The sequence below is a fragment of the Oncorhynchus masou genome, chromosome 31, assembly GCF_036934945.1.
Source record: "Oncorhynchus masou masou isolate Uvic2021 chromosome 31, UVic_Omas_1.1, whole genome shotgun sequence".
Classification (NCBI taxonomy): domain Eukaryota; kingdom Metazoa; phylum Chordata; class Actinopteri; order Salmoniformes; family Salmonidae; genus Oncorhynchus; species Oncorhynchus masou.
In genome coordinates this window covers 64,318,263-64,606,620 of record NC_088242.1, presented here as the reverse complement: position 1 = coordinate 64,606,620, position 288,358 = coordinate 64,318,263, and the positions used below count along the sequence as shown (strand labels likewise).

General features: G+C 43.0%; 1 protein-coding gene across 1 annotated transcript; it reads left to right on the top strand.

Moving 5' to 3' along the window:
- Nucleotides 1-78,562: 78,562 nt before the first annotated feature.
- On the top strand, nucleotides 78,563-215,388 carry LOC135524272 (leucine-rich repeat-containing protein 4C-like). The gene is made up of 3 exons (XM_064951671.1): nucleotides 78,563-79,980; nucleotides 176,655-176,727; nucleotides 209,937-215,388. The coding sequence occupies exon 3, from the start codon at nucleotides 209,993-209,995 to the stop codon at nucleotides 211,928-211,930; it is 1,938 nt and encodes a 645-aa protein (XP_064807743.1). The 5' UTR covers nucleotides 78,563-79,980; nucleotides 176,655-176,727; nucleotides 209,937-209,992; the 3' UTR covers nucleotides 211,931-215,388.
- The last annotated feature ends 72,970 nt before the right edge of the window (nucleotides 215,389-288,358 follow it).

Genomic DNA, 288,358 nt, shown 5'->3' with positions numbered 1-288,358 from the left:
CAAACACACGGAATCCACAATGCAATACCATTCTAACGGCCATGGTGCGTTGTCAGACTCCAAGAGGCATCGAGTTGCATGCGTGGTGCCTTTCCAATTCTTTCCAATTTGATCCTCTATCCCCTGCGTATACTGAAACCGCGCATAGTATATTTTAGAGTAACAGGTAGGCCAGCAGCCTATATGTCGAAACTAAAGGTTAATTTAAAAATGTGTGCCTAATGGCATGGTGTTTCATGCAAGCTACACTTTCACCAAAGTAGCCTCATAGACATATGTTTAATATCTTGTGTATGTAGGTCACGGATTGTGTGGAGAAGGATTGAGCGTCCCCGTCGGACTCAAGGCTGACCCAAAACCCATGTCATGGAACTTGCATAGCCACGGGGTAGGGCTTTGGGTAATGCCCAGTCTGAGACAGGTCTAGCCACTAGCCTCAATAAGGTGATCAAGTGGTAGTCGTATAGTTTAGCTAAATAGTCTATAACAGAGACGATACCATTGATTTGGGATAACCTATGCATCCTTCATTCCTCCCATCCTCCCAAAGGAGATATTACGCTAGGTTACCAACCAAGTCATGTCAGTTCAATGATTATTTCTTCATGGCCTATATGGTTTATCATCATTTATCTAATAGCCTATATTTAGATCAAGAAATGGACAATCCATCCATGAATATATTCAAACACCATCTCAGATTAGCTGGTTTGCGCATGTAAAAGTGGTCCTTGATTTGCCTCTCCTCCCACAGACATTTAGTCATTGTTCATTCATCCGCAGCCGTTGGATAGGCCTATAATTTACTTTCACTTACCCACTGTAATGTACGATTAGCCTACAGGTTAGGGTACTCAATCTAGTGGGCCGCTATAGGTTTATAATGGGCTGCCAAATAGCGGTGTTGTGGAGAATTTGAAGAGCAGCTTGACATGGGACATACACACACTCATAGCCCCCAGTCTCCAGGATCCCAAGACAATTTGTTTTATTGGGTGTGCTCACGTAGCCTACTGGTCTATAGTTGTTAGAAGGATAATTGCCATAATGGGGAAATAATATACTACTGTTAGTATATCACCAAGGATAAGGTATTTAATAGTTGCCATTATGAACATATTTTTTACAAGGTGTTTGCCTAGGCTACGCAGTAGAACGTTATAGCAAATTCGGAGGGCAGACTGACAGGGACTCAAACCCAGTTCTCTTCCCATTCAGTGACAGTGCCAAGAAAGTTTTTTGTTTGTGCTCATAATGCACCATGGCCGTTAGAAGAGTGTGATGCCCGTAGTCTGAAATTGCCAGGAGGAAACTTGGTGTGTGTGCTGTGCGTGCAATATATTAGATCATTAGATTAATAAGCGTATTTGAATGAATGTATTAGATCACTAGGGGAGGGGATTATTCATGGCCCAGTGCACTACTTTTGTTGGAAAATATTTTTTCAAAATTATATATTATATATTTTTATTTTTAATTTACATATTTGTTTTTTTGTATTTTTTCAGGTGGTGCTGCAACACCCTTATCACCCATACTTCCTGCGGCGATGCACACAACCTGCCGTCTCTACCTTTGTATGTAACCACAGTTCATCCTTCGGAAAATAATCTGTTGCACAACCTGATAGTAATATGATAATTATGTGCTAAAAGTTCCAGGTTTTCCTTCTTACTGAAGCCACTTCTAATGTACAGTATCACCAGGTCATCTACTCTAACTGCAGGCATTTTAACAGTGGAGCGCACAGCAACAAGGAACCAGGGAGACATGCACTTACCTGTAACCAAATTTAATTGTGACTTTAAAATTTGTGACTTTATTCTCGAAAATACATTTCAAGTTTATTCACGACACTTTATTGACACTTTATTCTCTAAATGTTGACACTTTATACTCAAAATATTGACACTTTTTTTCACAAACTTTAATGTAGACTTTAATCTCGAAATATTGACACTTTATACTTTTAATATTTACCTTTTTTAAGTACAACACTACAAAAAATAGTAATCCAAGTACCACCACCAGATGCTGTTCTCTTCACTTCGTTCTCATACTCTTCTGTACATTCTTCCATCATTTCAAGCACTCACATTTCCATTCCATATTGAACAGTGAATTATGCACCAGCTCAAGAAAGATGTTTTGATCATGTATGATGAGGTTTTGTGGTTTAATTCACTGCAGCTGCATTCTACAGTGGTACATTATTATAAGAGGAGGTTATTATATGAAGTGGATAATGTCTGAACAACTGGAGGTATATAATGTATAAATATAGCAACATTTCCCAGTCTGTCTCTAAATTGACATCTCCAGGTGATCGGTATGTCACCTGGTAATTGCAGTCCAACTCAAAGTAACCCCCAGTGGGACGCCAAACGTGCCAGCCCTGGCGCTACCTCAAATCAAATCAAAGTTTATTGGTCACATACACAGATTTGCAGGTGTTATAGCAGGTGCAGTGAAATGTTTATGTTACTATGAAGTACAATGTCTTGCAAATACAATACAACTACACAAGTAATTCAAAAATCGAAACAATAATTCAAGAAATAACAATATTTTAGAATGAATATAAATACTGTATATTGTAGACAGTACAATATACAACTTAGAAAATAAAATGTAATGTACAGTTCTGTGTGTTGGGTTGGTATGTGCCATGTCCTAGTCTTTGTCACCCCTTCAAAAAATGATCAGGACATGGACATAATTGAAGAGTTAATCAATAGCACTAAAATCATGAGTCTTTGGAGTGGCTATTACTCATACTGCCTAATTATGTTATTGGAGAATTACACAGTGGGGACTGAAGAGGATGCCACGTGCAGGCCAGGAAGTAACACAACTCTCACACAGGAAGTAATTATCCAGGAAACACTACTATATACATTATTCCTGGACCAGGTTCAGAGCCATAGTCCTCTCCCCAGGTGTCGGTTACACAACAATGGCTGGGCTGGCTACCAATACTGCCAAATTAGCACGTCTCACTTTAAAACAACATAAGGAAATTGTGCACACACACACACCTGTGTTCCTTCATAAAATTTTGTTTTAAAGTGCATTCAATATTCCTCCTTGAGTAAAAAATAGATCAAAATGTAAGGCCACTATGGGTGATGGAACACACACTTAACATGTTTTTCTCTACTCCCTTTCTCTCCATGCATACATGCCACTACATAGACAAGGATGGAGTAAAGTCCTAAACATCTAATCTAATTGAGAAATCGAAAATGTTTCTACACAGAGGGCTGCCACTTCCTATTCAACATGTTTAACAGTCAACCCTGGTGTAATGTCCAAATCAGAGATACCACACAGGTCAGCTTTAAGTCTTCCCTACAGGGATTCAAAGGCTCACCACTGGTGTGTACCGTCTCATGCTTCAAACAGCCACCGATGCATGTCATTACTGCTGCTGGATGTGTAATGGAACCACAGACAGGCCTATAGTAGCACCTCCCTCCCTTTCCTCTATTGTCCACTGAGGCAGATATTAGCCAAAGCAGGAATATGTCCAAAAATACTATAATTCTGTTGAATCTAAACACCTCAGCACACTATGCAGTATCCATATTCTCATGGTGCGTATTATCGCATCAAGAAAGTGCAGCCATAACACATTTATATTGGCCTCGACACCATTCGATTACATCTGTGCAACGTTGAAATTATGCTGCTTTTTTGCATTCCTGCTCCGCATGACTTGTCACGCTCCAAATAGTGCTGCTGTCAAAATATCAGGGTGAGCCAGCGTTGACTTGACAGTGAAATAAATATATCATACCTAAGCAGGTTGTGGTCAGCAAAAGCTGTTTTCCATTCCCCCAAAATAATTTTTGTACTTGAATAGAATCAGGGGTGCCAGGCTATACTCTTTGGATTAAGCTGTTGAAAGCATTTAACTTTTTTACAGTGCCAAGCAGGTACCGCAGCCCATGTCTCTAATAGCAGAGAGCATTGTGGGTGAGGATAGTGGGCGCTTATCTTTTTGACTAGCGAGCAGAGGTAGATGGATAGCAGTGCAGTGGTGATCCTCTCTATCCGGGCTCCTGCCTGGTTATCTGGATGGTAATATACCCTTCTGAGGATTGGTGGGTAGAGGCTGAGTTGGCAGAGATTCAGGACTGAGAGGCATACAGGCCACTGGGACATATCACCCCAGGTCCCCAGGTCCCCAAACCTCCATCTGTCCTGCCTGCGGTCAGACAGTCAAAAATGACATTCAGTTCTTGTAGGCAGACATCTGTGTTACTACAGGAGAAATTTGAACATTTGTTTTGTTGTTGATGGTGGCGGTAAACCCTGTCTCAGGCGCCACTCCAGAATCTCCCATACTGTTTGATTGGGTTGAGATCTGGTGACTAAGAAACACACACATACCCTTAAAACCTCCTATGCTCCTTTGAGATCTCTTTTTCTGGCAATTGTAGACAAAATATTGGGCAACGGAGCATTTTAGACATGGCCCGAAGAAGGATGGGATGTTAAAAGCTGTACCTAATCAGAAAACACACCTGTGTGGAAGCACCTACTATCTATATACTTTGTATCCGTCATTTACTCAAGTGTTTCCTCTATCTTGGCAGTGACCTGTATGTACTGTATGCTACCACCAACAAAAGCTTGCGTAGATATTGGAACACTTAATTGCTATCCCTTTCCTTTTACTGGAAGACTACGAATCATATAGTATGTAGTTAGGGGCTAATTGTACATGTACTGTATACAGTTGAAGTCAGAAGTTTACATACACCTAAGCCAATACATTTATACTCAGTTTTTCACAATTTCTGACATTTAATCCGAGTAAAGATTCCATGTCTTAGGTCAGTTAGGATCATCAATTTATTTTAAGAATGTTAAATGTCAGAATAATAGTAGAAAGAATGGTTAATTTCAGCTTTTATTTCTTTCATCACATTCCCAGTGGGTCAGAAGTTTACATACACTCAATTGGTATTTGGTAGCATTGACTTTAAATTGTTTAACTTGGGTCAAACGTTTCAGGTAGCCATCCACAAGCTTCCCACAATAAATTGGGTGAATTTTGTCCCTTTCCTCCTGACAGAGCTGGTGTAACCGAGTCAGGTTTGTAAGCCTCCTTGCTCGCCCACGCTTTGTCAGTTCTGCCCAAACAATGTCAATTGGATTGAGGTCAGGGCTTTGTGATGGCAACTCCAATACCTTGACATTCTTGTCCTTATGAAGCCATTTTTCCACAACTTTGGAAGTATGCTTGAGGTCATTGTCGATTGGGAAGATCCATTTCCTACCAATCTTTAACGTCCTGACTGATGTCTTGAGATGTTGCTTCAAAATATCTACTTACTTTTCCTTTCCTCATGATGCTGTCTATTTTGAGAAGTGCACCAGTCCCTCCTGCAGTAAAGCACCCCCAGAACATGATACTGCCACCCCCGTGCTTCATGGTTGGGATGGTGTTCTTCAGCTTGCAAGCTTCCCCCTCTTTGCTCCAAACATAATGATGGTCATTATGGCCAAACAGTTCTATTTTTTACTTCATCAGACTAGAGAACATTTTTTCAAAACGTACAATCTTTGTCCCCATGTGCAGTTGCAAACCGTAGTCTGGCTTTTTTATGGTGTTTTTTTGAGCAGTGGCTTCTTCCTTGCTGAGCGTCCTTTCAGGTTATGTTGATATAGGACTTGTTTTACTGTAGATATAGATACTTTTGTACCTGTTTCCTCCAGCATCTTCACAAGGTCCTTTGCTGTTGTTCTGAGATTGATTTGCACATTTCACACCAAAGCAAGTTCATTTCTAACGCGTCTCCTTTCTGAGCGGTATGACGGCTGCGTGGCCCCATGGTGTTTATACTTGGGTACTATTGTTTGTACAGATGAATGTGGTACCTTCAGGTGTTTGGAAATGTCTCCCAAGGATGAACCAGACTTGTGGAGGTCTACAATTTATCTTCTGAGGCCTTGGCTGATTTATTTTGATTTTCCCATGATGTCAAACAAAGTGGAACTGAGTTTGAAGGTTAGCCTTGAAATAAATCCACAGGTACACCTCCAATTGACTCAAATAATGTAAATTAGCCTAGCAGAATCTTCTAAAGCCATGACATAATCTTCTGGAATTTCCCATGCTGTTTAAATGCACAGTCTACTTAGTGTATGTAAACTTCTGACCAACTGGAATTGTGATACAGTGAATTATAAGTGAAATAATCTCTCTGTAAATTGTTGGAAAAATTACTTGTGTCATGCACAAAGTTACCAAACTATAGTTGCAAAAACTATAGTTTGTTAACAAGAAATTTGTGGAGTTGCTGAAAAACGAGTTTTAATGACTCCAACCTAAGTATATGTAAACTTCCGACTTCAACTGTATGTGAATTTATATCTGATTATTTTGAAGAACATGGTATCCAGACACACATCTTCTTAAACTGAATATACAGGTCATTGAGAATGCAATGTAATGAGGGCACAATTACACAATTAATCTGATCCTTGATTAACCCTTGATCAATCTAAAAGCCTGCGTTTGTTCCTTGGATATAAAGACAGGCTCTCTCCAAAGGGATTCTGTCCAGAAACATATTTCTCTCCTTTAGATAAGACATACCATTGAGATAATAGTGCTGTCTGTGGACCTCCTGCTGGTCTCTAAGGTTCCAGACCCAGTGGATGCTGAGATGATTGCCCCCACATTGTGCTCTGCCTCCTGGGGAGGAGAGGGGTGGGTGATGGGGGAAGACTTCCACATGGAGCCTGGGAGGTCCAGAGCAACAGGGGGAGCAGGGGAAATTGGGAGGGCAGAGCAGGCTGCTAACCTACGTGTTTCAGAGTGTTTTCCCCCAGCCATCATTAATTGCTGCATTACCAGCAGTGATTTGTGGTCCCCAAAGCTGATAGTACAACCCAGCCATATCATATGTGCAAGTGCTGCTGAAGTGCTCAGGTATAGGAGAGGGAAGTGTTGTGCAAGTTCTTATTTCCTATTTTTCTTTAGCTTTGTTGTTTTCTCTCTCTCTCTCTCTTACATGCACACACACAAACACACACACACACACGCACGCACGCACGCACGCACGCACACACACACGCACACGCACACGCACACAAATACAGATGTGAAGGATTTGCACAAACATGTTATCCTCAATATCATTAAGAACTGACAATTCAATGAGACTCAACAGGAGGTAGATTTAATACATGCACTTCTGACTGCATGATCAATTCATATAATACATCCAGTATGTAGCCCCACCTTCCCATTTGAATGCAATCATTTCATAGCAATTATGTTTGGTATGATTGCAGTTTTCTTCGTAGCTGTCTGATCTCCATATCCTAGTGAGTAAAACAGCAAAGATAGTATGACGAAAATGAAAGAAAGCTTTTACACTACATCTCTCTGATGCACCAAAAAACATGTGTTCTCTAATATGAGACATTTGGAGAAACACTCTTGATAGCACCACTTTCGGATAAACATTATTATGTCAAAGAATCTTCAAACTCCTAGACACTTAAAGCAGTTTCTCTGCTTTTAGTTGTCTGCAATGTATCAGACACAAACAAAATACAGATGAGTGAAACCATACATTTGTATGCATTATGCACCACGGTTTCCATTTTGTTTTCTAAACCTTTGACAGAGTATTTACAAAATTCACTGTTCCATTAGACGTTACTTTTCTTATGGTATTTTCACTCCAGCAACCAAACAAACAAGTATAAATCCTGCATTGGACCCCCCAAAATATTTATTTTTTCAGAAGGTGTTATTGATCTTGCACATCCTTTACACAGAAAGTGCACATTCCAAAGTCCATATGGCTGTTCATGATATAATAACTCTACCACTACTATTAAATATACATTTACAGTGCCTTGCAAAAGTATTCACCCCCCTTGGCATTTTAACTATTTTCTTGCATTACAACCTGTAATTTAAATTGATTTTTATTTGGATTTCATGTAATTGACAAACACAAATGTCCAAATTGGTGAAGTTAAATGAAAAAAATGACTTGTGTGTGCAAATGTATGCATCCCCTTTGCTATGAAGGCCCTAAATAAGATCTGGTGCAACCAAATAAGTCACATAATTAGTTAAATAAAGTCCACCTATGTGCAATCGAAATCTAATCAAAGTTTATTTGTCACTTGCGCCGATACAACAGTTTTAGATCTTACAGTGAAATGCTTATTACAGGCTGTCACATGATTTGTCACATGATCTCAGTAGTGTTCTGAAAGGCCCCAGAGTCTGCAGCACCACTAAGCAAAGGGCACCACCAAGCAAGCGGCACCATGAAGACCAAGGAGCTCTCCAAACAAGTCAGGGACAAAGTTGTGGAGAAGTACAGATCAGGATTAGGTTAAAAATAAATATCTGAAACTTTGAACATCCCACGAAGCAACATTAAATCCATTATTATAAAATGGAAATGGCACCACAAGATAGGGCCGCCCACTGAAACTCACGGACCAGGCAAGGAGGGCATTAATCAGAGAGGCAACAAAGAGAATAAAGATAACCCTGAAGGAGCTGCAAAGCACCACATCGGAGATTGGAGTATCTGGCCATAGGACCACTTTAAGCCATGCACTCCACAGAGCTGGGTTTTACGGAAGAGGGGCCATAAAAAAGCCATTGCGTAAAGAAAAAAATAAGCAAACACGTTTGGTGTTCACCAAAAGGCATATGGGAGACTACCCAAACATATGGAAGAAGGTACTCTGGTCAGATGAGACTACACTTTTTGGCCATCAAGAAAACACTATGTCTGGCGCAAACCCAACAGGGACTGGGAAACTGGTCAGAATGGAAGGAATGATGGATGGTGCTAATACAGGGAAATTCATGAGGGAAACCTGTTTCAGTCTTCCAGAGATTTGAGACTGGGACAAAGGTTCACCTTGACAATGACCCTAAGCATACTGCTAAAGCAACACTCGAGTGGTTTAAGGGGAAACATTTAAATGTCTTGGAAAGGCCTAGTCAATACCCAGACCTCAATCCAATTGAGAATCTGTGGTATGACTTAAAGATTGCTGTACACCAGCGGAACCCATCCAACTTGAAGGAGCTGGAGCAGTTTTTCCTTGAAGAATGGTTAACAATCCCAGTGGCTTGATGTTCCAAGCTTATAGATACATACCACAAGAGACTTGCAGCTGTAATTGCTGCAAAAGGTGGCTCTACAAAGTATTTACTTTAGATTTAGTTTTCAGTTTTTTGTCTTATTTCTTGTTTGTTTCACAATAGAAAATATTTTGCATCTTCAAAGTGGTAGGCATGTTGTGTAAATCAAAAAATCTATTTTAATTCCAGGTTGTAAGGCAACAAAATAGGAAAAATGACAAGGGGGTTCTTTCGCAAGCCACTGTATCTGGATAGAATTTTATTACCTGTGCTACCAGGCTCCATTTGTTTTTATTGTTCCACACCGTTGGCTCATAAATGGCAACGCAACTACCACGGATCATGGGCAGAATTAAAGCTACATATGATTGTTTCAATTAACATTGTGCCGGATAGACCTTCAGTGTTTATTACATGTCACAGGGGTTTCTACACAGGGCACTGCAGGCCTCCAATTTTGTCCAGTGGTTAATCAAGTAAATGAATGGATTTTGGACACACACATGACTCAATTACTTACTACAATTGACGTCAGTTGAAACCTGCATTTATTGAATCCACCGCCATTTTTGTTTATGCTGTACTTTTACAGAAACCAAACCAAACCATGCCCTTTTGTTTAAATCTGCACATGTTTTTGATGCATCCACTATGGTTATTTACAGTGCAATGTGTTGGCTGGCTGCTGCTGCAGAATGATATCAAAGCAGCTCCTCCTGTAGCCCCCATGTCTTGGTGACTGGCGGTAGAGACAGTCCTGCGGCTGCCTCGTCACCCGTGGTGAGAGACAGGTGTTTGGTAGATGCCTGTGCCTCTCGCTGCCGCCTACAGAGATCCCCGCTTCACAGCATCCACCTGGGGAGACCTGGGAATTGTGGCTAGGGCAGAGGGCTCATCTACTGCCCTGTGGGGCAGTAGATGAGCCAGACGTTGGGCTGTGCAAGGGCACATCCCCTTTGGTGGGCCCTGAGGCATGGAGCCACATCACTCAGCCTGCCCAGAGCAGATGCAGGAGAGCTGGAGTAGGGACAGGGAAGTAGCGGAGAGGGGATAGCGGGGACCTGGTTCAGCGAAGCAGATGACCGGGAGCTGTTGTGGAAGCATTTGAACTCTCTATTGCTCATTCTCTCAGTCTCACTATGTATCTATCTTTGTGTATATATTTCCTGTAAGTATGGCACTTACTTTAGTCTATGTAGCTCTATAATGTCAGTCTGAAGAAGAGATGGTCTCTGTAGACTGAATATTGTCAGTATCAAAAAGTATGTTCTGGGTACCCCAGATCGTTTTGTTTACTCACAATATCCACTTGGATAGAAAAAAAAGTCCATCACTCAGCTTGTCCATGCCTGGCCATTTTAATTCCATTATTTTGCCTCCAATTAAACTGTCAGGCCTTCTTCCCCATCCACGCTCTTCCCCTTTATCCTCAGTTACTGTGGCGTCCCTAAGTGGGGCAGTGGCAGGCAGCAGACAGGGCTGGGTGAGTGTGAGTCTCTCTCGCTCTCTTTCTCGCTCTCTCTCGGAGTGGGGACTGACCAAGTGATGAATCAAACACAATTGACAGGGGCGACCAGGGTAATGACTCCCATCTGTTTGAGCCACAAATGAAGGAGAGAGAGCGGGTGCCAGTAAGGAAAATAACCGTCAAACCAGGGCTATGGGAGTCTTTGCTGCAGTACATTTACTTACACTTTGAACTCAGAAAGGAAAGCTCAAAGGAGACATGTTTTTCGCCTACTCTCTATGCTTTGACTTTGGTCATCACCATCCCCTGTCTCAGTGGTGAGTCAGCAGGTTCAACCTTGCTGTAAGGGATCCTATAGGTATGAAATATAGACCCTGACCGGTTCTGACAACACCTCTGCCTGTTTGGCACGTATCCGTCCAGTTACCTGGCATGGTGTTCAGTTGCCAGGTAAATACCATTAGTTGGTTTTATCAAGGTTTCAATAAATTGCTTGATTAATTGAGTTGAACTCTTATGCTATGTTTGTTGGTGGAGGGATACTTCAGTGTGCAAGTAAAACATTAGGTTCCTTTTATGTGAGAAGTATCGCTCACCCTTGGCTAATGAAATGGTGACACACGTTGAACGGTTTTATGGAGCAGCAATGTCAGCACTGTTCACTGCATTTTTTCACAGTGTGATTCATATGCGTTCCTGTTGGCCTTTCTCTGTTCATTTTGTCCCATTTGATTTGGGAAATCTGTTCAGGGTCACTTCTGATCAGCAAAGGGCTCTTCTCAAGAGATACGCTTATATGGCATCACAGAAAATAATAAACAGAGGGAAAGAGAGAAAGAAACAGCCTCTGGTTTGTGTTACAAGAAGAGATTCAGAATGTTATTGTGTTGTGATATACCAAGGTCTTCAGATTGTCCATGAGTCTTTCAGTTTTACTGGTGGTGTTTTGTAGTAGCACTGTGTATATTCCCTTCATAGATAGAGCTGTGTTGAAATGGTTTTGGAAGGGGACACACATACACACACACACACAGTGTACATCCTCCCTACTAGCAGCTCAACCGTTGTATTTGTATGAACAGTATTCCTGTCTATTGATTTGTTCTCTCTAGCCAAAGGAGTGTAAAAGGTGGACGCAGCTAACAGTGATTACTGATTAGGCCTGGCTCAGATCCCATCACAGCTCCCTGTACCTTCTCCCTGTCACTTTCTGCTCTCCGCTGCATCCTTTCATTCTGTCAGTTCCTCTCCTCCGCTGCATCCTTTCATTCCTGCCCATCGGCCAGCCAGCAGACTGGACAGAAGGTCAGAGCGTCTAGTGCTGCCAAAACTCTGAGGATTTTTTGCCCCCCTCTTTCTTTTAGCGTTCCCTTTCCTCAGAAGTGCAGATTCTGGACCTCCTAATGAGTGTGTGTCACTCCCAGATACCATCTGTTCCTCAGTGCTCGCTGTGTGAATCAAATAAATATAGAACATGTGAAATCTTTCAAATGAGCCTGATTAATCAAAGTCCCGAGATTCAAAGTCCCCCCCCCCCCCCACACACACACACACACAAACACACACACACTGGTTGCACCACACACACACTGGTTGAATCAACGTTGTTTCCACGGCATTTCAATGAAATGACATTAAACCAATGTCAACTAGAGGTTGAATTGACATCTGTGCCCAGTGGGACCCGTGTTGTTCAGGCTCTGACATGCTGTCTATTGATATATGCTGGCTACACTCTACAGTACACCATGTACTAGAGCCAGGACCGTAGCTAGATATGAGAACACCGAGATTCGGACCACGCTCATTAAAATAAATAAAATACTTTGGAACTCAGTCGCGGTCTCAATTTACTAATGAGAGTTAGAATAGTAGAATACACATGGTGCAATTTCCAAACTTGGTTGTGCATCAGCAGTTTTCCTCTTGTTGTATGTAACTCACTGAATGTCATTACATTTACCAATGTATTTTTATTGTTTGTATTTTGTTTTGTAAATTAGTGCTATCTAATATGTACTAATCTGTGCCCAGGGGCCATGACCTCCAGGTGACCCCATTGATTTTGTTAGTCACTTGCACTCAGATATCAAATTAACATGGCATATACAGAGAAGTCAAAAGTTTGGACACACATAATCATACAAGGCTTTTTCAATATTTTTGCTATGTTTAACATTGTAGAAAAGTAGTGAAGAAATCACGTAGAAACAAATAAAGTGTTAAGAAAATCTAAATATATTTTAGATTTTAGATTCTTCAAAGTAGCCACCCTTTGCCTTGATGACAGCTTTGCACACTCTTGGGATTTTCTCAACCAGCTTCATCATGAATGCTTTTCCAACAGTCTTGAAGGAGTACCCACATATGCTGAGCACTTGTTGACAGCTTTTCAATCACTCTGTGGTCCAACTCATCTGAAACCATCTCAATTGGGTTGGGGTCAGGTGATTGTGGAGGCCAGGTCATCTGATAGAGTACTCCATCACTGTTCTTCTTGGTCAAACAGCCCTTACACAGCCTGGAGGTGTGTTTTGGGTCATTGTCATGTTGAAAAACAAATGTAAGTCCCACTAAGCGCAAAACAGATGGGATGGAGTATCGCTGCAGAATGCTGTGGTATCCATGCTGGTTAAGTTTGCCTTGAATTCTAAGTAAATCACTGACAGTGTCGCCAGCAAAGCATCACCACACCATCATACATCCTCCTCCATGCTTCCCGGTGGGAATCACACATGCAAAGATCATTCGTTCAACAACTCTGCATCTAACACACGGCGGTTGGAACCAAAAATCTCAATTTTGGACTCATCAGACCAAAGGACAGATTTTCACGGGTCTAATGCCATTGCTTGTGTTTCTTGGCCTAAGCAAATCTCTTATTATTATTGGTGTGCTTTAGTAGTGGATTCTTAGCAGCAATTTGACCATGAACGCCTGATTCAAGCAGTGTCCTCCGAACAGTTGATGTTGAGATGTGCCTGTTACCTGAACTCTGTGAAGCATTTATTTGGGCTGCAATCTGAGGTGTATTTGACACTAATGTCTGTATCCTCTGCAGCAGATGTAACTCTGGGTCTTCCTTTCCTATGGTCGGTCATCATTAGAGCAAGTATCGTCATAGTGCTTGATGGGTTTTGCTGCACTTGAAGAAACTTTCAAAGTTCTTTAAATGTCTCAATGTAATGATGGACTGTTGTTTCTCAATGTATTTTACCAAATAGGGCGATCTTCTGTATACCACACTACCTTGTCACAACACAACTGATTGGTTCAAACGCATTACGATGGAAAGAAATTCCACAAATTAACTTTTAACTTGGCACACCTACAGTTGAAGTCGGAAGTTTACATATACTTAGGTTGGAGTCATTAATACTAGTTCTTAAACAACTCCACAAAAGTCTTGTTAGCAAGCTATAGTTTTGGCAAGACTTTGTGCATGACACAAGTAATTTCTCCAACAATTGTTTATAGACAGATGATTTCACTTAATTCATCGTATCACAATTCCAGTGGGTTAGATGTTTACATACACTAAGTTGACTGTACCTTTAAACAGTTTGGAAAATTCCAGAAAATGATGTCATGGCTTTAGAAGCTTCTGATAGGCTAATTGACATCATTTGAGTTGATTTGAGGTGTACCTGTGGATTTATTTCAAGGCCTACCTTCAAACTCAGTGCCTCTTTGCTTGACATCATGGGAAAATCAAAAGAAATCAGCCAAAACCTCAGAAGGAGAAATGTAGACCTCCACAAGTCTGGTTCATCCTTGGGAGCAATTTCTAAATGCCTGGAGTTACCACGTTCAGCTGTACAAACAATAGTCCTCAAGCATAAACACCATGGGAACACGCAGCCGTGATACCAATCAGGAAGGAGACGCATTCTGATGAATGTACTTTGGTGCAAGAAGTGCAAATCAATCCCAGAACAACAGCAAAGGACCTTGTGAAGATGCTGGAGGAAACAGGTACAAAAGTATCTATATCCACAGTAAAACGAGTCCTGTATCGACACAACCTGAAAGGCCACTCAGCAAGGAAGAAGCCACTGCTCAGAAAAATGCCATAAAAAAGCCAGACTACGGTTTGCAACTGCACATGGGGACAAAGTTAGTTATTTCTGGAGAAATGTCCTCTGGTCTGGTTAAATCAAAGATAGAACTGTTTGGTCATAATGACCATCGTTATGTTTGGAGGAAAAAGGGGGATGCTTGCAAACCGAAGAACACCATCCCGACCGTGAAGCACGGGGGTGGCAGTATCATGTTGTGGGGGTGATTTGCTGCATGAGGAACTGGTGCACTTCACAAAATAGATGGCATCATGAGGAGGGGAATTATGTGGATATATTGAAGCAACATCTCAAGACATCAGTCAGGAAGTTAAAGCTTGGCTGCAAATGACCCCAAGCATACTTCCAAAGTTTTTGCAAAATTGCTTAAGGACAACAAAGTCAAGGTATTGGAATGGCCATCCCAAAGCCCTGACCTCAATCCTATAGATCATTTGTGGGCAGAACTGAACAAGCGTGTGCTAGCACGGAGGCCTACAAACCTGACTCAGTTACACCAGCTTTGTAAGGAGGAAAGGGACAAAATTCACCCAACTTATTGTGGGAAGCTTGTGGATGGCTACCCGAAACGTTTGACCCAAGTTAAATAATTTAAAGGCAATGCTTCCAAATACTAATTGAGTGTATGTAAACTTCTGACCCACTGGGAATGTGATGAAAGAAATAAAAGCTGAAATAAATTAGTCTCTACTATTATTCTGACATTTCACATTCTTAAAATAATTTGGGGATCCTAACTGACCTAAGACAGGGAATCTTTACTAGGATTAAATGCCAGGAATTGTGTGTCACGACTTTCGCCGAAGTTGGTCCCTCTCTTTGTTCCGGTGGTGTTCGGCGTTCGACGTCACCGACCTTCTAGCCATCATTGATCCATTTTTCATTTTCCATTGGTTTTGTCTTGTCTTCCTACACACCTGGTTCCAATCCCATTCATTACATGTTGTCTATTTAACCCTCTGTTTCCCCTCATGTCCTTCTCAGAGATTGTTTGTTGTATGTAGGTGTGTTATTTTGATCTGGTGTGTGACAGGTTTTGCACCATATTATGATATTTTTGTATACTTTGGTTTTCAGAGGTTTTTTGAATGTTTTTTAAACAGCTCCGTTTTTATCAAGTTCATTCTGCTGCTCCTGACTTCCTTGCCACCAGCACGCACCGCATTACATTGTGAAAAACTGAGTTTAAATGTATTTGGCTAAGGTGTATGTAAACTTCTGACTTCAAAGGTATGAATTGAAAAGCACTCCAGGTGACTACCTCATGAAGCTGGTTGAGAGAATGAAAAGAGTGTGCAAAGCTGTCATCAAGTCAAAGGGTTGGTAGTTTGAAAAATCTCGATTATAAAATATATTTTGATTTTTTTTACACTTTTTTGGTTACTACATGATTGCTATGTGTTATTTCATAGTTGTGATGTCTTCACTATTATTCTACAGTGTAGGGAATTGTAATTTTAAATATAAGTAGGTGTGTCCAAACTTTTGACTGGTACCGTATGTCATGGCAAAATGTTTAGCATTGGAGAAAATGTGCTTTTAAAACAGCAAAAAATCTCCCCACACCATGGCAAAATGTGTAGAATTGTAGGACATTTGATGTAAAACTACAAAACAAAAAAAACAGTTATGTAAATGCAAACGTTATTTGTTTAGCTTCTGTTCATAAAATGCTTTTTTTTCTGCAAGCAGATCCCTCGCTACATGTTAAATTCCAGTTTTTCATCCCGGTGCTTACTTAGTTGTATAGCTAATAAACGATGTGTTTGTAGATCAGCTGAAGTGATTTGCTGTTCTCTAAATAGCATTCTAGAGTTTTTAAATTGCATAGATGTGCAGTACAAAAGCTTCAACTTCTTTGAACATGTATTGGATTCCCCCAACTTTTTTAAAATGGCTTGGATCACCACAGTCTGTGTATGTGGGAGAATAAATCAAGTGCACTGTCATCATCTCTTAGAAACAAGAAATTAGCATCACAGTGACAATGCGCTCCTAGTAACACAAAACCGTGGACATCTTGTTTAAATTTTACCCTCTCTAATTATGAGCCATATTGAATCTAAGTAACAAGGCTGTGGGTCCATGTCCCTCCAGACGAACAGAGCGGGGGTTCTCAGTTTTCACCAGTGTTATTCCAATCAAATCATGCTCTGTCACAACCCATGAGCATCCTCCCACTGCCTAACGACAAGTGACAGGTGAGAGCTCAGCTAGGTTAAAGAACACTGGGAGGATGTTTTACATTGATTACCTTGGTGACACACCAGCAACAGGAGGCATACTTTGAGACTATAATCAAAACACCATTGATAAGGAACATAGATTTGATATGACCCATTCTCAAAGTTTTCTACATTGTAAAGGGGGTGGGTGGAAAACTCATCTCATCCACTACCAATGTGCAATCTCCACCAGGGTGACAATGCCACAGTAGCCATTTGGTATAAAGAAGGTAACAACACAACAGCTATCACAGTGAGGAAGATAGGAATGTATCATGCCTGCAATAAGATTCCTGACAGACACTTCTGTAAGACAAAGGTATTTCTCCGTAGATGGCTTCATGATTGTTAGAGGCTATACTATATTGATGAGATAGCGGGTGGATAGACTATAAATGGCACATATGCCTGGAGTCATCAAGGCAGAGTAATTAAAGCTGAAAGTGGTTTGAGTACTCACAGCCAGGATGTGCCAGCAACAAGCTCTCACAGTCTCACTGCAGAATTAGTCGTTCAACAACATGTCATAAGGTGAATTCACCAATTTGTAAGTCGCTCTGGATAAGAGCGTCTGCCAAATGACTTAAATGTAAATGTAACATTCTCTAAACGTAAAATTTGGAAGTTGCTCCAAGCATCAAGTTTCAAAGAGTTTTTGTTGCCCCTTCTGCTCTTTATTGTTCCATTTCTTAAGTTAATGCTTCAGTTTACGCACTAATTCTGAATGGATAATGTAAATGTTAAGATTTGGGATTAGGCTAAAATTCCACAAATGGGATCGAAACATGCAATGTTATGATCCAGAGACATGGGATTTCGTCCATCTGCCACCACTGTCCACAACACCCAACACGCACAACCCGAGCCTACGTGATGATAATAGAACTCACTGTTGTCCCTAGTGGCCTGTTTAAAAGGCATTTCTCAATGTCCTCAGGACATGGATAGACGTCCAATTTCGATGTCAATCTTGAACGAAATGGCTGGTGCCAGACCTCTGCAGTTCAGACTCCCACACACAATGTATGTGTGTTTAGGCCCATGGCCCGCGTGTTATTTTGGCTCTCACTGGCCACAGAGTTGCAATGATTCAGACTTCGGTGGACACCTTACCTGGGGTTTTCCCCTGAGCTGTTCTGAGTGCAGTGGAGTCTCAGACAAGAGGTAGAGCAGCCTGCCTTGCCCTGCCGGGCTGTTTTTAGATTGGTGGAAAAACATATTTATCCATTGGCTAAAGCTCTCCTTCTAGTTAAGCTTTTGGTCTGGTTTTAAATAGCCCTCGTATAAATCACTTCTATACCTAATTTCTTGTGATTTGTCACAAATATGTGCAATTGAAAATTATAATGTCAACATTATGAGCAGTCCAATTTCTTGTTTTGCTGTTCCTTATCAAGTATGATGACCTTCTGTATACACGATAGAGAGAAAAAGCAATTTCAGCTCAATGTTTGCTTGATATAGTGGGCTCTTAATTCCATCTAGCCCCTGTGCAAATCTTTAGAAAACCTTTTGACCTCCTTTCGACCAATAGATGGGTTATAAACAAAACCAACGTGTGCGCAACAATGGGGAAAAACAGGCATGAGTCAAAACACCTCAAAACAAGCCATGGTATCAATAACAAGATACAACTAGCTGAAACAATCTACCTCTGATTGCCCACCAAGCAGCTTCTTATCATTGTTTCAAGCTAACTGACGGTTTAGAATCACAACAATGCACGGCTTCTGGCCACATCAATGCGCGTGCATCATACTTTTTTAAATTTTATTTACTTATTTTATTTCACCTTTATTTAATTAACAAGATAGGCCAGTTGAGAATACGTTCTCATTTACAACTGCGACCTGGCCAAGATAAAGAAAAGCAGTGCGACAAAAACAACAACGCAGAGTTACAAATGGGATAAACAAATGTACAGTCAATAACACAATAGAAAAATCTGTATACAGTGTGTGCAAGTGAAGTAAGGAGGTAAAGCAATAAATAGGCCAAAGTGGCAAAGTAATTACAATTTAGCAATTAACACGAGTGATAGATGTGCAGATGATGTGTGTGTCCAAAGAAGGGCCAGATGTATACAGAATGGTGTCCTCCGCATAGAGGTAGATCAGAGAATTACCAGCAACAAGAGCAACATCATTGATATATACAGAGAAAGGAGTCGGCCCGAGAATTGAACCCTGTGGCACCCCCATAGAGACTGTCAGAGGTCCGGACAACAGGCCCTCCAATTCAACACACTGAACTCTATCTGAGAAGTAGTGAACCAGGCAAGTCAGTAATTAGAGAAACCAAGGCTGACTAGTCTGCCGATAAGAATACGATGATTGACAGAGTCGAAAGCATTGGCCAGGTCGATGAAGACGGCTGCACAGTACAGTACTGTCTTTTATCGATGGCGGATATGATATCGTTTAGGACCTTGAGCATGGCTGAGGTGCACCCCTGACCGGCTCGGGAACTGGATTGCATAGAGGAAAAAATACGGTGGGATTCGAAATGGTCGGTGATCTGTTTGTTCACTTGGCTTTCGAAGACAGAAAGGCAGGGCAGGATGGATATAGGTCTGTAACAGTTTGGGTCTAGAGTGTCTCCCACTTTGAAGAGGGGGATGACCGTGGCCGTTTTCTAATCTTTAGGAATCTCAGACGATACGAAAGAGAGGTTGAACAACAAAAGAGTGGTTGAACAGCGAAAGAAAGGTTGAACATGACAGACAATCCAGGTGAAAGATATGATCCCTTGTTGATGTCACTTGTTAAATCCACTTCAATCAGTGTAGATCAAGGGGAAGAGACATGTTAAAGAAGGATTTTTAAGTCTTGAGACAGTTGAGATATGGATTGTATATGTGTGCCATTCAGAGGGTGAACGGGCAAGAACTGCAATGCTGCTGGATTTTTCACCCTCAACAGTTTCTCGTGTGTATAAAGAATGTTCCACCACACAAAGGACATCACTCCAACATGACACAACAGTGGAAAGCATTGGAGTCAACAATGCTTTCGACACCTTGTAAAGTCCATACCCCGATGAATTGAGATTGTTCTGAGAGGGTGCAACTCAAAATTAGGAAGGTGTTTCTAATGTTTTTTACACTCAGTGTAGAGTAGTTGGAGCTGACCTTATTGCATCAGAGATAATGAATCTGTGCTACAGTAAGCAGAATGTTAGAACTTTACTTCATTAATTGTGCATTGTCTAGTTCAGTCCTGTACTAGAATGAATAGTGCTGAGTCTTACTGAACAAGGAGGGGCTCCATGCGGGGCCCAGATAAACACGGTCTGTGTGTGAGTGTGTGTACATGCCTGTGTGAGTGCCTATGTTTGTGTGTGTGTGTACACACTGCTGCAGCCATCCACAGACTGTCTCAGTAAATAATTAACCTGGTATTACAATCTCTCCCACTGCCATCTTTTTAAAAAAAATATACCAACATTATGCATCCCATGAATCATGTGTGTTGTTGCTTTAAGAGCCACATCCTTCCACTGTCAGGCTGCATCCTGTGGCAGGCAGTGGATCCTCGGCCCTCACAGCACAACCTGTCTAGCAACAACACTCCCTCCCACAATATTGGTCTCCTCCCCTGGCAAAAAGATCTTTCAAGCAAGGTCAAATTCCGTCCATCAAGCTCAGGGTAGAGAGAAGCATCGAAGGAGTGTTTAAAAAATATATATTATTAGGTTCCCCATGACCAGACACCAATGGTGACAGCTAGTGTTCCTGGGGTCCAACACAAAATACATGACTGAAAAAATGACTTTACCTATTTGCATACATTTAAAACATTAACATAGACAGACATTACAGACTTATATAGAGTGCCTTCAGAAATGATTCACACCCCTTGACTTTTTCCACATTTTGTTGTGTTACTAAGTGTGATTAAAATGTTTCTAATAATACTATTTTTTTCAAAGATATACACAAAATACTCTGTAATGTCAAAGTGGAAGAACAATTCTAACAATTGTAAAACATAATAAAAAATAAAACACGAATTAGATTAGTATTCAACAACCTGAGTCAATACATGTAAGAATCACCTCTTTGGCAGTGATTTCAGCTGTGAGTCTTTCTGGGTAAGTCTCTCAGAGCTTTCCACAACTGGATTCAGCAACAGTTGCCCATTATTCTTTAAAAAATGATTCAAGCTCTGAGCTCTGAGCTCTGAGCCAAATTGGTTGTTGATAATTTCTAGACAACCATTTTCAGGTCTTGCCATAGATGTTCAAGCAGATGTAATTAAAACGTGTAATTTGGCAACTCAGGAAAATTCACTGTCTTTTTGATAAGCAACCCCAGTGTAGATTTGGCATTGTGTTTTAGGTTATTGTCCCGCTGAAAGGTGAATTAATTTCCCAGTGTCGGAAATTAAAAGCAGACTGAACCACATTTTCCTTTAGAATTTTGCCTGTGCTCCATTCCATGTATTTTTTTATCCTGATAACATCCCCAGTCCTTAACTATTAAAAGCATACCCATAACATGATGCAGCCACACTATGCTTGAACATTTGGAGAGCAGTACTCAGTAATGTGTTGTATTGGATTTTCCCCAAACATAACACTTTGCCACATTTTTTGCAGCATTACTTTAGTGCTTGTTGCAAACAAGATGCATGTTTTGGAATATTCTTTATTCTGTACAGGCTTCTTTATTTTCACTCTGTTAATGTTGTTGATATATCATCAGTTTTCTTCAAGCACAGCCATTAAACTCTATAACTGTTTAAAGTCACCATGTGGCTCATGGTGAAATCCCTAAGTGGTTTCCTTCCTCTCAAACAACTGAGTTCGGAAAGATCCCTGTATCTTTGACATGACTGGGTGTACTGAAACACCCTCCAAAGTGTAATTAATAATTTCACCATGATCAAAGGGATATTCAAGGTCTGCTTTTGATTTTTTTTACCAATATTTGTCCTTCTTTGTGAGACATTGGAAAAACTCCCTGGTCTTTGTGGTTGAATCTGTGTTTGAAATTCACTGCCTGACTTAGGGACCTTACATATATGTGTGGGGTACAGAGATCAGACCCTTTTTTTAAATGTTCACCAAAAATGACATACCCAAATCTAACTGCCTGTAGTTCAGGACATGATGCATGGATATGCATATTCTTGATACCATTTGAAAGGAAACACTTTGAAGTTTGTTGAAATGTGAAATGAATGTAGGTGAATATAACACATTAGATCTGGTAAAAGATAATACAAAGAAAAAAACATGCGCTTTTTTTGTTGTTGTTTTTTTGTGTTTGTTCCATCATCTTTGAAATGCTTTTCTGTTCAAAATGTTGTATCAAGACTGCCCATATGTGCCTTTTTGGTGTATTAATAACTTTTCAAGTTCATAACTGTGCACTCTCTTCAAACAATAGCATGGTATTATTTCAATGTAATAGCTATCGTAAATTGGACAGTGCAGTTAGATTAACAAGAATTTAAGCTTCTGCCCATATCAGATATGTCTATGTCCTGAGAAATGGTCTTGTTACTTAAAATGTCATGTTAATCGCTCAACAGTCCCGTGGGGGGGGCACACAGTTACAGTTAAACAGTTAAAATTATTATTGCACACGGATTGTGTCCATTAAACTTATTATGTGACATTTTAAGAAATGTTTTACTTCTAAACATGTTTAAGATTGTCATAACAAATAGGTTGAATACTTATTGACTGAATATATTTCAGCTTTTCTTTTTTTTTAAATCTGTAAAAATTTGTAAAAACATAATTCCACTTTGACATTATGGGGTATTGTGTGTAGACCAGTGGCAATCTTCATTTAATTATTTTAAAATTCAGACTGTAACACAACAAAATGTGGAAAGAATCAGGTACTGTATTTATATAATAAATCAAATAATCTACAACAAACAGATATTAACACAGATAAGTGCTCTGACATGCTTGAATAAAAATGACCAAGTAGTGGTTTTATTTGTCTAGCTGCTCAATCTACTTCGCCACTGTCCTTCAACCCATCAATCCATCAACAAATTTACTTAATCTAGATGTTCTGTGAGGCTTGGAGAGCAGTGTATTGCAATGCATTACCTCTTGGGCCCAGATGAATCAAAACTGATTAAATTTTTCCATTGACTTTAGATTAGTCCATGACTTTCAGGAATTGATCCAAACATTCAAAGAATAAACATTCCATGAAAAAGAAATACAGCTCAGAAGGTGGTGTGATCTATAGTGATTGTGGCCCTAGGATGTATCATTTAATATATTGCCTTCAGAGAGCTGGCTGTGGTTCTGTCTAAACACTTCCTTTATTATGGCTCCATTAATGACATCTCTCAGACCAACTCCCACAGCTTAGAAAGAGAGAGAGAGTGAGGGATAGGGTGAGCGGTGAAGAGGTGGTGTGCCTAATGTTTGGTATACTCAGTGTAGAGCTCACCTCTGTATTGTCATTGGGCTGCTAATGAACATTTGGGAGGGTAGACTACATACAAGGCCCAAAATACATTATTATGGTCACATAATTTCCATGGCAACCTCTCCTGTGGTAAATCTGATTAATTACACATTGAGTATGTTCACATGCATATTCATAATTTGTTATTAAACTGATTATGGCAGTGGGAAGATTATGCAATAGTCATGTAAACACCCAACTCTGCTTATCTTAGTCGACTTCTGGTCAAAATCGAAGTAAGCATACACTAATTAAAACATATGTTTTTCTGAGCAATGCTTTGAATTATTTGGACACGTAAACACCTTAATCAGCGTTCCAGCGGTGTATTTTGATCAGCTCATGTGCTACCACCAGCCTAGAGCCTCCCTCTTTAGCGTGAGTGAAGTGATTTTGGAACAGCTAAATGTATACCTATTAGAAGTAGTTTTCACATACAAACTTTACATGTCCGAACTGAGAATCAAATATCAATCCCAAAAAGGACATGGTCAGGGACACTAGCAGGAATCAGGGACAGTAGCCGCTGAGAATAAGAATGGAATAATGAAAGAGAGAATAGTCAATACTTCAGCTGGAAACCTGCTTGTCACATTTGAGACATGAAGCTAATTTACTCTAAAGGGCATTATTGCAATGGGAGACGAAAGTGTTATAAATGCGAGTCTGGCTTTCTTCTCGTCGTGCTTGGGCAAAGAGAGATTTATTTCCTCCCATTGAACCTGTCAGATGAATCTGATCATCATAGACAAGGCGGATTTATACCAGAACGACCTATTCTGTAGAGCCATCCTTTTTCAGGGACATCTGATGCCTGTAATATACAGTACCAGTAAAAAGTTTGGACACGTACTCATTCAAGGGTTTTTTCTTTATTTGAACTATTTTCTACATTGTTAAATTATAGTGAAGACATCACAACTATGAAACCGCATATATGGAATCATGCAGTAATCACAAGTGTTAAACAAATCAAAATATATTTTATATTTGAGATTCTTCAAAGTAGCCACCCTTTGCCTTGCTGACAGCTTTGCACACCCTTGGCATTCTCTCAACCAGCTTCACCTGGAATGCTTTTTCAACAGTCTTGAAGAGTTCCCACATATGCTGAGCACTTGTTGGCTGCTTTTCCTTCCCTCTGTGGTCCAACTCATCCAAACAATCACAATTGGGTTGAGGTCAGGTGATTGTGGAGGCCAGGTCGACTGATACAGCACTCCATCACTCTCCTTCTTGGTAAAATAGCCCTTACACAGCCAGGAGATGTGTTTTGGATAATTGTCCTGTTGAAAAACAAGGACAATTACTCAAAGCCAGGGTCGGGAAACTCCAGTCCTCAGAGCCCTGATTGGTGTCACACTTTTTCTCCATCCCTAACAAACACAGCTGATTAATCAAATTGCATTCTAAACTGAAGATCAGGATTAAGTGATTATTGGAGTCAGGTATGTTAGCTGGGACTGGGGAAAATTGTGACACCAGTTAGGAATTGCCCACCCCTGCACTAAGCGCAAACCAAATGGGATGGCATATCTCTGCAGAACGCTGTGGTAGCCATGCTGGTGAAGTGTTCCTTGAATTCTAAATATGTCACTGACAGTGTCACCAGCAATGCACCCTCGCACCATCACAACTCCTCCTCCATGCCTCATGGTGGAAACCACACATGCAGAGATCATCTGTTCACCTACTACGTGTCTCACAAAGACACAGCGGTTGGAACCAAAAATCTCAAATTTGGACCCATTAGACCAAAGGACAGATTTCCACCTGTCTAATGTCCATTGCTCATGTTTCTTGGCCCAAGCAAGTCTCATCTTCTTATTTGGTTTCCTTTAGTAGTGGTTTCTTTGCAGCAATTTGACCATGAAGGCCGTATTCACTCAGTCTCCTCTGAACAGTTGATGTTGAGAAGTGTTTGTTACTTGAACTCTGTGAAGCATTTACTTGGGCTGCAATTTCTGAGGCTGGTAACTCTAATGAACTTATCCTCTGCAGCAGAGGTAGGTCTGGGTCTTCCTTTCCTGTGGCGGTCCTCATGAGAGCCAGCTTCATCATAGCGCTTTATGCTTTTTGCGACTGCACTTGAAGCAAACTTTCAAAGCTCTTGAAATATCCCGGATTAACTGACCTTCATGCCGTAAAGTAATGATGGAATGTTGTTTCTCTTTGCTTATTTGAGCTGTTCTTGCCATAATATGGACTTGGTCTCTTACCAAATAGGGCTATCTTTTGTATACCACCGCGATCTTGTCACAACACAATTGTTTGGCTCAAACATATTAGGAAGGAAGAAAACTCCACAAAAAACTATTAACAAGGCACACATGTTAATTGAAATGCATTCCAGGTGACTACCTCAGGAATCAGGTTGAGAGAATGCCAAGAGTGTGCAAAGCTGTCATCGAGGCAAAGGGTGGCTACTTTGAAGAATCTCAAATATTAAGTATGTTTTGATTTGTTTAACACATTTTTGGTTACTACATGATTCTATATGTGTTATTTCATAGTGTTGATGTCTTCACTATTATTCTACAATGTGGAAAATAGGAAAATAAAGAAAAGCCCTTGAATGAGTAGGTGTGTACAAACTTTTGATTGGTACTGTAATAAACATTGCTTTGTGTTTGTTTTGTGAAATCATCTTTTTAATGTCCTGCTGTACTGTATGAGCATACGAAATCAGAATGCGCTGTGTCAGAGGAATTGCCCTAACCCTATCACCAAGCCTCTGTCAGCTCTGACAGACCTGCAGAGTGAAAGAGGGATGGAGAGAAAGAGAGTGTGATGGATAAAGAATGAATAAAGAAAGAAAGAAATAAAGAAAGAAAGAAGTAACGAAGAAACAAAGAAACAAAGAAACAAAGATAGAAAGAGGGTGTCAAACAGCTCTTAAGTGGGAGGGCTCTCATAATGGATGGACCGTTATAGAGGGCTGCAGGTATGAAAAGTGTTGTAAACTAAAATGAACACTAAAATGTAAAGTGTTGTTCCCATTTTTCATGAGCTGAAATAAAAGATCCCAGAAATGTTCCGTACACACAAAAAGCTTTTTTTGGACAGTATGTCCAATCGGCCTCACAACAACAGACCACATGTCTGGAATTGTGTGGACGGGCAGTTTGCTGATGTTAACATTGTGAACAGGGTGCCCCGTGGTGGGGTTATGGTATGGGCAGGCAAAAGATGTGGACAACAAACTCATTTGCATTTTATCAATGGCAATTTGAATGAACAGAGTTACTGTGTAAACACAATCCTGAGGCCCATTGTCATGCCATGCATCAGCGGCCATATCCTCATGTTTCAGCACAAGAATGAAAGGCCCCATGTCACAAGGATCTGTATACAATTCATGGAAGCTAAAAATGTCCCAGGTCTTCCATGGCCTTCATACTCACCAGATATGTCACTAATTAAGCATGTTTGGGATGCTCTGGATCGACGTGTACGACAGCATGTTCCAGTTCCCACCAATATTCCACAACTTTGCACAGCCATTGAAGAGGAGTGGGACAACATTACACAGGCCACAATCAACAGCCTGATCAACTCTATGCGAACGAGATGTGTTGCCCTGAATGAGGCAAATAGAGGTCACACCAGATACTGACTGGGTTTCTGATCCAGGCCCCAAACCCTAATACATTAATCATGTAATTCACCCATTGTCAATCCCTGTCCACCATTTGTTTCCAGGTCAAATTCACTGTTAAATAATTTAAGAATAAATATATTCAGTGCATTCGGAAAGTATTCAGACCCTTGACATTTCCACATTTTGTTAAGTTACAGCCTTATTCTAAAATGTATTTAAAGAGTATTCCACCCATTATTCTACACATGCCCAATAATGACAAAACAAAAACAATTTTGTAGAAATGTTTGCAAATTTATATTAAAAATGTATATATTCCATTTACATATAATTACTTAGACCCTGTACTCAGTACTTTGTTGAAGCACTTTTGGCAATGATTGCAGCCTCAAATCTTCTTGGCTATGATGCCACAAGTTTGGCACACCTGTATTTGGAGAGTTTCTCCCAATCTTCTCTGCAGATCCTCTCAAGCTCTATCAGGTTGAATGGGTACTGTTGCTGCACAGCTATTTTCAGGTCTCTCCAGAGATGTTCCATCGTGTTCAAGTCCGTGCTCTGGCTGGGCCACTCAACGACATTCAGAGACTTGTCCCGAAGCAACTCCTGCGTTGTCTTGTCGGTGTGCTTAGGGTCATTGCCTGTTGGAAGGCGAACCTTCACCCCAGTCTGAGGTCCTGAGTCCTCTGGAGTAGGATTTCATCAATTATCTCTCTGTACTTTGCTGCGTTCATCTTTCCCTTGATCCCGACTAGTCTTCCAGTCACTATAGCTGAAAAACATCCCCACAGCATGATGCTGTCAACATCATGCTTCACCATATGATTGGCGCCAGGTTTCCTCCAGACGTGACACTTGGCATTCAGGCCAAAGAGTTCAATCTTGGTTTCATCAGACCAGAGTATCTTGTTTTTCATGGTCTGAGAGTCATTTATGTGCCTTTTGGCAAACTCCAAACATGCTGTCATGTGCCTTTCACTGAGGAGTGGTTTCTGTCTTGCCACTCTACCATAATGGCCTGATTGGTGGAGTGCTGCAGAGATGGCAGCCCCATCTACACATAGGAACTCTGGAGCTCTGTCAGAGTGACCATCGGGTTCTTGGTCACCTCCCTGTCCAAGCGCCTTATCCCCTGATTGCTCATTTTGGCTAGGCGGCCAGCTCTCGGAAAAGTATTGGTGGTTCCAAACTTCTTCCATTTAATATGATGGAGGCCAATGTTCTTGGGGACCTTCAATGCTGCAGAATTGTTTTGGTACCCTTTCCCAGATCTGTTCCTCCTTTGACCTCATGACTTGGATTTTGCTCTGACATGCACTGTCAACTGTGGGACCTTACATAGAAAGGTGTGTGCCTTTCCAAATCATGTTCAATCAATTTAATGTACTAAAATTGGCTTACACCTGTAATTTGTTTTGTTCAGTCAAAAAAACGGTGTGTTCGGATGGTATTGGCAACTTGAACATTTGTGACATGTATGGTAACAAGCATTTGTTGTGACACCTCTGTAAATGCAGACTGCAATTACCACCGGTTACATGTTATTAGTACAGTGTAACTATGAATTATTGCCATTTCAATACTTGTTACAGTGTATCTAGCTCTACATATGTAATTACAATGTATTACGGACCCCATAAACTGAAGTGTTACTCTAGCGACTGTTCACATCTTGTACTTGAATTGAAGTAGAAACTAGATAGGGGTATGCAAGTACATATTAATAGAGGCTTTATGTCAAGATGTCTTCATAAGAAAACAGGAGACAACACATTTTTTTTATTTTTTTATTTCACCTTTCTTTAACCAGGTAGGCAAGTTGAGAACAAGTTCTCATTTACAATTGCGACCTGGCCAAGATAAAGCAAAGCAGTTCGACACACAACGACACAGAGTTACACATGGAGTAAAACAAACATACAGTCAATAATACAGTAGAAACAAGTCTATATACGATGTGAGCAAATGAGGTGAGATGGGAGGTAAAGGCAAAAAAAGGCCATGGTGGCAAAGTAAATACAATATAGCAAGTAAAACACTGGAATGGTAGATTTGCAGTGGAAGAATGTGCAAAGTAGAAATAAAAAATAATGGGGTGCAAAGGAGCAAAATAAATTAATTAAATACAGTATGGAAAGAGGTAGTTGTTTGGGCTAAATTATAGGTGGGCTGTGTACAGGTGCAGTGATCTATGAGCTGCTCTGACAGTTGGTGCTTAAAGCTAGTGAGGGAGATAAGGAGAGGCAGCCAAAGAAAGAATTGGTTTTGGGGGAGACTAGAGAGATATACCTGCTGGAGCATGTGCTACAGGTGGGAGATGCTATGGTGACCAGCGAGCTGAGATAAGGGGGGACTTTACCTAGCAGGGTCTTGTAGATGACATGGAGCCAGTGGGTTTGGCGACGAGTATGAAGCGAGGGCCAGCCAACGAGAGCGTACAGGTCGCAATGGTGGGTAGTATATGTGGCTTTGGTGACAAAACAGATTGCACTGTGATAGACTGCATCCAATTTGTTGAGTAGGGTATTGGAGGCTATTTTGTAAATGACATCGCCGAAGTCGAGGATTGGTAGGATGGCCAGTTTTACAAGGGTATGTTTGGCAGCATGAGTGAAGGATGCTTTGTTGCGAAATAGGAAGCCAATTCTAGAAATACCTTTGGATTGGAGATGTTTGATATGGGTCTGGAAAGAGAGTTTACAGTCTAACCAGACACCTAAGTATTTGTAGTTGTCAACGTATTCTAAGTCAGAGCCGTCCAGAGTAGTGATGTTGGACAGGCGGGCAGGTGCAGGTAGCAATCGGTTGAAGAGCATGCATTTAGTTTTACTTGTATTTAAGAGCAATTGGAGGCCACGGAAGGAGAGTTGTATGGCATTGAAGCTTGCCTGGAGGGTTGTTAACACAGTGTCCAAAGAAGGGCCAGAAGTATACAGAATGGTGTCGTCTGCGTAGAGGTGGATCAGACTCACCAGCAGCAAGAGCGACCTCATTGATGTATACAGAGAAGAGAGTCGGTCCAAGAATTGAACCATGTCAACATGATGATAAAGCATTACCATATTCAGTAGGTTGAGAAACAGTGTACACAGAGATAAGAAATAAGGGAGAAGTTACACTGAAGTTCTCAGTGACAAATGACTAAATCATCTATCCTGTTATGCAGTGAGGCTATCCTACTCCTCTAAGAGACACAGAAGTCACCAAGAACTTCACAGAGAAAGATACAAAGAGAGAGATAGAGAGGGGGCAGGGGAAGTATAAGAGCTGCTTAAGAAAGAGAAGAACTGCCATGGTCTCATGTTATATCAAATCCCATATCCCATGCTGTAATCATATCCGTCTCTGGGTAGGCTTTAATTAAGCTTTAATGCAGTACATGAGCAGCACTGTCAACAGACTCCACTAGAATGGAAGGGAAATGTAACCTACTTCAACAGTCACACTGACCAAGCACTGTGACACAAAGGGAACAAGCATGTCTGTAAAAAATAGTTTTTCTCAGTCATTCACTTTCTTCTGAACTCCAAAACTAAGTTCATCTGATTTGTACCACAAATACATATATTTGACAAGTGATAATAATTCTAAACGGTTTCTCAGAGTTTGATATTCTTTTTTACATAGAGTACGAGTCAAAAGTTTGGACAGCCCTACTCATTCAAGGTTTTTTCTTTACTTTTACTATTTTCAACATTGTAGAATAATAGTGAAGACTTCAAAACTATGAAAAAACACAAATGGAAGCTTGTAGTAACCAGTATTTTTTATATTTGTGATTCTTCAAAGTAGCTACCCTCTTGGCATTATCTCAACCAGCTTCACCTGAAATGTCACATGAGTTGACGCTGGAGTGACGTAGCAGGTATGGGGAGTCAAACATTTAATAAGGAACGGACATGGAACAAGACAGGAACAGCATGAGCATACAAGAAAACAAAGACAAAAACAATCAATCAATGCAGAAGCGGGGAACAGAGCTGGGGAACTGACAATTATAGGGGATGTAATAACAGGTGATGAGTGAGTCCAATATCGCTGATGCGCATGACGAGGGAAGGCAAGTGTGCGTGATGGATGATAGGAGTGTGTGATGCAGGGCAGCCGGGCTCCCTCAAGCGCCGGGGGGGAGAGCAGGAGCAGACGTGACAGTACCCCCCCCCCCTCTAGGGGTGCCACCCGGCATCCCACCTGGGCGAACTGGCCGAGACATGGGGGCTGGGCAAGCCAGTTGGGGCGTGGAATCCCGATGAACCGGCAGGTACGTGAGAGCCTGGCGAGCCAGTTGAGGCATGGAAGCCCGACGATCCGGGTACATAGAGGGAGCCCAAAGATCCGGTGGAGTGTGACGTGGGATGGGAAGCTGCCGAGCCAATCGAGGCAATGAAACCTCTTGAGCCAGCCAGGGCGTGAAAGCCCGATGGGCTGGCTTAGGCAACCCCGGTTCGATCGGTGGTGGAATCCACCCCAACGTCACCAACAAAACAAAAAACAAACAAATAAACTCCTGGACTGGCTGGGCAAACAAGAAGTGACGATAAGGCTGAGGCCCGACATGGGGATAGGCATCATCCAAACCAACCGGGGCAAGGAATCCTCTCGAGCCAGCTAGGGCGTGGCTGGCTAGGCACCCCCGGTTAAATCGGTGGCGACCCAGAGCTGATGCCACCATACCAACCGGAATGCTAGTACTCCCCGATTCTTCGTGTGCAGTCATCTGCATTCTGTCACATGAGTTGATGCTGGTACGGGGAGTCCAACATTTAATAAGGAACATACATGGAACGAGACAGGAACAGCGTCAGAATACAAGAAATCAAAGACAAAAAATAATCAATGCAGAAGCTGGAAACAGAGCTGGGGAACTGACAAATATAGGGGAGGTAATAACAGGTATTTAGTGAGTCCAGGTGAGTCAAATATTGCTGATGCGCGTGACGAGGGAAGGCAGGAATGTGTAATGGATGATAGGAGTGCGTGATGCAGGGCAGCCTGGCGCCCTCAAGCGCCCGGAGGGGAGGAGAGCGGGAGCAGACGTGACATGGAATGCTTTCCAACAGTCATAAATGAGTTCCCTCTTATGTTGAGCACTTATTAGTTGCTTTTCCTTTACTTTGTGGTCCCACTCATCCCTAACCATCTCAATTGGGTTCAGATTTGGTGATTGTGGAGGCCAAGTCATCTGATGCAGCACTCCATCAATTTTCTTCTTGGTTAAATAGCCCATACAGAGCCTGGAGGTGGGCTGGGTCATTGTCCTGTTAAAAAACAAATGATAGCACCACTAAGTAAACGAGATGGGATGACGTATCGCTGCAGAATGCTGTGGTAGCCATGCTGGTTAAGTGTGCTTTGAATTGTAAATACATCACCGACAGTGTCACCAGCAAAGCACCCCCACACCAATACACCTCCTCCTCCATGCTTCACGGTGGGAACCACACTTGCGGAGATCATCCGTTGACCTACGCTGCGTCTCACAAAGACACGTCCGTTGGAACCAAAAATCTCAAATTTGGACTCATCAAACCAAAGGACATATTTCCACCAGTCTAATGTCCAGTGCTCGTGTTTCTTGGCCCAATAAAGTATTTTCTTCTGTGGTCCTGTGACTGCACTTGAAGAAACTTTCAGTTCTTGAAATTTTCAGGATGTACGGTGACTGTGCTGGCCACTCCATTATAGACAGATTATCAGCGGACTGCTTCTTTCCTAAATAGTTCTTGCATAGTTAGGAGCTGTGCTTTGGGTCATTGTGCTATTGTAGGAGGAAATTAGCTCCAATTAGCACTGTCCACAGGGTATGGCATGGCGTTGCAAAATGGAGTGATAGCCTTCCTTCTTCAAGATCCCTTTTACCCTGTACAAATCTCCCACTTTACCACCACCAAAGCACCTTCAGACCATCACATTGACTCCACCATGCTTGACAGATGGCGTCAAGCACTCCTCTCGCATCTTTTCATTTTTTCTGAATCTCACGAATGTTATTCTTTGTGATCGGAACACCTCAAACTTAGATTTGTCAGTCCATAAGACTTTTTTTCCAATCTTCAAAAGTCCAGTGTCTGTGTTCTTTAGCCCATCTTAGTCTTTTATTTTTATTGGCCAGTCTGAGATATGGCTTTTTCTTTGCAACTCTGCCTAGAAGGCCAGCATCCCGGAGTTGCCTCTTCACTGTTGACATTGAGACTGGTGTTTTACGGGTACAATTTAATGAAGCTGCCAGTTGGGGACTTGTGAGGCGTCTGTTTCTCAAACTAGACACACTAACGTACTTGTTCTCTTGCTCAGTTGTGCACTGGGACCACCCACTCCTCTTTCGATTGTGGTTAGAGCCAGTTTGCACTGTTCTGTGAAGGGAGTAGTACAGTGTTGTACGAGATCTTCAGTTTCTTGGTAGTTTCTCACATGGAATAGCCTTCATGTGCTTTTCTTTAAAAACAATGACAATTCTATGTGACCCCAAACTTTTGAACGGTAGTGTACTTAACATAAATTATTTCACTGAATGTTTCGCCCGAATAAACCAGATTTCCTGCATTTCATACATGATATTCACGTTGAATATTTCATGAATCAATCAAATTCATTGTGGAACATATGCAGATGTGCACAGCCTGATGGTCACATTAAATGCTGGCTGAGGCTGGGGCAAGGCCACAAGGCTAGAGCTGCAGTGTAAGGGGACAATTTGTGAAACCCCTGTATGGTCGCATCATACAAACTGTATGGATGGAAGGGCTATCAGCTTAAAAGACTGCAGCAAGTGTCGTGTTTTTTGTAAGTGTGTTTGTGTGTATGTGTATACTCTTGTCTGTGTGCATACGTGTGTGTATTGCAGGCCATGCTCTGACTCACCCTCCACTATCAGCCTAGGAGATTGTCAGTGCGCCCCAGTGCAGCTCTTTCACGCAACTCTGGTCACATTTGTTCCTCCAGCTCTATAACTGGGAAAAGAGGCAGAAATAGAACAACGGACTGTGGTTAAAATCACCATCAGCAATCAACTTCCCACCAGTGAAAAGCCCATTCATTACACTGTGATTCATTTGAATGTTTATGTTGATGTTTTTAATAAAAGTGATAATGAATCTTTGCTGAGTATCTACAGTGCCTACAAAAAGTATTCACACCACATGACATTTCCATATTTTGTTGTTACAGCCTGAATTAAAAATTTTGTATATTGAGATTTTGGGTCACTGATCAACACACAATACTCCGTAATGTCAAAGTGGAATTGTGTTTTTAGAAATGTTTACAAATGAATAAAAAATGAATAGATGAAGTGCCTTGAGTTAGTAAGTACTCAACCCTTTTGTTATGGCAAGCCGAAATAATTTCAAGAGTAAAAATATGCTTAACAAGACACATAATAAGTTGCGATCTGTGTGCAATAATTGTGTTTAACATGATTTTTAAATGACTACCTCATCTCTGGACCCCACACATGCAATTATCTGTATCCTTAAGTCGAGCAGTGAATTTCAAGCACAGATTCAACCATAAAGGACAAGGAGGTTTTCCGACAGTTCACAAAGAAGGGTACCCAATGGTAGATGGGTCAAAAAAAGTAAACAATGAACATCTCTTTGACCATGGTGCAGATATTATTTTTACACTTTGGATAGTGTATCAATACATCCAGTCACGAAAAAGATACAGGTGCCCTTCCTAAAACAGTTGCCAGAGAGTATGGACATCTGTAACGGCGTTCTTTAGGTGAAGGAGAGTCGGACCAAAATGCGGCGTGGCTATTGAGATTCATGTTTAATGAAAAAACAAAGGAAACACGAATCAATACAAAACAATAAACGTAACGTGAAAACCGAAACAGCCTAAACAGGTGCAAACTAACACACGACAGGAACAGGGACAAGGACAATCACCCACAAAACCCAACACCAAACAGGCTACCTAAATATGGTTCCCAATCAGAGACAATGATTCACACCCGCCTCTGATTGAGAACCATATCAGGCCAAACATAGAACTAGACATGAAACATGGAATGCCCACTCATATCACACCCTGACCAAACAAAACATAGAAACATACAAAGCAAACTATGGTCAGGGTGTGACAGTACCCCCCACCCAAGGTGCGGACTCCGGCCGCAAAACCTGAACCTATTGGGGAGGGTCTGGGTGGGCATCTGTCCGCGGTGGCGGCTCTGGTGCTGGACGTGGCCCCCACTTCACCATAGTTTTAGTCCCCCACCTCGTCCGCTTCCGTGGCCGCTTCCGTGACCCCACTGGACTGAGGGGCAGATCAGGACAGAGGGGCAGCTCGGGACAGAGGGGCAGCTGCTCGGGACAGATGAGCAGCTCGGGACAGAGGGGCAGCTGCTCGGGACAGAGGGGCAGCTGCTCGGGACAGAGGGGCAGCTGCTCGGGACAGAGGGGCTCTGGCAGCTCTGGGCAGAGGGGCTCTGGCAGCTCTGGGCAGAGGTGCTCTGGCAGCTCTGGGTAGAGGGGCTCTTCAGACTCTGGCAGCGGGAGACTCCGACAGCGGCGCCGGACAGGCGGGAGACTCCGAAAGCGGCGCCGGACAGGAGGGAGACTCCGACAGCACTGGAGAGGAGGAAGGCTCTGGCAGCACTGGACAGGCGGGAGACTCCGGCAGAGCTGGAGAGGAGGAAGGCTCCGGCAGCGCTGGACAGACGGGAGCACCTGTACGGATGAGCCGGAGAGACAGCCTGGTGCGGGGGGCTGCCACCGGAGGGCTGGTGCGTGGAGGTGGTGACGGATAGATCGGGACCGTGCAGGCGCACTGGAGCTCTTGAGCACGGAGCTTGTCCAACCTTACCCGGTTGAATGGTCCCGGTCGCCCTGCCAGTGTGGCGAGGTGGAATAGCCCGCACTGGGCTATGCAGGCGAACCGAGGACACCATGCGCAAGGCTGGTGCCATGTAAGCCGGCCCAAGGAGACACACTGGAGACCAGATGCGTAGAGCCGGCTTCATGGCACTTGGCTCGATGCCCACTCTCGCCTGGACGATACGCGGAGCTGGAGTGTATCGCACCGGGCTATGCACCCGCACTGGGGACACAGTGCGCTTCACAGCATAACACGGTGCCTGCCCGGTCTCTCCAGCCCCCCGGTAACCACAGGAAGTTGACGCAGGTCTCCTACCTGGCTTCGCCATACTTCCTGTGAGCCTCCCCCAAATACATTTTTGGGGCTGACTCTCGGGCTTCCATCCACGCCGCCGTGCTGCCTCCTCATACCAGCGCCTCTCTGCCTTCTCCGTCTCCAGCTCTTCTTTGGGGCGGCAATATTCTCCAGGCTGTACCCAGGGTCCTTTACCGTCCAACTCATCCTCCCATGTCCAGTCCTCCAAATAATGCAGCCTCTCCCACTGCTGCTGCTGCTGCTGCTGCTGCTGCTTGTTGTCACGCCACTTGGTCCTGTTGTGGTGGGTGATTCTGTAACGGCTTTCTTTAGGTGAAGGAGAGTCGGACCAAAATGTGGCGTGGCTATTGAGATTCATGTTTAACCTGTTGAAACTCCCCATCCCGGATCCGGGATCGTGACTAAAGCCTCAGGCTCATTAGCATAACGCAACGTTAACGATTTCTGAAAATCGCAAATAAAATGAAAATAATGCGCCTGCTCTCAAGCTTAGCCTTTTCTTAATAACATTGTCATCTCAGATTTTCAAAATATGCTTTTGAACCATAGCATTTGACTAATTTGTGTAAGAGTAGCATTTAGCACGCAACATTTTCACAAAAACCAGATAACCAAATAAATAAAATCATTTACCTTTGAAGAGCTTCGGATGTTTTCAATGAGGAGACTCTCAGTTACATACCAAATGCGCAGTTTTTCCTGAAAGCGTCTGTGTGTAGGAGAAATCGTTCCGTTTTGTACATCACATTTGGCTACCGAAACGAAACGAAAATTCAGTCACCTACAACGTCAAACTTTTTCCGAATTAACTCCATAATATCGACCTAAACATGGCAAACGTTGTTTGGAATCAATCCTCAAGGTGTTTTTTCACATATCTCTTCATTGATATATCGTTCGTGGAAGCCTGCATTCTCCTCTGAATTCTGTGGAAAAATACTTGCAGCTGACTTTTGCGCACCAATTTCGGCGCAGGACACCGGGCGGACACCTGGTAAATGTGGTCTCTTATGGTCAATCTTCCAATGATATGCCTACAAATACGTCACAATGCTGCAGACACCTTGGGGAAACGACAGAAAGGGCAGACTTACTCCTCTCGCATTCACAGCCATATAAGGAGACAATGGAAAACAGAGCCTCAAAAATCCTGCTCATTTCCTGGATGCCGTCTCATCTTGGTTTTGCCTGAAGCTCACATTCTAGGGCACGCACAGAAAATATCTTTGCAGTTCTGGACACGTCAGAGTGTTTTCTTTCGAAAGCTATCATATATGCATAGTCGAGCATCTTTTTGTGACAAAATATCTTGTTTAAAACGGGAACGTTTTTCATCCAAAAATGAAATTGCGCCCCTAGAGTTTCAACAGGTTAATGAAAAAACAAAGGAAACACGAATCAATACAAAACAATAAATGTAACGTGAAAACCGAAACAGCCTAAACTGGTGCAAACTAACACACAACAAAGGACAAGGACAATCACCCACAAACCCAACACTAAACAGGCTACCTAAATATGGTTCCCAATCAGAGACAATGATTCACACCTGCCTCTGATTGAGAACCATATCAGGCCAAACATAGAACTAGACAAACTAGACAAACTAGACATGAAACATAGACTGCCCACTCATATCACACCCTGACCAAACAAAACATAGAAATATACAAAGCAAACTATGGTCAGGGTGTGACAACATCGCTCAGGGATTTCACCATGAGGCCAATGGTGATTTTAAAACAGTTTCGTAGTTTAATGGCTGTGATAGGAGATGACTAAGGATGGATCAACAACATTGTAGTTACTAATCTAATTGACAAAGTGAAAAAAAGTATTTTGGGGTAAATCCAACAGAACATATCACTGAGTACAATGCTTTATATTTTCATGAATGGTGGTGGATCCATCGTCGGCAAGGACTAGGGAGTCTCTAGGGGAAAAATAAATGGATTTGAGCTAAGCACAAGCAAATTACTAGAGGAAAACCTGGTTCACTTCACCTTTCAGCAGGACAATAACTCAAAACATAATGACAAATATAGACTGGAATTGAATGGTCCTGAGTGTCCTAGTTACAGTTTTGAGTTAAATCGGCTTGAAAATATAGCGCAAGACTGTAAAATGGCTGTCTAGCAATGATCAACAACCAACTTGACAGAGCTTGACACATTATTTTAAAGAATAACTGGCAGATCTTGTACAATCCAGGTGTGCAAAGCTCTTAGAGACTTACCCAGAAACACTCACCGCTGTAATCGCTGTGAAAGTTCATTTTAACATGTATTGGCCCATGGGGTTGAATACTGATCTAATCGCAATGTAATAGTGTTTTAATTTCCATTAGTACAAAACTAATCTTCCACTTTGACATTACACAATATTTTGTGTCGATCGTTGACAGAAATGTTGAAATAATTCAGTTTTAATCCCACTTTGTAACACATCAAAATGTGGAAAAAGTTAAGGGATGTGAATACATTCTGAAAACATTATATATAGTGTTGTTTGACTTGCTCATTAGATTTACTTGCTGAAAACAAGAACAACTCCAGAAATTATTAATATGTCTTAGTTGCTTTGCTGCGCCACCTGTAGCACCAAAACCAAAAGAACTTTTATAAATGCAGATTGGCACTGGTACTGTTGAATGAATACACTTTTATGATACTACTTATACTTTCACCCTACAGCCATATTTGCATTAATCATAATGCATTTCAATGGCTATAGACTTGAATTATAAAAATGTCCATCTTAACTACTGCTGTTTTCAATTGACTAAAGTTAGAAATGCCATTCAAACTTTAAAACAGGTAAACCGGTTGTCACGCCCTGATCTGTTTCACCGGTCCTTGTCTCCACCCCCCTCCTGGTGTAGCTTATTTTCCCCAGTGTATTTATCCCTGTGTTTCCTGTCTCTCTGTTCCAGTTCGTCTTGTTTTGCCAAGTCAACCAGCGTTTTTCTTAGATCCTATTTTTCCCAGTCTCTGTTTTTTCCTAGCCCTGCTGGTTTTGACCTTTGTCTGTCCTGATGCCTAACCCACCTGCTTGACCACTCTGCCTGTTCTGACCTCGAGCCTGCCTATCCCCTTTTACTGTTTGGACTCTGACCTGATCACTGAACCCCTGCCTGTCCTGACCTCAAGCCCGCCTTTCACCTGGTACGGTTTGGACTCTGACCTGGTTTCTGAACTCTTGCCTGTCCCCAACCTGCCTTTTGCCTTCCCCTTTTGTTATAATAAATATCGGAGCTCAACCATCTGCCTCCTGTGTCTGCATTTGGGTTTAGCTTTGTGCCCTTATATCGGTCTAGGATACGTTGTTTGTATGCAGCTTTTTGACACCTTTTGAATGAAACACATTTAAAATGTTCATAAACGCTCCATAGGCTACAAAGGGACACTTTGGGGATTTGCCACTGTTCCTGATCCTGTAAAGCTATAAACATCAAATTATTATTGACATGTACAGACTAACTCAACTTAGTTGATTCATTCTTCATGAATTACAATGCTTGGTGTATCCTCATTCATTTCAATGGTGGAATGCAACATTCTAAACTGAAATAACTGCCACAAAACTTTCAGTGTTCAAACTAAATCATTATGAGAAAATAGGCCACTGCAACCCATAGCCTATAAAAACCCTATCACTACTATTAATACTACTACCATTATTACTGTCATCACCACCACTACTACTAATGCATTTCACAACCACACATACTTCGTGACTAGCAAGCACACACACTTACTTCAGGAATTTACATTCACTTCATGTCCTTTTCTAGATGTCATTGTTTATTTCCTACACATTCCAATATAAGGTATAATTCATGGATACGAGGGTTATTTCAGAATAGACAAGAGGCAATAGCCAAATTTTGTCAGATATCATTGAAATGTGTGGCCTTTTCATGGCTTTCTTTTGCAAATGACTATGAATTAACTGACATGTTTCCTAAATCTTGTCAATAATAACATCTTATTAAAACCCAGTAAGGTCGATGTCCGTGTCCCTGTGGAAATCTAAGTAGCCTAATAAAAAACAGTTTAAGCTAGAGATATCAGTTTTTTTTCTTTAGATGCATCTCCATCTCCGGCATCTGCCTATGTCGCACTTCCGCATCTGCAGTGACAGGTGACAGAGCTAGAGAGGTGTTTGTCAGACCATGAGACATCCTGAAAATGATTCTTCTAAAAACTAATATGACCGCTCTATGGAAAGACTCTAATGAACACGACACCCAAAAGCATCTTGGGATTCATCTGAAGACGAAACAGCCAATCTGTTAATTTCTGTCTGTAGCAGAAGGTCCTCTAGGACCTCACAAGACTCGTCTGAAGGTCCCCTGGTACCAGTTGAAAATATGAAGTGTATATCAAGTCTGTTTAGTGACAAAAATATTTAGCTTTTTTTCCCCTGATCTTTCTTATATCTCTCAGATATAGGACAGACACCTCAGAACAAACTTCCTTCAGATTTTTTTGGGGGGGGTCTATCTGTTGTTCCATGTAGGGAATCTGTTATGCAATGCATTTGTATTAGCTAAAAGCAGTATGGCTATATTTGTCACAATCTGACCATAGTTCTGTTATTTAATTCTTTCTTTTAGTATGGTCAGGGCGTGAGTTGGGGTGGGCAGTTTATGTTTGTTTTTCTATGTTGGTTTTTGTGTTCGGCCTCGTATGGTTCTCAATCAGAGGCAGGTGTCGTTAGTTGTCTCTGATTGAGAATCATATTTAGGTAGCCTGGGTTTCACTTTTGGTTTGTGGGTGTTTGTTTACGTGTGAGTCTTTGGGCCACACGGTACTGTTTTGGTTTTTGTTTTTTTCACATCGTTTATTGTTTTGTATTTCAGTGTTCAGTTCATTTTGAATAAATCATCATGAACACTTAACACGCTGTGCTTTGGTCCGATCCTTCTTCCACCTCTGAATGCCTTTACAGAAATACCCACCACAAAAGGACCAAGCAGCGTGGTAACAGGCAGCAGCAGCGATGTCAGGACTCCTGGATATGGGAGGACATTTTGGATGGCAGGGAGGGTGCGAGAGGGACCGGGCAGGCACTGTGTTATGCGGTGGAGCGCACGGTGTCCCCGGTGCGTGTGCATAGCCCGGTGCGGTACATTCCAGGTCCTCGTATCAGCAGGGCTAGAGTGGGCATCGAGCCAGGTGCCATGAAGCCGGCTCTACGCATCTGGTCTCCAGTGCGTCCCTTCGGTCCGGAGTACATGGCACCAGCCTTACGCATGGTGTCCCCGGTTCGCCAGCACAGCCCAGTGCGGGCAATTCCACCTCACTGCACTGGCCTGGCTACGGGGAGCATTCAACCAGGTAAGGTTGGGCAGGCTCGGTCCTCAAGAGCTCAGTGCGCCTGCACGGTCCGGTCTATCCGGTGCCACATCCATGCACCAGCCCTCCGGTGGAACCCCCACACCAGGCTCTCAGTTTTCTCCCTGAAGGTGCTCCCGCCTGTCCAGCTCTGCCAGAGCCTTCCTCCTGCCCAGCGCTGTCAGAGTCTCCCGTCTGTCCTGAGCCGCCAGAGTCTCCCGTCTGTCCTGAGCCGCCAGAGTCTCCCGTCTGTCCTGAGCCGCCAGAGTCTCTCATCTGTCCTGAGCCGCCAGAGTCTCTCATCTGTCCTGAGCCGCCAGAGCCGCCAGTCTGTCCTGAGTTGCCAGAACCGCCAGTCTGTCCTGAGCCGCCAGAGCCGCCAGTCTGTCCTGAGCCGCCAGAGCCGCCAGTCTGTCCTGAGCCGCCAGAGCCGCCAGTCTGTCCTGAGCCGCCAGAGCCGCCAGTCTGTCCTGAGCCGCCAGAGCTGCCAGTCAGCCAGGAGCTGCCAGAGCAGCTAGTCAGCCAGGAGCCGCCAGTCAGCCAGGAGCCTCCAGAGCCCTCAGCCAGCCAGGAGCTTCCAGAGCCGTCAGCCAGCCAGGAGCATCCAGAGCCATCAGTCAGCCAGGAGCTGCCAGAGCCGTCAGCCAGCCAGGAGCTTCCAGAGCCGTCAGCCAGCCAGGAGCTTCCAGAGCCGTCAGACAGCCAGGTGCCGCCAGAGCCGTCGGTCAGCCAGAAGCTGCCAGAGCCGTCAGTCAGCCAGGAGCTGCCAGAGCCGTCAGCCGGCCAGGAGCTGCCAGAGCCGTCAGCCGGCCAGGAGCTGCCAGAGCCGTCAGCCAGCCAGGGGCTTCCAGAGCCGTCAGCCAGCCAGGAGCTGCCAGAGCCGTCAGCCAGCCCGGAGCTGCCAGAGCCGTCAGTCAGCCAGGAGCTGCCAGAGCTGTCCTTCACTCCGGAGTCTCCCGCCTGTCCGGCGCTGCCAGAATCTCCCGTCCATTCTGGACCCGTGGCGAGGGTCCCCAGTCCGAGGTCGGCGGTGAGGTTCGCCGCTCGTAAGAGGCCACGGGGGAGGTTGAGGAGGCGGACAAAAACTGTGGTGAAGTGGGGTCAACGTCCCTCACCAGACCTGCCACCGCGGACAGACGCCCACCTAGACCCTCCCGTATAGGTTCAGGTTTTGCGGCCGGAGTCCGCACCTTTGGGGGGGGGGCGGTACTGTCACGTTCTGACCGTAGTTATGTTATTTTATTTTTTGTTTTAGTATGGTCAGGGCGTGAGTTGGGGTGGGCAGTCTATGTTTGTTTTTCTATGATGGTTTTTGTGTTCGGCCTAGTATGGTTCTCAATCAGAGGCAGGTGTCGTTAGTTGTCTCTGATTGAGAATCATACTTAACTAGCCTGGGTTTCACTTTTGGTTTGTGGGTGTTTGTTTCCATGTGAGTCTTTGGGCCACACGGTACTGTTTCGTTTTTCGTTTTTTTCACATTGTTTATTGTTTTGTATTTCAGTGTTCAGTTCGTTTTGAATAAATCATCACAAACACTTACCACGCTCCGCTTTGGTCCGATCCTTCTTCCACCTCTTCCACCTCTTCCACCTCTGAATGCCGTTACAATTTTTATATACTTTAAGGGGTCTTAAAATTCTAAATCAAAAAGCAAAATGATCCTTGGTATGACCTAAACACAATTCTATATAGACAGGGCTTAGACTGTTATCCAACAGCTATCATTTTCCATACACAATTCAACTGTGGGAACATGGTGGCTCTCAACAGCAGACAACAGAGAGAGAGTTAGCCTCTACTATACGAGAGATTGTTAATGAGTAGATTACCTCAGCATTTGACTTACAAGTGAATCACTGAATCATTGGCAGTGCTCACTGTTAAAGTCTTGACAAGACATCCAATGTGACAGAGGTGCAACTCTATGATCTGGAAACAGCGCAGGCTAAATTGCAAGAGATACTCAAAATCCTAAAAGACAAAACTGAATCATTAGAAAATAATTCCTGTAAAGTCAATATGCGGGTCACAGGACTTGATGTGGAAGCAGGCAAACCAACGTCCTTAATACGCAATATTATCTATGAACTGTTCGTGCAGGAGATCCTGGGTCCCATGCCACTGATTAACAATGCGCACAGCACCGGTCAACTCCGCAACGGCTCTCACTGTATGATTGTACGGATCCACAGCTTTGAAGTCAAGCGGCAAATTGTTTGTCTTGCAGCTGAATCCAGGGGTCTGACCTATGCAGGGAATAGGATGAGTATCTACCCAGACCAGAGTGACGAATTGCTAAAATAGAGGGAAACCTACAACGAGGTTAGATTTCAGCTATGCTAGCTAAATTTGAGATACGGCTTAATACACACTGCAAAATTCATCTTGACTTTCCAGCACACAACACAAACTTTTTCCACTGCAAAGGAAGCTCAAGTGTTCTTCGAGAAGCACATCAAAGTCAACACAAAAGGGGACAAGCCGACAAATTGAACCCTATGACTGGCTCATTATTCAGTTATTCTATCCATGCACAATCATGCAGTCCAGCCTATGGCTATGATGCTATCCTCAGCATAAGACAACAAGGACATCCCTCATGTTTGGGTACAAGAACAATCATACTATTATTGCTGAACAATGACCTTGTTATAATTGTATTGCTTTTGGTCCATTACATTTACACAGTGATGACACCATGCTAATTAATGAACAAAGGACAATATATGGATCCTACATCTATCTTAGTTGACTGTTTAGGCGTTAGGCTTTCATGTCTGTCATATCTTCTTTTTTTGTTTTCATGTTTGTTTGTTTTGTTTTTCATTACCCACCCTTGTCAAATTAATTGTAAATGTCTGAATTGGTTACTTATTTTGTTTTACTGTATTATTATAAAAATGTTTAATACCTTAAGACCAAATATATGCTGATTCAGAGATTTCATATGTAAGGCTGCCACTCGCCTTTATGCTTCAACTCTGTAACTGGAGAAATGGGGGCAGGGAAGGGTGGAGGGGGAACAGTTTATAGAGAGGGTCTTCAGTGTGGGGAGTGACCAATTGGTGGGTTTCCCTGTGGGTCCTGCTTTTTATTTTACATCCATGGGATTATAAATAATAAAGATGACAATTACATTTTAGAACAACAATGGCAACACTATCTTTTCTCTCATGGAATTTGAAAGGACTTTATATACCTTTCAAACATTCCAGCTGTCTTGATATTCTAGCAAGAAATCATATTGATATCGCAGTTTTTCTCAAGCTTGGTCCTGTGTACCCAATGGGGTGCACATTTTGGTTTTTGCCCGAGCACTATACAGCTGATTTCAATAATCAAAGCTTAATGACAAGTTGATTATTTGAATCAGCTGTGTAGTTCTAGGAAAGAAAAAAAAGTGCACTCCTTGGGGTCCCAAGGAACGAGTTTGGGAGGCACTGTGATACAGCAATGCTCCAAGAAACACACCTGTTCCAAATGGATGTACATAGAATAGAGAATAATGTGTACAAACTGTCTGCTTTTTCATCAGCCCCAAATTAAGCTAAGGGTGTAAAGATAATGATAGATAAGAAACTCAAATTCACCATCCTTGTTAAAAGCGAAGATCAAGAATGCCGGATCAAACATAATGGAAAGAAAACCACCTTTATTAATGTGTATGCACCAAATTCATATGATCCTACGTTTTTTGACTCTCCGAATAGCATATAGTTATCCACAGTCAACCAAGGTTCTTCAACATATACTCTCCGATTACAACCTCATTGATGCCAGATGAGCTTAGAGCCACAAAATGGCGCTTTAATGTTTCCTTACAGCAAAATCATTCATAATGATTAACAACAATTCCGTTGATGATCCCCAGATTTTATTGGATGCCATTAAAGGTTTTATAAAATACAATGCAACTGAATTTGCATCTGGTCTGAATAAATCACAATTATAGAAGATATCAGAATTTGAAAAGATGTAAATGACAGAGTGTTATCAACAAACACATTTTTCAGACTGGATAGCGTCTATTCTCTTAAACATCTTCAGGATTGGTGGGTCCCCTGCAGGAGCTAACGTAGGCTAATGTAGCATGAGGTTGTAAGTAACAAGAACGTTTCCTAGGACATAGACATATCGGATATTGGCAGAAAGCTTCAATTATTGTTAATCTATCTGCATTGTTCAATTTGCAGTAGCTATTACAGTGAAATAATACCATGCTATTGTTTGAGGAGAGTGCAAAGTTTTGAACATGAAAAGTTGTTAATAAACAAATTAGGCACATTTGGGCAGTCTTGATACAAAATTAGCATGTCATCCCATCCAAAATAGACATAGACATGATTCTTTTCCCCCATGGCTGAGAGAAATAAGGCCAGAATAACAGCAAAGTAGCTGCATTTATATTTGTTTAAGCTGTTTTCTAGTGACATTTATTTAGTACCTACATAACAATTAGTTAATGATGCGCAATTTCGCCTGGTATAGAAAATGTGTTCACTCGTCAGGACACTGTTGTTCAGAAAAGATAGCAAACAACAAAGCTAAAACAATCAGTTCAAACTGAAGCTTGAAAGACTGCAAACACTTCATTTCGTTCTTACCTTTTTTCAATTGACATTATTTGTATATATCCATAAAACTGATGCCAGCTGATTCATGATTTTGAACTGGTTGAGAAACACTGCCTGCCTGCCTGTCTGTCTCAACCCAAGTCCCGACACGTTCATTACTATAGATCAGCTGAAGATCAAATTTGAATCTTGAAACAATGTTGTAAATGTCAGAGAGACAGACAGCAAAGTTTATACAAATCTTCGCTGTTGAAAACTAACGTTAGTCTAAAAGAAATGTGAGATAATGTCAAGATGTTTTTTATAGTGGAGATAAAGTTTATAAATTGCTTGGCTGGGCTGATGAGACAGTGGATTTTGCAGTCAGATGGAACCGAGTAAATAGATATTTTAACATCATAGATTTAGCCAGTGAAATTGGTTACGAGGAAATTGGCTCACTGTATCCTCTAAATCAGGTAGGCACAAATCTACATATGTGGGAGATCCCTGCAGTTAAATGCTTCTGGGACAAAGTTACACAATTCATTTTAAAGTGCATGAATTTAAATATTCGGTGTGTTGCAACAACTATGTTACTTAACAATAATAGCTCCTTGAATCTCTCAATCAATCAGAGACGATTACTACTGGCAGGAGGCACTGCGCTAAATAAATATATGTTGGTTCTTAGATGGCAATCCACCCCACTCTCTCCCATGCAGGGGGTTGGATTGAGACATGTTGGGCTGGGGGGGAATGGGAAGGAGAGTTTGATATTCTTTTCTATATACTCCAATTTAATTATCACTCAATCCTTTGTGATCAATATGATAATTTCTCTGTATGTATTTATTTTTTTAACTGGCAGCCTAACGGGCACATGTTGTGTAAAGTAATTGTGTAAATATTGTACCTGTAACCCCCACTAAAAAAATATGTTTTTCTTATAATAAATGGCAAAGCAAGTCACAACTTTCTGAGAAAAAAGAAAAGAGAGAATGACTGGGTACTGTATTACACTGCAAAACAGTCCCTACATCTAGGGCCAAGTGGTGGCAGCTGAGTGATAAGAGAATCATCATCATTATTTTGAAAATCAGGCCAAAGGCACTTGGTTTGTCCCCTAATCCTCTTGTGTATATCTGAGTCATACATCCCCTCTCAAAGTTAATATTCTAGCTTTGTTGAGCCCATAAAGCTCTAGTGAAAACGCTGGATGTGGTTAGGCCAACTCTATAAACAAGTACAATGGCTAACCTGTGTGGCTGGGAGGCCCTGTGTTTGTTGAGGTAATTAGCATGGTGGAATATGACAGCTCGGAAAAGGCATAGAACAGGATTTAAACAGCAAAGCTGGCAGGACTATGAACTCTAATGGGCATGCCTGACTCGTTTTTCCTGGGGGTTTCATAAGGGATCATATTCCAGAGTGTGCCTACTGTTTCACTTCCCGTGTTCTATTTACCTTAAAGCTCCAATGCAGCCGTTTTTATCTCAATATCAAATCATTGCTGGGAAAATCATTGCTGGGTAACAATTAAGTACCTTACTGTGATTGTTTTGTTGACAAAGGAGATGATCGTGGAAATAGCAGAGGGAGCACCCCCCTATCCACATCGATGGGACAGAAGTGGAGAAGGTGGAAGGTTTTAAGCTCCTCAGCGTACACATAATGGACAAACTGAAATGGTCCACCCACACAGACAGTGTGGTGAAGCAGGCACAACAGAAATTTAGCCTGTCACCTAAAACCTTCACAAACTTTTACAGATGCACAATTGAGAGCATCCTGTCGGGCTGTATCACTGGCTGGTACGGCAACTGCACCGCCCACAACTGCAAGGCTCTCCAGAGGGTGGTGCGGTCTGAACAACGGATCACCGTGGGGCAAAACGTGGGGAAAACTACCTGCCCTCCAGGACACCTACAGCACACCTTCACAAGAAGGCCAAAATGATCATCGAGGACAACAACCACCCAAGCCACTGCCTGTTCACCTCACTACCACCAAGAAGGTGAGGTCAGTACAGGTTAATCAAATCTGGGACAGAGAGACTGAAAAATAGCTTAAATCTCAAGGCCATCAGATCATTAAACAGCCATCACTAACACAGAGAGGCTGCTGCCTACATACAGACTTGAAATCATTGGCTACTTTAATTAATGGATCACTAGTCACTTTAATAATGCCACTTTAATAATGTTTACATATCTTGCATTACTCATCTCATATGTATATACTGTATTTTATACCATCTATTGCAACTTGCCTATGCCGCTCGGTCATCGATCATCCATATATTTATATGTATATAGTCTTATTCCATTCCTTTACTTAAATTTGTGTGTATTATGTGGTTGTCAAATTGTTAGATTACTTGTTAAATATTACTGCACTGTTGGAACTGGAAGCACAAGCATTTCGCTACACTCATAATGATATCTGCTAACCATGTGTATGTGACCATTACAATTTGATTGTATTGTTTTCAATACAGTAATAAAAAAATGCTTCTTAGAACAGGACAATTTTTCAAGCAATAATTTCGCTAGGACTGTCTAGTTGGGGAGGGGAAAACTGAAAATTAGCTGAGGTTTGGAACTCTGCTTCTTTTGTTCTATTTGTCACGATCGCCGTATGGAATGGACCAAGGTGAAGCGTTGTGAGCGTACATTCTTCTTTAATTGCAAATGTCGCCAACAAAACAATAATACAACAAAAACGAACGTGAAGCTCTGTAAGGCTATACATGCACAAACGAAGACAACTACCCACAACTACTAAAAGGAAAAAAAGGCTGCCTAAGTATGATTCCCCCCCCACTCCCCCCAAAAGGTGCGGACTCCAGGCCGCAAACCTGAACCTATAGGGGAGGGTCCGGGTGGGAATCTACCCTCGGTAGTGGCTCCGGCTCGGGACGTAGCCCCCGCTCCACTTCTGGCTCCCCCCACTTTGGTGGCACCTTTGGTGCGGGGACCCTCGTCGCTGACCCCGGACTGGGGACCCTCGCCGCATGCCCCGGACTGGGGACCCTCGTTGCAGGCCCCGGACTGGGGACCCTCGTTGCAGGCCCCGGACTGGGGAACCTCACTGCATTCCCCAGACTGGAGACCGTTGCTGGAAGCCCCGGACTGGGGACCATCGCTGAAGGCTCCAGATTGACCCGTGGAGCATGCACATGAACTGGGCTGTGGGGGAGCACTGGAGATCTGGTGATTATCCTTGGCACCACTCTTCCAGGCTGAATGGCCACTTTAGCCTGGAACCTCCAGAGCGCAGGCACAGGTCGAACCGGGCTGTGGGAGAGCACTGGAGATCTGGTGCTTAACACTTGCACCGCTCCTCGTGGCCGAATGCCCACTTTAGCCCGGCACGTGCGGATTGCAGGCACAGGACACACTGAACTGTCACAGCACACCGGAGACAGAGTGCGCAGAGCCGGCGCAGGATATTCTGGGCCAAAACGGCGTACCGGAGACCAAGAGTGCTGAGCTGGCACAATCTGCCCTCTAGCGTGGCACTCTAGCGTGGCACTTGCGGAGAGCTGGCTCCGAGGGCACCGGGCTGTGCACACGCACTGGAGACACAGTGTGCTTGGAGTGGCTTCTCGGGCTTCCATCAATGACTTGCCTCCTCATATCGTCACCGCTCCTCCTTCGCTGCCTTTATCTCCTCCTTTGGATGGCGATATTCTCCAGCCTGCCTCCAGGGTCCCTTACCGTCCAGGATCTCCTCCCATGTCCACGAGTCTCTTTCTCCACGCTGCTTGGTCCTTTGGTGGTGGGTAGTTCTGTCAGGATCGCCGGATGCAATGGACCAAGGTGCAGCATTGTGAGCGTACGTTCTTCTTTATTTGCAAATGTCACCAACAAAACAATAATACAACAAAAACGAATGTGAAGCTCCGTAAGGCTATACATGCACAAACGAAGACAACCTCCTACAACTACCAAAATGAAAAAAGGCAGTCTAAGTATGATTCCCAATCAGAGACAACGATAGACAGCTGTCCCTGATTGTGAACCATACCCGGCCAAAACATAGAAACAAACAACATAGAATACCCACCCCAAATCACACCCTGACCTAACGAAATAGAGAAATAAAACGTCTCTCTAAGGTCAGGGCGTGACACTATTAAGGTGCAATATGCAGAAATCTCTCTGCAAAACAAGCAATGTATAATGTAGAGAATCAATATTCCATCTAAACAGCTGTGAAATAACTTTTCAATAACCACAAATATCATATTTTCAGATGTTTGAAGCTGGTGTACAAAATCAGAAGTAAAAGACACTTAAACAAAACTTAAGACTGCAAGCAAAGAAATACTGCAGCAAAGAAATACCGCACATAGAACCGATATACTGCTTCTTAGACTTGCTTTTAATGAGAATGACAGACCTGATGATCTTTTTGGAAGCATTTCTATTTGAATTTGTTTGGGTTGCCCATAAAGTTACATATATATGCTGTATTGCAGCTTTGACTAATTTACCGCACGGTAGAGCTCTGCTATCCGAGCTGAGCCCCACGGGCCCTGACATTATACATCAGTTTAGGGCCAGGAAGGGCCTGTTTTTTCATCAATAACCAGGGTACGGGCAGAGCTTGGGTATCACTAAATTGTCATTTACATGTTGAAGCTGAACCATAACAGTGTCAGCAGTGGCGATTTTAGCATGTAAATCTTAGTGGGGCAAACTCAACACTTTTTTGTTGTTGTTGATGCATGCCAGCAAAGCCACTACACAACACTAAATAACACATTAATTGCACTATAACGGTGATAAACAAATCAAATCAAATCAAATGTATTTATATAGCCCTTCGTACATCAGCTGATATCTCAAAGTGCTGTACAGAAACCCAGCCTAAAACCCCAAACAGCAAGCAATGCAGGTGTAAAAAAAATCCCTAGAAAGGCCAAAACCTAGGAAGAAACCTAGAGAGGAACCAGGCTATGTGGGGTGCCGGGTGGAGATTATAACAGAACATGGCCAAGATGTTCAAATGTGCATAAAACACAGAAAAATCTAGTTTTTAACTGCACTGGGCCTTTACTTTTTCTTCCTGTACACAAATACCAACTAAGACTTATTTTAAGTTATCTTTTCTTTTGTTCAGGTACTGCTTTGGTCACCATGAAATGGTAAGAACGAAACCATTTGGAGTGCAGTAACTGCTGAACTTTATATTATTACAAAAGTGACACATACTTTAATTCCTCTACTAATCTCCCACCTCCTTTAGTTTGACGTGTGTGACATTTTGAACTTCAGTTGAACTTCAGGTTGACCTACAGAAGCGGCCTGCAGATTGGGGGGGTGTTACTGCGACAGTGACACCTGTCAACCACACGTATAAATTATTTAAAGGCCGCAGATAATGCAGTGATATGGTAGGCTGAGGCTGCAGTAGCAGTGGCAGGGTAGTCAGAGTGTGTTGTTGGAATCAGAGAAGTAGCACGGTAGTCAGTGTGTTGGGATCAGAGCAGTAGCATTGTAGTCAGTGTGTTGTTGTGTTCGGAGGGAGCAGTGTGCTTTCTGTCCCATGACGCCAGACCTCAGAGCTGAGCGATGCACTATGACAAACTCAGGGAGGAGAGATGCTCACAGAGAAATAGCAACACAGTTTGTCACCCCACTCTCAACACCCACTCTGAGGCTGAGGCTGAGGCTGCATGGGGTGAGTCTAGAGTCTGCCATAGGGCATGCAGTACACTGTTTTATAACCTCTGAATTTCACATCCATTTCCTGTGCTGAATTACTAGGAATATCTGAGTGCCTTTAATAATGTGCTGATGACGTCTATAGATACACTATATATAAACAAGTTATGTTCATGTCTATGATGACCTCAGTGTGGCTGTTTGTGCTCTTACTTGCAAGTGTCTAGATAATGGCACTTATGGCATCAGAGTTGTCAGAGTTGTATTGAGAGGGGGTGAAATCAACAATGTATTGTTAAAATGAGAGGCTGTCTGGATCTTTAATTTAAAGACCCTTGCTCCCTTCGGTCTCAATGTAGCCTTTGATCTGAAGCCATTCTTGTGACTATTTTGATTTTGCTATTCATTGTAAATGTTTGTAGGCCTATGTAGCCAAATTAGTATGTATGATGCTATCCATTCATGTTTTTGGTATGTTATTTTTATATCTGAGAATTAACCAGTGATATCAGGCCACTCCCGGCCATAATTACAGACACCTGTGTGCGTCCTTTGACACTATATAAACTAGTCACCCTGCAGTGTTTGTCATTACACCATGATGAAGACAGGTTGTCTGTTGAAACTTTGGATATTAGGTTATTATATTATTGCATCTGAGCTCCTAGTGTGCAGCTCTCCTTGCATTTTTCAAATGATAGTTGATGGTAACATGTTAAGATGTTGGTGTGTTTTTTTATTATTATCCATATCTCAACTCTGCTGGCTGGTACTAATTCTCAGGCCGGGGATATTGGGGCTTGTAGCCAGAGGCTCTTTTGTTATCATTCATTTCCATCAATCTGAAGTTGGAGACAAAGAAAGAGACATGATTGAATTCTTGTGACACACATTCAAAAGGCCGGTTTCAGGTGTCACATAATTTTGGGGATAGTGTACTTCACTGAGGGCTGTATCAATGTCCAAGTGCACATACTGGAGGAAGCAGAGTCAGCCTATATGCCACAAAATAGGGAAATGGACTTCAGAAAAAGTGATTGATGGAGATAGATGAAAATGCTGATATTTTGTATTACAGTTCAGGAGAAAATATACAGACACTAACAGTACAGACTGACTCTCACCAATTCATCTGTACAGTGTATCAGCCATTAAAACAAGATCTTTGCTCTTTTGCTCACTTGTGATTTGCCCACTAGTCTACAATATGTGACCTTTCTCATCTAACAACATGGGGCATGAGATTGGGAAGAGACCCGTCCGTGCTGCCAACACTAACGAAGGGAAGTGTGTGTGTGTGTGTGTGTGTGTGTGTGTGTGTGTGTGTGTGTGTGTGTGTGTGTGTGTGTGTGTGTGTGTGTGTGTGTGTGTGTGTGTGTGTGTGTGTGTGTGTGTGTGTGTGTGTGCATTTACTGTTTAGGAGGAGGGAAAGATAGGGAGAAGGTGAAATGTAAAGGCAGAGGGAATGAGAGACAATTGGTGAGTTTGTCATATGATACAGACATTGTGTGTGTGCCAACCTGCCATGGGGTAGAGAGAGATAAGTTGAAATTGAAATGCTGGTTTGCTGTAGGGACCATATATACCGTTCAAAAATATAAGGTAAAATATAATCAATCAATTGAAATAAATGTATTAGGCCCTAATCTCTGGATTTCACATGACTGGGCAGGGGCGCAGCCATAGGTGGACCTGGGAGGGCATAGGTCCACCCACTTGGGAGCCAGGCCAACACACGAGGGAGCCGGGTTCCGTCATTCAGAATGACTTTTTCCACACAAAGGGCTTTATTACAGACAGAAATACTCCTCCGGGTTTTGTGTGTATGGAACATTGGGATGTTTTATTTCAACTCATGAAACATGGGACCAGCACTTTACATGTTGAATTTATATTTTTGTTCAGTTTAGATTAATCAAGAGTGCGGGGCTAGTGAATCCTTCAGGGGGATCTTCTATTCTCTGCATGTTCCTCTCCAGCCAGGAGTGAGACTGGGAGGGATTAGTTATGAGTGGGAAAGGAAGGATTTAATGGAAGGCAGAGTTTTTGGAGCAAAGATTATGACAGTTGGCTGGGTTAGTGCCCTGTGCCGTTGATGCAGGGTCTTTCTAAGCAATCCCAGTAAGAGGCAGTGGCACTGGGGTTCAGAAATTGGCCTGCGGTGTGGTATTGCGTGCCGATGTATGTCATTGCCTGGTTATCACCCAAAACATAGGATTATCATGAGACCTGGGAGCATGGCTTCTGCTCGCTGACTTCTGTCCATCCTTCCTTCTCTGTTTGTCACTTTTTCTCTTGGTCCCTCTCTCACACATAATTGTTCTATCTAAGCACTAACACAACTTATCCCTCCCTATTGGTTGTGAAGTGCATTTGAGGTCACTGTTAGAGCTTGGGGTGGGTTAACATGATTAGTTCTCTGTGACCGCTTTCATGTCTCACACACAAGCTGCCACACACAGCGCTTTTTATTACTCAGACAGGAATATTCCACAGTTATTTGTTTATATAGCTATGTTGCATATTCATTTTCTGCGCTAGTAATCATAGACTCATTAACCACCTCCAACTAAAAATCTACACTGAGTATACAAAATATTAAGAACCCCTGCTCTTTCTATGACAGAGAATGATCAGTTGAATCCAGGTAAAAGCTATGATCCTTTATTGATGTCACTTGCTACATTCACTTCCATCAGTAGATGAAAGGGAAGAGACAGCTTAAAGAAGGATTTTTATGTCTTGAGACAAGTGAGACATGGATTGTGCATGTGTGCTATTCAGGGGGTGAATTGGCAAAACTAAATATTTAAGTCCCCTTGAATGGGGTTTTGGTAGTTTGTGTCAAGAACTGCAACACTGCTGGGTTTTGTCACGCGCAACAGTTCCCCATGTGTATCAAGAATGGTACACCACCCAAAAGGCAACCAGCCCACTTGACACAAATATGGGAAGCATTGGAGTTAACATGGAACATCAACCCATGTTTGGAGGTGCTGCAATTACTTCGCATAATTAATCATTAGCCCACGCTACAGATGTCTATATTGATCCGCTATGGGACGAGTAAAGGCCCAGTGCACTAAATATTATTTCCCCCCAAAATATATATATATTTTTAGAATTTTCAGGGGGTGCTTCAGCACCCCTACTTGCCACGGCTATGGTTGCAACTCAGTATTAAAAAGGCTTTCCCAATGGTTGGTGTAGTCAGTGTAGGGTGGCAGGTAGCCTAGCGGTTAAAGGGTGTTGGGCCAGTAACTGAGAGGTTGCTTGTTCGAAACCCAGAGCTGACCAGATAAAAACATCTGTTGATGTGCCCTTGAGCAAGGCACAAAACCCTAATTGCTCTTGTAAGCCGCTCTGGATAAGAGTGTCAACTACAATGTATATTCTTACTGAAACCATGCAATTATTCAAAGCACCATCATTTATGGTGGGTGGGGGGCGGGGTTGCAGGGGTAAGTGCTGCATTAACATTAAAGCATCTATAATGGTTGAGTGGTAAACATAGCTCAGTGAGCAGGGTTATACAGAACCACAGTGGACCACTGACCCACAACAAAAATGAATCATGCTATCATGGTCAACTGTGCTCTTTGTGTGTTGACCCTCTTTGAACCATTTTGCAAAATATTCAAAGTGACACACTATCTGACTCACACAACCAGGGCCGGACTACCGCATTTGGGGCCCCGGGGCACCAACATTTTTTAGTGGGAGAAAACAGCTAACTACCTGCATTCAAACACATCCTGTGTTGGAAACTTGAATGGGGTTTTGGTAGTTTGTGTCAAGAACTGTAACACTGCTGGGTTTTGTCACGCGCAACAGTTCCCCTGACTTCCGGTTCCGGGTTGGAGCGAGCGGTCGCATCTACACTTCGGTAAGCAGGTAGTATAACTTTTCATTACATTTTCATTACATTTCATTATAGTACAACGGTTTGATTTGTCTAATCTTAGCAATTTCTTCTTAGCTAGCTACATAGCCGTCTTTGTATCAAAGATAATTGCGTAATTATCGTATTTCGTCGTCCTAACGTAGTCTACACTGCTATCTGCCCAGCAGCTAGCTACGTCCACCGTCTACTAGCACTGTAGAAACTATTACACTCAACTTAACGACTCGATTAGTGTAGTGTTAGCTAGCTACATAGCTGTCTTTGCTGTCTTCATATCCAAGATAATTGTGTAGTTTAGAGTGTGTAGACTTAGAGTGATTATCTTAATTTACCGAGGTTAGCTAGCCAGCTATTTGTCGTCCTTAACGCAGGAGATACTGCTAGCTAGCTAGCCAACAGCTAGCCTACGTCTACTGAATAGAACTTCAACAACCCGGTCAACATTCCGCTTCGCTCCACAGGTAGTATCACATTTTCATTTCACTTCATTACAGTACAACGATTTGATTTGTTTGATCGTAGCTAGCTAGCTACATAGCCGTCTTTGTATCTAAGACAATTGTGTAGTCTAGAGCGATTTTCTAGGTTAGCTAGCCAGCTATTGTCGTTCTTTTAACGTAACGTAACGTAATCAACACTGCTAGCTAGCCAGCTAGCCCCCGAATAGCAGCACTGTAGAAACTATTCACTCGACGGAACGACTTGATTAGTGAAGTGTCAACAACGCAGCCACTGCCAGCTAGCCTACAAAGTCAACAACGCACCCACTGCCAGCTAGCCTACTCCAGCAGTACTGTATCATTTCAATCATTTTAGTCAATAAGATTCTTGCTTCGTAAGCTTAACTTTCTGAACATTCGAGACGTGTAGTCCACTTGTCATTCCAATCTCCTTTGCATTAGCTTAACCTCTTCTGTAGCCTGTCAACTATGTGTCTATCTATCCCTGTTCTCTCCTCTCTGCACAGACCATACAAACGCTCCACACCGCGTGGCCGCGTCCACCCTAATCTGGTGGTCCCAGCGCGCACGACCGACGTGGAGTTCCAGGTCTCCGGTAGCCTCTGGAACTGCCGATCTGCGGCCAACAAGGCAGACTTCATCTCAGCCTATGCCTCCCTCCAGTCCCTCGACTTCTTGGCACTGACGGAAACATGGATCACCACAGATAACACTGCTACTCCTACTGCTCTCTCTTCGTCCGCCCACGTGTTCTCGCACACCCCGAGAGCTTCTGGTCAGCGGGGTGGTGGCACCGGGATCCTCATCTCTCCCAAGTGGTCATTCTCTCTTTCTCCCCTTACCCATCTGTCTATCGCCTCCTTTGAATTCCATGCTGTCACAGTTACCAGCCCTTTCAAGCTTAACATCCTTATCATTTATCGCCCTCCAGGTTCCCTCTGAGAGTTCATCAATGAGCTTGATGCCTTGATAAGCTCCTTTCCTGAGGACGGCTCACCCCTCACAGTCCTGGGCGACTTTAACCTCCCCACGTCTACCTTTGACTCACTCCTCTCTGCCTCCTTCTTTCCACTCCTCTCCTCTTTTGACCTCACCCTCTCACCTTCCCCCCCTACTCACAAGGCAGGCAATACGCTCGACCTCATCTTTACTAGATGCTGTTCTTCCACTAACCTCATTGCAACTCCCCTCCAAGTCTCCGACCACTACCTTGTATCCTTTTCCCTCTCGCTCTCATCCAACACTTCCCACACTGCCCCTACTCGGATGGTATCGCGCCGTCCCAACCTTCGCTCTCTCTCCCCGCTACTCTCTCCTCTTCCATCCTATCATCTCTTCCCTCTGCTCATACCTTCTCCAACCTATCTCCTGATTCTGCCTCCTCAACCCTCCTCTCTTCCCTTTCTGCATCCTTTGACTCTCTATGTCCCCTATCCTCCAGGCCGGCTCGGTCCTCCCCTCCCGCTCCGTGGCTCGACGACTCATTGCGAGCTCACAGAACAGTGCTCCGGGCAGCCGAGCGGAAATGGAGGAAAACTCGCCTCCCTGCGGACCTGGCATCCTTTCACTCCCTCCTCTCTACATTTTCCTCCTCTGTCTCTGCTGCTAAAGCCACTTTCTACCACTCTAAATTCCAAGCATCTGCCTCTAACCCTAGGAAGCTCTTTGCCACCTTCTCCTCCCTCCTGAATCCTCCCCATACCCCCCCTCCTCCCTCTCTGCAGATGACTTCGTCAACCATTTTGAAAAGAAGGTCGACGACATCCGATCCTCGTTTGCTAAGTCAAACGACACTGCTGGTTCTGCTCACACTGCCCTACCCTGTGCTCTGACCTCTTTCTCCCCTCTCTCTCCAGATGAAATCTCGCTTCTTGTGACGGCCGGCCGCCCAACAACCTGCCCGCTTGACCCTATCCCCTCCTCTCTTCTCCAGACCATTTCCGGAGACCTTCTCCCTTACCTCACCTCGCTCATCAACTCATCCCTGACCGCTGGCTACGTCCCTTCCGTCTTCAAGAGAGCGAGAGTTGCACCCCTTCTGAAAAAACCTACACTCGATCCCTCCGATGTCAACAACTACAGACCAGTATCCCTTCTTTCTTTTCTCTCCAACACTCTTGAACGTGCCGTCCTTGGCCAGCTCTCCCGCTATCTCTCTCAGAATGACCTTCTTGATCCAAATCAGTCAGGTTTCAAGACTAGTCATTCAACTGAGACTGCTCTTCTCTGTATCACGGAGGCGCTCCGCACTGCTAAAGCTAACTCTCTCTCCTCTGCTCTCATCCTTCTAGACCTATCGGCTGCCTTCGATACTGTGAACCATCAGATCCTCCTCTCCACCCTCTCCGAGTTGGGCATCTCCGGCGCGGCCCACGCTTGGATTGCGTCCTACCTGACAGGTCGCTCCTACCAGGTGGCGTGGCGAGAATCTGTCTCCTCGCCACTCGCTCTCACCACTGGGGTCCCCCAGGGCTCTGTTCTAGGCCCTCTCCTATTCTCGCTATACACCAAGTCACTTGGCTCTGTCATAACCTCACATGGTCTCTCCTATCATTGCTATGCAGACGACACACAATTAATCTTCTCCTTTCCCCCTTCTGTTGACCAGGTGGCGAATCGCATCTCTGCATGTCTGGCAGACATATCAGTGTGGATGACGGATCGCCACCTCAAGCTGAACCTCGGCAAGACGGAGCTGCTCCTCCTCCCGGGGAAGGACTGCCCGTTCCATGATCTCGCCATCACGGTTGACAACTCCATTGTGTCCTCCTCCCAGAGCACTAAGAACCTTGGCGTGATCCTGGACAACACCCTGTCGTTCTCAACTAACATCAAGGCGGTGGCCCGTTCCTGTAGGTTCATGCTCTACAACATCCGCAGAGTACGACCCTGCCTCACACAGGAAGTGGCGCAGGTCCTAATCCAGGCACTTGTCATCTCCCGTCTGGATTACTGCAACTCGCTGTTGGCTGGGCTCCCTGCCTGTGCCATTAAACCCCTACAACTCATCCAGAACGCCGCAGCCCGTCTGGTGTTCAACCTTCCCAAGTTCTCTCACGTCACCCCGCTCCTCCGCTCTCTCCACTGGCTTCCAGTTGAAGCTCGCATCCGCTACAAGACCATGGTGCTTGCCTACGGAGCCGTGAGGGGAACGGCACCCCAGTACCTCCAGGCTCTGATCAGGCCCTACACCCAAACAAGGGCACTGCGTTCATCCACCTCTGGCCTGCTCGCCTCCCTACCACTGAGGAAGTACAGTTCCCGCTCAGCCCAGTCAAAACTGTTCGCTGCTCTGGCCCCCCAATGGTGGAACAAACTCCCTCACGACGCCAGGACAGCGGAGTCAATCACCACCTTCCGGAGACACCTGAAACCCCACCTCTTCAAGGAATACCTAGGATAGGATAAAGTAATCCTTCTCACCCCCCCCTTAAATGATTTAGATGCACTATTGTAAAGTGGCTGTTCCACTGGATGTCAGAAGGTGAATTCACCAATTTGTAAGTCGCTCTGGATAAGAGCGTCTGCTAAATGACTTAAATGTAATGTAATGTAAATGAAACTAAATGCAGTTTTATAATGCTATTCGACACATTTTTTTATGAGGCTAAGAGAAAATGTTGCAGTTTTAAAGCTAATTTCCTGAAATTGTACATATTTTGCCATGGGTCAGAGAGAAAGATGTGCTGTTTTATGCTCATCTAATGTTAACATTTTGCCATGACTCTGAGAGACAATGTTGCAGTTTAAAACCAATTCCCTGCTATTTTACCAATTTTGCCATAAGGCTAAGAGAGAATTTTGTCATTTGTATGCTAATTTCCTGCAATTCTACAAATGTTGCTATCATATGATAGCATTTGAAGATCAGGAATTTGATTTTAGCTTGAATTGATGCTCGTCACTAGATACCACAGCCACAAAATCATAATTATGTCTAAACCCTGCATAGTTCTATAATTTATCTTCTTAAAATATGATTTTAAACATAACCCATATCTTCACCCTAACCTTAACCACATTGCTAACATTAAACCTAACCTTAAATTAAAACCAAAAAGCAGTTGACAATGCGTATCAGAGACAAAACCAAGTCATGAAGTCGAAGGAATTGTCCGTAGAGCTCAGAGATTGTGTCGAGGTACAGATATTTATTTATTTCACCTTTATTTAACCAGGTAGGCAAGTTGAGAACAAGTTCTCATTTACAATTGCAACCTGGCCAAGATAAAGCAAATTTTTTATTTAACCTTTATTTAACCAGGCAAGTCAGTTAAGAACAGATTCTTATTTTCAATGATGAGCTAGGAACAGTGGATTAACTGCCTGTTCAGGGGCAGAATGACAGATTTGTACCTTGTCAGCTCAGGGGTTTGAACTCTCAACCTTCCGGTTACGAGTGCAACGCTCTAACCAATAGGCTACCCTGCCGCCCAAAAGCAGTTTGACACATACAACGACACAGAGTTACACATGGAGTAAAACAGACATACAGTCAATAATACAGTATAAAGAAGTCTATATACGATGTGAGCAAATGAGTTGAGATAAGGGAGGTAAATGCAAAAAAAGGCCATGGTGGCAAAGTAAATACAATATAGCAAGTAAAACACAGGTATGGTAGATTTACAATGGAAGAATGTGCAAAGTAGAAATAAAAATAATGGGGTGCAAAGGAGCAAAATAAATAAATTAATTAAATACAGTAGGGAAACAGGTAGTTGTTATGGCTAAATTATAGGTGGGCTATGTACAGGTGCAGTAATCTGTGAGCTGCTCTGACAGTTGGTGCTTAAAGCTAGTGAGGGAGATAAGTGTTTCCAGTTTCAGAGAATTTTGTAGTTCGTTCCAGTCATTGGCAGCAGGGAACTGGAAGGAGAGGCGGCCAAAGAAATAATTGGTTTTGGGGGTGACTAGAGAGATATACCTTCTGGAGCGTGTGCTACATGTGGGAGATGCTATGGTGACCAGCGAGCTGAGATAAGGGGGGACTTTACCTAGCAGGGTCTTGTAGATGACATGGAGCCAGTGGGTTTGGCGACGAGTATGAAGCGAGGGCCAGCCAACAAGAGCGTACAGGTCACAATGGTGGGTAGTATATGGGGCTTTGGTGCAAAACGGAGTGCACTGTGTTAGACTGCATCCAATTTGTTGAGTAGGGTATTGGAGGCTATTTTGTAAATGACATCGCCAAAGTCGAGGATTGGTAGGATGGTCAGTTTTACAAGGGTATGTTTGGCAGCATGAGTGAAGGATGCTTTGTTGCGAAATAGGAAGCCAATTCTAGATTTAACTTTGGATTGGAGATGTTTGATATGGGTCTGGAAGGAGAGTTTACAGTCTCACCAGACATCTAAGTATTTGTAGTTGTCCACATATTCTAAGTCAGAGCCGTCCAGAGTAGTGATGTTGGACAGGCGGCCAGGTGCAGGTAGCGATCGGTTGAAGAGCATGCATTTAGTTTTACTTGTATTTAAGAGCAATTGGAGGCCACGGAAGGAGAGTTGTATGGCATTGAAGCTTGCCTGGAGGGTTGTTAACACAGTGTCCAAAGAAGGGCCAGAAGTATACAGAATGGTGTCGTCTGCTTAGAGGAGGATCAGAGACTCACCATCAGCAAGAGCGACCTCATTGATGTATACAGAGAAGAGAGTTGGTCCAAGAATTGAACCCTGTGGTACCCCCATAGAGACTGCCAGAGGTCCGGACCGCAGACCCTCCGATTTGACACACTGAACTCTATCAGAGAAGTAGTTGGTGAACCAGGCGAGCCAATCATTTGAAAAACCAAGGCTGTCGAGTCTGCCGATGAGGATGTGGTTATTGACAGAGTCGAAAGCCTTGGCCAGATCAATGAATACGGCTGCACAGTAATGTTTCTTATCGATGGTGGTTAAGATATCGTTTAGGACCTTGAGCGTGGCTGAGGTGCACCCATGACCAGCTCTGAAACCAGATTGCATAGCAGTGAAGGTATGGTGAGATTCGAAATGGTCGGTAATCTGTTTGTTGACTTGGCTTTCGAAGACCTTAGAAAGGCATGGTAGGATAGATATGGGTCTGTAGCAGTTTCGGTCAAGAGTGTCCCCCCCTTTTAAGAGGGGGATGACCGCAGCTGCTTTCCAATCTTTGGGAATCTCAGACGACACGAAAGAGAGGTTGAACAGGCTAGTAATAGGGGTGGCAACAATTTCGGCAGATAATTTTAGAAAGAAAGGGTCCAGATTGTCTAGCCCGGCTGATTTGTAGGGGTCCAGATTTTGCAGCTCTTTCAGAACATCAGCTGAACGGATTTGGGAGAAGGAGAAATGGGGAAGGCTTGGGCGAGTTGCTGTGGGGGGTGCAGTGCTGTTGACCGGGGTAGGAGTAGCCAGCTGGAAAGCATGGCCAGCCGTAGAAAAATGCTAATTGAAATTCTCAATTATGGTGGATTTATCATTTTTTGAGTTTGTGTTGCAGGAAGCAAATTTCTGCTTGAAAAAGCTAGCCTTGGCTATTCTAACTGTCTGTGTATAATGTTTTTTAGCTTCCCTGAACAGCTGCATATCACGGGGGCTGTTCGATGCTAATGCAGAACGCCATAGGATGTTTTTGTGTTGGTTAAGGGCAGTCAGGTCTGGGGAGAACCAAGGGGTATATCTGTTCCTGGTTCTAAATTTCTTGAATGGGGCATGTTTATTTAAGATAGTTAGGAAGGCATTTAAAAAAAATATCCAGGCATCCTCTACTGACGGGTTGAGATCAATATCCTTCCAGGATACCCCGGCCAGGTCGATTAGAAAGGCCTGCTCGCTGAAGTGTTTCAGGGAGCGTTTGACAGTGATGAGTGGAGGTCGTTTGACCACTGACCCATTACGGATGCAGGCAATGAGGCAGTGATCGCTGAGATCTTGGTTGAAGACAGCAGAGGTGTATTTAGAGGGCAAGTTGGTTAGGATGATATCTATGAGGGTGCCCGTGTTTAAGGCTTTGGGGAGGTTCTTGGTAGGGTCATTGATAATTTGTGAGAGATTGAGGACATCAAGTTTAGATTGTAGGATGGCTGGGGTGTTAAGCATGTTCCAGTTTAGGTCGCCTAGCAGCACGAGCTCTGAAGATAGATGGGGGGCAATCAGTTCACATATGGTGTCCAGAGCACAGCTGGGGGCAGAGGGTGGTCTATAGCAGGTGGCAACGGTGAGAGACTTGTTTTTAGAGAGGTGGATTTTTAAAAGTAGAAGTTCAAATTGTTTGGGTACAGACCTGGATAGTAGGACAGAACTCTGCAGGCTATCTTTGCAGTAGATTGCAACACCGCCCCCTTTGGCAGTTCTATCTTGTCTGAAAATGCTGTAGTTTGGGATTAAAATGTCCGAATTTTTGGTGGTCTTCCTAAGCCAGGATTCAGACACAGCTAGAACATCCGGGTTGGCAGAGTGTGCTAAAGCATTGAATAGAACAAACTTAGGGAGGAGGCTTCTAGTGTTAACATGCATGAAACCAAGGCTATTACGGTTACAGAAGTTGTCAAAAGAGAGCGCCTGGGGAATAGGAGTGGAGCTAGGCACTGCAGGGCCTGGATTCACCGCAGATGGGCGTTCAGGTAACGTCACGACGGAGGAGCCAGCCGCATAACTCCGTCGGGTAGATAACGTCGGCAGTCCAGTTGTGAAGGCCCATTGGGGCTCCGCGTAGGCAGTAAAATGGGTCCGGATAGGTGAATGTAGCCCAGGAGTGATTGATGGAACTCTTCAACTGGCTAGCTCCGGAATAATTGATGTTTGCTCCGGAATCGATGAAAGCCGATAGTCACATGGATAGCAGCTAGCTAGCTGTGAGATCCAGGTATGAATGTCCAGAGTTAGCGGTTGAAATCCAGGGACATGGAGAGAAAAATTGGTCCGGTATGTTCCGTTCCGAGCCGCGCTGCGCCGTACAAAACTGCCAATAGATTTTCGAGCTAAGGTATAGCTGATGACCACAAACCGTGGTTAGCTGAATAGTAGCGATTAGCCAGTAAAGAAGCTAACCAGCTTCTGATTAGCTTCTGATTAGCTTCTGGATTCGCTTCTGGCTAGCTTCTGGCTAGCTCCTGGCTAGTTTCTGGCGAGCTTCTTGGAGGATTACAGATTTGAGGTAAATAATACTTTTTTTATATAAATATAAATTGGTGAGGCGGGTTGCAGGAGAGTGTTTTGAAGATGAGTTTATGGAAAATTAAAAAATATATATAAAAAGGTATGTGAAAAAAGTTGTAAATATATATATATACGGGACACGACAAGACGAGGACAAAAGACGTCTGAACTGCTATGCCCTCTTGGAAATCCTAAATCCTAAGATATGGGGAAAGGTATCAAAAAATGTCTGCATCGTTGAAGGTCCCCAAGTACGTAGTGTCCTCCATCATTCTTAAATGGAAGATGTTTGGAACCACCAAAACTCTTCCTAGAGCTGGCTGCATGGCCAAACTGAGCAATCGGGGGAAAGGGCCTTGGTCAGGGAGATGACCAAGAACCCGACAGAGATCCAGAGTTCTTCTGTGGAGATGGGAGAACTTTCCAGAAGGACAGCCATCGGTGCAGCACTCCACCAATCAGGCCTTTATGGTAGAGTGGACAGACGGAAGTCGCTCCACAGTTAAAGACTCTCAGACAATGATAAATAAGACTGTCTGGTCTAAGGAAACCAAGATTGAACTCTATGGCCTGAATGCCAAGCGTCATATTTTATTTATTTATTTCACCTTTAATTAACCAAGTAGGCAAGTTGAGAACAAGTTCTCATTTACAATTACAACCTGGCCAAGATAAAGCAAAGCAGTTCGACACATACAACAACACAGAGTTACACGTGGAGTAAAACAAACATACATTCAATAATACAGTAGATACAAGTCTATATACAATGTGAGCAAATGAGGTGAGATAAGGGAGGTAAAGGCAAAAAAAGGCCATGGTGGCAGAGTAAATACAATATAGCAAGTAAAACACTGGAATGGTAGATGTGGAGGAATATATGTGTGGAGGAAACCTGGCACCATCCTTACAGCGTAGCCTGGTGGTGGCAGCATCATTCTGTGGGGATGCTTTTCAGTGGCAGGAACTGGCAGACTAATCAGGATCAAGGAAAAAATGAACGAAGCAAAGTACAGAGAGATCCTTGATTAAAACCTGCCCGAGAGCACTCAGGACCTCAGACGGGGGTGAAGGTTCACCTTCCAACAGGACAATGACCCTAAGCACACAGCCAAGACAATGCAGGAGTGGCTTCAGGACAATTCTCTGAATGTCCTTGAGTGGCCCAGCCAGAGCCTGGACTTGAACCTGATCAAACATCTCTGGAGAGATCTGAAAATAGCTGTGCAGCAACGCTCCCCATCCACCCTTAAGGAGCTTGAGAGGATCTGCAGAAAAGAATGGGAGAAACCCCCCAAATACAGGTGTGGCAAGCGTGTAACGTCATACCCAAAAGGACTCAAGGCTGTAATCGCTGCCAAAGGTGCTTCAACAAAGTACTGAATAACGGGTCTGAATACTTTTTAAAAACATTTGCACCATTTTTTGAAACGTGGTTTTGCTTTGTCATTATGGGGTATTCTGTGGAGATGGATGGGGGAGACCAACTATTTCCTCATTTTTAGAAAAAGGCTGTAATGTAACAACATGTTGAAAAAGTCAAGGGGTCTGAACACTTTCCGAATGCACTGTATGTAAGCACAGAAAATACTGTAGCCTACAAATCAACGATCCAAATGAAGAACAACCTGAGATATGATGCTGGTTTGGACTTTAGCCAAGTCTTTGTTTCCAAGTAAGTGTGCATTGCTTCCTTTATGTAGGTGTGGGTTCAAAACACCATTCATGTATTGTTTTATCGACATAGCACAATATGCTACATTCCCAACTAGAATTTAACAAAAGTTTGCTAAAAATATTTCAAAAATCCAGTGATGAGGCATTCCTACTATAATGACAGCCACTGGAAGGAATTATCTACATTCTCATTTTGATTGACTGTTCGTACAGAAATCCGGAAGCTTCAACTTCAATTTACAGAAATGTTTACTATCACACTGATGATGAAAACGTACAGGGATTAGCTGAGTTGTGGAAGTATGGAATTTTGAACAAGGATTTAACAAGGACCTTCTCAGTGAGGCAGTCACAGCAAATATCTCCTGTTGAAAAGTAGTTGCAATTCAGTATGATTGTGGTTACAGAACTGCTAAAATAGCACACATTTTCCACTCTGCACTTTCCACTTTGCATCTGTTCCCACTCCACACGTTTGCTAAATATTTTTCTGGCACAAGGTTGTGTTTACCCAACCTACTCTATGCCTCTCCCAAGCAGAAATGCAGGGTTCTAATATAGATTTTTTATTTATACTGTGAGTGGCCAGAGATCAAGTGTCTTTCTGCCAGCACTTTTTTTCTCTGGCAATTTAGCTAGTGATGGAGCTCTTAAACTGATGCTAAAAGAGAAATGCCTAAAAGCTATCTCTGCATTTCATGCTATGCACTGGACAATGTCCATGGCATTTCAGGGAGAGCTAGAGCCCTCAGCCTAGACTTCAATAATATCTCCCACATCTTTTTATTTTTTTCACCTTTATATGCAAAGTTCACAGCTGTAATGTGTTTTTTATTTGACTGATGATTATTACTACATGGGGGTTTTGTAGGATGTGTTGATGTTATCAGCCGCTGTCTCATTGATACAGTATTTTCACAAGAAAATATTTGCAATATATTAGCAATGACAGAGCTTTTGAATAGTTTTTACGAATGTGCAGTTCATTGACTATTATGAGTTATGAAATGTAATATCAGTGAAAAGAGGACAAACGAAAGGGAAATATATATTCTATATGTCAATCTCTTTTATGAACTACCAGTGTCATGAGCGTCCAGTTGACTTTGAGTTGCCAGGCGGTGCTGAGAATACAGAGGAAGGACAGGGTCAAGGGCAGGTGGACTCAACAAAGATGATTTCATGTGGCGGGCCAGAGGATCTAGGAGGGACAATGATAACCATTACACACTCACAGCCACAGCACTCCCATCGAGCTGGTGAAGAACATTGTTGTGACATATGCAATAACATCATGTCATTCCATAGGATGTTCAATAACAATTGATTCCTCAGGCCTTCCGCTGAACACATCATTAGGACAATTTTTTATTTTTTTTTTAAATTTACTTCACCTTTATTTAACCAGGTAGGCAAGTTGAGAACAAGTTCTCATTTACAATTGCGACCTGGACAAGATAAAGCAAAGCAGTTCGACACATACAACAACACAGATTTACACATGGAGTAAAACAAACCTTAGTCAATAATACAATAGAAACAAGTCTATATACGATGTGAGCAAATGAGGTGAGATAAGGGAGGTAAAGAAAGGCCATGGTGGCAAAGTAAATACAATATAGCAAGTAAAACACTGGAATGGTAGATTTGATGTGGAAGAATGTGCAAAGTAGAAATAAAAATAACGGGGAGCAAAATAAATAAATAAATAAAATAAAATAAATACAGTAGGGAAAGAGGTAGTTGTTTGGGCTAAATTATAGATGGGCTATGTACAGGTGCAGTAATCTGTGAGCTGCTCTGACAGCTGGTGCTTAAAGCTAGTGAGGGAGATAAGTGTTTCCAGTTTCAGAGATTTTTTTGTAGTTCGTTCCAGTCATTGGCAGCAGAGAACTGGAAGGAGAGGCGGCCAAAGAAATAATTGGTTTTGGGGGTGACCAGAGAGATATACCAGCTGGAGTGTGTGCTACAGGTGGGTGATGCTATGGTGACCAGCGAGCTGAGATAAGGGGGGACTTTACCTAGCAGGGTCTTGTAGATGACATGGAGCCAGTGGGTTTGGCGACGAGTATGAAGCGAGGGCCAGCCAACAAGAGCGTACAGGTCGCAATGGTAGGTAGTATGGAGCTTTGGTGACAAAATGGATGGCACTGTGATAGACTGCATCCAATTTGTTGAGTAGGGTATTGGAGGCTATTTTGTAAATGACATCGCCGAAGTCGAGGATTGGTAGGATGGTCAGTTTTACAAGGGTATGCTTGGCAGCATGAGTGAAGGATGCTTTGTTGCGAAATAGGAAGCCAATTCTAGATTTAACTTTGGATTGGAGATGTTTGATGTGGGTCTGGAAGGAGAGTTTACAGTCTCACCAGACACCTAGGTATTTGTAGTTGTCCACGTATTCTAAGTCAGAGCCGACCAGAGTAGTGATGAGGGACAGGCGGGCAGGTGCAGGCAGCGATCGGTTGAAGAGCATGCATTTAGTTTTACTTGTATTTAAGAGCAATTGGAAGCCACGGAAGGAGAGTTGTATGGCATTGAAGCTTGCCTGGAGGGTTGTTAACACAGTGTCCAAAGAAGGGCCAGATAAATAATGAATCATAAATGAATACATTTAATTAATTAATTAACAATAAATGAATGATCTGCTGGATCCTAACAATGTTCCTTTCTATTACATGAAGTCTATGATTTCAAGTACACTCATCCTAAAACAATCCATCATTCAGCAATCAATAGGAGCTAACTTCACCGTTCCAAAGAATTCCATTATTGCATGGCCTGATATCTAATTAGCAGGTCAAAACTGTGAAATTTCATCATTTCTATTAGTCAAATTTGATTGGAATGGTGAAAATGCACATGTTCCCAGTTAACATAATTACTGTCGTAATGTTGGAGTTAAATTACTTTCATTTCCATTCCACTGTGTTTAATGGTTATGTCAAGTCACATTTGGCACCCACTTCGTTCTTCACCTCTAGTCTAATCCCTCTAAGAGATGTTACCTTGCTCATCATCTGTGGTCCTGGGGAATATATAGTTGTGAATGCCATCAGTTGCCAGTCATCGACTCGTTAACTAGACTGTCGAACTTCCTTTCTCTGGGAAGGATGAAAGGAATCATGACTTGTGTGATGTCTCTAAGTGGTTTGCCATACCTTTTCAACTGGGAACTCGATCTCTGTCATGTTCTGAACCCCACTCTTCCAATTTGACCCATACATGACTTAGTGTTGTTTCTACATTGAATTAGGAGAGATATTTCTATTCTAGTCACTTCAAGCCAACTCTTGAATATCCTTGGGGTTCTTATGATGCCAGCAGTAGAAAACTGAGTGCATTTTTACAGAAATATGTATTGTAAAGGATGATTCTACAGACTGTCATACTGCAGTAACTCCCGACTTTGGTACTTTCTCAAGGTGTAAATATTGTACTAACTGTATTGCACAGTGTAAGTGTAACCATCACACTAACACACGTCTCTCAGTACCTCATTAAATGGCATAGCACGCTGTCTCCCATGAGCTTTCAGCTTCAACGACAACACATGTCCTCATGAGACAATGCAAATGTTCCTACCAAATGCACAATCAAACATACACTCTTCCAAACCATTATCTCTTCTGTAAGGTCTGTTGTTTTTGCAAGGCTGTGTTCTTCTCAGAACCATGTATCTTTAATAGTTTCTCTCTTTGTGTTCCATGGCAGGGTCAATGAGGATGGAGGGCTGCTCACTCCACCTCCAACACGTCTGAACAGACACTGCTGCACAGAGGATAAGAAAGGGTATCGCCATCCATCTCACAGAGGCCACAAATCTGCTCCTCCACTCCTCATGCCTGAAAAGGTACGCCATTATTTGGAGCACTGTTTGGTTTTGCCACAGTCAGAGACGCAGCCAAGGGAGAAAACAGGCCCAGATCTGGGTTTAGGCCATTCGAAGTCCGCTGTGATAGGGTTTACTCCATGCTTAAAGAACCGTACCCTGATGTTAAGTCAAGATATAGAGCTTCAGTTTATGTGCAAGTATAGAGCACTAGCGTATCCCCTATCGTTACAAAACCACATGAAAAAAACACATGGTTTTTGGGCATGTGTGAAGTTTCATGTGTTTTCCCCTCGTGTAAAAAAAATATATAACATTTTAATTTCACCACTTCCAGCTACATCTCGTCTCCCGTCCGGGGTCCAGCAGCGGGATGCAGGGTGATATGTTGCTGGAATGAATGTGACAAAACTTGCAACTGCAAAAAAAAGGCAGTGAAAGCAAAGGCCAGATTATTATAGGAAAGAGGGAGGTATTTTATTTAATTGTGTTATCATAAAACGAAAAAGAATAATAATTCATCCATTTGCAAAAAAAATTGGGGGGCGTTTTTACATTATTTTCTTGCAATATTTAGTTTTGCTATCAATACTTTTGGGTTTATGTTTTGCTTTCAATATCATTATTTTTGTATGCTATACTAAGAATTGTGTTCTCAACTTCCTTGATATTTATACACAGAACAATGTCACCATTTGAACAAGATCCATTAACCTGCTCCCAAAAATATTATTCTGTCCACCGTTCCATCAATGTCTTGCAAAGTCGCTCCCTTGTCCTGCAATTGGGCTTTTTAGATGTGGTCACCCTAATTCCACCGGTGGAAACATTGCTACTGCAACATGTGAGGAGAAAAATATTATTTCAATCTGCAATTCCACATATGAAAGTGAGATTTTCAATTGGAGTTTTTTGGTACATGTGAAACGACAAATGTGATTTTCACCTGATTTTTTGTTTTACGTGAACATGCAATTTCACATGTACACATGTGAAAATCAGATGATCCTATGTGAATGTTTTTCAAATGTTAAACTGCATATCCAATTTTCACATGTGATACTGCAATTCACATGGGAGGGTGACAAACATGTTATTCTCCTCACGTGAAAAGGTGGTGTTAACATATGAACTCTAAATTGAATACATGTAAATATATATTATGGTTTCACATGTGAAATGTAAGTTCAACATATGGTAACAGCTGTTTCACATGTGGAAATGTATGGATTTCACATGTGAAACTGCTAAGTTGACCTGTTTTTTGTAAGGGTCTGCTTACTTAATATAATGTCTGAGTGGTTTCACCCTTTTCTCCTTATAGGATGGCCCTCAGGTAGCATGACCCTAATTTGAACTCACCATTCAGTAGACATTTAGAACTGAATTCATATTGTATTAATAGAACTCTGTTATCTGAAATACTGCAAATACGCACTCTACATATTTTTAATTAAATTGTAATTGAAAACCAATTCCAGTGTACACATTTACATTCAGTATTTGTGCATCATTTTGTGTAACAGACATACCAAAACACTTCACAAAATAGATTGGGTGAATGAATATGAGTGCCCATTACAGACTGAGGAGAAATGGTAGAGAATTGCTGGAGGTTTCTCATGCATAAACTCCTTCTCGGGATTTTGTTCACCTGCAGAAGAAACAGCTGGCTATGTTTGACTCACAACAGCTGAGCACATTACAGGGTGATATATCCTTTGAGAATTGCTTGCCTGGTGCCATTGAGGTATTTCTGACTGAGGAAGTTGTGATAAATAGGACGGAAGAGCAATATCCCTGAGAGCTGTGCAAAAGGCAGTGTTAGAGCCAGGGTTCCAGGAGGACAAACCATAATATGTACCACTATAATTTCAAAACAACTATTCCTCCCCTCATCATCCCAAATGAAGAATTCACAATTAGAGGGAACATCTGTTTTATAAGAGACTGTATTGTTTAGATTTAATGAGAGTAACTGTTGCTGTCTTGGTCAGTTTGCATATGTTTATTTGTTCCATGTTTATTTGTTCCATTTGTCATTTGAGGACAAATCAAAAGAATGGGCTGGATCATTATAAAATCATTTAAAATAAAAAATGCCTGAATGGTTGATAAATTAGTCACATAGTAAAAATGTGTCACATAGTAGTTCCTCTTTATCTCACAGAAGAAAGCTTCCCAGTTTTCTATTTCATTAATTCAAAATACCTATAACAATTTTTATGCATTTTAGGACATGCCCAGCATCTTGAACCACTTGACGGAATAGACTACACAGTGTGCCTCCACTACCTAGTCCACTTCAGAGCCTCTCTGTTAGTGATGGCATAATGTCACTGGCGCAGTGCGGAAGAGAGTACAGATATGCACTTTCCCTCATTGGAAGTATCAAATGTCATCTTCCAATTAGTGAACACTTCACTACAAATGGAGTTGACTCCAGTCCCCTAATACATGCACATTGTATAAGTGCAAACTCTGTTTCAGTTCAGTGCCGTTCTTTAACTCCACTTATAATGAATAACTTCTTCTTGATGGAGACTTTTACATGCTCCATGCATGCATTCAAGATAGTACCAAGTGATTGCATTTCATCAGGAGTTGTCAGTCCTACAGTATGTGGGCAACATAGTGATTGTACTAAGATGAGATTGCTGTGTTTTTTTATGTGGATTCTCCTGTTTGTTACTAATGGTAGTGCCTCCGCCTGTGGGCCTGCAGCTACTGCTGCTGATGAATAATAAGGATTAATGTGATGATAGTGATTATGGTTATCATGATCCTGATCACCATACATCCTGTCATCCGTCCATGTACATTATACTGCCCTTCTCCTTTCTCCTTACTGTTCTGTCCTGCAGCCAAAATCCAATAACCCTGCCAGTCATTAAGCCCTCCTTTACCTATCATATAGTGAAATTGAAGCAAGGTGGAGGATGCTATTAGGGTGGGCCCGGCTTTAAATTATTTAAATGCAGCCAGATGAAGGGGTGGAATAGAGGAATCAAGGCAGCGACGGGTGGCTACTGGCAGTGAGTTAAGAATTAGGAGTGAGCTGCTGCCCTTCGATCATGAGCCCTTTGGGCCAAAGTAATCCTTGGATAAGGAGTACAGTGAGAGATAAGTGTGGATCAAAGTGGAGATTAAACAGGATGGCAAATACATTGATGCGCTTAATTATAAAGGCTTTGAAATTTGCTGAACCCCTAGAAATCGCAAAGATGCCGCTGAGTTGTTTGTGGGGATTTTACTCATTGAGTTTTCCACTATTTTGTATGGCAACACGTTTTTCCCCACTGTAGGGAAGTACAGTGCATACAATATGTATCACCAGAGTCCTTGTTGTGCTGCTAGCTAATATTAGGTTGGAGGAACTAAAAGCATTACTGTAGCAGACAAGAGGAGCTGTCAAATGCTACCTTTCTCAACAACTGTGGCTTAATATTTACTGTTAGATTTACTGTTAGACAAGGCAGTGAAAACAAAGTGAAACAAAGGATGATAGATCAAAGAGAGAAAGACAGAGAGAAGAGATGAGTGAGAGAGGTATCCCCCTCACCACTGTAATCCCAGCTGCCACCAGGCCTGCTGGAGCAAATTTGAAGCCAATGACGAGTGGCACTCTCAGAGAGACACAAATTCAGGCTCTTGCCTCTCAACAGCTGCCTCTTCATTTCCCACATTATTCTATTTGTCTCCGAGTCCCAGGAGGAATAGAGAAGTGGCGCTACTGCATAACCTCCAAAAACAACACCATAAATAATGAGAGCAAGGGTGTTGTTTTGGAGGGAGATGTGGAAGTGGGGCAAGTCAAGAGATGCACATAATCTGTTAGAGCCATGTCCAGTACGTGCTTCTGTACCAAGCCTTTTCCTGTTTGCTGTGGCTTGCCTCATATTATTGTGCAGGTTAATCTTAGATTAAGGTCCTGCCTGACCATGAAACCAATTTTGTCAAAACTGACATGACATCATCGACAACAGTAATTTGAGCAATGTTCAAGTGAAGAGAGTCAGCTGGTCCTACAGAGACATGGAATGAACAATGATTTGATGATTATTTGTCCTTCAGTATATATCTAATGCTAGCTTATACTGTCTGGCATCAAGTAACTATAATCACACAGCTGGATGTTTGTATACTTTGATCTCTCTTAATGGGAACTCAATATCATCCCCCATATTTTGTCAAATTTTCTTCCACCAAAAGAGGATGTTGAGCAGAGCAGATAAAGATGAGCAATGTGTAGCACATTGCTTTTGATCGTTGACTGAATCATATGTGATATCCCCACCATGATTATTACATTATCTAATTCTAACATCCCAACACATGTTTTATTCAAGGCCTGACAACGCAATAGTCCCAGGGAGAGGAAGAGGAAGAGGGCTATACGCCTAAAGCACTTTCTGAATACTGTCTTACTGCGATCATCTTCTCCTGTCATAACAATGTATTTTCTGAGCTGACTATCTAAAGGGACAATAAATAATATGCGGCAGTGGTAAAAATAAACATTTCCAGCCAACGCAGATGTTTAGTGTAATTCAATTAGCCTGTATGTCATTGATGTGTTTACTGTACTGCCTGTATCTGTCTTACCCTGTCTTACCCTTTTGTACCCATGGTACAAGGTGACCTAACCTGAAACTATAATGTTACTTTTGTAGACACTTTACACTCATTCTGAGTATCCTAATATCCTAACATACATCGTAACACACGCCAACACAACAAAGTATGCTGATACATACTCACACAGTCTTGAAGAAGGCACGACAACATCTCTTCCCCCTCAGGAGAATTGATTTGACATGGGTCCTCAAATCCTCAAAAGGTTCTACAACTGCACCACTGAGAGCATCTTGACTGGTTGCCTCGCCGCTTGGTATGGCAACTGCCTGGCATCTGCCTGCAAGGAGCTACAGAGAGTAGTGTGTACGGAACCAGTACATCACTTGGGCCGAGCTCCCTGCCATCCAGGACTTTTCTACCAGGCAGTGTCAGAGGAAGGCCCTAAAATTGACAGACTCCAGCCACCCAAGTCATAGACTATTATCTCTGCTACTGCACAGGAAGTGGTACCAATGCACTGGAACCAACAGGACCCTAAACAGCTTCTACCCCCCACTTTATTCTTACCTATATGTACATACAGTATCTACCTCATACCTGTGCACATCGACTCAGTACTGGTACCCTGTGTATATAGCCAAGTTATTGTTACTCATTGTGTATTTATTCAATATTTTTATATTTTTTTCTCTTTTCTCTCTCTGCATCATTGGGAAGGGCCTGTAAGTAAGCATTTCACTGTTAGTCTACACCTGTAGTTTACAAAGTATTTGACAAATACAATTGGATTTGAATTGTATTTGATTCTAATGATGATCCCAAGGGCACAGGTCTTGCCCTTTCAGAGTACAAGGACACATAGTTCACAGAAATAAGACAAGACCCCTTTTAGAAGTGGTCACCAGAGAATCACAGGAGAGTAGTAAAATGAAAGCCTTAAATCCGAACCATTAGGCATGGCTGTTATAACATGACTGTTATTATTGCAGAGTGCTCAATGAAAGTGAATTGAAAAAAACATGTGAACAGCATGAATCTGCTGTGCGGGGGCAAGGGAGCGATTATTGGAAAAGGTTACTACTTTGCCTCGGTGGAGAGTGGTTGGCTGTGGCTGTGTGCAATTGTAATAGGTTACATTTGCACAGTCATTCTGAGAGAATGAATGGGCAGTATATGTGTGTGGAGGGATGAGAAAGAGGGTGAGAGAGAGACCCTTTAATGTCAAACAATTAAAATGGCTCAATCGTAGGCGAAGAATGCAGGATGGCAGCAGTGCACTTTGAGAGATGAATGGTCAACAACTGGAGGCATGACGACAGTTATGAAGACTGATGAATGATGCAACACTTTCACCGTTGAGGGAAATGTGATGAGACGTTGACAGCTGGACAGACCCTTGGTCTGGCATTTTAAAAGGACCAAAAGGACTGCAACCACTGCAAGTGAAATAACTCATCCCCTCTCATATAAGCAAATAGCTATATCCATATTATAATGTCCAGTTTGAGCATTCTGGTCAGTATATACAATGAAGTCGGAGGTTTACATACACTTAGGTTGGAGTGGTTAAAACTAGTGTTTCAACCACTCCAAAATGTTCTTGATAACAAACTATAGTTTTGGAAAGTTGGTTATGTACATCTGCTTTGTGCATGACACAAGTCATTTTTCCAACAATTGTTTACCGACAGATTATTTAATTTATAATTCAATATATCACAATTCCAGTGAGTCAGACGTTTACATACACTAAGTTGACTGTACCTTTAAAACAGCTTGGAAAATTCTAGAAAATTGTCAAGGCTTTAGAAGATTCTGATAGGCTGATTGACATCATTTGAGACAATTTGAGGTGTACCTGTGGATGTATTTCAAGGCCTACCTTCAAACACAGTGCCTCTTTGTTTGACAACATGGGAAAATCAAAATAAATCAGCCAAGACCTCAGAAAGAGAAATGTAGACCTCCACAAGTCTAGTTCATCCTTGGGAGCAATTTCCAAATGCCTGAAGGTACCACGTTCATCTGTACAAACAATAGTACGCAAGTATAAACACCATGGGACCAAACAGCCGTCATTCCACTCACGAAGGAGATGCGTTCTGTCTCCTAGAGATGAATGTACTTCGGTGCGAAAAGTGCAAATCAATCCCAGAACAACAGCAAAGGACCTTGTGAAGATGGTGGAGGAAACAGGTACAAAAGTATCTATAGCCATAGTAAAATGAATCCTGTATCGACATAACCTGAAAGGCCGCTCAGCGAGGAAGAAGACACTGCTCTAAAACCGCCATAAGAAAAGCCAAACTACTGTTTGCAACTGCACATGGAGACAAAGATCATACTTTTTGGAGGAATGTCCTCTGGTCTGATGAAACAAAAATAGAACTGTTTGGCCGTAATGACCATCGCTATGTTTGGAGGAAAAAGGGGAAGGCTTGCAAGCCGAAAAACACCATCCCAACCGTGAAGCATGGAGGTGGCAGCATCATGTTGTGGGGGTGCTTTGCTGCAGGAGGGCATAGTGCACTTCACAAAATAGATGGCATCATGAGGCACGAAAATGATGTGTCACGCCTTGGTCTTAGTATTTTGTGTTTTTCGTTAATTAGTTGGTCAGGCCAGGGTGTGACATGGGTTTATGTTGTTGTATTTCGTATTGGGTTTTTGTAGTTATTGGGATTGCGGCTGAGTAGGGGTGTTGCATAGGCTTGGCTGCCTGAGGCGGTTCTCAATCAGAGTCAGGTGATTCTCGTTGTCTCTGATTGGGAACCGTATTTAGGTAGCCTGGGTCTCACTTTGTATTTCGTGGGTGATTGTTCCTGTCTCTGTGTAGTGTTCACCAGATAGGCTGTAATTAGTTTTCACGTTCCGTTTGTTGTTTTGTATTTATTTAAGTTATTTCATGTATCGCTATCTTCTACATTAAAGACATGAGTAACCACCACGCTGCATTTCGGTCCGACTCTCTTTCAACAAACGAAGAACGCCGTTACATGATGTGGATATATTCAGGAGGAATGGGCCAAAAACTTATTGTGGGAAACTTGTGGAAGTCTACCCGAAATGTTTGACCCAAGTTAAAAAATGTAAAGGCAATGCTACCAAATACTAATTGAGTGTATGTAAACTTCTGACCCATTGGGAATGTGATGAAAGAAATACAAGCTGAAATTAATCAATCTCTCTACTATTATTCTGACATTTCACATTCTTAAAATTAATTGGTGATCCTCACTGACCCAAGACAGGGACATTTATCTAGGCCTTCTGTTTGTTGTGCACTGGATTGACTGTAATTCCATTCTAGTGTTGAGAAATCACCCTGACACAACAATTAGCTTGTACCATGCATTGGCCTCTTTCACGGCTTGATGATGAAGTGCATAATATGTATTGAGTGAACTAGACAAAAGCACTGGTTAACAGTCATTGCAATGATGATTTCTTGTAATTCGGTACCTTAGTTGCCCGTTCATTGAATGTTTCCAAACAGTTGCGCATCCCAATGTGAATGGAATTGTAGACCCACTGAGGCCCAAAATATGGACTGTCTATTCAAGTGTAGCTAGCTGGTCAGATGCCTCAAATATTGTGAATGTGTTAGTTTTGATGACTCCACTTTGCTGAATTATGTTGGCTAAAATGGGTGTCTGTGTGCATAATATGCAATAATATGGCTATAACCATGCAGGACATTCAGATGGCGAAATTCTTTCTCCCAAGATGAACCGTAGTCTACCCGGCTGCTCGTAGCCCGTGGCTCTGATGGTGTCATAGAGGGGGAGGGGGAGTCGGTAGGTGGCAGTCGTGTCCCATCTCCCTCCCTCCTTCCCTCTCTCTCGCTCTCTAACACACACGCATACACACACACACACACACACACACACAATAGGCTGAAGCCTGTTTGCGCTTACACGCACCAATATTACCACCAGACGCATCGCTCCTTATGACATCAACTGATAATGCAATTGACCAATCAGTGGGTATATGATGGCAGGAAACGTGATAATTGTATTTCACCCATCAAAAGTAAGAACGGGTGCGTGAGGAAAATATAGGGGGACGCCACACATGAATGCGCTTTAAAGGAGATATGTTGAGCTAGTCTAGAGGGAGTATTTCTGGCATTAACTGCAGCATCCGCGCCTCTGATAGCAGCATCAATCCACCAGCACTGACTGGCGGAATACTGATGTTCTTGTTCTGAGTTAGGGAGGAAGCCAGTCCGGTGTGGGTGTGAGGCTGTCATCTCGCTGCAATTTAAGAAAAAAAATACTTCCCAGCGCTGCCCACTGTCTAGTGTCTAGCTCCGAACTTGATCATGCATATGATTTATATTAGAGTTCACAAATGCATTGCGTATTTGAAGTTGGAGTTTGGTGGATGTAAACGTATTCTTAGCCTGGAGATTTGTGGTCAGTATTGCCCATCATCTTAAACGTGCAATTTGAGTTGCTGAGGAGCGCGCGCCGAGGATCATCAGGGTGGATATGCGTTCCCTCTTGTGAGATATCAGTGAATTGGCTGTACTGGGGAGTCTCTGAGATGTGTATAGAGCCAGAGCGCAAAGAGAGGAGTCGATGATTGCTGTGGATGAAAACTGACAGGTGTAGCTTGTTGAACAAACGGCTCTCGAGATGCGATGAGAAGTCGGGACACGAAACATTTGGAACTATAAGAATACTATAGCGTATGCTATGACATTTTGCATTTGATTGAAGAGTCACAGATCGAGGAAGGATGTGTTCGTGGTGAACAAGGCTTTAACGCTTCTATGTGGTCCTCATAGGCTACTTCTATGAGGAGACCTGCTGGATTTCCCACCTGACGCGCAGTAGTAGTTCCTACATCAAACATACAGTAGCCGATGAAAATCGATAGAAGAATCTATCAGAAGACAAAGATAAACCTGGCGACTTTATCATTATTCGCCTCATCCACCTGACGAATTCATATGCGAGCATCTCCGAGATCCAATCCAACGACAATCAATACAGAGGCAAAGAGAAATAAGAATATTGAAATCCGCACTGGGTTGTGAGTTGAAATCTAATCAGTTCCCTGGGGGGTTGCAGAGTAGCAAGGAACTGAAGAGGGAGAAAAAAGTTCTAGCTAAAAGTGTGACACCGGAATGACAACCATCAGCCACTTCATGTTTGCTCAATATGTGGATGAGCCGTAGATTATGACGAGGTTTCAGGATGTTATCAATCTGCGGGTCCACGGCTGCGTGAGACTGTGTCGTTAGAAGTCTGGCTCTGAAGAGGTTGGTTGGTTGTTTTATTGAAAATTAAAACATGAAGGATGGATCTGGGAAGAGTTCCGATTTCTCCTAAATTCCTAACTGATAAACGAAATGTCACCGGACTGTGACACATATAACATTTTTGCCTTGTTATCACTCTACATTTAACCATTAGTTTCAACGGTGGCACTTGTGGGTGCCTTCGTATATTTGCGTCTTGAAACATTTGAATGGGGGATGGATAAATTGACTCTTTCGTCGTTGTGCAAGTCCTAACACCTAACCGATTGATTCTAATTGATGGATTAAACGCTACATCGTTTACAATGTGGGGACCGGATAAACTGTGTGAAAGTATCACCACGGAGTGTAGGTTTCAGGATGCTTGAGAATTGCGGATGTAGCCTATTTTCGATGCAGTTTTCGAGGGCAAGGAGCTGAGGAGGGAACTGTCGTTGTTTGAATCAGATCTGCTAACATCAGCATCTTTGGTGACAAGTAAGTTTTATGTGTTTATTTGTTTAATTGAATTGATTCCTACATGGCACCGACACCTTGCCCACAGTGTGTTACGGTTCTAGCTGAAGCCTATTTGTAACCTTATAGACTATTTCAAATCAGTGTTCCTTTGCAGCTCTATCCCACTTTGCCTTATTATCTTAGTACAAGCAACCAATAGCACTTCAACGAGGGCATCGCCTGAAAGCTTCATCTGACGTCATCGGACAAAAAAGCTAAATTTTTTGTGTGATGTGATGAATGAATGGACCATTCGATTTGGCGTGTGTGTGCATATGTGGAGGGCGCGTAGAACTGCGTGTCGATTCTGCCTTTATTTGACTAACCTTGAAGATAAAGACTGCAATATCTGTTCACACGATGCTGATACGATGCTGACAGCCTACTGATCATAATCTGTGAAGCGGCTGGTTAACTCAGTCGTGTTGAGTAGTGATGATGCAGTATGTTGCAGCATCCCATGCTGTATTCGGACCGTTGCACTTCAGCATCTATACCTAAAGGCCTAATAACATCGGTTCTAACATTGGTTCTATAAAGTTTAATATTTTTTTGCCGATTAGAATATTAACGGTAGGAAGCCCACCAAAGCTATTTGCAGAGCGCAATGCAAAGCAATGGACTTTAAACTGTTGTATTTATAAGGCTCACCGCATGCGCCCTGGAGAAAAGCTCAACATATGAGCACCGCCATATCTTTGAGAATTATGTTGCAAGAACACTATAGGGCTGCAGTTTATGCACTTTAATTTAGACCTAAGCACAAAGGTGTAGTGTCTTTTTTTAATGCTGAGGTGCTGCGCTCTAATGTGTGCTCGAGTAAAGACTAGTTGGCTCGCCTTTGCCGTCCGCGCTGCATTTCGCTCAGTGCTGGCATTGAGGGAGCAGAAATTACAAGCTTCGTCTGCTCCTTTAGGCCGCTATGCAGTCTGTTGGCAAGAAATAAAGTAGCATAATGTGTGGTGGACACTGTGTACAAAACATTAAGTACACCTGCTCTTTCCATGACATAGACTGACCAGGTGAAACCAAGTGAACGTTATGATCCCTTACTGAAGTCAATTGTTAAATCCACTTCAATCAGAGTAGATAAAGGGGAGGGGACAGGTTAATACCTTAGAGTCTAAGACGTTGTGGGGGGGGGGGGGGGGTACTAAACTGACATGTTGAATTGTTTGTAGATGGTCATACTATGGATTATTCGCCTATTTGACTTAGAATTTTATGACAAATTTAGCTCTAAAAACAATATATATTTTGTCCTTTACCACTAAAGCCCATAGAAACGCAGTTGATAACGCATTCATAAATAGAAAAAAGGACGGTTTAATAAGAAACTCGGTTTTGAAGTGTATGTCCTAAAGGTAGGATATATTTTTTTTAAACTCTAGAAATATATTATTTTTTTACACATTCAACCTCCCTTTTTTTGGAGGGGGGTAGGAACAAAATTACCTTCATATTTCCATTAGTTTTTCACCGGTATTCTGGTGACACTTGTGGGGGTTGTAGCAAAACCGAGAACACCATTGTGTTCCTAAGAATCGCTCCTTTCCACAGTGGGGTCCCAGTAGTGTATAACCCTAACGGTTCCGATGCTACCAAACAGATGTTGGCCCATCAACGGTACCAACTTCAGGCGAGTCTCCTGACACTTGGAGGGGGGGGGGCATATGGGGGGGGGGGGGCATAGAGCAAAACAGAGTGTGTAGGTCAAACCGTTCGGAGGCTGTCTCATGGTCTGACAAAAATCGCTGTTCCACATTTCACTGCAGACACGGAAGATGATACCCCCCCCCCCACCAAAACAAAAAAATAATATATATATATATATAGCTTAAACTGGCGGATTTAGATGGGGATTTGTTTATATCTAATAAATGTAAATGTTCAATTAGAAGGGGATGTAATTGCTTGAATGATTTTTCCCCAGCCTGCTCCGCTCCTTCTCCCATAGTTGAATGTGACATTCCCAGTTGATATTCACCCCGATAATTGCCTCGAAAACTGAACCTAAACGATACTGAAACTAATTTCACACATATACTGTAACACCAGATTTAAAAATAATAAGTATAGCATGATGGGGAGAAAAGGGGAGAATGTGTGAGTTGATGAGTGAGGAGAAGCGAACAATGCATAATTATGTATTTATCAATTGTGAATGAAGAACAGGGTGGGCCATTCTATTGTATTCATCTATTCTAATTATAATCCCAAAACGGTGTAGCCTATATCAGTCCACCGAATTAAAGCAGATGTATTTGTCTCCTTTAGGCCTAAATGGAGTAGGCTACACAGTGAGAGCGTGCATCATTTACAATGGCATGACCAAGACGAATGGATGCACATGCTGCGTAAGCGTTGTTACAATATCTGAATGAAAACTACTCAAATGGCGGGGAAGAAATGGATCATGACATGGTTATTATTCTGATTCATGCTGAACGGCTTACCATATCTGGGAAAGGATCCATATCGGACAGCAGGTGAGCGAGTGTCGGATAATGGTTGTGCTCGGTGAATTGAGGAACTCCCGGCTGGCCTGGTGCTGTGTTCTACAACATGCTTGACTTGGCTGCTATCAAGCATGTGTTTTTAAAGCAGTGCATGAACAACACCCATGAGCAGAAGAAACTTCATCATGAGTCTGGCACACAAGCTACATGAGAGACATGTGAGGGCCAAGGCAGCAGCAAAGATTCCACGTGAGCTATTGCACGAGCCAAATTGCGCACAGCTACCAGGATGGAGAAGCTGCAAGGTGGGAAGATGCAATCCAACAGAAACCGGACACCTGTTTCAGCTGCAAGTGACTTGTTTGTTGGAAGTGTTGAAATCAAGTGAAAGTGACAAAGATTTGTGGTGACTGTTAGGACAAGGGATAACAGAATAATGAAATCAATTATTGTGTGAAAATGCACACCATACTGCAAGCACGAGCGAGACCACAAATAATGTGTCCAATAACTGAGAATAATATACCATTTTTGACCGCCGTCTATACTGATATTTAGGCTACTGATATTTCCTTCATTCAAGCAATCAATAACATGTATTTATAAAGGCCTTTTTACATCTGTAGATGTCACAAAGTGCTATACAGAATCCCAGTTGTAAAAAGGGCTCGGAAAAAGCGTAACCAGGCTCTGAGAGGTGTCCAGTCCTCTTTTGGCTGTGCCAGGTGGAGATTCTAAGAGTACATGGGAATTTAAGGCCAAATTGTTCTTCAAGATGTTCAAAACTTCATAGATGACCAACAGGGTCAAATAATAATTGACCATGTGTCTTAGGGTTTGGGTATTTTGTTTTGTTTCAATGCACAATTCATAGTTGTAACAAAGGCACTCCACAAATAGAAATTCTGTTTTTAGTGTTTTTGTTGTTTTACATATAGCCAACGGTAACATAAACACATGAAAAGTGTGTTATGATCTTTCCAAAATTGACATTTGATATTCTAATGTTTCCTAAGACCTTCATAAACAGAACCAAATTACATTAGCACAAGTTCTAAGCCTGGCCTTCATAACCTAATTTTTAAGAAAATGGCCTTTGAATATTTTGGTACCTACTGGAGAGCTCCTCTTTGTCTCCACCCATTCAGCATCCTTCACACCCTCTTAACCTTAAGCCCCACTTATCTCTTTAAGGGTTGATCTGAGCGTTCTGTCCTAACAACAGCAGTCAAGCACCAAAGTGATCTGGCTAACGTTGGCTAGCTTGCTAGCTACCTCTAGACACAAATGAGAAAACAGCTCACTGACCATTTTACTTGCCCTAGCAGAGAATGTTAGGCTGTTTTTATGTTATCCAGAGCGTTGGTGACTGCAACGGTGCTGCAGGCAACAATTTACGCTTTTTTTGGCCAACGTTTACTGGTACCGAACATATTCAATGGGTGTTGAGCATTAGTAAATTCATCAGTTATTCTGTGCTCTGGCACACTAAGATGAGAGTGCTCTGAAATCGGAGTAGATAGCCAGAGCGAATTTACCAGCTACATCAATCAACAGTTGTCGCAGTAACATTCTTTTGAAATGTTTACTTGCATAGTAGAGTCTTTTGTTAATGCATATAGCTAGCTAGCTAGGTAAACAATTAACCATAATCCCAACTCATGACATTACTACCCTGCATTCATCTGCAGGTAGCCAACCAACCAGGTTTAATGTTAGCTAGCTAACGTTAGGCTAGAACTAGCAAAGCAAATGGCTTTGAGATACAAATCATATTACTACACAGATCATACAAGTAATGTTAGCCAACAAGCCAGCCAGCTAGCTAGCTTTAACTTGAAATTAAATATCACACTTTAACTTGAAATTAAAATGACTTTCCGTCAAAATTAGAAACACGTGATATCTGAAAATGTAACTATTTAGACTTACTTACCTGTACACATCATGGATGGATGCTTCTCCCTGTCAAGGATGCCATGATTGCCCATAGTTTGGTTGAAGATGTAATCCGGAAATAGGTGTTTTCTCCATCTCCTTAGCTATCATACTCTAATTCCACTGATTTCAAAACTCAGTCCTCCAGAAACTCATCTTTCGGCATGTCCGAGACACACTCATTATCTCAGACAATTAAGGATGTTTGCTTTTTTTGTGGCTAAACCAACTTGGCCCATAATGTAACAATTTTATTCGTATTTACAGATGGCATAACATTTTGTTATTAAGGTACATGCAAGTGTACATGTTCCAGAAGGCATTTCTGCCAAAAAACACATTTTGATTAAAAAGTAGTGGCCCGCAACATATGCCTAGTTTCCTGAAATGAGTCACATATGTGCACAGCACACTCATCAGGGTTATGGATGATCCTCTCCGCTGGTGCCAATAAGATAAGTTACTGTTCCCTCAAGTTGAGATTTTTGATAACCAAAAGACAGATTTTACTCTTTTTAATGTCTTCACTTTACAGCAGCCATTTGCTTTCCAAACTATGATTTCCCACAATGAAATGGGGGGTAGAGGAGAGAGAAAACACAGGATATTAAGATACTGTATATCCCGTTTAAAAATCGAAACGTTGAGAACGGGGAATGGGAACAATATTACATTAATAACATGGCATTCTCTCACCCTCGGCTTGCAGGCATGTTCCTGCTAATGTCAAACATGTAGGCTTACTAGCCCACAAAGCAACACAGTGCTGGGCATGACACAGCGAGAGGAGCTTTCCACCCACCAGTGCTGCATCAAGGTGAGCACTTTTCTCAGCAATGGCTCGCATCGCTGTCCATGGTCCTTAAATCGTTTCTTTATGTGCTCAGTTTTATTTGCCACAATCTTGTGTTTGCTAGTTACATAAAAAGCATGAGCTGGCACACACCCAGAGAAAATATTTAGTGTAGAGGTGCTGACTAACGATAAATAAACTGTAAGCTATAAAAACAAAGAGAGTCACACACTCCATATGTATAAACTCCTAGTAATTTATTGGGTAATACACCAACGTTTCGGCGTCACTGTACCTTCTGACCCTGAAGAAGGCTCAGTGATGCCTTCAGATGCTCACTCACTCACTCACTCACTCACTCACTCACTCACTCACTCACTCACTCACTCACTCACTCACTCACTCACTCACTCACTCACTCACTCACTCACTCACTCAGTCTCTCACACACACACAGACACACACTCTCACACACACACACCAATTGTAAATATGCAGTGCCTACAAAGAAATGTGCACGCTGTTCACAACAGGTTTTTTTGCAGGCTTTTTTTACAAACAGCCATGAGCTAAATTAACTTAGGCTGCAATGATACTGCTTATATGCAACCATCTAATCTAGGCATGTGGTAAGGGAGACACAAATTGTACAATATGACATCTTTCTAACCTGGAGTAGGAAATGATTGTCCAAACACAAAGTTTCAAGTGGCACCGACTGACCCAATGATTAATAGTGAATGTGTCCACTCACCTGAGATATGGACGATGCTCACCACTCGTTCCAAGATATACTACTATTCACTCAAGTTGATAATAATGATAACTGAAAAACAGATTTGTGTTTTCATTTTCTTCTCTTTACTGCAATAGCCCTTTGTTTTCCAAATGATGTTTTCCCGTGATTTCATTTTTTATATTGTGTTATGCTTGGCCCTATTTTAGCTGCTTTCCACTGACATTCACAACTCAACAGTCATCGATTTGTCATTTGTAGCATATGTTGCCCAAGTTGCGGGCCTTCCAACTGCAGGCTATGCACATGAGAATTAAAACTTTTTTTAAGAAGCTAATGATCATATTGGGCCAAATCAACTAGCCTATTTTGAATTATAATTTTTTTTCTGTATAGACAGGAGTAATTAAATAATGTTGGCAATTTTACTTTGAATTAAATTGCCTATTGCCCTGCCTTTCCCCTTCTTTCTCTCCCTCTTGTGGTGAATATCAAGTGATCTGGAGCAGTGATCGCAAACATCTTCCACTTGTACTTTCCATTAATTTACAATTATAATCTTGGCAAAAGGGAATGGGAACAATACGGCATGGATTCAGGTGTGTTACTGAAAATGGAGTTAAAGTGGAGGAGGTTCTGCTCGCGGTCGGTGAACAGGTAGGAGCTGAATTTATACATTCCGCTTCCAGAATGAACAAAGCTGTGGTTGTGTTCATGAAAATAGCAAATTTGGTTGGTAGGCTACTTGCTAATAGAATATTTGTAAGGGGTGTGTTGGTACCAATTTCGGCTCTTTCTACCCCTTCGACAAGGGTGGTAGTTATGAATTTGCCAGCGTTTATTATGGATGATCAAATTATGAATGAGCTGAGTCGTTTTTGGTAAGTTTGCTAACGGTTTTCGTGTACTGTCGGCAGGTTTTCATGCCGTTAAGCACATTGTTTTGTTCCGGAGGCAAGTGTTTAGGTTTCTGAATAACAATGAGCAACAGCTAAATGTGCATTTTAAAGTGAGGCATGGGGAGGGACCCTACTCAGGGTTTGCCAGCACAGATAGTCTACAGTGTTTTGAGTGTGGGAATTTGGGGCATAAGAACTTTGCGTGCCCACGTAGACAAGGTGAGGGCACAAGCGCCAGTGGGGGAAATCGAGGTCAATGTGCAGGGGGCAATGAGATGCAGACAGCAGAGGCTGGGCCTACTCATGCAAGTGATGGTGGTGTAGATGAGGCTGGGCCTAGTTATGCCAGATATGGTGGTGTAGATGAGGCTGGGTCTAGTCATGCTATGGATGGTGGTGTAGCTGAGGCTGGCCCTAGTCATGCTATGGAGGGTGGTGTTGATGAGGCTGGGTCTAGTCAGGTTATGCTAGTGGATGAGAAGAGTATAGTGGGGAAGAGTAAGAGACTAGGGGGAAGGAGGAGGGTGTCAAGTGGAAAAGGAAAAATGGGTAGAATTAAGGAGGTGGGAGGGGAGGCTGGTGTGACCAAAGGCACCATGGAACCTTTGCCTGGTGCTGGGGGAGGCCCTGAACAGAGAGGAAGGGCAGGTGGTCAGAATGGGAGATGAGGAGGAAAGTGAGTCTGAGGAAGATGATGATGAGGATTTTTTTCAGACTCCTCTTCAATGGGCCCGGAGCTGACAGCCAGTCAAACAGAGGCGTCAAAATACACATTGAGGGAACTGACAAGGTTCCTGAATGAAACCAAGTGGAAAAAAGTTCATCTTGAGGATTTTTTTCTGATCTGAGAACGTTTGTAAGATCAATACAATATGCTATGAAAAATGAGGGGCATGGTGTCCTTTCACCCAGGAAACGTTTTAGGTTGAAGAAGTAGGTCACAACAGTGCATAAGGGTTTAGCTTCAGACACTGTTTAGATGTATAGTTTCTTTCTGGCACTGGGGCTTTTTTAGCTTTGCTATTGGTTTCTTTGTTTACTGGCTTTTCTCCCAATTCTTATGGATACTCTTCGGGTAGGCTCGCTCAATATAAATGCCACCAGAGATGTGGGAAAGAGGAGTGTGTTGGGTGAATATGTAAAACTAAAAAAAGTACAGGTGTTGATTCTGCAAGAGATGCATAGTGATGTGGTGAATGAAGTCGATTAGGGGCTCTGGTGGAAAGGGGTGCCTAACACATGGAGAGAGAGGGGGGGTTCTATTTGGGTGTCTTAGACAGGAACTCTCACAGGTAGCGCCTGAGGCTGGTGGTTGCCGAGGACTGGATCTGTACAATGGATTTTACGAAAGATAGAAATGGGGAAGAGCCTCATTCAGTGTCAGTGGGAGTGTTAAGGGACATAATTAATCAGTTCGACCTAGTGGATGTTTGGAGAACTTTACATCCCAACATAAGACAGTATACATGGGTGAAGGTTTTTGGGGCTAAGGTGAGTGCAGCCCGACTTTATTGTATTTACATGTCCAGGAATCGGAGCAATAGGCTGTTGGGTGCTAACATTCTCCCGGTGGGTTTTTCGGATCACCACATAACCTTGGCTTGGCTGTCTATTTCACCAGGGCCCCGACAGGCATCCTACTGGAAGTTTAATGTAAAGCTCTTACAAGATGCCACTTTTTGCTCAGGTATCCAGACCTTTTGGGATATGTGGAGTTTGCGAAGAGAGGAGGATGAGTTTCTGAGTCAATGGTGGGATGTGGGGAAAATCCAAATGAGTCTTTTCTATCAACAGTATACAGCTCTCTCATCCTCAGAGGCTATGAGAGTATTGGGGGAACTAGAGCGTAGTATTAGTGAGATGGAGGTAGAGATGGTGGGGCAATGCAATATAGACCTCCAGGCTAATTTAGCTGAATTATGTAGGGGCCTGGGCAGTTTTTTCCAGGTTAGAGCTAAGGGAGCACTTGTAAGAGCTAGGATCTCCATGTTCAAGGATATGGATGCTCCCAGCTCATTCTTATTTGGTTTGGAAAGACAGAGTGGTGAAGCCAAGGGTATGCATTGTCTACGGTTGTCTGATGGTCAGGTGACCTCTGTGTGGGGGAGATGCAGGAGCGAACTGTGAAGTTGTGTAGGGCAGAAATGTGTGATCCTATGTGTGCTCAGGTCTTGTTCGCAGAACTCCCAAAGGTCTCTGGCACAGATGGATGAAATGGAAATTCCTCTGTTGTCCCATGAACTGGCAGAGGCCATAACCCAGATGTCCTCCCCGGTAGTGCACTGGGGGTCGATGGATTCCCAGTGGAGTTTTATAAAAAATTCCTCAGGAATAATTGGACTGGACTTCTTTTACATGTTGCGTGAATGCGTCCGGGTAGGAGAGCTGCCGGTGTACTGCCGTTGGGCGGCTCTGACACTCCTGCCCCAAAAAAGGGACTTAAGAACTGGAGGCCTGTAGCATTGCTCTGTGGACTACAAGATATTTGCCAAGGTCTCTAACAGACTAAAGTCCTATCTGGACTCGTACATAAAGACCAAACATACTGTTTTCCGGGATGCTCAATCACGGACAACTTGTTCTTAATCAGGGACATGTTGGACTTGTCAAGAGGTTCTAATGTGAACTTTGAACTGGTCTCTTAGATCAAGAGAAGGCTTTTGATAGAGTGGACCATGAGTATCTCTTTAATGTGACGTCTGTGTTTGGGAAGAGTTTTTTGACCTGTGTGAAGCTGTTGTATGCTGGGGCGTCATGTATGGTCAAGGTGGGAGGGGGGCTCAGTAGGCCAGTCTGGGTGAGACGGGGCATTAGATAAGGATGCCCTCTATCGGGGCAGTTATATACAGTGCCTTGCGAAAGTATTCGGCCCCCTTGAACTTTGCGACCTTTTGCCACATTTCAGGCTTCAAACAAAGATATAAAACGGTATTTTTTTGTGAAGAATCAACAACAAGTGGGACACAATCATGAAGTGGAACGGCATTTATTGGATATTTCAAACTTTTTTAACAAATCAAAAACTGAAAAATTGGGCGTGCAAAATTATTCAGCCCCTTTACTTTCAGCGCAGCAAAGTCTCTCCAGAAGTTCAGTGAGGATCTCTGAATGATCCAATGTTGACCTAAATGACTAATGATGATAAATACAATCCACCTGTGTGTAATCAGTTTTACAGTTTTATATCTTTATGTTTGAAGCCTGAAATGTGGCAAAAGGTCGCAAAGTTCAAGGGGGCCGAATACTTTTGCAAGGCACTGTACACTAGCCATTGAGCCTTTTTTGGGCCTGCTACGCAGGAGACTGCAGGGAGTGTGCTGGACAGGCGTGGGTGTGGTGACAGGCATAGCAGTGTCAGCGTATGCAGATAACATATCTGTAATGGTCAGAGATGGACAGGATATGCAGGCACTAGAGACCAGTCTGAAGGTCTGGGGCAAGAGAAAAGCTCTGTTATGTGGGACATGTGGGATAGGGCCCCTCCTCTGCTTCCAGGGGGTTTGCAGTGGGGTTGTGAAGGGCTTAAAATATTGGGGGTGTACCTGAGCTTGGGGAGGTGGGTCAGTAAGAACTGGGAGGGGCTGTCACAGGCAGTGGTGTCAAGATTGGCCAGGTGGAGGTGGCTCCTGTCCCAAGTGTCATATAGAGGGAGGGTGCTGATAATCAACAATCTGGTGGCATCTTCCCTGTGGCATAAACTGGCTGTCCTCAACCCACCCGCCAGTCTGCTCGCAAACCTGCAAGCTGGTGGACATTTTCAGGTCGGGCCATCACTGGCTGAGGCCGGCAGTGTTGTACATGACTGTCCACGAAGGAGGACAGGGCCTGGTGGAACTGGAGAGCAGGGTGGCTGCATTCCGACTAAAGGCGGTGCAGAGCCTGCTGTACCATACTGATGTTGGCTGGAGGGACCCAGCATGCGCACTGCTGAGGAGAGCTGGCAGATTAGGGTTGGACCGGCAGCTGTTCCTCATATAGGCTGGAGAGGCTGAGTATAGCAGGTCTCTCTGATTTTTACTCTGCAGTGCTGAGGGCCTAGCAGCTGCTAAGGACTACACTAGAAGGGGGTGTGGAGCCTGGGCTGTGGGTGTGGGAGGAGCCTATCTTCCACATCCAAGCTATCCCTTTGAGAGCTGGTAAGGGGGGTGTTTGAGCGACCAATGTTTCTGCCACTGCAGGTGACGACAGAGACTGGGGACTGGCAAAGGGGTCTGGAGGACTTGTTAGATTTTAACACTCCAAGCCTGGGGGAGTTTGGAGTGGTGAGAGGTAAGCCTTCTACAACCTCTGCATTAAGGTGAGGAACATTAGGAGCCTAATATGAGTGAAGGCACATCAGTGGCAGGGGATGTGGGGAAGAGGGTATGGTGTGTTTTAGATGGAGGGGGCTCTACAAACCCCCAGCACCAAAGAGGTCAGGGGACCTCCAGTGAAGGGTTCTACATGGAGCCCTGGCCACTAACAGCTGGTTGGCACTGGTTGAACCGGGAGTCGGGCAGGGGTGTCCTTTCTTTCTGTCCTTTCTTTATGAGAGAAACTGTGATTCATGTATTTTCTGTGTCCGCCAGGTTAATGCCATTCATGTCTCTATTGGAATGTCTGTGCGAGAGGTTGGGGGTGGTATTTACTGTTGGGTTGTTTACAATGGGGTATTCAAATGAGGAAAAGGCCAAATGTGTTTTGTTGAATTTTCTGTTTGCTCAGGCAAAGTTGGCTATTTGGATAACAAGGAGGAACAGGGTCAAAGGTGGGGGAATAACAGACCCTTTACAATTATTTAATGGGATGGTCTCTGCGTGCTTAGGGTCAAATTTGAGTTGTTTGAAATGATAAAAAGAGTGGAGATGTTTCAGGAGATATGGTGTGCTGGGGGGCCTGTCTGTATAGCTTGGGAAGTTGTTTTGGATATACGGTTGTAGAAGTGGTTTTGGGGGGTTATTGTGATGTGTGGTGTTGTTTTTTATCGTGCGGTAGAGGGCAAGTTGAGTATGGTACATGTATACGGTACAGGATATATTTTGGTATTTTATTTTGGGGGGGGTGAGGTTTTAATGAAATAAGAATGTTTCATTAAAGAAAGACAAAAAGTTTAAAAAGTCTCACTCACTCACTCACTCACTCACTCACTCACTCACTCACTCACTCACTCACTCATTCACTCACTCAAACATCTGTAGCACCCTAACAGTTTGGCCTACAAACTATCACGACCACTCTATTGAAAGTGTTCTCCGTTTTGTCCTACGACCCCCACAAGTGTCACAGGACTCATCCCAAGTCGGTCACGCTGATGTACAAAGGCATTACAGTTTTACAATTTTAGTTGTTAAATTGAAACTTTGAAGTACTTTTTATATAAAAGAGCAGTCATGTTGTACACCTGGATTCCTGTTTGTTACAGTAAAATGGACAACATTTCAGAATGTAGTGCCTTCGTCATAGTTATAGGTCCATGCTCCATTAAACGTCAATGATACAATGACAACTTCAATATTCCCCTAAAGGCGTATGCACCCACAGTACCAGTCAAAAGTTTGGACACAACTATTCATTCAAGGGCTTTTCTTTATTTGAACTATTTTCTACATTGTATAATAATAGTGAAGACATCTAAACTATGAAATTACACATATGGAATCATGTAGTAACCAAAGAAGTGTTAAAGAAATCAAAATATATTTTAGATTTGAGATTCTTCAAAGTAGCCACCCTTTGCCTTGACAGCTTTGCACACTCTTGGCATTCTCTCAACTAGCTTCATGAGGTAGTCACCTGGAAAGCATTTTTCAATTAACAGGTGTGATTTGTTAAAAGTTAATTTGTGGAATTTATTTCCTTCTTAATGCATTTGAGACAATCAGTTGTGTTGTGTAAAATACCAAATTTATTTTATGGCAAGAACAGCTCAAATAATAAAAAAAAAAACAACAGTCCGTCATTACTTTTAGACATGAAGATCATTCAATCCGGAAAATGTCAAGAACATTTAAGGTTTCTTTAAGTGCAGCCGCAGAACGATCAAGCGCTATGATGTGAAACTGTCTCTCAAATCAATTCAAATCAAATTATATTGGTGACATACACGTTTAGCAGATGTTATTGTGGGTGTAGCGGATTGCTTGTGCTTCCAGCTCCAATGGTGCAGTAATATCTAACAAGTAATATCTAACAATTTCACAAAATATACCCAATAAACACAAATTCTGAAAGGAATGGAATTAAGAATATATAAATATATTATTATACAATGTTGAAAATAGTAAAAAAAAATAAAGAAAAACCCTTGAATGAGTAGGTGTGTACAAATATTTGACTGGTACTAATGGTCTTTAATTATTTTTGTTATGTGCTGGTGACAACATCAGTCCCCAGTGTGTCTCAGGCATGCTCAGCAGTGTGGAGAAGTAGACTTAGAGCAGGTGCAATGTTGATACTGGACCAAGGGAAACAACTTGCTGCTGCCAGCAAAAAGCCAGACTTCATTTGATTACATTGTCGCCTCTGCAAACGTCTGTTTCATGTCCAATTTCTCCCCTCGTTGCCGTCTCAGTTTTCCGGTGAAAATGGTGCCAAGCAGCTCTGTCAGAAATGTATTAACTTGTCATTTAGAAAAAGGTATAATTGCGACGAGGTGTCAGCCCCTTGTGAAATGACAGAACATATGCCCATGTCCTTTTCCCACAACCTCCCTTGTAATTTTGTTGATTTTTTCAGACTGTGACTCAGTTTAGATTAGGTCCGTCACTTTGTGCCACACAATAAATGTTAATTTGGTAAATCGGACGAGGACACCATTAGAATTCATTTCTCTGACTGCTGGGGACTTCTATCACCCGTAAATGTTCCATCTTCTCTGGGTAGAAATGTTCTCTCAGGATTGGATTGGGCATTAAAGGGAAATTAAACAGTCAGGCAGATCTGTGTTATCTACTCTCTGACTCTTTTGTCTAGCTGTTTTACAGAGCCGTACAGCAAGTCCCTGGCTGCTAGAGCAGCAGATAGAGACGCCATGGCGGTGTTAGAGAAGAGGAGGGGGTGCTGTCGATAAGGCTATGTAGAGACTGTGAAAGAGTAAACCTGAGGAAGAATAATGCCCTGCCATGTAGTATGTCTTCGCTTTGTATTTGACGTTTTCATCCATGTGTTGCCTTATTTGGAATCTATTGTATTATTTAGGATCCATATCCTGTATTTGAGGTGTTAAGGTTCTGATTATCTTACGTTACTTCAGATGTGGAAAATGTTTTGTTAAAATGAGATCAGAATACAGAGTAAAAAAACATATGTTCTACAGCACATCCTTTAGATCAGAAGATGCATACAGCCCAGAGAGAGAGAGAGAGAGAGAGAGAGAGAGAGAGAGAGAGAGAGAGAGAGAGAGAGAGAGAGAGAGAGAGAGAGAGAGAGAAGGCAGATTAGTTTTCAGGTCAAGGCAGAGCCTTCGGTGCTGTGAGTATAAGCTCAAACTGAATGTATCATCTTAGATGTTTGGTGCTTTGTTGCATGAGGTCAGTCCCTCGATGACTTCCCTCTCCTAGATGCTGAGGTAGGCTGCGGTTGAGTCACCTCAGAACAAATTGACCTTAGAAATATGTATTTTTACCCCTGAAAGAAGCCGACACTCAAACCAACAATACAGAAAACCTACACAGGATGTTGGAATTGTGAGCTGTCCTTGCACATTCTTTTCGATCAATTTATCTTTGTATTGGTTTGTTTCTTTTCGTAGTGGTCCTTTCGCTCAGTTGGTACAACATGGCGCTTGTAACACCAGGGTGGTGTGTTTGATTCCTGGGACCACCCATATGTAAAATGTATGCAAGCACTACTCTAAGTCGCTTTGGAAAAAAGCGTCTGGTAAATGGCATATATATATCATTATCTGTGGATGAAATGTTGAGTCATTCTTTGGTTGTTGAATGTCTGAGCTTAGATTAGACCATTTTGTGGAAAACTGTTTTCTTAGTGTTTATTATTGCTAATTATGCAGCACTACAATGACAGAGTTATGATCTAAACTCATTGTTAGGGCAATGTACATCAATGCTAAATCAGTGACATGGATATTAATTGTAGTTCTGAACACAATTAGCAACCCTGTGCAATAGACTTCCACTAGAGTAATTAGGAACAGCAATTTGCTTTCATTCATGTTTTTAGTAGTAATTGTAATCAATGCAGTCTTCAAAGAGTTCAGTTCAGGCACTGCTGACATTGATCTAGATTCCTGTTAAGGACCAGAGTTAATATTTGAATCATGTCAAGACTGAAGACTTTAGCCAGCTCTGGACAAACGCACTGGCTTCTAAAATACACTAACTCGACAGAGACGTACAGACATCCTGCACACACATGCGCAGAAATACAAGCAGTCTTGCAGGCACATACTAATATAGCACGTGCTAGTGTGCACACACACCCAGGCTCTCTGGACACACACACAGCCCACAGATGCAGCCATCAACACACACACACATACCCTAGAGGTCAGAATTCTAAATAATGTCACAGGTCAGGGTCAGATGTTATATGATTGCCAATGGTCTCAGGTATGTGTAATTTTAACTGACTTGTCCGGAAGGACCCATACAGATCCAAACGGGACTATTGCAGTAGAGCGAAAATATATTTTTAAAAGTTTAATTTATTCTGCTGCTGTTTGCTTTTCACGAGAGTGGCACTTGTAAAGTGGCAATAGGCTACAGTCAAAGAGCCTCCATGTGGGGCAAAATTTAGGAGATATCTTATCAATTGAAGATTCAATTAAAATTATGAAATAAAACATTAAGGGATAAGGATGGGCTGCAACGACAAAGTGCCAACCGGTAGGCTGCTTCTTTATATTCTGAATGGAGTTGTTTGTAACTGTGTAGGACGAGAAATTGCATGCAGCCTCAATTAGCCATTGCTAGCCGCTAGCTAGCTAGTGTGACTAGCTTAACTAGCTTTTCCCGGTGTGATGTAGTCAAGAAAGGTACCACGGAATCACATTGGATGATACATAACCTAGCTATGGCAACTATTAGTCAACTACAGTGGCTTGCGAAAATATTCACCCCCCTTGGCATTTTTCCTATTTTTTTTGCCTTACAACCTGGAATTAAAATGTATTTTGGGGGGTTTGTATCATTTGATTTACACAACATGCCTACCACTTTGAAGATGCTAAATATGTTTTATTGTGAAACAAACAAGAAATAAGACAAAAAAACATAAAACGTGATCGTGCATAACTATTCACCCCCCAAAGTCAATACTTTGTAGATCCACTTTTTGCAAGAATTACAGCTGCAAGTCTCATGGGGTATGTCTCTATAAGCTTGGCACATCTAGCCACTGGGATTTTTGCCTAATCTTCAAGGCAAAACTGCCCCAGCTCCTTCAAGTTGGATGGGTTCCGCTGGTGTACAGCCATCTTTAAGTCATACCACAAATTCTCAATTGGATTGAGGTCTGGGCTTTGACTAGGCCATTCCAAGACATTTAGATGTTTCCCTTTAAACCACTTGAGTGTTGCATTAGCAGTATGCTTAGGGTCACTGTCCTGCTGGAAGGTGAACCTCCATCCCAGTCTCAAACCTCTGGAAGACTGAAGCAGATTTCCCTCAATAATTTTCCTGTATTTAGCATCATTCCTTTAAATCTGACCAGTTTCCCAGTCCTTGCCCATGAAAAACATCCCAACAGCATGAATCTGCCACCACCATGCTTCACTGTTCGGATGTTGTTCTTGGGGTGATGAGAGGGGTTGGGTTTGTGACAGACATGACGTTTTCCTTGATGACCAAAAAATGACATTTTTGTCTCATCTGACCAGAGTACCTTCTTCCATATTTTTGGGGAGTCTCCCACATGCCTTTTGGCGAACACCAAACTTGTTTGCTTCTTTTTTTCTTTGAGCAATGGCTTTTTTTCTGGACAATCTTCTATAAAGCCCAGCTCTGTGGAGTGTACTGCTTAAAGTGGTCTTATGGACAGATACTCCAGTCTCCGCTGTGGCACTTTGTAGCTCGTTCAGGGTAATTTTTTGTCTCTTTGTTGCCTCTCTGGTTAATGCCCTCCTTGCCTGGTCCATGAGTTTTGGTGGGCGGCCCACTCTTGGCAGGTTTGTCCTTTCCATTTTTTATTATTGGATTTGATGGTGCTCCGTGGGATGTTCAAAGTTTCAGATATTTTTTCTAACCCAGCCCTGATCTGTACTTCTCCACAACTTTGTCCCTGACCTGTTTGGAAAGCTCCTTGATCTTCATGGTGCCACTTGCTTGGTGGTGCCCCTGGCATAGTGGTGTTGCAGACTCTGGGGCTTGTCAGAACAGGTGTATATATACTGAGATAATGTGACAGGTCATGTTACACTTAGATTGCACACAGATGGACTTTATTTAACTAATAATGTGACTTCTGAAGGTAATTGGTTGCACCAGATCTTATTTTGGGGCTTCATAGTGAAGGAGGTGAATACATATGCACGCACCACTTTTCTTTTCTCTTTTTTTTCTTTTCACTTCACCAATTTGGACTATTTTGTGTATGTCCGTTACATGATATCCAAATAAAAAGCAATTCAAATAACAGGTTGTAATACAACAAAATAGGAAAAATGTCAAAGTGGGTGAATACTTTTGCAAGGCACTGTAGTGAGAGTCGGCTTGCTGGTTTCTCGCTCGTCTCTCTCCCTCCTCCCTCTTCCCATGTCACTCGCTCACAGTCACAGTTGCCTACACACACAGCATGGCCCCTACTAGAGCATAGCCTCTCTGTACTTCCTCTCCCTCATGCTTTGTCAGCTCCGGTTAATAAAGTTGTTGAAAAATCGACTTTTCTGCTGCTTCCCTCACTCAGATCGGATCAGGTCTGGATCTGACCGGGTCTATACAGAACAGGTGTTGTTGTCCTTGGTTATGTTCGGAATGGGTCTCTATATTTTGCTAAATAATTGATGCATATCGGGTCCGGATGGGAGATCCCCAGGTCCATTTTGGAACGTTCCCAAATTTTCGGACCCGTGAAGGCCTCTAACACACACTCTCATGATCAACATGCATACACACTCACGATCAACACACACACACACACACACACACACACACACACACACACACACACACACACACACACACACACACACACACACACACACACACACACACACACACACACACACACACACACACACAGTGGCTGTAGTGGCTCGATAATCATTAATCATTGTCTCTAGCTTGTCTCTGAATGTGCCATCCGGGGAAAGGACAGCACATCCAAAATAAGGCAGCACTACATTCCTCCAGTCAATGGATGAATCAATGGGTGCTCTTCCCATCAATCTCAGGGAATAATCTGAGAGACATCATAAAAGCTCCACTCTGTCACACTGGAGGCCGGTGTGCACTGCTCCTAATACTGTCATTTAGTCTACTGCAAATTGTACTACTGATGGGAAGGGTGTTTGGGGCTAGTAAGGTTTGTGTGACTGCAGCTATTGTGTGTGTATATTTATGAGAGGGTTGCAGTTGTGGTCAAGTAGTTCAGCCCATAACAGCTCCGTTTAATTAATGGCTTTAATCAAAAACAAGCTGAAATATTGTTGTTGTGTTGTGACTCAACGATGTCCATTCTCCTTTTCCTGTCCTCTCTCCCTCACCAAAACTCAACTAAAAGCAGTGACCTGGATTCAAGCTGCCTTGTTAGTCACCACTGGCCTTACGTCACCCACCTTGCCAGTCTTTCCAAGGTAGAACGAGAGGGCCTTTTCAAATTAATTACATTCCTTTCTCCTTCCCCCCTTACACCAAACATGAATTCTACAAGGTGCAGATTTGAGAGAGTGATGGGATCTGAGATAAGGTTCTGGGTTCTGCTGACGTGACAGCAGGGTTGAGGGAAGCACATGTACATGCACACGCGCAGGCACACACACACAAAGCAACACACCACCGACACATGTGTCCAGAAAAGCCAATCCTCTTGCCTCCAGGGCAGAGTGGCAGCGTCTGCTGAACGTGATAGTGGCCCAGTTCGCCACATTAATTCCCACTGCTAAATGAAAGGTTAAACGGGCTAAGGACCTCTTCCCTCCAACTCTCAAGCCTTCTACTGAAGGTGAGCCTATAGTTCCCTTCCCTGAGAAAAGAACAAAAAAGAAACAGACAGAATAGGAGGGGAAAACAGAGGGAAATGTTAATGATGTGAGCAGGAAGAATAAGCATTTAATAGGTTATTTGAAAATGCACAAAAAGGCTGCTGGAGTTGATTGTTCTTATCTGAGTTCATTAATGCAATTTCTTCTCAAAACGCCTGTGCAGAGCCTTTCAAGATAAAATAATGACAAAATCAGCCAGGGAGACTTGGCCCATGTGCACATATGCATGCACTCTCACAAACAGCCACACACACTAGAGGTGTTCTCGAGTCCAAAAAGTTGGACCCGTTACAAAATGTGCACAGGGCTTTCATCCCCGAACCCTAACCAGATAAATTCATGTTTTAATTATGGAGACCCGGGTTCGAACGGACCCGAGGACAACCAGACACGGCCCCGTATAGACCAGTGGTATAGACCCGGTCGAGTCCAGAACCAGTCTGATCCGATCCGAGTGGAGGAAGCAGCAGAAAATATATATTAGCAGCTACGTTATTAACTGAAGCTGTTACTGCACACACTGAGGGAGAGGGGAACGGAGCTAGCAGTCGGCTGGGGAGGGGCCGTCATATGTGTTTGTCACTGTGTGAGGCGCTAGGAGGAGGACGAGAGAGACAGAAGCAACCAAGCCGACTCGCACTAGTTATTAACTTCTAGCTGCCAAAGCTACTGTTGGATATTTTTCATCTAATCTAATTACATAGTACCTGTTTCGACTGCATCAAACCAAGAAGAGAAGCTAGATAGCCCTTTCCTGCAGTCAAATGACCTAGTGGTCTCATGGGTTGGAATGTTATTCATATTTTTCATAATGAATTATTATTGTATTAAAATGGTCAAATGGTTTTGTTATATTTCAGTCTTCTGTGATGTATATAAAGTATAATATTGGAATGCAAACTCAAAATTGAATACATTTCAACTCTATATCTGACATGGTATAGGTGTTTGCTTCTTTTTCAGCCCATAACTGTGTGTTGGAAGTGAATACATTTGTTTCAAAGTAGACCCTGATTTAACCCACTGAAGTAAATGGTTAAAGTTACACAACATGGACAAAAGTAGTGTAGCTTTAACCTTTTAACCAATTTGGCTATTTCAGCCAGACCTGTTACTGACAGGTGTATGAAATGGAGAACACAGCAAAGATAAAGCATTGGCAGTAGAATGGCCCATACCGAAGAGCTCAGTCAGCTCGTCAAATTTCTGCCATCTTATAGCTGCCCCAGTCAACTGTAAGTGCTGTTATTGTGAAGTGGAAACATCTAGGAGCAACGGTTCTTCAGGAGCTTAATTAAATGGATTTCTATGGCTGAGTAGCCGCACACAAGCATAAGATCATCATGCGCAATGCCAAGCATCAGCTGGAGTGATGTAAAGCTCGCCACCATTGGACTCTGGAGCACTGGAAACGCATTCTCTGGAGTGATGAATCACTCTTCACCATCTGGCAGTCCGACGGACAAATCTGGGTTTGGCGGTTGCCGGGAGAACGCTACCTGCCCGAATGCATAGAAGTTTGGTGGAGGAGGAATAATGGTCGGGGGCTGTTTTTCATGGTTCGGGCTATGCCCCTTAGTTCCAGTGAAGGGAAATTGTAACGCTACAGCCTACAATGACATTCTCGAAGATTCTGGGCTTCCAACTTTGTAGCAACAGTTTGGGGAAGGCCCTTTCCTGTTTCAGCATGACAATGCACCCATGCACAAAGCGTGGTCCATACAGAAATGGTTTGTCTAGATCGGTGTAAAATAACTTGACTGGACTGCACAGAGCCCTGACCTCAACTGTCGAACAATTTTGGGATGAATTGGAACACCGACTGCGAGCCAGTCCTAATTGCCCAACATCAGTGCCCTGACCTCACTAATGCTCTTGTGGCTGAATGAAGCAAGTCCCCGCAACAATGTTCCAACATCTAGTGGAAAGCCTTCCCAGAAGAGTGGAGGCTGTTATAGCAGCAAAGGGGGGACCAAGTCCATATTAATGGCCATGATTTTGGAATGAGATGTTCGTGAGCAGGTGTCCACATACTTCTGGCCAGGTAGTGTAGCTAGCTGGGTTGGCTAATCATAGCTACATATGCTGTGCTTTCCCTCATCCTACACAATAACAATTCCTCCTCATGAACTTTTAATTACGTCATTTTAATTCAGTCTTACATTGATCTGCTAAGTTGATTGTCACAACACACACAGAGCCAGAGGCTAGTGACACTTTGATTACTTGTGACTAGGTGACAGAAACAACAAGCTACATGCCTCTCTCTCTTCGCAGCCGTTGCGTTTGGGTCTGTACAAGTCCTTACCGGTAAATCAATTACACATACCCAAAACCCGTGACAATCAGATCCGACCCAAATTCGAGGGAAAAATCGGTCCGGCCCTGGGTAATCGGGACCCATGAATACCTTATGCTAGTGTATTATGTATGTTTGTAATAGTGTGTTATATGTGAACGTGTGTTTGTATTATAAACTGTATTTTAATGTTAAGGACTCTGGGAAGATTAGTCCAAATGGGGACTAAAAGAGATCCTAATAAAATCAAATCAAATCAAATACCTCTAACACACACACTCACACACCTTTGCACGCATGCACATGCACACACACAGTCGGACATGCACACAAACGCACATGCTACACTGCACACGTACGTACACAGACTGTATCTCCTCTCAACAAGATTGAGATGGAAGGACTGTGTGTGAAGTGGGCCCTGGTGGTGCTATGGCTGGGTGACCTGACCTATTACTGGGGAGAGATTGTGCTCATTTCTCTGGGTTCCGCAGTCCTCTCCTCTGCAGTCCTCTCCCTTTCAAAGTCATACTGTATAGCAGTCTGGAGGGATAATGGTAATGGTTGATCCCAACACTCAGTATGAGGACAGGCATAATATATCACCTGTGTGTATGTATTAACCTCCGAGAGTTTCTTCTTTCATGGGTTGTCTGGAGACGTCATTATTCATCACCGTTGGCTAAGAAAATAAGGGCAACAGTGCTTGAGTCAAGCACATGCATTGAAAATGTAAGTGACAACCAGGTGTTTGAATTGTTTACGTTCTACTGTGTCTGGAAGCTCTTTTACTGTTGGTCAGCCAGTGATTGGTATGCACAATGCACCTGTTCAGTCAACCATCTGGAAAAGTCAAGGTGCCTCATTATAGAATCTAAGGTCAAATCAAAATGCTCCGTTCCACGGTTCATAAGTAAAAATCATAGCCATATTAAGTTGCATTTTATATTTATGAGTGTGTCATTCCTTGGAGCCAAGAACCTTTGCTTTGTGGTGTGAAGCTGTATCATAATCATGGACAAACCTCTGTTGCTATTACATCTTACTATGCAGATGGCAGTGCAATGCAGAGAGAGAAGGGAGAGACAGAACGAAGGGAGAGAGATAAGCTTGCTTTGCTGATGACTCAAACTCCCACATGTCTATTACCTCACATTTACATTCATCAGGGGCTGCAGAAAACTCACCAACGTGATTACAGAGCCTAATATAATCACCCCATATTCATAGTATGCAATGTAATCAGGTTTGTTTTCTGTGATATGATCATGTAGTTGGACTCCACTTTGAGCATTTTTACGCTCATGTCCTGCTGTCATGTGATGTGATAATGCAAACACAGCTGGGATCAGTCTCTCGTATGGGTCATCTTTGAGGTTATAGATTAGACTATTCATGTGGTATGTTTGTTTTGTCCTGTGTTTACCTAGGTGTGTCTCACCTGCACTGCAGTGTCTCATGATGAATATTGATGAGTTTGGGGCCTCCCGGGTGGCGCAGTGGTCTAAGGCACTGCATCGCAGTGCTAGCTATGCCACCAAAGACTCTGGGTCCATGAAGCGACGCACAATTGGCCTAGCATCGTCTGGGTTAGGGAGGGTTTGGCCGTTAGGGACATCCTTCTCTCATCGCGCACTAGCGACTCCTGTGGCCGGCCTGGCCCAGTGCACGCTGGCCAGGTCGCTTGGGGTACGGTGTTTCCTCTGACACATTGGTGCCATCTGGTTTCCGGGTTGGATGCGCACTGTGTTAAGAAGCAGTGCGGCTTGGTTGAGTTGTGTTTCGGAGAACGCATGGCTCTCGACCTTCGTCTCTCTCAAGCCCGTACGGGAGTTGTAGTGATTAGACGAGACAGTAACGACTAACAATTGGTTCCACGATGTTGGGGAGAAAAAGGGTGTAAAATATATATATATATATATATTGATGAGTTTCCCTACTATCTCAATGAGGCAGTGTTCTTCAAGCCTTGTCCTTGCATTGTTTTCTTCTTCAGCCCAGTGCAAACATGTCTAATTAAAGCAATCATCAAAGATTAAAAACACTAAGGTAAATCATGTAATGGCTGCAATTTCCTTCCCACACTCCCTCCCTGGATGTGTGTATGTTGGCCTTCTGTAGACCCAGGGGTGTAGGATGAGCGTCTGGGATCTGGACAGCTGGGGAGAGCTGCTCCGTCTGTCTCCCTGAGCCTCTCTTTAACTCGCAGACCCAATCAGCCTGGCAGGACTCAGACACTAGCGCAGCTAGCACACAGCTAGCACCACTCTGCTCAGCAGGAAGAACCTGGCCTGCCTGTCAGTTACTTAATATAAGAGTACAGCACAGTACACAATGTGCTAATGTCTTCCTCTCTACTCTAGCACCTTTCAGGGCTGAAGAGTGCCCAGGCACTGTCCTTGGACGACCGATGTGAGACGAAAAGAGTGGAATGGTGAAGACTGTACGCACACACATCACTTTGACCTTCTACAATCCTTGTTTCTCCCCTTCTCTCTGTGTCTGTCTTCTCTACCTCACTTTTTCTATTCATCACTTTCTTCATCTCTATAAATCTACCCCTTTTCATCCTGACATGCTTTTTTAACTGGAATATTTGGTTCAGATCTCTCTCTCTTTCTCTCTCTCTCTCTCTCTCTCTCTCTCTCTCTCTCTCTCTCTCTCTCCCTGACTCTCTCTGTTTCTGTCAGTCATTCAGCCATTTGTGTGTGGACTGGATTTGCCCTATGAGGGGTGTTTAGATCTGACAGGAATAGACTTGAACTAGATGTAATCCTGCATGTCTCTGGCGACTCTACTGAGGTACTAGTGTCTGCCTGGTAAGGTCAGGGCCCTGTGACAGAGACTGCCAACTCACTCCCAGACAAAATGGAGGACAGAGAAGGAATGATATGGTGTAAAGTGAAACCCACCTTGAAGAATCTTGCTATTGGCTTCATTACATCTAATATGGTTCTAACTGAGTATCAGATAATCTTCCATGTGCCTCGCCAGAATTGCAAATTCACATTTGACATATCCAATGTATTTGTAATTAGAAATTAGGGCGACATTTGAACAAACCTAATGTAATGGTACATCTTCACGCTGGCAGTGGCATAATAGGTACGGGGTGTGTCAGAAATATATTTTCACAACCATAATTATGCGCACATTAGCTGATGGTTGCGCGAAAGGGATGGGTTTTGATTAATAAACAAGTTCTGGGTTTGCCGACATGGCTAAATATGCGACTGCTTCAAGTTGTGTATTTACGGTCTTTTATGTATTGCGTTGTCACGAACTCCAATTAGAATGATAGTCCGTTATAAATATCCTGCCCCATATTTTCTAATATTTTGAATATGTTTGTCATCCACATTGTTCTAATTGCATTCCTTCAATATGGAAGTAGATTGTTAAACATTGCTAGAGCATTCACACTGATATAGGGGCTAACCTTATTGTAAATTGCAGTCTGGACATGCCAAATGCAGTCAATAAGCATGATTAAATTCACTAGGCTATTGATAAAGCATAACAAGACAGAGTATAATTGTAATCCATTTGTGAAGAGTGAATAAAGAAAAATTATTTTTCAAGGCACTCAGTAGACAAAACCCTTAGGCTACTAGACTAAGGCTACTAGACTTATGTCCAGGATAAAAAGATGCACATATGTGGGGGGGTGGGGAAACCATATTTTTTATGTTTCTAAATATGAGATTCACCGGCACAGAAGACACATCTCTCTTCATGGGCTCTGTGCGTCATGGCTCTGTGTTCATGGGCTCTGTGCGTCATGGCTCTGTGTTCATAGGCTCTGTGCGTCATGGCTCTGTGTTCATGGGCTCTGTGCGTCATGGCTCTGTGTTCATGGGCTCTGTGCGTCATGGCTCTGTGTTCATGGGCTCTGTGCGACATGGCTCTGTGTTCATGGGCTCTGTGCGTCATGGCTCTGTGTTCATGGGCTCTGTGCGTCATGGCTCTGTGTTCATGGGCTCTGTGCGTCATGGCTCTGTGTTCATGGGCTCTGTGCGTCATGGCTCTGTGTTCATGGGCTCTGTGCGTCATGGCTCTGTCCGTCATGGCTCTGTGTTCATGGGCTCTGTGCGTCATGGCTCTGTGTTCATGGGCTCTGTGCGTCATGGCTCTGTGTTCATGGGCTCTGTGCGTCATGGCTCTGTGTTCATGGGCTCTGTGCCTCATGGCTCTGTGTTCATGGGCTCTGTGCGTCATGGCTCTGTGTTCATGGGCTCTGTGTGTCATGGCTGGATAGGCTGCACTTCTGCTCTCAAAATCTATGCCACTATCAACTATGTTACCGTTAAGACCTGCTTTTTAAAACCTCCCATTAGCGCTGCATGAAATTGTTTTTAAGGACACACCTCAAATATAGCCACCACTCCCACCTCAGCACATGGAATCTTTTTATACACAGATGGAGTGGTGTTATGTGTGCCTATCCTGTCAGTTATTCTTTATATTGCCCTGTCCTCTCACCTCTCCTCTCATCCACCGTCACCCATTCCCAGATCTACCATCCCAACAGGATTTAGGAATAATGGTGCGATTGGTCACTTTGAGTGGCAGCAGGTGATAGGAGGTTATTGTGGCTCCCTCTCTCAATCTCGCTGTTTGTGTGCTTGTGCGTGTGTGTTTGTGTATGCTTGTGTCTGTTTGAGGTGGTTCGAGAGAGGTAGCAGATGATAGGATGCCGTTGGAGCGTAACCTGTGTGGGGTGTGTTGTTACCCCATGGCACGCCTCCTGCAGCCTTTGCCAGACCTATCACCATGAGGGGCACAATGTTTGGCTGCGACAGGCCCATCTGAACAGACCAACACTGTCACGCAATCGTCAAGGCCTGGCCACATTTAATACTTCATCATCTGGTAATGCTGCAATACAGCCTACTACTTTATTCATGCACACATGTTCATATCAATAAAAACATACAACAGTTAGATGAAGTAAAGATAGCTAGTAACATATGGTTGACTCCACTGTATTCATACACATCCCTGATTAATACCACTATACACTCACTATACTTTATGGTTGATAGTGATTAGAGAGTCTACATGAACGCATGTTTGATATTCTTGCCAGGTATAGCCCTTCAGGAATGTATTGAAAAGGGAAAATATGGCTGGTTTGATCCATACCGCATAGAATGCTGTATTGAATAATAAAAGAGATGATGTTTAGTAACAGGGGAACAGAGTAGGTACTATGTCGACTACTAATTGGCCTCCCGTGTCATGCCTGTGTCATATTAATGGCCCAGATGCATCACATCGGCATATTCATGAGCTGGGAGGCTTGCCTTTGCTATGGGACTGCAGAGGTGTGTGCATGTATGCGTGTGTGCGTGCACGTGTGTTTCTCTGTGACTCTGTGTGGTTGTGTGTGTGTTAGACTCGGGAGCCTATGCACTGTTCACTGCTCTGCTTTGATTTATGTTTTTGTCTTTCTGAAAAAGCAGTTACAAAGCTTGTAGTCTCTGCATCATGTTTTTTTATGCCATCTCTACTGAAATGAAAAGATGTGTGTAGGTTTTTGGGTGGGTTTGTTTGTTTTATCCCTGTGGACATGCATTATAGAAAAACATGCATCTCTTTGTCTCACAATGTATGAACACAGGGATGTAAAAAAAGACAGAAAAAAACTGAAACCAGGTTGTGCATGTTACGCCATCAGTTTCAAATGTAAATCAAACTGGAGTTGGTTTTTAGGCTGCAGGATCAGACAGGGTAGCCCCTCCCTGTTGGAAAGTGGGTGTTGCTGCCAGGGTAAAAGGATCCTCAGCCTCTGATGGAATAGGTGGAACAGCCTCAGTCGCTGGCGTACTTTGCTATCCCCCTTCTCCCTCTCCACCTATCCCCTCCCTACCGGTGTGGTGTGTATTAGCATAACACTGATGGGAGCATGAAAAAGACTCTGAGTCCTTCTACATCCATTAGTTTAATCTTGAGGTGTTTCATTTTATTCCAGCAGGGCACAATCACAGCCTGGCTATCACATTGCCTTCTCTGCACTACGCTCTAAGGCACACATCCGCTGTGCTATTTATTTTTCTTTGCTTTTGAATTGAAAAGAGAGTCTCAGGTTAAAAGGGTCATATCAATGCGAGGTGTCCCTTAGGGGTAGAGGTGTAAACACGTTAAGAAATGGGAGTTTTACTCTCAACAATATGGGCTCAGAGAAGCCCCTGTCATTGGGGAGCTGAGGCCCATTCCAATGAGGTGGTCATAGAGGGTAGGTTTTGTTGAACGACAGCTCAAAGGATGTGTTCAAGGAAATTGTATCATAGCACACTGTCAGAGACATAGGGTTTATGCCTATCCTCCTCCGTCACACAGGGATCTGCATTATTATCCCTAATAAGACTACTTCCCTTGATTCACCTTGACATTTTGACTGCTGTCACGTTTTGACCCTAGTATTTGTGTTATTTGTTTGTTTGAATTGGTCAGGACGTGAGTTGGGTAGGCATTCTATGTTTTGAGTTTCTAGGTTGGTTTCTGTGTTCGGCTTAGTATGGTTCTCAATCAGAGGCAGGTGTCGTTAGTTGTCTCTGATTGAGAATCATACTTAGGTAGCCTGGGTTTCACTGTTGTTTGTGGGTGATTGTTTCCGTGTCTGTGTTTTACACCACACGGTACTGTTTTCGGTTTCGGTTATTCACGTTACGTTTATTGTTTTTGTATGGAGTGTTCCGTTTATGTGTTTAAATAAACAACCATGGACACTTACCACGCAGCATATTGGTCCTCCGATCCTTCTCGCCTCTCTTCTTCAGACGAAGAGGAGGAAAACCATTACAGAATCACCTACCAAACAAGGACGAAGCGGCGTGGTAATGAGCAGCAACAGCGGCTGAAGACACAAGACTCCTGGACATGGGAGGAAATCCTCGACAGGAGAGGACCCTGGGCAAAGCCAGGGGAGTGTCGCCGTCCCAAGGTGCAGCAGGAGAAACAGCAGCAGCATGAGCTACAGCAGCAGCAGCAAAAGCAGCAGCAGGAAAGCAACAGAAGCAGCAGAGGAAGCGGCATCAGCAGCAAAAGCAGCAGCAGGAGAAGCAACAACAGCAGCAGAAGAAGCAGCAGCAGCAGGAGAGGCAGCATTACCTGGACTATACAACTTGGGAAGAGAGACAGGTGGGTGGTCGACCCAGGGAGAGTGCCGGAGCCCGCCTGGGATTCGCTGAAGCAGTGTGAGGAGGGTTACAGGAGAATGAGGTTGGCGAAATGAGCACGGCGGCATGGTAGGAAGCCCGAGAGACAGCCCCAAAAATGTATTGGGTGGGGGCACAGGGAGAGTGTGACAGAGTCAGGAGTCAGACCTGAGCCAACTCCCCCTGTTTACCGTAAGGAGCCATGGATGGAATCAAAGCAGGCGGCTAAGCTGAGGGCTGAGTCTGAGAGGGTCGAGGAGTTATTGGACAGATTGGAGGAGAGTGAACGGATGGGAGATGAGGAGACACTCGAGGAGGTGTTAATAGAATTGGAGGAGAGTGAAGAGAGAGAGCTGTTGATTTGGTATAGTATGCAAGGCATTCGCCCTGATGTGCGTGTCCCCAGCCCGGTACCACCAGTGCCAGCACCCCGCACCAGGCTGTCTCTCTGTCCCATCAATACAGGTGCTCCTGCCTGTCCGGCGCTACCAGAGTTTCCGCCCCTCAGTCCAGTGGCGCCAGAGCCCCTCTGTCCAGCGCTGCCAAAGCCTTCCTCCTCTCCAGCGCTGCCGGAGTCTCCAGCCTGCCCAGCGCCGCCTGAGCTGCCCGTCTGCCCAGCGCCGCCTGAGCTGCCCGTCTGCCCAGCGCCGCCTGACTTGCCCGTCTGCCCAGCGCCATCTGAGCAGCCCGTCTGCCCAGCGCCATCTGAGCCGCCCGTCTGCCCAGCGCCATCTGAGCCGCCCGTCTGCCCAGCGCCATCTAAGCCGCCCGTGTGCCCAGCGCCGCCTGAGCCGCCCGTCTGCCCAGTGCTGTCTGAGCCGCCCATCAGTCAGGAGCTGCCAGAACCGCCCGCCAGTCAGGAGCCGCCCGCCAGTCAGGAGTTGCCAGAGCCGCCCGCCAGTCAGGAGCTGCCAGAGCCGTCAGCCAGCCAGGAGCTGCCAGCGCCGTCAGCCAGCCAGGAGCTTCCAGAGCCATCAGACAGCCAGAAGCTGCCAGAGCCGTCAGCCAGCCAGGAGCTGCCAGAGCCGCCCGCCAGTCAGGAGTTGCCAGAGCCGCCAGCCAGTCAGGAGCTGCCAGAGCCATCAGCCAGCCAGGAGCTGCCAGCGCCGTCAGCCAGCCAGGAGCTTCCAGAGCCATCAGCCAGCCAGGAGCTGCCAGAGCCGTCAGCCAGCCAGGAGCTGCCAGAGCCGTCAGCCAGCCAGGAGCTGCCAGAGCCATCAACCAGCCTGAGCTGCCTCTCAGTCCTGAACTACCCCTCAGTCCTGAACTACCCCTCAGTCCTGAGCTACCCCTCGGTCCTGAGCTACCTATCAGTCCTGAGCTACCCCTCAGTCCTGAGCTACCCCTTAAATCCAGAGGTGTCCCTCAGTCCGGTGGGCCTGTTGTTTAGGGTTCCCAGGTCAGGGTCAGCGGCAAGGGTCACCGTTCCTAGGAGACCACAGAGGCGGACTAAGACTATGGTGGTGGGGTCCACGTCCAGCGCTAGAGCCGCCACCGCGGACAGATGCCCACCCAGACCCTCCCCTATAGATTCAGGTTTTGCGACCGGAGTCCGCACCTTGGGAGGGGGGTACTGTCATCTTCTGACCCTAGTATTTGTGTTATTTGTTTGTTTGAATTGGTCAGGACGTGAGTTGGGTGAGCATTCTATGTTTTGTGTTTCTTGGTTGGTTTTCTGTGTTCGGCCTAGTATGGTTCTCAATCAGAGGCAGGTGCCGTTAGTTGTCTCTGATTGAGAATCATACTTAGGTAGCCTGGGTTTCACTGTTTGTTTGTGGGTTATTGTTTCCCTGTCTGTGTTTTACACCACACGGTACTGTTTTCGGTTTCGGTTATTCATTTTACATTTATTGTTTTTGTATGGAGTGTTCAGTTTATGTGTTTAAATAAACAACCATGGACACTTACCACGCAGCATATTGGTCCTCCGATCCTTCTCGCCTCTCTTCTTCAGACGAAGAGGAGGAAAACCATTACAACTGCTATTCAGACCATGAGCTGACCACTCCACTGTCGTCCTATGCACTCCCCTCAGCTCTCTTCCCTCAGGTCTCCCAGGCACTGTTGGCTAATTGGGATAAGATCATCTCATTGTCTGTTTGATTTCACTCCTCAGAATCAGGAGATTAAACTTAATGCAAAATGGTGTTTCCTTGTACAGAGTGAAATGATGCATAAAAAAGTGTGGGGAAAAATATTTGAGAGCCGCTGCCTACCCAAAGACAAATGAGAATTGAATAAAGAATGAGAGTTTCTCTGTGGAGTATTACCCGTAGCGTCTGATCCAGCACACTTACTTAGACGTGTTGATGAGACACTCATTATACCCATTTTGTAATGACAGCTGTCAATCTGTAAAGGAGTCATAAAAATCATATAAATTCTGACGAAAGCCTGTCCATAAGTATCAAAATGCAAATGGCCTTTAATGGTTGACTGGGTGGATGGCTATAGCTATAGTTCTCCCTCATCGACGGTAAAAGTGATAATAGAGTTTCCAATCCGGGAACAGAGATCCTCAGATATATCAATGGGGGAGCATAGGGGCACATCTTTAAAATACTGCATCAGCAATTTTGGTTCTACTTCATGTAACATCAAAGACCTGGACGGCTCTGATTTTAGAGCCTTTTTGAAGGAATAGTTCACCTAATTGGTTGATTTAGCTATGCTATTTGGAGAACGCTAACAAGGGTTGTTCCATTTCCTTGGTTTTTACATACAAAACTGTGGGTAAGTGAATTAAGGCACATTTTTGTCCCTGGGTCTCTGGATCCATAGATTACTTAGTACTACTGTATATGCTGTATACATTTTTACAGATGCACAATTGAGAGCATCCTGTCAGGCTGTATCACTGCCTGGTACAGCAACTGCACCACCCACAACCGCAGGGCTCTCCAGAGGGTGATGCCGTCTGAACAGCGCATCACCAGGGAGAAACTACCTGCCCTCCTGGACACCTACAGCACCCGATCTCACAGGAAGGCCAAAAAGATAGTCAAGGACAACAACCACCCGAGCCACTGCCTGTTCACCCCGCTATCATCCAGTAGGCGAGGTCAGTACAGGTGCATCAAAACTGGGAGCAAGAGACAGAAAAACAGCTTCTATCTCAAGGCCATCAAACTGTTAAATAGCCATCACAAGCACAGAGAGGCTGCTACTTGTTAGATATTGCTGCACTGTCGGAATTAGAAGCACAAGCATTGCACTACACCCGCAATAACATCTGGTAAATATGTGTATGTGACCCAATGACATTTGTTTTGAGTTGATTTATTTTATTAGTTTGAACAATAAAAGCAGACACATTAACATTCACATTTACTTTAGTTTATTGGTGGTTCAGCACTTTCCATGTATTTTGGTTGTAGCAGTGAGACTCCAGTAAGGCTGGGTAGTGATTTCAGACTCCAAGCCAAAGTCTAACTTATGCTGACTTGACTAGGAGGGCTGGTCTCCTGTCTCAAGCCACTGCAGCCCCATTTATTAATATTATTATTATTATTTACTTCCACATGGAGTCCCATAGAGACCAATGCCTCTTTCTCAAGGGAGCCCTGCATTTGACAATTTTATACATTTTACAAAATGTAAATATGCAATATAAGATAATGTTTTTTTTACAAAATACAGATACACTCAAGAACTATACCTATCCGTTTGGCTCCCACAGTCCTGTTACCCTAAGATTGGAAACGCACAGTACTATAGTGCTTTCAGAATGGATTCACACCCCTTGACTTTTTCCACATTTTGTTGTGTTATAGCCTGAAATTAAAATTCGTTACATTTAGATTTTTGGTCAGTGGCCTACACACAAAACCCCATAAAGTCAAAGTTGAATTATGACTTGAAAAATGTTTACAAATTAATAAAACTGTTACGGCTTTCTATAGGTGAAGGAGAGTCGGACCAAAATGCGGCATGGCTATTGAGATTCATGTTTAATGAAAAGAATACTGGTGTAAACCAACACAGAGCGGGGACAAAAGGACAATCACCCACGAAACACTCAAATAATATGGCTGCCTAAATATGGTTCCCAATCAGAGACAACGATAAACACCTGCCTCTGATTGAGAACCACTTCAGACAGCCATAGATTCACCTAGAACACCCCACTAAGCTACCATCCCGAGACATGTGAAACAACCCTAATACAAGAACACACCACATACAAAAACCCATGTCACACCCTGGCCTGACCAAATAAATGAAGAAAACACAAAATACTTAGACCAGGGCGTGAACAAAAACATGAAATGGTGAAATGTCTTGAGTCAGTACGTATTCTGCCCCTTTGTTATGGAAAGCCTAAATAAGTTCAGGAGTAAAAATATGCTTAACAAGTCACGTAGTAATTTGCATGGATTCACTCGGTGTGCAATAATAGTGTTTAACATGATTTTTGAATGACTACCTCATCTCTGTACCCAACACATACAATTATCTGTGAGGTCTCAGTCGAGCAGTGAATTTCAAACACAGAGTTAACCACAAAGACCAGGTTGGTTTTCCAATGCCTCGCAAAGAAGGGCACCTTTTGGTCGATGGGTAACAAAAAGCAGACATTGAATATCCCCTTTAAGCATGGTGAAGTTATTAATTGCACTTCAGATGGTGTATCAATACACCCAGTCACTACAAAAATACAGGCATCCTTCCTAACTCAGTTGCTGGAGAGCAAGCAAACCGCTCAGCCAAGGGTGTCTTTAAAACATTTTACAGAGTTTAATACCTGTGACAGAAGAAAACTGAGGATGGATAAACAACATTGTAGTTACTCCACAATACTAACCTTAACGACAGAGTGAAAAGAAGGAAGCCTGTACAGAATAAAACATATTCCAAGACATGCATCCTGTTTGCAATAAGGCACTAAAGTAAAACTGTAAAAAAGGTGGCAAATGAATGTCATTTACTGTATGTCCTGAATTCAAAGCATTATGTTTGGGGCAAATCCAACACAACATATCATTGAGTACAGCTCTTCATATGTTCAAGCATTGGGGTGGCTGCTTCATGTTATGGGTATGCTTGGAATTGGTAATGACTAGGGAGTTTTGAGGATACAAATGTATGGCATATAAGTTCAGGCAAAATCCTAGAGGAAAACCTGGTTCAGTCTGCTATCCAATATACACTGGGAGACAAATTCACCTTTCAGCAGGACAATAACCTAAAACACAAGGCCAAATATACACTGGAGTTGCATACCAAGACAACATAAAAATGTTCCTGAGTGGGCACAGTTTTGATTTAACTCTATCTGCTTGAAAATATATGGCAAGACCTGAAAATGACTGTATAGCAATGATCGACAACCAACTTGACAGAGTTTGAAGAATTCTTTTAATATGCAAATATTGTGGCAATTCAGGTGTGGAATGCTCTTAGAGACTTACCCAGAAAGACTCACGCTGTAATTGCTGCCAAATGTGCTTCTAGAAAGTTTTGACTCAAGGGTGTGAATAGTAGATTTTTTCTGTATTTAATTTTGAATACATTTTCAAAAATGTATGGAAACATGTTTTCACTTTTTCATTATTTAAAATAAATAAAAATCAGGCTGTAAAATAACAAAATTTAGTTTCTGAAGGCTTTCTGAGCCATGAATACATGAACATTTCTTACACCTCAGGTAACTCAAGCGAGCAGTAAAATCAGATTTAAAAAACAGATAAAACAACACCTCATGCAACAACATGGACTGTGAAGACACACACACACACACACACACACACACACACACACACACACACACACACACACACACACACACACACACACACACTCTCTAACACACTCTACACACACCCACATATTGTAATATTGTACACTTTATATTGTACATTTGTAATAATGGAGTAATGTACATTTGTATAATGTGTTGTATAATGTAATGATTTATTTATGATGTAGACTATTGTTTTATTATGATGTATTGCTTTATACCTGGTTGGACCCCAGGAAGAGTAGCTGCTGCCTTGACAGCAGCTAACAGGGATCCTAATAAATACTAAATATCCATCCCTTTGGCTGCCATTCAACTTCATCAGATAAAGATAATTTCCAAAGGATTTACCTTATTACTCAAGTACATTAAGTAATGATGCACTGGCTTGTTCTAATTGAGTGGGCAGAATTTAGGATTGCAGGAGACTGCTGTTTGCGGTGTCTAAAGCTCACACATTTACTGCATGGGGATCCCTAATAAATACAAATAGCCACCCACACAACACTACACAAACACACACCCAGGGATAGATTACTTAGTCTGTTTGGTGTGTGTGTGTGTGTGTGTGTGTGTGTGTGTGTGTGTGTGTGTGTGTGTGTGTGTGTGTGTGTGTGTGTGTGTGTGTGTGTGTGTGTGTGTGTGTGTGTGTGGTGTTCTATCCTTCCGGGGAACATAAGTCCTCACAAGGATAGTAAAACAAAGAAAATTGCCGGTCCTGACAAGAAAAAGGCTATTTTAGGCTTAAGGGTTAGTTTTATGTTTAGGGTTGCGGTTAGGTTTAAAATTAGGGTTAAAGGATAGGTTTAGGGTTTAGGTTAGTGTTAGTTCAAGGGTTAGAGTTAGGTTTAGGGAAAATAGTATTTTGAATGGGAATCAATTGTTTAATTCGCACAAGGATAGTAAAATAAATGTGTGTGGCTGTGTTTGTGACTCTGTGTGTGTCTGCATGTACTGAAGTACCTACTCTGTGGTAAGCGCTCTTTTAAGTGAAGATGTGGACCAATGTCACTTGCCATGTTTTATTCACTGCATTCCCCAGGGCTCTGGCAGGCTTCCATAAGGTGTTGCTATCAAAGAACTATGTGCTATGCTAGCTAGACCATAGGCTCTGCTTTGAAAGACCTCCTGCTAGTGCAGAAAAATCTGTCTCTTAGCATACCCGCAGGAAATGTTTTGAGTAGGGGGTGCTGACCATGGTGGTGGAGGGTTTTTTTGTTTTTTCCCTATATTTTCTTTTCCCTCTGTGTCCTCAATTTCGATCTGACCACTCCCGTACACGCATACACACGTTATCCCATTAGGCGTACATAAATTACTGACTATAAAACATATCAAACTGATGGGATACACAAACGAGACAAGCTGCATTCCTTGCCAAATCACAACAGTTTTATGAGAGATTCAAAATGGACTGGTTGATTAAAGTAGGGAAATATGTGTTCGTCCACGAGCTGCAAATGCTAGAGTGCCATTTAGAAGAGGTTACAACTCCCTCTAAACCTAGGCAGGCTCCAGACTACAGTATGCAACAAAATTGATTGTTTTGATGAAGGTAAATAGCATATTCATTAGTCATCAAGCCATCATATCAATTTTAAGCTCACAAATCTAAAACACGGCAAAACAAAACACCCACAAAATGCAGGTATGTAACGGCTAAAAAAGAAAGAATCTTAGCTTTCTAATGATGTTAACTGTATGTTTCAACTAGCAATATTAAGCAAATTACACCATGTTAAAAGGGAGTAAACGGTGAACAGTGATATTGATGAGAAAGACGCACCTGTTTCGGTAACACAAGTTGCGGCTCAAATGATGGCGCCGACCGACATAGCAGCTCTGCTTCTAAATCCAAAGAAACATTTTTGTGTTATAACATACAGCCAGAAAAAAACATTTGAATGTCAGGGTGGTGGTAACTCACCAGCATTCGGACCAGAAATCAGACTTTCTCGAATTATATCCTTTGTTTGAACCCCCCAAGGCAATTTAATTTATCCCAGATGCTGCTGCAAGACACCACCAGTGGAGAAGTGATATTTGGAGAGGACTTCTAGTCTGACTCGGGGGGCACACCATCCACAACATCCATGTATATTACTCGCTAATGTTCAGTCCCTGGACAATAAAGTGGACGAGCTCAGGGCTAGGATCTCCTTCCAGAGAGACATCAGGGACCGTAACATACTCTGTGTAACGGGATTCTTCAGTTGAAGGAGAGGCGGACCAAAACGCAGCGTGGTTATTGTGATACATCTTTAGTAAAGATGAAAATAGAACAATATACAAAAAACAAGAAACTGTGAAAAAAACGAAAACAGCCGTATCTGGTGTAACAAACACAAAGTCAGGAACAATCACCCACAAACACCAACATCAAACAGGCTGCCTAAATATGACTAACACATCAAATCAAATCAAATGTATTTATATAGCCCTTCGTACATGAGCTGATATCTCAAAGTGCTATAAAGAAACCCAGCCTGAAACCCCAAACAGCAAGCAATGCAGATGTAGAAGCACGGTGGCTAGGAAAAACACCCTAGAAAAGCCAAAGCCTAGGAAGAAACCTAGAGAGGAACCAGGCTATGTGGGGTGGCCAGTCCTCTTCTGGCTGTGCCGGGTGGAGATTATAACAGAACATGGCCAAGATGTTCATATGTTCATAAATGACCAGCATGGTCGAATAATAATAAGGCAGAACAGTTGAAACTGGAGCAGCAGCACGGTCAGGTGGACTGGGGACAGCAAGGAGTTATCATGTCAGGTTGTCCTGGGGCATGGTCCTAGGGCTCAGGTCCTCCGACAGAGAGAAAGAAAGAGAGAAGGAGAGAATTAGAGAACGCACACTTAGATTCACACAGGACACCGAATAGGACAGGAGAAGTACTCCAGATATAACAAACTGACCCTAGCCCCCCGACACATAAACTACTGCAGCATAAATACTGGAGGCTGAGACAGGAGGGGTCAGGAGACACTGTGCCCCATCCGAGGACACCCCGGGACAGGGCCAAACAGGAAGGATATAACCCCACCCACTTTGCCAAAGCACAGCCTCCACACCACTAGAAGGATATCTTCAACCACCAACTTACCATCCTGAGACAAGGCTGATTATAGCCTAACACCTGCCTCTGATTGAGAACCATATCAGGCCAAACACAGAAACAGACAAACTAGACACACAACATAGAATGCCCACTCAGATCACACCCTGACCAAACAAACATAGAAACATACAAAGCAAACTATGGTCAGGGTGTGACACTCTGTTTCACAAAATCATGGCTCTCTTCAGATATACTGTCCCGGTCCATACAACCAGCTGGGTTCTCAGTACATTGCGCAAAAAGGAATAAAGAACTCTCGAGAAGAAGAAAGGCCTAGGTGTATGTTTTATGATTAACTACTCATGATGTTATTGTGATAACGTACAAGAACTCAAGTCCTTTTGTTCACCCTTCCTAGAATACCTCAAAATCAAATGCTGACCATATTACTTCCTGAGAATTCTCTTCCGTTATAGTTACAGCTATGTATTTTCACCCTCAAGCCGATATCATGAAGGCCCCCAAAGAAGTACAATGGACTGAAAAACCACATATCTTTAGGCCACATTTATTGTAGCTGGGGATTTTAACCAAGCAGATCTGAGGTAAAAACTACTAAAGTCCTGTCAACACATTGCCTCTAATACTTATGCTTTAAAAACTCTTGACCATTGTTACTCTCCCTTCCAGAATGGCTACAAGGCCCTTCCCCGCCCTCCCTTCGGCAAATCAGATCACAACCATTCTGTTACTCCCTTCCAATTGGTAGAAAATCAAACGGGAAGTACCCGTGCTAAGGTCTATTCAACAGTGTTCTGGAAAATCAGAATCCATGCTTCAGATATGTCTATTTCCTGGGAAATGTTCTTGTTACTGAGAATCTCATGCTAATCGCATTAGCCTACGTTAGCTCAACCGTCCAGTGGAAGGGACACCGATCCCGAAGAAGTTTTAAACAGGCAAAACGTCAGTACAGAGAAAAGTGGAGTCACAATTCAATGGCTCAGCTACGAAACGTTTGTGGCAGGGACTCTAGACAATCACGGATTATAAAGGGAAAACCAGCCACGTCGCAGACACTGATATCTTTCTCCCAGACAAGCTAAACACCTTCCATGCCCGCTTTGAGGATAACATAGTGCCACCAACGTGGGCCGCTCCTAACGACTGTGGGCTCTCATTTTCCATGGCCGACGTAAGACGTTAAGTATGTCATCCCCTGCAAGGCTGTCGGCTACGGAGCATGCCCAGACCCGCTGGCTGGAGTGTTTACGGACATATTCAATTTCTCCATATCCGAGTCTGCTCTCCCCACTTGCTTCAAGATGTCCACCATTGTTCTTGTACCCAAGAAGGCAAAGATAACTGAACTAAATGACTATCGCCCCACAGCACTCCTGTCATCATGAAGTGCTTTGAGAGGCTAGTTAATGATCATATCACCTCCACTTTACCTGACACATTAGACTCACTCAATTTGCTTACTGCCCCAAAAGATCCACAGATGATGAATTCTGCCCTCGCACTGCACACTGCCCCATCCCATCTGGACAAGAGGAATACCTATGAAAGAATACTGTTCTTTGACTACAGCTCAGCCTTCAACACATTAGTGTCCTCCAAGCTCATCATTAAGCTCGGGGCCCTGGGTCTGAACCCCGCCCTGTGCAACTGGGTCCTGGACATCCCGATGGGCTGCCCCTAGGTGGTGAAGGTAGGAAACAACATCCCCATTATGCTCTTTCTCAACACATGGGTGCATGCTCAGCCCCTTCATGTTCTCCCTATTCACATTGTGTGACCACTCATGCCTCCAACTCCATCATCAAGTTTGTAGACGACACAACAGTAGTAAGCCTGATTACCAAAATGACGAGACAGCCTACAGGGAGGAGGTGAGGGCCCTGGCGGAGTGGTGCCAGGAAAATAACCTCTCCCCCAAAGTCAAACAAAACATAGGAGCTGGTCATAGACTTCAGGAGACAGCAGAGGGAACACATTGACGGGGCCACCGTGGAAGTGTAAAGCTTCTAGTTCCCCGGCTTACACATCACTAACAATCTGAAATGGTCCACCCGCACAGACAGTATGGTGAAGAAGGCGCAATAACGCCTCTTCAACCTTAGGAGGCTAAAGACATTTGGCTTGGCCCCTAAGACCCTCACAAACTTTTAAAGATTCACCATTGAGAACATCCTGTCAAGCTGTATCACCGACTCTCCAGGTGGTGGTGCGGTCTGCCCAACTCATCACCGGGGGCACACTGCCTGCCCTCCAGGATGCATACAGCACCCAATGTCACAGAAAAGCCAGAAAGATCATCAAGGACAGTAACCAACCAAGCCACTTCCTGTTCGTCCCTCTGTCATCCAGAAGGCGAAGTCAGTACAGTTGTATCAAAGCTTTGACCGGAAGACTGAAAAAAATGATTTTATCTCAAGGCCATTAGATGGTTAAATAGCCATCACTAGCCATTCTCCACCTAGTACCCTGCCCTGTTTTTTGTCACTGTCACTAGCGGGTTACTTCCCAGTTACTCAACCCTGCACCTTAGGCTGGTGCCATATGTACATAGACATAGAATCATTGGTCAATTTAATAATGGATCACTGGTCACTTTAATAAAGCTGACATGCTGTTTTACTAATTTCATATGTTAATACTATAGTTTAGTCAAAGCCATTCTATTTAACTATTGCTGTACATATACTATTCTATCCTGCATATTCAAATCAAATTTTATTAATCACATGCGCCGAATACAACCTTACAGTGAAATGCTTACTTACGAGCCCCTAACTGAGAGTGCAGTTTCAAAAAATAACAATAAGAGAGATTCTACAGTTATACTAAATATTCTATCCACATACTGTCCATAATGTCTATACATCCTATCAGATTTCACTACACCAGAAATATGCAGCAACCCTACTTCCCGCGGTTATGGCACTTAGTAGCAGGGGTGTACAGAGTCAGGTAGCCTGCCACCTCAGGTTGAGTCCATATGAGGCTCCTGCAGAGTACAGGCATGGATACAGAGACAAACTGAGCATGGAATAGAGTTTTATAGATACATCCAGGAATACAAAAATACTGAGAATGGAGAGTAGGGTTTGTCTTTCTCAGAGAGACAGTGGCGGTATATGTACTGTAGATATGTCTCTGTTTCTGTCTGGCACATGTTTGTGTGTGTGTGTGTGTGTGTGTGTGTGTGTGTGTGTGTGTGTGTGTGTGTGTGTGTGTGTGTGTGTGTGTGTGTGTGTGTGTGTGTGTGTGTGTGTGTGTGTGTGTGTGTGTGTGTGTGTGTGTGCGTGAGTGTGCGTGTGTGTGCGTGCGTGCGTGTGTCTGATATCCAGATATACACTATTTATTTTCTCTCACTCTTCCTCGTATACACATGCGCACACACACATTAGACACTAGCTAGCGCACACACACACACAACTCCCTCTCTCATTCTCTATTACAATCTCCCCCTATCTGTCACACACAAACACACAGTGAGTCTATTTCTCTCCCATCTTTATTTACCCCTTCCTGACTCAGTATTCTTCTGGCTGGCTAATCTTAATGTGCTGTTTTCTATGCTCAGTAATTGGTTTAGAGAAGTGTTTATCCAAGGCCGCCACACTTCCCCACTCGCGCCACACCAAATCCGCTCCCCTGCATGGCTTCAATCAGACAGCCATTCCAGAGAGCAACAATGCCTCGGCTGATTTCTCTACTGTCTTCCTACAGCTAATGGGAGAGAGCTAAAGCAGTCTGCCGCCGGCCCTGCAAAAACAGCAATGTGGTCTTATAATTGGAATAGATGAGCACTTTTTTCTCTCATCAACATGTGTTTTTATAACGTTTTCCTGGAAGCCTGCGAAAACCAGGTCAAAGTACCAGGTTAAACGTTGACCCCATGCCTACACATGAACACACACACACAAGTGAAAACACAGTAACACACTCCACACTTACACCGACTCATACTCATACACCCACCCACTCTCTTAGACAAAAATGGTGAAATCCAGAACCTAAAAGGGTTCTTCGGCTGTCCCCATAGGATAACCCTTTGAATATGTGGACAGCCAAAGAATGGAAGGGTTTCATAAGAGTGCACACACACTCACACTGCCACACACACACACTCACACTACCACACACACACTCAGATGCAGCAGCTCTGACTGATTAAAGTGCATGATTAATTAGGAGACAGATTGCTAAATGCCTGCGTTCACGGTCTGACGTAAAGAGTCTCCGTGGAGATGAAAACCCTCCTCTCTAACCTCTCTCTCTCTCTCTCTCTCTCTCTCTCTCTCTCTCTCTCTCTCTCTCTCTCTCTCTCTTATTCCTTCCTTGTCTATATTAAGCTCTTCTGGCCTAATCATTCCTAGAGGACGGCAGCCCAACAACACTGTCATGACACACATCTGTGTGCAGTCAGATCCCAACACCCCCTTTCTTATAGAATCCAACCACTGCTACAGTCAGAGAAGATGGAGAGCTACATTTTTCTCCCACACCTCTCACTATTTACTTTAGTTTTACAAAACTACTTGATCCTGTTTGTCCCTCTCTCTAACTGTAATCTCTACTCCTCACTTAAGCTTCTCTACCTTTTTCCCTCTGTTTCTCTACGCACTCTTTCTCTCTTGCTCTCTCTCTCTCCCTCTCTCTCTGGATCCTCTGGCTTTAGTTGAAACCTAGCCAGCTGAACGTGTCCCCTCAGTTGAGCTTTGTTCGTCCCCAGTTGAAACCCTATCATTTGTGTAACAGTAAAGAAATGGATTTGGGAGTCACAGCCCAGCAAATCCAAATTGGCTATGTGAAAGTTCCCAGAACATTCGTTAGGTTGCAGCTAATGTTCTCTTAACACAAAAACTGTCCAGTTGTGCTGATGATAATTCAATGTTTGTATAAAACATTCGCCTGATGTTGCAAGAACGTTCTCAGAACACATTTCATCTCTTCTTTAAAGGTTCCAGAATGTTTCATTAGGTTGTGGGAACAGTCTGGCGGGAGAATTGTGGGGAAATCACAAAATATATGTTCCCAAAACACACAAACTGTCCAGTTCTGCTGATCATTACAATGTTAATTAGGCTGAAAAAATATTTGCCTGATGTTACAAGAACGTTCACAGAATTTAATGTTTTTATGTTCTTTAAAAGTTATTTAGGTTTTGGGAATATTACATTTACATTTTACATTTACATTTAAGTCATTTAGCAGACGCTCTTATCCAGAGCGACTTACAAATTGGTGAATTCACCTTCTGACATCAGTGGAACAGCCACTTTACAATAGTGCATCTAAATCATTTAAGGGGGGGGGTGAGAAGGATTGCTTTATCCTATCCTAGGTATTCCTTGAAGAGGTGGGGTTTCAGGTGTCTCCGGAAGGTGGTGATTGACTCCGCTGTCCTGGCGTCGTGAGGGAGTTTGTTCCACCATTGGGGGGCCAGAGCAGCGAACAGTTTTGACTGGGCTGAGCGGGAACTGTACTTCCTCAGTGGTAGGGAGGCGAGCAGGCCAGAGGTGGATGAACGTAGTGCCCTTGTTTGGGTGTAGGGCCTGATCAGAGCCTGGAGGTACTGCGGTGCCGTTCCCCTCACAGCTCCGTAGGCAAGCACCATGGTCTTGTAGCGGATGCGAGCTTCAACTGGAAGCCAGTGGAGAGAGCGGAGGAGCGGGGTGACGTGAGAGAACTTGGGAAGGTTGAACACCAGACGGGCTGCGGCGTTCTGGATGAGTTGTAGGGGTTTAATGGCACAGGCAGGGAGCCCAGCCAACAGCGAGTTGCAGTAATCCAGACGGGAGATGACAAGTGCCTGGATTAGGACCTGCGCCGCTTCCTGTGTGAGGCAGGGTCGTACTCTGCGGATGTTGTAGAGCATGAACCTACAGGAACGGGCCACCGCCTTGATGTTAGTTGAGAACGACAGGGTGTTGTCCAGGATTGTGGGGATACGACAAGAGGTTCCCAAAAGACAACATCTTTCCAGTTGTTATGACATTCTTACATTGTTTGTATCGTGGTGCACAAAACATTCACTCAATGTTCTTCCTATATTCCCAGAATGATACAATTCTGTTTTGAACAGTTCATGGAGATTTCTTTCTTGTGCTAGTTTACAATCCATATAAACAATCCATATAAAAACACACAATTTATGAGACATATATTGTACAAACATAATTTAATAGTATTTTGTTTTATAGTCACAAGCGGAGATTGAATATGGGAGCTTTGTAATGCTATTCCTGAAATGAATCCACTGTGCCACTGGGACGAGAGAAACACAAATATACAGTTGCTTAGACATTTGCTGTGACTTCAAGGTTGAGGTCTTTTGTCTTTGCAAAAGAGAGGATGACTAAATATCTACTAATCTTCTTTATATACTGTCAAGTTGGGATGTTTTTCCCAACCAACATAATTGCAGAAATGTTAAATTATTGCCTGTGTAACGGCTTTCTTCATGTGAAGGAGAGTCGGACCAAAATGCGGCGTGGCTATTTAAATTCATGTTTAATAAAACAAGGAAACACGAATCAATACAAAAACAAGAAACGTAACACGAAACCCGAAACAGCCTATACTGGTGCAAAGAAACACAGAGACAGAAACAAGGACAATCACCCATGACACACTCAAAGAATATGGCTGCCTAAATATGGTTCCCAATCAGAGAAAACGATAAACACCTGCCTCTTATTGAGAACCACTTCAGACAGCCATAGACTAAGCTAGAAAACCCCACTAAGCTACTAAGCTACAATCTCAATACCTGTGTACAATCCCAATACCTGTGAAAAACCCCAAGACAAAAACACACCACATACCAAAACCCATGTCACACCCGGGCCTGACCAAATAAATAAAGAAAACACAAAATACTAAGACCAGGGCGTGACAGCCTGGCAGATTGCGGTAATTGCGGTGAGGTTTACATATATGTGCATATGTACTAAGACTTAAAATATAGTTTGTAATATATAGTTTGGATCATAATTTAAGGATTTCAGTACAAAGGGGAATCCACTACAAACTTTAGGATCCTGGTGGCGCGGCAGACTAAGTAGCCTTCAGGGCTTGAAGATGCCAAATCAGGGGTTTAAATGTACTTTATTGCCATTCTTTAAAAAATCTATAGCTACAGTTGAAGTCGGAAGTTTACATACACTTAGGTTGGAGTCATTAAAACTCGTTTTTCAACCACTCCACAAATTTCTTGTTAAAACCTCTTGGTGTTAGGGGGCAATATTTTCATTTTTGGAAAAAAACGTTCCCGTTTTAAACGGGATATTTTGTCAGGGAAAGATGCTGGAATATGCATATAATTGACAGCTTTGGATAGAAAACACTCTAACGTTTCCAAAACTGTAAAGATATTGTCTGTGAGTATAACAGAACTGATGTTGCAGGCGAAGCCTGAGAAAAATCCAATCCGGAAGTGCCCCAGGTTTTGAAAGCGTTGCGTTCCATTGACTCCCTATTCAGCTGTGAATGTATCATCAACGAGCTTACGCTTTATACATATTCCCCAAGGTGTCTACAGCATTGTAACATAGTTTTACGCATTTCTGTTGAAGAATAGCCATAGGCGGCCACATTGCGTAAGTTGTCACATGGTGGCTCCGAGAGAGATTCTCGCGTAAAATACAGAGGTAGCAATTATTCCAATCGGCCCTAGTGAAAAACAAATTGTCCCGATGAATATATTATCGAATGGATATTAGAAAAACACCTTGAGGATGGATTCTAAACAACGTTTGCCATGTTTCTGTCAATATTATGGAACTAATTTGGAATATTTTTCGGCATGGTGTTGACCGCAATTTCAAGGCGATTTCTCAGCCAAACATGAAGAACAAACGGAGCTATTTCGCTTACAAAAATAATATTTTGCGAAAAAATGAACTTTGGCTGTCTACCTGGGAGTCTCGTGAGTGAAAACATCCAAAGTTCATCAAAGGTAAACAATTTAATTTGATTGCTTTTCTGATTTCCGCAAAAATGTTGCCTGCTGCTAGCAAGGCATAATGCTATGCTAGGCTATGATAAACTTACACAAATGCTTGTCTAGCGTTGGCTGTAAAGCATATTTTGAAAATCTGAGATGACAGGATGATTAACAAAAGGCTAAGCTGTGTTCCAATATATTTCACTTGTGATTTTCATGAATAGGAATATTTGCTAGGAGGATTTATGTCCGTTGCGTTATGCAAATTAGTGTCAGATGATGACAATGGTCCCGTTCACGGGATGGGGTGTCACTAAAGGTTAACAAACTATAGTTTTCACCTATTTTTGGCAAGTCGGTTAGGACATCTACTTTGTGCATGACACAAGTCATTTTCCAACAATTGTTTACAGACAGATTATTTCACTTATAATTAATTCACTGTATCACAATTCAGGTGGGTCAGAAGTTTACATACACTAAGTAGACTGTGCCTTTAAACAGATTGGAAATTCCCGAAAATGATGTCATGGCTTTAGAAGTTTCTTATAGGCTGATTGACATAATTTGAGTCAATTGGAGGTGTACCTGTGGATGTATTTCAAGGCCTACCTTCCAACTCATTTCCTCTTTGTTGACATCATGGGAAAATCCAAAGAAATCAGCTAAGACCTAAGAAAAAAAAATGTAGACCTCCATAACTCTGGTTCATCCTTGGGAGCAATTTCCAAATGCCTAAAGGTACCACGCAAATCTGTACAAACAATAGTACGCAAGTATAAACACCATGGAACCACGTAGCCGGCATACCACTCAGGAAGGAGACACGTTCTGTCTCCTAGAGATGAACGTACTTTGGTGCGAAAAGTGCAAATCAGTCCCAGGACAACAGCAAAGGACCTTGTGAAGATGCAGGAGGAAACAGGTACAAAAGGTTTTATATGCACAGTAAAATGAGTCCTATATCGACATAACCTGAAAGGCCTTTCAGCAAGGAAGAAGCCACTGCTCCAAAACCGCCATAAAAAAGCTAGAGTACAGTTTGCAACTGCACATGAGGACAAAGATCGTACAAAGAACTGCCTGCTACTCAGTCCCAGTTGCTAATATATGCATATCATATATTTCGATAGAAAACACTGGCATTTCTAAAACTGTTTGAATGATGTCTGTGAGTACAACAGAACTCATATGGCAGGCAAAAACGTGAGAAAAAATCCAACCAGAGAGTGGGAAATCTGTGGTTGGTCGTTTTTCAACTCATTCGCTATTGAAGATACAGTGGGATATTGGTCATGTTACACTTCCTAAAGCTTTCACTAGATGTCAACAGTCTTTAGAACCTTGTTTGATGCTTCTACTGTGAGGTGGAGGCGAATAAGAGGGGAATGAGTCAGGGCTCCGGCAGAATGCCATGAGCTCATGACGCTCGTTCACGTGAGAGCGAGCTCTGTTGCATTGCATTTCTGAAGACAAAGGAATTCTCCGGTTGGAGCATTATTGAAGATTTATGTTAAAAACATCCTAAAGGTTGATTCTGTACATCGTTTGACATGTTTCTACGGACTGTAATGGAACTTTTTGACATTTCGTCTGCTCCTAGTGAACGCGCGTCATGAATTTTGATGTGAACTGAACGCACTAACAAAAGGAGCTATTTGGACATAAATGATGGACATTCTCGAACAAAACAAACATTTATTGTGGAACTGGGATTACTAGGAGTGCATTTTGATGAAGATCATCAAAGGTAAGTGAATATTTACAATACTATTTCTGACTTCTGTTGACTCCAACGTGGCGGATTTTGTTTTGGGCTCTGAGCGCCGTACTCAGATTATTGCATGGTTTGCTTTTTCAGTACAGTTTTTGCATTAAGGAGAAATTTATCTAAAGTTACATGTATAATAATTGTATTTTCATCAACATCTATGATGAGTATTTCTGTAAATTGATATGGCTCTCTGTAAATTCACCGGATGTTTTTGGAACTTCTGAACATAACGTGCCAAAGTATACTGAGATTGTTTTATATAAATATGAACTTTATCGAACAAAACATACATGTATTGTGTAACATGAAGTCCTATGAGTGTCATCTGATGAAGATCATCAAAGGTTAGTGATTCATTTATCTCTATTACTGCTTTTTGTGACTCCTCTCTTTGGCTGGAAAAAATGGCTGTTTTCTGTGAATAGGCACTCACCTAACATAATTGTTTGTGGTGCTTTCGCTGTAAATCATATTTGAAATCGAAAACTGTGGTGGGATTAACAAGAAGTGTATCTTTAAAATGGTGTGACATACTTGCATGTTTGAGGATTTTTAATTTTGAGATTTCTGTTGTTTTGAATTTGGCGCCCAGCACTTTCACTGGCATATCAATCCCGTTAATGGGATCTCAGCCATAAGAAGTTTTAAGAGATGTAAGATGTAAGATGTAAGTTTTAAGAGATGTACAACGTGAGATCAAAAGACAGATACTGGTGGACAAGGAGGCAAACAAGCAAAGGGTGGATAGGACCCTCTCATCAGGAAACTCAAGGCTGGCCTGGCAAGGGATTAAATCCATGGCTAGTGCCCCCCACATAGACATGGGATAAACCAGTGCTGACCTTGGGAGATATGAGGGCCGGAACATGGCTAATGAACTGAATGTTTTCTTCTCTAGATTTGAATCAGACAACTTTGTCAGAGGTAAAACAAATGGGAGCATCGTTACAAATGTTTGAGAGAATTGTTGTTAAACAGTCTGATGTTTTAAAGTAACCCATAATGGGATGTAACCCATAAAAAAGCCCAGGCCGAGACAAAATAAGTGGTGTGGTGTTGTGTTGAAGCACTGTGCTGAACAATTGGTTGGTGTTTTTACAGACGTTTCCAAATCCTCACTCGACCAACACGTGCCAGTATTGTGAAAAAACTCAATAATTATACAAATTCCTAAAGCATCTAATCCCTCTGTGCTGAATGACTACCGCCCTGTCACCTTGACATCCTTAGTAATGAAATGGCCTTGAGAAGCTTGTGAAATGTCATATTCTCAGCGTCACCCAGAAGCTTCTCAACCCATTTCAGTTTGCCTATCAGCTTAGCAGAGGAGTTGATGATGCCATTCTTACCCTCCTTAACATGGTCTACAGACATCTAGAGGGTGCCAAATCCCATGTTAGGGTTGACTTTTCTTCTGCCTTCAACACAATCCAGCCCTACAATCCATCCCTCTCTGTCACAGAGACGCATTCTGTACTTCTCCTTAGATGGGGGGCTGGTTTTGTGGCTGTTGGACTTCCTGAGCCAACGCTCACAGCGAGTAAAATTGGTCCCCACGTGTCGGACATATGCAAAACCAACACAGGCTGTCCTCAGTGATGTGTTTTGTCCCCTCTCCTGTACATCTTGTACACTAATAGTTGTACTAGTTCCCATCCTGTAAGACACCTGGTAAAGTTTGCTGATGATACTGCCTTGATCAGCCTGTTGTATGATGACGAGGAACATCATTGGCCTGATCCTGGATGACTTTGTAGAGTGGTGTGAGGAATCACACTTGGTCCTCAATATCAACAAGATCAAATAGATGTGCATAGACTTCTTGAAGTGTACAACACCTACCTCTGCAACATCTATCAGAGGTCAGAATAAAGAGATTGTAGAGGAATACAAATACCTGGGTGTCCTCTTGGACGATAACCTTCAGTGGAGTAAATGTAACAGACCTGATCTACAAGAAGAGCCAACAGAGACTGGACTTTCTCAAAAAGCTAGGATCTTTTAATCTAGACTGTACTATACTGACTCTGTTTTACAAATTTTTCATTGAGAGTATTTTAACTTTTTGTATTGTTTGTTGGTTTGGCAATGCCACTGTCAGCCAGAGAAATATGCTGAGAAGGATTATCACCACAACAAGCAAGGTACTTGGAGTCAAACAGACAGGCCTGGTTGAGATCTTTAAGGTCAGGGCCCTCCGCAAGGCTCACAAAATAATTTTAGACCCAAGCCAACCCTGTACCCGGACTTTGAAATGCTCCCCTCTGGGCACAGGTATAGGGCACCCCTCAGCAGGAAAAACAGAACCAGACAATCATTTGTGCCAGGTGTGATATCCCTCCTAAATAGCTGGAGCTAATGTTTCTATCGACTCAGTAAGGCCAGCAGGCTAGTCTTTATTTATTTTAATCGTATTTCTTTAAAATGTTTTATTGGTATGTAACTGTTATGAAAGTTGTATTGTCAGTGTTGTTTTGTATTTCAATGCCACTTTAAATGTGTACATGACACTGCAACAAAATGTCTTCATGGGGACAATAAAGTCAGTAAGTAAGTAAGTAAGTAAATGTGCTAGCTGGGACAAGAATGAGATACATATATGGAATAAAGAAGAGGGAATAACCTACTGCAATCCAGCCAATAAAGAATGTTTGCTCTGTGTGAGTACAATATCTGAAGACCAGACAACAATTGACAAACCCCAATGGAAAATCAGTCAATGAAACATTTGAAAGACTTGTATCTGAATGGCTGTGCATCGCATGTACTTCATCTATCTCTATGAACTTGAGGTTGACTAAGAGGTTGGGGAGAAACAGACAGCTTTTACCAGCTGACAATGGTAGTGATCACAAAGGAGTCATAACTAGGAGCTGACGGTGGTCCATAGCATTTATGAGTTCTGCTTTATTTCTATCTTGACGTGACACAAATACAGACAGGGATTCATAAGCAATGCTGGTTTATTTTAATAAATAATAAATACGTCTGGGGAGATGATGGTGATGAGATAAACAAATTAGGGACTTTAAGGTTGGAATTGAGATGAATTTCATTTTTTTCTGTAACAAATAATATGATTTGGTAATTCTCTATGTTACAGGATCAGTGACTTAATGAAATTAAAATACAGCAAAATGTCTACTTTAATGTGATTTGTAATTAATACGTTTCCCAGCCATGTACATCATTTGTTTGTAGACAATTGGAGTGCTTATAGGCTATTTAGTGAAACTGGCAAAGGTTTTTGTGTGTGTGTGTGTGTGTGTGTGTGTGTGTGTGTGTGTGTGTGTGTGTGTGTGTGTGTGTGTGTGTGTGTGTGTGTGTGTGTGTGTGTGTGTGTGTGTGTGCGTGTGCGTGCGTGTGTGAGAGATATTTGCAACTTGATGCGTTTATGTATTCCATGTCATCACTGCTACTGACAACCACCAGACACCCTACATGTAATACAGACAAATACGACACCATTATTTTTCACACAGACAGGCTAACACAAAAGAATTGCCATGGCGCTTTAGCCAGATGTCATTCTCAGTCATTGACAATGAACACCTGCTTATTCTAATGTAATTGACAGGCCTACTGCATCTGCTCTCTCTCACCATCTCATCAGACCTCAGAAATGGCTACCATTCCTATAAAACCAATAACAAAAGGGATAATTACCAACAAAAAATACATGATGGACATTACCTTCCATGTTACATTAGCTATATGCTAACTGTTGCTAACTGCCCCAATGTACCACTACAGACATGGAGCCTATTTAATGGTGGTTACTTAACACACTGTAATGCAGCTCCAGACGGAGGGAGGGGTCCTTATCTGCCTATCTGACATATATATTTGTTTATTCTCTGCCGAGTAGAATTAACTCGGGAGAGATATGGGATTAATATGGCTGATGAAGTGGCTGACTGAATTGGCATGGGGAGTCTTAAGAGGGTTATGAAGGGAGGAAGTTAAAAGGGACGGTGAGAGAGGGAATGAGAGAGTGAGGAAGGGATAAGAAAAATAAAGATGGCGATACAGATGGACAGCTTCCCATTGAGAAGATCATATTTTATGTTGTCTTCTAGTTTCAGTGGGGTCAGTCTCTTCTCTTTAATTACTTTTTTTTGACAAGGAAATGTTCCTCCAGTTTATCTGACTGTGAAATGGATTCCTATTCACCCTTCTGTCTTAGGTTTTTAATAGTACACATACCAGCTGTCATTTCTTCATGAAGGAGAAGGTAATTGCTTTGGCCCCTTGAAAACTGCATATTCACCAAATTCATTATGATCTATTTTTACTGAGAGAGACACTGGTATTGAACAAGAGAGGGCGTTATGAAGGTGCTTAGCTGGAGAGAAGAGACATCAAAGGAGGCACAAAGAGAAATCTTCTAAGAAAGAAAAATGGAGACAATTCCAAAAACTCAAAAGGGAGAGCAAGAAAGTTTGGAAGAAGTAGTTTGTGAAAAAGCAGAAAGTCGTGAAGATGAAAGCACTAAGTGGCGACGCCCAGGGGAGAGGAGTAAATTACCAATATATGGAATCACACACCCTTCAGAATGTCTGAGTCTCAAATGAAAGCCTGCCAAAAGCTTCAGAGGATGTCTACAACACTGGAACATAGGAGGATTTGGGGCTTTATGCATGACACTTAGGGAGTCTGAAGACACATTACATGCACATTTCAAATTATTAGTTCAAAACGTTTTAACTGAGAATTCCAGCTGAGTTGCATAAAACTCATATAAATGTTACTTTTAACTGGTCTCAAATTACACTTTTATGACAGTTATTTCCTATGGACCTATGGGGGTGGAAAGGGGTTAGGAAAAGTGGAGAGGCGGGAGGGAGTGAGAGGACAAAATAGTAAAACGGAAAGCAGACGAGAGACTGTGATGAGTGAGGAGTAGAATAAAGGAGAGAAGTGAGTGAATGAGAAGTGAGGGCAAAGAGTAAACGGGAAGAATAAGAAATGAGGGGCATAGAGTGTGATGAGAGTAGTAGAGTAGAGTGATTGGCTCTTGATGATTCAGTACTCATCTGTCGCCCACTGAGGCTAGTCTGGGTGAGTCACTGGGCATGATGTCAGTCTGGCTCTCTGAGTCCGGGGGAAGTGATCACAGCGTACGCATCCACACACACACACACACACACACACACACACACACACACATACACACACACACACAGGGCCATGATGACTCAGGTTCCAGGTCTGCCATCAAAGTACTGGGTGATTACAAATTAGAGCAGCACCTCTGATGTCCCCTCTTTTACTCCTCCAGGGATTGCTGCTGTTGATTCATTCCTCAGCTGATTCACAGGCTGGCTTGTGTAGTTATTCTACATATAACATAGTCACATACAGCTGTTCTTAGAATCGCTGACAATGTTTAACCTCTAAAAGTCTAAGCCGTTGGGAGGTGGGTTCTACTATGCTAACATATGGAATTGTTTTAAGATGGACATAATTTATCATTTAGCTATTTGATTTGGAATTTTAGGACCCCTTTAAATATATATTTTAAAAACTGTTTTAAAAATATAAAAATGTTTTTATAAAATAATGTTTTAGCCAATAGAAACAAATTGAATAACATTTATAAATGGCAAAAAAGACAGTCAAAAAATTATTCATAAGGAATAAGGTCATCCTATATCAAGGAGATATAAGAATACTCAGGAAATATTAAAGTTTTTTTGGACTCATATTTAACCCATCCCTTATTTTTATTGCCGCAAAACTACCTCAATACTTCCATTCATTTGAATGGGTTACTTTCAGACGAGTCCCTTGACACTTGTGGGGGTTCGTAGAGCAAATACCATTCTGTTTGTGCGAATCATATTAGTTTGTAGCCCAAACGGTTCGTACAGGACAAACAGAAGTTGGCACATCAGAGTTACCGACTTCAGACGATTCCTGTGGGATGTGTAGGGGCCAAACCGTTAGGATACTACAGACGTTTTTGTGAGAAGACCCGATTTTCGGGACGTCTCATGGTCTGACAAACACCGCTGAAGCTCGGCCACCTTCGGATGCTGCAGATTTTCTTTATATATAAAAAAAACATTATTATTTAACCAGGAAAGTCAGTTAAGAACAAATTCTTATTTACAATGACATCCTAGGAACAGTGGGTTAACTGCCTTGTTCAGGGGCAGAACAACAGATTTTAACGTTGTCAGCTCAGGGATTCAATCTACCAACCTTTCGGTTACTGGCCTAACGCTCTAACCACTAGGCTACCTGCTGCCCCTGAGCAAGGTATCGGATGAAGTGGATTGAGTTTAAACTGACGTATTTTGATGGGGATATTTTTTATTAAACTAACTGCATAAAATATTTTATGGATTGGGATGTCACTGAGTGTGAACTGACATTCTGTCACCCCTAACAGATCTGTCTTCTTCTAGTTGTGTAACGGTTTTCTATATGCGAAGGAGAGTCGGACCAAAATGCGGCGTTTCTATTGTGATTCATGTTTAATGAAACAAAGTAAACACGAATCAAATACAAAAACAACAAACGTAATGTGAAAACCGAAAACAGCCTATACTGGTGCAGAGTAATACAGAACAGGAACAAGGACAATCACCCACGACACACTCAAAGAATATGGCTGCCTAAATATGGTTCCCAATCAGAGACAACGATAAACAGCTGCCTCTGATTGAGAACCACTTCAGACAGCCATAGACTAAGCTAGAAAACCCCACTAAGCTACAATCCCAATACCTGTGAAAAACCCCAAGACAAAAACACACCACATACCAAAACCCATGTCACACCCTGGCCTGACCAAATAAATAAAGAAAACACAAAATACTAAGACCAGGGCGTGACAAGTCTCCTCTGCTCACAACACATCACTCTGTCTCTCCCAACTCATACAAATTACCATCAAAAAGCAATTTCCAGCCACTTCCATGGGTCACTAACACACACACACACACACACTCACACACACACACACACACACACACACACACACACACACACACACACACACACACACACACACACACACACACACACACAAAAACCTTTGCCAGTTTCACTAAATAGCCTATAAGCACTCCAATTGTCTACAACCAAATGATGTACATGGCAAACATTTAGACGCACAAGCACATACACACACCAAGTTCCTCAATCTGCATGCTCTGTCTCGGTTGGGAGCAGCCAATATTTGGGAGACTGAGTGTCTCAACCCAGGCAATGTCTCTCAGAGCATGTAAGCCATGTGTTTCCACACGCTCACAACCTGCTTACTCCTCCTCAGCCTTATCTCCAAATCCTCACGGATACGTCTCACCAGAAAGTCTGACATCACGCACAAGTCTTGTCGAGCAGAGTATAAGACACACGATGAGGAAAACTCTCAGCCAGATAAAGAGAGCTTGGTGGGGATAGGTCCTGCTGTCGTTGCTACTTCCTTAAAAGGATTTCAGATATCAGTGCTAAGCAGAGCATTCATTACAGGTAGTGGAGTTAAGAAAGTGCTGACGTGGTACTAGAGCAGAGTGTAATGTACCATCTATAGGCCAGATTAGAAGACTGCCTCAAATCAGCTGGGAGCAATAATACCACACACACAAATGCTCTAGAAGTTTGATGATAACACACACCCCAGAAAACATGAGCCCATTGGCCCCATGTGGGTATTCAGTGTGCAAGTTTGGCACGGGCTAGCCCACACCAGCCCATCACAGGCTAATCAACAGGAAAGGGCCTTCCCCCAACTGTTGCCACGAAGTTGGAAGCAAAGAACTGTCTACAATGTCATTGTATGCTGTAGCGTTAAGATTTCCCTGTACTGAAACTAATGAAAAACAGCCCCAGACAATTATTCCTCCGACACCAAACTTTACAGTTGGCACTATGCATTGGGGCAGGTAGCGTTCTCCCGGCATCTGCCAAACCCAGATTCGTCCGTTGGACTGCCAGATGGTGAAGCAGGATTCATCACTCCAGATAACGTGGTTCCACTGCTCCGGAGTCCGATAGTGTCAAGCTTTACACCACTCCAGCCGACGCTTGCCATTGCTCATGGTGATCTTAGGCTTGTGTGCGGCTGCTGGGACATGGAAACCCATTTCATGAAGCTCCCGACGAACAGTTCCTGTGCTGACGTTGCTTCCAGAGGCAGTTTGCAATATCGGCTGTGAGTGTTGCAACCGAGGACAGACAATTTTTAAACGCTACACTCTTCAGCACACAAAGGTCCCTTTCTGTGAGCTTGTGTGGCCTACCTCTTCACAGCTGAAAGGTTGTTGCTCCTAGACATTTCCACTTCACAAAATCAGCACTTACAGTTTACCGGGGCAGCTCTAGCAGGTCAGAAATATGACGAACTGACTTGATGGAATGTGGCATCCTATGACGGTGCCACGTTTGCATTTGTATTTTTTAATCATCCCCATTGCAGCTACTGTTCCTGGGTTCTAGCAATATTAAGGCAGTTATATACAATTTAAACATTACAGGACATTAGATTTCATAACACTTTTCACAACACATTGTGTGCCCTCAGGGTATAACTCTACTATCTGTCATTCCCTGATCTGTTTCACCTGTCTGTGATTGTCTCCACCCACCTCCAGGTGTCACCCGTTTTCCCCATTAGTTCCTGGGTATTTATTCCGGTGTTCCTTGTTTGTCTGTTGCCAGCTCGTCTTGTTATGTCAAGTCAACCAGCGTGGTTTTCCGTGCGCCTGCTTTTTATTATCTCTCTTTTGCTAGTACTCCCAATTTTGACCCTTGCCTGCCTTGACTCTGAACCTGCCTGCTTGCCCATACTGCTTGCCCTGACCTCGTGCCTGCCTGCCACTCTGTACCTCCTGGACTCTGACCATGTTTATGATATTTTGCCTGTCCACAACCATTCTCTTGCCTGCCCCTTGTAATATAATAAATATCAGAGAGACTAACCATCTGCCTCCCTTGTCTGCATCTGGGTCTCACCCTGTACCCTTATAATGGGAATATGGATCGGGAAAATGAAGGATCGGACAAAAATGCAGCGTGGTACGTGTCCATGTTAACTTTATTAATCTGAACACAAAATAACAAAGGAGAAACAACGAAAGAACGAAACAGCCCTATCAGGTGACAAAACAGGAAACAACTACCCACAAACACAGGTGGGAACAGGCTACCTAAGTATGGTTCTCAATCAGAGACAACAATAGACAGCTGCCTCTGATTGGGAACCATACCAGGCCAAACATAGAACAAATACATAAGATGCCCATCCTAACTCACGCCCTGACCAAACCAAAAATAGAGACATAAAAAAGGAACTAAGGTCAGAACGTGACACAGGCACTGGCTGCAGTATGAAGCTTTTTGTTTTGACTGGGCAGTGTGATGAAAACCAGTCACTACTTAAATTACCCCAAAAATATACCTCTCTGTTGATATCACATACATTATAAAGCATTTCACGTTGAAAGTCACTGAGCTCTTCAGTAAGGCCATTCTACTGCCAAGTGTTGTCTATGGAGATTACATGTCAGAAACGGGTGTGGCTGAAATAGCCGAATCCACTAATTTAAAGGGGTGTCCTCATACTTTGTATATATAGAGTATACTGTATGTATGATAGTAACAATTTGGTTGTCTTCCTGATACAATGTAGCATGTTCCCTAAATACTTTAAAGACTTGAAAACTATGCAATTCATGCATTGAAAATTAAATTTGAATAAATAAATAGTCAATACATAAATTCCTATTAAATAGCAATGGCGCATCGGCCCGCACTGGGCCTACATCATTGCAATGGGGGCATGTTTGATGCGAAAAGATCAGTTTATTTCAGGTGAAATGAGTGCTGACCTAACCAGATATGATCTGCCCACACTGGGCAGGCAAAGGCCTCGGGGGCCAACGTGGAGCCGAAGAGCAAAGGCGCATTGGTCCATTGTGGGCAGTCTACATGGGACCGATATTTTAGCCCGCGTTGAGAACACATCGTGCCAAGGTGGGCATGTTTGCTGGGACTGTTCCAACAATATGCTAATTGGTTATCTTACAAATATGTCGGTTAAACAAAGCATGAATGATAAGAAGTACTATCATTGCCACTTGAATATGCACGATAATCATTGTTTCGCTTGAAATGTTGACACAAATGATGATGCTGACAATGATGTGGTTGATAACAGCTGTTATGAATCAACAACAATGGCAACATGCAAATCCAAGACCCATAATGTAGTCAGATGACATCAATCAAATTGATTAGCTTCTAAACTTGAGACAAAATAAGCCGAAGAACAGAGAAGCAAGAGAGAGAGGGAGATAGATCTACAAAATATGAAGCAAACAAAGCCAAGAGACAGAAACAGTCAGATGGAAAGGGAGACGGAGACGATGTATCGCTCACCTGAGTTAGAATATCTGTTTATAAGCTGTCGACTACTCTATCTACCAAGAGAGTTTTAATCTATATTATTCGTAGATGCCTATTTACCACCACAAACTGATGCTGGCACTAAGACCGCAATCAACAAGCTTTATTAGGCCATAAGCAAACCAAAAAATGCTCATCGAGAAACGGCGCTCCGAGTGACCAGGGACTTTAATGCAGGCAAACTTAAATCTGTTTTACCTCATTTCTACCAGCATGTCACATTTGCAACCAGAAGAAAAAAACCTCTAGACCACCTTTACTCCACACACAGAGACACATTCAAAGCTCTCCCTACCCCTCCATTTTGTGTATATGACTATAATTATATCGTCATGATTCCTGCTAACAAACAAAAACTAAAGCAGAAAGCTCAATACGGAATTGGTCAGATAACGCAGATTCTACGCTGCAGGACTGTTTTGCTAGCACAGACTGGAATATGTTTCGGGATTCATCCAATGGCATTGAAGAGTATACCACCTGAGATCCATCAACAAATGCATCGATGACGCCACCCCCATGTTGATCCTCATACATATATTCCAACCAGAAGCCATGTATTACAGGCAACATCTGCACAGAACTAAAGGCTAGAGCTGCCACATTCAAGGAGCGGGACACTAATCCGGACGCTTATAAGAAATCCCGCCATGCCCTCAACCGAACCATCAAACAGGAAAAGCATCAATACAGGACTAAGATTGAATCCTATCACTCCTGCTCTGATGCTCATCGGATGTGGCAGGGCTTGAAAAATATTATGGACTACAAAGGAAAACCCAACACGAGCTGCCAAGTGACAGCCTACTTGATGAGCTAAATGGATTATATGCTCGCTTCGAGGAAAACAACACTGAAGCATGCTTGAGAGCACCAGCTGTTCCGGACAACTGTGTGATCACGCTCTCCGTAGCCGATGTGAGCAAGACTATTAACAAACCCACGGAGCCAGATGACTTACCAGGACGTGTACTCAAAGCATGTGCAGACCAACTGGCAAGTGTCTTCACTGACATTTTCAATGTCTCCCTGACCAAGTCTGTAATACCTACATGTTTCAAATAGACCTCCATAGTCTCTGTGACCAAGAAAGTGAAGGTAACCTGCCAAAGAATCCAATCACCCAAGTCATAGACTGTTCTCTCTGCTATATCACCGAAGCCATAAGACTGCTGAACAATTAATCAAATGGCCACCCAGACTTTGTGTTCACACTGCTGCTGCTCGCTGTTTATTATCTATGCATAGTCACTTTACAAATTACCTTGACTAACCTGTACCCCCACACGTTGACTCGATACCGGTACCCCCTGAATATAGCCTCGTAGTTGTTATGTAATTTTCTTGTGTTACTTTTTGATTTGATTACATTTTTTTACTTTAGTTTATTTAGTAAATATTTTCTTAACTCTATGTCTTGAACCCATTGTCGGTTAAGGGCTTGTAAGCAAGCCTTTCTGTCACGTGTGCTCCTTCTCCGGCCTCTAGGTCACCAGACTGCTCGTTATGGCACACACCTGTCACCATCATTACTGCCACCTGTGCGTCATCTAATTCACCTGGACTCCATCATTTCCCTGATTACCTTCCCTATTTATGTCACTCCCTTTGGTTTCCTGTCTGTACGTTGTTCGTGTTTTGTTCATTTGTTTATTAAATTATGCACTGCCTGAACTTACTTCCCGACTCCCAGCACACTCGTTACAAATTCACGGTAAGATCCACACCTGCTGTATTCGGCGGATGTGACTAATAACATTTGATTTGATTTGGAGAGCAACGCTAGAGAAAGAGCACTGCAGGGAGGCATCGTTGCCTTTTCTCTGATCATCTATTACATAACGGACCGTGGAGAGAAAGAGAGGGAGGGGGATATAGGGGGAGAGCGAGAGGCAGCTGATGATGAGGAGCACAGGCCACACAGCATCAGCCATGTGTCTCTGTCTCACTCAGAACATCAGCTTTCCGGTGCTTTCCGGAACAATCACGCTCCAGTCTCTACACCATAGCCTCAGTGCCAGCACCAGCTGCCGTCTCCCGCCAGCCCTCCCCATCCAGGGAGTGTATGCACCAAAGCATCATAGAATTACCAGGGCACTACAGTCAAATACTGTAGCAACACTGTCTGCCATGCAGTTTTCCTGACACTGAAACAAAGCAGAGAGAGATTTACGGTGCGGAGAGTAGGATTGGATGTTGTGTATAACATTTTGAATGAGTAGGTTGCAGCTTTGACAAAGGTTGGGTTAGAGATGTGAGGAGGTAAGCGGGTCAGCAAGAGATATAGGTAAAAGAGAGATGTAGAGAGACAAAGTGAATGAGAACATGTGCATGCGAGAGAAAGAGATACATGGGGGGGATGAAGAAAAGTGAGAAGAATAGATCTGTAGAGAAACTGAAGAAGCTACAGTACAGTGTGAATATTCTATAAACATGGTTATCAAGACAGAATAGGTCTGCTAGTTCTGCTCATGTATGCAGGTGGGGACATCTGATGTATGGCAATGGGCCACATCTATTTGCGTGAGAGCGGAATAAAGGCCATATTTCAGTGAAACCAACTATGCTTGCACTGGGCTTTTAGGAATGGATGGCTATAGGTAGGCATGTCGGTGTATTTTAACAACCGAGACACCTACGATTGGAAAAGCAGCTATAATAGAGGGACTAGAGAAAGGTTTATACCCAGCCAAGTTAGTCATCAGTATTCAGTGTGTGTGTGTGTGTAGGTCTGTGTCAACAGGTTTGGCCAGACAGAGTCTACATGTGTCTGAGAGTAGGCATGTGGAAGGATAAAGATGAGAGGCTGGGCGAAGTGAGTATGAGAGGCAGATAGAAAGTGAGTAGCTCTCTCTATTCTCTGTCTCTGGAGAAGCAGGGTGTCTGAAGAGCCTATTTATTTTTTCATCTGGAGCTGGAAACTGAATAGCTGTGTTGGGAGCCCCAGTGGAATTATTGACTAAGGATGTACACTCTTGGGTCTCCCTCTCTTTCCCTCTCAGCTTTTTTTCTCTCTCCAGGTTTTTGCCTGCCATATGAGTTCTGTTATACTCACAGACATCATTCAAACTGTTTTAGAAACTTCAGAGTGTTTTCTATCCAAATCTAGTAATAATATGCATATATTATCAACTGAACCTGAGTAGCAGGCAGTTTACTCTGGACACCCAGCCATAACAGGTTAAGGATCCGCCCCTTTTTTTCCCTTCACATTTTTGCCTAAAATGACATACCCAAATCTAACAGCCTGTAACTTAGGCTCTGATGCAAGGATATGCATATTCTTGGAATCGTGGAACTTTGTGGAAATGTGAAAGGAATTTGTCTACACACATGTCTACACACCCACTTTTATCCCAACACTGCTCATTAATGGCACCCCATCCAACTCCACAGTCATTAAAAAACCTTATCCCTCCATACCCCCTTGTGTTTTCCTTTCATCCATTTCTGGGGTAGGATGAGGTCTGCAATGTAGATGGCGGTTCTGCTGACACCTTAACTTCGTCAGGGCTGCTGTGAGTTACACTTGGGGAGTGAAACGAGGCTGCATAGAGCAGTGTAATGCTGGGTCTCCCAGATATGCTCTGGGCCTATTTGTGCCTTCGGGGATCCCAGTGATACACTGCATCTCTGCCTCATACCTGCTAATAATGAGCTGAGTTGTCACTCGTAGAGAGCTACGAATAAACATGCTCTTCCCTGGTCGATGCGGGACTACCCTCACCCCCCTTCTCTTTGCAGTAATCTAGGGATGGTTCTAGGAAAGTTCGAGGAACCTCCCCTCCATCGCTGGAGGTTTGGAGAAACCACATAATTAAGGTGAGCCAAACTGTGGCTCTGGTAAAGTTGTCCCATGCAGCCAGCCTTCCTGAATATCCTCACCAAACTAGAGTGTGGCGCCCTGTGAGTTTACACAGCATGACTGCTTCCTGTTTACGCATCACTGCCTTTATCACTCTGACCACCTGACCCAGAGCACACAAACAACCCTCCTCCTTTTCCACGTGTGCTGTGAGGGACACCAGAAGAGAAAGAGAGAAGAATGTCACACATATCCCTATTGTGATTTGTCATAGAGGGTGAAAGATCAAGAAGGGATGGAGAAAGAAGGAAAAAGAAAGATGGATATTGAAAAAGAGAGGAGCTGGAGAGAGAGAAGAGATTGAGAAAGAGAGAGGATGGTGAGAGAGAGAGAAGAGATTGAGAAAGAGAGAGGATCTTGAGAGAGAGAGAAGAGATTGAGAAAGAAAGAGACAGGATGGAGAGAAGAGCTGGAGAAAGAGAGAGGATGGGGAGAGGGAAGAGATTGAGAAAGAGAGAATAGATTGAGAAAGAGAGAGTGTGAGAGAGAGAGAGACCACTGTGAGAGAGAGCAGAGCAGAGTAGAGCAGGGCTTGTAAAGACTCTCTTCATTATTCCTCAAAATAGAAACAAGCCCAGCCTCAGCTAATCTCTCTCACAGAGCCCAGAAAATGGAGCTCCGCTTTCACTGCCTTTCAAAGCCCTGGACAAACAATGAACAGAAAGGAAGGAAATCAAATGTGCACCTCCCGCCTAACACCCTCTTATTTACCTGCAAGCACACAAGCACGCATACACACACACACACTCTGACTCACCACTCATTCCTTCCTCCTCTTTTCCTTCCTCCATCCCTCCTGTGTCCACCCTCCCTCCCCCACCTAGTTCACTTGGTGAGGGGAGAAGAATGCTGAGGGTGCAGACTCAGGAGAACCAGCATCAATTAGACTCTAAAGTGCACTTTGTTTTGGTCCTCTCCTGACCAATTACATTACATAATAAATGAATATAAGCGCAATGGAGAATACATTAAGTCCACATTTAAAATAGCCCTAAACATGGGTCAGTGATTACCCTTACCCCAGTGTAATTATGTGGGATGGCACCATACCACACAGTCTGCTATAAAATAGCCTCACATGCACAAAGACCTTGTTTATGTTATGACAATATTCAAAACATCTGTCTATCATGACATCCCATAGGCTTGTGTCCTGGTTAGGTGTAATGTTTGGGTATTTCCAAAATCACGCTTGCCTGCAAACACGGTTGACTTCCTTCCATCTTCCACCACCCCCAAACACAAACACACATGCACACACACTCCAGGAGCCAGGGAAGACTTAATTATTTCATAACATTCTTCGTCCCAGCAACAGCAACCTGTCCTAATTATTTATACTGAAGAATGGATGTGAGAGGAAGGTTACACCACGAATAACAATGATATATTCTAATAATGCTGAAAACCATTGAATAATGTGTGAATGGATGAGGAAATAAAGAACTGGCAGCTAGAGTAGCAGCAGTGGCTCAGCCTTGTCAAGAGCCCCCATTGTTCATTTTTTGGTTCCATTTTCTCTCTTTTTTGGACTAGTTTAGCATGTGCATAATATAATAGAGCAAAGTAGTAAACGACTTTGATAATTCAGTTGGAAACAAGAGATGCAGTAGGAAACAAATGAAACAAGAGAAACTCAGGCGATAAGAGTGAGGAAGGGGTGATTATGCATGTGCGTGTATGTGCATCCATGTAAAGCATCCATGCCATCATGTGTTTGTATTTGTAGACTGATTCACCCTCCAGTGCTTCACCTCTTGAACAAGGTTAGAATAGACAGGTGAGAAACAGGGAAGCTATAGTGATCTGCTGAAGTAGTAAGTAGTCATTGATTATGTGAACGTCTGGAAGACTAGTCTGACATATCAGGGCCAAAGGTGCTTCATTCACTCTCCGGTGTCAGATACACATGTCATGGACGAGGCTACACTGCAGTAGAACAGGCCCCAGGTACACACAAACACAAAAACACAGATTTCTGTACTCGCTCACACACACACGTGCACACACCCTTCCCTCTTGATCACAGCTTTACTACTTGGGGTCATCCTGGCACAAATCCATATCAGGAATACTCAGTAACACATTTATCTAGACCTGTTATACAATTATAGAAAACAGTGGGTGGATCATTGTCTTTCATTAGTGTCTTGGCAGTTTACATAAGCAGGATTTAGTAATAGAACAAACGCAGTAACGCTCTCCCGCTGTTCTACTCTGCTCCCGCTTGGGACGGACAAACAATAATAAGCAGGTCTGTAATACTATTTTCAGAATGAGGGAGAGAAGAGTGGAAACAGAGAGAGAGAGGGAGAGGAAGGGAAAGCGATTTTATCTTATTGTGATTAAACCTGAATAAATCAAGTTTAAATGAAAAAATGTAAGGCGCAGGAGAGGGAGAGGAGAGAGAGAATGTCAAATTAACTGAAGACACACATTACTAGCGTCTTTGCCTCCTCTGTGGTTTCAGATGCCGTGTTGTCCCGGGAGTTTGAAGCTTGTGCGTTTAATTTGGCATCCAAAGCTCAGATCAAAAGAACAGAGCACAGGGCTTTATTTCAGATTTTCTCATGAGAAAGATCTTGTTACTGTTCAAACAGGAACAAATATCCCCATTACAGATTATATCCATACATGTTGCGCAAACAAGCACCTCTCTCTACACAGTTATGGCTGCGTTTCCATATTGAAAGAAGTCCAGTAGGGTTTGATCAGGCTCAGCGTGTGAGTGTGTTTGTTTGTTTGTGAGTGTGTGTGTGTGTGTGTGTGTGTGTGTGTGTGTGTGTGTGTGTGTGTGTGTGTGTGTGTGTGTGTGTGTGTGTGTGTGTGCGTGTGCGTGTGCGTGTGCGTGTGCGTGTGCGTGTGCGTGTGCGTGTGTGTGTGTGTGTGTGTGTGGGTGTGTGTCTGCCTAGCCTGAGACACTCACAAATGGTCAAAATAACAAGCCCAGATCCAGATTGAGGAACAGCCAGAGGAGCAGGATGAAATGTCTGAACCCCTGAGAGCAGCCAGTCTGTCATCAGAAACCTGGGCAGCTGGGTCCCCCCATGGGCACTGTTTAGAGACTCAACCAAAATATTTATAACACACCCAATACATGTAGACCCGAGGAGGGGTAGTCGTACAAAACAGATGCTGTAACTTCATGTTGTAAATGCCCTCTCAAGTGATGAGGTTAGGGTTGGGAAGAGAGAAAACAACCTTCTAAATTCTGTGAATAAGCTTTGCATGGTAACACTCCTAGCAAACCAGGAACATTCCCATAACATTATCTATGATTCCTATTAAGTTCTAGTTTTGGGTTTTATCTAACGTTAGGATGATACAATTTTGTTAGGATGCTAAAAAATAAAAAAATTCCCCCCAAAATATAATTGAAATGTTCTCCTAATGGTCATTCAAATACTGTGTCGAACATCTGTAACAACCACTACAGAATTCCCCAAATGTTCTCATTTTTTTCCAGGTAATGTAAAAACACCAGTAGCAGTAATGTTTTTAGAAGGTACTGCACTGTAAAAAGTAACTGCCCAACTCATTAAAGAGTAGTGGCTACTCAAACATCTCCAATGTCAGTAGAAATAAACGTGGTACTAACTCAAATTGTCAATCACATTTCTTATCACTTAATGTGTTTGAGCACTGTTAATTAACACATATTAGGTTATTGAGTAAATTGAGTTTTTACTTGATACTATTATGTTTTACATCTTTACATAAAATAAAGTAGTAGTAGAAAACCCTTCCTTTACGTTATGGCTGTCGTCGGAATGAGACCAAGGTGCAGCGTACATTTTGAATTTATTAAATGAAAACCAAAAAAAACAAGAAAGATATACAACATGTAAAGTATTGTAGCGCTAAACCAGCAACTAACAAAAACATGATCCCACAACAGAAAGTAGGAAAAAGGGCTGCCTGATAGACAGCTGCCTCTGATTGGGAACCATACTCGGCCAAAAACAAATAAATAGACAACATAGAATGCCCACCCCAAATCACACCCTGACCTAACCAAATAGAAAAATAAAATGTCTCTCTAAAGCCAGGGCATGACATCATTCTTCTGTGTTGTGCTGATATATAATATTTTTTGCAATTTAAGAATACTTCATGTCGCTCAGTTTTTAGAGGATTGTGGGCAATTCAAAATTTTTGAATACAGGTTTGAAGAAGTAAAATTAGATGTAAAAATAATTTTAAGCAGGTTGTGCTATGAAGTGTAATTGATCATGATGAGCAAATTGACACGGGGCGGGCTGCGATTGGGAGCAGGCAGTCAGGCAGAGTACTTTGAAATGAAAATATTTTTGTTGGCCCTCAGAAAAATGTGGAAACAGCCACCTTTCTGCTTTGTATGCGTTAGCCGGCCTACTGTATTAAAATAACATCTTTGTTGCGTTATTTACACTCTCTCAGAATTTGCTGCTTCAAGTTAAGTAGCCTTCCTCTCCACTCCCAGTCAGTTGTGCAAGATCAAGTGTGCCTAGTATACACTGAATGTACACAACTTTAGGAACACCTTCCTAAAATTGAATTGCACCCCTTTTGCCCTCAGTACAACCTCAATTCGTCATGAACTTTACAATGTGTGGAAAGCATTTGACAGGGATGCTGGCCCATACTGACTCCAATGCTTTCCACAGTTGTGTCAAGTTGGTTGGATGTCCTTTGGGTGGTGGATCATTCTTGATATACAGGGGAAACTGATGAGCATGAAAAACCCACCAGCTTTGCAGTTCTTGACACACTCAAACTGGTGTGCCTGGAACCTACTACCATACCCCGTTCAAAGGCACTTAAATCTCCTGTCTTGCCTATTCACCCTCTGAATTGCACACGTACACAATCCATGTCTCAATTATCTCAAGTCTTAAAAATAATTATTTCACCTGTCCTCCCCTTCATCTACACTAAATTAAGTGGATTTAACAGGTGACATCAATAATGGATCCTAGCTTTCACTAGATTCACCTGGTCATTCTATGTCATGGAAAGAGCACATGTTCCTAATGTTTTGTACACTCGTGTATGTGTCGTCTCAATGAAATAGAGTAGGCTTCCTATGCATGGGCGGAGAATCACATGGCAGTTATCTTTCCAAGGAAATGAAATGAAATATGATGAAACTATAGTACTACAGTGTCTGTAAATAAATGTTGATAATGGAAAGAAGTGGAGGGCACCCAACCAACGTGAGTCAAGGTACAATCCAAAAATGGCATTATCTTTAAAGAGGAAAATGCTCAAAGTATGCATAGGCTACCATGGTGAGTGAGCATTGCGTCTTTTCATTTTCAATAGATTTTCATTACCCATTTATTTGTCTCTGCCTGCAAATCATCCACCTAAAAGGTATTTATTTTATCTTTATTTAACCAGACAAGTCAGTTAAGAACAGATTCTTATTTTCAATGATGGCCTAGGAACAGTTGGTTAACTGCCTGTTCAGGGGCAGAATGACAGATTTGTACCTTGTCAGCTCGGGGGTTTGAACATGCAACCTTCTGGTTGCTAGTCCAATGCTTGAACCACTAGGCTACCCTGCCGCCCCATAGGCTATATCCTATCTAAAAAATGTAGCTCAAGAAAAAGTGCAAGTATCCACTCTCATCATCCTTGCTGTTTCAAGTTAAGCAGCCATAATTGCAAGACCAGGTGCATGTGGGGTCTCAATTAAATAGAGTAGGCTATAGCCTGTGCATGGGCGGAGAAGCACAGGGTAGTTATCGTTCAAGGAAATTTACTTCATAAATATTTTAAGGCTATAGTTTATACATTGCCTAGAAAGAAATATTGATCACCCATATTTATCTCCGTCTGAAAATCCAGCAAAGTCACCCATGATACAAATCAGTATTCACCATCCATCTATGGCTGAGGACGACAGATGGGTATAAGCATCTCAAATCAAAATATTCTTTATTTGTCAAATGCGCCGAATACAACAGTGAACCCTACTGTACAGAATCAAATCATAACAAATTGTATTTGTCACATGCGCCAAATACAACAGGTGTAGATTGTACAGTGAAATGCTTACTTACAAGCCCTTAACCAACGACGCAGTTTTAAGAAAATACTGTAAAAAAAGAGATAAGAAAAACAAATAATTACAGAGCAGCAGAAAATTAACAATAACGGGGCTATATACAGGGGGTACAGGTACAGATCTAATGTGTCAATGTGCGGGGGCATCGGAGTCGAGCTAATTGAGATAATTATGTACATGCAGGTAGGGTTGTTAAAGTTGCTATGCATAGATAATAACAGAGAGTAGTAGCTGCGTAGGGTGGTGAAGATAGTCTGAGTAGTCATTTGATTAGCTGTTCAGGAGACTTATGGCTTGGGGGTAGAAGCTGTTTAGAAGCCTCTTGGACCCAGACTTGGCGCTCTGGTACTGCTTGCCGTGCGGTAGCAGAGAGAACAGTCTATGACTAGGGTGGCTGGAGTCTTTAAGGATTTTTAGGGCTTTCCTCTATGGTGTAGAGGTCCTGGATGGCAGAAAGCTTGGCCCCGGTGATGTATTGGGCCATATTCACTACCCTCTGTAGTGCCTTGCGGTTGGAAGCTGAGCAGTTGCCATACTAGGCACTGATGTAACCCGTCAGGATGCTCTTGATGGTGCAGCTGTAAAATCTTTTGAGGATCTGAGGACCCATGTCAAATCTTTTCAGTCTCCTGAGGGGGAATAGGTTTTGTTGTGCCCTCTACACGTCTTGGTGTGCTTGGACCAGTTTGTTTGTTGTTGATTTCAACGTCAAGGAACTTGAAGCTCTCAACTTGCTCCGCTACAGCCCCATCGATGAGAATGCTCGGTAGTCCACAATCATCTCCTTTGTCTTGATCACATTGAGGGAGGGGTTATTGTCCTGGCACCACATGGTCAGGTTTCTGACCTCCTCCCAATAGCTGGTGTCATCATTGTCGGTGATCAGGCCTACCACTGTTGTGTCATCAGCAAACTTAATGGTGGTGTTGGAGTTGTGCCTGGCCACGTAGTCATTAGTGAACAGGGAGTACAGGAGGGGACTGAGCATGCACCCCTGATGGGCCCCTGTGTTGAGGATCAGCGTGGCAGATGTGTTGTTACCTACCCTTACCACCTGGGTTCGGCCAGTCAGGAAGTCTAGGATCCAGTTGCAGAGGGAGCTGTTTAGTCCCAGGGTCCTTAGCTTAGTATTGAGTTTTGAGGGCACAATGGTGTTGAAACCTGAGCTGTAGTCAATGAATAGCATTCTCACATAGGTGTTCCTTTTGTCCAGGTGTGAAAGGGCAGTGTGGAGTGCAATGGAGATTTTATGATCTGTGGATGTTTTTATTATTTTTTATTTTATTTCACCTTTATTTAACCAGGTAAGCTCGTTGAGAACAAGTTCTCATTTACAACTGCGACCTAGCCAAGATAAAGCAAAGCAGTATGACACAAACAACAACACAGACTTACACGTGGAAAAAACAAGCGTACAGTCAATAACACAATAGAAAAAAAGAATGTCTACATACAGTGTGTGTAAGTGGCATGAGGAGGTAATGCAATAAATAGGCCATAGTAGCAAAGTAATTACAATTCAGAAAATAAACACTGGAGTGATCGATGAGCTGATGGTGATGTGCAAATAGAAATACTGATGTTCAAAAGAGCAGAAAAGTAAATAAAAACAATATGGGGATGAGGTAGGTAGATTGAATCTGTTGGTGCGGTATCCAAATTAGAGTGGGTCTTGGGTTTTTGGGATAATGGTGTTGTGGGAGCTATGACCAGCCTTTCAAAGCATTTCATAGCTACAGATGTGAGTGCTATGATTCGGTAGTCATTTAGGCAGGTTTAGGCAGGTTACCTTACTGTTCTTGGGCACAGGGACTATGGTGCTCGGAGTACACGTCCTGGTAATCCGTCTGACCCAGCGGCCTTGTGAATGTTGACTTGTTTAAAGGTCTTACTCACATCGGCTGCGGAGAGCATGATCACACAGTCATCCGGTGCCAGTCTTTCTGGTGCCAAAGGTTGCCTGTCCAAATCCAGTCATAGAAAGTTTTTTTTTCAGTCCTGAGAGCAAACTGCAGCCCCTCATGATGAGTTCAATTTTTTTGTGGCCTCCAAAGTTGCCCATTAAATTTGTCCATCCCTGGTCTAGCCTATTGGCTGTCATAGCCCAAAAATACAGATCAAATCTCTGGTAATTTTATGTATTTTTGCGCATTTTGATATTGCCTATAGGATGCAAAATTGCTGTCTAAAATAACATTGCGGGACTAAGATTGGGTTCATCTGTCTCGTTTATACTTCTAATGTGCACCAGTCTTACTAACAGAGGCTAATGCAACATCCTGTAATTCTTACAGCTTTACATCCAGTTGCTGCTCGAGGAATGAGCACTGTGGTCAACAATGACTGCCAAAGGGGGTTAAAATGACAAATTGTTAACAACAAACCACAAACGTTTCTACGATACCACAACAACAAACAAGAAACATTCCTGTGATACTGTAAGGTTATGCCATGATCATCCATCGTTGTTATGAATACAGCCTTAACCTCTTACATCTATGGGGGCGCTATTTCATTTTTGGATGAAAAACGTTCCCGTTTTAAACAAGATATTTTGTCACAAAAAGATGCTCGACTATGCATATAATTGATAGCTTTCGAAAGAAAACACTCTGACGTGTCCAGAAATACCAAGATATTCTCTGTGCGTGCCCTAGAACGTGAGCTTCAGGCAAAACCAAGATGAGATGGCATCCAGGAAATGACAAGGATTTTTGAGGCTCTGTTTTCCATTGTCTCCTTATATGGCTGTGAATGCGAGAGGAATGAGCCTGCCCTTTCTGTTGTTTCCCCAAGGTGTCTGCAGCATTGTGACGTATTTGTAGGCAGATCGTTGGAAGATTGACCATAAGAGACCACATTTACCAGGTGTCCGCCCGGTGTCCTGCGCCGAAATTGGTGCGCAAAAGTCACCTGCCAGTATTTTTCCATGCGATACAGAGAGGAAAGCAAGCTTCCACGAACTGCATATCAATGAAGAGAAATGTGAAAAAACACCTTGAGGATTGATTCCAAACAACGTTTGCCATGTTTCGGTCGATATTATGTAGTTAATCCGGAAAAAGTTTTACGTTGTAGGTGACTGAATCTTCGGTTCGTTTCGGTAGCCAGACGCAATGTAGAAAACGCAGACGCTTTCAGGAAAAACTGCGCATTTGGTATGTAACTGAGAGTCTCCTCATTGAAAACATCAGAAGCTCTTCAAAGATAAATGATTTTATTTATTTGGTTATCTGGTTTTTGTGAAAATGTTGCGTGCTAAATGCTACTCAAAATGCTATGCTAGCTTTGCATACTCTTACACAAATTTGTCAATTTCTATGGTTCAAAAGCATATTTTGAAAATCTGAGATGACAGTGTTGTTAAGAAAAGGCTAAGCTTGAGAGCAGACGCATTATTTTCATTTTATTTGCGATTTTCAGAAATCGTTAACGTTGCGTTATGCTAATGAGCCTGAGGCTTTAGTCACAAACCCGGATCCGGGATGGGGAGTTTCAAGAAGTTAAACAATAATGCAAGTCATTCTGAAAACAACGCTGCAATGTTCTGCTAATATTCATGTGTAATGTATTATATGAAGTTCCGAACTTTTAAACAAATGGCATTCCAGTCTTCTTACATTATTGTATTTCATAAGGGTATTATCTAAATATACAGTTGAAGACAGTCAGCCACTTCATCAGCCATATTAATCCCATATCTCTCCCGAGTTAATTCTACTCGGCAGAGAGTAAACAAATATATATGTCAGATAGGCAGATAAGGATCCCTCACTCCGTCTGGAGCTGCATTACAGTGTGTTAAGTAACCACAGAATGTTAATACAGTGTATCAGCGCTGGCTGGCTCAACCATTAAATAGACTCCATGTCTGTAGTTGTACATTGGGGCAGTTACTATATGGCTAATATAACATGGGAAGGTAATGTTCATCATTCATTTTTGTTGGTAATTATCCCTCTTGTTATTGTTTTCATTGGAATGGTAGACATTTCTGAGGTCTGGTGAGATGATGAGAGCGACCAGATGCAGTAGGCCTGTCAATTACATTAGAATAAGCAGGTGTTCATTGTCAATGACTGAGAATGACATCTGGCTAAAGCGCCATGGCAATTCTTCTGTGTTAGCCTGTCTGTGTGAAAAATAATGGTGTTGTATTTGTCTGTATTACATGCAGGGTGTCTGGTGGTTGTCAGTAGCAGTGATGACATGGAATATGTAAACACACACACACACACACACACACAGGTTATTGTGTCGGTCTACAATTTTTTCTGAGGTCTTGGTTGTTTTCTTCTGATTTTCCCATGATGTCAAGCAAAGAGGCACTGAGTTTGAAGGTAGGCCTTGAAATGCATTCACAGGTACACCTCCAATAGAATCAAATTATGTCAATCAGAAGCTTCTAAAGTAATAACATAATTTTCTGGAATTTTCCAAGGCACAGTCAACTTAGTGAATGTAAACTTCTGATTCACTGGAATTGCGATACAGTGAATTATAAGTGAAATAACATGTCTGTAAACAATTGTTGGGAAAAATGACTTGTGTCATGCACAATGTAGATGTCCTAACCGACTTGCCAAAACTATACTTTGTGGAGTGATTGAAAATTAGTTTTACAGTTTTTTTGATTGCTTCAGCACGATTTTCAAAACAGGGCCCGTGTTTTCAAAACACTACACACAATTAGCACAACCACACACCCAATTAGCAAAACACTACAGATCCTTTGCAAAATGAAACACTCTTGTAAAAACTATACACTTATTTTTAAAAACCACACTTTGTTACCATATGAAACACACACGTTACACATTACCATACTCTGTTTGCACGAGTTACACTCTGCTGTGATAAACCTAAAACACTTTTAGCACTTCTACTTCCCTATGATTAGAGTAGGCTACTATCAACAAAGTACAAATATAATGTAATACTGTAACCAAACGTCACTTTACGTATTGTAAGTTTTTTTTTTTACTTTTAAAAAACAACTAGACATTGTCTCTTCGCCTAGCTGGATCTGGCCAGAGAATTTCATCAACATCGCAGGCAATGTTGTCATTAGCAAGACACCTTGGAAAGAAACGTCTTGAATGACGAATCCATTCTTGCATTGCTGCTACCTCCATCTGGTCACAGGCCTCCTCCATGGCTTGGATGAGGGGTACCTCAGCCTGGGGACGGAGATCATATACCTTCCACCGCCAAGCCGAGAAAAACTCTTCTATAGGGTTGAGGAATGGAGAGTATGGTGGAAGATATAGGACGGTGAAATGTGGATGTTGCTGAAACCAGTTCTCAACAGCAGAGCGGTGGAAAGACACATTGTCCCAGACAACAATGTATTGCATATGATCGATTTGATTTGCTGCTGTTATGTTGTGCAATTGGTCCAAGAATGTAAGTATGAGTGCTGTGTAGTAAGGGGCCATATGGGCATGGCGGTGGAGGACCCCATTCTGTGTAATGGCTGCACAGAGTGTTATATTACCCCCACGTTGCCCTGGGACATTGACTATAGCCCTGTGGCCAATGATGTTTCTTCCTCTCCTTCGTGTTCTCGTCAGGATGAACCCAGCCTCATCTACGTAAATGAACTCATGCTGGATCTCCTCTCCATCCATTCGTAAAACTCTGAAAAACAGTGTCAGGCAAAATTGTGTAGTTCAGTGTAGATCTAGTATACATATTACAGTACAGTAAAAGATTATGAGACAGTATGCAAGATCACTGTTAAAGTGAATACATACCTCTGCATAATCATGCCGCAGTCGTTTCACCCTTTCGGAATTGCGCTCGAAAGGCACTCGATAAATTTGCTTCATTTGAATGTTTTTTTTTCGGATGCATGCCAGTGTTGATGTTGAGACCTGATGGATATTGTTGAAAATGGCGTGGTTATTGACAATGTTAGCTTGGAGCTGCTTGAGTGTTATAGCATTGTTGGCCAAAACCATGTTTACTATCTCCCTCTCTTGCTGTTCTGTGAACATAGGAGGCCTTCCCCCTTGTTGGCCCTGACCCTCAATCCTATGTAGAAAAAAAACAGTATACAATAGAACAGTAATTTCACAGGAAAAGTTAACAGAAGTGCTGATAGTGCATAGAATACAGTACTGTAAGCAGTTACTGAAACCGTGCAGATGTTTTTGATATGATGATATTTTTACAATACCTATTTTCCAGTCTAAATGTTCTCATCACACTTGCCACTGTATATCGGCTTAGATTTCGCTGTACTCGCAGTCCAGCCTCCCTCAGCGTCAGGCCGTGGTTGACAACGTGGTCAACCAGTGTTGCACGGATCTCATTTGCCAGAGTCGGTCCTCTTTGAGCACCTTCTTGTCTTCCTCTTCCTCCCCTTCCTCTTCCTCCTCCTTGTTCTCGCTCTCGTCCTCCTCATCCTCGTTGTCGTCCTCCTCCTCGTCGTCGTCTTACTCTTTCTCTGACTCTTTCCATTGTGCTTGAAGACCGATGAACTCACCTGCTGCTTTTTATAGTGCTCATACACCTGATTGGTGTGTCTACAATTAAGCAAACGAGTGTTTGCACACCTGATGACTGTGTTGAACCAATTGGTTGGACGGTGTGTTAATTTGACAGTCAGCGCTTTGGTATTGCAAGGACGTGACTTCATGATAGATTTTTGTGTGTAATGTATGTTAAGTGTGTTTAGTGTTTTGCAAATCACTGTGTGTAGAGTTTTGCAACAAGCGTGAGGTTGACAATGTACTTATAGTTGTGCAAATATGGGCTGATGTTTTGCTTCTTGAGTGTAAGGTTTTGCTAATAGTGTACTACTTTTAATTTTAGTGTGTAAGCAATCCAAAAAAACTCTAATGACTCCAGTCTAAGTGTATGTAAACTTCCAAATTCAACTGAACATTTTTTATTGTGACACAGCATCAGTGAGATTGAAACCTATAATCTTCTGTTCTCTATCCATGGAATTAGTCAACTACACCATCAGGATGGAGCTAGCATACAATGTTTTATATGCATACAGTGTTGTTCATTGTATTCCAACAGACTCCATTTCAAAGGAAACAAGTACTCATTAAGAATAGGTGTGGCCAATTAGTGGGCATGGCCAATACACCTGAACACACGTAACAAGGTAAAGGATCGAGAAAGTTTTGTTGATGCTGAGAACGGTATATGTTTTAAAATGTACGTTTCTAAAGTTTTTCTGTGGTTTTTATGGAAAGTTGTCTTCACATTCTGAGAACGAAATGTATGTATTTTAATAACCTTCTTTGAACGTTCTCTGAACATCACTAAAGTTTTCTTGTTTCATATGAAAAGTTTTAATGTTCTCTGAACAATTTGAGAATATTACTTGAAATAGAAACACGAGGAAACCTGTAAGAAACATTATACTGAAGTGCTGAAATTCCCACAGAAGATCGTTGTTTTTTTCTTGTTCTTGGAACAATCTGAGAACATTCCCAATGTCAAACCTGTTGTGGAACATTCCAAAAACATTACCATAACATTAGCATTAAATGTAATCACGTTTGAACTTTGAGGAAACTCGATGTTAATGTAAAAAAAATGGTCAAGTTCCTTTAACCTCTTGAAACTCCCCATCCCGGATCCGGGATTGTGACTAAGCCTCAGGCTCATTAGCATAACGCAACGTTAACGATTTCTGAAAATCGCAAATAAAATTAAAATAATGCGTTTGCTCTCAAGCTTAGCCTTTTCTTAACAACACTGTCATCTCAGATTTTCAAAATATGCTTTTGAACCATAGAAATTGACTAATTTGTGTAAGAGTATGCAAAGCTAGCATAGCATTTTGTGTAGCATGTAGCACGCAACATTTTCACAAAAGCCAGATAACCAAATAAATAAAATCATTTACCTTTGAAGAGCTTCTGATGTTTTCAATGAGGAGACTCCCAGCCACATACCAAATGCGCAGTGTTTCCTGAAAGCGTCTGTGTGTAGGAGAAATCGTTCCGTTTTCTACATTGCGCCTGGCTACCGAAACGAACCGAAAATGCAGTCACCTACAACGTGAAACTTTTTCCGGATTAACTACATAATATCGACCGAAACATGGCAAACGTTGTTTGGAATCAATCCTCAAGGTGTTTTTTCACATATCTCTTCATTGACATGCAGTTCGTGGAAGCTTGCTTCTCTCTCTGTGCCCCATGGAAAAATACTGGCAGGTGACTTTTGCGCACCAATTTCGGCGCAGGACACCGGGCGGACACGTGGTAAATGTGGTCTCTTATGGTCAATCTTCCAACGATCTGCCTACAAATACGTCACAATGCTGCAGACACCTTGGGGAAACGACAGAAAGGGCAGACTCATTCCTCTTGCGTTCACAGCCATATAAGGAGATCATGAAAGACAGAGCCTCAAAAATCCTTGTCATTTCCTGGATGCCAAGTCATCTTGGTTTTGCCTGAAGCTCACGTTAAAGGGCACGCACAGAGAAGATATTTGTATTTCTGGACACGTCAGAGTGTTTTCTTTCGAACAGTAGCAATTATATGCATAGTCGAGCATCTTTTTGTGACAAAATATCTTGTTTAAAACGGGAACGTTTTTCTTCCAAAAATGAAATAGCGCCACCATAAGTGTAAGAGGTTAATGTGCTGAAAATGTTCCAAAGCCAAGCAACTATCCTGCATCATTCCCAGAGAGTGGTGGGAAGGTTGTATGCAAAATAACCATAGGACAATCACGCTTTCATCAAACACTAACAAAAATATGGTTCTCAGAACGTTATGTCCGCGCTGGGTTCAATATTTTCTCTACCCCAACCTCACTCATTTCCATCTATCTATATTATTGTATTTTTCTTATCTTTCTCTATAGATCTCTCTCTTCCTTTTTCATTTTTTCCCCCTTCTTTCTCTGTCTCTCTTTCACTTACCTCCCCCTCTACCCTTCCTTGCTCTCTACCTCCTTCTCTCCTGTTACTCGGTGGCGATGTCAGTGTGTGTGCTGGCCGAGTGAGAGCGCTGGTCCAGACACAGATGGATTTACCATTAGGTGATGACTAATGGGAGGCCCGGCCCATCTGATTTCAGCACTCACCACCCCTCTGGGACCTCCTGTTCCTGACCATGTGGGCCACCACAGCCTCGACCCCCCCACCCCAGGCCTTAATTGAACAAGCAGCTGTGTGCTCCATTGATTGGGCCTGACTAGGCTTTCTGGTCATTTTCACAGGGTGATGGAGGGTGACCTGTGGGTCAGACAGTGATAGGGTGGCCAGGGAAGTAGCTGGAGCACAGGTTGCTGACATCTCTTGAAATGTTGGACTACTACTCCTGGAAATAGGCACCTTGTGTCCATGAGTTCAGGAGAGATAAGAGAGGGAGAGATATGAGCCCTTTATCTGTTAGCATCGCTGCTGTAGTGGGGATTGTGTAGCTAACAAGCAAACTATCCATCTCTTGAGACTTGGAGGAGGTATTGGGATCTCTATGTTTATTGGGGTCATATTAACATTGAATATTGTGTGGAAAATTACTTAATGGGTTGGTAAATTCAGAGGTTGTTATCAGTAGACCAAAATCCACCAGTTATTGCTGTACTTATCCCATACATAGGACCCACCATTTGATACAATCAGTAGGAGTGCCATTCAAATCAAATCAAGTTATTTGGCACATGCGCCAAATACAACCTTACCGTGAAATGCTACAAGTCCTTAACCATCAATGCAGTTCAAGGAATAGAGTTAAAACAATATTTACTAAATAAACTAAAGTAAAACATTGAATCAAAAGTACCACAATAAAATAACAATAACGAGGCTATACAGGGGGTAATGGTAATGAGTGAATGTGCGGGGGTTCAGGTTAGTCAAGGTCATTTGTATATGTAGGTAGGGGTAAATTGACTATGCTTAGATAATAAACAGTGAGTAGCAGCAGTGTAGAAACCAATGGGGTGAGGGGGGGTCAATGTATATAGTCTGGGTGGCCATTTGATTAATTGTTCAGCAGTTTTATGGCTTGGAGGTAGCAGCAGTTAAGGAGCCTTTTGGACCTAGACTTGGCGCTCCAGTACCGCTGCCTTGTGGTAGCAGAGAGAACAGTCTATGACTTGGGTGACTGGAGTCTTTAAACATTTTTGGGGCCTTCCTCTGACACTGTCTAGTGAGATTGAGATTCGATCATCTGTGGATCTGTTGGGGTGGTATGCTAATTAGAGTGGGTCTAGGGTTTCCGGGATGATGGTGTTAGTGTGAGCCCTGACCACCCTTTCAAAGCACTTCATGTTTACTGACGTGAGTGCTTTGGGTCGGAAGTCATCTAGGCAGGTTTCCTTTGCTTTCTTGGGCACAGGGATTATGGTGGTCTGCTTGTGTGGCGGAGAAGTCCATCACTGGCCGCGGGCAGCATTTTGTACATTAACACACACACACATTCATCGCGCCTCCCTGCTCCATTATCAATGTGGGTCTGTACAAAAGTTAACATCCCTATCTTAGTACATAGATTTCACACTTACCTCCCGTCAGTAACTGGTTATGGTATAAGGAATATATAGACACTGATCATGTTTAATTTAAGCAACGTTTATTGTACCTATCAATGTTAGGGATGAGCGTGTTGTTTGTTTGGTTCCGTTCCTCTGTCCATCTCTGTAGCTTCTGGGTATGCTGGGATAAGGACCCGAGAAAAGGCAATCAGGCTAACTTTGTAGTGTCTGTCCCGAATGGCTCATTTATGTATATGGGTATATTGAAAGACACCATGTCAGTAGTGATGTGATTTTGTAAATGTTATATTGGTATATTGTGTCATGAAAAATGTGTTGCAATGTATATACTTTAGTATGTTTCGCTGAATGGAAAATGTAGGCTTTGAATAGGTAATTGCTTAATTAATTAGTGCTGATTATGTTATGTTATTTTTATTTAATTGGTGCCTTTAATGCCATTTCAGTACTTTTCGGTTGTGATTTTCTTTATCAATGTTCAGCGATGTTGCCATGATAGCTAATTAATATTGCCCTTGTGGCTTGGACTGTGGATTGCCCTGGGCTTGTGGCTGTCTAGATCCATACTGTTTGTTGCTGTTTCCATCTTCCCTGCGACCTACCCTTTCTGGAATTGCAGAGAGTAACAGTGTAGGCTATGTTTCTATCATGACAAAGACCAAAGCCGGTGGGAGTACCATTGAAGACAGCGGCGTCTTTCTATCACAGGTGAAGGATATTTAAATATATATATATATATAGTTTTACAAGCAGCTGTTAAAACAACAAGAAAACAGCTTCAAGTGTTGTGTCCAAATACTGGTGGAGCTAATAAAACAATGGACCAGAGAGGTCCAGGACCTAAAGAACAGTTTGCGGTTCTCCCAGGGTCAGCTGGATGAGTTTAAACAGGAAAACGGCAAGATGACAACAATCTGTAAATCATTGAGAGAGGACATTTATTTATGTTTGTGAACACACGACAACAATAACAAATCAGATTATCTTGCGAGACAATCAAGGCAGAACAACATTATTGTAGATGGAATTGAAGAATCTCCACATGAGACCTGGACAGAGTCTGAGGACAAAGTGAGGGAAATGATCTGAAAGAAATGGTAAGATGGACCACAAGAATATTGAGTTGGAGTTGAACCTTTAACCACACACACACACACACACACACACACACACACACACACACACACACACACACACACACACACACACACACACACACACACACACACACACACACACACACACACACACACACACACACACACTCTCTCTCTGATCAATGAACTGCTTTTTCTCTTGCTTTGTTTGTTCTTTCCATGTTATGTCTATCTCTGAGAAGCTACACAGGAAAGGGCTGAAAATAGCACAATTGATACATGAAACCTTAGAAATAAGGATCATGAAATCAATAACTTGCTAACATCAGATAACATTCACATTTCAGCCATTTCTGAGATTCACTTAGATCATTCATTTGATGATACAGCAGTAGCAATACAAGGATGTAACATCTATAAAATAGACATGATTGCTTATCGGAGAGGTTTTGCTATATATACACTGCTCAAAAAAATAAAGGGAACACTAAAATAACACAACCTTGATCTGAATCAATGAAATATTCTTATTAAATACTTTTGTCTTTACATAGTTGAATGTGCTGACAACAAAATCACACAAAAATTATCAATGGAAATCAAATTTATCAACCCATGGAGATCTGGATTTGGAGTCACACTCAAAATTAAAGTGGAAAACCACATTACAGGCTGATCCAACTTTGATGTAATGTTCTTAAAACAAGTCAAAATTAGGCTCAGCAGTGTGTGTGGCCTCCACGTGCCTGCATGACCTCCCTACAATGCCTGGGCATGCTCCTGATGAGGTGGCGGATGGTCTCGTGAGGGATCTCCTCCCAGACCTGGACTAAAGCATCCGCCAACTCCTGAACAGTCTGTGGTGCAACATGGCGTTGGTGGATGGAGCGAGACATGATGTCCCAGATGTGCTCAATTGGATTCAGGTCTGGGGAGCGGGCGGGCCAGTCCATAGCATCAATGCCTTCCTCTTGCAGGAACTGCTGACACTCCAGCCACATGAGGTCAAGCATTGTCTTGCATTAGGAGGAACCCAGGGCCAACCGCACCAGCATATGGTCTCACAATGGGGTCTGAGGATCTCATCTCGGTACCTAATTGCAGTCAGGCTACCTCTGGCGAGCACATGGAGGGCTGTGCGGACCCCAAAGAAATGCCACCCCACACTATGACTGACCCACCGACAAATCGGTCATACTGGAGGATGTTGCAGGCAGCAGAACGTTCTCCACGGTGTCTCCAGACTCTGTCACGTCTGTCACATGTGCTCAGTGTGAACCTGCTTTCATCTTTGAAGAGCACAGGGCGCCAGTGGCGCATTTGCCAATCTTGGTGTTCACTGGCAAATGCCAAACGTCCTGCACGGTGTTGGGCTGTAAGCACAACCCCCACCTGTGGATGTTGGGCCCTCATTCCACCCTCATGGAGTCTGTTTCTGACCGTTTGAGCAGACACATGCAAATTTGTGGCCTGCTGAAGGTCATTTTGCAGGGCTCTGGCAGTGCTCCTCCTGCACCCCCTTGGACAAAAGCGGAGGTAGTGGTCCTGCTGCTGGGTTGTTGCCCTCCTACGGCCTCCTCCTCGTCTCCTGATGTACTGGCCTGTCTCCTGGTAGCGCCTCCATGCTCTGGACACTACGTTGACAGACACAGCAAACCTTCTTGCCACAGCTCGCATTGATGCCCCATCCTGGATGAGCTGCACTACCTGAGCCATGGCGTCTAGAGTCAAGAATAGAACGTACAGTGTCCGCCGGGGACCTCTCGATATCCAGAGGGAGTGGAGGGACCTCCGGCACCTCACCTTCATGCAGGGGACCAGCCACCACCGACCTGAGGAGAGACACATGAAACAAGGGGTTAATACGATAGTAAGGATGAAGCTGTAACCTATAACACACCTTGTTTATCCTCCTCAGGACGTTAAATGGCCCCACACACTGCGGCCCCAGCTTCCGGCCGGGTAGGCAGAAGGGGCAGGTTTTGGGTTGAGAGCCAGACCCGGTCTCCCGATGCGAACACGGGGGCATCACTGCGGTGCTGGTCAGCGCTCCTCTTCTGCCATCCACTAGCTTGTTTCAGTGATTCCTGGACGGTTCTCCAGGTCTCCTTCGAGTGCTGCACCCATTCCTCCACTGCAGGAGCTTCGGTATGGCTCTGGTGCCATGGAGCCAGGACCGACTGGTAGCCCAACATGCACTGGAACGGTGACATATTAGTGGAGGAGTGGCGGAGCGAATTCTGAGCCACCTCCGCCCATGGGACGTACCTCGCCCATTCACCAGGCCGGTCCTGGCAATATGACTGCAGAAACCTACCCACATCCTGGTTCACTCTCTCCACCTGCCCATTACTCTCGGGTGAAAACCCACCGACAAATGCGACCACGGCTATTGTGGAATGGTGAGGGGCTGTAACTTCCCTCTAGGCAGGTGTCGAGGAGCCTTGCTCTGAGCGCACACCGAGCAGGAGGAGACATAAAACCTCACGTCCTTGGCCAAAGTGGGCCACCACCAGTACCTCCCCCTAAGAGTCCGCACTGTCCTCTCAATACCAGGATGACCCGAAGAGGGTAGTGTATGGGCCCATCGAATCAAACGATCACGGACACCAAGTGGCACGTACTGAACACCCGCTGGACACTGAGTAGGTGCAGGTTCCAATCGATTTCCGTGTCCACCTCCCATACCACCGGTGCTTCCAGACATGAAGCTGTAAGGATGGGATTAGGATCGATGGACCGCTCCTCGGTGTCATAGAGACGGGACAGTTCGTCGGCCTTAGTATTAAGGGAGCCTGGCCTGTAGGAGATCGTGAAATGAAATCGGGTAAAAAACATGGCCCGCCTGGCCTGACTCGGATTCTATCTCCTCTATCTCCTCGACAGGATATACTCAATGAGGAAAGGGTGCTTGGACCCCTCAAGCCAACGTCTCTACACCTTCAGAGCCTTGACCACAGCTAAAAGCTCCCAGTCTCCCACGTCATAGTTCCGCTCCGCCGGACTGAGCTTCCTCGAGAAGAAAGCGCAGGGGCGGAGCTTCGGTGGGGTGCCCGAGCGCTGTGATAGCACGGCTGCCACTCCAGCCTTGGACGAGTCCACCTCCACTATGAACGCCAAAGAGGGGTCCGGATGAGCCAGCACGGGAGCGTCGATGAAGAGCTCCATCAGGCGACTGAAGGCTCTGCCCACCTACGCTGACCAGCGCAAGCACGCCAGTCCCCTCTTCAGCAGTGAGGTAATGGGAGCAGCCACCTGACCAAAACCCCAGATAAACCTCCAGTAGTAATTGGCAAACGCTAAAAACCTCTGCACCTCCTTTTCCGTGGATGGAGTCGGCCAATTATGCACGGCTGTAATGCGGTCACACTCCATCACCACCCCAGAGGTGGAAATACGATAACCCAGGAAGGAAACGGCTTGTTTGGAGAACACACATTTCTCAGCCTTGACGTACAGGTCATACGCCAGCAGTAGCCCAAGTACCCTATGCACCAGAGACACATGTGCGGTGCGTGTGGTAGAATAGATCAGTATATCATCGATATTCACCACCACACACTGCCCGTACAGGTCTCTGAGAATCTCGTCTACGAAAGATTGGAAAACGACTGAAGCATTCTTCAACCCAATAGGCATAACGAGGTACTCATAATGGACGCGTACTTCCACTCATTTCCCTCCCGGATACACACCAAATAATACGCACTCCTAAGGTCCAGTTTTGTGAAAAATAGCGCCCCGTAAAATAATTCCACTGCCGTGGCGATGAAAGGTAGTGGGTAACTAAACCCCACTGTGATGGAATTTAGACCTCTATAATCAATGCACAGACACAGACCTCCCTCCTTTTTCTTCACAAAAAAATGCTTGAGGATAAGGGTGACGTGGAGTGCCGAATGTACCCCTGTCCCAGAGATTCAGTGACATATGTCTCCATAGCCACTGTCTCCTCCTGGGACAATGGGTACACATGACTCCTGGGAAGTGCAGCGTTTACCAGAAGGTTTATCACGCAATCCCCTCGTCGATGAGGTGGTAATTTGGTCGCCCTCTTCTTACAGAAGGCGATAGCCATATCGGCATATTCAGAGGGAAAGCGCACAGTGGAAACCTGGTATGGACTCTCCACCGTCGTTACACCGATGGAAACACCTATGCACCTACCTGAACACCCTCGGAGAGCCCCGTCTCCATGAAATCTCAGGATTGGGATTTGCCAGCCAGGGAATCCCCAGCACCACTGGAAATGCAGGTGAATCAGAAGGAAGAGACTAATCTGCTCCTTATGATCCCCCTGCGTTACCATATACTGTGGAACCATGGCCTCCCTGACCAGCCCTGACCCTAATGGTCGGCTATCTAAGGAGTGCACGGGGAAGGGTTGGTCTAGCGGCACCAAGGGAATCCCTAGCCTTCACTCGAGCCCACGATCCATAAAGTTCCCAGCTGCGCCTGAATCGACTAGCGACTATTTGGGAGGTAAGAAACTCGAGTGGTAGTGGGGGTGAAGGAAAACTTTGATGAGAAGGCCTCTCTCCCCCTTGTTGTGAGGAGTGCAGTGGGGAGCTCAGGCTTGTTCACATTATTGTTTCTATTGGGAGGTAAGAAACTCGAGTGGTAGTGGGGGGTGAAGGAAAACTTTGATGAGAAGGCCTCTCTCCCCCTTGTTGTGAGGAGTGCAGTGGGGAGCTCAGGCTTGTTCTTTCTAACTGTGCCAACCATGGTGACCTTCCTCTTCAGGAGCTGCTGGCTGAGTTCAATCCGTAGCACACATAATATAAATGTCTCACTGTGTGTGTGTGTGTGTGTGTGTGTGTGTGTGTGTGTGTGTGTGTGCGTGTGTGTGTGTGTATGTCTTGCTGGTTTTTGTGTAGAGTAAATGATTGTGGTGGTGTACAGCTTTCATGGAAATATGAACAAAACCGATGTTTAACTTTTTGTAATGTTGGGATCATTCTAGGAAAAGTCATCAAATTTAAAGTTTAAAAAATATAATTTAGGGGATTTTCTCTGATGTTAAACATAGTGGCGGGTCATTTTTGACACTTATTAAGACAACACAAGGGTTGAGCCGGTAATGCCAACAACAAACAGTGAGCCATCGTATTCATGCAGAACAAAACAAATAATGGAAGAAAATAATAGTTACATTTTTTTTACGTTAGTGTGGGACAGGTTGTATAATTATTGTTATTGATCAATAATGACAAACCTTCAGGCATTGACAACTTAGATAGCTACTGAGGACGGTAGCTGACTCTTTGGCCACTCCTATCTGTCATGTCATTAATCTGAGTCTAGAGAAAGGTGTTTTTCTTCAGGCCTGGAGGGAAGCCAGTCAATCCGCTACCCAAGTGTGGTCAAGCGGCCTTTACTGTTTCTAACAGCAGACCAATTAGCTTACTGCCAGCTCTTAGCATACTGTCGGATTTTTGTTGTTGTTGACCAAACACAATGCTATTTCTCTGTAAACAAATTGATAAACAGACTGAGCATGCTTATAGAGAAGGGCACTCAACATTTACTGCACTGACACAAATGACTGATGACTGGTTGAAAGTAATTGACAGTAAGAATGTTGTGGGAGCTGTACTGTTAGATTTCAGAGCAGCCTTTTATAACATTGACCGTAATCTGTTTTATGGCTTTTCAACCTCTGTCATATCATGGATTGTGTTAGGGTGTGGTGCACCGCAGGGCAGTTCTCTAGGCCCTCTACTTTAAAAAAATATTTAACAAGTAGTTGCAGTCAATTTTGGAATGGGTGGCCAGTAATAAACTGGTCCTGAACATCTCTAAAACTAAGAGCTTTGTGTTTGGTACAAATCATTCCCTATGGTGTTGCTGTTAAACAAGCCGAGGAGACTAAATTACGTGGTGTTACCTTAGATTGTAAACTGTCATGGTCAAAATGTATAGTTTCAATGGTTGTAAAAATGGGGAGAGGTACAGTACCAGTCAAAAGTTTGGACACATCTACTCATTCCAGGTTTTTTCTTTATTGCTGCAAAGAAACCACAACTAAAGGACACCAATAATAAGAAGAGACTTGCTTGGGACAACACTCACGAGAAATGGAGAAATGGATGAGCAATTAGACCGGTGGAAATCCAAATTTGGTTCCAAACACCATGGTTTTGTGAGACGCAGAGTAGGTAAAAGGATCATCTCCGCATATGTTGTTCCGACCGTGACGCATGGAGGAGGAGTGATGGTTTGGGGGTGCTTTGCTGATGACACTGTCATTAATTTTTTTAGAATTCAAGGCACACTTAACCGGCATGGCTACCACAGCATTTTGCAGCAATAAGCCATCCCATCTGGTTTGCACTCATTCGTTTTTTAACAGATTAATGACCAAACACACCTCCAGGCTGAGTAAGAGCTATTTGACCACGGAGAAGAGTGATGGAGTGCTGCATCAGATGACCTGATCTCCACAATCACCTGACCTCAAACCAATTGAGATGGTTTGAGATGAGTTGGACCGCAGAGTGAAAAAAAAGCATCCAACAAGTGCTCAGCATATGTGGCAACTCCTTCAAGACTGTTGGAAAAGCATTCCAGGTGAAGTTGGTTGAGAGAATGCCAAGAGTGTTCAAAGCTGTCATCAAGGCAGAGGGTGGCTACTTTGAAGAATCTAAATTATAAAAAATATTAAAAACTTTTTTTGATTACTACATGATTCCATATGTGGTATTTCATAGTTTTGATGTGTTCACTATTTTTCTACTATGTAGAAAGAAAAATAGAACAACCCTTGAATGAAAAGGTGTGTCCCAACTTTTTGATGGTAGTGTATGTATGTAATAAAGAGATGTTGTGCTTTTTTGACACCTCAAGACCTACATGCTCTAGTTTGGTCTTATTTTGATTATTGTCCAGCCATGTGGTCAAGTATTGCTAAAAAATACGTAGTTAAGCTGCAGCTGGCCCAGAACAGAATGGCACGTATTTCTCTTCATTGTAATCATTAGGGCTAATATAAATACTGTGCATGACAGTCTCTCTAGGTTAAGAGTTGAGGAGAGACTGACTGCATCACTTCTGCTTTTTATAAGAAGCATTAATGTGTTGAAAATTCCAAATTGTTTGAATTGTCAACTTATGCACAGCTCTGACACACACTTACCCCACCAGACATGCCACCAGAGGCATAGTCTTTTCATAGTCCCAAAATCCAGAACAAATTCAAGAAAGCATACAGTATTATATACGTAAAGCCATTATTTCATGGAACTCCCATCTCAAATGGCAAACCTTGTGTTAAAAAAATGATGTAGCAACACCTCATGCACAATGCCTCTCCCCTATTTGACTTAGATAATTTGTTTGTATATATTCATATATTTGTTTAATGTTTGTAGTTCTGTCCCTGAGCTGTTCTTGTCTATTAATGTTCTATAGTATGTCATGTTTCATGTTCTGTGTGGACCACAGGAAATGTAGCTGTGGCTTTCGCAAAGATAATGGGGATCCTAATAAAATTCCCAAGTGATGCGGTGTTTTGTCAAAGTAGGAGGTGTGTGTGTGCTATAGAAATATCATTGTTGATGATGGCGATGATGATGATTAGGGTGGCAATGTCCATATCCATCATCTTCTTTGTGAGTATAATTAGTCACTCTCAGTTAAGTATTAGCTTTGCAGCGTCAGCTAGCACCAGAGGGAGAGATACAATTATTGGGCCCTCAGGGAGTGTATTGAGTTCTTTGTTGTACACACTAACACACACATTTTCTTTCTTTTTCTCACTCTCTCTCTCACACAAACACCAACATAACACGCATACAGACAGACAAAGACACACACAAACATACACTCACACAAATATATACACGAGACACTGTGCTCTGGGATGTGTTTACCCAAGGTCTTACAGCCATTAGCTGGCAGGACCTGCATATAATGCAACAGTAATGTGAAACAGAACTCACTGGGCTGTGCAGCATGGAGGAGATTGGGAGAATTTGAGAAAATCCTGACCATAGCTCCATCTCAATAGTCTACAGTAGCTTCCTCTCCGGGTCTCTTTGCCTTCATCTGTTCGTCTGCCTGGTAAGGTTAACCATATTGCTCTCATCTGTTCTGTGTTTTCAGAACAGAATACTGCAGATGATAGTGAGAAGACAAGGCGAGGAAGGCACTGTAGACTATTGAGATACAGCCCGGGTCTATGGACCCCCCCGTCTGAACACAAAGACAAGGGTCAGTCGGGTGCTCCGCTTTTATTGTTTTTTACGAGCAGGAATTTATTTAAAAAATACATTTGAAGTCCGAAGTTTACATACTCTTAGGTTGGAATCATTAAAACTCGTTTTTCAACCACTCCACACATTTCTTGTTAACAAACTGTAGTTTTGGCAAGTCGTTTAGGACATTTACATTGTGCATGACACAAGTAATTTTTTAAACAATTGTTTACATACAGATTATTTTACTTATAATTCACTGTATCACAATTCCAGTGGGTTAGAAGTTTACATAGACTAAGTAGACTGTGCCTTTAAAAAGCTTGGAAACTTCGAGAAAATTATGTCAATGCCTTAGAAGCTTCTGATAGGCTAATTGACAACATTTGAGTCAAATGGAGGTGGACCTGTGGATGTATGTCAAGGCCTACCTTCAAACTCAGTACCTCTTTGCTTGACATCATGGGAAAATCAGAAGAAATCAGCCAAGACCTCAGAAATAGAAATTGTAGACATCCACAAGTCTGGTTCATTCTTGGGAGCAACTTCCAAACGCCTGAAGGTACCACGTTCATCTGTAAAAACAATAGTACGCAAGTATAAACACCATGGGACTGTCATACCGCTCAGGAAGGAGACGCATTCTGTCCACAGTACAACGAGTACTATATCGACATAACCTGTAAGGTGGCTCAGCAAGGAAGAAGCCACTACTCTAAAACCGCTATAAAAATGCTAGAGTACGGTTTTCAACTGCACATGGGAACAAAGTTCATACTTTTTGGAGAAATGGCCTCTGATGAAATAAAAAATAGAACTGTTTGGCCATAATGACCATTGTTGTTTGGAGGACAAAGGGGGAGGTTTGCAAGCCGAAGAACACCATCCCAACCGTGAAGCATGGGGGTGGCAGTATCATGTTTTGTGGGTGCTTAGATGGCATCATGAGGAAAGGAAAATTATGTGGATATATTGAAGCAACATCTCAAGACATCAATCAGTAAGTTACAGCTTGGTCGCAAATGGGTCTTCCAAATGGACAATGACCCCAAGCATACTTCCAAAGTTATGGCAAAATGGCTTAAGAACAACAAAGTCAAGGTATTAGAATGGCCACCGCAAAGCCCTGACCTGAATCCTATAGAACATTTGTGGGCAGAACTGAAAAAGCATCTGCGAGCAAGGAGGCCTACAAACCTGACTCAGTTACACCAGCTCTGTCAGGAGGAATGGGCCAAAATTTACCCAACGTATTGTGGGAAGCTTGTGGAAGTCTTCCCGAAATGTTTGACCCAAGTTAAACAATTTAAAGGCAATGTTACAAAATTCTAATACTTGTTATAATAATAATAATTATCTCAACTAATATTCTGACATTTCACATTCTTAAAATAAAGTGGTGATCCTAACTGACCTAAGACAGTACATTTTTACTATGATTAAATGTCAGGAATTGTGAAAAACTGAATTTTAAATGTATTTGGCTAAGGTGTATGTAAACTTCTGACTTCAACTGTATATACATTTTATTTTGTTAAGGGAAATTTCAAGACAATGTCAAATACAGGTTACCTCGTCAATTAATCAACATGCAATCACATTAACCGGTGTGCTTTTTATTTATTTTTATTTTTTTTACTAGGCAAGTCAGTAAGAACAAATTCTTACTTTCAATGATGGCCTAGGAACAGTGGGTTAACTGCCTTGTTCAGGGGCAGAAAGACAGGTTGTTACCTTGTCAGCTGGGGATTTGATCTAGCAACCTTTCGGTTACTGGCACAACACTCTAACCACTAGGCTACCTGCCGCCACTCCCTCACAGGGAATTACACTAACCGTCCGTATGTAGCCAAACATAGCTGCTGCTCATTCCGTTTGCTCGAAATTGGTACGGCCTGCGTTCATAGAGACACATACCAGCTCTACTGGTCATACTGCTAAAACCAGGAGTACAACACCTGCACCTGTCAACGACATAAGTTGTTCTGCTTCCGCGAGCACATCCAATGCTTGCATCGGTAATTCTACATTTGTTGTTCGCCCAGCTAGCATGGACACTGACAGTTGTGAATCTGATGCAGCTGAAGAGCTACTGCTCCCTTACCCGGGAAAGCACTGAACAACAGACAGGGACGTTGGACCATCGAAGAGGCACAAATATGATGAGTACGACATTGATTTAGGGTTTACTTATATTGGGAGTGGTGCCTTTCCTCAGCCACAGTGTGTTATTTGTACAAAAGTACTATCTCACAACTCGATGAAACCTTCACTCTTGTGCAGACATTTAGAAACAAAACATGCCAATTTGAAAAATTAGCCACGGGAGTTTTTTGAGCGATAATTAAGACAGCTTTCGAGTAGTAAGATATGTGTAAAAGCAACAGATACCATTAATAAGAAGGGGTTATAATTGTCTTATATGGTATGTTACCGATTGGTACTGTATATGTCCGTTACGTTCATGGGGGGTCAATTAAGGAAGACATCCTTTTCTGCAAACCACTGGAAACCAGTAAAACAGTAGAGGATGTTTTTAAAGTACAGCTATGTGACATCAAATGGACTTTGATGGTCAAGATGTGTTGGTATCTGTATTGATGGCGCAAAAGCCATGACAGGGAGACATAGTGGAGGGGTAACGCAAGTGACGCCACTTGAGAACACTGCAGCATCCACCCAGAGGCTCTTGCAGCGTTTTGGACACTCCTGTGAATATGGTTAACTTTGTTAAAGCGAGGATCCTGAACTCTCATGTTTTTTCTGCACTATGTAATGATATGGGCAGCGACCATGTAACGCTTTTACAACATGCAGAAGTCCGCTGGTTATCAAGGGGCAAAGTATTGACATGTTTTTTAAAATTGAAAGACAAGATTAAAGTTTTTTTTACTGATCATCATGTTCACTTGTCTGACCGCTTGTATGATGATGACGTTTCTCACATGACTGGCCTATCTGGGTGATGTTTTTTCTCGCCTGAATGATCTGAACCTAGGATTACAGGACTCTCCTCAACTATATTCAATGTCCTGGACAAAACTGAGTCTATGATTAAGAAGTTGGAGCTCTTCTCTGTCTGCATTAACAAGGACAACACACATCTTTCCATGATTGTATGATTTTTGTGTGAAAATTAACTCAAGCTTACGGACAATGCCAAATATGATATAGTGAAGCACCTGAGTGAGATGGATGCACAATTACGCATGTACTTTCCCGAAATGGATGACACAAACAACTGGATTCGTTATCCCTTTCATGCCCTGCCTCCAGTCCACTTACCGATATCTGAACAAGAGAGCCTCATGGAAATTGCAACAAGCGGTTCTGTGAAAAATGAATTTAAATCAGAAGCCACTGCCAGATTTCTGGAATGGGCTGCGTTCAGAGATCCTGACTTGGCAAATTGCGCTGTTAAGACACTGATGCCATTTGCAACCATGTACCCACGTGAGAGTGGCTTCTCGGCCCTCACTAGCATGAATACTAAATACAGGCACAGACTGTGTGTGGAAATTATTTAAACTGAGACTCCCTCCAATACAACCCAACATTGCAGAGTTATGTGCATCCTTTCAAGCATACCCTTCTCATTAACCTGTGGTGAGTTATTCACAATTTTCAACGAACAAAGGTTTTATATATAAGATGGCTAAACAAAAAGCAAAATGATTGATTATTATTGTGCCCTGGTCCAAAAAGAGCTCTTTGTTACTTTCCACAAGTCGGGTTGTGACAAAAACTCACACTCATTCTTATGTTTAATAAATGTATTGTAAAGAGTGTGTGTGGCAGGCTTACAATGATGACAAAAAAACAATATTTGAGAGTGCACTGACCCTGGTGCTAGAGCTGGAGGTTGAATGTTTGAAGGGGTATGGGACTATAAAAAGTTTGGGAACCACTGTTCCAGAGGATCAAATACTCCCTTATTTACACTCACCTCTTAGCACTAATGGATAGAGGGATGGATAGATAGAGGGCTTTATCTGGAGGGTTTATAATTAATTTGGGGGGTCTATAATATATTAATTGGGCAAATCCTCTTTCCTCTCCTCTCTCTGTGTGTGGTTGGTTGTGACTGTCCCTTGTCTCTGGGGTATGTGGAGTAGCCCACCCTCAACTGAGTAGAAAGCCTGCTTTTTGGTCCAGCTGGACAGTCACTATCCCAGTTAAGCAGTTTTGTAAAGCTTTTTTCCTCAAAAGCATGAAACCTGCCTCAGCAGAGAGGAGAGGGAGAGGAGGAGGGAGGGGGCAGGAGAACCAGGAATGTAGAGAGCAATGATGGGAGAAGGAAGTGGTTTGGAGAGGTACGCTACATGAGCAAAAGTATGTGGACACCTGCTCCTCAAATATCTCATTCTAAAATCTTAGGCATTAATATATAGTTGGTCCCTACTTTGCTGCTCTAACAGCCCCCACTAATCTGGGAAGGCTTTCCACTAGATGTTGGGACATTTCTGCAGGGACCTGATTCCATTCAGCCACAAGAGCATTAGTGAGGTCGAGAACTGATGTTAGGACTGATACGCAGTAGGCATTCCAATTCATCCCAAAGGTGTCCGATGGGGTTGAGGTTAGGGCTCTGTGCAGGCCAGGCAAGTTCTTCCACACCAATCTCGTCAAAACCATTTCTCTATGGACCTCGCTTTGTGCACTGATGCTGAAACAGGAAATTGCCTTCCCCAAATTGTTGCCACAAAGTTGGAAGCATAGAATCGTCTAGAATGTCATTGTATGCTGTACTTTTGAGATTTCCCTTCACTGGAAGTAACGGGCCTAGCCCGAACCATGACAAACATTCCCAGACCATTTCTCATTCTCCACCCAACTTTACAGTTGGCACTATGCATTGGGGCAGGTAGCGTTCTCCTGCCAGATGGTGAAGCGTGATTCATCACTCCAGAGAACGCATTTCCACTGCTCCAGAGTCCAATGGTGGCAAGCTTTACACGACTCCAGCCAACGCTTGGCATTGCACATGGTGATCTTAGGCTTTTGTGTGGCAGCTCTAAGGTCTAAGGAAACTAAGGTCCCAATGCACAGTTATTGTGCTGACGCTGCTTCCAGAGGCAGTTTGGAACTCGGTAGTGAGTGTTGCAACCGAGGAAAGATGATTGTTACGTGCTTCAGCACTCTGCGGTGCCGTTCTGTGAGCTTGTGTGGCCTACCACTTCATTGATGCTCCTAGACGTTTCCACTTCACAATAACAGCACTTATAGTTTACCGGGGCAGCTCTAGCTGGTCAGAAATTTGACGAACTAACTTGTTGGAAAGGTTGCATCCTATGACGGTGCCACGTTGAAAGTCACTGAGCTCTTCAGTATGGCCATTCTACTTCCAATGTTTGTCTTTGGAGATTGCATGGCTGTGTCCTCGATTTTATACACCTATCAGCAATGGGCATGGCTGAAATAGCCAAATCCACTAATTTGAAGGGGTGTCCACATACGTCTGTAGTGTATTAATTTGTTTTGTCAGGTGGGTGGATAAGATTCTTATATTGTTCACTTGTTTAACACTATATGAGCCGAGTTAATAATTTTGACTCAATATGAATAAAAAATTCAAATATCTTTGCCATTTTTTTAAAGTCCTGCGCCACTCAGTCCTTGACTTTTCCTAAATAAGTCTATTTAACACACGTATGTTGTAAGAATTTTGATGTCAGAAACATAATTTCTGTTATATGCCCTTTTTCCCCAGATGGCCAAAAAGTTACTTTTTCAAATCCTCCTACAGAGTACGGAACAAACATACTGTATAAAAGCAACATGCAACAATTTCAAGAATTTTACTGAGTTACAGTTCATATTAGGAAATCAGTCAATTTAAATTAATTAATTAGGCCATAATCTATGGATTTCACATGACTGGGCAGGGGCACAGCTATGGGTGGGCCTGGGAGGTATAGGCCCATCCACTTGGGAGGCAGGCCCATCCACTTGGGAGCCAGGCAGGCCCATCCACTTGGGAGTCAGGCCCAGCCAATCAGAAGGAATTTTTCCATACAAAAGGGTTTTATTATACACGGAAATAAATACTCCACAGTTTCATCAGCTGACAAGGTGGCTGGTCTCAGAATTTCCCGCAGGTGAAGAAGCCAGACGTGGAGGTCCTGGGTTGACGTGGTTACACATGGTCTGCAGTTGTGAGGCCGGTTGGACGTACTGCCAAATTCTCTAAAACAAACTTGTTGAGAAATTAACTTTTAAATTATCTGGCAACAGCTCTGGTGGACATTTCTGCAGTCAGCATTCCAATTGCACACTCCCTCAAAACTTGAGAAATCCGTTGCATTGTGTTGTGTGACAAAACTTCACATTTTAGAGTGTCCTGTTATTGTCCCCAGCAAAAGGTGCACCTGTGTAATGATCATGCTGTTCAATCAGATTCTTGATATAGAACACCTTTCAGATGGATGGATTACTGGATTTTGGCAAAGGAGAAATCCTCACTTAAAGGAACGTAAACAAATATGTGCACAACATTTTAGAGAAGGAATATTTTGTGCATATGGGCAATTTCTGGGATCTTTAATATCAGCTCATGAAACATGGGACCAGCACATTACATATATAATTTTGTTCAGTATAGTATCAGAAAGATCAGATTGGGAGGTTCCAAAACCCTTATCATTTCTAAGTAATTCAAAATTGAAGAGATTAACTCTATTTCAGAAGATTACTTTTTCCAAGGATGAGTGCTTGACTTGGGCTGAAAAAGGTGCCGGAACTCATTTTGGGTTCCAGTACTGTTTACATTTAGGTGCAGCAGTTCCACAATACTTGAGACAATATTCTATAAGTGGGGAACGAGCTAAAGCAGTAGAACATTTGAGGTGACGCTACTCAGCTCCGGTGAGCTCCTGTCGAAGTCATGCACAGCCAATAACCACTGTTCCATGCTCCACACGTGAGAATGTGACAACAGATAGCCTACAATGACAAACTAATGAAAATGCTACTGTGATCTTAGATTATTATTATTTTTTCTCATATTCTGATGTTACCCAAGACCTTCATAAACCCAACCAAAGGATAGTTATTCTTATAAAAAATGTAAAATATATAGAGTGGGGAGAACAAGTATTTGATACACTGCCGATTTAGCAGGTTTTCCTGTAATTTTTATCAAAGGTACACTTCAACTGTGAGAGACGGAATCTAAAACAAAAATCCAGAAAATCACATTGATGATTTTTAAGTAATTCATTTGCATTTTAATTGCATGACATAAGTATTTGATACATCAGAAAAGCAGAACTTAATATTTGGTACAGAAACCTTTGTTTGCAATTACAGAGATCATATGTTTCCTGTAGTTCTTGACCAGGTTTGCACACACTACAACATCGATTTTGGCCCACTCCTCCATACAGACCTTCTCCAGATCCTTCAGGTTTTGGGGCTGTCGCTGGGCAATACGGACTTTCAGCTCCCTCCAAAGATTTTCAATTGGGTTCAGGTCTGGAGACTGGCTAGGCCACTCCAGGACCTTGAGATGCTTCTTACGGAGCCACTCCTTAGTTGCCCTGGCTGTGTGTTTTGGGTCGTTGTCATGCTGGAAGACCCAGCCACGACCCATCTTCAATGGTCTTACTGAGGGAAGGAGGTTGTTGGCCAAGATCTCACAATACATGGCCCCATCCATCTTCCCCTCAATAGGGTGCAGTCGTCCTGTCCCCTTTTCAGAAAAGCATCCCCAAAGAATGATGTTTCCACCTCCATGCTTCATGGTTGGGATGAAGTTCTTGGGGTTGTACTCATCCTTCTTCTTCCTCCAATTTTTGTCTCATCAGACCACATGACCTTCTCCCATTCCTCCTCTGGATCATCCAGATGGTCATTGGCAAACTTCAGACGGGCCTGGACATGCGCTGGCTTGAGCAGGGGGACCTTGCATGCTCTGCAGGATTTTAATCCATGACGGCTTAGTGTGTTACTAATGGTTTTCTTTGAGACTGTGGTCCCAGCTCTCTTCAGGTCATTGACCAGGTCCTGCCATGTAGTTCTGTGCTGATCCCTCACCTTCCTTATGATCATTGATGCCCCACGGGGTGAGATGTTGCATGGAGCCCCAGACCGAGGGTGATTGACCGTCATCTTGAACTTCTTCCATTTTCGAATAACTGCACCAACAGTTGCTGCCTTCTCACCAAGCTGCTTGCCTATTGTCCTGTAGCCCATCCCAGCCTTGTGCAGGTCTACAATTTTATCCCTGATGTCCTTACACAGCTCTCTGGTCTTGGCCATTGTGGAGAGGTTGGAGTCTGATTGAGTGTGTGGACAGGTGTCTTTTATACAGGTGACGAGTTCAAACAGGTGCAGTTAATACAGGTAATAAGTGGAGAACAGGAGGGCTTCTTAAAGAAAAACTTACAGGTCTGTGAGAGCCGGAATTCTTACTGGTTGGTAGGTGATCAAATACTTATGTCATGCAATTACAATGCAAATTAATTACTTAAAAATCATACAATGTGATTTTCTGGATTTTTGTTTTAGATTCCGTCTCTCACAGTTGAAGTGTACCTATGATAAAAATTACAGACCTTTACATGCTTTGTAGGTAAGAAAACCGCCCCTTTTCTGCCCAATTTCATGATTACAATGTGGCTGCAACTCCCCAACGGGCTCGGGAGAGGCGAAGGTTGAGTCATGCGTCCTCCGAAACATGACCTGACAAACCGCGCTTCTAAACACCCAATCAAACCCCAGGCTGGAGTGACGCTGCAACACTGTGATGCAGTGCCTTTGACCAATGTGCCACTTGCTAGGTGAGGCCTGGCTTTTCTAGTGTTAAAGAGGTTCTCCGGTAGTTTTGTGCACTTTTTTGCCAGTTGTACTGAAAGTAGCGCTGACGAGCCAAGTGTTCTCCAAAAATTGCGTGCCACATCACACTTTTGCAGATATGTGCACCACTTCATTGCTCTTTCTCTCGTTCTGCTGTTTGTGCATCTTGCTAGCTGTCACTCAAATGGCGAGGGTATGAAGCTCATTGGCTAGAACTCAAATTGCTAGGGGGCTGGCCCAAGAGAGGGAAAATGTAAGGAAAAATGACGCGGCATAGAATCCAGAAAAAAAGTTGCTTTCAAACCAATGATTTTGTGGCTAGGTAAGACTAATTCTGCTCACAGATTATGCATGTACTGTATTAACTACACATTGACACACCCAGCCCAAAAGCAGGTGGTTAAAAAATACTTACTTGACCCCAAAGTTCAGGAGCATGATTTTGATGAAAACCGATTCAGTCTGCCAACATCATCTGCAGCCATAGTTGATATAGGCCTAGCCTCTATTCTGTGTCGGTCTATAGCTGGAGTGGGGTGTACTAATATGATTCATTGCGATTCCATGCCTATCTGGTAGAACATTTTCATTTGCTAAGCCCTCGCTTTGGCGGGACTACACTCGCCCCGCTTCAACAAAGACCTTGGCACCCTCTCCTCGATATCAATGCCCTCCGCTAACCGCCATTGCCAAGTGAGGAAACAACGAAACTGAGTGTCATCCAAGCAGCTTGTCATTGTAAACACATTTTTTTAAGTATTCATATTGAGTAATTTTTTCCTCTCTTCTCTATTCAGGGTGAGCCAGCAGCCGAAAACGAGCAAACTTGAGGATGGGGAGAAACCAGAGGGATTGCGAATGAGTTGGCAGGTGAGAGCAAAATGAGAGAAAGATACAACCAGGGCTACAGGCTGATGCTTGATCATCCTGATCCTCAGGGCCTGATTCTGCTCTATCTGATGAAGATGGGAGTTTGAGTTACAGTGATATTCCTTCATTGCCATAGCATGTTCAATGGTAAGGCTTAGAAACTAGGACTGGGTTTTGCGATGGTCTTTGCCAAGTACACTCGTAAAAAAACGTGCTATCTGAACCAACAAATGATCTGGGTTATTTGGCTGTCCCCATATGAGACCCATTTGAAGAATCCCTTTTGGCTTCATGTAGAACTCTTTTGGTTCTAGGTAGTACTCTTTTGGGTTCCATATATAACCCTTTCCACACAGGGTTACATGGAACCTAAAAGTGTTCTACCTGGAACCAAAGAGGGTTCTCTTATGGGGATAGCTGCATAAATCTTGGAACCATTTTTCTAGGAGTGTAGTGGCATCCTATCACAATGAAATTGATATCTTAGTTCCCAAAATCTTCCTAGCAAAGCATACAGTAACACCAAAGGTCCTCTAGTTAGTTACTCATTGTGGAAGTATGATTCTGAAACAACTCTTGCAACAGACAAAACTTGTATCATGTTCAAGTATTCTACTTTTGTTTACTATGCAAGTTAATGTTGTCTATAGTTAGCCCCTTGATGGGTAACACTCCTTAGCTCTTTGATAGCAATACATTTCTCCTCATTGTCTGTGTTGTCCCCTCTGTAATGGTGCTGCTGTGTTTTACAGATGAATAATAGCTAGCAAGAGTTCTAGACTCACCCCAGCTCTGCAGTTCCCTGGGACACAACTCAGGTCAGCTGATTAAAAAGATAACGAATTGGTTTAATAGATGTTTGTTTTCCTCTGCAATATGTGTCCTTTTCCTCCAGACCCCGTGAGGGAGTGATTTTTATAAATGACAGATTGTGACATTGAATGGAGAATGCTCCCATCCCAACAAACTGGGCAAAAACGGGTTTATCAACGTTGTTTACATGTCATATAAACAACAACATGATATGGGATGATATTGAATCAGCATGGAACACTGAACACTAAAAAAGTAATCAATGTAAGATCTTTTTTTTAACCCAACTATTTACCTAAATAAAATCACAAGGTATACTTTCTTTGTTGGTTTCACATTGAATTCACGTTAGTTGACAACAACCAAATGTAAATCAAAACTAGACATTGAATTGACATCTGTGCTTGGTGTGAAGTTGTCTTAGCCTTCTTGATGTGGTGTTGACTCAAACAAATTGATTAAGCTCACTTTCTTAAACGTTACAAGTAAGACTTAGTACACATACTCTGAGAGGCTCATCTTAGCTTCTATGGCACCACCCTCAGACAATTGTACATCAGATCCTGATGGATTGAAGGTAATTAGCATGTTATTTGAATTGTTTGTCTGGATTGATTGATCAGCTATGAAACTAGCAGACAGAATAGTAACATGTCTTGCATCATTTCTGATCACCCATGTTTTTGTTCATTTTTGTGTAGTTGAAGTTTGTGTTTTAGTGTGAGTGTGTGTGTGCATGGTTCAGTATATGTGTGTCTGTGTGCTCCTCTTGTGTGTTACTGATTGGCTAAATCCAGAACCACCATGAGCTCAGCTGTAGCGCAATAACAAACATCAGTGTCATTGCTTTAATGTCCCCCAGCGCGTTTGAAAGGTAAACCTGGCAGAACACAAACAATAGCACCGGTGCATACTGAACGGGGCACAGGGCATGAGAGAGCTCATTTTGTTGTTATTAACTTAATAAGGGCACTCTATTGTGGGAATGACACTCCTCCATCCCCACAATGCCACAGGCTTGGTGTCTGGATTTCTCAGTTAACTGTAATGCGTCTCTGGATCTCTTTTTGTCATCGTCCACTCCTCTGAAGGTGTATTGTAGCTCATTCAGCATGTCATTAAGCTCACTAACGGACACTTCAAGATGAAAACAACCATGAAAAAATGCCTCTGGTTTATATTCTGAAACAAAAATGCATGTAGTTGTTTCTGTACCATGCTAATCCACACACACACACACACACACACACACACACACACACACACACACACACACACACACACACACACACACACACACACACACACACACACACACACACACACACACACACACACACACACACACACACACAAGGATGCACACAGGACACACTCTTGGGGCTTCTGTCCTTGCCTATGTGATAGAGCTTTTGATATTGATTGTGAAATTAACTGTATAGGGTGATTGATTTATACCGATACATATAATCTGGGGTATTGTGTGTGAACTGTCCCACACACAATACCCCATAAAGTCAAAGTGTAATTATATTTAAAAATGAAAAGCTGAAATGTCTTGAGTCGATAAGTATTCAACCCCTTATTTATGACAAGCCTAAATAGGTTCAGAAGTAAAGCATTGCTTAACAAGTCACATAATAAGTTGCATGGACTCACTCTGTGTGGAATGATAGTGTTTAACATGATTTTTGAATGAATATCTCATCTCTGTACCCCACACATATCTGTAAGGTCCCTCAGTCGAGGAGAGAATTTCAAACACAGATTCAACCACAAAGGCCAGGGGAGTTTTCCAATGCCTTGCAAACAAGAGCACCTATTGGTGATGGGTGAAAATAAAAAAAGCTGATATTGAATATATTTTGTGCATGGTGAAGTTATTAATTACAGGAAGCTACTCTAACAAGGAAGCGTATAAGAAATCCTGCTATGCCCTCCGATGAACCATCAAACAGGCAAAGCATCAATACAGGACGAAGATCAACCTCTCCCTGTCTGAATCTGTAATACCAACATGTTGCAAGAAGACCCCCATAGTCCCAATGCCCAAGAACACTAAGTTAACCTGCCTAAATGACTACCGACCCGTAGCACTCACATCTGTAGCCATGAAGTACTTTGAAAGGCTGGTCATGGCTCACATCAACACCATTATCCCAGAAACCCTAGACCCACTCCAATTTGATCCACAGATGATGCAATCTCTATTGCATTCCACACTGCCCTTTCCCACCTGGACAATAGCAACACCTATGTGAGTATGCTATTCATTGACTACAGATCAGTGTTCAAAACCATAGTGCCCTCAAAGCTCATCACTCAGCTATGGATCCTGGGACTAAACACCTCCCTGTGCAACTGGCTGCCCCCAGGTGGTAAGGGTAGGTAACAACACATCTGCCATGCTGATCCTCAACAAGGGAGCCCCTCAGCTGTGCGTGCACAGTCCCCTCCTGCACTCCTTGTTCACTCATGAATGCACGACCAGGCACGACTCCAATACCATCATTAAGAATGCCGATGACACAACAGAGGTAGGTCTGATCACCGATGATGATGATACCGCCTATAGGGAGGAGGTCAGAGACCTGGACGTGTGGTGCAGGATAACAACATCTCCCTCAACGTGATCAAGACAAAGGAGATGATTCTTGATTACAGGACAAAGAGGACCGAGCACGCCCCCATTCTAGTGGCGAAGGTTGAGAGCTTGGTGTCCACATCACCAACAAACTAACATGGTCCAGGCACACGAAGACGGTCGTGAAGAGGGCACAACAAAACCTGTTCCCCCTCAGGAAACTGAAAAGATTTGGCATGGGTACTCATATCCTCCAAAGGTTCTACACCTGCACTATCGATAGCATCATGACTGGTTGCCTCACTGCCTGGTATGGCAACTGCTCGGCCTCTGACCACAAGGCACTTCAGAGGATAGTGCGTCCAGCCCAGTAGCTCACTGGGGCCAAGCTTCCTGCCATCCAGGACCTCTATACCAGGCGGTGTCAGAGGAAGGCCCTAAAAATTGTCAAAATCTCCAGCGACCACAGACTGTTCTCTATGCTACCGCATGGCAAGCCATACCGGAGCGCCAAGTCTAATTCCAAACAGCTTCTACCCCCAAGCCATAAGACTCCTGAAGATCAAGTCAAATGGCTACCAAGACTATTTGCAGTTCCCCCCCACCACCCCCTCTTTAAACCACTGCTACTCTCTGTTGTAATCTATCCATATTCGTTTTAATAACTCTACCTACATGTACATACCACCTCAACTATCCGGTGCCCCTGCACACTGACTCTGTTTCGGGAACCCCCCTCTATATTGTCTCGCTATTGTTATTTTACTGTTATTGTTTACATCTATTGTTATTTTACTTTAATTATAAACACTGCCAATAGTGTTTCTACAAAGTATTGAGTCAGGGGTGTGAATAGTTATTTAAAGGAGATATTTCTGTATTTATGTATTGTCTTAAACTTTTTTCCACTTTGTCATTATGGGGTATTGTGTGTAGATGTGTGAAAAAACAATATAATTCATGTTGACTTCACATTTTCCTGAGTCAAGGGGTATGAATACTTTCTGAAGGCACTGTATGTACGGTAATGTAATCTCAACTACATTCCATGTGATCTGGCTTTGCTATTAGATGAAGTAGAGTAATAACACATTAAGTTGTTGTATAAATACAAAATATCTGACATTGTATTCCCATTTGAACTTTTTGTGCTTTTAAATTATTTAAAGTGGAGTGATAACACATTGGGAATTCAACAAACTTCTGGATGTCTTTTGGAGTGGGTAGATAAAGGTTGAAATCTCATTGATCAATGTCTCAACCAAAAATGACCGACATTTCCAAGTTGAAATGACATGGTGTTCCCAGCGGGATGAAAGGACATCAGACTACAACAACAGAAATTGGGCGGGAAATGAGAGAGATATACACAATAGCAATTACAAAGAAAATGTGTGCAAGTGAAAGAAAGGGCAATATTGACATAAAGTTTATGTGTGTGTGTAATGTCGGTTTGAATCAGCCTGTGTGTGAGCAGAATGTGAACTTATCTTGACACAACTCTTTTTGCCTTCTGTCTGTGTGTGTGTCGGTGTGTCAGTGTATCTGTATATTTGTATATTTCATGAGTGTATGCGTGCATGTGTGCATGCATGTGCATGTCGCTGTAGCCCTGCATGTGTTGCAGGGCCAGCTGTCCAAAATGAGTTCTCGGTCCACACTCGTGTATGAAGAGACCAATAGGAATTACTGCGCCTCATTTCTCAGGAAAATGTGTAGCTTGGGGGAATCAACCGAGTGCTCCGGCTCTGTGGTTGGCTCAGCGCTGTAGACATTGCCCATGGATATGATCCTGGCTCATCTGTTTAGTGTTTAGTGAATCAATTTGAAATTCAGGCATGTAAAGACAACACAATGTGGAAAAAGTAAAGGGGTGTGAACATTTTCTGAAGGCACTGTATTTTAATCCCATTTTGTAATGGATCAAAATGGGAAAAAAATCCAAAGGGAATGAATACCTACAGTGCATCTCGAAAGTATTCAGGGCCCTTGACTTTTTCCACATTTTGTTACATTAGACTTATTCTAAAATTCATTAAATAAATCTACACAAACTCAATATACACAGAATACCTCATAATGACAAATCAAAAACAAAAACTCAAATCACATTTATCCCAAGTATTCAGACCCTTTACTCAGTACTTTGTTAATTACGCACATTTGACAGTGATTACAGCCTCAAGTCTTCTTGGGTATGACATTACAAGCTTGGCACACGTGTATTTTGGGAAGTTTCTCTCATTCTTCTCCGCAGATCCTCTCAAGCTCTGTCAAGTTGGGTGGGGAGTGTCGCTGCATCGCTAATTTCAGGTCTCTCCATAGATGTTCAATCGGGTTAAAGTCTGGGCTTTGGCTGGGACAAGCAAGGATATTCAGAAACTTGTTCCATAGCCACTCCTGTGAAGCATGGGGGTGTCAGCATCATGTTGTGGGGGTGCTTTGCTGCAGGTAGGACTGGTGCACTTCACAAAATACATGACATCATGAGGATGGAAAATTATGTGGATATATTGAAGCAACATCTCAAGACATCAGTCAGGAAGTTAAAGCTTGGTCGCAAATGGGTCTTCCAAATGGACAATGACACCAAGCATAAAGTTGTGGCGAAATGGCTTAATGACAACAAAGTCAAGGTATTGGATTGGCCATCACAAAGCCTTGACCTCAATCCCATAGAAAATTTGTGGGCAGAACTGAAAACATATGTGCAAGAAAGGAGGCCTACAAACCTGACTCAGTTACAGCAGCTCTGTCAGGAGGAATGGGCCAAAATTCACCCAACTTATTGTGGGAAGCTTGTGGAAGGAAAACAACCGCTAAAAATAGAGATCACCAAAAAAATGTATATTGGACACCATTAAAACATTTGCTTGGAGAAAAGCACCAGGAATGGACAGCTTTCCCATCCATAGAATTCTATTTAACATTTTGGGACTAAGTAGCACCCTCATTTAACATTTTGGGACAAAGTAGCACCCTTATTTACACAAATGACAACACACTTCACTCAATTCAGTACTTCCTAGTTCCATGTATCAAACAGTTTTTTCAATTATATTAAAATCAGGAAAATCTCGAGAATTCAATTAATATTACAGTTTAATAAATTGTGAAAATAAAATAATAACAAAGCTCATAAGCAATAGAATGGCAAAAGTCTTACCAGACTTGATACTGCATAGTGTATTTTCTTTTTTAATCTAACTCTCCTGTCAAATTTACAGCAGCAAAATCTAAATTGCGCCTAAACTGGAAGAATAGATTGTGGCCTTTCTCTTGCATTTCAAAGAGGATGGAATAGGGCCTCCTGAGTGACGCAGTGGTCGAAGGCACTGGATCACAGTGCAAATTGTGCCACTAGAGTTCCTGGTTCGAGTCCAGGGTCTGTTGCAGCAGCCCGCGACCAGGAGACCTATGGGGTGGCGCACAATTGGCCCAGCATCATTAGGGGAGGGTTGGGCCGGCCGGGCTGTCCATGTCCCATCGCGCTCTAGTGACTTCTGTAGCGGGCCGGGCACATGTACGCTGACACAGTCACCAGGTGTACGGTGTTTCATCTGTCACATTGGTGCGGCTGGCTTCCAGGTTAAGTGGGCATTGTGTCAAGAAGCAGTGCGGCTTGGCTGGGTTGTTGTTTCGGAGGACGCATGGCTCTCAACCTTCCGTCTCCATACAGGAGTTGCAGTGATGGGACAAGACAGTGACTACCAAATGGATACCAAAAAGATGGGGGAAAAAGGGATTAAGAAAGAATGCAGCACAAAATCAATTCATGTTTTTTGTTATTATCTTTTACCAGATCTAATGTGTTTTATTTTCCTACAATAATTTCTAATTTCCACAAACTTCAGTGTTTCCTTTCAAATGGTATCAAGAATATGCATATCCTTGCTTCAGGGCCTGAGCTACAGACAGTTAGATTTGGGTATGTCATTTTAGGTGAAAATTGGAAAAAAAGATGAGTGATTTAGAAGGATAGAAATATCCTAAAGCAAAAATATACACAAATAATACATGATCTGATTAAATTGCTTTAGAAAGGGGCACAAGACAGGGATGTCTTTTCTCTCCCCTCCTGTTTGCACTGGCAATTGAACTTCTTGCAGAAAGAATTAGTCAGGACCCAAATGTAACAGGTATTAGTATTGGTAAACATGAATATCAACTAAACGTATTTGATTTCCTGATATACCTGATCAATATTGAAAGCCCTCCTAGCTAAACATATTTTCTGAATACTCTAGATTCTCAGGATATACAATTATCTTATAATGAACTGAAATAATGTCAGGAGGAAAAATACAAATTACAACTCATAATCTACAGCAATCCTTTAAGTGGAACACAAAACATTTCAAAAACGTAGGATGCTTAATAAGTGACAACAAACAATACATATATACAAAATAACTTTATCCCATTACTCAACAATATTATAGCAGCTCTATTTAAATGGAACAATCCTCCCATGAATGTTACAGGTAGAATGAATGGCATGGCTCTCAAAGTTTTTATATTTATTCTTGGTAATACCAATTACCCTACTGAAGACATTATTTAAGTATACTTAATTAAGTATACTTGGCCATAACAGACTTTATATGTGCAAATAAAACTCATGGAATAAAAAAGGAACATTTTACAACTCCCTAAGTCTGAGGGTGGAATTCTATCAACTCGCCACCCAAGGCTTTTATTTGCGACAGGAACAAAGCGTAATTATTGAAGATGTGAATGTTCACCCTCATAAAGGATAAAGCTAAGAACATTAACAACTTCATAATTATGAACACTAAATCAATATGGAAGAAAAGTTATGGATTCTAAAAGAAACGATGTAATTACCCAAAAATACAACCCAATGGAAAAATCCTTGGATAGGTTTTCAGGAGGGAGTGATAAATTGGTCCACATGGAAAGCTAAAGGTATAGGAACCATAAATGACTTAGTAATAGGAAATACATTTGTTTCCATGACAGAATTATAACCAATTTTGGACTGACCAATGCAGACTTTCATATCACAGGTGGGTTTGGGCAGGTGTGATGTCGTTGATGTTTGTGTGGATCTGTATGTTGTCTTTTGTATGTGTCTGTTGTACTGTTTTAAAAAAACAAATAAAAGATTGTAACCCCCAAAATATCATCATTTTCGGGGGAGGGAGTCGTTCCAATCTTTGAGTGACTTTTGGCACCCCATTTTTGATGCATTCTCACACGTGTGACAAAACTTTTTTTTAAATGTTTAATGTTATGCCCTATAAGTATTTTTCTACCCTGTCTTCCGATGCTGCCTTACTGTTTTCTGTAGCCTGCAGTGTCGGCCTATGCATCTCAGTCCTGGTCCTGGGGGCCCGGAGGCTGCACATCTTTGTTCTTTCCTTCGCAATAGTGAACTCTACTCAATTTACCAAATCATTATCAAGCCCTTGATTGAAATCGGATGTGGTGGTGGCTGGGGTCGGGGTGTGTGCCCATTTTGGTCCCCGGGACCAGGGTTGGGGGGCGCTGATATAAAGTAGATGTTGCTGGTGCTGCTGGTGTTGTTGGTGCTACTGTTAGAGTACAACATTCCGTCCAGCATTCTTAGTGTCAGCATCTTGCAATTACCATTAATTACTATCATTACCATAGTTTTTATTTTGTTTATGTTTCCATCAATGTCTATTTTTATTTAATTTTTACTTAATTTACTTTTTCGGTGGGGTGGGTGTTAGGGATGAGGGACTGGTGATGTTGTACTGTTTTCAATGTCTCTTTGTTCTCATATCTGACAATCTATAAGTAAACTATAAACATTTTTTGAATGGGTTGGTGCTGTTTACCTTTAGTCATCTGCTATGGTTTCTCCAAATCATTCACTGTGCTTGGACAAATAGCAAAATTCCAGCACTGTTGCTATGCTTGCTGTAGTCATGCAGAAAACAAGTTCTCTGGGTTTGCTCAACAGCAATAACCTGGGTTGTTTTTTAATCTGTAGACTTTGTAGTGAAGGAAAAGTGTGCCCTCTCTTTCCACCAGTCAGATTCTCTCCATAAACATGTTGAAGATTAACAGCAGCAAACCAATGCCAGCGATAACATCTATGGTAATCCCATCCATTGCATTGGTCACAGTTTGTTGTTGCTCATGTTCAGCTTCTACTCACGGTTATGGGAGATGAAGAGTGGGAGTGGTGCAAGTATGTACATCAGCTACCACACTTCTAGTAGCAATCCTTCTCAGAGGCTATCCCACCCAGAAAACAGACATTGAGCGACTAGTTTGCCTGCGGTTGCAATTCAATCAAATCCACCACAGCAATGTTTACACAATGTTACCTGGTGTTTTTTTGACCATGAGAAAAACAGCTCCTGCGTATATACTGCATTGAGGATTTGATTGATTGGGTCTTTTTGGTCCCGTTCTCTCTTCCTCTTAATTGGAGCTTTGTCTAAAACTCAAGCCTCTGCCAGGAGCTGACCTGATTCCGTTCTGCATCTCATTATTGTGTGTCTTTCTGTAGCTCCCTCACAGACTGGCATTATGTCATTCCCTTCCACCATCCACCAGCCCCTGCCTGAAGGTTCCCAACGTCCGCCTTCTCCCATCCCCCCATGCCATCCATATCACATGCCAAGCTCTGTCAAAGCCCCACCATGTGACTGGCAGCCATCACAAAAAACTCATAATGATTGCGCACTGAAGCGATGACCAAGTGAAAGAAGACTCAGCAACGTTTCTTTGCCAGATTTTTCTCTCCTTTTCTCCCTGCTCCATGGAATCTGTGAATGTGGCTGCAACGAAGGGAGAAAAGGAACGTTTGTGGGCCAAAAAAATAAAAAGCCATTCTACTTTGTGCTTTTCGCCTGGGGTAAAAGCAGACACCCCTGACACGTTTATGTTCGGCTGTTGTGGGGGCTGGAGAGGATGTGTGTGAGTTAGTGTGCTTGTGTGCGTTTGTCTCTGTGTGTGTGTATGTGTGCATGTGCGTGCGTGTGTGTGTTTCCTTATTTCTCAGGCTCATCGAGGAGGGTATCTGACAAGCCAGGGCAGGCTGAGCTATCTTTTGTGTTTGCACAGTATGAGACCCTCCACTGGAGCGATATTGATTTGGTGTATCTTGCAAAAGATGGGACTTTTGTTTCTGCTGCTGCCAAAGTCTATTTCCTCTTGGTTACCTCCAGGTGCTTGGTTGACAGGTCCTCATTTTGCCTCCTAACATGTCCAAAAGAGAAAGCACAATGATGGGTAGAGAGATGAGGGGGAGAAAGAGAGAGTGAGAGAAAGAAGGGGAGAGAATGAAAGGTAAAGAGTGAGACCGAGACAGAGAGAGAAAGAGAGAAAAAAAGAGACACAGAGAGAGACCCAACGAGAGAGAGAGAGAGAGAGAGAGAGACCCAACGAGAGAGAGAGAGAGAGAGAGAGAGAGAGAGAGAGAGAGAGAGAGATTGTTATTGTTTACCTTACTTGCTTTGGCAATGTTAACACATGTTTCCCATGCCAATAAAGCCCCTTGAATTGAATTGAGAAAGAGAAAATGAATGGGAGAGGGAAGAAAGAGAAAGAGAGAGGGAGTAGATGTGAGGCGGGATCAAACCAGGATGCTGTGAGTAGTTGCGCCGTGTCCTGTATGATGTAATATAAATGACAGTGTTTTCAGACACTGTATGCATGCTGCAATGGACAGTAGTTATGTATTACTCTGCTCCTTAAGTAAAGAGTATATCAAATGTTAAATGGACATGGGTTCAAATGATAACGGATAATATATCTTCACCACCACTTTTCTTACTTTGCAGCATTTAATTTGCTGCCTCAACCATTGAAAAACAGTTACAAATTATTAGAAATTATTAGAAATTACTATGAGGTACTCCAACAACAGGATGAAGAAGATAACACATTCCTAAACATTTGGTTAGAACTACATATTTAAAACTGCATAATCAGCTTCCATGTTAAACATCAGGCTCATCTGAAAATAGATCAAAAGCTCGATCCCCTAATGTATATCCCCTAATGAACAAACACAGCCTTACTGGTGCAGCTGTATGTGGGCTAATTTCCTCAAAGATATGTATATACATGCTATGCTTTGACTCTAGGCTAATCCTATGAGCTGTCTTTTAGACCTCATACTAGCTTTATCTAGCGATGTGTTTTTTTTCAATCTGCAGGTGTTGTTGGCTCCCAGATGCCCATTTTCAAGTCTTTGCTCTTTGACATGAGCTCTGTGGAATTTTGGGGTCACGAGTTGCACAGTGGTCTAAGGCACTGCATCTCAGTGCAAGAGGCATCACTTGATTGGGAGTCCCATAGGGTGACACCCAATTGGCCCAGCATCGTCTGGGTTTGGCTGGTATAGACCATCGTGGTAAATAAGAATTTGTTCTTAACTGACTTCCCTCGTTAAATATAACAAACAACAATGAATGTTGCTAGTTCTGTTCCACTGGCTGATGATGTGTGGTCCTGTTTTTATTTGTAATAGTATTGTCTGGATACAGATAGAAGTGACCAGTGCTTTGGAATCTGCTCAATCTAGCCTAGTCTATTTGAGTCACATTTCTGTTTTCAATGCATGAGACCAACTAGGAGTGCAATCTAGTGACCTGTGCTTTTGCTATTATTTCAGTAAAACATGTATTCCAGTGGTTACTCCTTATATAAAAGGTTTACCTTTTTTACCCTAGTATTTGTATTCCTGTCTGACGCTGTGTACATTTTCTGATCCCTAATCTCAAAATACTATGCAATCATTGCTCTGAACTCGTTCTCCATTGCCAAGCTGTTCCTTTTTCCTGCTGTCTGATGGCATGTGATTTAGTCAAAACATATGAAGCCTTTGGTTACGTTTGGTTTTGCCAATCCAATGGCATATACTGTAAATCCCCAAAATAAAGAGACTGAGCATCAGCATGAGCAATCCCATAGCTCTGTCAGCCATGGTGCCTAGAATGGTTCCCTACAGCCATGACCATGACATGGCTACATTGATGGCCTCTTCTCCTGCTGCCTGATGGCACATAGACTGTATGTTCCATCACACCCACTGTGCAGTGTGGCCAGAGGACTCCCAAGGAGCGTGACTGCATGACGCTAGGCCATGATCCTAGGCCATAATATCAGTACAGAGAGACACTGTACTTATCCGGTAATTGGCCTCAGCAGTCCAGCTCTAGGAATCAGATGGTTTTATCGTGAGTTGAGAACCAAAGAAATCAGATTCCCTCCCCCTTTCAAATATTTCACCATCCCCTTAATTTGAGGAAGATGACAGATTAAATACTTTATTAATCAAATGTATTTTTGTGTTAAAAAAATTGTAATGTTAAAATATATCACATTATACATTTACACGGAACAAAATATAAACGCAACAAGCAACCATTTCAAAGATTTGACTGAGTTACAGTTGATATAAGGACAGTAGTCAATTTAAATAAATGAGGCACTAATCTATGGATTCCACATGACTGAGAATCAGAAAACCAGTCAGTATCTGGTGTGACCACCATTTGCCTCATGCAGTGTGACACAGAGTTGATCAAGCTGTTGATTGTGGACTGTGGAATGTTGTCCCACTCCTCTTCAATGGCTGTGCGAAGTTGCAGGATATTGTCAGGAACTGGAACACACTTGTCAATACACGTCAATCAAGAGCATCCCAAACATGCTTAATGGTTGACATAAGGTGATGGAGGCAGATTAATGCCATAGAAAAAATGCAATTGTGTGTGTTTATGCCTCCCCATACCATAACCACACAGCCACCATGGAGCAATCTGTACATAACGTTGACATCAGCAAAACGCTCGCAACGCCATAGACTCTGTCTGCCATCTGCCCGGTACAGTTGAAAATGGGATTCATCCGCGAAGACCAAACTTCTACAGTGAACCATTGATCATCGAAGGTGAGCGTTTTCCTACTGAAATTGGTTATGATGCAGAACGGATGACGGGTCTAGGGCTGTTGCGGTGACCGTATTATAGCCTACCAAACTTGCTAGAAACAAATACCTTCTTCTGAAACTCGTCAGTCTATTCTTCTTCTGAGAAATGAAGGCTATTCAAGAAATTGCCAAATTCTCAACGTCAACAGTGAAGAGGCGAATCCGGGATGCTGGCCTTCTAGGCAGGTTTGCAAACAAAAAGCCATATCTCAGACTGGCCAACGAAAAAATATATATTAAGATGAGCAAAATAACTCAACACTGGACAAAGGAACTCTGCCTAAAAGGCCAGCATCCTGGAGTCGCCTCTTCACTGTTGATGTTGAGACTGGTGTTTTGCGGTTACTATTTAATAAAGCTGCCAGTTGAGGACCTGTGAGGCATCTATTTTTCAAACTAGACACTCTAATGTACTTGTCCTCTTGTTCAGTTGTGCACCGGGGCCTCCCACTCCTCTTTCTGTTCTGGTTAGAGGAAGTTTGCGCTGTTCTGTGAAGGGAGTAGTACACAGCTTTGTACCAGATATTCAGTTTCACACCATTTTCTCTCATGGAATAGTCTTCATTTCTCAGAACAAGAATAGACTGATGAGTTTCAGAAGAAAGGTCTTTGTTTCTGGCGATTTTGAGCCTGTAATCGAACCCACAAATGCTGATGCTTCAGATTCTCAACTTGTCTAAAGAAGGACAGTTTCATTGCTTCTTTAATAAGCATGACAGTTTTCATCTGTGGTAACATAATTGCAAAAGGCTTTTCTAATGATCAATTAGCCTTTTAAAATTATAAACTTGGATTAGCTAACACAACGTGCCCTGATAATGGGCCTCTGTATGTAGATATTTCATAACAAATCTGCCGTTTCCAGCTACAATGATCATTTACAACATTAAAAATGTCGACACTGTATTTCTGATCAATTTGATGTTATTTTAATGGACAAAATATGTGCTTTTCTTTCAAAAACAAGGACATTTCTAAGTGACCCCAAACTTTTGAACGTAGTGTAAATATAGTCAGTTCATCCAAAATCTTCAATATGCACCTTGGAATTATGATAAGGACATACACAGTTGCGTCCCCGATGTGTCTGTCTTCACATGTAGTCTGTGAGAAAGACCCGATCATGTGATGGAGAGCCATGTGAGTGAGAGGTGATACTGAGCGCGCAGCACTCAGGGAGAAGGGCACACTGGCCAAAAAAGGCATTGCGTTAAGGCCACACAAAGGAGATGCCGCCGTGAAATTCTAGGCATAGTCAAGTGACTGCAAATTGTGAATGAGTGTGTCACGTTCTGACCTTTATTTTCCTTTGTTTTGTCTTTATTTAGTATGGTCAGGGCGTGAGTTGGGGTGGGCAGTCTATGTATGTTTTTCTATTTCTATATTTGGCCTGATATGTTTCTCAATCAGAGGCAGCTGTTTATCGTTGTCCCCGATTGAGAACCATATTTAGATAGCCTTGGTTTCACTGTTGGTTTGTGGGTGTTTGTTTCCGTGTCTGTCACCACACGGGACTGTTTGGGTTTGGTTTTCGTTCATGGTCATGGTCACTTTTATTGTTTTGTATTTCTTAGTGTTCAGTTAATGCTTTATAATAAACCATATGGACACTCTCCACGCTGCGTTATGGTCCGATCCCTGCTACACCTCCTCTTCAGACGAAGAGGAAGTGACTGATGTAGTGTGTAGAGCCTGCTCAAAGAAACAAAGCAGAGCTCATGCCTTTCAACCAACTTTTTTCAAATCGTTATTTGTCGCATCATGCAACCTTAAAATGTATTAAAAATCAAAACATATAGCCCAATGATTGCTGAACAACTAAATTTACATTAATAACTCTAAATTAAGCGTATAGGAATACCTATTTATTTGTTAACCGCTCAACACAGAATAGCCCTATGTGGGCAGACGGCACTTCTAAAAGTCTATTTCACACCATAGTTTGCTGAATTTTACAAGATAACATTTCTTTAGTTTTGATTTCAGTAGAAATGAAAATGTGACACGCCCATGGATTGATGTTTCAATATTGTCTCCCTCAAATCGTTTGGAGGAAATATCCTTTCTGTTATATTCTATTATATATATTAGTATGTACATGTAGGTAGAGTTATTAAAGTGATTATGCATAGATGACAACAGAGTAGCAGTGGTGTAAAGAGGGGGTGAGCGGTGGGCACTGCAAATAGTCTGGGTAGCCATTTGACTTGATCTTCAGGAGTCTTATGGCTTGGGGGTAGAAGCTGTTCAGAAGCCTCTTGGACCTAGACTTGGCGCTCTGGTATCGCTTGTCATGCAGTAGCAGAGACAAGAGTCTATGACTAGGGTGATTTTAGGGCCTTCCCCTGACACCGCCTGGTATAGAGGTCCTGGATGGCAGGAAGCTTGGCCCCAGTGAGGTCATGAGCCATTCGCACTACCCTCTGTAGTGCCTTGCGGTCGGAGGCCGATCAGTTGCCATACCAGACAGTGATGCAACCAGTCAGGATGCTCTCGATGGTGCAGCTCTGGAACATTTTGAGGATCTGAGGACCCATGCCAAATCTTTTCAGTTTTCTGAGGGGAATAGGTTGTCGTGCCCTCTTCATGACTGTCTTGGTGTGCTTGGGCCATGTTAGTTTGTTGATGATGTGGACACCAAGGAACTTGAAGCTCTCAACCTGCTCCACTGCAGCCCCATCAATGAGAATGGGGGCTTGCTCGTTCCCCTTTTTCCTGTAGTCCACAATCATCTCCTTTGTCTTGATCACGTTTAGAGAGAGGTTGTTGTCCTGGCACCACACGGCCAGGTCTCTGACCTCCTCCCTATAGGCTGTCTCATCTTTGTCAGTGATCAGGCCTACCACTGTTGTTGCAGCGGCAAATTTACTGATGGTGTTGGAGTTGTGCCTGGCTTTGCAGGCATAAGTGAACAGGAAGTACAGGAGGGGACTGAGCATGCACCCCTGAAGGGCCCCTGTGTTGAGATCCGCATGGCAGATGTGTTGTTAAATACCCTTTACCACATGGGGCGGCCCGTCAGGAAGTCCAGCATCCAGTTGCAGAGGTAGATGTTTAGTCGCACGGTCCTAAGCTTATTGATGAGTTTTGAGGGCACTATGGTGTTGAATGCTGAGCTGTAGTCAATGAATAGCATTCTCACATAGGTGTTATTTTGTTACAGGTGGGAAAGGGCAGTATGGAGTGCAATAGAAATTGCATCATGTGAGGCTCTGTTTGGGCACTATGCAAATTGGAGTGGGTCTACGGTTTCTGGGATGATGGTGTTGATGGGAGCTATTACCAGCCTTTAAAAGTACTTCATGGCTCCAGACATGAGTGTATCGGGTCGGTAGTCATTTAGGCACGTTGCCTTGGTGTTCTTGGTCACAGGGACTATGTTGGTCTGCTTAATTAAAACATGTTGGTATTACAGACTCAGACGGGGAGAGGTTGAAAATGTCAGTGAAGACTCTTGCCAGTTGGTCAGTGCATGTTCACAATACACGTCCTGGTAATCCGTCTGTCCCTTTGGCCTTGTGAATGTTGACCTGTTTAAAGGTCTTACTCAAATCGGCTGCGGAGAGCGTGATCACACAGTCATCCGGAACAGCTTGTGCTCTCATGCACTTTTCTGTGTTATTTGTCTCGAAGCGAGCATAGGAGAAGTTTAGCTCGTCTGGTAGGCTCGTGTCACTGGGCAGCTCTCGACTGTGTTTCTCTGGAGCTGGTGTAGTACAATTCGATCTTCGTAAAACTCAGAGTATGCTATTCTGTTCTCTGAAAATGACTACATTTTCTTCATATCATACTTCTTTAGACCTGTCTAAAATAAATAATGGATCAGGCCTTGTTAGGATGACGAGCACACAGATGAGCTTCCTTGAGGCAGATGGTTTCTGACAGTTTGTGCAGAAATTCTTTGGTTGTGCAAACCCACAATGTCATCAGCTGTTTAGGTGGTTGGTCTTAGGCGATCCCGCTGATGGAGAAGCTGTATGTGGAGGCGTGGTTAATGTGGTCTGCTTTTGTGAGGCCAAATTCACTAAAACGACGTTGGAGGCAGCTTATGGTAGAGAAATAATCATTGAATTATCTTACAACAGCTCTGATGGACATTCCTAAAGCCAATTCCAGGCTCCCTCAAAACTCGAGACATCTGTTGCATTATGTGACAAAACTGCATTTTTTTTGTCCCCAGCACAAGGTACACCTGTGTAATGATTATGTTGTTTAATCCGCTTCTTGATATGCCACACCTTCAGGTGGGTGGAGTATCTTTGCAAAGGAGAAATGCTCAGTAACAGGGATGTAAACAAAGTTGTTTAAAAACATGTAGAGGAATACATATTTTGTACGTATGGAACATTTCTGGGATCTTTTATTTAAACTCATGAAACATGGGACCAACACTTTACATATTGGGTTTATATTTTTGTTCAGTATAGTAATGACAGAATGAATTTTAAACTTCACGCAATATAACACTTTTGTACGACTTGAGAAAAAAGATGCTTGTGCATTGATAAACACACCAAAGCACACCAAGACGTCATTAATGAGGATTAATGAAAATAAAGACTGCACTTCTAAAAGTCTATTTCACACCACAGTTTGCTGAATTTGCAAGATAACGTTTGTTTAATTTTGATTTCAGCATAACTGAAAATGTGGCACTGACTCGCCCATCGATTATTGTTTCATATTGTCTCAATGAAGAGTTTGGCATTCGACTAGCAATGTGCGACGGGCACGTGCAGTTACAAGCCTCCTAGAGTTAGCGGCAGGTGGAAGAACAATATCTACCATCGTATTACCAATGAAGCCTGAGCTGGAATGTGAAGTCAACTGAAACTGATTAGATTTAGAAAACACTGCGTAGATCTAGCTTGCTTCGTATCATATCTCTCTGGAATGGCCTCATTGTTGACATTATGGAGCCCTTTTCCATTCATGACAGAAATGGCATGTTTTCAACTCCTGAAAGCTTATGTTGGTATGTTCTCCCTATTGTCAGCTACACAGGAAATTAACAGATTTGGGTGCCGATCTGAGTCATGATTTAGCCGTTTCCCCTGCTCTCCATCTAATTCCCTCCTTGCTCTAAATCCAATTTCACTGCTTGCATTGTCAGCGAGGAGATGGATTGCTTCGTAAATCAACTTCATCTTCTTTTCTCCCTTGTCATGAATTGGATTGTGTACCTCTGATTTCTTTGTTTAATTTATTTCAATTCTCTATTGGTGGATAATGTGGGGATGAGGAAATAAGTGGAGAATGTCATTGCATAAGGATATAAAGGACACAGCAGTCTATGGGGTGATTTTAAAGTAGTTACTAATTTAACTTGTTGTGTGTAGGAAGTGAGTCTTACTGTATCTATTGGAAAAAAAGCTTACATAATAATGTATTGCTGTCACGCCTTGGTCTTAGTATTTTTGTGTTTTAGTTTATTAGTTGGTCAGGCCAGGGTGTGACATGGGTTTATGTTGTATTTCGTATTGAGGTTTTTTTGGTATTGTGATTTGCGGCTGAGTAGGGGTGTTGCATAGGTTTGGCTGCCTGAGGCGGTTCTCAATCAGAGTCAGGTGATTCTCGTTGTCTCTGATTGGGAACCGTATTTAGGTAGCCTGGGTTTCACTTTGTATTTCGTGGGTGATTGTTCCTGTCTCTGTGTAGTTTCACCAGATAGGCTGTAATTAGGTTTCACGTTCCGTTTCGTTGTTTTGTATTAGTATTTTCATGTAATTGTCATTTGTTTTCATTAAAATACATGAGTAACCAACACGCTGCATTTCGGTCTGACTTTCTTGCGACAAACGAAGAACGCCGTTACAATTGCACTGAAATTATCCCCCCAATATTCACCTCCATACACTGTCAATCCACAGGCCATGGTAACCAATAAGTTCTGAGAGAGAAACCAGGCGACCCAAAATAAAGTCACACTAAATTCTACCCATGGTCAATTCCTTTCTGCATGGCATTAATTCCAACAAATTAGATCCATTAGCTTTAATGGAATGTGATTTTCAGCCTTGTGTGTGATCCCTGTCACATGTGCCTGGTTCCCTGCACAGAAAAACCACTATGTCCACCCTCAGGCTTTGGGCTGATCAGAATTGGGGTTTGGTAATTAAATAATTATTGGTCTTGGTAATCATGCAATTAATTGGTAGTTACAGTAATAGCCCACCCATCCTTCAGCAAAAGTATTTTGTTCCAGAGCTAGCCCTATGGCTGGACACACAGTGGAGAATGCACTGTAGCTAAGTACTCAGAGCATGCGTGTACTGAGAGCAGGATGTCTACTCTGAGCACCATCTGGCAAGTGTCTTCACTGACATTGTCAACCTCTCCCTGACCGAGTCTGTAATACCTACATGTTTCAAGCAGACTGTTATGTACTTGAGTGAAGACCCAAAAGCGGTTTTAACAGAAAACAGAGTTCTTTAATGAAAAACAGGAATGGCATAAATCCTCTTCCAACGTAGTCAATGGAACAAAAGAACGTTAGTATAATGCAGGATGCACCTGCCAGGCGGACTCCGACAGGATAGGACAAGGTGGAAGCAAACGGGACGACAGCTTGCTTCTGGCATCAAAAACACAAACAAGAATCAGACACTGAAAGTAGCAGGAACAGAGAGAGAAATAGAGACCTAATCAGAGGGGGAAGAGAGAACAGGTGGGAAGGAGTGAATGAGCTAGTTAGGGGAGATGTAGACAGCTGAAGAATGAGAGACAGAGAAGGTAACCTAAAAAGACCAGCAGAGAGACAGAGTGAAGAGAAAGGACAGGAACAGACATAACAAGACATGACAGTACCCCCCCACTCACCGAGCGCCTCCTGGCGCACTCGAGAGGAAACCTGGCGGCAACGGAGGAAATCATCAGCGAACGGTCCAGCAGTCCCGAGAGGGAAAACTCCTCTCCTCTACCCCTCCCAATCCACTAGGTACTGATGACCACGGCCCCGAGGGCGCATTCCAAAATCTTACGAACCCTGTAGATGGGTGCGCCCTCGACAAGGATGGGGGAGGTGGAGGGACGAGCGGGGGCGCATTAACACAGGAGACATGGAAGACCGGGTGAACGCGACGAAGATAGCGGGAGAAGAAGTCGCACTGCGACAGGATTAATGACCTGAGAAATACGGAACGGACCAATGAACCGCGGGGCCAACTTGCGAGAAGCTGTCTTAGGGGAAGGTTCTGAGTGGAGAGCCATACTCTCTGACCGCAACAATATCTAGGACTCTTGGTCACAGAAGCGGCCCTCACAGTCTGCGCCCTATTACGGCAAAGTGCCGACCTTCCAGGTGCGCTCGCTGGACAAAAGCCTGAGCGGAGGGGACGCAGGACTCGGCGAGCTGAGATGAGAACAGCGGAGGCTGGTACCCGAGGCTACACTGAAAAGGAGATAGACCGGTAGCAGATTAGTTGTGGGCGTACTCTGCCCAAGCTGTTCTGACCAAGACGCAGGGTTACTGCGTTTCTGATTGGCCCGTTCAGCTTGACCGTTAGACTGGGGATGAAAGCCGGACGAGAGACTGACGGAAGCCCCAATCAAACGGCAAAACTCCCTCCAAAATTGAGACGTGAACTGCGGGCCTCTGTCGGAAACACGTCAGACGGAGCCATGAATTCGGAAAACATTCTCGATAATGATCTGAGCCGTCTCCTTAGCAGAAGGGAGCTTAGCGAGAGGAATGAAATGAGCCGCCTTAGAGAATCTATCGACAACTGTAAGAATAACTGTCTTCCCCGCTGATGAAGGCAGTCCGGTGATAAAATCTAAAGCGATGTGAGACCACGGTCGAGAGGGAATGGGAAGCGGTCTGAGACGGCCGGCAGGAGGAGAGTTCCCAGATTTAGTCTGCGCGCAGACCGAACAAGCGGCGACAAATCGACGCGTCACGTTCCCAGTGGGCCACCAGAAACGCTGGCGAATGGAAGCGGCGTACCCCGAACGCCGGGGTGGCCGGCTACTTGGCAGAGTGGGCCCACTGAAGAACGGCCGGACGAGTACGAACAGAAGGTTCCTAGGACAAGCTCGCGGCGACGGAGTGTGAGCGAGTGCTTGCTTTACCTGCCTCTCAATTCCCCAGACAGTCAACCCGACAACACGCCCGCCAGGAGAATCCCCTCGGGGTCGGTGGAGACCTCAGAAGAACTGAAGAGACGAGATAAAGCATCAGGCTTGGTGTTTTTGAGCCCGGACGATAAGAAATAACAAACTCGAAACGAGCGAAAAACAGAGCCCAACGAGCCTGACGCGCATTAAGTCGTTTGGCTGAACGGATACTCAAGGTTCCTATGGTCAGTCCAACGACAAAAGGACATCAAAACCACTGTCGCCATTCTAAGCGGATGGCGAAGCATGTTCGCGATTACCAACATCATAGTTACGTTCTGACGGCGATAAGCGATGAGAGAAAAACGCGCAAGGATGGAAGCGCTGAGAAAGAATGGCTCCCACGCCCACCTGCGTCAACCTCAACAACAAACTGACTAGAGATGTCAGGTGTAACAAGAATAGGTGCGGATGTAAAACGATTCTTAAGAAGATCAAAAGCTCCCTGGGCGGAAACGGACCACTTAAAGCACGTCTTAACAGAAGTAAGGGCTGTGAGGGGAGCTGCCACCTGACCGAAATTACGGATGAAACGACGATAGAAATTAGCGAAGCCCAGAAAGCGCTGCAGCTCGACACGTGACTTAGGAACGGGCCAATCAATGACAGCCTGGACCTTAGCGGGATCCATCTTAATGCCCTCAGCGGAAATAACGGAACCGAGAAAAGGGACAGAGGCGGCATGAAAAGTGCACTTCTCAGCCTTCACATAAAGACAGTTCTCAAAAGGCGCTGGAGGACGCGTCGCACGTGCTGAACATGAATCGAGAGCGGTGAAAAAATCAGGATATCGTCCATGTAAACGAAAACAAAAATGTTCAGCATGTCTCTCAGACAGCTAGTGCCTGAAAGACAGCTGATAACGAGGCCGAAAGGAAGAACCCGGTATTCAAAGTGCCCTAACGGAGTGTTCGCCGTCTTCTCGTCCCCCTCCCTGATGCGCACGAGATGGTAGGCGTTACGAAGGTCCAATTTGGTGAAAAACCTGGCTCCCTGCAGGATCTCGAGGCTGAAGACATAAGAGGAAGCGGATAACGATTCTTAACTGTTATGTCATTCAGCCCTCGATAATCCACGCATGGGCGCAGGGACCCGTCCTTCTTCTGAACAAAAAAAAACCCCGCTCCGGCGGGAGAGGAGGAGGAGACTATGGTACCGGCGTCGGCGAAACAGACAAATAATCCTCACGTTCGGGAGCCGACATCTACTGTAGTTCCCGGAAGGAGATCAATACTACAGTCATACGACCGGTGTGGAGGAGAGAATGGCCTTGGAACGACTGAACACCGTGCGCAGAACTCCTCCGGCACCCCTGTCAAACAGGCTCCTCCTGTGAAGAAAGACAGAGGGACAGGAGGGATAGCAGACATTAAACGGTCACATGACAAGAAACATTCCAGGATAGGATAGTATTACTAGACCAATTAATAGAAGGGTTATGGCGCACTAGCCAGGGATGACCCAAAACAACAGGTGTAAAAGGTGAACGAAAAATTAAAAAAGAAATGGTTTCGCTATGATTACCAGAGACAGTGAGGGTTAAAGGCAGCGTCTCACGCTGAATCTTGGGGAGAGAACTACCATCTAAGGGAACAAGGCCGTGGGCTCCCTAACTGTCTGAGAGGAATGTCATGTTCCCGAGCCCAGGTCTGTCCATAAAACAGCCCTCCGCCCCAGAGTCTATCAAGGCACTGCAGAGCAGATGAACCGGGCCAGCGGAGATGGACCGGAAAAGTGCGTGATCAGAAGGAGAGGCCTGAGTAGTTGCGCTCACCAGTAGCCCTCCTCTTACTGATGAGCTCTGGCTTTTACTGGACATGAGGTGACAAAATGACCAGCGGAGCCGCAGTAGAGACAGAGGCGATTGGTGATTCTCCGTTCCTTCTCCTTGGCCGAGATGGATACCCCCCAGCTGCAAGGCTCAGCATCCGAGCCGGCGGAGGAGGGTGGCAGTGATGCGGCAGGTGGCAGTGATGTGGGAGGGGAGCAACTCTACGAGCTCCTTTCCTCGAGCTCGGCGACGAAGATCAAACCGTCGCTCTATGCGAATAGCGAGAGCTATTAAGGAGTCAGACTGGAAGGAACCAGGATCTCATCCTTAACCACGAGGAGACCCTAAAGCAGCCGGCTCGTTCCATTCGAAACTCAATAGAATAATCCGTTATGGATCGATTCCCCTGACATAGGGAAGACAGGGCCCTGGAAGCCTCCTCCCCAAAAACAGAACGGTCAAAAACCCGTATCATCTCCTCCTTAAAGTCCTGATACAATACACTCAGCCCTCGCCTCCCAGATTGCCGTGCCCCACTACGCGCCCGTCCGGTAAGGAGAGAAATGATTCTATGCGGGCTGCGCTCCTGGAGTAAGTGTTGGGCTGGAGAGAGAACACCACATCACACTGAGTGAGGAATGAGCGGCACTCAGTCAGAGTAACACGGCGGGTTGTTGATCCTGGGCTCCGGAGACTCGGAAACCCTGGAAGTGGGCGGTGGATCGAGGTGGAGTTGGTGAACCTGTCATCGGAGACTTGGACGGCCAGGGTTTCAACGGCATGTCGAGCAGCAGACAATTCCTCCTCATGTCTCTAGCATCGCTCCCTGGATCTCGACGGCGGAGTTCCGGGCCGCTGGGTCCATTCTTGGTCTGATTCTTCTGTTATGTACTTGAGTGAAGAAAAAGCGGTTTTAACAGAAAACAGAGTTCTTTAATGAAAAAACAGGAATGGCATAAATCCTCTTCCAACGTAGTCAATGGAACAAAAGAACGTTAGTATAATGCAGGATGCACCTGCCAGGCGGACTCCGACAGGATAGGACAAGGTGGAAGCAAACGGGACGACAGCTTGCTTCTGGCATCAAAAACACAAACAAGAATCAGACACTGAAAGTAGCAGGAACAGAGAGAGAAATAGAGACCTAATCAGAGGGGAAGAGAGAACAGGTGGGAAGGAGTGAATGAGCTAGTTAGGGGAGATGTAGAACAGCTGAAGAATGAGAGACAGAGAAGGTAACCTACAGAGTGAAGAGAAAGGACAGGAACAGACATAACAAGACATGACACAGACTGCCATAGTTCCTGTGCATAAGGAAGTCAAGGTAACCTGCCTAAATGTCTACCTCCCCATAGCACTCACTGGCAGCAGAAATTGCATCAGTTTTACGGGCGGCCATTAAATTGTGCTATTATGTGTTTTTTTCACGTTATTTGTAACTTATTTTGTACATAATGTTTCTGCAACCGTATCTTACGGCAGAAAATCCGCTTCTGGATATCAGGACAGCGATCACTCACCTCGGATTAGACTAAGATTATTTTCTTCAAGCAAGACACAAGACATTCTCCAAACACCCCACAGGACCGACATCAAGGGGGTATTTGCAAGAGGAAGAGATGCAGGTATAGAGGACAAAGAGTCGGATGCCTGGTCAGGATGGGAAAGCTGCCGTTACCGTCAACACTACTCGCCAACATGCAATCATTGGACAATAAACTAGACGAGGTACGATCACGAATATCCTACCAACGGGACATCAAAAACTGTAATATCCTATGTTTCACGGAGTCGTGGCTGAATGACGACATGAATATTCAGCTAGCGGGATATACGCTGCACCAGCAAGACAGAACAGCACATTCTGTCAAGACGGGGGGGGGGGGGGTGCACGAAATCTAAGATTTTGCTCACCTGAAGTATAGCATGTTGTGATAAATAGCAGGCCAAACTACTTGCCTAGAGAGTTTTCAGCTATACTTTTCGTGGCTGTTTATTTATCACCACAGACAGATGCTGGCACTAAGACCGCACTCAGTCAGCTGTATATATGTATATGGAAATAAGCAAACAGGAAACCACTCACTCAGAGGCGGCGCTCCTAGTGGCCGGAGACTTTAATGCAGTTCTACCAAATTTCCATCAACCAGAGGGAAAAAAAATATAGATCACCTATACTCCACACATAGAGATGCGTACAAAGCTCTCCCTCGCCCTCCATTTGGTAAATCCGACCAGAACTCTATCCTCCTGATTCCTGCTTTCAAGCAAAAATTAAAGCAGGAAGCACCGGTGACACGGTCTATATAAAAGTGGTCAGATAAAGCAGATGCTAAACTACAGGACTGTTTTTCTATCACAGATTGGAACATGTTCCGGGATTCTTCTGATGGCATTGAGGAGTCAGTCACTGGTTTATTAATAAGTGCATCTAGGACGTCATCCCCACAGTGACAGTACGTACATACCCTAACCAGATTCCATGGATTACAGGCAACATTCGCACTGAGCTAAAGGGTAGAGCTGCCGTTTTCAAGGTGCGGGATTCTAACCTGGAAGCTTACAAGAAATCCTGCTATGCCCTCAAACGAACCATCAAACAGGCAAAGTGTCAAAACAGGGCTAAGATTGAATCATACTACACAGCTCTGTCGCTCGTCTTATGTGGCAGAGCTTACAAACTATTACAGACGACAAAGGGAGGCACAGCTGCTAGCAGCCCAGTGACACGAGCCTACCCGACGAGCTAAATCACTTCTATGCTCGCTTTGAGGCAAGCAACACTGAGGCATGCATGAGAGCATCAGCTGTTCCGGATGACTGTGTAATCACGCCCTCAGTAGCCGACGTGAGTAATACCTTTAAACAGGACAAACATACACAAGGCTGCCGGGCCAGACGGATTACCAGGACGTGTGCTCCGGGCATGTGCTGACCAACTGGCAGATGTCTTCGCTGACATTTTCCACATGTCCCTGATTGAGTCTGTAATACCAACGTAGTTCAAGCAGACCACCATAGTCCCTGTGCCCAAGAACGCAAAGGCAAACTGCCTAAATGACTACAGACCTGTAGCACTCACGTCCGTAGCCATGAAGGGCTTTGAAAGGTTGGTAATGGCTCACATCAACACCGTTATCCCAGAAATCCTAGACCCACTCCAATTTGCATACCGCCCAACAGATCCACAGATGATGCAATCTCTATTGCACTACACAATGCACTTTCCCACCTGGACAAAATAAACACCGATGTGAGAATGTGATTAAAGTTCAGCGTTCAACACCATAGTGCCCTCAAAGCTCATCACCAAGCTAAGGACCATGGGACTAAACACCTCCCTCTGCGACTGGATCCTGGACTTCCTGACAGGCAGCCCCCAGGTGGTGAGGGTAGGTAGCAACACATCTGCCACGCTGATCCTCAACACTGGAGCTCCCAGTGTACTGGTGCATACTCAGTCCCCTCCTGTACTCCCTGTTCACCCATGACTGCATGGCCAGACACAACTCCAACACCATCATTAAGTTTGCAGATGACACCAATAGCGGTAGGCTTGATCACCGACAATGACGAAACAGCCTACAGGGAGGTGGTCAGAGACCTGGCCGGGTGGTGCCAGAATAACAACCTATCCCTCAACGTAACCAAGACAAAGGAGATGATTGTGGACTACAGGAAAGGAGGCCCGAGCACGCCCCCATTCTCATCGACGGGGCTGTAGTTGAGCAGGTTGAGAGCTTCAGGTTCCTTGGTGTCCACATCAAAAGCAAACTAGAGAGACCTCAGCCACCCCAGTCATAGACTGTTCTCTCTACTACCACATGGCAAGCGGTATCGGAGAGCCAAGTCTAGGACAAAAAGGCTCCTCAACAGTTTTTACCCCCAAGCCATAAGACTCCTGAACAGGTAATCAAATGGCTACATGGACTATTTGGATTTTGTTCCCCCCCAATCCCTCTTTTTACGCTGCTGCTACTCTCTGTTTATCATATATGCAGAGCCACTTTAACTATACATTCATGTACATATTACCTCAATTAGGCCGACCAACCAGTGCTTCCGCACATTGGCTAACCGGGCTATCTGCATTGTTTCCCACCCACCACCTGCCAACCCCTTCTTTTACGCTACTGCTACTCTCTGCTCATCATAGATGGATAGTCACTTTAACCATATCTACATGTACTGTAAATACTACATCAATCAGCCTGACTAACCGGTGTCTGTATGTAGCCTCGCTACTGTATATAGCCTGTCTTTTTACTGTTGTTTTATTTCTTTACCTACCTACCTATTATTTGCACTATTGGTTAGAGCCTGTAAGTAGGCATTTCACCTGTTGTATTCGGCGTACATGACAAATAAACTTTTTGATTTGATTGATTTGAACAAAAGGAACACCTACAGTTGAAGTCGTAAGTTTACATACACTTAGATTGGAGTCATTAAAATGTGTTTTTCAACCACTCCACAAATGTCTTGTTTAGGCTGCAGGGGCACTATTGAGTAGCTTGGATGAAAGGTGTCCAGAGGTGCCCAGAGTTAACGGCCTGCTCCTCAGTCTCAGTTGCTATTATATGCATATTATTAGTATTGGATAGAAAACACTCTGACGTTTCTGAAACTGTTTGAATGATGTCTGTGAGTATAACAGAACTCATATGGCAGGCAAGAATCTGAGAAGAAATCCAAACAGGAAGTGAGAAATCTGAGTTTGGTATATTTTCAAACCATTTCCTATTGAAATCCCATTGCGATATGAATGAGGATTCACTTCCTAGGGCTTCCACTAGATGTCACCATCTATAGAAATTGGAATGGCTTCTACTGTGTTGTGGGACTGAATAAGAGGGGCATGAGTCAGACTACTGGCAGAGAGCCAGTTCAAGGTCACGTGCATACCGCATGATATCTTCCTGCGTTCCGTTTCTCCTCAAGACACAAAGGAATTTAGAAGCTTCTGATAGGCTTATTGACATCATTTGAGTTAACTGGAGGTGTACCTGTGGATATATTTCAAGGCCTACTGTCACATCCTGATCTTAGTTCCTTTTTATGACTCTATTTTAGTTTGGTCAGGGCGTGAGTTGGGGTGGGCATTCTATGTTATAGTTCTATGTGTTTGCCCTGGTATGGTTCCCTATCAGAGGCAGCTGTCAATCATTAACTCTGATTGAGAACCATAATTAGGTATCCTGTTCCCACCTGGTGTTTGTGGGTAGTTGTTTTCCATTTCAGTGTTTGCACCATACGGGACAGTTTCGGTTTTAATTTATTCTCTTGTTCTTTTGTATTTAGTGTTCAGTATATTTCATTAAAATGGACACTTACCACGCTGCGTTTTGGTCTGATCTTTCATACTCCTCATCAGATGAAGAAAATCATTACACCTACCTTCAAACTCAGTGCCTTTTTGCTTGATATCATTGGAAAATCAAAAGAAATCAACCAAGACATCAGAAATAAATTGTAGACCTCCACATATCTGGTTCAACCTTGGGATCAATTTCCAAACGCCTGAAGGTTCCACGTTCATCTTTACAAACAATAGTCCGCAAGTATAAACACCATGGCACCACACAGCCGCCATACCGCTCAGGAAGGAGACGTGTTCAGTAAAGGACCTTGTGAGAATGCTAGAGGAAACAATCCTCAATCCAATTGAGAATATGTGGAACGAGATTGCTGTACACCAGCGGAACCCATCCAACTTGAAGGAGCTGGAGCAGTTTTGCCTTGAAGAATGGTCAAAATCCCAGTGGCTAGATGTGCCAAGCTTATATAGACATATACCAAGAGACTTGCAGCTGTAATTGCTGCAAAAGTTGGCTCAACAAAGTATTGACTTTGGGGGGGTGAATAATTATACACGCTCAAGTTTTCTGTTTTTTTTTTGTCTTATTTCTTGTTTGTTTCACAATAGAAAACATTTAGCATCTTCAAAGTGGTAGGCATGTTGTGTAAATCAAATGATACAAACCTTCCAAAAATCTATTTTAATTCCAGGTTGTAATAGGAAAAATGCCAAGGGTGGTGAATACACATTATACTTGATTTTATTTTATTCACCAGTAGAGACTATGGTTATATAACTCACCACCTCCTCAAAGTCAGAGGAGAGAAAATACTTGTCAGACATCAATCTTTTTAGTGGTTTCTTTCCTCTCCTCTGCTTCTTTCTCCCCTGATTCTGAATTAAAATAACAAAGTGACTCACTGTCCAGTGACTCAATAGGAAATGTAATTTACTCACGCCCCCCGCTACCATTGGGACAACAATCCATCTGATTTATATCCTCAAATCTAGAACACAAAATGGAATGCTTATGCTGCACTGGATCGAGCCATGTTATTCCCTGAAATAACAATATTGTATTCTGTTGTAAATATTGTTTTATGCTACTATACTTCTGTATTTCTGAAAGCGGGATTACTTTCCCAAACATGTTTATGCAAATGTTTGCTGTCTTCATTGGACAATATGTTACTAGACACCAATTATTTACAGCAGATGAACCTGGAGATTATATATTATTAATAATATAACAAATTATTATTTATGTATTATTTGATTTGGGTAACACTTTATATTAAGTTGCCACTATTACTATGTTACAACAACATAGTTGTTACATAGGTTGTACTCTACTTACATGGTAATAGGGTTGTTTTGGAATTTTTATTACGCAATTGGAACGAGGAATGTGTAATTACACATTCACTTGCTGAGGGTTGTGACACATATTTACGGTTGAAGTCAGAAGTTTACACACAGTTAGGTTGGATTCATTAAAACTCGTGTTTCATCCACTCCACACATTTCTAGTTAACAAACTAAAGTTTTGGCAAGTCGGTTAGGACATCTACTTTGTTTATGACACACGCAATATTTCCAATAATTGTTTACAGACCGATTATTTCACTTATAATTCACTGTATCAGAATTCCAGTGGGACAGCAGTTTACATACACAAAGTTGACTGTGACTTTAAACAACTTGGAAAATTCCAGAAAGGGATGTCATGGATTTAGAAGATGCTGATAGGCTAATTGACATCATTTGAGTCAATTGGAGGTGTACCTGTGAATGTATTTCAAGGCCTACCTTCAAACTCAGTGCCTCTTTGCTTGACATCATGGGAAAATCCAAAGAAATCAGCCAAGACCTCAGAAAGAAAATTGTAGACCTCCACAAATCTGGTTCATCCTTGGGAGCAATTTCTAAACACCTGAAGGTACCACGTTCATCTCTACAAACAATAGTATGCAAGTATAAACACAATGGGACCACGAAGCCGTTATACCGCTCAGGAAGGAGATGCGTTCTGTCTCCTAGAGATGAACGTACTTTGGTGCGAAAAGTGCAAATCAATCCCAGAACAACAGCAAAGGACCTTCTGAAGACGCTGGAGGAAATGGGTACAACAGTATCTATATCCACAGTAAAACAAGTACTATATCGACATAACCTGAAAGGCTGCTCAGAAAGGAAAAATCCACTTCTCCAAAACCGCCATAAAAAAGCCAGACTACGGTTTGTAACTGCACATGGGGACAAAGATCGTACTTTTTGGAGAAATGTCCTCTGGTCTGATGAAACAAAAATAGATCTGTCTGGCCATAATGACCATCGATATGTTTGGAGGAAAAAGGGGAATGCTTGCAAGCTGAAGAGCAACATCCCAACTGTGGAGCACGCTGGTGGCAGCATCATGTTGTGGGGTTGCTTTGCTGCAGGAGGAACTGGTGCACTTTACAAAATACATGACATCATGTGGAAAGGAAAATTATGTGGATATATTGAAGCAACATCTCAAGACATTAGGCAGGAAGTTAAAGCTTGGTCGCAAATGGGTCTTCCAAATGGATATCGACCCCAAGCATACTTCCAAAGTTCAGGCTAAATTGTGTAAGGACAACAAAGTCAAGCTATTGGAGTGGCCATCACAAAGCCCCGACCTCAATCCTAGAGAAAATTTGTGGGCAGAACTGAAAAAGCTTGTGCGAGCAAGGAGGCCTACAAACCTGACTCAGTTACACTAGCTCTGTCAGGAGGTATGGGCCAAAATCATTATCTCTACTATTATTCTGACATTTCACATTCTTAAAATAAAGTGGTGATCATAACTGACCGAAGACAGGGAATTTTTACTCTGGTTAAATGTCAGGAATTGTGAAAAACTGAGTTCAAATGTATTTGGAAAAGGTGTATGTAAAGTTACGACTTCAACTGTATATGAGAATACTGTTTATTGACAACAGCTCAGCGTTCTAGACCATAGTGCCCACAAAGCTCATCACTAAGCTAAGAACCCTGGGACTAAACACCACCCTCTGCAACTGGATCCTGAACTTCCTGACGGGCCAATCCCAGGTGGTAAGGGTAGTCAGCAACACATCTGCCTTACTGATCCTCAACATTGGGGCAAAGCAGGGGTTCATGCTTAGTCCTTTGTCTGTAGAAAAACAATGGAACAGAGCTCGCTCTCATGTGAACGAGCGTCACGAGCTCAAGGCATTCTGGCAGACCTCTGACTCATTTCCCTCTCATTCACCCCCACTTCACAGTAGAAACATCAAACAAGGTTCTAAAGACGTTTGACATCTATTGGAAGCCTCAGGAAGTGCAAAATGACCAATATCCCATTGTATCTTCAATAGGGAATGAGTTGAAAAACGACCAACCTCAGATTTCCCATTTCCTGGTTAGATTTTTTCTCAGGTTTTTGCCTGCCATATGAGTTCTGTTATACTCACAGGCATCATTCAAACAGTTTTAGAAACTTCAGAGTGTTTCCATCCAAATATACTAATATTATGCATATATTAGGAACTGGGACTGAGTAGCAGGCAGTTTACTCTGGGCACATCTGAGCACCTTATTCATCCAAGCTACTCAATACTGCCCCCAGCCATAAGAAGTTATGTGCTTGTAAGTTAGAATTTCACGGTAACGTCTACATCTGTTGTATTCGGCGCATGTGACAAATACAATTTTTGATTCTTTAAGTGCACTAGTGTGGCTCCCTCATAAATGCTGTAGGTTGCACCACTGAAGTCAAGTGTCATTGAAGTACACTCTTAGTACACTCTCTTGGAGTACACCCAAATGAGAAACCTTTTTGGTTCCAGGTCGAACCCTTTTGGGTTCCAGGTAGAAACCTTTTGGGTTCCATGTACTACTCTCTGTTGACAGGGTTCAACATGGAACCAAAAAGGATCATACCTTGAACCAAATTATTCAACCTGGATTCCAAAAATTGTTCTTCAAAGAGTTCTACAGCATAGTACAGCACACACATCACCTAACAGCATGCCATATGATACAGACAGATCATCATTCCCTGCTATCTTTGTGCCTCTGACTTTTCACAGTCCAGCCACATACATACATCTGAGCATCACTACAAGATGCAATCCAAAGTTTCCTGATATGGCAGCTTGATTGAAGGACTGGTGGGTGGCAAGCTTCCTGTTTTTTATGTTCCCCCAGTCTGAAATATAATTCACACCACAGCCTCAGACATGACTGTGCCTGCCCCCACTCCTCCCAACCAATGGAGAGATACAGCACAGAAGTTGAAGGCAATATTGTGATTTTGTTTTATGTGACTAAGATTGAGAGTGTAGGGGGCGACACACTCAGAAACAGAAACGGATATAAAACACACTGCCAAGGTCATCGCTTATTCATATTGTGGCACACAGTGGGTATTAATACGTGAGTGTGTGTGTGTGTGTGTGTGTGTGTGTATCTATTGATTTCTGAAGCCTTTTTTTCAGACAGATTATATATGGTTTATCCTTGTAATGTCTCCTTGCACAAGAAACACATTAACAGGCTACAATGAATATGTCATCACTTAAAAACCAATGTACACGTGATGTTTATATCTTGGAAACAAATTATAATACATGATGGGCTTGCATTTACATTCCTCCCTTCTAACCCATCCTTCCCCTCTGTTCTTTTCTTGTTTCAGCCAACTCCATCACCGCCTCTTCCCGAAAAGTGGACGACCCAGCCAATGAATTATGAATGTTGAACAAGATGACCTCTTCTCGGCAGCAGCAGACGATGAGAGGTCCTAGGTGGAACCGGGCCCTGTCCGACCCTTTGTTTGTGCTGCTTCTAGCCCTCCAGCTCCTGGCGGTGGCGGGCCTGGTGCGCGCTCAGACCTGCCCCTCTGTCTGCTCCTGCAGCAACCAGTTCAGCAAGGTGATCTGCACGCGGCGGGGGCTCCGTGAGGTCCCAGACGGCATATCCACCAACACACGCTACCTGAACCTGCAGGAGAACCTCATCCAGGTGATCAAGGTGGACAGCTTCAAGCACCTACGGCACCTGGAGATCCTGCAGCTGAGCAAGAACCACATCCGAAACATTGAGATTGGGGCCTTCAACGGCCTGGCTAGTCTCAACACTCTGGAGCTGTTTGACAACCGCCTCACCACAATCCCCAATGGGGCCTTTGAGTACCTCTCCAAGCTCAAGGAGCTGTGGCTGAGGAACAACCCCATCGAGAGCATTCCCTCGTATGCGTTCAACAGGGTGCCCTCGCTACGGCGGCTGGATTTAGGGGAACTCAAACGCCTCTCGTATATCTCAGAGGGGGCTTTCGAGGGCCTCGGCAACCTGCGCTACCTGAACCTGGGCATGTGCAATCTGAAGGAGATCCCCAACCTCATCCCACTGGTCAAGCTGGACGAGCTAGAGATGTCAGGGAACCAGCTGACGGTCATCAGACCTGGCTCCTTCAAAGGGTTGATCCATCTGCAGAAGCTGTGGATGATGCATGCCCAGATCAAAACCATTGAAAGGAACTCATTTGATGACCTGCAGTCGCTGGTGGAGCTCAACCTGGCCCACAATAACCTCACCCTGCTGCCCCATGATCTCTTCACCCCCCTGCACCACCTGGAGAGAGTCCACCTCCATCACAACCCCTGGAACTGCAACTGTGACATCCTGTGGCTCAGCTGGTGGCTCAAAGAGATGGTGCCGGCCAACACCAGCTGCTGTGCCCGCTGCAGTTCCCCAGCCAGCCACAAGGGACGCTACATAGGTGAGCTGGACCAGAACTATTTCCACTGTTACGCACCTGTAATTGTGGAACCACCAGCGGACCTGAACGTGACAGAGGGTATGGCTGCAGAGCTGAAGTGTAGGGCCAGCTCTCTGACCTCAGTCAGTTGGATTACGCCCAATGGCTCCATCATGACCCACGGTGCATACAAGATCCGCATTTCTGTGCTCAACGACGGCACGCTCAACTTCACCAATGTCACCATGCAAGACACGGGAACCTACACCTGCATGGTAAGCAACTCAGCAGGCAATACCACAGCATCTGCCACTCTCAACGTGTCTTCCACAGAGAACGTTCTCAGCTACTTTACCACAGTAACAGTGGAGACCATCGAGCCAGTGCACGACGAGGGGCGCTCCACCGTGTGGCAGAAGGTGGGCCCCACCCCCTCCGCCGGATCCTGGGAGACTGTGTCGTCCACCTCCACCACCACCACAACGGCCCGGACGCCCCTCTCCACCCGGGCCACAGAGAAGACCTTTACCATCCCTGTCACGGACCTGAACGACAGCTCCATGACCGGCCTGGATGAGGTGATGAAGACCACCAAAATCATCATCGGCTGCTTCGTGGCCATCACCCTCATGGCCGCCGTTATGCTAATCATCTTCTACAAGATGAGGAAGCAGCACCACCAGCAGAACCACCATGCGCCACAGCGCACCATTGAGATCATCAATGTAGACGAGGACTGTGTGACAGGCGGGCCGGCCATGGAGGGCCACCTGAATCTGCCCCCGCTGGAGCATGAGCACCTGAACCACTACAACACCTATAAGTCTGCGTACAACCACGTCTCCACTATCAACTCCATACACAGCTCGGCGCACGAACCTTTGTTAATCCGGGCCAGTTCGAAAGACAATGTACAAGAGACTCAGATCTAACCATTTTTTCATAATGAGACGAACTGATGAAATTACAAAAGGGACATTATTGGATATTAGTTATAAGGATTATGGATGTGAAGTGGAGGACTTGACTGACTATTTGTCCAACGAATCAGTGGTTGATGATGTTTATTCAATGACATTGGGAACTAGGGTATGTCTAATGTTTCAAAAAATGTCTTTACAAAAAAGAAGTTATTTATTTAAGAAAAAAATCTATTGTGACTAAATCAAGAAAAAACTGTATTCTGCAATTATTTTTTCAGAACTTATTTCATCAGATGTTTAGTTTTCTTAATTTGAGGGAGGATGGTTTACTAATATGCTTACAAACTCTATGTGAATCTCAAATTAACCATGTTCTGGTTTCCCCCAATCTGTAAGTGATGGCAAGTTGGCAACCTCTTTTTACCCCACATACTTAGATCATTTCTAGATCACATTAGAGATTTCCTCCTGCCACAAATTAATTGATTAAATATATTGTGAAAATCTGTTAATTTAGATGGATTAAAAGCTTGGTCGTTATCTGAGGGTGAATGCTGGGACTGTAAGTGATGAAATCTGATAACACAATATTTCATTAAATCTGCCACTCAAATTAGATACAGACGTACCCTTGGCTCTGCCATCAATAGATTAGGGACGTTAAATGAGGGAAGTGTGATCCAAACTATACCATGGCCAACTGTTAGCAACAAATGCTTCATAGTTATCTCACTGTGTGTATTACGCCAGAAAATTACGTTTCACACAGTGTTTGTCTCATTTACACGTTGTGTATTCATACCATTTGTGATTCCTTCTCTATTCCACTTGCTCTGATCCATCATAACTTTGTGAGTCATGGAGATCGCATTGGCAAATACAGTCAGGCATATGAGAGCTCCCTGAATGTCATACCACCTTTTCCCATCCCACACCAGCTGTTATGATGGTTTACCATATCATCACAGATATGGGTGCTATTCCAGATCATCTTATCTGCAGTCTCATTGCAAATCGCTGAAAATTGCTATATGATATTAATGTGGTTCCTGACACAAATACTTGTCCAGGTGTTAAGAGAAATATTGATTTGTGTGACTTGATTTAAAAAAAGAGCCCTGGAACACCACCAAGGATACTGATAACTCTCCTGTGTTAACTCTCTATGACCCCTGACTTAAACCAGGGCAGCAAGGAGCAGACTGGTGAGTGGGAACTGGGGCTAAGGACACCGAACATAGCTGTCCTAGCACATTGCCTATCTATTGTCTGTTCAAACATTGGGCACATAGGCACGACAGGCCCAGATTCACACCGTGCCCCTGCCAAGCTCAGGACGAGGGATAGAGGACAGAATGCCAGGGTTCATGCAGAGAGAGAGAGAGAGAGAGAGAGAGAGAGAGAGAGAGAGGATTTAGGGATGAGGTGTGTGGCTTCGAGCAGATGTTCAGGTCACACCTGCATCTCTCTGCCTCAACCATTACACCATTTCTATTTTAATCGACATACCCTCAGGGCTTTGGGTGGACAGTGCTTCACAGGCACCTGCTCCCTGGAAAAACATTAAAAATGCCCCACAGTAAAAAACTGGTGCCATAAATAAAGAGGCCAAGCAAATACCCTTCACATCCAAGGCTTAGCCACATACCCCAGGAGTCTTTTTTATAGATTGTGCATCAATCTAATTTACTAAACCAAAAAATCCCCATCAAAATCCATCAGTTTAAGCTAGAGATATCAGTTTTTTGTGTCTGAAGCGTCCGAACGGTTTGACTAATTTAACCACTCTATGGAAAGTGGATACCCCAACAAATGTCACGGAACTCATCTGAAGGTAACCGGTTTGAGAAACGAATGGAAGTATTAAAATAGTTTTTTTCCTACACAAAAAAGGGGTTCAATATGTGTAAAAAATATATATATTCAGTACATATATTTCCTGAGTTTAAAAAAATGATCGACGAGATTTAGGACATACACTTTAAACCCTTGTTGAATGTGTTATTCAATGCGTTTCTATAGGCCCAAATCAATATTTTATTAAATCGTTTTTTAAATATATTTATTTTCTAAAGTGGTCCTAAAATTCTAAATCAAATAGCGAAATGCTCCATAGTATGACCATCTTAAAACAATTCCATTTGTCAGCATAGCACCCCCCCTGCTTTTCTTTTTGGTCTCCACTCCCTCCATAATGTTAAACATCTAAGAAAGGTTATGCAACAGTGCTTTTTCTTTTTCGGGTCCATTTTGTTTCTGAGAAATAAATGATTGTGTTCTATTTTAAATTCTCCAGAAGAATGAGGGTACACAGATGTCATCTAGTTATTTTCTGGGAGGAAGCACTATTAATGATATGATGTCAAATACAGGAGTGGGCTGATTCAGTCACCATGGAAACCATGACCTTAAGCAGAAAGGCATGCGCTATCAGAGCTCCCATTGGCTAGCTAGATGCTTTAACATTATTCAGAGTCAATTGAAAATGGTATGTCTGTGGATAGTGTTATTTGAAATGCACCTCAACTATGAAACAATATGCTTACAGTGATGTAGTAGCATTTCATTCCCTTGCACTTGACCAGTGTATAGTATTAAACAGCAGAGTATGGAGGTTGTCACGGATTATAATGATATAAGCGTCACCCTTGTTGCTTTTCCACTTAAACCCAGACAGTAAAGGATGCAGAATCGGGGAATAGACAAATCCCGTCATCAGTTTTAAACGTCACTTCTACTGTATACTTGGACAGAAAGACTAAATCCTCAAAGATGAATGAATAACTTATTTTAATGTCTTGTGGCACGTTATGACCTAATTATAATTCAGGTAACTCCATTTTACATGAGCTTCTTCAACACAGTTTTAGTCAACATGAAACAAACATGTTCATCAGTGTGGCATCTCTGCCAATACAATAACTAAAGATGTTTACATGGAGTTTAGCACAGACGTAAACCATCTGTTGTGAGTCATTGACGATGTGTTTGGGGTGATCATGGTGGGATCTGGATCTCAAATTTTTAAGTAAGAGAGTTTGTCCATCATCCCTTCTCTTTCATTTGGTTGGTAAATGATTTGGAGACTTTTATGGTGCATTTATTGCAATTTAGTAAATCTATCTCATTCTTTATGTATTGTATCTCAATGTTTTGGTTGGGTAGGAGGGACAAGATGCTTTTAGCTCCACATTATTTTCTCTGAGAAGGAATACTGTTCTAGTGGTAGATTTCTATAAAAACACATTTTTAAAATAAATAAAAAAATAAAAACGTTTTAAATTTTAATTTTACATGTGCCAACAACCTGTTTATTAAAGTGAAAAATAGAAACATACTGTAAAATAGTAAGACATTGATTTTCATGTTAGCATACTTTCATGACCTTAAAAAAACATATGAAGATCGATTATAAACCAGGAGTTTGTAGTTCATATATGTTACAAATAAACTATTGTTCTTTTTTATGTATGGTCTGGTTCTTATTTACAAAAATGTTTTACACAGTTTTTTTCAATGCTAGTATTTTTGTTTTTTAACATCGTTTTTTTTCTCGATAGTAGGACTGTTGTTTTTTTTTTTTTTTTCATAGTAGTGACAAAACACAACACATACCACCCAGAAGTGTTTTATGTGCAAAGAAGGTCATCCGTTGATGTTACACTATAAGGAAGTGAATCTGACAGATGAGTACAGACTGATAATTGCCTTTCCTCCTACTATTCATTGCATATAGGATCACAGTCTCAGCCTATAATTAAGGTGATTGTCAGCAGGTTACCACAATGACTAATGTTATTGTAAATGGTTGATTATCTCCAGTGGGAACGATTATCAAATTACCACAAGCTTTTGTCTTTGCTAAATGTCATTTTAAAGACCTGGAAAGTGTGAATGATGATGGTTGAATTATTGTACAATCTGCTGAGGAACAGGAAAATGTAACAAGGTAAAAATGATACAAGGTGCCTCTCAAAATAAAAGTATTGTGGTGTTACTTTAATAATTAACTCTGATTTAGTAACCATAATAGTGAAAACACCATCAGCAATTAGTGAGCACATGTCCTTACACTACTCTAATGGGAGGAGAGAAGATCTGGATTTCCAACTGCTCTTGACTTTTTCACACCAAGGTTTATGAGATTAGGATTAAATTAATCACAGAATCTGATTGTAATTCCAGATAATCAAGGCGAGTCTAATGTTAGCACATGTTACATAACTGGAGATTCAGATGCTTCGGGGGAGGAGAAGAAGCATTAGCAATGAAAGTCTATGCATTTCAAAATGTTCTGCAACTTGGATGGATTTTTGTGTGTGTGTGATTGTTTCTGTAATAACAGGGTATACAACAGTGGAGGCTCCTCAGAGGAAGAAGGAGAGGACCATCCTCCTCAGTGAATTTCATAAAAATAAAAATGCTGAAACATAAAAAAAGTTATCATATTTAGATACAACTACACTAAATACAGTGGAGAGAACAAGTATTTGATACACTCCCGATTTTGCATGCTTTCCTACTTACAAACCACGTAGAAGTCTGACATTTTTATCATAGGTACACGTCAGCCGTGAGAGACGGAATCTCAAACAAAAATCCAGAAAATCACATTGTATGATTTTTAAGTAATTAATTTGCATTTTATTGCATGACATAAGTACAGTGCCTTGCGAAAGTATTCGGCCCCCTTGAACTTTGCGACCTTTTGCCACATTTCAGGCTTCAAACATAAAGATATAAAACTGTATTTTTTTGTGAAGAATCAACAACAAGTGGGACACAATCATGAAGTGGAATGACATTTATTGGATATTTCAAACTTTTTTAACAAATCAAAATCTGAAAAATTGGGCGTGCAAAATTATTCAGCCCCTTTACTTTCAGTACAGCAAACTCTCTACAGAAGTTCAGTGAGGATCTCTGAATGATCCAATGTTGACCTAAATGACTAATGATGATAAATACAATGCACCTGTGTGTAATCAAGTCTCCGTATAAATGCACCTGCACTGTGATAGTCTCAGAGGTCCGTTAAAAGTGCAGAGAGCATCATGAAGAACAAGGAACACACCAGGCAGGTCCGAGATACTGTTGTGAAGAAGTTTAAAGCCGGATTTGGATACAAAAGATTTCCCAAGCTTTAAACATCCCAAGGAGCACTGTGCAAGCGATAATATTGAAATGGAAGGAGTATCAGACCACTGCAAATCTACCAAGACCTGGCCGTCCCTCTAAACTTTCAGCTCATACAAGGAGAAGACTGATCAGAGATGCAGCCAAGAGGCCCATGATCACTCTGGATGAACTGCAGAGATCTACAGCTGAGGTGGGAGACTCTGTCCATAGGACAACAATCAGTCGTATATTGCACAAATCTGGCCTTTATGGAAGAGTGGCAAGAAGAAAGACATTTCTTAAAGATATCCATAAAAAGTGTCATTTAAAGTTTGCCACAAGCACCTGGGAGACACACCAAACATGTGGAAGAAGGTGCTCTGGTCAGATGAAACCAAAATTGAACGTTTTGGCAACAATACAAAACGTTATGTTTGGCGTAAAAGCAACACAGCTCATCACCCTGAACACACCATACCCACTGTCAAACATGGTGGTGGCAGCATCATGGTTTGGGCCTGCTTTTCTTCAGCATGGACAGGGAAGATGGTTAAAATTGATGGGAAGATGGATGGAGCCAAATACAGGACCATTCTGAAAGAAAACCTGATGGAGTCTGCAGAAGACCTGAGATTGGGACGTTGATTTGTCTTCCAACAAGACAATGATCCAAAACATAATGCAAAATCTACAATGGAATGGTTCAAAAATAAACATATCCAGGTGTTAGAATGGCCAAGTCAAAAGTCCAGACCTGAATCCAATCGAGAATCTGTGGAAAGAAGAAAACTGCTGTTCACAAATGCTCTCCATCCAACCTCACTGAGCTTGAGCTGTTTTGCAAGGAGGAATGGGAAAAAATTTCAGTCTCTCGATGTGCAAAACTGATAGAGACATACCTTAAGCGACTTACAGCTGTAATCGCAGCAAAAGGTGGCGCTACAAAGTATTAACTTAAGGGGGCTGAATAATTTTGCACGCCCAATTTTTCAGTTTTTGATTTGTTAAAAAAGTTTGAAATATCCAATAAATGTCGTTCCACTTCATGATTGTGTCCCACTTGTTGTTGATTCTTCACAAAAAAATACAGTTTTATATCTTTATGTTTGAAGCCTGAAATGTGGCAAAAGGTTGCAAAGTTCAAGGGGGCCGAATACTTTCACAAGGCACTGTATTTGATACATAAAATTTGTTACAGAAACCTTTGTTTGCAATTACAGAGATCATACGTTTCCTGTAGTTCTTGACCAGGTTTGCACACACTGCAGCTGGGATTTTGGCCCACTCCCCCATACAGACCTTCTCCAGATCCTTCTGGTTTCGGGGCTGTCTTTGGGCAATAAGGACTTTCAGCTCCCTCCAAATATTTCCTATTGGCCACTCCAGGACCTTGAGATGCTTCTTGCAGAGCCACTCCTTAGTTGCCCTGGCTGTGTGTTTCGGGTTGTTGTCATGCTGGAAGACCCAGCCACGACCCATCTTCAATGCTCTTACTGGGGGAAGGAGGTTGTTGGCCAAGATTACGCGATACATGGCCCCATCCATCCTCCCCTCAAAACGGTGCAGTCGTCCTGTCCCCTTTACAGAAAAGCATCCCCAAAGAATGACGTTTCCACCTCCATGCTTCACAGTTGGGGTGGTGTTCTTGGGGTTGTACTCATCCTTCTTCCTCCAAACACGGCCAGTGGAGTTTAGACCAAAAAACTATATTTTTGTCTCATCAGACCACATGACCTTCTCCCATTCCTCCTCTGGATCATCCAGATGGTCATTGGCAAAGTTCAGACGGGCTTGGACATGCGCTGGCTTGAGCAGGGGGACCTGCAGGATTTTAATCCACGACGGCGTAGTGTGTTACTAATGGTTTTCTTTGAGACTGTGGTCCCAGCTCTCTTCAGGTCATTGACCAGGTCCTGCCGTGTTGTTCTGGGCTGATCCTTCACCTTCCTCATGATCATTGATGCCCCACGAGGTGAGATCTTGCATGGAGCCCCAGACTGAGGGTGATTGACCGTCATCTTGAACTTCTTCCATTTTCTAATAATTGTGCCAACAGTTGTTGCCTTCTCACCAAGCTGCTTGCCTATTGTCCTGTAGCCCATCCCAGCCTTGTGCAGGTCTACAATTTTATCCCTGATGTCCTTACACAGCTCTCTGGTCTTGGCCATTGTGGAGAGGTTGGAGTCTGTTTGATTGAGTGTGTGCACAGGTGTCTTTTATACAGGTAACAAGTTCAAACAGGTGCAGTTAATACAGGTAATGAATGGAGAACAGGAGGGATTCCTGAAGAAAAACGAACAGGTCTGTGAGAGCCGGAATTCTTACTGGTTGGTAGGTGATCAAATACTTATGTGTCACGACTTCTGCCGAAGTCGTTGCCTCTCCTTGTTCGGCTGGTGCTCGGCGTTCGACGTCACCGGTCTTCTAGCCATCATTGATCCATTTTTCATTTTCCATTGGTTTTGTCTTGTCTTCCCACACACCTGTTTTCAATCCCATTCATTACCTGTTGTGTATTTAACCCTCTGTTTCCCCTCATGTCTTTGTCAGAGATTGTTTATCGTCAGTGTAGTGGTTTTTGTATACGTGCGCGACGGGTCTTCGTACCCATATTTATTTATATTCATTTTTCTATTTAGTGTTAGGGAGCATGTTACTTGGACATTATTAAAAGACTCCATTTTACACTCCGTTTGACTCTCCTGCGCCTGACTTCCCTGCCACCTATACACATATGTCTGACATTATGTCATGCAATAAAATGCAAATTAATTACTTAAAAATCATACAATGTGATTTTCTGGATTTTTGATTTAGAATCCGGCTCTCACAGTTGAAGTGTAACTATGATAAAAATTACAGACCTCTGCATGCTTTGTAAGTATGAAAACCTGCAAAATTGGCAGTGTATAAAATACTTGTTCTCCCCAATGTATATTCACTTGTCACCAAAAAATTTAATAAATCACATTGTTTTGCAATGAAGGTCTGCAGTAGCCTCAACAGCACTGTAGGGTAGCACCATTGTGTAGCCGGAGGACAGCGAGTTTCTGTCCTCATCTGGGTACATTGACTTCCATACAAAACCTAGGAGGCTCATGGTTCTCACCCCCTTCCATAGACTCACACAGTAATTTTGACAACTTCCGGAGGACTTCCTCCATTCTAAGAGCTCTTGCAGCATGAATTGACATGTTGTCTACCGATTCAAAGGATCAGATAATTAATCTAATACTGAAAGCATACGCTACAGCTAGCTAGCACTGTAATGCATAACACGTGGTGATTAGTTGACTCAAAGAGAGAGAAATACAATAGTTGAACAGTTCCGAACAAATGAATTTCTTCCAAAATTATGGAGAAGCAAGAGAGAGAGATAGCTATATTTTGTAGTATATTTTTGTTCACTTTCACTAATTTAGTTATCGAATGCAGTTAGCTTGTTTAGCCTACTCAAACACCCAGCTCAAACAAAGAGGGATGCTATGTTAGCTAGTTGGCTATGGCTATCCAACACTGGAGCTCTTCCAAGTCAAGGTAAGCTGTGGGTATAATTAATTTATTGCCACCGGGGCCCACTGGTGTAACTGCTAAACTGCTTACTGACTGTACACTGTACTGCATGATTGTAGCGGGTAAACTAATGCGTTAGTTCTAGTAGCTATGTTGACTGGATAGCGGTCATGATATGAAGGTTTGGCTCTGAATGTTTTTTTGCTTAGACACAGACAGCTTATGTGTTGCACACGAAGTCCACAAGCGAAAGGAAAAGTTGAGAGGAGGAGAAAGCGTAGCCTTTTGAGAAAGAATTACAGGGCATTCAGAAACTATTCTGACCCCTTAACTTTTTACTAATTTTGTTACGTTACAGCCTTATTCTAAAATGGATTACATTTTTTTTCCCTCATCAATCTACACACAATACCCTTTGACAAAGAAAAACATTTTTTGAATTATCACATTTACATAAGTACAGTATGCAGATCCTTTACTTTGTTGAAGCACATTTGGCAGTGATTATAGCCTCGGGTCTTCTTGGGAATGACGCTGCAATCTTGGTACACCTGTATTTAGGGAGTTTCTCCCATTTTCTTTGCATATCCTCTCAAGATCTGTCAGGTCGGATGTGGAGCGTCTCTGTACAGATATTTTCAGGTCTGTCAGGGCTCTGGCTGGGCTAAACAAGGACATTCATAGACTTGTCCTGAAGCCACACCTGTGTTGTCTTGGACGTGTGCTTAGGGTCGTTGTCCTGTTGGAAGGTGAACCTTCGCATCAGTCTGTGGTCCTGAGCACTCTGGAGCAGGTTTTCATCAAGGATCCGTTCATCTTTTCCTTGATCCTGACTAGTCGCCCAGTCCCTGCCACAACCATACTTCATCGTAGGGATGGAGCCGGGTTTCCTGCAGATGTGACACTTGGCATTCAGGCCAAAGAGTTCAATCTTGGTTTCGTCAGACCAAAGAATCTTGTTTCTCATGGTCTGAGAGTCTTTAGGTGCCCTTTGGCAAACTCCAAGCGGGCTGTCATGCGCCTTTTACTGAGGAGTGGCTTCCGTCTGGCCACTCTACAAAAAAGGCCTGATTGGTGGAGTGCTGCAGAGATGGTTGTCCTTCTGGAAGGATCTCCCATCTCCACAGAGGACATCTAGAGCTCTGTCAGAGTGACCATCGGGTTCTTGGTCACCTCCCTGACCAAGGCCCTTCTCCCTCGATTGCTCATTTTGGCTGGGCGGCCAGCTCTAGGAAGTCTTGGTAATTCCAAACTTCTTCAATTTAAAAATGATGGAGGCCACTGTGTTCTTGGGGACCTTCAATGCTGCAGACATTTTTTGACACCTTTCCCTAGATCTGTCCCTCGACACAATCCTGTCTCAGAGCTCTACGGACAATTCCTTCAACCTCATGGCTTGGTTTTCACTCTGACATGCACACTGTCAACTGGGACCTTATATAGACAGGTGGGTGCCTTTCCAAATCATGTCCAATCAGTTGAATTTACCACAGGTGGACTCCAATTAAGTTATAGAAACATCTGAAGGAAGATAAATGTAAACAGGATGCAACTGAGCTCAATTTCGCAGCAAACATCCTGAATACTTATGTAAATAAGGTATTTTAATTGTATACATTTGCAAACATTTCTAAAAACCTGTTTTTGCTTTGTCTTTATGAGGTATTGTGTGTAGACTGATGAGAATGTTTTAGTTATTTAATCGATTTTAGAATAAAGCTGTAATGTAACAAAATGTGGATAAAAGGAAGGCGTCTGAATACATTCCGAATGCACTATATATACTGAACAAAAATATAATCTCAACATGCAACAATTTCATTGATTTTACTGACTTTACAGTTCACATGATGAAATCAGTCAATTTAAATATTCATTAGGTCCTAAACTATGTATTTAAATTGACTGGAAATACAGATATGCATCTGTTGGTCAGATACAAATGGGCCTCACAATGTGCCTCAGGATCTCATCATTGTATTTTTGTGCATTCAAATTGCCATCGATAAAATGCAACTGTGTTAGTTGTGCATAGCTTATGCCTGCCTGCCCATACTATAACCTTACCATGGGGCACTCTGTTCATAATGTTGACATCAGCAAACCGCTCGCTCACACGAAGCCATACACGTGGTGCCTACCAGCCTGTGACCAGATTTTGTAATCTAACACCTTGACTACATTCTGGAGGCATTGTTGAATGCGAGGCCAGTGCATCAGTAAGCACTGCGTGAGCTGCTGTCTGAGCCTGCAAGGAGAGCTTACAGCTGCCTTACAACACAGCAGGCTAATGTGCTGTTAGAAATGTTTAAATGTACCCAACCATTTTATTCTCACGTTTGAGCTCTCAAAACAGCATGACACTACTGTAAGTCGTCAGATATTAATACGTTTGCTTTACTATTGATGAGAGTGGGGATATGATGACATAAAAAAGCAGCTTCAGGTAACAGTACAGTCTAAGTAAAATCTGCAGTATGAACTATTGTTTACAAAGATCTGCATATGTATGTACAGTACCGGTATCTTCCAAAGCTCTGTTTCCATCTTCTTGTTTACCTCTCTCCTCCAGTGTGGTTATACAGTAACAGTGGTGATCCATGGTGGAGCTGAGTTCACTACTGCCCAAGCAAAGCCAGCTAATTACTGAGCTGAAGGACTGCTTAGTGAGCCTTGCTCTTAAAAACCCAACATGCCTCTGAGACCATGCTGGGCAGAAGTCAGTTGCAAAAAGCAAGGTACACTCTATTGTATTGTGTTCCCATAATCCCATTAATTATCTTTAAATTGATTAAAAAAACACTTGAAAATCAATTTACTGTTCCTAACATTGATCAAAGCAGTCACCAGAATTCAACAATTCATCAACAACCCAGAGGATTTGCACAATGTTATGTAAAGAATGACTCATATAGTTAGAACCCATTTCTGCTTCTAATTAGGAGAACCAATATTTAACTGGAATTCTGTGTTGAATACGCTGCAACATTGGGTGGGCGGTGGGTTGAAGCTGGACAGAGAACCAGAAGAAGCAGTCTCTTTCCCAGGGGACTGACAGACAGCCATCATCCGCTTGCTGTGCATTTGGACAGTGATCTTTCCCAAGCTGGAGTCAGCCTGACAAACAAACACATACACCACATACAGTACATGTACAGGATTTGGAGAGTTACAGTATGCCAAATTGAGGGCATTGCAAGGATTCATGATGGATAGGGATAGGGTCCTGAGTTTCAAAATCACATCTCCTGATGAGGAAAACTCTGGGCCCTAGTAGTCTAGTGTGATGATGGATAACAATAAATTATGATGAGAATAAAATAACATTTCACCCTTGAGACAAACAATCAAATATTTTCATTGCTTAGGAATGTCCTAAATTCGAGCTGTGTCTATTCCCCACTGCTTTAAATATTAGTAAAGTTTGTAAATAGTAAAACTCATGCAGCACATGATATATGTAATTTCACTCTAGGCCACTATAATCACGTTTTTCAACTGGATCCCCATTATAGTAAATGGGAAAATGGCAATTTTTGGGGTCAATCTTCATGTAAAAAAACAAACAATTAGAAGACAATCATGGAAACAATATTTGCTTCTAATACACCAGATGTATGTCCTTGAACCAGTTATACAGAAGAAGTTATAAATGATTCCAAGATGGCGTAGCAGTCAGACGTGTGTTTCGTCTTGTCCTGTCCTGTCCAGTGTAAATATAGTTTTTCCTTACATATTTCATATATATTTTAATATCACTTTCCATCTATGGACTGAATATACTCTCCTGCAACCCGCTTCACCCAATGAGGTACGGATCTGCAATTTGTATACTTAAGAACCGGAACCCCCATCAAAAGCTAGCTGCCTACTAGCTAGTAGTCAGTTAGCCATTGCTAGGCCGATCTGCCAGGCCCATCTCCCAGCTAGCCAAAGAGGTCCATCAGTCACTCCTCTGGCTAAAATATCTACTTTGCCAATTGGAATGAACATCCGCCGGCCCATCACAACTGGACTACCAACGTAACCCGCCAATGGGGGTTTTTCAACTGGCTCCTCCGTCGCGATGTCCCCTGAATGTCTAGACGCTAGCTGCCTTGAGCACATTGGACTGTTAGCTTAAGAGGCACATCGGACAAATTCTTTGTCCACTATACCTATTTTGCCAATTGGCCTGGTTTACCACACAGAGCCCTGTTGATCCTTCCTCTGAACCGGAATCTACAACAGAAGCTAGCCAGCTAACTGGCTACTAGCTTGTAGTCAGCTAGCAACTGCTAGCGGTCATCAGCTACCACCATATCTCCGGATTTCTATTGCAAGCTCTGAACCTTTTTTCACCTGGATCATTGCAGCTAGCTAGCTGCTACCCAAGTGGCCACTCCTAGCTAACATCTCTGTCCCAAAGCAAGAACCATTACTCCAATCGGTCCCATTGAAAAACTAATTGTCCCGATGGATATATTATCGAATAGATATTTGAAAAACACCTTGAGGATTGATTATAAACAACGTTTGCCATGTTTCTGTCGATATTATGGAGCTAATTTGTAAAACAAATCGCCATTTTCGTGACTGCAATTTCCGGGCGATTTCTCAGCCAAATGTGAAGAACAAACGGAGGTATTTCGCCTACAAAAATAATATTTTTAGAAAAAGGAACATTTGCTATCTAACTGGGAGTCTCGTGAGTGAAAACATCCGAAGCTCATCAAATGGAAAAGGATTTAATTTGATTGCTTTTCTGAATTCCGTGACCAAGTTACCTGCTGCTAGCTGGACAAAATGCTATGCTAGGCTATCGATAAACTTACACAAATGCTTGTCTAGCTTTGGCTGTAAAGCATATTTTGAAATTCTGAGGTGACAAGGTGATAAACAAAAGGCTAAGCTGTGTCTCAATATATTTCATTTGTGATTTTCATGAATAGGAATATTTTCTAGTGATATTTATGTCCGTTGTGTTATGCTAATTAGTGTCAGGCGATGATAACGCTCCCGCATGCGGGATGGGGAGTCACTAGAGGTTTTAACACCCCGGCCATCCTACAATCTAAGTTTGATGCTCTTAATCTCACACAAATTATCAATGAACCCACCAGGTACAACCCAAAATCTGTAAACACGGGCACCCTCATAGATATCATCCTAACCAACCTGCCCTCCAAATACACCTCTGCTGTCTTTAACCAGGATCTCAGTGATCACTGCCTCATTGCCTGCATGTAATGAGTCTGCGGTCAAGCGCCCACCCATCATCACTGTCAAAAGCTCCCTAAAACACTTCAGCGAGCAGTCCTTTCTAATCGACATTGCCTGGGTTTCCTGGAAGGATATTGACGTCATTCCGTCAGTAGAGGATGCCTGGTTATTCTTTAAAAGTGCTTTCTTCACCATCTTAAATAAGCATGCCCAATTTACAAAATGTAGAACCAGGAACAGATATAGCCCTTGGTTCATTAGCATCGAATAGCCCCCGCGATATACAACTTTTCAGGGAAGTTAGGAACAAATATACACAGGCAGTTAGGAAAGCAAAGGCTAGCTTTTTCAAACAGAAATTTGCATCCTGTAGCACTAACTCCAAAAAGTTCTGGGACAATGTAAGGTCCATGGAGAATAAGAGTATCTCCTCCTAGCTGCCCACTGCACAGAGGCTAGGAAACACTGTCACCACCGATACATTTACGATTATCGAGAATTTCAATAAGCATTTTTCTAAGGCTGGCCATGTTTTTCACCTAGCTAAGCCTACCCCAGCCCTGGACCCCTCACTGGAACTTGCCCAAGCCTCCCCCATTTCTCCTTCAACCCAAATCCAGATAGCTGATTTTCTGAAAGTGCTGCAAAATATGGACCCTTACAAATCAGCAGGGCTAGACAATCTGGATCCTCTCTTCCTAAAATGTTCCACCAAAATTGTTGCAACCACTATTACTATCCTGTTCAAACTCTCTTTCATATCGTTTCAGATCCCCAAAGATTGGAAAGCTGCCGCAGTCATCCCCACAAGACCCAAACTGCTACAGACCTACTGTATACAGTGCCTTGCGAAAGTATTCGGCCCCTTGAACTTTGCGACCTTTTGCCACATTTCAGGCTTCAAACATAAAGATATAAAACTGTATTTTTTTGTGAAGAATCAACAACAAGTGGGACACAATCATGAAGTGGAACGACATTTATTGGATATTTCAAACTTTTTAACAAATCAAAAACTGAAAAATTGGGCGTGCAAAATTATTCAGCCCCCTTAAGTTAATACTTTGAAGCACCAACTTTTGCTGCGATTACAGCTGTAAGTCGCTTGGGGTATGTCTCTATCAGTTTTGCACATCGAGAGACTGAAATTTTTTCCCATTCCTCCTTGCAAAACAGCTCGAGCTCAGTGAGGTTGGATGGAGAGCATTTGTGAACAGCACTTCTTTCCACAGATTCTCGATTGGATTCAGGTCTGGACTTTTGACTTGGCCATTCTAACACCTGGATATGTTTATTTTTGAACCATTCCATTGTAGATTTTGCTTTATGTTTTGGATCATTGTCTTGTTGGAAGACAAATCACCGTCCCAGTCTCAGGTCTTTTGCAGACTCCATCAGGTTTTCTTCCAGAATGGTCCTGTATTTGGCTCCATCCATCTTCCCATCAATTTTAACCATCACCCCGAAGAAAAGCAGGCCCAAACCATGATGCTGTCACCACCATGTTTGACAGTGGGCATGGTGTATTCAGGGTGATGAGCTGTGTTGCTTTTACGCCAAACATAACGTTTTGCATTGTTGCCAAAAAGTTCAATTTTGGTTTCATCTGAGCAGAGCACCTTCTTCCACATGTTTGGTGTGTCTCCCAGGTGGCTTGTGGCAAACTTTAAACAACACTTTTTATGGATATCTTTAAGAAATGGCTTTCTTCTTGCCACACTTCCATAAAGGCCAGATTTGTGCAATATACGACTGATTGTTGTCCTATGGACAGAGTCTCCCACCTCAGCTGTAGATCTCTGCAGTTCATCCAGAGTGATCATGGGCCTCTTGGCTGCATCTCTGATCAGTCTTCTCCTTGTATGAGCTGAAAGTTTAGAGGGACGGCCAGGTCTTGGTAGATTTGCAGTGGGCTGATACTCCTTCCATTTCAATATTATCGCTTGTACAGTGCTCCTTGGGATGTTTAAAGCTTGGGAAATCTTTTTGTATCCAAATCCGTCTTTAAACTTCTTCACAACAGTATCTCGGACCTGCCTGGTGTGTTCTTTGTTCTTCATGATTCTCTCTGCGCTTTTAACGGACCTCTGAGACTATCACAGTGCAGGTGCATTTATACGGAGACTTGATTACACACAGGTGGATTGTATTTATCATCATTAGTCATTTAGGTCAACATTGGATCATTCAGAGATCCTCACTGAACTTCTGGAGAGAGTTTGCTGCACTAAAAGTAAAGGGGCTGAATAATTTTGCACGCCCAATTTTTCAGTTTTTGATTGTTTAAAAAAGTTTGAAATATCCAATAAATGTCGTTCCACTTCTTGATTGTGTCCCACTTGTTGTTGATTCTTCACAAAAAATACAGTTTTATATCTTTATGTTTGAAGCCTGAAATGTGGCAAAAGGTCGCAAAGTTCAAGGGGGCCGAATACTTTCGCAAGGCACTGTATCTATCCTAACCTACCTTTCTAAGATCTTTGAAAACCAAGTTAACAAACAGATCACCGACCATTTTGAATCCCACCGTACCTTCTCCACTATGCAATCAGGTAATGGGTGCAACTCAGCCATGCACAAGGTCCTAAACGATATCATAATCGCCATCGATAAGAGACAATACTGTGCAGCTGTATTTATCGCCCTGGCCAAGGCTTTTGACTCTATCAATCAGCACATTCTTATCGACAGACTCAACAGCCTTGGTTTCTCAAATGACTGCCTCGCCTGGTTCACCAACTACTTCTCAGACAGAGTTCAGTGTGGCAAATCGGAGGGCCTGTTGTGCGGACCTCTGGCAGTCTCTATGGGGGTTCCACAGGGTTCAATCCTCAGGCCGACTATTTTCTCTGCGTACATCAATGATGTTACTCTTATTGCTGGTGATTCTCTGATCCAACTATATGCAGACCACACCATTGTGTATACTTCTGGCCCTTCTTTGGACACTGTGTTAACTAACCTCCAGATGAGCTTCAATGCCATACATCTCTCCTTCCGTGGCCTCCAATTGCTCTTAAATGAAAGCAAAACTAAATGCATGCTCTTCAACCGATCGCTGCCCACACCTACCCATCCATCCAGCATCACGACTCTGCACTGTTCTGACTTAGAATATGTGGACAACTACAAATACCTAGGCGTCTGGTTAGACTATAACCTCTCCTCCCAGACACACATTAAGCATCTCCAATCCAAAATTAAATCTAGAATCAGCTTTCTATTTCGCAACAAGCATCCTTCACGCGTGCTGCCAAACATACCCTAGTAAACCTGACTATCCTACCGATCCTTGACTTTGGCAATGTCATTTACAAAATAGCCTCCAACACTCTACTCAGCAAACTGGATGCAGTCTATCACAGTGACATCCGTTTTGTCACCAAAGCCCCAGATACTACCCACCACTGCAACCTGTATGCTCTCGTTGGCTGGCCCTTGCGTCATATCCGTCGCCAAACCCACTGGCTCCAGGTCATCTATAAGTTGTTGCTAGGTAAAGCCCTGCCTTATCTCAGATCACTGGTCACCATAGCAGCACCTACCCGCAGCACGTGCTCCAGCAGGTATATTTCACTGGTCACCCCCAAAGCCAATTCCCCCTTCCGCTGCCTTTCCTTCCAGTTCTCTGCTGCCAATGACTGGAATGAACTACACAAATCACTGAAGCTGGAGACTCATATCTCCCTTGCTAGGTTTATGCACCAGCTGTCAGAGGCGCTCACAGATCACTGCAACTGTACATTATCAATCTGTAAATAGCCCATTCAACTACCTCATCAACATATTTTTTTTTATATATATTTTTTTGCACCTCAGTATCGCTACTTGCACACTCCTCTATCACCCCAGTGTTTAAGTTGCCATACTGTAATAATTTTGCCACTATGTTAACTATTTATTGCCTCAACCCCCCTTATCCTACCTCATTTGCACACACTGTATATACACTTTCTCTATTGTATTATTGACTGTATGTTTGTTTATTCCATGTGTAACTCTGTGTTGTTGTTTGTGTCGCACTGCTTTGCTTTATCTTGGCCAGGTCGCAGTTGTAAATGAGACCTTGTTCTCAACTAGCCTACTTGGTTAAATAAAAGTGAAATAGAAAATGTTTAAATGAAAAACAACATTTTATTAGTTGCTAATGGCAGCCTGCAGTACACCGGTCGACCTTCAACTGGAGTTACTCAATGAGAGGGGGCAGCACTGAGCTCGTCTGCAATGTCACTTACTGGAGTTGCTCTAACTGTGCATGTTAACGATCCATGAGTTGCCAATTTAACCGACTTAAAATGGCTTCAATGCACTATTGAGTTTACACATAGGAATGAATGGTGTTGTGATCGATGGCTTTGTGCCTTTATATACAGTCATTGAACCAACCATACACCCAGCTTCGGAGCTTACTTTTCAACATATCAAATATATATATATATATTTTTCGGCAAATTTGAAGTACTTTTTTGGAACAATTGTTTGGAATTACCTGGGTTGCATTCACTAAGAACCAAATGGAAGAAAACAGAATTAAACTGCGAGGGACCTACCTGAATTTGTCCATTTTGCTGCAAAACATTTTCCATTTCGAGTAAATGGTTTCTGTTGCAAAACATTTTGCAACTGTTTGACACAGTCTTTGTCAAAATGAATAATCCCCTTGAATTTGTTCAACAGAAACTCGCTTTCATTGTAAAATGTCTTCCATTTGCAAATGTTTGCTACAGTTTGGACTATTGATTACACTCCGGGTGTGCACTTTTTCTATTCCCTCTGGGAATCAAGACAACACAGGTTTGTATGGATATATGGAAGACATGTTATTTTATGGACACAACTCAACTTTAGGACACTCAGAAGGTAAGAACTTTTGACAAAGTTTGTTTTAAGGGTGAATAAAATTTTAAAGGTAATGGCCTCTAGTAAAGATGCTGTTTATAGTCTACCTGATGTAAATGTCATGCAGCATCTGATGTAAATGTGATGTGTAACATACAGGGAGACAGTAGGCATAATAGAGGCAACAGCATTAGTGGTACTTAGCGCACCTATTTTCAGTTTTTCAGAGATGCATAGCAACAGAGTACTTGTAATAAGCATTATATACTGTAAAAATATTTAAACGTAACATGCAATAATTTCAACGACTTTACATCAATCAATTGAAATACACTGAACAAAAATATAAATGCAACATGCAACAATTTCAAATATTTTACTGAGTTACAGTTCATCTAAGGAAATCAGTCAAATGAAATAAATGCATAAACCCTAATTTATGGATTTCACATGACTGGGAATACAGAAATGCATTCTTTTGGTCAGAGATGTGCATCTGTTGACCACCATTTGCCTCATGCAGCCTGACAAATCTCCTTTGCATACAGTTGATCAGGCTGTTGATTATGGCCTGAGTAATGTTTTCCCACTCCTCTTCAATGGCTGTGCAAAGTTTACCAATCACTGTACCTGTACACAGCCAATCTGTAAATAGCACACCCGACTACCTCATCCCCATATTATAACTTCCCATCTTTCTCTTTTGCACCCCAGTATCTCTACTTGCACATCATCATCTCCACATATCACTCCAGTATTAATGCTACATTGTAATTATATTCGCCTCTATGGCCTATTTATTGCTTACCTCCCTACTCTTCTACATTTCCACACACTGTACATAAATAGAAAGATCTTTCTTTTCTTTTGTGTTGTTGACTGTACGTTTGTTTATGTGTAACTCTGTGTTGTTGCTTTTGTTGCACTGCTATGCTTTATCTTGGCCAGGTCGCAGTTGTAAATGATAGCTTGTTCTCAACTGGCCTACATGGTTAAATAAAAGTGAAATAAAAAAATACAAAAAGTTGCTGTATATCATTAGCGGGAACTGGAACACACTCTCTTGCATGTTAATCCAGAGCATCACAAACATGCTTAATGGTTGACATGTCTCGTGACTATGCAGGCCATGGAAGAACTGACACATCAGTACACATAGGACTACCAACTCGGACCAAACTAATTCTGGTCGTTTTATTGTTTATTGTTACATCAAACAGGATTTTGTTCAGGCAATAAAAAAAATATATCAAAACAACTTTAGCCTACAAGCTCACCGGGACACTCCAGACCAAGAAAGGGTTGGCAACCCTTAAACTATGTACAAGAGGACGAATATCATAATGTCCTCTCCTGAATCTGAATTTCCAGGTTTGAGTCAATAAAAAAGGTTTATTGGGCATCAGAAGGTTACAGTGTTGTCTGCCAGTGCATTCACTTCTACGGTTTAAGGATCTTAATTTGAGCCAATTTGCTACAACAGGAAAATAATTCTGCAGCAACAGGAAATGTGAGTTATTATGTGTCAAATTATTGTTTCGTGACCTGACTATCATAAAACAAATATACCACCAGGGGTCACGTATCCCTGAAAGATGAAATTACAAGGTATTCCAGCGGAGGCGGGACTTCCGTCAATACTGGATTAATCCTGTGGGAGTTGGCTCCAATGAGCTGGCTAAACAAATGTAATTGATTAATCAATGTTAATGATTAATCATACCAGTATAGGCTATCTGGGAATGTAAACCTTAATTAACCTGAAAGCATTGCTGTATCTAGGTTAATGTGGAAAAGTTTAACATGTCTCCTTTGCTGAAACAAATCAATTTGGACTGTATCCAAATGATCAACCTGAAAAGGTTTGTCCAGCAATTTAACTTTCTTATTAAATTGAATGAGACAATGATATCAAATCAGTTGAGATTGGCTGAATATCATAAATGTAACCCGTTGTAACACGTGAGCAGACGGTTGTTGTCACATGGAAATATATAAATATATGTTTTATATTACTGACGATTCTTCACCACCAGAGGTCACTGATCACAGAAAGCTGAAATCAAACGGGAGTCAAAAGGAGGCGGAACTTCCGTTTCCAATGGCACAGGGTGTCTCCCCTGTGAACAAAGGAAGAAATAGCTGCTTTCTCCCTTTGTTATCTTAGTATCTAGTGGAAAGCTAACCCTACTTGCGTTTACTAATGATGTCTCACGTTCACCCTTTAAGGCGCTATTTTTCCACGATGTTTACTGGAACGTGCGGAAACGTATAGAAATATTCCAAGATCTATTCACATTTCTGAAACACGAGAGATGGAGAGATACTTACTCACCAAGGTTAAGCTAATTTATCTACTCGAATTTCTATAAAAAAGGCTGGCTTATATGTCCTCAAGAAATTAATAATGACAGAGTCCAGTCGCTCCTGAAACACGAGAGACAGAAAATGAACTACGTTTGGCCCAGCTTGTCTATTTCTCAGAATACCTATGTCGGCCGGCCCATACAGTATGTCCTGGCTCAAAGCATTCAGTAAATGGACCTACACACTGACTTTGTCAGAGAAACAACAGCAGGAGTCAATCTCTACGTATCGCGTTCAAATGGAAACCCACACACCTCAACAATTCCTTTCTACAGCTCTAATAGTGTCTAACGTAATCTGGGTGTATAACATAATCTGATGCCCAATTTCATATTGGCTGAATTCAACATGAAGGCCTCATTCATTCATTCTTATATTCTTCACACAGGGCTCCAAGATGTCGTGACGTGACTATCTTTAATGTAATGACTGTTATTTAGCTAATAATTACCTACATGCCGTGTGGGAGATCTTTGTGGGCTATACTCAGCCTTGTCTCAGGATAGTAAATTGATGGTTGAAGATATCCATCTAGTGGTGTGGGGGCTGTGCTTTGGTAAAGTGGGTGGGGTTATATCCTGCCTGTTTGGCCCAGTCCAGGCGTATCGCCGAAGGGGGCCACTGTGTCTCCCAACCCCTCCTGTCTCAGCCTCCAGTATTTATGCTGCAATAGTTTATATGTCGGGGGGGGGGGCTAGGGTCAGTCTGTTATATATGGAGTATTACTCCCGTCTTATCTGGTGTCCTGTGTGAATTTAAGTAGCCTGCCTGCCTGCCTGCCTGCCTGCCTGCCTGCCTGCCTGCCTGCCTGTCTGTCTGTCTGTCTGTCTGTCTGTCTGTCTGTCTGTCTGCCTGTCTGTCTGCCTGTCTGTCTGTCTGTCGACCTGAGCCTCAGGTCTACCTGGCCTGATGATTTCTTGCTGTCCCCAGTCCACCTGGTTGTGCTGCTGCTCCAGTTTCAACTGTTCTGCCTGTGGCGATGGAACCCTGACCTGTTCACCAGATGTGCCAACTTGTCCCACACCTGCTGTTTTCAACTCTCTAGAGACAGCAGAAGCGGAAAGGATACTCTGAATGATCGGCTATGAAAAGTTAACTGACATTTACTCCTAAGGTGCTGACCTGTTGCACCCTCTACAACCATTTTGATTATTATTAACTGACCCTGCTGGTCATCTATGAACATTTGAACATCTTGGCCATGCTCTGTTATAATCTCCACCCGGCACAGCCAGAAGAGGACTGGCAACCCTTCATAACCTGGTTCCTCTGTAGGTTACGGTCTTTCTAGAAAGTTTTCCCTAGCCACCGTGCTTCTACACCTGCATTGCTTGCTGTTTGGGGTTTTAGGCTGGGTTTCTGTACAGCACTTTGTCACATTAGCTGATGTAAGACGGGCTTCATGAATACATTTGATTGAATTGTAATTAGATTAAATCATCACTTTTTTTTGAAGAATGTGAAATGCCAGAATAATAGTAAAGATAATTATTTATTTCAGATTTGATTTCTTTCATCACATTCCCAGTGGGTCAGAAGATAGCATACACTTAATTAGTATTTGGTAGCATTGCCTTTTAATTGTTAAAATTGGGTCAAATTCTTCGGGTAGCCTTCCACAAGCTTCCCACAATAAGTTGGGTGAATTTTGTCCATTCCGCCTCACAGAGCTGGTGGAACTGAGTCAGGTTTGAGGGCCTCCTTGCTCGCATACACTTTTTCAGTTCTGCCCACAAATGTTGTATAGGATCGAGGTCAGAGCTTAGTGATGGCCACTCCAATACCTTGACTTTGTTGTCCTTAAGCCATTTTGCCACAACTTTGGAAGTATGCTTGGTGTTATTGTCCATTTGGGAGACCCGTTTGCGACCAAGCTTTAACTTCCTGTCACGCCTTGGTCTTAGTATTTTGTGTTTTAGTTAGTTGGTTGGTCAGGCCAGGGTGTGACATGGGTTTATTGTTTGTTGTAATTCTTAGTGGGGTTTTTTAGTTATTAGGATTGTGGCTGATTAGGGGTGTGTGTTGCATAGGTTTGGCTGCCTGAGGCGGTTCTTAATCAGAGTCAGGTGATTCTCGTTGTCTCTGATTGGGAACCGTATTTAGGTAGCCTGGGTTTCACTTTGTATTTCATGGGTGATTGTTCCTGTCTCTGTGTTAGAGTTCACCAGACAGGCTGTATAGGTTTTTCCCATTCCGTTTGTTGTTTTTGTTATTTCATGTATCGTCATTTGTTCTATTAAAAACATGAGTAACCAACACGCTGCATTTCGGTCCGACTCTCTTTCGACAAACGAAGAACGCCGTTACAGAATCACCCACCACACACGGACCGAGCAGCGTGTTAACAGGCAGCTGGAGCAGTGAAGGGAGGACGTTATGGACAGCAGAGGATTGGAGTATACGACGTGGGAAGAAATAGACAGGTGGGCGGCCGACCCAGAGAGAGTGCCGGAGCCCACCTGGGATTCGCTGGAGCAGTGCGAAGAGGGCTATAGGAGAATGGAGTCGAAAAGAAAGACACGGCGGCGCAGAGCGAAGCCCCCAAAAAATTTGGGGGGGGGGGCTCAGAGGGAGAGTGGCTGAGTCAGGAGACAGACCTGAGCCAACTCTCCCTGTTTATCGTGAGGAGCCAAGGAGGAGACCAGAACCGGTGTTGGAGGTGAGCGAAGCAGAGACTGTGAAGGAGTTAATGGGGAAATTGGAGGAGAAAGTAATGAGGGAGTTGCTAGTGTGGTGCTTTAGGTATAAGATTCGTCCGACGGAGCGTGTCGGGGATTTAATGGCACCTGGGTCAGCGCTCCATACTAGTCCTGAGGTGCGTGTTAGTCGGCTGGTGAAAAATGTGCCAGCCTCACGCACTAGGCCTCCTGTGTACCTACCTAGCCTTGCACGTCCTGTACCAGTCCTGCACTCAGGCTCTCCAGTACACCTTCACGGTCCAGTCCATCCTGTGCCACCTTCACACACCAGTCCTCCGATGGTAGCTCCCCGCACCAGGCTTCCTGTGCGTGTCCTCGATCCAGTACCACCAGTTCCAGTACCACGCACCAGGCCTTCAGTGCGCCTCGCCTGTTCAGCGCAGCCAGCGCTTTCTCCCTCTCCTGCGCTGTCGGAGTCTCCCGCCTGTTCAGCGTTTCTAGAGCCTTCCTCCTCTACAGTGCTGCCGGAGCCTCCTGCCTGTTCGGAGCAGCCTGAGGTGCCAGTCTGCATGGAGCAGCCAGAGCTGCCAGTCTGCATGGAGCAGCTAGAGCTGCCAGTCTGCATGGGGCAGCCAGAGCTGTCAGTCTGCTTGGAGCAGCTAGAGCTGTCAGTCTGCATGGGGCAGCCAGAGCTGTCAGTCTGCTTGGAGCAGCCAGAGTTGCCAGTCTGCATGGAGCAGCCAGAGCTGCCAGTCTGCATGGAGCAGCTAGAATGCCAGTCTGCATGGGGCAGCCAGAGCTGTCAGTCTGCTTGGAGCAGCCAGAGCTGCCAGTCTGCATGGAGCTGCCAGTCTGCATGGAGCAGCTAGAGCTGCCAGTCTGCATGTAGCAGCCAGAGTTGCCAGTCTGCATGGAGCAGCCAGAGCTGCCAGTCTGCATGGAGCAGCTAGAATGCCAGTCTGCATGGGGCAGCCAGAGCTGTCAGTCTGCTTGGAGCAGCCAGAGTTGCCAGTCTGCATGGAGTTGCCAGTCTGCATGGAGTTGCCAGTCTGCATGGAGCTGCCAGTCTGCAGGGAGCTGCCAAAGCTGTTAGTCTGCATGGAACAGTCAGAGCTGTCAGTCTGCAAGAAGCCGCCAGAGCTGTCAATCTGCATGGAGCAGCCAGAGCCGCCAGTCAGCATGGAGCAGCCAGAGCCGCCAGTCAGCATGGAGCAGCCAGAGCCGCCAGTCAGCATAGAGCAGCCAGAGCCGCCAGTCAGCATGAAGCAGCCAGAGCCATCAGTCAGCCAGACTCTTCCAGATCTGCCAGTCAGCCAGACTCTTCCAGATCTGCCAGTCAGCCAGACTCTTCCAGACCTGCCAGTCAACCAGACTCTTCCAGACCTGCCAGTCAACCAGACTCTTCCAGATCTGCCAGTCAGCCAGACTCTTCCAGATCTGCCAGTCAGCCAGACTCTTCCAAATCTGCCAGTCAGCCAGACTCTTCCAGATCTGCCATTCAGCCAGACTCTTCCAGATCTGCCAGTCAACCAGACTCTTCCAGATCTGCCAGTCAAACAGACTCTTCCAGATCCGCCAGTCATCCAGGATCCGCCAGTCAGCCAGGATCTGCCAGATCTGCTAGTCAGCCAGGATCCGCCAGTCGGCCAGGATCTGCCAGTCAGCCAGGATCCGCCAGTCAGCCAGGATCTGCCAGATCTGCTAATCAGCCAGGATCCGCCAGTCGGCCAGGATCCGCCAGTCAGCCAGGATCCGCCAGTCAGCAAGGATCCGCCAGTCAGCCAGGATCCGCCAGTCAGCCAGGATCTGCCAGATCTGATAGTCAGCCAGGATCCGCCAGTCAACCAGGATCTGCCGGATTCAACTGCCTGGCTGGGCTTCATCTCAGTACTGGGCTTCCTCTCAGTACTGGGCTTCCTCTCAGTCCCGAGCTGCCCCTCAGTCCCGAGCTGCCCCTCAGTCCCGGGCTGCCCCTCAGTCCCGAGCTGCCCCTCAGTCCCGAGCTGCCTCAGTCCCGAGCTGCCCCTCAGTCACGAGCTGCTCCTCAGTTCATTGGGGTTCTGGGTGAAGACTATTCGGCCATGGTCGGCGGCGAGGGTGGATCATCCCAGGACGCGAATGGGAGGAACTATGACATTTATGGAGTGGGGTCCACGTCCCGAACCGGAACCGCCACCATGGACAGACGCCCACCCGGGCCCTCCCTATGGTTTTGAGGTGCGTTCGGGAGTCCGCACCTTAGGGGGGGGGGGTTCTGTCACGCTTTGGTCTTAGTATTTTGTGTTTTAGTTAGTTGGTTGGTCAGGCCAGGGTGTGACATGGGTTTATTGTTTGTTGTAATTCTTAGTGGGGTTTTTTAGTTATTGGGATTGTGGCTGATTAGGGGTGTGTGTTGCATAGGTTTGGCTGCCTGAGGCGGTTCTCAATCAGAGTCAGGTGATTCTCGTTGTCTCTGATTGGGAACCGTATTTAGGTAGCCTGGGTTTCACTTTGTATTTCGTGGGTGATTGTTCCTGTCTCTGTGTTAGTGTTAACCAGACAGGCTGTATAGGTTTTCCCGTTCCGTTTGTTGTTTTTGTTATTTCATGTTTCGTCATTTGTTCTATTAAAAACATGAGTAACCAACACGCTGCATTTCGGTCCGACTCTCTTTCGACCATCGAAGAACGCCGTTACACTTCCTAACTGATTGAGATGTTGCTTCAATATATCCACAAAATTTTCCACCCTCATCATTGCATCTATTTTGTGAAGTCCACCAGTTCCTCCTGCAGTTAATCACCCCCACAACATGATGCTGCCACCCCCGTGTTTCACAGTTGGGATGGTGTTCTTCAGCTTGCAAGACACCCCCTTTATATATCCTAACATTACAATGGTTATCATGAACAAACAATTATATTTTTATTTCATCAGACCAGAGGACCTTTCTCCAATAAGTATCATCTTTGTCCCACTGTGCAGTTAGAAAGAAAATAACGGAAAAAAAGTAGGCTACATCTTGCCTTCTTTGTGGGTCTCGCCACACTTCATCCACATCACATGCGATGTTGTCTTGAGTTAGGCAACGTTTGAAGTATCGCCTGGAGTGTCATATTTAACAAAAGTCTAAGCTTGAGAGCAAATATATTTATTTCATTTCATTTGCGATTTTCATGAATAGTTAATGTTGCGTTATGCTAATGAGCTTGAGGCTATAAATAGGATCCTGGATATGGGATTGCTGGTCGCATGAAGTTAAGCCTGGCATGTCCCCTGATTGATGTCTCCACAAGCCTCCTTCATTGCCTGTTGAAGGGGTATGCGTTGGTGGGGCTGGCGATCATACACCTTCCAACGCCATGCAGAGAATATTCAATTGGAGTCAAGAACGGAGAGTATGGGATGAGATTGAGTGCGATGGAAAGTGGGTGACCTGTGAACCAATTGCGGACCACAGCAGCCCGGTGGAAGCTAACATTGTCCCAGATGATAACGTACCTGGGCTGCTCTGGCCCCTGGTCATTAGAGATTAGTCTGTTTTACTGAGTGTCCAGAAATGTGATTATTTGTGCAGTGTTGTATGGGCCTAGGACTACATGATGGTGGAAGACGCCATTTTGACTAAAAGCCGCGCACATTGTTATGTTGCCACCACGTTGTCCCGGGATGCTGATGATGGCACGGTGTCCAGTAATATTTCTGCCATGGCTCCGTGTTTTTGCAAGATTGAAACCAGTCTCGTCCACATATATTAGCTCATGATGCACTGAATCTGCTTCTAGCTCCATGACTCTCTGAAAGAGACAAGACAAAACAATGTAGCACAGTACGGAAAGACAGGGATCAGTCAGAATGATGTAGCACCATACAGTTCCTGATCCAGTACCAATGATAGGATAATATAGCTTACCTGCACATATTCATATCTCAGTTGTTTTACATGGTCTGAGTTTCTTTCGAATGGGACTCTGTACAGCTGTTTCATCCTAATTCTATTGCATTTCAGTAGACGAGACAGTGCAGAGAGACTCACGCTGTTGACGTTTTGGAATATGGTGTTATCTGCATTATGTGGTCTGATGCAGTTATTTGCAATGACTATATTTACAAATCAAATCAAATGTATTTATATAGCCCTTCATACATCAGCTGATATCTCAAAGTGCTGTACAGAAACCCAGCCTAAAACTCCAAACTGCAAGCAATGCAGGTGTAGAACCACGGTGGCTAGGAAAAACTCCCTAGAAAGGCCAAAACCTAGGAAGAAACCGAGAGAGGAACCAGGCTATGTGGGGTGGCCAGTCCTCTTCTGGCTGTGCCGGGTGGAGATTATAACAGAACATGGCCAAGATGTTCAAATGTTCATAAATGACCAGCATGGTTGAATAATAATAAGGCAGAACAGTTGAAACTGGAGCAGCAGCACGGTCAGGTGGACTGGGGACAGCAAGGAGTCATCATGTCAGGTAGTCCTGGGGCATGGTCCTAGGGCTCAGGTCAGTTGAAACTGGAGCAGCAGCACGGCCAGGTGGACTGGGGACAGCAAGGAGTCATCAAGTCAGGTAGTCCTGGGGCATGGTCATAGGGCTCAGGTCCTCCGAGAGAGAGAGAAAGAAAGAGAGAAGGAGAGAATTAGAGAATGCACACTTAGATTCACACAGGACACCGAATAGGACAGGAGAAGTACTCCAGATATAACAAACTGACCCTAGCCCCCCGACACATAAACTACTGCAGCATAAATACTGGAGGCTGAGACAGGAGGGGTCAGGAGACAATGTGGCCCCATCCGAGGACACCCCCGGACAGGGTCAAACAGGTAGGATATAACCCCACCCACTTTGCCAAAGCACAGCCCCCACACCACACATTTACAGTGTGGGTCTCCTGCTCTGGGGTGAACAGTCAACCTTTTCCACCATATACTGGTTTTCTTGAAGATCTGTAAAACATTTGAATGGTTATAGTGATAGCCTTCTCATTATGAAAGTACAGTACATATTACTGTACCAGTAAGACTACAGCACTTACAGTTACGGTTCTCATTTAGAAATATCCGGATGATGCCTGCAACATAATAGCGGCTCAGATTTGGTTGAAGCCGTTGTCCAGCCTCCCTCATGCTCATCCCAGTTATTGTGTTCCTGACTCATCTTCCTCACCCTCTCCTTCTCCCCCATCCTACTTTACCTCTTCCTCCTCCACTTACTTCTTAACCACATCGTCCTCTTAGTCCCCCTCCTCGCCCGCCTCTAGTTCACACCCCTCATACTCTCTGTCCAATATTGGTCTCCACTGTTGTCCAAACAAAATGTTTTCTTGTGGCCTATTTATAGCGCTCAAGCTCTGATTTTTAAGGGAACACATTATCTAAAAGTGTTTTCAGGTTTCAATGTGGAAAGGCAATTGGTGAAATAGTGTAGCAATGCAGAGACAACATTTTTACAGTTTTGCTAGAAGTGTGTTACTAAATTGAGAACTGGTAAACTTGGCACACTTGGTAAATGCACTGGTAAATGCATTGGCTACACGTGTTAATGGTTTCAGAGATAGTGCTTCAAGAATCATTGTTAGTGTTTAAGCATTCATACAAAACTATAATTACACTTTGGATGGTGTATCAATGCACCCAGTCATTGGAACGATACAGGCATCCCTTTTCACTTCCTGGAGAGGAAAGAAACCGCCCAGGAATTTCACCATTAAAACAGTTACAGAGTTGTAGTTACTCCAATAACAACCTTATTGACAGAGTGATAAGGAAGCCAGTACAGAATACACATATTCCAAAACATGACTCCTGTTTCCAACAATGCACTACAGTAATACTGCAAAAGCGTGGCAAAGCAGTTCACTTTTTGTCCTGAATATTTGTCCTGTTATTATTGGGACAAATCCAATTATTGGGTCAAATCCAGTTCAAGGAGTACCGCCCTATATTTTCAAGCAGAGTCGTGGCTGCATCATGTTAAGGGTATGCTTGTAATCTTTATGGACTTGGGAGTTTTTCAGGATAATAAAGAAACAGAATGGGGCTAAACACAGGCAAAATCCTAGAGGAAAACCTATTTCAGTCTGCTTTCCACCAGATACTGGGATCTTAATTCACCTTTCAGCAGGACAATAACCTAAAACACAAGGCCAAATCTGCACTGGAACTCGGCCACTGTTCCTGAGTGGCCGAGTTACAGGTTTGACTTAAATCTACTTGAAAATCTATGGCAAGACCTGAAAATGGTTGTCGAGCAATGATTAACAACCAATTTGACAGAGCTTGAATATTAAAAAAATAAATACTGGGCAAATGTTGCACAATCCATGTGTGGAAAGCTTTTAGAGACTGCCAAAGGTTTTTCTATAAAGCATTGACTAACTGGTGTGACTAGCATTGTTACATTTCATTTGCTCTATTAAGCTTACCCTTTGTAATTACTTTGAAAGCAGCAGTGGATTATATTTTGTTATTAAGACATCTCTCAATAATCACAGCTGTAGATAAATCAACAGTCAAATAAAAGGTGCTGCCCAGCCTATAGTGTTTTTCTGATAGGGGTTATAGCATTGAAGATCTGATGATGTTTCAAAGGTACAAATGAAACATATTCTATACAAGGTTTGTCTATTATGACGGCCCTGAATTTGTCTGAACCGTCTCTGTGCTTCTCCTCCCCCATGGGGCACTTCCCCTTCACTTCCCAATTTAATAGCCAGCATCAGCTGTGCAAAGGGGGGTGACAGTGGTGTGAATTAGGAAGTGTTTAACCCTCGTTTCCAAATCTCCTTGACCCTGTTTTTGTTATGTTGTATTTAAAATCGTGTATTGAACCGTATCGCAAGATCAACAAGGATCGGATCTACTAATGACTATTGTTATACTACGTATCTCAGTTGGGCTCTGTGGCCTTTATGTTCTTGGTGGGTTGGATTGACAGACTGATAACTTTTTCCAACCGGTATTTCATTTATTTGATCGTGATTTACACCATGTTGGTTTACGTGTTCAGTTGCTGTGGGGGGTGCTACCTGGATGGATGATACAACACTGTGGTCACGGACCATTCCTCCCTTGTGTGGGCATTGACAACCAACAAACCAAGACCGCCTTCAAATGCATTTCATTTCAATGATAACCAGCTAGCTGAACATTTGTGACTATTTTCAGGAAACTAGGCGTATGTCGTGCAAGGTGTCCCTGGTTCGCCTGCATAGCCCAGTGCGGGCTATTCCACCTCGCCGAACTGGCAGAGCAACCGGGAGTATTCAACCAGGTAAGTTTGGGCAGGCTCGGTGCTAAAGAGCTCCAGTGCGCCTGCACGGTCCGGTCTACCCTGTACCACCTCCACACACCAGCCCTCCGGTGGCAGCTCCCCGCACCAGGCTTACTGTGCGTGTCCTCGTCCCAGTACCACCAGTGCCAGCACCACGCATCAGGCCTACAGTGTGCCTCGCCTCTCCAGCGCTGCCAGAGCCTTCCTCCTCTCCTGCACTGCCGGAGTCTCCCCCCTGTTTAGCGCTGCCAGAGCCTTCCTCCTCTCCTGCGCTGCTGGAGTCTCCCGCCTGTTTAGCGCTGCCAGAGCCTTCCTCCTCTACAGCGCTGCCGGAGTCTCCTGATTGTTTAACGCAGCCAGAGCTGCCAGCCTGCATGGAGCAGCCAGAGCTGCCAGTCTGCATGGAGCAGCCAGAGCTGTCAGTCTGCATGGAGCAGCCAGAGCTGCCAGCCTGCATGGAGCAGCTAGAGCTGTCAGTCTGCAAGGAGCTGCCGGTCGGCAAGGAGCTGCCAGTCTGCAGGGAGCTGCCAGAGCTGCCAGTCTGCATGGAGCTGCCAGAGTTGCCAGTCTGCAAGAAGCCGCCAGAGCTGCCAGTCTGCAAGAAGCCGCCAGAGCTGCCAGTCTGCAAGAAGACGCTAGAGCTGCCAGTCAGCATGGAGCAGCCAGAGCCACCAGTCAGCATGGAGCACCCAGATCCGTCAGTCTGCCAGCATCCTCCAGTCGGCCAGACTCTTCCAGATCCGCCAGTCAGCCAGACTCTTCCAGATCCACCAGTCAGCCAGACTCTTCGATATCCGTCAGTCTGCCAGGATCCGCCAGTCAGCCAGACTCTTCCAGATCCGCCAGTCAGCCAGGATCCGCCAGTCAGCCAGACTCTTCCAGATCTGCCAGTCAGCCAAACTCTTCCAGATCTGCCAGTCAGCCAGACCCTTCCAGATCCACCAGTCAGCCAGGATCTGCCAGAATCGCCAGCCAGCCAGGATCTGCCAGATCCAACCACCTGCCTGAGCTTCCTCTCAGTGCTGAGCTTCCTCTCAGTGCTGAGCTTACGCTCAGTCCCGAGCTACCCCTCAGTCCCGAGCTGCCTCAGTCCCGAGCTGACCCTTAGTCCCGAGCTGCCCCTCAGTCCCGAGCTGCCCCTCAGTCCAGTGGGGTTCTGGGTGAGGACTACTAGGCCATGGTCGGCGGCGAGGGTGGACTATCCAAGGACGCGAGGAGGAGGGACTAAGACTTTGATAGAGTGGAGTCCACGTCTCACGCCGGAGCCGTCACCATGGACAGACGGCCACCCGGACCCTCCCATATGGTTTTTGGTGTGCGTCCGGGAGTCCGCACCTTAGGGGGGGGGGTGGTTCTGTCACGCCCTGGTCGAAGTATATTGTGTTTGTCTTCATTTATTTGGTCAGGCCAGGGTGTGACATGGGTTTATTGTGGTATGTTTTGTCTTGGGGTTTTGTTAGGTATTGTTTTGTGGCTTAGTGGGGGTTTCTAGCATAGTCTATGGCTGTCTGGAGTGGTTCTCAATCAGAGGCAGGTGTTTATCGTTGTCTCTGATTGGGAACCATATTTAGGCAGCCATATTCTTTGAGTGTTTCGTGGGTGATTGTTCCTGTCTCTGTGTTTGTTGTCACCAGATAGGCTGTTTAGGTTTTCACGTTACGTTTGTTGTTTTGTATTGTTCGTGTTTATTTGTTCATTAAACATGTATGAAAATTACCACGCCGCATTTTGGTCCGATCCTTGCTACACCTCTTTGTCAGAGGAGGAGATAGAAGAAAACCGTAACACTCATGCTAATTGCATTAGCCTACGTTAGCTCGACTGTCCCACCGGGGGATCCAATGATCCCATAGAGGCTAGCTGACATTGAAGCTAGTTGTTCGCTTTAGCTACCTGCAGATTCATACTACAGCTAAGACAATGTTTGTGTTGGTAATAGTATGAGTTGGGATTATGCCGGTTTGTTGCTTAGATAGCTACATGTTTAAACAAAAGACTCCACTTTTCCAGATGACATGACCCATCAAGTTTGCCAGGTGTGTCTGGGGGTGATTACAGACATCTATTGTATTTCATGAATGTGTAAATGTCTAGACAATAGTGCCCCATCCACTTAGCTAGATATGGCTGGGGGTTGGTTATAGAATTTCCTTCACATGACCCATCAATTTAGACAAGTGTGTTCGGTAAACGTCATCTAATAATTATAAAATAATTACTTTCTGTTTTTGATATTGCTATGTTTAGTAACCATTTCACTGTACCGTTTACACCATCTGTATCCTATGCGCGACAAATTTAGATTTTATTTGATATAGTGTGTTCACCAGAGATGGTATTGTGAAGAAAAACAACATGACCTGCACCAAAGTCAGATTAGGATATATGCCAAGGACTAGATAATGTATTTTTACCCTGGAGTTTTTTCTTTTTGTAGGCTACTATTTTGACTACAAGCAATTTGTGTTCAGTTGTTGGTGAAGACCACTGTGAATTCTGATTACTTTTATTGTTATGTGGTAAGACAGTTGAGATTCTGATTGTGTGAATGAGACCGGATTTACACTACACTTTGTGAACAGACAATTGTTGACTGAGGTCATTTGGGTTCATTCTGCACTCTCTTAACCGTCATTGACCACAAGAGGAACTGTTCTTCAATAATAACTTCTCTCCAACAATGCCTCAACTGGTTCTAACCCAGTCAGTCACAAGAAACAATTAAATAGTGAGTGGAAAGGCTATCCTTGGAAGGGACTATATTTTTGGGGGGACTAAATCGCATTTTTTTGTGATACTCCTAATTTGAGATTTTTGGTTCCAACTGCCGTGTCTTTGTGAGACGCAGAGTAGGTGAATGGATGATCTCTGCATGTACGGTTCCCACCATGAAGCATGGTGGAGGTGTAATGGTGCTTTGCTGGTGACACTGTCAGTGACTTTATTTAGAATTGAGGAAACACTGAACCAGCATGGCTACCACAACATTCCGCAGTGATAAACCATCCTATACATTTTTTTTTTTCAACAGGACAATGACCCAAAACACAACTCCTGGCTGTGTAAGGGCTATTTGACCAAGAAGGAGAGTAATGGAGTGCTGCATCAGATGACCTTGCCTACACAATTACCAAACCTCAACCCAATTGAGATGTTTTGGGATGAGTTGGACCGCAGAGTGAAGGAAAAGCAGCCAACAAGTGCTCAGCACATGTGGGAACTCTTTCTAAAGTGTTGGAAAAGCATTCCTCATGAAGCTGGTTGAGAGAATGGCAAGAGTGTGCAAAGCTGTCATCAAGGAAAAGGGTGGCTACATTGAAGAATGTAAAATACACTTTTTTGATTACGACATGATTCCATATGTGTTATTTCATAGTTTGTCTTTACTTTTATTCTACAATGTAGAAAATAGTACCAATAAAGAAAAACCCTTGAATGAGTAGGTGTGTCCAAACTTTTGACTGGTACTGTATATGTACACACACATACATACAGTAACTAGAACAAAGGTGCCATAGCATTTAGCACCATTTGCAAAACGAGGGCATGGATACACAGTTGAAGTCGAAAGTTTACATATGAGTTTTAATGACTCCAACCTAAGTGTTTTTCAACCACTCCACACATTTCTTGTTAACAAACTACAGTTTTGTCAAGTCAGTTAGGACATCTACTTCATCCATGACACAAGTAATTTTTCCAACAGTTGTTTACAGACAGATCATTTCACTTATAATTCACTGTATCTCAATTCCAGTGGATCAGAAGTTTACATACACTAAGTAGAATGTGCCTTTAAACAGCTAGGAACATTCCAGAATATTATGTTATGGCTTTAGAAGCTTCTGATAGGCTAATTGACATCATTTGAGTAATTTGGGGTTGTAGCTGTGGATGTATTTCATGGCCAACCTTCAAACTCAGTGCCTCTTTGCTTGATATCATGGGAAAATCCAAAGAAATCAGCCAAGACCTCAGAATTTTTTTTGTAGACCTCCACCGGTCTGGTTCATCCTTGGGCGCAATTTCCAAATGCCTGAAGGTACCATGTTCTTCTGTACAAACAATAGTATGCAAGTATAAACACCATGGGACCATCGTACCGCTCAGGAAGGTGACGCGTTCTGTCTCCTAGAGACGAATGTACTTTGGTGCGAAAAGTGCAAATCAATCCCAGAACAACAGCAAAGGACCTTGTGAAGATGCTGGAGGAAACAGGTACAAAAGTATCTATAGCCACAGTAAAACCAGTCCTATATCAACATAACCTGAAATGCCGCTCAACAAGGAAGAAGCCACTGCTCCAAAGCAGCGATAAAAAAGCCAGACTACAGTTTGCAACTGCACATGGGGACAAAGCTAGTACTTTTTGGAGTAATGTTCTTTGGTCTGATGAAACAAAAATAGAACTGTTTGGCCATAATTACCATCATTATGTTTGGAGGAAAAAAGGGGGAGGCTTGCAAGTTGAAGTTCTCCTTTCGAAATGTGAAGCAACAGGGGTGGCAGCATCATGTTGTGGGAGTGCTTTGCTGCAGGAGGGACTGGTGCACTTCAGAAAATAGATGGCATAATGAGGAGGTAAGATTATGTGGATATATTGAAGCAACATCTCAAGACATCAGTGAGGAAGTTAAAGCTTGGTCACAAATGGGTCTTCCAAATGGACAATGACCCCAAGCATGCTTCCAAAGTTGTGGCAAAAAGGACAACAAACTCAAGGAATTGGAGTGGCCATCACAAAGCCCTGGCCTCAATCTTATAGAGAATGGTGTCGGCAGAACTCAAAATGTGTGTGCGAGCAAGGAGTCCAACAAACCTGACTCAGTTCCACCAGCTCTGTAAGGAGGAATGGAACAAAATTCAGCCAGCTTATTGTGGGAAGCTTGTGGAAGGCTACCCAAAACATTTGACCCAAGTTCAACAATTTAAATGCAATTCTACCAAATACTAATCGAGTGTATTTAAACTTCTGACCCACTGGGAATGTGATGAAAAAAATAAAAGCTGAAATAAATAATTCTCTACTATTATTCTGACATTTCACATTCTTAAAAATAAAGTGGTGATCCTAACTGACCTAAGACATGGACTTTTTACTAGGATTAAATTTCAGGATTGTGAAAAACTTATATTAAATATATTTGGCTATGTAAACTTCTGACTTCAAATGTACCAGGTATATATTATTTAGGACTTACATTCTCCAAATGATATAATAACCATCAGCCCTTCATCTTACATTCACAATGGAAAGACAAGGTATCACCAAGCATAAACTGAACTGATAGGTAGGAAGGAGCGTCGAGTTTATATGGGGAATGACAGGGTTGAACAAGGTGGAGAGGAGGCAATTAGAGATTGGAAACAGGGGTGGAGTGAAGGGGTGTTGCTTATGGTAATTGGATGCAATTGGAGTCCTGTAGGGGTGCCATGACCCTTCACAACAACAGTATAGTAGAGTCAACATTGTTTCAACGTAATTTGTCAACGTATTGTGAAGTAAAATCAACGTGGACATACAATGATTTGAAACAAGTAATTTACCTGTAATGTGTAATTTCAAGATATTAAACAATGAAATTAGGGTAAAACTTCAACTTAAATACATTGACTTAACCTGACTAGCAGGTGGTTACATCAATCTTATTTCAACATAATCATCAGAACTATTTATATGTTGAAATTGGATTGAAAGAAACATACAACACATTTTTCATCCTGTATTCAATATCAACTGGGTGTACAAAACATTAAAACTTCTTTGGGATAGGGGGCAGCATTTTCACTTTTGGATGAAAGCGTGTCCAGAGTAAACTTCCTCCTACTCAGTCCCAGATGCTAATAATATATGTATATTATTATTAGTAGTATTGGATAGAAAACACTCGGAGGTGTCTAAAACTATTTGAATGTTGTCTGTAAGTATAACAGAACTCATTTGGCAGGCAAAATCCTGAGAAAAAATCCAAACAGGAAGTGGGAAATCTGAGGTTTGTAGTTTTTGAACTCAGCCCCCTATCGAATACACAATGTTATATGGGTCATTTTGCACTTCCTAAGGCTTCCACTAGATGTCACCCGTCTTTAGAACTTTATTTCAAGCTTCTGCTGTGAAGGGGGGCTGAATGAGAGGGGAATGATTCAGAGGTCTGGCAGCAGCTACGATCTCAGTCACGCACATTCACATGAGAGGTAGCTCTCATTCCATTGCTTTTCTACAGACAATGGAATTCTCCTGTTGGAACATTATTGAACATTTATGATTAAAACATCCTAAAGATTGATTCTATACATAGTTTTATATGTTTCTACGACCAGTAATATAACTTTTTGGAATTTTCATCTGACCTTTCCGCTGGAAGTTGCACGCGCGTTTTGATTTGTTTACCAAACTCCCTGAAAAAAGGAGGTATATGGACATAAATTATGAACTTTATTGAACAAATCAAACATTCATTGTGGAACTGGGATTCCTGGGAGTGCATTCTGATGAATATCATCAAAGGTAAGTGAATGTTTATAATGCTATTTCTGACTAATGTTGACTGCGCAACATGGCGGACATTTATTTTGGCTGGTTTGGGCTCTGAGGTCCATACTCAGATTATTGCATGGTATGCTTTTTCTGTAGAGTTAAATAAAATCTGACACAGCGGTTGCATTAAGGAGAAGTGTATCTAAAGTTCCATGCATAACACTTGAATTTTCATCAACATTTGTAATGAGTATTTCTGTGAATTGATGTGGCTCTCTGCAAAATCACTGCAAGTTTTGGAACTACTGAACATAACACGCCAATGTAAAATTAGATTTTTGGATATAAATATGCACTATATCGAACAAAACATACATGTAACGTGTAACATGAAGTCGTTTGTCTAACATAATCGTTTGTTTGAGCTTTTGCTGTAAAGCATTTTTGAAATCAGATACTGTGGCTGGATTAACGCAAATGCTATCTTTAAAATGGTGCCTAATACTTGTATGTTTGAGAAATTTGATTTATGAGATTTTTGTTGATTTGTATTTGGCGCCCTGCAAATTCATCGGCTGTTGGCGAGGGGTTCCAGGTTAAGAACACCTGCTCTTTCCATGACATAGAATGACCAGGTGAATCCAGATGGAAACTCCATATCTAGGATCCATGGAGAAATAGAGGAATGAGTATTTTGTATCAGATTTAAGGGTAATTTTTGGTTTACTGAATAGGTTTAACGCTGGTGAAAAAATATGAAATAGGACAATGAAGACAGTGATTTTGTTGGACATTATGAGGAGGAGCAGTGGAGGAGGAAGAAAATGTCTGTAATAAAAGACAACCAGCTCAACTATCATAACCTTTGCAATAGGGGCAAGTCCACCGTAACTGAATTGCGGTTCGTGATTATTGGGCACACTTTATTTGGATAGTCCGCATAGTCAGTCTGTATTTGCTCGTAAAATGGAAATTCTATTAACAAACTATCTGTTGATAAGCAACTGCTTGCTAAGTTTATGGTTAGGGTTAGTATGAGGATTAGGTTAAGGGTTAGGGTTAGTTGATGTCTTACTTCTTGTCTTTAAATAGTCTGTAGGACAGGAGGATTCTAAGGGGAGGATGGCTCATAGTAATGGCCGAAACAGAGCAAATGAAATTGCCACAAACACATGGAAACCATATCTTTGATGTATTTGATCCCATTCCACTAATTTCGCCCCAGCCATTACCATGAGCCTGTTATCCCCAATTAAGGTGCCACCAACCTCCCGTGGTCTGAAGAGCAGCTACAGATGGACAATCCAGATAAAGTGTTATTTAACAAACCATACATGGACTACCTTTAATAATTAACAAATTAGGCAGAATGTTTTACAAAAACACATTTACTGGAAGAACTGTGCAAATGCAACATTTGGTTGCATAATGTAGGTAAATTCTCCCTCAGTTTTTTATGTCACCACATTTTCCAAAAACTCTGTTAATTAAATATCTGCTCCAAATTAAGATTCAAAGATGTCCGCAGAAAGAATGGAGTGTCAGCTATGACATGACACCTTAACTTTTGGAAACATTTATTTTGGTTATTGAACTACTGTAAGTGAAGTCGATTTCTCATGGGTAGGTGTCAGAAAGAGCTGGAAGGGTGACATTAATTGACGTGAGACAGAGATAGAGGAAGAGAGAGAATGAGGGGTTGTCCAGAGAGAGAAAGAAAGAAAACAGAAAGAGAAAGAAAATCAGCTGAACATAGCAGTATGCCAGTGGAATGGAGGAGAGTATCAGGTGACCCAACTGCAGAAATGAGCATAGTCTTCAAACATAGCTCTATCCCAGGCAATTGGACGTGCTGCTTCCGCAGCCAAGCAACCAGACAGGGACAGATTAATGAGAGAAGCAGCAAACCGTCTGAGGGACAGGAATGACTAAGCACTGGTGAACACTTAGAAATGACGGAGGTAACAACGCACATTTATTATGAGAGTTTAATGACCTACTCTCCACAAAAACATTTTAATTTTGACTTTCGGAGGAGGAAGCGCTGAGCTACATATATATATATATATATATATATATATATATATATATATGCATGTCATTGGTAGGCTAATTGTCCTCCAATTAATTTTGCCATCAATGGTGTGGCTTTTTATTACATTACTTCTCCATGGGCCATTTGTTACCTGTGCATGTGTACCATGCTGAGGATACACATTATGTACAGTACTAGTCCTTAGGTGTACAGCTGGAAACCTTAGAATGAGAGGAAGGCCCAAAAAATTGTCAAAGTCATAGACTGCTCTCTCTGCTTCCGCATGGCAAGCCGTACCTGAGCGCCAAATCTAGGTCCAAAAGGCTCCTTCGTAACCTCTTTGGGCTAGGAGGCAGTATTTTCACTTCCAGATAAAAAGTGTGCCCAAAGTAAACTGCCTGTCACTCAGGCCAATAAGCTAGGTAATGCAAATAATTGGTAGATTTGGATGGATGAAACACTACCGTTTCTAAAACTGTTACAATAATGTCTGTGAGTATAACATAACTGAAATGGCAGGCGAAACCCTGAGGACAAACCAACCCCCCAAAAAGTTAACCTCTTGAAACTCCCCATAGGATTGTGACTAAGCCTCAGGCTCATTAGCATCAAGTTCGATTTCAATTAAAATAATGCGTTTGCTCTGTAGCCTTTTCTTAACAACACTGTCATCTCAGATTTTCAAAATATGCTTTTGAACCATGAAATTGACTAATTTGTGTAAGAGTATGCTAAGCTAGCATAGCATTTTGTGTAGCATGTAGCACAACATTTTCACCAAAGCCAGATAACCAAATAAATAAAATCATTTACCTTTGAAGAATGTTTTCAATGAGGAGACTCCCAGCCACATACCAGTGCGCAGTGTTTCCTGAAAGTAGGAGAAATCTCCGTTTTCCTGTCTACTCGAAAATGGTCACCTACAATGAAACTTTTTCCGGCTAGGAAACATATTTTGGAATCAAATAATATCTCTTCATTGACATAGAATGTTGGAAAAATACTGGCAGGTGACTTTTGCGCACCAATTTCGGCGCAACACGGACCGTGGTAAATGTGGTCTCTTATGGTCAAAAATCTGTACAAATACGTCACAATGCAGACACCTTGGGGAAACGACAGTCATTCCTCTTGCGTTCACAGCCATATAAGGAGATCATGAAAGACAGAGCCTCAAAAATCCTTGTCATTTCCTGGATGCCAATCATCTTGGTTTTGCCTGAGCTCATAAAGGGCACGCACAGAGAAGATAATTTCTGACAAATGTTTTCTTTTGAACAGTAGCAATTATATGAAGCATCTTTTTGTGACAAAATATCTTGTTTAAAACGGGAACGTTTTTCTTCCAAAAATGAAATAGCGCCACCATAGGTGTCAGAGGTTAATCCTACCACTGAGTTCAATGGCTGTCACTTTTGCAATTCCTAGGGCTTCCACTAGATGTCAACAGTCTTTAGAAAGAGTCAGGCTGGTTTTTGGACAAATGAGGTAGAAGTTGTAGTTTTTCTAAGTTGCTCCCATTTTGGCAAGTAGTGTTTCCATGCGCATGGACAAGTGCGCATTCTTTTTGTTTATCTCCAGTAAAGACAATAACGATTCTCCGTCTTAAAATTGTATTGTTTATTTATATATAAGATTTGATTATAAACGTTGTTTGACTTGTTTGGATATGTTTATTAGTAACGTTGAGGATTCATTTTGTATGCATTTTCATGGAGGGAAACCAGTGGATTATTGACTGAAGCGCGCCAGCTAAACTGAGTTTCTATGGATATAAAGAAGGACTTTATCGAACAAAGGGACCATTTGTATGTAACTGGGACCTTTTGGAGTGCCAACAGAAGAAGATCTTCAAAGGTAAGGCATATTTTATTACGCTATTTGTGACTTACGTGCCGCAACTGCCTGTTTCAAAATCATTTTCATGCATTTGTATGCGGGGCGCTGTCCTCAGATAATCGCATGGTATGCTTTCGCCATAAAGCCTTTTTGAAATCTGACACCGTGGCTGGATTAACAAGAAGTTAATTTTTATTTTGATGTATTGCATGTGTATTGTCATGAATGTTAAATATTTACAATTCTGTAGTTTGTATTTGTCGCCCTGCAAATTCACCGGATGTTGTCAAGGTGTGCTGCTAGCGGCACGCCTAGCCCAAAGAGGTTTTAACAGCTTCTACCCCTAAGGCATAAGACTGCTGAACAATTTATCAAATGGCCACCCGGACTATTTACATTTACCCCCCCCCCCCCCTTTGTTTTTACACTGCTGCTATTCACTGTTTATTATCAATGAATAGTCACTTCACCCCTACCTACAGTGGTTCCTCCTTTAAAAGTTGCAAGCTTCCACTGTGGGACTTAGAGGTATCTAGTGTCACGGCTTCATTGCTCCAGACTACCGCAAGGGGGAGTTAGAGCACTCATTATGCATTTTTGACCCAAGGTTTTTATATGACCAATCATTTTGAGTGGTTCCAACAACGAATTTGACGAGAGCCACCCATCCCTAGTGACGTTCTTCAGCGAAGATGGCTGACGAGTCAATAATTCTTTTTTACAATTGAGAGGAATATGTTAGTTAATGTAGAGACAAACAATTGTGCATATTTTTTTGTCATAAAGTTAATTTACGAAAATCGATATTTTTTTTTCAGTCATATCCAATACCAGGTGTATCAAACTCCATTCTTTGAATGACGCTGATTCATATGTACAGAATAAAATACAAAACATCCTGCCAGCATGCCCACAAGCGAGCCACTCAGGCAGAGAATTACGCGTGGAAGAGAGCGAGGAACGAGATGAGAGTAACAATCCAGGCTATTTGCTCTGAGACCGGCATACTAATGTAATGAAACAAAGCAGAGAGAAGGTTTCGAACCCTCAACATTCTAAGTCCAGCATGCAATCGACTGTGCCCAAATGTATTAATTGGTGTGGGGCCGATTATGGCTAAAAACACTTTATCAATTGGAATCTTTAACATGTGGAAAGGGGGAAAAATATTATGATTAGTTTTTTACAAGCATAGCAGGATGGGCTATTAGCTGAACATGTAATGATTGTCTGTTGAAGAAGGTGTGGATCAAAGCGCAGCATGGTAAGTGTTCATACTTTTATTTCAGCTGAACAATAAATACCAAAAATCACAAAGAGAATGAACGAAAACCGAAACAGTCCTGTCAGGTGCAGAAACACAAAACAGAAAATAACTACCCACAAAAACCCTGTGGAAAAAAAGCTACCTTAGTATGGTTCTCAATCAGTGATAACGAACGATAGCTGTCCCTGATTGAGAACCAAACATAGAAAAAGGAACATAGAATGTCCACCCATATCATACCCTGACCAAACCAAAAGAGAGACATAAAAAGCTCTACGGTCAGGGCGTGACAGAACATGTTCAAATTACCTCGAATAACCTGTACCCTCGCACATTGACTCGGTATCGGTACGTCCTGTATATTTCCTCGTTATTGTTATTTATTGTGTTACTTTTTATTAAATGTTTAACTTTAGTTTATTCAGTAAATATTTTCTTAACTCTATTTCTCAAACTGCGTTGTTGGTTAAAGGCTTGTTAGTAAGCATTTCGTGGTAAGTCTACATGTGTTGTATACGGCACATGTGACAAATAAAATTAGATTTGATATGATTTGACATAGTAACGCTTCTGGGAGAATGGTGAGCTTGTAGTGGAGGTGCCAAAGTAAAATAAATTCACATGCTGATGAATAACCTTGCCCTACACCTGAATACTTGTCTTCACTCCCAGAGCTAATGCCCTAGGCTTTACCTAAAGGGGTGTATATCAGGTCAGTCTCAAGTTGTGCCAAAACCTTTTACATCCAAAAAAGATTCTCCCCTAGAAGAAATCATGTCATATGTTGTAGAGTGGTTGACATTTAATCCTTAAGAGTCTGTTGATGCACCCGTGTGCCAATCTAACTAACATAATAGTAAAAAATAAATACAAAATCTGTCTGTTCATTTTGCATGGGGTTTCTCATCCACCGTATCCGCCTATGTCGAACTTCCGCATCTGCGGTGGAAGGTGGCTGTTTGTCAGACTATGAGACATCCCTAAAGATGTGTATTATCACCAAAAAAGTCTATAGTGTCCAAACCACTCTATGGAAAGGGGAGACTCTCTCGAACACAATGATATTCTCCATTTTGCTCTACAACCCGCACAAGTCTGTAACGCTGATGTGCACACTTCTGTAGTGTCCGAACAGTTTGAGCTAAAAACTAGTATGACCCTCTCATGAAGGTAGTTTCGTGGCAAAAAAAATAAGGGGTTAAATGTATTGAAAAAAGTATGATATGTAATTCCTGAGCTTTCTTGTATCTCCTAAATATACAACAGACACTTCAAAACCTTATTCCTTATGAGATGTTTTTGGACTGTATGTTTTGCCATTCATGAATGTGTTATGGGCTATGACAATAAAGGTCAAATTCAATATTTTATCAAATAATTTTGTCTCTATTTGATACCTAAGGGGTCCTAAAATTCCAATTCAAATAGCTAAATGATCCATAGTATGACTATTTTAAAACAAATCCAAATGTTAGCTTAGTAAGCCGCTCCCATCCAAGATTTTGTCTGTCAATCAAAAATCCTCATCCTGACATGTTATTAGTATGTCCACTACACCATCTAATTGAGGAAATAGACAGGTGTACATGAATGAAGTTAATGTATGCCAGCCTGCAGATAGCTGCTGGGAATATCTAGTTCTCACTATGACCTCTGGGTACACATGTAAACTAGAGAGCCTTACTTTGAGAATTAAAAAAAGAAAACATACAATATACTGTATAGTAATTCATTTTATGTAAATTGTGTTCTGTAGTGCTGATAGCATTGGTGTGCAAATCACAGGTCTCCTCTCAAATCTGGGCCCTAGACATGTCCATCTTCATAGAACTCAAGAGTTGCTTACTTTTCCCACAGTGTGCTTAGCTTGAAGATGCAATGCTGGTAAATGAGAGGGATAACATCATGCTATGCTATGAGGAGAAAGATTGTCAAATAAGCAAAAATATCTAGTTATGTAATCTAAACCTATAACAAAGTATTCAAACTACCAATCAATATGGGATTGTAATAATAAGTGATCATTGCTTTCACTTGGTCAGTCTATGTCAGGGAAAGTGTTCTAAATGTTTTGTACACCCAGTGTATATCCATCTTATTGAAATATTTGTCATGCTTTTTTCTCCAGACAGTGCCGTCTGACTGTCTACAAGAACACAATATGGCTGTTTTGATGAATTGTTTATGTCAGCAAGTGAACATTTTGCAAAGTAATCCATATTAAGTTGTGGTGAAATTAAACTGGCAGAAAGTTGATGACATTGATGGATGTGCTCATTTTTCAACCCCAAAATATGCTTCTTATGTTGCTCTTTTCTTAAAACTGCTTCATCCTAGCAAAAGTATTTATCTAAATTCGGAGCAAGTTTGCCAGTTCACAGTAAGTTCTGCATTCTCCAAGGCTCAAAGGTAAAGATAAAGACGGGCAAAACAGACTGTATCAAATGATAAGTAATAGGTTTCAAAATGATTGGCAACCTTGTTTTCAGTACCTTTTAATACATCACCTTGCAAGGAAAATGGCACCGATCTGGGGTGCCAACCAAGGATCTGGAATTATTATGTTTGGAGAAATGGTTTAAGATTCCCTCCCAATGTGTGTCACACCCTGACCGTAGAGAGATTTTTACGTCTCTATTTTGGTTTGGTCAGGGTGTGATTTGGGTGGGCATTCTATGTCCTTTTTCTCTTCTCTATGTCCTTTTTCTATGTCCTTTTTCTTTGTTTTGGCCGGGTATGGTTCTCAATCAGGGACAGCTGTCTATCGTTGTCTCTGATTGGGAACCATACTTAGGGAGCTTTTTCCCACATGGGTTTTGTGGGTAATTATTTTCTGTTTAGTGTTTGCACCTTACAGGACTGTTTCGGTTTCATTTATTCTCTTGTTATTTTGTATTAGTGTTCAGTACAATAAAAAAACATGAACACTTAACACGCTGCGCTTGGTCCGACTACTCTTCCTCATCCGACGATGAAAACCGCTACAGAACTACCCACCACAAATGGACCAAGCAGCGTGGTAATGAGGAGCAGAGGGTTCAGGACTTCTGCACATGGAAGGAGATATTGGACGGACAAAGACCCTGGAGACAGGCTGGGGAATATCGCCGCCCGCAAGAAGAACTGGAGGCAGCTAAAACTGAGAGGTGGCGATATGAGGCAAGGCAGCGCAGCAGGCACGAGAGGCAGCCCCAAAATATTTTTTGGGGTGGGGGGACATGGGGAGATTGGTGGAGTCAGGAGAGAGACCTGAGCCAACTCCCCGTACTTACCGGAAGCAGAGTGGTACTGGTCAGGCACCGTGTTATGCGGTGAAATGCACGGTGTCTCCAGTGCGCACTCATAGCCCGGAGCGCTATATGCCAGCCCCCCGCAATTGCCATGCGAGAGTGGGCATCCAGCCAGGGCGGATTGTGCCAGCTCATAGCGTTTGGTCTCAAGGGCGCCGTTTTCGCCCCAGGGTATCCTGCGCCGGCTCTGCGTACTGTGTCTACGGGGCGCTGCAAGGGTTCAGTTCGCCCTATGCCTGTGTTTCGCCCGTGCCGGGCGAAAGTGGGCATTTAGCCTAAGGGAGAGGTGCGAGTGGTAAGCACCAGATCTGCAGTGCTCCCCCATAGCCCGGTTCGACCTGTGCCTGCACTCTGGAGGGGCCGGACTAAAGTGGGCATTCAGCCTGGAGAGTGGTGCCAAGGCTGCGTACCAGAGTTCCAGTGCTCCCCCACAGCCCGGTACATCCGGTGCCTCCTCCAGACACCAGGCCTCCTGTAGGTCTCCCCAGCCTGGTGGGCCCTGTGGCAGCCACACGCACCAGGCTGTCTCTGCGTCTCCTCCCTCCAGACCGGAGCCTCCAGTGTCGCCCTCCAGTCCAGAGCCTCCCGTGCCGCCCGCCAGTCCGGCGCGTCCAGAGGCGTCCTTCAGTCCAGAGCATCCAGAGGCGCCCTTCAGTTCAGAGGCGCCCTTCAGTCCAGAGGCGCCCTTCAGTCCAGAGGTGCCCTTCGGTCCGGAGCTTCCAACGGCATCCTCTAGTTCGGGGCTCTCTACGAGGGTCCCCAGTCAAGGGTCGGCGGCGAGGGTCCCCTAAGTGGGCCGAGCCAGAGGTGGAGCGGGGTATACGTCCCTCACCAGAGCCGCCACCGCGGAGAAATGTCCACCCAGACCCTCCCCTATAGGTCCAGGTTTTGCGGCCGGTGTCCGCACCTTTGGGGCAGGGTACTGTCACGCCCTGACCATGAAGAGCTTTTTATGTCTCTATTTTGGTTTGGTCAGGATGTGATTTGTCATTCTATGTTCTTTTTCTATGTTTTGTATTTCTTTATTTTGGCCGGGTATGGCTCTCAATCAGGGAAAGCTATCTATTGTTGTCTCTGTTTGGGAACTATAGTTAGGTAGCTTTTTCCGAAATGGGATTTGTGGGTAGTTATTTTCTGTTTAGTGTTTGCACCTTACAGGACTGTTTCGGTTTCATTTATTCTCTTGTTATTTTGTATTAGTGTTCAGTACAATAAAAAAACATGAACCCTTATCGCGCTGCGCTTTGGTCCGACTACTCTTCCTCATCCGACGAAGAAAACCGTTACAATTTATTATGAAATATTTTTTAAATAGACTCAGTGCCGTTTTCCTCGCATGGTAAGGTATAACATGTTGAGATCCTCTTTTTGAGAGAAAACAAATATTTCTTGTTACAAAAATCACTTACTCTGAGGAATAGTGTTAGTTAAAATTAATGTTCCTGTCACGCCCTGGTCGAGGTATTTTGTGTTTATCTTCATTTATTTGGTCAGGCCAGGGTGTGGCATGGGGTTTTTGTATGTGGTGTGTTGGTATTGGGTTTGTAGCTTAGTGGGGTGTTCTAGTTAAGTCTAGGGCTGTCTGAAGTGGTTCTCAATCAGAGGCAGGTGTTTATCGTTGTCTCTGATTGGGAACCTATATGCCAGCCCCAGCCATATTCTTTGTGTGTGTTCCAGCCCGGATTGTGGCTCATAGCTGATTGGCTGTGTTGTTTGCCAGCTGTAGCGGCTCTGCGTACTGTGTCTAACATGGGGCGCTGCAAGGGTTCAGTTCGCCCTATGCCTGTGTTTCACCCGTGCCGGGCAGTGGGCATTTAGTAGGGAAATGTAGCTCAGTATTTGTGTTATTTATTTGATCTTCTTATGGATCAAATCCCTTTAGCCGGGATCGATTTGACAACATCCGGTGAAATGGCAGAGCGCCAAATTCAAATAAAATTATTAGAAATATTTAACTTTAATATAATCACAAGGGTAATACACCAAAATAAGCTTAACCTCTTGTAAGGGAATTCCCCCTGTATTGGACAAAAATGAATGGCAAACTATTGGCATAGTACAAACCATGTACACATTGGTCAATACCACCCAAATCGGCGTTGAGCATCCAGAGGCTTCCTTCTCATGCAAAATGTACTTCAAATGCCATATGGCTATTGCCAGTTGTAACACTTCAAAAATCCAACAGGTGGCGTGTGCGCTCCACCGTGGTTTTTATAGAAAATGGACTCCAAGTCAGCATCCAAAAGCCAAATTTTGAAAAAATTGATTTTTTGTCAAAAACTTATCACCCCTTAAAAAAGTGCTTTCTGGACCGTTTTTCGAAATTCTTTCGCTTTTTTTGTCAATTACACATGTGTAAGAACTGTATGAATATACTTTTGTCCAATTTTATTATCATAATTGTTTTATTTTTTTTAGTTGCGCATTATTGCATGTGTTTTCTCCATTTGCAATATGATTTCATAGGAAGTCAGAAGTCAAAAGTCAATAATTGCAAAATTTCATGAAAAACTTCACACACCCCTAAAAAAGTGCTTTCTGGACCGTTTTTCGAAATGTTTTCGAATTTTGTGTCAATTACACACGTATAAGAACTGTATCAACATACTTTAGTCACATTTTATTATCATAATTTTTTTTTAACTTGTGCATTAGGGCATATGTTTTCTCCATTTGGAACATGATTTCTTAAGAAGTCAAAAGTCAAAAATTGCTAAATTTCATAAAAAACTTCACACACCCCTAAAAAAGTGCTTTCTGGACCGTTTATCGAAATTCTTTAGAATTTTGTGTCAATTACACACGTATAAGAACTGTATCAACATACTTTAGTCATATTTTATTATCATAATTTTTTTTTTTTACTTGTGCATAAGTATAACATGTTGCATATGTTTTGTGGGGGCCAAATGTCTTGTTAAGAAATTTGACATGCTCAAAAATCCTGCAGAAATTCCAAAATTGACTGGCCTGATGAATTTTGTGGGAACATCATTTATTCGTGGTGTTGATTTAATCATGTCCATTTGTTTATGTTTTCTCACTTTTGCAAAGTCACTGTGCATTTGCAATATGGTTAACTGGGCATTCACCATCACCAATTTGTCATGCTATAAAAATCATGCAGGAATGCCAAATTGACTGGCCCGATGACCTCGGGATGGCTGGGCAGTGATTCTGGTACCTCTCCATCGCTCTTTTGGGTTGATTTCAGAATGTCACTTTTGGTGATGGTACCTCACTGTTAAAACATATTGCAAATGTTTTCTCACTTTTGCAAAGTCACTGAAAATTCGTGCAGGAATGCCAAATTGACTGGCCCGATGAACTCGGGATTGCTCGGCAGTGATTCTGGTACCTCTCCATCGCTCATTAGGGTTGATTCCAGAATGTCCATTTGGTGATGTTTCTCACTCTTGCAAAGTCACTGTGCATTTGCAATATGGTTAACTGGGCATTCACCATCACCAATTTGTCATGCCATAAAAATCATGCAGGAATGCCAAATTGACTGGCTCGATGACCTCGGGATGGCTGGGCAGTGATTCTGGTACCTCTCCATCGCTCGTTTGGGTTGATTTCAGAATGTCGCTTTTGGTGATGGTACCTCACCGCTTAAACATATTGCAAATGGACAAGAGTCACCTGCAATTCACCGTCCATCAGTCAATTTGATATCATTCAAAGCTAACTATTGGAGGCACTGTCAGTCTCTACGCACCCCAATTGAAAATGGACTCCACGTCCCTCCATCCAAGTTGTGAATCTGTGTGATTTAGTTTTCCTTTGAATTTTTGTGGGAAAAATGACTGATTTACAGTTCAGGGGGTTGCCTAATCATATATATGAAGTTTTGGAAAGATCTGATTTTTTTAACCCCTCAAAACAGCCCATGAGACACCAATTATGGCACTTCCGGTTACACAGGAAGCTGTAACTCATACATACATTTCATTGGGGTATTCCATTACAGAATCCTGAGTTTTAAGTCTTTACCATGAAAACTGACTGATTTCACAGGGTTGAATGTACTATGTCTATCAAACTGCAGGCAGGTCATGGGTAAACACTTTTAGGGTGATTGTAACCACTTCCGTTGGTCCAGGAAGGCTAGAATCGACACAGGTAGACCTTATAGTGGCTTGATGGACTGGTACCGAAGACATTTCATTATCAGCATTTTTATAGACTCCAGGTTGTATTTAGTGGAGCAGGCAATGTATTCCTATGGGGAGATGATTTCAATGCACACTGTTTTTATGTAAACACCTTCTTTTAACTGTGAAGGGTTAATGTCACACGGTCAAGGTTAGGCTTGCACCGATCTGGACCTTAGGAACATTCCTGCGGTTGAATTTTGTGTCCTTCTAAACCTAACGGTTCCGCATACTGTCACCCAAAATCAAATGACATTGTGGTGCAGGCTTCATTGTGGGCCTATTTTTCTCATGGTCGCAAATGTCGCTCAGAAATTTGACATTCGGTCAAAAATCGGGGCGAAATGCAAAATTGACTCGGCACAGTCTGGACACTATGGTGATGCCATTTTTGTGTTGATTTCAGAATGTCCATTTGTTAATGTTTTCTCACTCTTTCAAAGTCACTGTGCATTTGCCATATGGTTAACTGGGCATTCACCATCACCAATTTGTCATGCTATAAAAATCATGCAGGAATGCCAAATTGACTGGCCCGATGAACTCGGGATGGCTGGGCAGTTATTCTGGTACCTCTCCATCGCTCGTTAGGGTTGATTTCAGAATGTCACTTTTGGTGATGGTACCTTACTGTTAAAACATATTGCAAATGTTTTCTCACTTTTGCAAAGTCACTGAAAATTCGTGCAGGAATGCCAAATTGACTGGCCCGATGAACTCGGGATTGCTCGGCAGTGATTCTGGTACCTCTCCATCGCTCATTAGGGTTGATTCCAGAATGTCCATTTGGTGATGTTTCTCACTCTTGCAAAGTCACTGTGCATTTGCAATATGGTTAACTGGGCATTCACCATCACCAATTTGTCATGCTATAAAAATCATGCAGGAATGCCAAATTGACTGGCCCGATGACCTCGGGATGGCTGGGCAGTGATTCTGGTACCTCTCCATCGCTCGTTTGGGTTGATTTCAGAATGTCACTTTTGGTGATGGTACCTCACTGTTAAAACATATTGCAAATGTTTTCTCACTTTTGCAAAGTCACTGAAAATTCGTGCAGGAATGCCAAATTGACTGGCCCGATGACCTCGGGATGTCTGGGCAGTGATTCTGGTACCTCTCCATCGCTCGTTTGGGTTGATTCCAGAATGTCCATTTGGTGATGTTTCTCACTTAAACATATTGCAAATGGACAAAATTCACATGTCAATTTGATATCATTTGCAATATTGGTTCACTGGGCATTCACCATCCATCCAATTTGTCATGCCTTTGAATTTTTATGGGAAAAATCATTTGCAGGAATGCCTAAAATTGAGTTTTGGACAGATCTGATTTTTTTGACCTCCAAACAGGGATGGCTGGGCAGTGATTCTGTCTTGATTGACTCCATACTGAGTTTTAAGTTTGTTGGTTGATTTCAGAATGTCATTTTCACCTTTGGTGATGATGTACATCCAAATACCTTTTGGGTCAATTTAAACATATTGCAAATGGACAGTGGTCTGATGGAATGTCACAGGTTCATAAGGCATTCATAACCCCGTCCATCAGTCAATTTGATATCATTCAAACCTTCTTTTAACTAGGTTAATGCCACACAGATCGGGAGGGTTAGGAACATTCCATTGTCAGTCTCGGTTACGCTGTTACCCAAAATAATACGTGCACCGGGATATCCATCCAAGTTGTGTATCTGTGTGATTTAGTTTTCCTTTGAATTTTTATGGGAAAAATGACTGATTTTACAGTTCAGGAGGGTTGCCTAATCACATATGAAGTTTTGAAAAGATCTGACCTTTTTAACGCTTGGATACAGCCACTATGACACCATTTAAGGCACTTCCTGTTGGCACAGGAAGCTATAAATAAACTCATATCCTCATTGGGGTATGCCTTTACAGAATCCTGAGTTTTAAGTCTGTACGTTAAGAACTGAGTTATTTACGGAGGGTTTAGTGAGTGTGTGTTATTTCAGAAAATCATAGAAAATCACAGAAATGTCGCAGAGCTCCGCAGCACACTTTAAAAATATTCGTATGAACACCCTGCAACTGGATCTGTAACCGTTGAAAAAAAACACTTATATTTGAACATCACAAACCTGTCATCATACGATTTCTCTTAAATGACGATAGATAAATGGCAGATTTTTTTTTTATTAACACCGGAGGCTCCTTGACTTTGACGTGAAGTGAAAAAATCATTTCTCTATTTTCATTTTGGACCTTTAATCCCAGAAATATGGCCATAACTCAAAAACCGTTGAGGCCTAGACGCCATCTTGTTCGGGGCCAACTTCCCATTATGCCAAACCTATGCTCACCAAGTTTCGGCTTCGAAATATGTTCAGTTTTCGAGATATGGCTCGTCGTGATTCGTGATGTTTTGTCAAATTGCAATATGATTGCTTATGCCCTCTTGTGGGATTTTCCGGCATAGCGGAAAAATGGACCAAAATTTGATTATTTTCTAAAACGAAAACCGAATGTCCGACAAAGTTCATTTGATGACTTCCCGGTAGGTCTGGCCCTGCCGCTCGGCCCGACGCCGTCCCCGAATTTTAAAAATGTTTTCGGACGTCTAGTAAGGGACGTTACATTTGCAATATGGACTTTCTCACTAACCATACGGTAATTGTCGAAAAGTTCCCTTAAGGTATGTTAATCAAGCCAAAAGGCTTTATGGCAAAAGCAAACCATGCTATTATCTGAGGACAGCACCCCATCAAACAAACACATGACAATTATATTTCAACCCGCCAGCCAGGCGCAACACAAAACTCAGAAATAACGATATAATTCATGCCTTACCTTTGTAGATCTTCTTCTGTTGGCAATCCAATATGTCCCATAAACGTCACAAATGATCCTTTTGTTTGATTAATTCCGTCGTTATATCCCCAAAATGTCCATTTATTTGGCGTGTTTGATTCAGAAAAAGCCCAACATGATGCCCAACATGACTACAAATTAGTTACCTGTAATCTTGGTCCAAACATTTCAAACAACTTTCCTCATCCAACGTTAGGTATTTTAAAGCATAAATAATTGATAAAATTTAAGACGGAATAAACTTTGTTCAATAGCGGATAAAATCAAAGTGGAGCAAGCTTCAGGTCGCGCACCCCAAACAAAAGAGTCCACCTGGCTCAACTCCCAGAAAGGAAAGGGCTATTTCTTCATTACTCAATGAAAAAACATCAACCAAATTCTAAAGACTCTTGACATCTAGTGGAAGCCATAGGAACTGCACACATATTTCTATTAAAACGGGCTTGCCATAGAAACCTAATGGAAAACAGATTGACCTAAAGAAGAAATTTCCCTGGAATGATTGTGCTCGGGATTTTGCCTGCCAAATCAGTTCTGTTATACTCACAGACATCATTCAAACATTTTCAGAAACTCTAGAGTGCTTTCTATCAAACCAACTAATAATATGCATATCCTAGGTTCTGGTCCTGAGTAGCAGGCAGTTTACTTTGGGCAGGCTTTTCATCTGGACGTGAAAATACTGCCCCTTATCCCAGAGAGGATTTATACAATATTCTTGCTCATTTTTCAATGGTGCCAGTAATTTTGGACCTGAGCATACATGGTATACATGAAATGCAAAGTGATGAGGTGGAAGCAATGGGAGTAGGAGTCTGCAACCCATTATCTATACCTTTCTCATGCCCTCTTGCCCTGAGGTAAACCCTTTTCTTGCCTTGAAGTAACTCATGTGCATGCATTGTTTCTGTATTCTTGTTTATAAATGTAGGATCTTCATTTGATCACCCTGTTGTTGCAAACTTGTAGTGTATTTGATGTTTAGGCTTCTACAGTTTGTAATTTCCACTTCATTTTCCCAAACTAAAAATGTATCAAACCCATTTCCTGTTGCTGCAGGATAATATTCCTGCTGTCAGAAACTGGTCAAATGTGTCAAATCAACTTAATAGAAACGCTCCTTTTTTATGTGCATGTGTAAAGAAAGTCACGCTGCTTGCTTAGCGAGTCCCACCTTTTCCTCATGAGTGTTTCAGACATCCCTACACGTGATTGCAGTTGGTGCTACCCGAAAAGCTAGCTATTCGGTGACGCAAGCGGGGACACACTCAGGCTGAGGAGTAAGTTTCACACATCCGTATGTGCTATGCATACAGTACATAATGCTTTTAAATTGTAAACCTGTCCTGATTGGTGACACTTTCTCACCATGCTAGATAACCCTGGGGAACATATTTATCCATCTATTTTTGTCTGGAGAGAGAAAATGTGTACATAGAGAGTGAAAAGTAAGAAGGTTATGTAATACTAATTGAAAGCAGAAGGTGGGTGACTTTGAAGAACCCTCTCTTTGTCCCGTCTCAAGGTGAGTCCTCCAGAGCTTGTGTGTGGGTGTGTGTGTGGGTGTTGGAGGGTTATTGGCCCCCCGTGGTAGAAACACTGAGATGTTTAGTCATCACAGACAGTCAGACAGCTGTGGGTCTGCACCAGAAACCTGCTGTTAGATTAATGCCACTACTTGGATGGATCTCTCTTCCCGCGGGCACTACTGAGGTAGCTGACACTGGCTTTGTGACAGAAAAGAACCAAGGCATCTTAACCATATTATCACTGTGGCTCCATGTAAAAGTGTTAATATTGATCACAACGTCTTGCCAGAGTTGAATTTAATCTTAAATGTTTATTTTCAGTGTGCTTCAATCGACACCAATTGCATCAATTGAAGAGTGGTTGAGAGTCATTGTCTTTTATTTCCAGTAAATGTTTGCCTATTATCTAAGAAACTATACACATACTGTACAGTATCTCACCCATGATTTACTGACCAATCCCGATATATGCCCATCCTTAATCTATAGGAATCTGTGCCTGTATGAATGTAGATATAGCATATTAGCATGTCATTACATTCTCAAGGACATTCAAATCCTTTGAAATGATTCATTGTTTATAATATAAGACGGTCAGAGTTTATCGTTGCATAGTGATAAAGGCAGAAGCAACTTCTGGGCCCAATGAGGGAAAAAAGGACATGAAGATACATGGCAATTAAGCCCAAAACAGATTAACTTCTTAGAGATGAGATCAGTGCTATAGCTGGAAAGGCCTGAAGATGTGTCCGACCAACGCTATTTCATCCATATTTTGTCTCCCTCCACTTCGCAGTGTTTGGTTGATCCTCTTGGGGCGAGCAGAGTAATTGTTTAAAGACAGTGAGACACTGGTGAAGATGGAAGAGGAGAAGCAGCGTTCACCAGCAGTATGTCTCCTCAGAGAGGTTACCAACCCTGTAGGGAAGACCAAGTGAGAACAATGCTCCTCCATTACTCACACACAGTTTATGAGGTTCTTATCTGTATCCATTACAACATAATAAATAAACATGTTAACCTGTATTTACTGCCATTTGATCGATATGACAACAGCCAGTGAAAGTGCAGGGTGCCAAATTCAAAACAACAGATATCTCATAATTACAATTCCTCAAACTTACATGTATCCTATACCATTTTAAAGGTAATTTTGTTGTTTATCCCACCACAGTGTCCTATTTCAAATAGGCTTTACAGCGAAAGAACCACAAATGATTATGTTAGGTCAGAGCCAAGTCACAAAAACATACACAGCCATTTTTCCAGCCAAAGAGTGGAGTCACAAAAAGCAGAAATATAGATAGAATTAATCACTATCCTTTGATGGGGCCGAATACTTTCGCAAGGAACTGTATTTCCATCAAATTGACTTGTTGTGGATAAAAAGTGTCACACAGTTGTGATGACGTAGTGCACCTAAAAATAACTTTTGCTGTCATATTCTCATGTGAAATTGTGTTTCCATCTCATTTGCAACTGATGGTTTTGTCACGATTTGTCAACTTGTCGGCTTGGGGATTCAAACAAGCAAACTTTCAGTTACTGGCCCAATGCTCTAACCGTTAGTTGACCTGTCATGACATTTTTATATCCAACACGTAGTTTACTCGCATTAAATTGGTTGCGACACACACACACAAACAAACACTCACACGCACACACTCACACACACACTCAGACAAAGTTTACCCACCTGACACTCACATCCCTCCTACACATGCATTTTAATGTTATTCTGTCAACGTGGGGGTAATTATTTTCACTTCCTCCGTGTATCTAATATGCCACATGCTCATCATGATAAGGCTCCATAATGTGTAGTAATACTCTAATAACGCACACAACACACTCAAAGACTATAACTCTCAATCTGTCCAAGCCCAAGGCTGGCAATCATACAGTGGTGCTGTCAGACTAGTTGATGAGCCAATTGCATGTCACCCTCACATATTGGTCACGTGGTGTTATTAACAGCTGCCGCCATGACTAAAATGCTCCAATTAACTAAATGTGGCTGTCAAGAAGTGAACTATAGTTTTGACCGATATACATTTGAAGCAGTAAATCAGCTATGGTACTCTGTAAGTGGTGATCGGCTTAGTGACAGAGAGTCTATATCTTAATTCAATTTACAATAGTTCAATTGTTAAGGCAAATTTTCCCCAAAATGTTAAATGATGAAAGCTAATAGGCGATGTGGCATAAATGACAACTTGGTGACTGACATTAATGGTGAACTTAGCTTCCTATAATTAGGAGCAGCTCTTCTACTCTAAGCTAATGGCCAAAGGAGGGTGCATTACAGCTAATTATCCCCATACATTGAAAGGTGTGTGATTGGTGAACAATTTCTTTGAGAGCATAAATATCAATGTTGCAAGGAAAGTTTCAGACACTTTCTAAATTCAGGCATATTAACCTGGCCAGCAAATGTTTTGTGTGTTTTAGATGTCAGGACATTTCTACTTAAGGTATCACACTGGGCTCTGAGTGTTTTGTTCTGCGCTGAGTAAATCAGTGCTAGTGGTAAGACTAAATTAACTGTTTTCAAACCTAAATTATGATGTCTATGGAGGTAGCTCGAGGCATTACATTTTTTATATCTAAGAATTAACCAATGATATCAGGCCACACCCGGCCATAATTACAGACACCTGTGTGCGTCCTTTGACAGCATATAAACTAGTCACCCTGCAGTGTTTGTCATGATACCCTGATGAAGACAGCTTGTCTGTTGAAACGTGGGATAGTAGGTTATTCAATTATTGCATCTGAGCTCCTAGAGTGTCCGGCTCACCTTTCATTTTTCAAGTGTTCTACTCCGCTAGCCAGCACCTCACCTAAATGGGTGTGTGTTTCTTTCGCCTCAAGAGGCATTACATGTAACATATAAACAAAGGAAAGATAACATGTAAAGATACAATTAGTGTCCAAAACCTGTCTTTCATCTACCTTAGATTGCAATTGAACAAATGCAAGCACAGCTCCACAAAAGTCATTAACGAAACTAAACTCCCTTCACCTCTACTATGAGTGAAACCAGCCAGCGCTGCTGAGGCCATCAATTTAGAGGGCAGGCAATCCCATCTGGGAACCCAGACGGGTTTGTTCTATACCAACCCCCTCCCCTATCCTGTCGACACCACCAACGCCCTGCTCCACAGTGTGTGTGTGTGTGTGTGTGTGTGTGTGTGTGTGTGTGTGTGTGTGTGTGTGTGTGTGTGTGTGTGTGTGTGTGTGTGTGTGTGTGTGTGTGTGTGTGTGTGTGTGTGAATTTGTTGTAAAAAGCACTCCAAGGGTATTAGATTACAGAAATCGGCCAAAACATAAATGAATAACCTTAATCACCTTTTGAAAGGATTACATCCATTGACATTTTGAGCAACAGGGTTTTAGTTGAGATGGACACAAGGACGCGTGGCCAGCCCAAACATGTCTGTCAATACAGTTGGCAGGGTGAAATGAGATAAATACAGGAAAAATCAAGCCCACACTGGGGATATGGGAAGCATGGGCAATATTTATGTCACTTAGTAATTTGAGTGTTTATTTACTGTCATTTTGTTTACAACTCCGGTTGTGGTCGCTGTCGTTAGATTTGCATTATTGTTGTAAAAGTGGATCCATTACTTATCTGGAAAATACATTTTACACATTTCCAGGTTCAAGCCATTAAAGCAAAAACCAAGATCAATGTGTAACTATGATTTCAATCACAATTCAAATTATACTTAAATGTTAGTGGGAAATAATCTCATATGTTTTTAACACCTTTTTTTCTTGTTGAATTAAGATATCATCTTTACTGTAAATCTGTTCCCACAAAGAAGGTAAATCAACCACTTAGCTTGGTGATTGTGAGTATAACCGTTATAACCTCCTTAAAGCGCAATGCTAGAAAGAAAGAAAGAACCACAATATCAAAGAAAATGTATGTTCAAGATTCAACAGGGCAAGGTGTACGTGTCATTATACATTTTTAAGGTTAAAGATGAAGCTGTTGTATGTGTTATGCAATATACAATATAATTACTAGTTGATTAATATACAGTGGGGAGAACAAGTTTTTGATACACTGCCGATTTAGCAGGTTTTCCTACTTACAAAGCATGTAGAGGTCTGTAATTTTTATCATAGGTACACTTCAACAGTGAGACGGAATCTAAAACAAAAATCCAGAAAATCACACTGTATGACTTTTGAGTAATTTATTTGCATTTTATTGCATGATATACGTTTTTGATACATCAGAAAAGCAGAACTTAATATTTGGTAGAGAAACCTTTGTTTGCAAATACAGAGATTATACATGTCCTGTAGTTCTTGACCAGGTTTGCACACACTGCAGCAGGGATTTTGGCCCACTCCTCCATACAGACCTTCTCCAGATCCTTCAGGTTTTGGGACTGTCGCCGGGCAATACAGACTTTCAGCTCCCTCCAAAGATTTTCTATTGGGTTCAGGTCTGGAGACTGGCTAGGCCATTCCAGGACCTTGAGATGCTTCTTACGGAGCCACTCCTTAGTTGCCCTGGCTGTGTGTTTCTGGCCGTTGTCATGCTGGAGACCCAGCCACGACCCATCTTCAATGTTCTTACTGAGGGAACGAGGTTGTTGGCCAAGATCTCGCGATACATGGCCCCATCCATCCTCCCCTCAAAACGGTGCAGTCGTCCTGTCCCCTTTGCAGAAAAGCATCCCCTAAGAATGATGTTTCCACCTCTGTGCTTCACAGTTGGGAGGGTGTTCTTGGGGTTGTATTCATCCTTCTTCTTCCTCCAAACAGCGAGTGGAGTTTAGACCAAAAAGCTATATTTTTGTGTCATCAGACCACATGGCCTTCTCCCATTCCTCCTCTGGATCATCCAGATGGTCATTGGCAAACTTCAGATGGGCATGGACATGCACTGGCTTGAGCAGGGGGACCTTGCGTGCACTGCAGGATTTTAATCCATGACGGCGTAGTGTGTTACTAATGGTTTTCTTTGAGACTGTGGTCCCAGCTTTCTTTAGGTCATTGACCAGGTCCTGCCGTGTAGTTCTGGGCTGATCCTTCACCTTCCTTAAGATCATTGATGCCCCCACGGGGTGAGATGTTGCATGGAGCCCCAGACCGAGTGTGATTGACCGTCATCTTGAACTTCTTCCATTTACGAATAAATGCGCAAAGAGTTGTTGCCTTCTCACCAAGCTGCTTGCCTATTGTACAGTAGCCCATCCCAGCCTTGTGCAGGTCTACAATTTTATCCCTGATGTCCTTACACAGCTCTCTGGTCTTTGCCATTGTGGAGAGGTTGGAGTCTGTTTGATTGAGTGTGTGGACAGGTGTCTTTTATACAGGTAACGAGTTCAAACAGGTGCAGTTAATACAGGTAATGAGTGGAGAACAGGAGGGATTCTTAAAGAAAAACTAACATGTCTGTGAGAGCCGGAATTCTTACTCGTTGGTAGGTGATCAAATACTTATATCATGCAATAAAATGCTAATTAATTACTTAAAAATCATACAATGTGATTTTCTGGATTTTTGTTTTAGATTCCGTCTCTCACAGTTGAAGTGTACCTATGATAAAAATTACAGACGTCTACATGCTTTGTAAGTAGGAAAACTTGCAAAATCGGCAGTGTATCAAATACTTGTTCTCCCCACTGTATATGTTGGTATAGATGTGTCCTAAAGCAATAGTCTTTTAGCACATATTTGATTTAATTCCATGCACAACAGTATCTCAGGGTTGAGGATAATACCTATTCATTAGCTTTATTAGACCAAGCGCACTGTCGGCTTTGATCAGGTCCCTGGATATCTGTTATTCATTTACTGCACTTTTCACATTGCAGTTGGAGTCTTCAGAGAGTATAAACCACTCCTCCTGCTCCTCAGGGGAGAACAAAGTAAATAACATACACTTGAGGATTAGACTTAATTAATGAGGTGGTTTTTTAGAAACAATATTTAAGCAGTTTTAGATAAATGAAATGATGTAAGCCTGAGGGCTAATGCACTAATCAAGTGGCACAACCATTCCACAATCAACTTGTAAGCACCTTTAGGGGATTGCATGGCAATCTTCATCCGCATTTTGGGGGGGATGTGGAAGATAGAAAGCAGTGTACAATCAAACAGGTTGATTACAGTTGTGACCAATTGATCAAGTGGTTGGTAGTGGACGTAAGCAAGGTATTAAATACGAATGCAAATAGATAAGCAGCAGTGTCTTAATGTCAACAAATACATGAGCAATGTTTATCAAAACAGATTGCATAATGTGAGACAATTGCTATGACCCATCATACAAATAATGACTCTAACAGTAATGACACAGATAAACCTCTTTTCAAAGAACCCGATCGACATGACTGCACTTAGTTAAACAATTGCACCCATGTTGACATGGATGTCATAGCAATAAGCCTTTGTTTTTTTAGCCTCGATTCTGCTACTCAGTGTGCAGTCCCAGCTCTATTCATCTTCTAGACATAGCATGCTCTCTATCATGTGTTCTGCACACCCTCAGTTCTACCATTCCTGCTCCATAGATCTGCATTATTTAGATAGCCTTTGAGGGTCTCTGTATATATTATTTATGCTAACTGACCTGTAGGAGAGTTGATAGAGTGCTTTGTCCATTGCACGCAGCATCAGCAGACGTGTCGTTTCATTATTAAGATAAGCAATGATTAAATTGTGCAATATCAAATCCATTCAATGCCCACACATCAGTCAATCTAAATGATTCAGTGTCTGTACAGGTGAATTGAGCTAAACACAGGGCAACTTCGTGAAATGTTGCTTGCTTGACTTATTCATTCCCATGATAAGTATCTTTTGGTGTTCCTGTGACCAACTACATATTAGCAATGTGTGCATTTTTCAGGGATGTGAACGCTTGTATCCTTACGCAACTTCCGTAGGACTGTGCAGCCCTCTATTCTGCTTCCTTATTCATGCATAGAGACTGTATCAGTGGTCCTGTATATCAGATAAATAGCTTTCCTCACAACATGCATGCTACAGTAAGTAATGGAATACTGCCCTGTACTTCCCGCACTGTAAGTAGCTAGTAACCTTCAGAACAGTCTGAGAGAAGTCTGAGAGGAGAAAATTGCTTCCTCTCTTATTATTAAATCTAGTGTTGCGTACAAATCTGACTCTCACTTTGCCTCTCTTTGCTGCAAAAGTAACATTCCTCCACCTACATGGTTTCAATGCTGATGGGCTCTATACACAAGTTTCACCGACGAAAAGGTTCAACTTAATAAGATCAGGCTCGAATTCAATTTACCCCAAAAAATCTATCATGTAAATATTGCTGTCACTCCTTGGTCTTAGTATTTTGTGTTTTAGTTAATTAGTTGGTCAGGCCAGGGTGTGACATGGGATTATGTTATTGTGTTGTCGTATTGGGTTTTTTGTAGGCATTGGGATTGTGGTTGATTAGAGGTGTGTTTAGTTTAGGTTTGGCTGCATGAGGCGGTTCTCAATCAGAGTCAGGTGATTCTTGTTGTCTCTGATGGGGAACCGTATTTAGGTAGCCTGGGTTTCACTGTGTATTTCGTGGGTGATTGTTCCTGTCTCTGTGTAGTGTTCACCAGATAGGCTGTAATAGGTTTCACTTTCCGTTTGTTGTTTTTGTATTTATTAGTTATTTCATGTATCGTTCCGTTTTTCTTCATTAAAGACATGAGTAACCACCACGCTGCATTTCGGTCCGACTCTCATTCAACAAACGAAGAACGGCGTTACAATTGCAGTGTTTGTCCGATTGAATTGAGCCCTGAGTAGTGATTTAACCTCTTGAAACTCTGGGGGCGCTATATCATTTTTGGATAAAAAGACGTGCCCGTTTTAAGCGCAAAATTTTGTCACAAAAAGATGCTCGACTATGCATATAATTGATAGCTTTGGAAGGAAAACACTCTGACGTTTCCAGAACTGCAAAGATATTCTCTGTGCATGCCATAGAACGTGAGCTACAGGCAAAACCAAGATGAAACGGCATCCAGGAAATCAGCAGGATTTTTGAGGCTCCGTTTTCCATTGTCTCCTTATATGGCTGTGAATGCGAGAGGAATGAGCCTGCCCTTTCTGCCGTTTCCCCAAGGTGTCTGCAGCATTGTGACGTATTTGTAGGCATATCATTGGAAGATTGACCATAAGAGACCACATTTACCAGGTGTCCGCCCGGTGTCCTGCGCCGAAATTGGTGCACAAATCTCAGCTGGAAGTATTTTTCCATGGAATTCAGAGAAGAAAGCAGGCTTCCACGGAACGATATATCAATGAAGAGATATGTGAAAAAACACCTTGAGGATTGATTCCAAACAACGTTTGCCATGTTTCGGTTGATATTATGGAGTTAATTCGGAAAAAATTTGACGTTGTTGGTGACTGAATTTTCGGATCGTTTCAGTAGCCGAATGTGATGTACAAAACGGAGCGATTTCTCCTACATAAAGATTCTTTCAGGAAAAACTGAACATTTGCTATGTAACTGAGAGTCTCCTCATTGAAAACATCCGAAGCTCTTCAAAGGTAAATGATTTTATTTATTTGGTTATCTGGTTTTTGTATAAATGTTGCGTGCTAAATGCAACTCAAAGTGCTAAGCTAGCTTAGCATACTCTTACACAAATTAGTGAATTTGTCAGGATTTGGCCAGGGTTGTTCCGGGTTTTGGTCACTAGATGCCCCCATTGTGCTTTTTGACCTCATGTTTTTTCCCTTGTTCCCCATTATTATTTGCACCTGTGCCTCGTTTACCCTGATTGTATTTAAACCCTTAATTTCCCTCAGTTCTGTGCTCTGTGTTTGTATGTTAGCACCCAGCCCTAGTGTTCTGTGTATTCTTGTCGATTCTGGTGGATGCTCTTGTGGAATTCTGTTTTTGTTTTCGAGTATCTCTTGAGGCTTTTTTGTGCTATTCCTACCACCTTTTGGATTTGCCATTTTTTGTATTGAAGGACTTCTCCTTTTTACTTTATTAAATACACCGTCTTAAGTACTGCTGTGTCTGCCTCATCTTCTGGGTTCTGCTGACTATTCGTGGCTCAGTTGGTTAAGTGACTGTTTCTCACTCCGGAGACCCAGGTTCGTAACCGGGTCCTGACAGAAACACAGAGCCAAAAATGAACCCAGAGGCAGCCAGTTCCCAGGACCTTTTTGCCATGCTGTCCCACCACCAGGAGACTGTCCAACGCCACGAAGCCGCCCTGGTTCAGCAAGAGGCCTTAATGGCTAGACATTGTCATCTTCTGTCGGAGATGCTCACTTCCATTAAGCAAATATCTGATCGTCTTACCCCGGCAACAGTTCCCGTCCCAGTACCTCAGATTCACGTACCCATGGCAGTTAACCCCCTGGCTGAACCTCGTCTTCCACCTACCCAACGGTTCTCAGGTGATCCAAGTGCTTGTAAAGGGTTTCTCACCCAATGTTCTCTCTCCTTTGAGCTACAACCCTCGTCGTTTCCCACCGACCGGTCTAAGATCGCTTATATCATCACCCTGCTGTCGGAAAAAGCCCTGGCCTGGGCTACTGCTGTGTGGGATGCCCATAGTTCCTGCTGTGCCAGCTACTCTGCCTTTGCTGAGGAATTCAAACGAGTGTTTCAAGGCCCAAGCAGTGGTTCTGACTCAGCCAAACAGCTCCTGACTCTCCACCAAGGTTGGCGCAGCGTGACGGACTATGTCATCCAGTTCCGCACGGTGGCAGCAGCAAGTGGCTGGAACAACGAGGCGCTCACGGTGTGCTTTCTGAAAGGCCTTTCCGACACTATCCAAGATGAACTGGCCACTCTGGAACCACCGGACAACCTCGAGTCCCTGATCAAGTTGGCCTCACGCATTGACCAGCGTCTGAGAGAGAGAGAACTCAACCGTAGACCTCTAGCCCCTATCAGTCCCAGCTCCGAGTCCCCACCTTTATCCTCGCTGGCTCCATCGGAACCCATGCAGATTGGACGCATCTCCCAGGCTGAGAGAGACCGCCGGATGAGGGAGCGACGCTGTCTATATTGCGGCAAACCGGGCCATTTCCGTTCCACGTGTCCCGGGCTCCAGGGAAACGCTCTGTCCCGTACAGACCGGGGGGAACTGTAACGGGAAACATAACGTCCTCCCATCCGTCCAACTCCCGTCTGCTCATTCCAGTCACCCTCTCCTGGGACAACCACAAGCTTCACCTTCAAGCCTTGGTAGACTCTGGAGCCGCAGGTAACTTCATGGATGGTGTCTGGGCGAAGGAGAATGGCGTTCCTCTAAACCTCTAAGTGAACCCATGAGGGTCACTACATTGGATGGAAGCCCTTTGGGATCTGGACTTGTCACTCATGTCACTACCTCCTTGCGACTTTCAGTTTCACAACACCAGGAATTGATGAACTTTCATTTGATCTCCTGTTCCGAGTTCCCTCTCGTCCTTGGATACCCCTGGCTTCACAGCCATAACCCTCACATCGACTGGTCTGTGGGCACTATCAAGCAGTGGGGTCCTACGTGCCAAGCTACTTGTATTTTCCAGAATTCCCCGAGTTCTACTCCTGAGTCTTTAAAATCCATCGACCTGACCCGAGTTCCCGAGTGTTACCATGACCTCAAACTGGTGTTTAGCAAACAGAGGGCCAGCATGCTACCACCCCATAGACCTTACGATTGCCCCATCGACCTGTTTCCGGGCACTTGCCCCCCCAGGGGTCGGATCTTTTCCCTATCTCCACCCGAACGAGCTGCTATGGATACCTACATCAAGGACGCTCTGGAAGCAGGCCTCATGCGTCCATCCACCTCCCCGGCGGGAGCAGGGTTTTTCTTTGTGGCCAAGAAAGACGGTGGATTACGTCCTTGCATCGACTACCGGGGACTCAATGCCATAACCGTCCGTAACCTTTACCCGCTACCCCTTATGGCCACAGCCTTCGAGCTGCTCCAGGAAGCAGTTGTTTTCACTAAGCTTGACCTGCGGAACGCATACCATCTTGTGCGGATCAGACCTGGTGACGAGTGGAAGACCGCTTTCAACACGCCTACTGGTCACTATGAATACTTGGTGATGCCCTTCGGCCTGACCAACGCCCCAGCGGTGTTCCAAGCGCTCATAAACGATGTGCTTAGGGATATGCTTAACATATTTGTGTTCGTTTACTTGGATGACATCCTCATCTTTTCGAGCTCCCTTCAAGAACACACTAAGCATGTCAGACAAGTACTCAAACGCCTCCTGGACAGCCATCTGTACGTTAAGCCGGAAAAATGTGAATTCCATTCATCCCGAGTACAATTCCTGGGATTTGTAGTGGAACCCGGTCGAGTCCAAATGGACCCCAGGAAGGTAGGGGCGGTAGCGGATTGGCCCACCCCCAAATCCGTTAAGGAAGTTCAGCGTTTCCTGGGCTTCACAAACTTTTACCGCAAGTTCATCAAGAACTTCAGCTTGGTGGCAGCCCCTCTCTCAGCTTTAACCAAGGGTGGCAATGCAAGGTTTTTGTGGGGAAGAGAAGCTGAGACTGCCTTCCAAGGACTCAAGCAGCGCGTTCTCTCTGCTCCCATCCTGATACTACCGACTACGGATGAACCATTTGTGGTGGCGGTAGACGCATCAGAGGTTGGTGTTGGAGCTGTCCTGTCTCAGAGGGGTGAAGACAAGAAGCTTCATCCGTGCGCTTTCTTCTCACACCGGCTTACCCCGACTGAGAGGAACTACGATGTGGGGGATCGTGAACTCCTAGCGGTTAAGATGGCATTGAAGGAATGGAGACACTGGCTCGAGGGGGCTTCTCACCCGTTTCAAGTGCTTACGGACCACAAAAATCTGGAGTATATCCAGCAGGCGAAGCAGTTGAACTCTAGACAAGCTAGATGGTCTCTTTTCTTCAATCGATTCCAGTTTATCCTCACCTATCGGCCCGGGTCGAAGAATCTCAAACCGGATGACCTGTCCCGAGTCTACGCTCCTGCCATTCGAGATGACACGGACATGCCTGTCCTTCCTGCTGCTAAGATTGTGGCTCCGATCTCGTGGCAAGTTGAGGATACCGTGAGACGTGCTCAAGCTAGCGAACCGGACCCGAAAGGAGGTCCTGCCAATCGGTTGTTTGTCCCCAAGGCAGTGAGGACGCAGGTCCTTCAGTGGGGGCACTCCTCTCGCCTCACCTGTCATCCGGGCGTAGGTCGCACCTTGGAGTTCATCCAGCGTAAGTTCTGGTGGCCTACCATAAGAGATGACGTTGCCACTTTCGTCAATGCCTGTCCCGTGTGCTGCCAGGGCAAATCTTCTCACCTCCGCCCTCAAGGACTCCTTCACCCTTTACCTGTTCCCCACAGACCCTGGTCCCATATCTCATTGGACTTTATTACTGGACTTCCTCCATCCCATGGCAATACTACTATCCTAGTCATAATCGACAGGTTTTCAAAGGCGGCCAGGTTCGTCCCTCTGACTAAGTTACCTTCTGCCAAGGAAACGGCTGAGTTGGTAATTAATCATGTGTTCCGAGTCTTCGGCATTCCTCAAGATATGGTTTCTGACAGAGGTCCCCAGTTCGCCTCAAGGTTTTGGAAGGCCTTCTGCCAACTCATGGGGGCTTCTGCCAGTCTATCTTCAGGGTACCATCCGGAGTCCAACGGCCAAACAGAGAGGATGAATCAAGAGCTGGAAACCACCCTCCGATGTATGACTCGTGACAACCCGTCCACATGGTCACCCTTTATTGTTTGGGCCGAATACGCGCACAACACCTTGCGCTCCTCCTCCTCTGGTATGTCCCCGCACGAGTGTCAGTTTGGCTATGCTCCTCCATTGTTCCCGGACCAGGAGGCAGAAGTCAGAGTGCCTTCAGCCTTGAAGTTCGTCAGACGCTGTCGGCTTATGTGGAGGAAGACCCGTCTTAATCTTATGCGTTCCTCACAGAGGTACCAACAACAAGCCAACAGACGTCGCCGTCCCGGGCCTACCCTGCGCCCTGGCCAGAGAGTCTGGCTCTCAACAAGAGACTTACCTCTACGGGTGGAGTCTCGCAAGCTGTCCCAAAAATACATCGGCCCCTTCAAGGTTGCCAGGAGAGTTAACCCAGTTTCTTATCGCCTACACTTACCCAGATCCCTTAAGATTAATCCCACATTTCACATTTCATTGTTAAAACCTGTTGTTTTTTCTCCCCTTGTCCCGGCAGACAGACCTCCCCCTCCGCCTCGTGTCATTGGAGGCCAGCCGGCTTATACCGTCCATCGGATACTGGATTCCCGCCGGGTGCAGCGGTCCTGGCAGTATCTGGTGGACTGGGAAGGCTACGGTCCCGAGGAGCGCTCCTGGGTTCCTGCCAAAGACATCCTGGACCCTGACCTCATTCGTCAGTTCAGGGCCCTCCACCCTGAGAGAGCTGGTAGGAACGTCAGGAGCCGTTCCTAGGGGGGGGATTCTGTCAGGATTTGGCCAGGGTTGTTCCGGGTTTTGGTCACTAGATGCCCCCATTGTGCTTTTTGACCTCATGTTTTTTCCCTTGTTCCCCATTATTATTTGCACCTGTGCCTCGTTTCCCCTGATTGTATTTAAACCCTTAGTTTCCCTCAGTTCTGTGCTCTGTGTTTGTATGTTAGCACCCAGCCCTAGTGTTCTGTGTATTCTTGTCGATTCTGGTGGATGCTCTTGTGGAATTCTGTTTTTGTTTTCGAGTATCTCTTGAGGCTTTTTTGTGCTATTCCTACCACCTTTTGGATTTGCCATTTTTTGTATTGAAGGACTTCTCCTTTTTACTTTATTAAATACACCGTCTTAAGTACTGCTGTGTCTGCCTCATCTTCTGGGTTCTGCTGACTATTCGTGGCTCAGTTGGTTAAGTGACTGTTTCTCACTCCGGAGACCCAGGTTCGTAACCGGGTCCTGACAGAATTGCTATGGTTCAAAAGCATATTTTGAAAATCTGAGATGACAGTGTTGTTAAGAAAAGGCTAAGCTTGAGAGCAGGCGCATTATTTTCATTTTATTTGCGATTTTCAGAAATCGTTAACGTTGCGTTATGCTAATGAGCCTGAGGCTGTATTCACGATCCCGGATCCGGGATGGGGAGTATCAAGAGGCTGTAACTAGTGATAATCTGACATGTAAACATGTATGAGTGTATATAATGAAGCGTGCAATTGGCTCTTGTCCCTATGTTGGCTGAGTTACTCAAGCAAAACACATCTAATTTATTAAACCTTTACATCATAATTCATGTAGTATCTTAAGCCTTGTCACGTTGAAGTTTCATTTCAGCCGCAATGTACTTCAAATGGATTATTTAAAACATGTTTCAGAACCTAACATAGCAGAACAGATTGTAAACCATACATTGTTGTAATTACATTATTATCGTCATTATTGTGGGTGCGGTAGCAAACTTGGAGGAACACAATACATTCACCGCCTCTCATCGTGAGCCGTCCAGCAGTTACCGAGAACCACGTACTGGAGTTTAACAGCTTTATTAGCAATAACGTTTTGAGTGTATTTCCTGCGCCTACCTAGCTTACATTCTATACGTCAGATTAAAACAAGACTATAGTGTCCATGATGTGACCATTGAATTTAAAATTTCTCAGATTGACAAAGTTTGTAGGTGCAATAGTTTTTATAAAATGTATAATTTATCGCTCTCATTTTGATAATTTATGTCCATTAAAACACACTAGCGTTTAAGCAGGGGGTGGGGTGGGGGGTCTACTAAGCTAACATATGGAAATGTTTTAAGATGGTCATACCACGGATCATTTAGCTATTCGATTTGGAAATTTAGGACCGCTTTAGGTATCCCCAAAAAATGTTTGTTGGGACATGGACTCTACAAGGTGTAGAAAGCATTCCACAGGGATGATGGCCCATGCTGACTGCAATGCTTCCCACAGTTGTGTCAACTGTCAAGTTAGCTGGATGTCCTGTGGGTGGTAGACCATTCTTGATACACACGGGAAACTGTTGAACGTGAAAAACTCAGCAGCGTTGCAGTTCTTGACAAAAAACAGTGCGCTTGGCACCTACTACCATACCACAATCAAAGGCACTTCAATATTTTTTCTTGACATTTTATCCTCTGAATGGCACACATAAACGATCTACGTTTCAGTTGTCTCAAGGATAAAAAATCCTTCTTTATCCTCTCTCCTCCCCTTCAACTACACTGATTGAAGTGGATTTAACATCAATAAGGGATCATATCGTTCACCTGGTCAGTCTATGTCATAGAATGAGCAGGTGTTCTTAATCTTTTGAAAACTTAGCTAATATCATTAGGTTGTATGTATTTTTTATATAAGCCTATTGTAAATGTGCATTATTGTACAAATACACAAAACCTTAAGCTACATTTATTTGACATATGTTATGAACTTCCCATTGATCAGCACAGCAATTGATAAAACAGGACCATATTGACCATAGTTTTTCCGTGTTTATGTCAATATTACACAGGTAAGATAACAGTTACAGAAATCAGGAATGGAGACAGACTCTATAGCACTTTGCATATGAGTGACTGAGTTCAACACACCACCAACGACGGTTGTTATGTTGGGCACCTAATGACCCCCCAAAAAATGCTATTATATGTACAGTATGTATTGCTAAAATAAAAGGTTTAAGTAAATACAGGCAGGCACTACAGTACTACAAGATAAAACAGGTTGTTCAATCAATCATGATGGTCTAGTAAGTATAAAAGCAAAGCTTGCTTTCATATAATTAAAAAGCTTGAAAAGGTAGTGAAATGGGATTAGTGTGGTGTGTGAAGAATCAAATACTTGTAAGCGATACAAATCACATTATTGTGGGATCACCTCCATTAAGAACATTGAGAAGGCTTGAATCCTAAACAACCTGCATACACATTGTTTGCAGTCTAATAGACCATCACAGCTACTGCAGTAGGTCAAAGCTATGTTCTGTAAAACCTTGGTAGAGCATCGGTGGACTAGGTGTTATGGTGCTCGTGAATTTCCTTTATTTTTAGTCTTCAAATGCTTACTTCGCACTTACTGTAGTTTTTGGTTTTTAATAATATATTATAACTCCAACATCATTAGTTGATAATTGTAATGATTGCGATGGGAGTCAAGAAGCAGATGCAGAAGGTGAGTTTAAGAATAATAAAAAGGCAGATTATCAAAACGGGAGAAGCGTACTGAACCAGACAAAACCAATATTGCCTGATCACAGGATAAATGTCTAAATAAAGGCAGGTATAAATAAAGGGAGAGTAATCAAGGTGATGATGAGGTCCAGGTGTGTGTAATGATGGGGGCAGGTGTGCGTCATGATTGGGAGGAGAATTGTGAAATGATGATGCCAGCCGAAGGACGACGCCAGTCAGTAGTACAGCCCCGAGCGAAAGGAGCGGCCCGGTCTGGATGAAGTAGATGGAAATCCCAGATGATGTTGGGGTCCAGGATGTCGGCCACCGGAACCCAACAGCGCTCCTCTGGACCGTACCCTTCCCAGTCCATCAGGTACTGTTAAGGGAATTTTTATCAATGATGACTAATTATGTATACATTTCAATCAGGACTGACTAGTCCAAATGATTATGTACTGTACCTGTATGATTTTTCTCTCTTGCTCCCATTCCCAATTGTATATAATATAGTCAGGAGTTTAGAACAATGCCTTGGTACAAATGAATGAACTATCTCCAGATGGCAGAGACGGACTATCTCCAGACTGTCTAGAATGCTTATCTACACTGACTGACCTTGGCTTCAGGCGAGGATGGAAGGCTCGAGAACTATAGGGCCTCTCTACCAGTGTCATGAAGAGATAGAACATTTAGAAAACGCTGACATCATTTTCAGTTTATAACCTGTGGAAAAATGTGTATGTACCAGTACTCTCTTGAATTAAACGCTGTTACCTGACTTTTAAGACCGGGGCTCTGTCCATTCTTATAAAATATATATAGGGTCTTACAAACCCTTAAATGCATTGACAGAGTATTTAATTCTGATTGGGAAATAAAGCAGAGGAATTTAGAAATTCCTTCCACAATTGGTCCTTCGTAGCTGGGATCTAAAAATCCGTCCCTGCCATCTTGAGGTCGTAAGCCGGAAAAATTTTTTGCACGTTAATCAAATTTTTTTTTTAAAGAAAAAAAAGACCTGGCTTCTGGATTGAGGTTAAAAACAGGCCTGTGTTTAACCCAGATGGCAGATACGATGACAGATCCAAACGAACAGTGCTTTTCTGTCCGCTGCATTTTGCTAATGCATTTGAGGCTATGATTACGCTCCCGGATACGGGATTGCTCGTCGCAAGAGGTTTTAATGCCCTGCCAGGTTGACCCGCCGGCTGGATAAATGCAAAGTGCTCAAAAGTGACTTCAGGAGGACCTGTGCCAACTGTTTTGCAACAATACTTGACTGCAAGTGTGCCTCAAGGTTGAGAAGGCACCTCACCACATCAGACAGTAACTGGCTGTCAGTTTGATGTTGGTTGGTGTGAATTGAGAACGGCTCAAGCAACTTCACAAGCTGTTCTATCACGTGACACCATGGCTTTGCCAGTCACATTCAGCAAGCTTGTTAGTGTGGATTGCAAATGGCACCAGAATGTTCAGAAGTTGTTATATCTTGGCCCAGCCCTTGGATTTCGTCAAGAATAGCAAGCTAGGTCTGTTTGAAATATCGACATCAACCGGCAGCATTTACCCACCAGACTAAGAAGCTTGAAAACCCCATTAGAAAAAGCTTGAAAAGCCAATTTCATTTTAGCCTAGTTAGCCTAACAAAAGATGGCATGACAAAAACATAATTTGATGATTTGTTTTTGTTGTTAGTTTTGCACTTAAAGATAATATTTTCAGTTTTTCAAATGTTTTTTGTTTGGATTTCTATTTCAGTTTACAATATTAACCTTGGAATGGACAAATCCATCAATCACGTGACACCATTCACTCCCATGTGAAGAATCAAATGCGCATTGAAGCCAAATTAAGTAATTTAAGATGGAATCTCATGAGACATAACATGGGCAGTTTGAGCTACTCCAGGAAGTGACGTCGCTGCTAGGTCAGTGCAGCCCCCTCTCATTGAGTAACTCAAATTGAAGGCCTACTGATGTACTGCAGGCTCCCATTACCAACTATATTATCCTTGTAACTTTTTCTGTGTGGCATTTATTTATAAATCGGTTCAATGGCATACATCTGTTGTATTAAAAGCCATTATTGGTATCAGCAATTATGAATAAATAAAAATATATACACAAAGATTGACCATGAAGATTGACATTTTTTCATTCACTATAATGGGGATCCTGTTTTCTGCTAACAATTCCTGCAGTATTGCGGTCAGCCATTCTAATCTGGTTGGAGAACATTCCTAGAATATTGTCAACATTTTAATTAAATTTAAACATGTTTGAACTTTTAGGAACTTTTCTCTTAAAATAATGAAATACCAAGACAATGTTTTTTTCTGTCAAGTTCCTTAAACTTGCTGATAATGTTCCAAATCCTAGCAACTATCCTGCACCATTCTCAGAAAGTTGTGGGAGTGTTGTATGTATGCAACATAACCATAGGGCAACCATGCTCTTACCAAGCTCAAAGAAACATATGGTTTTCAGAACGTTCTGTGCTTGCTGGGTATGTTGTTGAGTTGCAGTGATGCCATATTTACCTCAGTAGTTAGGTTTCCATCCAATTGGCAACACTTTATCATGCAAATATTGTCAAATCTGCACAAAAACAATATGCACATTTTCCCACCAGAGACGTTACCATCAACATTGACTTGGCTATGCGTGATGATGTAGTGCGCATACAATAACTTTTCCGTTTAATTCCAATGTAGCGAATAAAAAATCCAAGTAAAATTTGTTTGCATCGCATCTTGTCAGAACAAATATTGTGTCATATAGCGAATGTGCCAACTCTGGTCGTGTTTGCTCTAGCCAAGAGCAGATACAGTGCGGTTAGACTATTTACATGATGCGATTGTTATGGATAAGAGGAAGATTATTATTTGTCAAAAGCATCGATCATTATGGCACCAGAATAAGACCCTCAATATTTATTGGAAAGGAGAATCAAGCTCATCACAGTGCACTTTCACCACCCGGTAAAGTTCATCATCATTTATTTCACCAGTAGCATAATAAACTGGGTGGAAAACACAACATAGCGTCGCGTGACTCTTTTGTACTTCGATGTGGTTATTATATAGATATTTGCACATTAAAAGGGGGTTTCCACCGCCATTTCTCGCATAACACATTTCACACACACAGATGTCACCATGTGTAGCATATTTCTTTTTTTACATTTGGAAAGGTAACAGACACATGTGCTGTTTCCGTTAGGCCTGTTAGTGGTCCAGTTTTTGGGCTTGTGTTTCAGCTGCTGATACCTTTGTTTCTTCAGTGCCTAGGTGTAGAGTAAAAAGAGATATACAGTTTGTGTTACTAATAAGCTACTGTATCTGGCCCATATACCAATGTGGTCTCAGGGCAATTCGTATTATTCTGTTCATAAATATGTGACACTCCATTTAGTATTTTACATTACGTTAGGTTAGATTATGAATGGAATAGCAGTCATACAATATTGTACAAATTAGAAGACATATAGTATCAGTGGATGATCTAATTTAGCATACTTCTTGGAGAACATATAGGAGAATTACGGGGAGAATTTATGTTGGGATTAGGTTAACTATTGACAAAGGTTAGAAGAACTAAAATGACAAAGGTTAGGTGAATTTATGTAGCAGGTTATGTGAAATGGGTTAAGTTTAAAATAAGTGTTAGGGTTAGCTAAAATGGCACAGTTGTCCCCGACGTGACTCGAATATGCACATTTTGGATTGCTAGACTGTCGTGGATTATGCCCACTCATCCTCCCCGACCAACTTCCCTACTTTAGTTTTCGTCTCAACTAACTAGCCCATTAGTAGGTATCATAAAAATACATGAAGTATTTTTTTGTATTGCTCTGAGGACAGGCTTCCTATATGGAGGCAGGCAGCAGCTTGGGCTTAACCTCTAACAATCTTATAAAAAAATCTACAGCTCCCACCCATTAATACATTTTGCTTAATTTAATCCAGATTTTCCTTTCTACTCCCCAAAACACTCAAATCCTGTTTTTGACTGTTTAAAGAAACAACCAAGCTGAAGTGAGCATTGTGTAATCAGGAAGTAGGCAGCACGGCCAGGTGGACTAGGGATATCAAGTAGTCATCAAGCCAGGTAGTCCTGAGGCATGGTCCTAGGACTTAGGTCCTCCGAGAGTGAGAGTGAGAGTGAGAGAGAGTGAGTGAGTGAGAAAGAGAGCGAGAGAGAGAGAGAGTGAGTGAGTGAGTGAGTGAGAAAGAGAGCAAGAGAGAGAGTGAGCGAGAAAGAGAGAGAGAGAGTGAGAGTGAGTGAGAAAGAGAGCGATAGAGTGAGAGAACGAGAGTGAGAGTGAGAGAGAGCGAGAGAGAGAGAGAGTGAGAGAGAGAGAGAGAGTGAGAGAGAGTGAGCGAGAGAGAGAGCGAGAGTGAGAGTGAGAGAGAGAGAGAGTGAGAGAGAGAGTGAGAGAGAGAGAGCGAGAGAGAGTGAGAGAGAGAGAGTGAGCGAGAGAGAGAGAGAGCGAGAGAGAGAGCGAGTGAGAGTGAGAGTGAGAGAGCGAGAGAGTGAGCGAGAGTGAGCGAGAGAGAGAGAGAGCGAGAGAGAGAGTGAGAGAGAGCGAGAGAGCGAGTGAGAGAGAGAGAGAGTGAGAGTGAGCGAGAGAGAGAGAGAGAGAGAGAGCGAGAGAGAGAGAGAGAGAGAGAGAGAGTGAGAGAGAGATGAAGAGCGAGAGATCGAGAGAGAGAGAAAGCGAGTGAGAAAGAAAGCCACAGAGAGAGAGAGTGAGAGAGAGCGAGAGAGAGAGCGAGAGAAAGAGCGAGAGAAAGAGCGAGAGAGAGATCGAGAGAGAGAACGAGAGAAATCGAGAGAGAGAAAGCGAGTGAGAAAGAGAGCGACAGAGAGAGCGAGAGAGAGAGAGAGAGAGAGAGAGAGCAAGAGGAGAGGGAGCGAGAGAGGGAGATCAAGAGAGAGAACGAGAGATCGAGAGAGAGCGAGAGGCGAGGGAGCGAGAGAGGGAGATCGAGAGAGAGAACGAGAGCGAGAGAGAACGAGAGCGAGAGAGATCGAGAGAGATCGAGAGAGAGAGAGAGAGAGAGAGATCGAGAGAAGGTGAGAGAGAGAAAGCGAGATCGAGAGATCGAGAGAAGGTGAGAGAGAGAAAGCGAGATCGAGAGAGAGAGATCGAGAGAGAGAGAGAGAGAGCGAGAGAGAGCGACAGAGAGAGAGAGCGACAGAGAGAGAGAGCGACAGAGAGAGAGAGCAAGAGAGAGAGCGCGATCGAGCGAGAGACAGAGAGAGAGAGAGAGAGAGGGAGAGCGAGAGAGAGAGCGAGAGGAGAGGGAGCAAGAGAGGGAGCAAGAGAGAGAGCGAGAGATAGAGAGCGAGATCGAGAGAGATCGAGAGAGAGAGAAAGAGTGAGAGAGAGAGAATGCGAGTGAGAAAGAGAGCGACAGAGAGAGCGAGAGGAGAGAGAGCGAGAGGAGAGGGAGCGAGAGAGCGAGAGAGAGTGCGAGAGAATGAGCAAGCGAGAGAGAGAGCGAGAGAATGAGCGAGAGCGAGATCGAGAGAGAGAGAGCGACAGAGAGAGCGAGAGAGAGAGAGAGAGAGGGAGAGTGAGAGAGAGAGAGAGAGCGAGAGGAGAAGGAGCGAGAGAGGGAGCAAGAGAGAGAGCGAGAGAGAGAGAGCGAGATCGAGAGAGATCGAGAGAGAGATAGAGAGAGAAAGCGAGTGAGAAAGAGAGCGACAGAGAGAGCGAGAGGAGAGAGAGCGAGAGGAGAGGGAGCGAGAGAGCGAGAGAGAGAGAGCGAGAGAGAGTGCAAGAGAATGAGCAAGCGAGAGAGAGCGAGAGAATGAGCAAGCGAGAGAGAGAGCGAGAGAATGAGCGAGCAAGAGAGAGAGAGATTGACCGAGAGAGAGAGTGAGCGAGAGAGAGCGAGAGAAATAGCGAGAGAAATAGCGAGAGAGAGAGAGAGAGAGAGAAATAGAGAGAGAGAGAGAGAATTA

Bases quoted from the DNA above. Each gene is read 5' to 3' on its own strand.
- LOC135524272 (XM_064951671.1), top strand. From the start codon at position 209,993: ATGTTGAACAAGATGACCTCTTCTCGGCAGCAGCAGACGATGAGAGGT.